Genomic DNA, 288,358 nt, shown 5'->3' on the forward strand with positions numbered 1-288,358 from the left:
ACGTCAAAAATAAAAAAGGTATCGTTACGAATAGCCTGTTTAAAAATAAAAATCGACGAAGTTCAGGATTTTTCTTAAAGTCGGTTTACGAAATGTCTGTCTGTAAATGTCTCAGCCTTTAGGGGTAAGCTAGAGTTATACCCTTTTGCTAGTGTATAGAAATGAACTTGTCGGTTCTAGAAACGAATAAAAGCACAAGGGCATAACTCAAGGTATTCCTATTTTCATTAGATATAGTGAATTGTTTCATTATCTACCAGATACAAATCATATTCAATTAATAAAATTACTGTATGGGATTGTGGATATTAAAAACAAAATTTTCATCTATCTATATTTATTTAATGTAAATGATTTAAGAAACTATCCAAATTTGGCATCAAACGTTTACTTCTACATAATATATTCCAAACTATTACTAATTTCTTAAATAGAATAAAATGAAGTTGTCGTCATATAGGATATGGTTTTTAGATGTTTATAATATAGTGTGTCACCATTACTAAATATTTCATAACTTTTAAAATTCCTTGAAATAGTTTAATGATTAACCGAAAATCGACATTCTTATGTGTAGGTATCCTTTTAACTAACACTATATCGTTAATATTTCCTTCTTGTATTTGTTAACAGAAAAAGCAGGTTTTATCTAGTTTTGTGATGTCGTTATATTGTGCCTTCCAGTAGAGAATTTGTTGTGCTCTGTGGAAAGTTCACTGAGCTTTTCTGGGAATCCTAGTATTAATGTCTGAAGTAGTAATTGTGAATGTGGATCTTCCTTTGTAGCTGTAATTAACTACTCTTTTGCGTCAAATGACATAGGTAGTATTACGCAAGTTTCAAATTTTCTTCTTGTTCATTTCAGATTAGATGCATCGCAGTCTCGACTGAGAAAATATGACTTTTGGTGCGTATGGTACAAGATTAAATATTATGCGTTGTAATCTCGGTGGTGCAGATTGTATATTTTTTTGGTTAACGGTCTTGCTTCATAGACTATTGGTCGTGCTTATTGAAGAATAGCAGCGCCAAGGTTTTTTGAACTTGCGTCTACGCTTAATGTGTACATCATATAGTTTCAATACTGGAGGGCTTTGGAGAACTTGTTTTATTTTGTTCAGAGCTTCTTCGTGATGAATTTCGCATATAAAGCCTGTATTTCTATGTAACAAATCTCTCAGAGGATTTGTTAGATCAGACATTATCGAAATAAATTTATTTAGATATGTGATCAATCCTAGTATTTTATTTATTGGTGACAACCTTTCTTCCCATCTAAGTATACATCCTCTGAACCTTTGTTTGATGAAGAAGTTGATGAAGAAGGTGCTACCAATAACATTGTTTCTAAAAAATGGATGCTTCAAATGCAGAAAGACCAGCATTACCCTTCAGAGCACATCCAGAAAAACATTCAATACACCCCTGAAAAAAGTTCCTTATTTTATCTAGAAAAATTAATTACAGAACAAACTAATTTGTACGCCGCCTAATTTTTTGCCAATAATCCGTAATTGAAACCACGTTCGAGACTTAGAAAATAGAAAAATACAAATGAAGCTGAGATGAAAATATTTTTGAGGGTCCTAATTTCACAAGCGAAAATTGGGCAACCAACTTTAGAGTTATATTTTTCTAGAAGAAGAATTATTGAAATAACCTTTTTTTATGAAATTATAAGCGAAAACAGATTTGAATTATTGTGTGTAAGTTTTTTTACTTTGGAGACAATCTAAGTTTTGATCCTGAAGCATCTCGTAGAAAAAAGTACAAAATTTATCCAATCATAAATAATAATTTGTCACCATCATATCATCTTTTATTGTGGAAAAGGGATTTATATTGAAACAATATATAGCAACGAAACGAGCTAGATTTGGCATGAAGTTATTTCTAAACGAAGGCCAATACGTCCAAAACATCTATTGTTTACGAGCTAACTATTAGATAATTTTTATAGTTGGAGGAAAAGAAAGACGTATTGATGCTCAGTTCTATTCATAATGACGAAAGGATAATGACAGAAAAGAGAAGAAGACAGGAAAAACCTAACGTTGTCCTGGATTACAACGAGAAAATAGGAGGTGTAGATTTGGGAGATGGTGTTATGGTGGCCTACACAGCTGTACGCAATAAGTTAAAAAAATTTTCTACGATTTCTTGATATGTGCGGCCTAAACGCACATATTTTATACAAAAAGGATAGTCTTTGGATTGATTACACTTTTTGATAGAGTGTAGAAAAAATAGTTAATAACAATATTGTGAACACCCATCCGTAATTGTTTTTGCATTTTTTTATTCATTAATGTATATCCAAATAATATACCAGTATAGATATATTGTCATTGTTTGTGAATTTAATAATATTTAAATTCAATTCACTTCTGCTGTTATTGTTTTTTTTTTGGTATTTATTTTTTTCCATTGCATTTTATAAAATATAGGTTTATTTCATATTTTTTAATTATAAATTTAAAAAATAGTAATATAGAATATGTTCTCCGGGTGTGACGTATTGACAGGTTATAGTGTATGTTGCGTAATTAGAAAGAAAACTCTGATTAACAAGTTAACAAAGTGAAAATCTTGGAGCGAATACCATCAAATGAAAATCTCGTACCTAACGTCCAATTAAATGTCAGTGCCTCCGTCATTGACCTAATCGAAGAAAGATAATTCGCCGGCCCAAGAGAACAAACAAAAAAAGTCAGTGTAATAGCTGGAAGAAGTATTTCAATCAGCAACATTAAAAAACAACCAGTTGCGATTTCTATTATTGTTCGGAAAAATATATCTTCATGTTTTAGGAGGAGGAAGAACAGGACTCGAGAGAAATTGAAAGTGAAAACCAAGACACATAAGACAATATGAGAACTGGATGTAAAGATGAATTTAAAATCGGAAACTTTTTATTTGAGTAAAAGATTTATCCTGGAAAGATCTTGGAAATGATTCAGGAAAATATGTAGTTATTAGTTATTATAAATAGTGTCTAGTGTAAGTGTATAAATGATTCAAGGAAGTAAGAGACGGTGTGTACCTAGGAATTCACCCCACCTTTAGAAATAGTTTAGATAAATAAGAAAAACATTACAATATTCTGTTAGGTTAAGAGTAGTTGTAACGAATTTACTACCTGTACCACAATCCAAATTCTAGAACCACTGGTCTTTGTTGGAGACATACACAAAGAAATTTTAAGAAATAATAAAGGTCTAGCCATCGTTTGATCTAGAGCTATTTTTAAGAAATTAGTCGACAACAATTTTTTTTATTTTTAAAAAATTTATTGGTGGACACACTCGATAATGGCTCACGATATGATTGTTAAAAAAATATAAAATGTATATACTACCCATTAATAAGGTTTTATCAATTCTTTTTTAAAATACTTTATATAGGTATTTAAATATTCTACTAAAGAAAGTTTCCTGCTATGAGACAGCTTCGATTTTATGTAAAGTAGCACCTTCAATTAACATTTCTGCACAGATAAAGTGGCAAATCTCTAAGATTTTTTGTTTAAACTATTTTAAAAGTAATTTTTCACAATTACAATGTAATCTACAGTCTAATAATATTTTCGAAATGTGAAACCATTCGGACATAACTTCAAAATAATTTCAATCATTTTTTATTGTTTCCACCAAAATAATTGGCTGAAATACTTTGTTTTTAGCACATAGGTCCCATATCTTTCCTCAAAATTCAAATATTCAATTTTTTATAACAATTATTGTATATAACGTACTCGACGCCCCAGATACATCCTGAAACTAACTAGTGGAGGCCTATTTTTAGCATTAAAATTGAATTAGAAAGAATGTATATGGGATTTTAAAAGGCAGAAATTCTTTTTGGAAATTTTCTTCTAGGCCTATTTGATATGAAACAAACCAAAAAATTAAATAATGTAAGTACAATTGTTATTTCTGATAATTGGCATCATTTTATAACGAGATTTATTGAAATAATTTCAAAAATCTAGATTCATATTAATAACAATTTTTGAGGCATTCTTAAGTCAAATACGTTACTATGAAGTCTCATAACCAATAAGGAAACTATCATAGAAACCTAAAAATACACCAAAGAATAAACAAATATGCAGTGGTACTTGTTAACTTTCATGTAAGATTGTTACAGTACATTTCTAAAGTTCTAATGAACAATCAACTCAACTCCGCTTCTATGGAAGACGCCCTATAATAAGCAGTTTTTTTTCTCTTGGGAAAGACGCCATCATCTTCTAAGATGTAGATGGCGCCATAGAGACAAACTGTCTAACAGAGCTGCTATAGAAGCCAAAATGTCCAAACTGGTGTTTATACTAGAATTCAAAAATATTCTACATAAGCTGGAGAATGATGGATACAAAGTCCAGTTAGTTTTGATGCCTGGGCACTCAGGCTTGCTTATCTAAAGCAAAAAAATGCCTGATTGTTTTTAATACCATATTTTTATTTTGAAAACTTTTGAACCAATGTTGATTCAAGATAATCATGCTGCTTTAATTTTTCCTTAATCGACCTCTCTAATTGAACATTTATTAGAATGAATCTCAACCTCTTGATCTAGAATCCGTATAAGTCGAAAACTCTGTAAGTTGAATTTTTTCTCATCTCCCTCAATGTTCGACTTTTATACAATAATCGCTTCAATTGTTGCCGATTGATATAAACAAACGCCTTTTTTTCAAATCAGGTACTCAAACTTATTTTTTAAACAAAAGTTAACATAATAGTAAACGTAAAATAATATTTCTAACAAAAGGAATTATATATTAGAACAGGAATATACACTATAATACATATACTTTTATCACAAAAGTTTCTAATAAATGGTTCAAACCACTACGTAAAGCGAGTAGCTACATAAAATCTTTGAATTGTAAGAAAATATCGGTTATTTACACTTTTAAACTTTCTCGAGAAAATAAAATGTTTACTACTGCATCAAAATGTGAAAAGTCATGTGAAATATGTCAAAAATATAGAGAAAAAGCTGATATGCCGTAAAACAAAAGAAGAAAGATATCAAAATTGTTTTCAGGCAAAATTCCACATGACTTTCATTCCATAAATTTGTAATACTTTCATGATCACCGAAAACTAAAGCAAATAACAAAATTTGGTAATTTTGCGTTGAATAAACAGAATCTGTAGCTTTGTCTTTAATACTCTCGAATTTTTTGAGTATATTTTGGAATGTTTAACATCTCAATTTCTTAAAGAGTAGCTTGTGCCTGTTGCGGTTCCTCCGAATCATGATTAACATTACCACTGATAGTAGTGACATGATTTCCGATACTCAGGGCAGCAACTTTGGCACGCTGGTATGCACTTAATGTGTTCTGGCCCAAAAACCTAAGAACAAATAATAAATCAAAAAATGAGTTTTCTAATATTCTTTAGCACAATTGCATAATCAAATTGATATGTCAAAGGACAAAGGAGGCACTGAACTTTATCACACTAATATAACCACCCTGTATATTTAAATAATGAAAAATTTTATTATATGTACCTAATATTATAAAGTAAATAATTGTTATTACATATTAATTATAGAGACTAACGGTCGATATTGCATTATACTATTGAAAATGAAAAGCTGCTGGTACGGGGATAGTACCAGAAGTATCTGGCCTAATCTATAGATAGCGGTAGTTGCTTGAAAATACCACTGTATTAGGAAGTACACAATCTAAACAATATATGTTTCGAGTTTGAAGACGCCAGTTGTTTAGTATTTGTTTTGCAGCCATCAATAGTGAACGTTTTCAGTGAATTTGTAAACATGGAAAAACTTGGTCATTGTTATGTGACACAATACTTTTATTTGAAAGGCATTAGCCCAACCAATTAAAATCTGAACTAGATTCAACTCTGGATGAAACTGCACCTTCTCTATTAACAGTAAAATATTAGATATCAGAGTTTAAACGAGGCCGTACGACCTGTAAAAATCAGCATCGCAGTGTTCAACAAAATGAGGTGACTACTCCAGAAATATTGAAGAAAATTTTCAAAGCAGTAGACATTTCAAAAAGTGCGGTATATCGCATATTGACTGAAAATTTGGATATAAGAAAGATGTGCGCAAGATGGGTACCGCGGTTGCTCAAGCGTCGTGAAAATGTTTCCATCGAGTTTTTGGCAATATTTCACAGAAATAAAGGCGAATTTTTATGCCGTTTCATAACCATTGATAAAACGTGGGTTCATAACTTCACATCCGAAATAAAAGAACCATCAAAATAATGGAATGAAAAGGGAGAACCCACAAATAAGGCAAAAGCCGTTCCATTTGCAGGCAGGTCATGGCTTCAGTTTTTTGGAATACGCTTGGGATGATTTTCATTGACTATCTTGAAAAAGTAAAAACTGTCAACGGCGAATATTATTGAAACGTTTCAGCGAAGAAAAGGCCGCATTTGCCTAAGAAGACAATGCACCAGCTACAAATCCGTTATTGTTACTACCTATTCGTCAGATTTAGCCCCCTCGTATTATTTTCTGTTCCCAGGCTTGAAAGAATTGCAGGTTGGTTAAAGATAAGATTTTCCAACAATAAAAAGGTGATGTCGGCAGTTAATGGCTATTTTGAGGAGCTTCTTATTTTGAAAAAGGTATCAAACTTATTGAACATCGCTGAAAAAAGTGTATGGTACTTCTGGGACCATCTTCTTACTGCACCCCCTATTTGAAAAACGTTTTGATGTATAAAAAAACTTTTATATAAATTTGTACAGAATTTGGTTAGCAGTAATACTATCAGAGGCAAAATATCTTTAAAAATGCTAATTTTTCAAACCATTGACCTTAAGATGCCCACACGATATCTCTTGAGACTTTTTAGCCAACTTTTAGAACGCGAAAATATAGGTCTATACGAGTTTTCAACTTACTAAGCCCCATTTCAAAGTGAAACTGCGAATATGACTATACTATGTATATTATCATTATCATAACTATATAAAGAAAAGAAAGTATTTTGAAATAATTACTATAATTAAAATTTTTTCAATCCTATACATTTTCCGTTTAATTTTGATGCTAGTATTAATGAACGCTTTCTATTGTTTCTAATTACAAGTTTACTTACAAATACCATGGATTCAAATCAATCGATAATTTCATGGTTTTACAAATGTTTCATCATCTTCTCTTCTGTAAACGGTAAAACATCGTTTACCAGCATCAATTTTTGCAGGATGTGTCAAGAAAATTAATATGATCGACTGCCGCCCGAACCAAAATTCATGATTACGCCCACAAACTCAAAATGCATTGTGTAGTATGGTATAGAAATAATGATTTTCAAATATCCCGCATTAGTTTTAATATTAATATACGTCATTAATTTAATTTATTACTACTTCCGGTACATGCATGCGCAATTGTGCCACGTTGTAATCCATTCCTTCTCTGTACGTCGAATACACTAGTTGACATTCCCGACTTAGTCTTTTCCAATGTCAAACAAAAGATGCGCCGACAGTGATTTTCATCATCTTAATAATCTGTTTAAAACCTTCAAAATAATGTTTTCTACGAAATCGGAGTGAGGTTTCCAGAATTCGAATTTGCTTCTCTTTCACTTTGTGCAATAACTTGAAAAGCAACCCTCGTAAAGTTGACTTTAAATTGATAAAAAAATCAGAATTACTTTACGAAAAAGTAAATACTTCGACATCGATTCTATACAAAGTCGCGGAGAAAATTTTTGATGAATATATTAGATCCACATTGACGTATTTTTTACATCGTATTTTTCAAATAACGCACTTACCTGATACATACATAAATTACCATCAGTGCAAGACTTGCACTCACCATTCTGATGTATGGATTAGCATATAACTGGATACTTATCCAAGCGCCGGCCACAGCAAGGCACATACATGTTACAATACAAACGGTACTACCCCAATGTTGAGCCGTAAAACCTTTATCCCATTTTACTTCACTGCTTTTACAGATGTCGTACTCGTATTTACAAACTTTGCATTTTAAAGGTTCGTTACTAGACGAAGAACTCTCCATTAACCATCTGGAAAATTATTTAATTATTTATCTCTTTCAATGTAACAAAGCAAATGTATAGTGATAGTAACATTTTTTGATATTACACCTACCGTTTAAAATTATTTACAGCCAACAAAATGTCCCAGTTAAAATCTCAAACAACAAGCAGAATTTTTATTAAATATTAAATACTTAAGCTATTGGAATTACTCCTATGGAATTCGCCGGGCACTCGACAGACGAGGCCTTGAACTCCGTCTTATAAGATGGATAGGGGGAATGCTCTCTCAACGCCGAGTGCCCCCCCGAATTAAACAATGAAGGACGGAATTTCTATCCCTGTGGTGTCGTTGACCTAAAGAAAGCAGGCTTGTATCCAGACTTATGCTGATTATTTAGCTATTCTTTACTAGGGAAAAGTCACCGCCACTTCGTTAAACCATATGAAAAGTGGTGCCAGTCGAAGGGCTGAATATTAGTAAAAAATCGGAGAAATTTGAAGAAAGCTCCAAATTGGCACTCTCTTAAGTATAGTACTGGGATAAGTGACATTTAAGTACTCTAGAGTAGTGAAACTGCTCGGTGAAGAGCACGTGGACACAAAAATACAAAATGCTACCTGCACCTTCTGGGCTACATAAAAGGGCTTTCAATTGTATTAGGGTTTTTCGCCAAAGTTGTCACATATCTTAGTAATATCACAAGGTTTATATGTACGGCCCCGTATAGTGCCTTTGAAGTCCTACTAGATCTTTGGACTTAACGATACAATTTGAAACCATGAAGTCAGCATGCAGGCTAAATATCCTCAATAAATTGCAGGATAGATCAACTGACCATTCGAACCAAATGGCACCTGCGACCGTTAATAATAAGGACTTGAGGTACGTATTAATGATAAAAACAAAACAGTAGATTGGTGACTCTAAGCTCGAACTACTAAATAATAAAGCGACCTCGCTTGACAGCACTAGGCTCCTACAGAGGACGTTCCAAGATAGGCGAATTTTTCTCGTTTGGGAAACATGTTGCAGTTTTTCAAGTCGAGGTATTTACTGTAATGGAATGTATACGCGCGATACTCAATCGACGCCACAAATACAGTAATCTGAATCTGCTCAGATAGCAGAGTTGTCATTTATTCCGTAATGGCTAAAATGGTGTGCTATAGGATTGTCCTGGATTATAAAAACGTCTCACAATAACTGATTAGCGATGGCTGCAAGGTCCAATTCATTTGGGTAACCAGAACCCATTCTGAGTAAAGCCAAAATAATTGCTATTAAGTTTCAGCAGTCTGCTCGCAAGGCGAAGATGAATGAAAACAGCTGTTCTTAACAAACAACTGTTCTTTTTAAACAGGCCCCGAAATTCCAGTGGTAACTGACCTTTTAAGCATGGCATGGCCATCTACACTATGGGACGATCTGTTGAGAGGTTCAAACTCTTGGGCAAGCTAACAATTTGCCTAGTAATGTACACATGTTCAAGCTAATATCCCTGATTAATTTTACAAAGGATCTAAACATTAACTTTTATTCATTTTCCTTTTTAAAAGGCACTTTACTGTAAAGAAAAATGTGTGTTCCAACAATTTCCAAATACTCAATTTTGCTAAACTGAAACTGTGTTAGATCGTAGTCTTCAAACAAGCATTGCTGGACTATAAACAAATGAAATTTTAAGTCGAGTATTTTTCATCTTTTACAAGAATGATTTCACTCATCCGATGACACAGCATTATTTTGATATTTACCTTCTGAGACATTCGTGATGGACGCTAGAAACATCTCCGGTGCAATCGCAAGGTTGTATAAGCGGTTCCTGTTTATCTGCGTCATAACATATCCAACATTCTCTTCTATCCAAAAACGCTTCATCGTCTACTTCGGATTTTACGTTCTGTTCTAAAACGTTGTCATTTTTCGTCTGATCGAGTTTACTTGCCAGCAGTTTCCGCGGATTTAGTATCCATAATTCCGATGGTTGCATGCAATTCCACAAAACTGCCGGAAACCATATGGCGACGCCAATTTCGACTACGCGAAATACGACGTTATGTAAATTTCTTGAATTTATCGGTACCTGAATAGGGAACAATCAACTGATTAGTAGAATTTTGAACGATCAACAAGACGATTGGTTAACACACACAACACAAAATTTTAGATCATTAACTTATAAGTAAATAGTGATACTTACTTTAGTTTTCCAAAATTCCGATAGGGTTTCCGAGAATAGGAATCCGGATATGACAATCAACATTAACGCTTGGCTCAGTAACCCAATTCGTGATTGATGTAATTGGGATAAATTAATCTGCGTTTTCACAAACGCTTCATCCTTCAAAGGTTCGGTTTCTAAAGAATTGCTGGCAAGCTGTAAAGGTTTTGCAACGAAACCTCCGCGAACCTAGAAATTATATACAGTTTGAATTATCCATTACACTAAACTGAAATTTAAGACGTTGGCGAGACCGTCGAATGGTATTCGACGGTGGCGCTCTTTTTCATGGCGGCCATCGACAACCCTTCGACACCTGTTAGTGCTGTTTTAATTCATTCTGTATCGGTCTAGCCAACTGGAAACAACTCTTAACTTTCCCCTCTCCTTTTCAAATAGTTCTACTCTTACGAGCTCGCTCACAACTTGGACCGTGAAGCCGGTGCTGTTCGGTTATGTTAGAAGGGTTTAAAATTTGGAGGAAGAATCGTGTGGAAAAAAGACATCAAAAGGGATCGATAAGTGAAAATAATAGATACATATTTTAAATATCCCTACGTCACAGGTGCAGGAATGTATATCCCTTCATAATCGCGGATATCGAACACCCTTTGCAGGATTTTTATTAAAGGGCAGATTTAAAGCATTGTCCACACATCCGTACAAACTCGCGAGAAACTAAAGTACCCTAACTTGGAAACATGGATGTTCAAGTAACAGCTGCTCATTTTCGCTCATTATACGAAGTTTTTTAATGTGTAAATTTTAAGTTCTAATTTAAACAGACTCAGAACGTCAGGATTTATGATTTTACCGAGTTTTAATTACTAGAGAAATGAATTTGAAATACAAGCAAATCAGAACGCGTGAAGTAAGATAACATAATCAAGATCACAGCACATAACACATAACACAAGCAAGGCTGCCAATAATTCAGAATGGAAACTGTAATTTTCGACAGATAGCCACTACAGAATAACCGTGGAGGCGTGATTCCTCAAGAGAATGAAAAACTTGCAACCTATCAAATAAACCAGATATTTCTTTTTCATATAGGCCGGGGTCGATAGATTTTGAAACAAAAAAAAATAATGTAGGATGAAGCCAATTGGAAAAGGAGGAACTGGAAGAGGGAAGAGGGCGAGTTTTTAAGAGTATAAAACGGTTTATCCCGATTTCCGGCAAAACTATATGTCCTATGGGAAAAAGTGAAATAACAAAAATATTAGTGATAAAACGACCGACAACTTTTGTATCACAATTTTTCCACTTAACCTCAAAATTTATATGAAAAATTGAAAAAACCAAGTCTTTGGATTTTTATTTGTATCTCTAACAATTTTCACGAAATTTGGTGGATATACTTACCTTTTTATGTCGCAAATATACTGTAATTTATTTAATTTGAAATATTCATTTTTTCACTATATTTTGACATAATATTGAAAAAGCACTCTAATGTTCGATCAAAAATTCTTCCGTCATAATATCAGATTTTTTTTTGGAAAGTTGGCGAGTTTTTGTTCCCTACTTTCTGATGGTGTAAAACATATTATAATCACCTTGGTAAATTTTCTCAGAAAAGGCAAGAAATAAACGAAAAAAACTCGTATCCGAAAATTTTTTTCAATCATTTGTACAATATTTAGTTATTATTATTATTAAAATTTTACACATTTTATTAAGTTTATTGATTAAAATCCATCCAATCGAAAGTTATGTTAACTTAGGTTGTTACGAATGTTGTTGAATTTTGAAAGGTTACGCCATTATGAATGTCGTTGAGTTTTTATAGAATAATCTGATAACCTATGAAAAAAGTGACAGCAAATTATACCCTGACAAATGCTCGTTGGCCAAACATGTTATCTATGGATTATAAATATGCCAAAGTTTTACGAACAGAAAATAACTACAAAAAACGCCTGTTTTCAGAAATTGCACATAATGATAACTGTATTAATAAAAAACTGATTCAAATAAACTTAGTGTAATTTATACATAGATTTTGAAAAAACAAATCTTCACGTCATTAACCAATTCAATATAAAATGATTGTGCATGTTAGAAAAGATACTGATATTCTTAGCATTATTAATTGAAGGTTTTCTTCGAATGGTCTTAATTTTAAGTTTGTAAATATCATTCGGAGTTATTGCAAATATTTTTGTAACATTTTTGACTTTTGCACTCCCTTCATACATTTCAAAGTAATATACCATTTTTTTCCCAAAAGTTTGCAAAAATGCCGTAGACATACTCACAATCATCATTCGAAAACCCACCAACTTCTCATGCAATTTCACCCCTTTCCCAATATATATGCAGCAATCTGAATTGGATTAGTATGCCAATAAGCGACCGTCGGATTTCTTTTTTCTTCAGTTTCATTTGATACTATTGGTATATTTGCACTTATTGTTCAAAGTTGTGCAGTTTTCCTTCCAAATTGAAGATTCATTTTCAATACGAGTTAGAAATCAGTGAAATGTAATACAATATTTAAACGATACCAAATATTATTATAATTGAGTTAGATAGCGATACAGCAAGAATCAAGTAAATCTTACTGTGAGCCTCTATGGCGAGGTTTCATAGCAAAAGAGGAAACTCCCCAAAGGTGTCCCTTTTTTTCAACCTCTCTAGATTCTTTGTAAATATCCTTTCCTAAAACTTCATATATTTCTTCTAATGTAACCTCATAGGTTTTTTTAAACTGTTTCTAGCTTAAATTCTTCTATAAACTCACAGCAATAAACCTTAAGCTGTTTGCCAACAACCACGGCCTGAAATGTGATACGTTTGAATATTCGATCATGTACTGGGGCGTGTTAGAACAACAACTTGACCAAGTAGTTCGCCCACTCTACTCGGCCCGTGTGAACCAGGCATTAATGATGGTGCAGAGTCTCCGTTCATAGTGTCTAAGTCATATTTCCTTTGCTTGGGCGTATTGTCTCTCAAAAACAAACGATAGCCTGAAACTCAATTTTTTCCATTTTCTAAGAAAGCCTCAAACAACTCATTTATAAAATTGTCAAAGAGAATCTGAGGGTCTAAAATGGTTAAAATTTTAGTAAGAATCTCACAAAGTACGCGCAAATATATTTCGAGAATTATATTGTGGGGTTCTAATTTGGTTCATTTTGTCTGCATTATTATTTATAATGAAATAGGTGAGACGAAAAGCTTATGTCAAAAAACAGTTGAAAAGAACAAGGTGCTTACGTCTTCAGAGCAAACTGCCACTCGCGCGCTTCCGCTTATTATATAACTTATTTCATTATATATATTTATTATTATTATATTAAAGTCTACTTTGGAGTTTCATTGCCACGTCCCCAATAAGAAAACGATATATATATATATATATATATATATATATATATATATATATATATATATATATATATATATATGTATATATATATATATATATATATATATATATATATATAAATGTCTTACTTTAAAATAAACTTCGACCCCATAAATAAGGAAGAAAATAACTACAATGAACATTAGCACAGCGTAGCAACCATTAAATAGATGATGATAAAATCCAGGATCATCTGTAGGTGGTTCGGCAAGTTGAGTTGTCACAAATTCGGCAAATAAAAGACTGTAACTGAAAGAAAGAAAAATAAATCGAGTTAAATCGAGAATAAATTTTTCCACGTTTATATTAATAAATTCAACAAATAAATCAATAAACCGACTCAATTAAACAGCTGTTATGAAGGTATTTATTAAATTTTAAATTTTTTAATTTCAAAAATTGAAACAAAGAAAAATTTTGATGATATTTATTAAAAGTTATAAAGCCGGTCATTGAATAGCGAAAATCATATCTTTACAAAAAGAAATCAGACACCCCACTGTGAAGTGCATAGTAAACAACTTGTTCAGGTCCGCATTAAAATATTTAATTTTCAGAATCAGTGAATTATTTAAAAGTATAGATAAACAACGACATTACACAAAAAATTAATCCCTTGGAATTCCCAAATAAAATTGGTTACTAAATACTGCAAAAATAATAAATGTGAATTACTTATCTGTAAAGCTAGAAAGGACGAGTAGTCATAATTACTGGTTTTATAGATCAAAATTTAGTGCTCATTTAATACCAGATTTTGAAAAATCAACATTTCATAATTTATTGAATGAAATAGAATTTCAATACAAAAAACGAGGAAGGAGCAGTTTATTATTAGAAAAAGCAGAAATAATTGTGTGGGGGCAACCTTAGAACCTTAGAAAAATTAAGAAATTTCGTGAAGAAAATCGAAGAATTTACTACCTGGATGAAACATGGATAAACGCTGGATATACTAAGGATAAGGTTTGGGTGGACTCTTCCAAACAATCCACAAGACAAGCATTCTTGGTTAGCAATAAGATGCTATTTTCAAATGAATGTGTTCCATATTTTAGTCCTTCACTTTATATTCCGTTGTATTCACGTTCACATTGTATATTTTTGCAACAATTGTGCATAATTATTTATAATTTATATTATTAATCTGCTATATGAAACTGCAAATAATTTCTGAAGTACGAAGTGCGGTCCTGTTACATGGTCACTTTGGCGTTTTCAACCCTTATCACGAGCACTAGGCGTGAATATGTTTTGGTTCACCACTTTCCTCCGATAAATATACTTTAGATTCTGAACGGTTAGAATTAATAAACGTGTATATTTGGTGCCCACTTAGTTGTGGCCAAGGATTTTTGTAGATTTTTTTTTTATTTTTTCAACAAACGCTCATGAGATATCGCGAATGAAAAAATATATAAAGAATTAAATGAATGGTTTTTAATTAGAATCATTTTTCATAAAAATCGATTTTGCACTCAGGATAACATTGTTAAAACTCAAAAAACTGTATCCATTGCAGCGGCACTAATTGAGCACTAGAGTGGCGATTTTCAATTCGACTAGTATCGATTTTTGGGTTTACATCCAGAGTGTTTGCGTCGTCATATTAGCAGCAGTTGATTTGACAAAAATGAAAATAAATTTTTTGTTACGAAAATCTTTCGCTATACTGGTAGCACTAAATAGTGACGTCTTTCAATTCCACTAATACCCATTTTAGAGTCTCGTTCCAGCACTTAAGACTGCTGATGTTATTTTAGCAGTAGTTGAGTTCAAAAAATTATTTTTCGAAAATCCTTGGCTACAACGGCAACATTAATTGAGCACTAAATAGTGACGTCTGTCGATTCTATCGGTTCATATTCTAGACCCATAATACTGCTTGCGTCGCTATATTAGCACGGAATGATATAAAAAATAAAGAAAATTAGAAAAGTTATTTTTCCAAAATATTTCCTGACTTTTCCGGCAGCATTAATAGAGCACTCATTAGAGAATTTTTTTCGATTTCACCCATACCGATTTTAAAGTTTTACTCTAGTTAAAAACGGAAAAAATATTTTTCGAAAAATCTGTTTGCTTATACAGGCAGCACTAATTGAGCACTAAATTATTTTTTCTATAATCTTCAGGTAGGGTACTTTTAATAGGGTTTCCGGTTCACGGTCAGTAATTAGTTGTGAGCTGTCAAATTATTTTTAAAAAAAAGTTTTCCAATAGGACGATTACTTTTGCCCCACCTTGTATACTACTTCTACAGGTAAATCAAAACTTTTATATTAGCATTCGGCTTCTTAACCTATGCATATTTCGTTAAATAATTTTGCTTAGTTCCCCAATTTGTTTTTTATTTTGGTTTTTAAAAAGTGGTTGTCATCGTTAAAAACTATCATTTCTGTTGTTTTTTTTTAATTTGACTTAAAATATGAATGAATCGCTAATACATTGATTCATTTATGTAAATATTATTGAAATTCAACTCACCTGATTATATTGAAAGTAACAAAGGCAAGAAATGACTTTGAAAGAAACTGCGGGCGATCCCAACGTATTCCAGGAAGATGGAATACCTGTAACATTTCCCAATAAACGAAAGTTTAGAGTTATTGAAGCGCGATTTGAATTATTTATAAGAATATGAACGTCAAGAGTATTAAATTTACTTAACCAACGTATTCTACCGTGAGTTAAATAACTCAATTTACAAAAAAAACTATTTATTAAGCAAAAAACTGAATAAATGAAGTGGTTTGAATAATCTGACTAGCGATCTCGACGAACATCAAACTATGAAGAACCCAGTTTCAGTGTACAAGCTGCCTTAAATACTAAATCTTATCGCATTCAATGATAACTATATTTATAAAATTAGTAGATAAGGATATTTATGGTCGTTTAGAATCACAAAATAAAAATAAGTAATTGGGGATGATACGTTAATGGGGTTCGAGTAGTTAATGGGATTCGAGTGCGTATTCATTAATAAGGGTCACTTTGATTCACTTAACTAAAAGGTTGATTCCCATTAGGAATGGTCAGTGTACAAACTGCCTCAAGTACTAAAGGATATTTACAGTCGGTACAATTTCCGAACTCGCCGCTACCAAATCGTTCAACAGTGTGGAAGATGTAGCAGAAATTCTTAAAAACGGGTTCTGTTGCAACTCTGCCTGTGATATCGCTGGGTGGACTGATTAGCTCAGTGGTTTCATAGCCTGTCCCAAGCCCGGGTAAAAGAGGAGGGTTCCAAGTGAGGCTAGCGACCTGCTTGGGTAAAAAAAAAAACAAAGTGCTCAGAGATCCAACGGTTTAGCCTCGGATGTGACTGGATCAAATAATGACAAACTGGTGAGAAAAAGGATTAAGCGCAAAAGGAAAACCACTTTACTTAGAATTGGATGCTGGAATGCAACATCATTTAATAATAAAGACCAAGAAATTTGACTCGAAATAAAAAGACACAAATTAGATATATGCGCCCTTTCGGAGGCTAAAAAGAAGGGCAAAGGCAACAGCAAATATGGAAACTACATTCTAATATACAGCGGCAAGAATAAAAATGAAAGAGCAACATCAAGAGTTGGCTTACTGCCACACCAAAGCTACGAAAACCAAATCAGCAATATAATATACGTCAACGACAGAATACTTCAGGCGACGATCAACCTACAAAAATCAAGACGCATATAATAAGTATCTACGCACCCGACAGCAGCAAAACACAGGCGGATAAAGACATATTCTATCAGACATTGCAAACAGTCTTAGACAGTATACCCAATCATGACGAAATAATAATCTTAGGGAATTTCAATGCAAGAATTAGCGATGAACTTATTCCCGGAATCAAAAATCGATTTAACGAAGAAACAATCAATGAGAGTGGTGAAAAAATGATGCAGCTATGCATAGACAATGAACTAAGAATTAATAACACCTTCTACCCACATAACCACAACATAAATATACATTCGAAAATACACGAGGACATAAATCAACTATAGATTACGTAATTACAAATAAAAATATCTATCCGACAAGAATACAGGACACTAGATCTCTAACTTCTGCAAATGCAGGAACAAACGACCAGCTTGTAATGGCAAAAATGCGAACAACCATTCAACGTTCTTGTAACAAACCTATCGAAGAAGTAAGCAAATTGAATATAGAATCCCTATCAGACGAGTCGACAAAAAACATTTATCAACAAAGGCTCAGGGAGAAAATTGCTGCTAATAATATCCAAGAGACAGATGACATCGAAGCAGCATGGACAAAACTAAGAACTAATATACTACAAGCAGCAGAAGAAGGACTATAAAAGAGGGGGAAGAGCAAATACAAAACCTTGGTTTAGACAAGAAGTTAAGATCCTAGCCGAAGAGAAAAGAAAATCGTACCTGCAATACAGATCCAATACAACAACGTATAATGACTATAAAGCTGTAAGAAATAGAGGCAATGAAAATATTTGAAAAATTAAAAGAGATCACTGGGAGAAGTTTTCGAATGATATGGAACATGACAGAAAAAAATGTGGAATCTTCTGAAGGATAGGAGAAAACCAATAAACGAATACATACAAAATACAAAAATCACGGCAGACGAATGGGAAAGACATTTTGAAAAACTTTATAGTTCAACACAAGCTAACGTATCAGCACAGGAATTACCCAACGAAGATGAAAACATCAATGAAATACAAAATAGGATTTTCTCCCTGCATAAAATACAACAAATGATAGCCAAGATAAAGAACAGAAAAGCCCCAGGCATCGTCGAAATAACAAACGAAATGATCAAATATGGAGGCGACACACTGTATGATGAACTACAATCCCTCTTCAATAAAATACTTGAGGTCAAAAATGTACCAACATTACATTTTGTGGTCGGATGAGGCAATTTACAAGAAAAAAAATTCTTTTAAATGAGTGATGTAGAGTAGTTATTTTTGGAGGCTGTAAATAATGTAAAGCCTTAAAACTGGGAAAAGGTAGTTAATCATACAATTAAAGAAAATGATAAAATGTTGGAACAAGCCACTCATTGTGAATATTGGTTGCAACAAGTTTATCTTCTGATTTGGATTTGTAAGAAGTAGCTCACTTATACTGGTGAGTTTCTATATTGAAATTATTCTTCTTGAACGAAAGGGTGTGTGCTGACACGTATTCATGCGGGAGGTTAGGTTAGGAGGTCTCGTGGGTCCGTACTTTTTTGAGGGTCACGTGACGGGTCAAAGTTATCTGGAAATGCTCGAAGATTTACGTGGACAAATAGACAACGATCCAAAACTCGCGAATATCCGTCATTTCATGCAGGATGAAGCTTCGCCACACTACGTTTTATATGTGTGGGAGTACCTCATTTTGGAAAATGGATGGGCAGACGAGGAATCGTTTAGGCGCCCACAAGGTCAGGTGACAGAAAACCTGTGTTTTTTTCCTGTGGGGTCCTCCTCCGAACTGCAATTCACGAAGAATTTGAAACTATTCGTGGAGAGCTTGACATGCTTTGCCGGACCTGCCGTTAAGAAACGTTGCCGTAGATGCACTGATGAAGATGAACTACAATTTGAATACAGACAGTGAGAATGAAACGGATTGTTTGGAATCCAACGATGAAAACTGTGAAAGAGACAGCTAATGTTGTTAGCTTAAGTAGAGTTTTTTATCTCTTTTGTAAACATAATTCAGAATGAAATCTAAATTTTAATATGTGCTATTTCATTTGTTTGTTAGTATATTTTATATAACCAATTTTTACTGCTAACAATTAATTTCGTCCTTTTTTTGACGCCATATTGGATCCGCCATTATGTTTTTCGAAAAAACCTACTACCTATTTTCAATAAGACTATCCGATTTTTCTAACTATTGCCAGCTTTTTGGCATAGCTCTGTCTGCAACGTTCATTGATATTCGTGAAATATGGATTCGATTGCTAGGCCAGGTGGTGATTACGCTCTGTGATTGAGACATTTATCATATCTGCGAACAAGCTTTTAAATACTCTCTTCGAAGAAAGTTGCAGCCAATGTAGCCTAACCGTTCAGTAATAATAGAGTGCAAAACAAATCTCGAAACTTCTGGAAATTCCGTGGACAAAGCTGTAATGGTGAATCTTCGGTTTTATTTAACCATTCTGACAACTCGTTGAACCAGGTCATCTGAAACGACAGATTTGTGTCCTCGGCTCCCTTCCTCATGCACATTATTACGGCCATCTTTTAACTTTCGACACCATTCACGCACAACACCATGAATTTTTCCCCATACACACGACTCATTCTCTGATGAATTTCTGGAGCACTATGACCTTTAGCCTGAATAAAACGAATCAAACTTCGCAATTAACACTTGGCGGGAGCATCAATAATGGCGGACATGTTTAGGTGGCTATAGTACAACGCCGACTAACTCCTGAATGTCAACAATGGCGGAGTGTGTTGTGCGAGAGTTTCGCAGTCGCCTACAGCACATGCCCGCTTTCTTCTGCCCGCGTAGCGTCTGCACGGAGCGATCGAAAGTTGAAAAAAAAACGGCCCTCGTAAATAACAATATTAAGATTCAATAATTCTGGACACATTTTTGTAAGAAAATTTCTTTCCATAAGAAGGAAAGATGTGATGAACTCAATATTCAGTACACGTGGGCAAAGACACACTTCGTCCATTCCTAACTACACAACTAACTTTATGAGGGTTCTCTGACAAGTTTTTTCATAATATCTTAATTGTTTGCATGATTACCTTCTCCATCGTATGCTTTAATCTTATTAATATTTGCCGTCTTTCTCTTCGAAATATGCGTCTATGTATACAATAACGTCCTTCTCTAATAAAAATCTCTCCTTGAATCTTCAGTTAGGAAACAGGAGAAAGTTACTGGAAGCTAGATCTGGTGAATAAGGTAGATGCTTAACCAAATGATGCGTAATGACTATCAAAAAAATAGTCGCCATCACTTTTCCAGTCGATGAAACCGTTTTTGTGGATTCAAATTTCATATCGAGTCTCAAATGGCTACAATTTTAGTGAGACGCAATGACATCATCAGGTTGAGGTCGGAAACTCTTCAAACAACACTCGTAAGTGGTCGAAAATGTTCCAAAAATATAGTGTATGAGAGAGGGGGCAATAAATTCGATAAAAAAATGCTTACCTCGTCACAAATATGAAAACCAAAGGCGTAAATCCAAATTTTTTACCGTTTTCTAACGACACTCTATTACATACTAGAAATTATACCTTTACATAACATAACCACGACCCATTGTTTGATTCATATAAATAACTAATACACATAAAATATTTAATTTGCAATTAAATGTGCTATTTAAGCCTATTGAAATGGTAAAATTGGCGATATTGTCTATTAAAAATTTGTTATTCACGGTCGATTGTTTACAAATGATAATTAGCGATACCTTTTATGGATCAAATGCAAACTTACCTCTGCCCAAAAGCACACAATTAGTGAAGCACTCGACATCAATAGAGGATAGTATGACGATAACAAACTGTTCGACCAACCATATTCAAACAATTCCTATAACAACACATTAAATTTCATTCTAAGAAAAAGGAAAATATTTATTTAAACTATTTAAATAGGCAAACAAAATTTTTTTAAGGAAATCGGCTGTTTAATTCAATACGTGGAATGGCCTAAATCAAATGTGGTGTCAAAATAATGTATCTAAACAGGATGATTTATTAGTCCTTTGTCCTTTGAGATTTGAGTGATTATTGCCATCATTGCATATTTGAAATCACCTTGACTTCTCCATTACTATAATATTAGGATGTTATGTGTTCTACGCGGTATTTAAAAAGTTATAATCAATGTTCAATACTCTGTACAATGTAAGAGAAATACAAGAATAAAAATTTCTGGTGGCCAAAGCATTCGAATAGTAGTAAATATTCTGGAAATTTTATCTATTCCGTTAACAAGCGCGGATCCAGGTGGAGGTCATGGGAGTCATGACCCCCCTTAAACCCTGATTAATTAACTTGGTCTTTTGCTTCAAAGTCGATGAGAAATTGAGGTTTAAAATAAAAATTGCGTGAAATTTATCAATATGCTATCAATAACAACGTAATTAACATATATTTTGTGGGTAAAAGGCTTAAAATGCCATGTCTTTGGGGGAGGACTCGTCCTTAGACTAATGATACCCCCCCTTTGTCAAGACCCTGGATAGGCCCTTGTCCGTTAATATTCACCAAATCTGATGCAGTGTGAATTAAAATATGAATACATTATTTTCTCGGTTTTTTCAAATGAATCACTCTAATTTATTGTGGGTATGGAAAACTACTACCAACATGTTTTTTTTATTAAACATTTCCAGTACCTAAAATGATTTGTTCTAGAGTTATTTTTATTTTTCTGCACAGAACAATGATTGTGTACCTATATCTAATCATTTAACAACTAATAGGGTACTTGCATGATTCGAAAAAAAAATAGTTTTGGATAGTTTATATACAACTTTAATTCTTTTATAAATATTTATAGAGAGAAAAATTATTGAAAATTCCAAAATTTTGTAGGTAGTTTAAGCATTTCAGTAAAGTCGCCATATTGTGTGACGTCATAGATATAAAATAAACAATGAACATATGATATAAAGTAAATACGACAGTTATTCTCTCGGTTATTCTAAAATAACCGTTATTATTAAACTTTGATTAATCTGAAAAATGGTATGTAAATCGTGTTTTGTGCCAGGATGTAAAAATCCTACGAGTAAAACACAAGTTTTTTTTATGATGCCAAGAATATACAACTAAAATGGTTTGAAAGGTCGGTCGTTTTGACAATCCAGCGAGATGTAAATATTTTTGTTGCCAGGATCATTTTAATGTAATTAAAGTAATATTCAAATTTAACTTAATTTAATATTTCATAGTAATCAAGTTAATTATTATTTTAATTTTTAGCATGATAATATAATAATGTAAGAACTTGCCCTATAAAAGGTTTATTCACTTTATTCTTATGTATAGAAAAATGTTTTATTTATACGGAACTAATAAATAAAAACTGTATTATAACTGCACACGCTACGTTGCTGACAACGATAACCTCGTGATCATCAAGCAGACAAGTTCTCAATGCTTTCAATAAACCTATGACGTCACAACTTAAAACCAATGAGAATCGTTCTCTTATGTAGTTAAAAATTTGAAATGTTTGCTATTTTCAATAGAATATTTACATATTATATTTTTGATTAAATATTTTATTTTTGACATTATTTCAGATCAAGAACTTATAAAATCATCAAAAAATAAATGTGTTTTAAAAAAAGGAAGTACCTTATTGTAAGTTGGCTATAATGCATCGGTCAAAAACTGACAATGACAGGACAGTAGATACATGATTGTAGTGTTCTAATTTAGTTCGTTTTGTCTAGGGTATTATTTAAAACCAGTAGGTTCGATGAAAAGTATATAAGGTTTAAAACAAAAAAAGTAACGATGGAAATATACACGTAACGAAATAAAATAATGGTTCATCCACACGTCCAAGTCGGAGATTTCAGCTATACGTCATCTTTACATCTTTTAAGTCTTTAAACAAAATAATACGTCTTGAAACCGTACGTCTTTCAGATTCACAGAATATCTTGAACAGTCAACGCTCACGTCAATTGAGCTACTAACTCTCGCGCGCTTTTCGACTAATCATTATATTATATGAACCCTCTTAAAAATGGGGTCGTCGTGATGTTGTCAGCTGGCACAAAAAACTTCTTGTATACTTAGTTGAAGTTGAAAGAATAGAGATGGGAAAAAACGAAAAACGATAACTAAGTGAAAAAGAAACGAAACTAGTTATTTGAAAAATTTGAAAAGATATAATCCCCTACATTGTTGTTTTTTGATTTGGCGGTTTGGTACACTTTTTGGTGTTTTGTAAAATTTGTACGAGGTCATTAATGAATTTCACTAGTGATGAAATGATTGATATGATTTGGATATTGGGAGAATGCAATAAAAACTCCTTACTTTCGGCAAGAATTACCATAAACGTTTTCCTGAAAGTCTGCAACCTACAAAATCCAGCTTCGCCATCTATTTTTACTGTGTGTTCGAAAAGCCCACCAACAAAATGCTAGTCTGTTTTCAAAATCAATTTTAGTTAATTCGTGTAGCTCAGTTTGTTGCTGAAAATACTCCTGGCATTTGTGTGTGGATTTTCAGTAACTGCCAGCAAAACATTAATACCAATTTCTACTGTCACAGAAGTTTTTAATCTTTCAAACTTTTCAAAATTAACTGAACTTAACATACCAATATCATATCAATCATTTCATCAATACGTGCCGAGTTGTAGTGATTAGATTACCCTTGATTTAGGGTACTACTTGCAATGCTAGCTCAACGAGCGATTGGGTTTGGAACCCCAGTATCAGTCCTTCAGGAGAGCACAATTAAAAACAGAGATCCTCGAGAAGAACTAATTTAATGATAAGGTTAGGGCACTATGTCAAATATTTGACAAGGAAGAAGAAAATGAAATTAGATTATAATTCAATAATGTTAGGAACAAATTCGCGAAATGGGTCCGTAGGCCGGCCCTGTCCAGCTAAAATGGAATTTTATAACTTGGTAAAGGCTGTGTTTTAATACCTCCTATAAATTACAGTTTATGATAACGTTCTTCAGAATGTCTCTTGATGGCGAACAGCTTCCTTGGCATGTAAAATGATTTAAAAATCTACATACCTCCTAAACGATAAATTTCATTGAGTTAAACAAAGGAAACCCTTTTATTAAAAAATCGAAATAAAAATTCATTTTTGCAATTATTAGATTGTTCAGGTTGTTCCTGTAAAAGTTACGGATTGTTAGCCATTGGACATAAGCCGCCTCTGACCTTCGGATGATAGTGTTTCTTATTTCCGACATCGTGACGATGAAATGAAACCTCACTTCTCTAAAGCAGATGATTTATTCTATTGTAATAACATTCCTGCGGTGATGAATTTATTAAATTTTGAATATAAGTCACTGGCAATTGTTCATTGACTCCTCAAAAACTAGCTTGAAAGCAGTGTTGCAATACAACAGAAGCAAATGCCTTCAGTGCCGGTTGCCCTTGGTTCTTATATGAAAAAGACTTACAAGAACATGAAGTTCCTTCTTGAAAAAATTAAATACAGTGAACATGTTTTGAAAATTTGTGAAGATTTCAAAGTCATTGCTCTTTTGCTCGGTTACATAAAATATTGCTGTTTCATTTGCAAATAGGACAGCAGAGATAGAAAAATTCACTAAACAAAGAAAGTATGGCCCAAGCGTGGATCATTTACTCCAGACAGAAACTTGGCCCGATGAAAAATTTTGTAAAAGCTATGCCTAAATGTGGCAGTAGATTCTTATACCTGAAAGAGAAATTTCCCAAACTCAGCGAGGCAAAAATTAAAGAGGGAATATTTATTGGTCCACAAAAACGGAAACTAATGGAGGATAAAAAATTTGAAGGAAAGCTGAATGATCCATAAAGCGGAAAATTACAAAGAATTAAAATATAAAATACATATCCTGCACTCTCATCTGGGTTTCTTCCACGATAATTTGGGCGCTGTGTGTGATGCACAATGCGAAAGACTTCATCATGACATTTCCTTAATAGAAAAGCTCTAGCAAGGAAGAAAAAGTCTAGGAATGCTAGCAGATTAGATACTTAAAAAGGACCTAGTAGAAGCCAAACATTCACGAAAATCATAGCTATTTATTGAACATTAAGATTTCTAAGTATTAACGATTTTTGTACTTTTTATAAAAATATTCCAAAGACAATTTTTTTCTATTTACATATTATTGATTGGTGGCCATAATACATTCGTGTGACAAAAATAAGTTTAAATTTTGTTGACCAATGTAATTTTACTCCCATAAAATACAAAGTGATTCATTAAAAAAAAAAACGAGAAAATATTGGGTGTTTCATTAAAATAACGTAACTTTTATATGAAACAGCATTCTGGCACACCCTGGAAAATTAAATAATTTTAAGTTGTGAATACCAATAATGGCTACATACAATCACACAAATTTTCAAATTGATATCTCAAAGGAGGCACTGAACTTTATAACATTAATCAATCCTCTGACAGTGTTAATAAAAGTTAAATCAAATATATACAAGGTGTCTCAAAAGAAAAATCACATTCACAATTTTAGAAAAAGTAAGGAGTTTATTGAATAAATGTTGGTTAGATATGATTTTTCTCAGTAATCAGAATCTTGGTGGTCTCCTCTTATGCTACCCATATTAAAAGATGTGGTGTCATTTCCCAAATTTGTGATAGAATGATATAAACTAGTAGTCCTGGCATTATCAATAACATTGTGGGCTTGAGATTACGTGCACGTTTTGGAATTTACTAATGACCTTACTTTACTGGATGGCAATCTCAAATTTCTGTTTTCTGGTGGTATTTTAGTGTGGGACTGGTCTAGAGGTACCATATAGCTGAATTTGAAGCGAATTAATAGCTCGGCAGATATTCTCAGTGATGTTTGCCATTTCATGGCGGATATTTTCTTTTAATTATGCCAGGGAAGTCTGTTTGTTAGCGTAAACTTCAAATTTAACATAACCCCACAAGGAAAAGCCCATAGGTGTTAAATTGGGACTTTGTTGAAGTAACAAATTTATGTCACCTCTCCCGGATTAAAGCCATTAAAGTTTTGCATTTAAGACATGAACAAGACATCTATCATCTACACATAATGGTCTGAATTCATTGTAACTGTGCATCTCCTTGCATCTTCAATCTAATCATCGCAACATATATATTCACTTTAGGCGATTGTAGGGGTTTCTAATGTTTGTTTTTTTGATTGGTTCTACTCTAGTAGCTGTAATTCTGCTGGACTCAACCATTGAGCTGTTGGTAAACGTTCAATCATCTTGTTTACGAATTCAAGCCTAAGGCTCAATTCTTACACCAACTGAATTTTATAAGGGTGCAGCTCCAACTGGTAAACCGACTCTTGGGAGCCGGGTTACCAATTCGCATACCCCCCGCCTCCCTCAGAATAACTAGGTTTGTGCCATAACCAATACAAATGTGAACTTTCTTTCGAGACACTTTGTATTTAATCTGAATTTTTTTTGTCAGTTCGTAATCAAAATCACTCAAAATTGTTTTATCGACGAGTATACTACAGAAAATTAAATACCCTTAATTTTTAAAACGCTGGTTTCAAATCTGCTTTTTTTTGTATCACGCACTAGGATTTATTTCATTTCTTAGCAAGCTGTATGATATATTTAAAAAAATATAGAAAATATCCATATGTAAATTATTAGAATTAGTTATTTATTTTTTATGTGTCTTAAAATTACGTTTAGATGTTGAAGGAAACTTATTTTGGTTGTTTTATATCATATTCAGTTAAAGGAAGATCTATCGTTAATGCCCAAAAAAATCTGCCATCATTTATGCATCAAAGCGCCCTCGGTTCTTTTTATCATCTCTATATCCTGATGAAATCTTTCACCTTGCTCTTCACATATGTCACCAAGATTTTCCAAGAAATAATCCAAATTAGAATGAAAAAAGTGCATTACTTTGCTCATATTACAACCAAGAATCCTGTATTTTTTCAACATATTTTCAACGATCTCAACTATAATTTCCTAGAAATTTATGTACCTCCTCTTTAAAAGCACTCCATGACTTTTCCTTTTTATCTTCCATTACATTTGCAAATTCTGTAGCTTTTATCAAACTCTTAATCTGTGGCACCATTGTATTGTCTCCTTTAATTTTTCCTCTGATAAAGCCAAAAATATTTAACACAATTTCCTTCTCTGTTTACCGCTTTAACAAATTGTTTCATAAATTCAAGTTTGATGTGAAGTGATAGAAGTGAAACTTTTTCAGAGTTAATTGGACTTAGTATAATAAAAACGAAACAAGAACAAAGGAGCACTAGCACAGCAGAAAAACAGAGCAAACCGCTTAGATATCACAGACACAACAATGAACTGGTAATGAATTTTCTAATACAAACGATCTGCATTAGACAATGGTACTATGATTATTATGCGGAACCCGTAAAACATACCTAAAATTAGAATGTTCGCAAACATAAAATACTAATACTTACAGGAAATATAAAATAGGCTCCCCTTATCAAGCTTGCCAAAAATATGACAAAATAGATTAATTTCTGGGTCGTCACTCTGCATGCTTTTAAAACACTTGGTGCTTTCAATCTCATATATTCAGACAGGATGCATGTTATTAGTTGAATAGCACACACCAGACTTATGAAAAAAAATACACTCCCTATACCTATAACAAAAGAGTATTTTAATAAAATATAATTACACAATTTAAATTTGTAAGGCGCCAATCAGTCTGTGATTTTATTCGTTATATATAGTTTCTATATGAATTTTTTCAAGAATTCTTCAATTCCTTACTTCAATTGAAGTCTAGGCTAAGACAACCGCTCCCACTAGATAAATATATAAAGTGAACTATCTCTGAACGAAAGAAGTGAATAAAAATTAAAATCGAAGTATCAACATATTCTTAAACCTATAAACTCCTAGGAAATTTAACGCACCACTCTTATTTTTCTCTATACTCTTTATTTATTGATAACTTACTGTACGGCAAGTAAGCCATGGACCTTGTTTGACAGTGACAGTTGTTATTTAACCCTTTGCACTCCAGTGTAGTAACTCGAAGAGTAATTAAATAATTCAGCACTTTATTGATTATAAGTACATGGAGACATTTGTTTCTTAGCTATATTATAAAGAAACATATTCTAACTCATATTGTGAATATATTAATTTTAGGGCTTTAATTTCAAGTGTGAAACAATTAACCATATGCATTCATGGTTTACTCTCTGTTAGAACACACAGGACAATCTATTTTCTTCCCTTTTTGCAGCATGTATAGTTTTTCTCCTAGTCTTGTTACAAGTGTTGAAGGGGAAGGTCTTGATGGATCTTCACGAAATTCACCTCTGCCCCATGAAATATTTTCTTAGGTATACAGTATACGGTATAAAACGGATATTGATTCGCATGATCAACTATTCATTGGAGCCATGTAGTTAATAACAATTTTTGGCTTTTCCATATTTTGATGTTTACCTCCTCTTACAAATCTTGTTTTTGTAATGAATCCAGCAATTGATTTATTTTCACCCAATTTGGGTTTATTTATTGGATCAAGTATATCATTGCGATTGATTTTTATTGTATCTGTTAGATGGCATTCCATTTATAGTAATTCTTTCACCAGTGCAATGCTAGTTTAATATCTATCTGTATACATATGGTAACATTGTGCATCTAGTACATTTGACAATAATTTGTTATACATATGCAATGGAATTCTGGTACTAACAGGCAACTGAGATTTTATAAGATGATCTGAGGTAATCATTATCATCATTATGCTGTTCAACCTTTTGGATTATAGTTAGCCCTTTGTATGCTTACAAATCCCTTTATGGGAATTGGACCATCAATGATTGGAAACGGGTTCTGTTCTATGAATATTTGAATGTTGACTATATTAATTTTAATTCCAATTATGAATTCTTCACAAATGCTGTTATACTAGTAAGTTATAACATTTGTTTATTATTTTCTATCCTACATTAACTGATCATGTACTTACCAGTGTGGTATGGTAAATTAGGTCCATCACACAGATCTCCAGTAAATCTTATGTCGCACATACAAGTACCATTGTAACATTCTCCTCTACCTGAACAATCTCTTGAACAGCTGGAGCTTAGTCCTGACATTATTAAAAGATGTCGAAACATTATTGAAAACAGATCTACAAATTAAATAATTATAAAAAAAGAATACATATTGACATTTGTTTACCTTATGATAATCTAAAATTGCTTGTATTTTAGAAGGAAATTTCTCGGAAAATATCTTATTTAACTGTAATTAGAACGATCATAATAAACAAAGAAAAATATGTCTCCCATTATCATATTGATCATAATCAGTCAGCAGTGCATCTGTCAATGTCAATGTATGAACAATCAGTTCTGCCAGCATAAATATTTTCCAGCTTAAAATTTAAGGAGGAATTTGCAATTTGTTATAAAAGAGAAATCATTAGTTATTAGTAACAAATCAATCAGTAACAATATACTTTTTCCATGGCAATATCCTTTAGCTCCAGATATAAGTAAAACATACAAATATTTAATTTGAATTAACAAAGCTATTTACTTGATATCACAGGTCACGTATATGTAGATAGTTCCTCACAATGTTATTTGTTTTCATAATTGCGCCAACCAGGGGTCTAATTCTTAACTACCAAGTCCACATCCATAATGAAATTGACAAATTGAAATTTTATTAGAAGGGCGAAATTTTAATGGCATTTGAAGTTGTTGTTATGCCAGTAACTTAAAACATAGAACAGGTAGGGAAGGATTATTATGTCAAGAACAGTTAACCGGGATGGTTATCCAAAATGGCTGCCGCCGAATAGACTTTATCAGTGGCGTCGAAAGCTAAAATTTAGACAGGATAAAATTATTTCTATAAAATGAAATTAATATTTTCAATAATTCAATTGGAAATTTTTACGAGCGAATAATTTATCAAAACATTATGGAAATATGGAAATAAAAACAAACATTCAAATTGTTGTTTACACTAATATTATTGATCCTTAAATTGAATGAGTTTTGTATAAACTTTCAAATTTTCTCAATATTTGTAATACTTTTACAAATGAAATATACTCGTGTATTTAAATATATTTGGCATATACTCTTTTATTTATTATGCGAGATATAGCGCACTCTTCTTCATTACTACTCTATGTTCTAAGGCCAGTACTCAGACAAAGTGATCAATTTCCTAATTTATCTTTTTTTCTTTAAGTTGATCACAAAGTTTCTCAGTTCCACATATATTTTCATAAAACCAAGATATTTTCTGAAATAAATTAAAAAAAAAATAAAATTTGGATATCTTCGAGGTGTATCGTTTTAACGATTGAAAACATTGTAAAAAATCTCATTATTTGCTCAAGTGATATTTGAACAAATCAATTTTTAGTAGTGGGATCTTCTGCAATTAATTAATAATACAAATTTGTTAATTGTAATATTATGTATACAGGTTAATACTTTCACTTTTGTTTCTATGATGATATAGTAATAGATACAATTACTTTAATAGAGTTGCCTTCGTTTATTTTTGTATCTATATTCAATCAAAAGAGGGCCCAAATAAACTTAACCACAACACGTGCAAGCACTGCTCGCCAAGTCAAAATTATTCATTTTTACGCTTAATTACTCTACTTTGTGGCCGCCACGCCAGCGTTGCAATCAAGAGATCGTGTCAAATTTCTGCTTACTATTTTTAAACATGAATAGCGCGATTGACAGATTATTGAGGTTAGAAGTTTTTATACTTTTTACCATTTCAGTATGAAAATAGCTTGTTAATATTATGCTTTAGTGTGAGGGATAAATCGTTGATAACTAATTATTGAACATCTATAATCTATCATTATTATAGAAAAGTTATTACAGATCTATTTAGAAAATGAAAAATTAATTGAAATCTGCATGAAACGTATATTTGATAGCTTAATAGATTTGACAGAACGTCACTGCACTTTTGCATCTAGCTTCATGCTATTGGCGAAAAGTATAATCATTTGAATCAAACTAAATATGAGTGCCATTTAAAATTATTTCATTGCGAATATAAACTAAAACGTTATTATATAGAAGGATACACAATTACATTAAAGGATACTTTACAATGAATAAAATTCAGTTAAATTCACTTTGCCGAGTATGTCTTTGTAAAAATTCCGAAATGTTTCCTCTAAATTACACTTTTAAGGAAGCAACAGAATCTGTAAGCAATGAAAATGAAGATGATAATATAGTAATTCAACATGCCTTGTCAGCTTTATTTAACTATAAGGTATTAATATATTTTTAATAAAAATATTTGTTTACCTTAAATGAAAATATTTTATTTTTTTTAGGAGACTAATAGTGAAAAATTCCCACAACAAATATGTTCCATGTGCTTAGGTATTCTGAAAATAGCTTATGATTTCAAAATACTCTTTGAAGAATCTCATCAAATTATTTTACAATATAAAGGACAGCATATTGCACCAAAAGATTGTGCCAATACAACTAGTTCTGTAGAACTTATTGTAGGTACAAACAAATATGATTTAAAAGATTTAGTTATTGTGGAACCAGAAGATTGTCGTGAAGGATATGATTTTGGAGGGTTCTTAAGAAATTTAGGGACACAAGTTACAGCAACATTTTCCGAAAGTTATAAAAAATCCGGCTCTACAGTAAAGGAAATAGTTAGAGAAAATTATGTTGAAAGTTATAAAAAATCCGGCTCTTCAGTAGAGAAAATAGTCGGAGAAAATTGTGTTGAAAGTGATAAAAAATCCGGCTCTTCAGTTGACAAAATAGTTGGAGAAAATTGTGTTGAAAGTTATGAAAAATCCAGCTCTTCAGTAGAGAAAATAGTTGGAGAAAATTGTGTTGAAAGTTATAAAAAATCCGGCTCTTCAATAGAGAAAATAGTTGAAGAAAATTCTGTTGAAAGTGAAGAAGAGCAAGATGATGATGAGTACATTGTTATTGAAAGTGATAAAATTAATGATACAATAATTCATGTTATTGATGATGACAATGAAAAAAATATGGATACTTCACAGAAAAGTGATAATTGTGATGAGTTGATTATATCTGCTATGAACTTAAGATATGAATGTAGTGTATGTCAAAAACTGTATCGTTCAAAAGCTAGGTTCGAGAAACATATCGTTACTTGTGACCAGACTTCAATACCAAATTTACAATGCCAACGATGTTCAAAATTTTTCAGTTGTTCAAAAAGTTTAAAAAACCATTTAAAATTGCATGATAACAAACAGAACATTTCATGTGACTTTTGTGAACAAAAATTCAATACCAGTAGCTCCCTCAAGTACCACCAAGTAACCAAGCATAGTGAAACGAGTTACGTATGTCAAGTTTGCGGGAAAAAGTTCGCTATTGCTACTACCCTTAACGCGCACATGCAAGTCCACAATAAAAATAAAACACAATGTATTTGTCCTGTATGTGGAAAGACTTTCCACTACAAAGGTGGACTCTTTTATCACATGAAGCAACACACCAACGAAAGAAAGTATCATTGTGATTATTGTGAAAAAACCTTTTATACGCTAACCGCTAAAAAACGACATACTTTAACTCATACAGGAGCGCGCCCTTTTCAATGCCAGTTTTGTCAAAAGAGGTTTTTTTCTACGGGGGAAATGAAGAAACATGAATATATTCACGCAGGGGTTTTGCCTTATAAGTGTAAATACTGTAGTAAAGGTTTTAGATCCAATTTTAATATGAAAGTGCATTGGTTTAATCATACAGGAAGTTCGGTTTGTGAATATTGTTACAGAGGATTTATTTCTAAAGAAGTTTTGTTATTCCATTATAGAGTTAAACATAAAAATTTAATTCAAAAGAAAAAAGATACATGAGTGATTAATACAAGTTGTGGTTAGTTTTACATTAGTTTCTATTATTTTTTATGCAAAAAGCAAGCACAAGAGAAATCCTATTACACTTGAGTAGTTCGAGTTGTGCATGCCATCAGTGGCGAATCATTTGGGCTAATGCAAATTTAATACAAATACTGGAACTGTCATTTAATTTTTATTTTGATGTTTGTCGGTTTTGAAAAGTGTATTGTAAAAACGTCTCAAGAAGAAGAATTTCAACGTACACCTCCGAAATTAGTCGAAATAGCTAATTCCCTTAATCAAACACTATTTCCGACGAAGTCATGAAAAATGTATGATTTGGCTTATGAAAAATTTATAAGATGGTGTAAAGAAAATATTGTACGAATATACACAGAAAATATTATGCTTGCATATTATATGTATTTGTCAAGAAAATTTAAAAGTTCGACACTATGGGCACAATATTCAATGATTTAAACTCAATTAAACATCAAACATAATGTAAAAATGGAAAATTATACCAAATTAGCTGCATTTTGAAAGCGACAAGAAAAAAATTATACCTCAAAAAAATCAAAAGAATTAACAAAAGACCAATTTGATAAATTTCTTCGGGATGCACTGAGTAATGTTTATTTAGCAACAAAGGTGCAACAAGTATTTTTTATAACTCCAAAAAAATTCATGAAGTTTACAGTTCAGTCTTGTCGCGCATCGTTCGTTTTGAAATCGAAGTCCTAAAATGTTTTCAAATTTTCAGTAATTATTGAAAAGACTCTTGAATATCAAATGAAACTTTTCATCCAATGGTTATCAGATACAAAAAGTTTTATATATCTAGGAAAATTTCACACAAGATAATGCGAATAACCAAAATGCAAAAAAATAATACATACATACATATATATATATATATATATATATATATATATATATATATATATATATATATATATAATAATACATACATACATATATATATATATATATATATATATATATATATATATATATATATATATATATATGTATGTATGTATTATTTTTTTGCATTTTGGTTATTCGCATTATCCTGTGTGAAATTTTCCTAGATATATAAAACTTTTTGTATCTGAAAACCATTGGTTAGTTATATATATATATATATATATATATATATATATATATATATATAATACAAATATATTCAAGAAAATAGGGGAACGATGACTACCGTCAATACTTGCAATACATAATTCATTCGATTACGGATGGTATAAAAAAAAATATTTAATACTGTGATAAACAAAACATAGAAATAATAGTTATTTATATGTCAAGTCATACATTTTCTCCCGAGGCTGGAGATGAGTGACAAGAAAAGTTTTTAGTGTCGTGTTATATACATATATATATTTATGCATGAAACGCCTCAAGTATCTCGGCAACGACTTGTACGATTTTTATAAATTTTTGTGTACAAGGGTGTTGTGATACGGTCGGTATTATGGTAGTATATACATTGTTGTCAGATCTTTCATTTTTCCGAAAAAATAATGAACCTTGTTATTTCAAATAGATTACTCTATATATTTTGTGCTTTTAGAAATCCTTAGGAAATATTTGTTATTTTTCATCTAAATGCCATAATTTCGGAGTTATAGCTATATTTGCTTTATCTCCGCCGAAGTTAGAATAATACATTTAGGTAGCTATGACTGCTACAATAACAAATTTGACGTTGCAATAAATTATTATTGTTAAAGTTTATTGAAAGTCCCAATGGATCATTTATCTGAAAAAAAAAGATTTAATAATTTAATGATATTAGGATATAGTGATAGGCGTTAAAGTCAACAAGAAACGTGTAATATTTCTAATAATGTATATCCTAACCGAAGTCCCATAACAAGATCTACTGTTAGTAAATGAGTAAAAAAGTTTAACGAAACTGGTTCAGTAAAAGATTTATCTAAATCTAAACTGAAAACAAATCTTTAGATGTTTGTGTCCTGTTAGAAGACGATCCACACTTGAGTACTAGATAAATATCCAGGAAACTTGATATTTCGCAAACATCCGTAAGTTGTCATCCATGAGTTGTCAGATGACGATTTTGATAGACGCGAAGAGTTTGGAGACCTAATGATGGAAAAATGTTACATTCAAAACGAACCAAAATTTTTAAGTAATGTTATGTTTCACGATGAGGTCACTTTTTATATTAACGAAAACGTAAATTGGCATAATTGTAGGTACTGGTCACGTAACAATCCTCGTTGGATGCGTTAATCCCACACCCAAAATCCCGAAAAACTGAATGTATGGGCTGGAATAATAGGCGACCATATAATTAGTCCCTTTTTCATTTAGGGTAACGCGTATTTAGATTTATTGGAAAATAGTATTATACCTGAGTTGGCTCGGATATTTCCAAATCCAAGAACATAAATATTTTCAATTATATTAAATAAAACTTCATTATTAGAAGTTTTCAGACAATCACAATATCCCAAGTGACAATATTTGGCTTCTTGATGGCGCCCCACCTCACTATGCGTGTATAGTGAGAGAATACCTAAATAATTTGTTTCCTAGAAGATGGATTGGAAGGCATGGTTATATCGAATGGCCCCCCTGATCACCCGACATGAATCCTTTAGACTATTTCCTGTGGGGTCACTTAGAAAACATCTTAGAAAACAAAACCTGTCAATATTCAGGAGTTAAAAGATAGGATTATAACAGAAATAAGAAGAATTGAGGAGTCACGAATTAAAAGTTTAAAAAATCCCATGGCTTGTTGTACTAAAGTAAATGGACAACATTTTGAGTATCTGCTGTAATCGCCTTTACTGTATATTTTCTATAAGTAATTTTTCTACTTCAAAAATGTGGATCTACTTCTAACATGACATAAACATTTGAAGATTAGGATAAATATTTTACTACATTAATTTCGTTAAACTTTTTACTAACTTACTGACACTAGACGTGAATTATTAAAGAATATTCAGATTAAAGGAATTTATTTAATTGTAGCCATCTAAATGTACAATATTTATTGTAATTTTGGTGGAGATATTGTAAATGTAGCTATAACTCCGAAATTATGGCATTTTATTATAGAGAATATTATATGAAAAATAATGAGTATTTTTTTAAAATTTCTAAAATAACAAAACATATAGGATGATCTATTTGAAATAACAAAGTTTATTACTTTTTCGGAAAAAGGAAAGATCTGACAACAGTGACACCATAATACCGGCTCTAAAGTAGAAATCAAATAAGAAAAACACAGGCACGTCGTACCTGACAAAGAGCGTGAAAATATCCTCATCCCTTTTGTTCACTGTATTTGTACTACATTGCCGGGCTTACAAATTTTCCGTGTTTTCCAAGTTTTCTTATTGTGTAGAACATGTTTTGCTAAATGAAGTGGCAACGTGCGCGGTTTTTGCATGGTTTAAATTAGAAGTTGAACAGAAGCGGTGTCGTTTACATTGATACTTTATTATTGGCAGTCTTTTTCCGACGTTGCCCGATTTCATTCATGAAATCAGAAAGGGGTAAATATATATATATATATATATATATATATATATATATATATATATATATATATATATTTATAAATATATTTATTTATATAGGTTGTTTACTCGACCTATTTTTTCTGTTTCAAATATAAGTGCTATTTGTAGTTGTTTACAGTTTGTTTGTATTTTGTGTCGTGCTAATATAAAGGTACGTCTCCATTGAACAAACAATGAGGAAACAAGTTTTTCTAGCAGTTGATTAAAGTGCAGTTTTAACAAACATTTCTTACTTCAACAAACAATTGTTTGACAAACATTTTCACCAAACAATTGTCATTCGTCATGAAACATTATTCAGTTGGGTTTTGTTGAAGAATGGGTGATTTGAACCGCCGCTGTCGTCTGGCCTGCATTGCAGCAGCTTATATTTTAATGGAAGAACCTCGTTCTCGTCGATGGTGGCAGAGACAATTGTTTTTACGACGTTATGAATATAGTGGTGATGATTTCCGAAATGATGAATAGTAATTTACACACCCAATTCAAAATTTGATATGAACCATAAAGGTCAGTCAATTTTGAAACCACATAGCGAACTAAACGGTGTCAACAGTGAATCTCTGAACTCGTCAATATATATCGCCCTTTTCCTCATTTTCAATTTCATTGCCAAGCTCTCCTGCTCCTCACATTCCTCCATTTCACATTAAAATAATAAATTATCGATATTGTTTTGTAAAACACAAAGTCTCTTTGGATTTTTTATTTTCCTTAATCTGATGGCTACGTTTTTGCCATAAACAGATTGTTCATCTCTCTCTTTGTTCATTCCCTCATAACACTCTTTCATTATCATGTAAGCTTCTTCTGAAGCTTGCCTCTTGCTAGTCTTTTTATTAGAATTCGTCGACGGCATGCCACTTGTGGAGCTTTTTTCTGACAAACCCACACCGGTGTTAATGGATGGCGATCCCACTTGACTGTCACTATTTTCCAATTGGACTGATACAACGCTTAAAAACGTTTCCCGGGGTGTTGATTTGTCAGCCAAAAAATTAAAATAAGTTAATCCCCACCAATGCTTATTTTTTCTGTGGCCCCCATCCCGTACTTACAATTTGTTGCTAGTAACTCTTTCTCTCGTCTATATTGCACTAGAAGAGTTTCAATCTTTCTTTTAATCTTGGCGACATTATTTAAACCTAAATCTTTTGCAATGTCATATAATGCATCTCTTATTTCGATTTTGTTTTTATAATCATCATTATTAGGGTCCCACAATAAAGGTTTACCTTCGTAAACGTTAATTAACCTTATCAAATTCAACTGGCTCCGAAACTCTTTACTCATTTTGCGGAAAACCCACACACACGCTTTTCCACTGAATATTATCAATAAAAAAATACAAATAATAATGTTTATATCCAAAAATTTCGCCGAAAAACCACTTCAAAATACACTAAAACAGGTGGTAAGGAAAGTCACTGACAAACAATGTTCGATCTAGGACGGAAACATTCTAGACAAACAAAAATGGAGACCCCTTTTCCTTCCATACAGCAAATGTTTGTTGGAATAGCGTCCACACCAAAAACACCGGCGAACATTGTTTTTTAAACAAAAAAGTTTGTTGAAATTTTCGACAAATGTTTGTCAAACGATGTTTGTCCATTTTTTGTCTAGTGCGGACGCGGCTTAAGTAACAATTTGTTTTAGTATAATTTAATAATATATTTTAATTAAATTATGTCTATGAAAAAAGTCGGAAACCAAGGCAGGGAAGAGAAATTGTACATAACGTTAGTAACTATGAAAAAAGAAGCAGAGGAAGCAATTACCATTCCTTCAAAAAATTTCAGGTAAACACTTAGATTTTTTACATAAGGCCTTTTTGCATAGAGTAATTAAATGTGTGGTTGAAACCATAAAATATATTACCTATTTTCCTTTTTACTTGATTTCTAAAAAAAACAGGGCACTTTGCCACTTCAACTTGGCCAACTTAAGTGTCCTTTAAAACTGATTTTAGTATATTTTGCGCTTTTTTAATAACAAAGCTAACCTGGTTTTTTGAGTTTTATGTTAGCAACTTTTACACTTTACTTTTTCTAAAAAATATGAAATAATATTGCAGAGAAAGGACACTAGCTGCTACAGGTGGGACCCAAAAATTAGTAAGGAAGCTCAAAAAGTTGAATGGAGGAGGCTAAGAAAAGAAAACTTGATCTTATTTCTCCTGATAAAATTGGATTCAACTAATAAGCATACTTAATTATTTTCGTACCAAGTTTAACGTCATAGAAAAAGTTTGGTCGTTAGTAAAAAACTGGGTAGTGGCGCACAACACAACATTTAGGTTTTATTCTATTATAGCTAGGTCCCCTCTATTTATATTTTTTGAGATATGTGTTTAAAACTTGAAGGGCTTTATAAGACCATTTTATTAAAGCAATATGCTAAAAAGTGGAAAAATGATTTTCTCATCTTACCCATTGCTCCTATGGACGGTTATAGTGATTAAACATTGGTAAGATTGCGAGTTGTAATTTGTTAATTGATCATCCGCTTTTGTCATAATCTTGAACCAATTTCAAGCGATCTACCAATTTTAGTTGACATAGACTCAAGTATACGGTTAACAATCAACTGTTTGAATTTTTATTTGAATTTGATACTTCTCTGGTCTAGCTATTCAGAGTAAAAGATATGGATTTACGATAAATAGAGATCGACATTAACTGAGTGGTGACGCCATAATTACGCTGTGTGTTTTTCTTATTTGATTTGTACTATAACACAAGCCGTTTCCGAGATAATTGAGGCGTTCCATACATAAAACTCACTCTGTATTTTTTTCGAAATCGCCCTGATTCAAAAATATTTGGAATTGAAGCGAGCAGAATAGGTTACGAATTTAGCGATTAGTTACACAGCTAAATAGTACGATTATTTTTTGAAAATCAGCATGCATATTCTATTTCTTTTCATTTTTTTATGTTAATCGTAATAGAACAGTTTGAATTATTCGTAATATTAAAAGGTTGTAAGCTGGATGACGAATAATCGACACCTGTCGAACATGAAGCGGATAACATCCAGTTACTTCGGTGCTTAGGCACTAAAAAGCGATTTCTTTTTCACTCTTTCACTTTATTTCGAAAAACATATATTTCTTGTAACAGGTATAATCACTAATTATGTGCAAATATCAAAGATGTGACGTTGCACATATTTATATGTGAATTATATAATAATTAAACATATCCATACACTTTCTTTGTAATTCTTGTGTTGATATCTAAACCGTTTTCTATTTACGTTCATTTAATTGTTCAATATAAGTTTGGGCCTTTCAGACACCGACAGAAGTTACTCAAGCGGATGCGAAAGAGACCGTTATTCATAGTTTTGACGTAATCAAAAATACAGAATGTTTTGTTATTGCTTTCCTTATTTACTCCTTTGCAGTAATTTGGGAAAATTTGAACAAATTTTGTGGCTTCGGTTACAGAACGATCTATGCGCTTCAGCACTCCAACATAAAGTTTATGAATTGTTTTTGGCGTTATAAAAATACTTACATCTCAATTTTGTGTTAATAGTTTCTTTCTTGAGTGAAACACGTCATTGATAAAGGAGTAGTCCTTTGTAAAAATTATATTTACTGACTCAAACTACAAATTAACTATCTTGACAATGTTTGTTCGGTACAACAGTATTACGTTTATAGCTTCGACTAAGCTTATTGCAGAAAATTGCTATTTCACTCGTATATTATATTAATTTTCATGACAGCAAAATATATACAATAACATCATCTTTTCTTATATGGTCTTACGGGGTGGAGATGACATAGTTCCTCCCCTTGAAGATCCGGCTTCTGAGGGCCACCTTTCAACTTCTTCAATACTATTTTTGGTATCATTTTTGAATTTAATTGTCCTAGAACTAATATACACAACAAGTATTATTAAAAGCACATAAACTTAAACTATTGTTCTTGTCACGAAAATGTTATCAACGGTAGCTGTCTCCAAATTTGGTTGGCTCTTATTATTCTGGATCTGAGAGTTCGTCAAAGTACAAACTGATGTAAACTGATGTTGAAGTCTCAAATCGGTTCAGATTGGTTGATATTAAATACTATTTGAGGAAATAGAATCGGCTGACTTCCCATTTCTATCGTTATCTGTAATTTGTCTGTGTTAATTTCGCAGGATGTAGGTATATTAAGTAAATGCGTGCCGATTCAGTTGATAACTTCTTCTTTCCGATAGTATTTTAGGCGAAGATTAGTTTTCCTTGGCAAATAGGCAATACATTGGTTAGTTGATTCTATACTCATAAATATTAGTTGGTTGGCGAATATTGGCACTTGATGACAGTTACAAGTAGCTTTTAAATCCAATAATTGAATTTCGCATGGGTTTTTATCATTGGTTTTTTCCAGATTGGTTACACCACAAATATATTTTTGCGTATTTTTTTTGCATATGCAAAGTACAATTTATTTTTTTAAACAAATTTATTTTGAGGAATTATAGTTTTTGTTTGGTTTTCTTGCAAAATGGGTATTGGATAAAGATGAAACAAATTAAAATTTTGTATGTACCTAACAGGCACATGTAATATGTATGTGATTTTGTCGTTTAAAATGTAGCTACATACTTTAATGAGTTTTTCAAAAATAGGAATGGAATTTAAATTTAATTTGACAGGCTTTTGATTTCCTTCAAATTTTTCATATAATATTTCTAGGAGTCTTAATATATGTTTCGTTTTTATAATACTTGGGTGGATAATTCCTGGATTTGCAAAAGAATTTTTTACATTTTGTAACACAAATTTCGTACATATTTAGTAACATACTTATTAAGTACGTCTTTGATAGAAATATTACTATTATTATACGGATTTCGAGTAAATGAACTTATGATATTGATTTTGTTTGTTTGTTTATTTGTCGAATAGTTGAATTAAAATCGTCAATTAAAGAAATAGCTTGAGTATTTTGGGTTTTAATTTTATTGGAGTTCTTTAATAAGTGTCTCGTAACGTTCGCTATTGTTAGCATCTAAATTTATGCTAATAGCTTTAAAAATTGAACCAAGCCCATTGACTAATCCACGTTTTGTTCTCAGATGATAAGATGATAACTCGCTTAATTAATTGTGTATCTGATTTTCTACAAAATTATTCGGGAGTTTATTGGTTTTAATTAAATCGATTGTTTTTAAAGTTTTAGCCATAAATTTTGAAATTCGATGTTTAAAGATTATAATAGTACAAAATCGAATGATAATATTGAATTAGTTTTGCGCTGCGGAGTTTAATTGGTAGGTTATCTTGGACATTCCGTAGAGTACAATATTTTCTTGGAATCCGAGAATTCCCGGTAATAAAATAAATACTTTGATCATGCCTCTTGTACTACAATGAACAGCTAATCCTCGAAGAAACTAGGCGATGTGGGTCCTAATTCTCGGATTTGGATGAACTGGAACAGGACTTCAATAGACTGTTGATAGATTCCAAAAATCTTGAATTAGGAAAACAGGTCCATATTTAGAAAGTATCTTCAACTAGACAGAATGTTGCATAGCACCATTTAAATACATAATTTCAAGTTTAAATAAGAACCTCTAGATATTACCTAGACCGAATTCGGTTTCCTCACAATTTTGGTTTATTATTATATAGAGAGAGGATTTATTTCTATAGACGTTTTGCAATTCCATTAGAGAATTAAACATAAAACTGTAATTAAAAAGAAAAAAGATACATGAGTTATTAATAAAAGATATGTTTAGTTTTACATTAGTTTCAATTATCAGTGACGTAATTCGTAGGAGGAATGGCTTCGGCTGATATAGGGAAGGGGCGGTGGTAAGTACAACGATTCTTACAATAAGAAAAAAATTGCCGAGCAAAATCAAACGGGCGAGGAAAAGATGTGGCGAGATGAAATCGAATGATAGTGGTCTTTGTAAATTCAAATTAATATATTTTTCTTATGGCTGCTGAAATTACGACTTCATAACAATATACAGAGTCTACCAATGTTATGACAACGTTCTGTAAAGGATTCATTTTTTGATATACCAAAAGTGTTATTAAGAAAATAATAGATATCTTTGAGGTCCATATTTTGAAAGTATCTTGAACTAGACAGACTTCGTTAATAACCAAACCAAATATATGATTTCTCTTCCATGATTTTACTTGATAAGCAAATGACTACATATTCCACGTTCAGACTGTTAATTGTTTATTGTAATAATTTAGGTTTAAAGTTTGCTCCACTTGGAATTGTTTGCAATTTTGTAATTATTCAAATATTCAACAGAGTGAAAGTGATGCCTGGTTGTAAATACAGGTAATTGGCTGTCGATTACATTGGAATCAGTCTCTATGGCTACTACAAAAGTATAGGGTCGAAGGGTTTGAAATAGGCCGCTGATCGCTTGAGTTCAACTGCCCTATTGGATTTTTACAGCGAGAAAACATAAATAAAAAATTTTTTGCTAAACATTTTACTAGTACTATTACATTTAACTAAAATTTTTGAGTCTCATTTGTTAAAAATGACTCTCCAATTATGCCTCTGAGTATAGGAGTTTAATGCTTTTATTTATAACTAAAATATCAAAAATAGTTAATCTTATCTCTAGGTTATGCTCATTTTTCTATTTTTAGGATCAGTAGTAGTGATATTAGTTATCAGTCATTTGGATGAAATTCCACTCCACTTAACCCTTATGTCTTTCTGTACTTACGGATCTATGTCGTGGAGTTGACTTTGTTTGTGGTAGTAAGTCTTGGTCAATTGTTAATATTGTAAAACATGCATTATTTAAAAATTGTAACTGATTTCGATATTATTGTCTCAACTTTTTTTGATTTCATATTTATTCAATTATTAAAATGCTAAAAGTAAAAATCGAGAGTGAAAGCGCCACTTTCAGTTTATTACTGTGAATTCTTTCCTCATTTTTTCGTTTCCCGAAGTTTTTTCATACAACTTCAAGAACATGCTTGACAAAGTTTTTCCTCACCTTCAATATTCTTATCCTTGTTAAAAATGGGTGTAATTACCTATATTTCCCAATATTAGGGATCAATTCTTCCTTTATATTTAATTCAATATTTCTGCCAAAGTTTGTAGGTAGATATTAGACCAATGTGTGCATTGTTCCCGCAAATAAATGAATCCATTGGGGGAGTTGCTTTTTATTCAACAGAATGTTATTTGAATTTATTGCAAGATTATTAAGAATCAACAAAATTTAGTATTTTTCAAAGTACAGAACAATCGCAAGGACGAACGCATTCTCCGGTATATTCATTGAGGACAAATCCATCTTGACAAACGCATCCAGGAGTACAAATTAAACACTTACAAGCTAACAATGGGTTTGGGTTTCTACATGTTGGAATGTCATCGTTATTACAACATGACAGGCATCCTGGTACTTGGGATTCACCTATAAAAATAGATAATCAATAATGTAGGACCTACAACTAAGTATTTTGTGTAACAATTTTTCACTTGAACTGAAATGATATTGATTTTGCGGTCTTAGAGTACATAAATAATATAAATTTATTTAATTTCTTAGACCTTTTGAAATATTAATGCTTCTAAATGTTCTTGATTTTAAGTCTCTTCTGTTTTAAAATTAGTTTCTTTTTTGATAATTTTTAAAAGAAAGATAAAATTTGACGTTTCGACTTTTCTTTAAGTCTTTATCAAAATATGATATTGACACTGACAATTTGCTTATTTATATTGATCTATAGATCAATTATTTGTATTATTTGTCACAATTAGTACAAGGCAGTTGATATATATTACTTCTTTTGTTTTTTGGTGTTTTAGATTTTAATTTAGTGAAATATTTGGATAATGTATTATGTCCTCTATGACTTATACTAATATCATATTTATTGAAATAATTCGACAATTGTTGAGAAACTCCTTGTACATATGGTAAGGAAAAATGTTTTATGTTTTGATGTTTCGTTTCTGTTATGTATTTTAATTGATTATAGTATCTGTTTATCCTTTTCTTAAATATGTTATTTATCATTTTTTCCGGATAATTATTCTCTTTCAATGCAGTTTTTGCTTTTTGAATAGCTAAGCATCTTAATTCAGGATCTAATAGTTGAATAGATCTATAGCCAGACTCTTTATCACTCATCTTTTTTGTGACACGAATTGAAGTTTAAAAAAGAATTTCCGGTATCTGTAGCATTAGACCACAAAATACATTTCCATACAAAAAGTAAAAATATACCATGACTGAATTCATCTTTTGATGGACCATTTTGTATCATAAATGTGTTTTAAAACTAAAAGATAAATCAACTGCTCGAATTCTCGCTTTACCATTTATCCAACTCAAAGGAAGGGTATAAGATTAACACTATATTGTTACAGTGTTAGGCTCAACGCACTTACTACATATTTATATAGTGGTAGAGTAATGGAATTTGATAAAAGTTGTCTGAGAAGATTCCGAACTCAACCTGAAGATGTTAGCACTTATCCATATAAGCTGGGAAATATTTTTTCGTATGCGTTGAGAGATTCTCATTTAAATTTCAGTCATTTTGAACTCCCAGTTTCTGCTTCGACAATTTTATAAGTGAGCCACCTCAGTGTTGCCATATTTCGAAACTTAAGTAGCAACCCTCGTGTGTGGAAGCCTCGTTTCCGATATTGTTTCTCCCCCATTTTGGCTTCATTGAGATAAGGAAACTCTCGGAAACTTAAATCCTGGACCATTTTTGTATATAACTCACAAAATTTTGGATAAACTAAAGCCTCTAGTGCATATATGGTAACTTTTTCCAGCTTTTTTATTCCCTAAAAATTTAAAAACTACTCCTTTGAAAGTGTTCTAATTTTTTTTAGTTAGAGAGTTTTTTTATTTGTGGACCAACAAAAATTTCAGCTTTAGCATTTGCTTCCGCCAACTTTGCAAAAAAGTTTTTTAAAAATGTAAAAGTCTCAGATCTTTCACAAAATTTAGTTCTTAGTGGACATGCTCGTTGAATATAGTGTTGAGCATCCGCTCTACTATCTCACATAACAAAAATAATACGGATATTTTGTATATCCACCCTGTAGCCCCATTAAGAATCCTACTATCTTCAAATCTCCAAAGCCACTCTTTATATTTCAAAGCTTCTAGTGAAAATTTCTACTGTTTCATAGTTTTTTTTAAGAAGTACAGAATGATGGAATTTTATTTCCGTTATGTAATAAAGCTGCTTTTAAGCTTTTCGTAGAGATGCCAATAAATAAACGCCACTCACTGGAAGCACAGAGCATACTAATTGCTTCAAACAAATCTCTTATGTAATTAGAATAACAGAGTCCATCTTCTTTGGCAAAAAACGCGGAAAACATTTCATGTCGACTTCGTTGGTCTGTTATTTTGATATAAATAATCAAATTTCATTGCTTCAAATGGGAACCCAAAAGATCTGATTTATTTTTAGGTAAATTCAATACTCAAGTTAAGTCATTAAAGTCTTCTGATGTGAGAAAATGAAGTTATGGTGGTTCCTGTGACAATACAAACTCTTCATCTTCAATATATTTATTTGAACTTTGAGAAGAGATTGATTGAGACAATTTTGTAAAAGGCTTAGGAACTAGAAGAAGAAGAATACGTTAATTTTTTTTATTTTGGATTAAAAACTTAGATATAACAGTCACCGTGGTCTTGGTGCTGCGACTTTTATATTCCATTTCTCACCTCTATACCATCTAAATAAAATTAAGCAAATAATGAAAATGCATTTATATAAAAGAAACTAGCTTCTGCTTGCGGCTTCGCTCGCATCGAATCCATTAATTAAGTATCAGAAAACTTTATAATACACATATATCAATATGATGACTTTATTCTATTGCTTGGTAAGTATTATCGATTTCTAAACATTACTACATAAAATGAAGTTTCAAAACATTTGTTCTGGTGTTTCTATTGCTCTTCTATCTACCCGCTGCTGAGCATGTCTTTCTAAACGACGTTGGGTCTGAAGAGGTGTTTCAGCAGCTCTCAAATCACTTTGTCGCCTTGCTTGCTTTTGTCTTCTTAGCTCTGCATGAACCTAAGATTCTTGATTTCGCGCAACTTTTGTTCCACGGGCCGAATTCTTTGATAATGTAAATTTACGCATTTTTTAGACATACGCTTTCAGTGACAGTCACTGAAAGTACCATTGTACCTAATAGTCAATAGTCAATTCAATTGGGTGTATAGATTAAATAGATATTGACTTGACCGCCGGTAATATCGTACGACGTAATTGACGATAATTTAGTATTTTAGTATGTTAGTAGATGGCGCCGAATAGCAAAATATTGATATTTGTTGACAATTTTTCTTTATTTTTGTAAAAAATATTTTTTTTTAATTAAAAGTATACTATGTTACTTCTAGTACCTCCCAGAATATGTGTACAAAGTTTCATGATGATTAGTCAAGTAGTTTTTGCGTGAAAGCGTAACAAACATCTACGCTTTCACATTTTTAATATTATAAGTATGGATGTTACTTTTCCTAACTTAATCTAACCTACCGTCTAAACATCTTTTGCAATTTACTGCAAGTAACGTGTGGAGCTCACGGTTTACCTAAATTACGAACAAAGAATTTAACATAAGCTTCGTAGGCTTCAAAGATTTAAATCTTGTATTAGCATCATATTTTCACTTTTGAGATGACATTTTTGTCTCTTTGTATCTTCTAATAACTCAAGAAAGAGGATTTATCTAGAAGAACTTCTAGCAGTAAGAACTGGAAGTATGATACACTTGACCTAATCAGTAATTATATCATGCGTCATAGTATGGTATACTTATGCCTGTGAGAATGTAAGGCAGAATAGCCAAAAGCTCCGAATCAATAAGAATCCATTTATGCGGAATTTCTATCTATTTGAAGGTGTACATAATTTCGAACTATCGGAAAAGAGATATAGTAGATATATTTTATAACAAACATTCATAAGAGCGATCAATTCACAAACAATTATGCGGAAGTGGTCGTGGATTGTCTATAAACACTAAATCAGCTAAGCAAAGAAAATAATGTTCTCCTGATATCGATGCCAGTACAGATAGGTTTGCAATTGAAAGAGAGAACAAATAATTTGGTGAAAAGGGGGGCAAGATCCCTGTCAACGGACCAGAACTGTTCTATTTCTCACGAGGTAACCACAAAAAAGTAAAACTGGGAACTATAACCGCTAAAGGTCTAATAAATACATAAACTTAAGTAGGAACTACCTATGTACATTCATAAAGTTCCTGAAGGGTCAATAAAAGTGAAAAACACCGGCAATTGCAGGAGAGTGTGACATACGGGCACACCGTATGTATCGAAATAAAATATGGGCATTCAGTCATTAATCAGTGCTGTGGGAATTTACGACGAGCTGTAGCATACATGTAGAGGCTAGCTCCAAGTAATACACAAGAGATCTTTCATGTTCCAGTGTATATACAAACCCCCCTTTATATATAGATCTATATGAAGATTGTTGTTAGATACAACTTATTGGAGTTTAGAATGGAATTTTAGTAGATCATACAAACTCATTAATGAATTTTGTTGTTGAAAATTGAGATCTAGTTTTCGAAATTATAAAAGATAATACAAATTAACATTTAAAACCACTTTTATTATGAGGTGCAGCTTATCAACTCAATTATTTTATAGTTACTTACTGTTACAAACAGAGCACTGATCTTTCTTGATACATTTACCAGTTACATCTTCTCTTATTAATCCGCTGCCACATTCGCACCGTTCCACGCAAATTTTTGGACAAACAACTTGATATTGTTGCGGATACGGATTTTGACAAGTCGCTTCGGGTACACAATACGAAGCACACGTATTCAAAACTTCATCTTGAGGACATTGCGAATCTAGAGAAAAATTCAATTCCTGTTTACTATTATGGCGTAGTATTCATGAAGCTAAGAAAATTCCATTAAAAGTCCTAATAGTATGATACGTTATCTGAAAAAATCGAATAATAGACTTACTTGGAACAGTACGACTTGGACAATTTTCGATTGGGACACACAATCCTGAGAATTCGTCTCTTATAAATCCATTATTAATATCACAATCGCATCTTTGTACACATATTAGAATACACATTTCTGAAGATGTCGGATTGGGGTTTTGACATGTAGGCTCAGGTACGCAACTCGATGCACATGAATTATGATATTCGTTTTCACCACACACTGAAAAAATTAATTAAAAGTTTGTATTAAAGAATAATAATACAATACATAGGATTTTGTTGAATTTTTCTATGTACTTAATATGATATCTGATCCGAATATTCATTGAAAATAACTATTAGGGTATATTAGAAAACTTGTCATTTCGTTATAACATTTTAAAAATCATTTTATTATCATATAGAAGTACTATCAGTCTTGTTCGTCATATGATTAATAATAGGACAGTGAACAAATTCTGAGAAACTGGTGTATATTTTGTCTTAACGCTATTTTTTTCAAAATAAAATAAATTTTGTGACTGATTTTATTCATCAATGTAATCTCCTTCAAGAGCAAAACAATCATTCCAGCCCAGTTTTAGCAATTGCTTCTTTATTTCTTACCAGTGATTTTTAAAGATAGCGAATAGCCAGTGGTCACTGGGGGCTAGATCTGGACTATATAGTGGATAAGGAAACGATATTGATTCAATGCAACCATTGGCATCGCTACCAACCACTTGTAAATCGGTGCGCTGTCTTGATGAAACAGTGGTTTTTTATTCGACAAATGATCCTTGATTGTTGCATTCAATCGATCCAATAATTCTAGGTAGCATTCGCCATTGATTGTCTCTCCTTTTTGGAGATAGTCGATGAACAATATGCTATGTGCATCCCAAAATTATGAAACCATAACCTTCCTAGCTTACTGTGCCTTTGGACGTGGTTCTCCGACTGCAGTCCACTCAGATGATAATCATTTTGTTTCCGGAGTGATGTGATGGATCCATGTTTCATCCACTGTTACATATCGATGCGAAAAATCCGATTTATTACGTGTAAACTTGGCCAAACAATGATCTGAATAATTAACACATTGTTGTTTTTGATCAACTATGAGTAAAAGCGGCACATTCTTTAAAAAAACTTTCTCAAAGTCAAATATTCATGCATAATCGTAAACACACTGCCGTCTGATATCTTTTTCTTCTGTTTTGTTTTGATGTTTTCTGGACTAACCACCTTGATTGAACGACCAAAACGTTCACCATCACGAGGTTCTTATCGATGGAGCAGAGTCTGGATAACACTTCTGAAGCCATTACTGAGCTTGTACAGTATTTTTTTCGTCAAGAAGCAATGATAAATTAACATACGAAATTGTTTTTAAAATAAATGAAGTAGCTTCACTTAAATGGCTGTCTCTGTCTAATCGAAATGTCATGAGATTTTACAGATAGTCTTTTGAAAGTTGATACTTAATAAAAGTCATATGAATTTGTCAATGGCGGCACCATCTGTGTGTCAGTTACACGACTTATTGAGTGATGTGTTATTATAGTTCAATAATACATATTTCGAATTTTCTAAATAAACTCGATAAAACTGGACTTGAATGTAAAATAAATATGTATGGAGACAACCATTTTCCCGGCGGACACATACGTCGTTCTTACATACGCGCTAATTGCGCACAACTCGACTACCACAAGACAAAGATATTTCTTTTATCAGTCAGCAAAGTAACCCTCCAAGTATTCGATGCACATAATATTGGGTCGAAGTAACTATGAGAAAGCACGCAGTCTCTGAACTTCATGAAGACATATAACAAAATTACTGCAATGTGTGTGTGTGTGTTATTGGCCATTTCGGAGAGGGAGGTAACAAACAAGCTCACAACCAGAAATTTGCAAAATATTTATACAAGATAGGAAAATAGCTGAAGAAATGGGAAATAAAATCCAACGAATTAGAATTTTAACAAGAGAAGAGAATAGTGCCCCCAGTCACAGAGAATAATTGCTAACTAACAGAAGTAGAGAGCGCGTATCACCTGGGCATACATCTAAACAAAAGCCTAAGTGGGGGATATATATATATATATATATATATATATATATATATATATATATATATATATATATATATCTATTTATATATATATATCTATTTATATATATATATATAAAAGAAAGTCGTGTTAGTTACTCAAGTAACTCAAGAACGGCTGAACCGATTTAGCTGAAAATTGGCAGGGAGGTAGTTTAGAGCCAGGAGAAGGACATAGGACTTTTTATCCCGTTCGACAGCATTCCCGTGTGACTTGACATGAAATTTATCCCGTTCGACAGCATTCCCGTGTGACTTGACATGAAACGTCAGTCACTATAAAATATGGTATAACAAAAAAGAATCAGACTTGGAATAACAAAACGCAAATGACAGCTATGTAATTGACGTATAATGACAGATATGTAATGACGTATGGATGACAATTTGATATTTGTAAGAAATCAATAATAAAACTATTTCTATTAAATAAATAATTAACAATTATAATGTAATGATAGTGCCATTGCCCATTCGTAAAAAGTGAAGTGAACTATAAAACTCGATATGGTTGAAAATTTGAGTTTTTAGGTGAAATAAAGTTTAATTAATAATGCCGCGACCAAGACGATCGAATCTTTCACACAAAGCCGTAATGCAAGAAGAATACGAAATACTGCAAATGAAAGGACTGAAGAAGAACAAGAAATTGCACGTGAACAGCGCCGCGATAGTATGGCTCGACTTCGTGCTTCTCAATCACGAGAGCAAAGTGAAGCAGCCCGTGAAACAGCTCGGTTGGCAATGCAGAATCGTCGAGCGAACAACAGAGGTCAACAAATAGATAATTTGCGACGCTGAACAAGATATTTATCAAGTGATTTGCAAATATGTCACGAAAGGCAGTGATATGGCGGTTTTTGGATTACAATCCTCGAATATCAACGATGAAATTTCATGCTATCAAGTTAGTCGTTATGTGAACTGCAATGAAGCGATTTGGCGTATCTTTGCATTTCCCATTCACGAACATCATCCTACTGTTACGCATTTGGCGGTGCATCTGGAGAATAGTCAACGAGTATATTTCACGGCTTCGAATGCTACGCAACGTGCTGAAACACCTCCAGCAACTACATTGACCAGTTTTTTTACAATCTGCCAAAGCGATCAGTTTGCATGAACTTTGCTTTACTCGGAGATGCCACGTTATTATACTTGGAATGCTTCATCGAAGAATTTTCAAAGACGGAAGCAAGGCGATGCGGTTCCTGGGTATCCAGATGTGCGTTCTACTGATGCTCTTGGTCGTATGTATACAGTTCATCCAAAGAATAATAAATGTTTCTATATGCGGTTGTTGCTGGTAAATGTGCGTGTTAATGGTGTAATATTCCTATCATATCGTGCTGCATGTGAAGAATTGAAGTTATTAGAAAACGATAGTCATTGGGATACGACAATCGCTGAAGCCATTATCTCTGCATCTCCAAGTCAGATACGCACATTATTCGCTATCATAATTTCGACATGTTTTCCATCAAACCCATGTAACCTGTGGCACAAATACAAGGATAATATATCAGAAGATATTTTACATCAAATTCGTGTCAGTTCCAGAAATCACGATATTGAGATGAATGAGGAAATACATAATCGTGCTTTACTCTTGATTGAAGATATGTGTTACCTCATGTGCGGTAATTTATTAATCAGGTTAGGAACGCCAGCACCATATCGTGAAATGAATGACGCATTTAATCGAGAATTGGAACGGGAACGTGAATATGAACACCAGAAATTAGATTTAGTAGTTCAAACGAATGTACCCCTGTTGAATTACCAACAAAAGGAAGTTTATGATACTTTAATGAAGGCAATCGATGATGAAAATGGTGGTTTATATTTCCTACATGCCCCTGGTGGAACTGGCAAGACATTCCTCATGTCATTAGTTTTAGCAACTGTTCGGGCGAGATCTAACATAGCGGCTGCAGTTGCTTCTTCTGGAATAGCAGCCACATTGTTAGAAGGATGCCGTACGGCTCATTCAGCATTCAAATTACCGTTAAATCTTCAAACTATTGAAGAACCAACGTGTAATACTGCAAAACACTCAGCAATGGGCAAAGTTTTAGCGGTATCGAAAATCATCATCTGGGACGAATGCACAATGGCGTATAAACGTGCATTAGAAGCACTTAACCGAACATTAAAAGATTTACGCAATGACTCGAGATGTTTTGGAGGAGCAATGATTTTACTGTCTGGCGATTTCCGCCAAATACTGCCAGTAATTCCAAGATCTACGGCTGCCGACGAAATAAACGCTTGCCTCAAATCGTCAAATCTATGGCGCTATGTGAAGAAACTGCAACTGACAACAAACATGAGAGTTACATTGCTTAATGATACATCTGCTGAAGATTTCTCGGAGCAATTGCTGACTATCTGTAATGGTCAAGTACCTGTCGATGAATCGAGCGGATTAATATCATTTCCAAATAATTTCTGTAATTTTGTCTCATCAAAAGACGAACTTATCAACAATGTATTTCCAGAAATTACAAAAGAAACTACAAAAATAATGAATGGTTGAGTGAGCGAGCAATTTTAGCGGCTAAGAATAAAGATGCAGATGACCTAAACTACATAATTCAAAATAAGATCATTGGAACAATGCATTCATTCAAATCTATTGACTGCGTCACAAATGAAGATACCAACTATCCAATTGAATTTTTAAACTCTTTGGACGTGCCTGGCTTACCACCGCACAATTTACGCCTAAAGGTTGGCTCCGTAGTAATCATGCTTCGAAACATAAACCAACCAAAACTGTGCAACGGTACGCGTTTGGTGGTTAGAAAATTGATGAACAATGTAATTTACGCTACGATAATGATAGGAAAATTCAAAGGTGAGGAAGTTCTCATTCCGAGGATACCGATGATCCCAACCGATATGCCGTTTGAATTTAAAAGACTTCAATTTCCGATAAGTCTTGCATTTGCCATGACCATCAACAAATCACAAGGCCAATCCTTAAAAGTTTTTGGTTTAAATCTAGAACATTCATGTTTTTCCCATGATCAATTATACGTGGCATGTTCACGGGTCGGAAGACCATCTGCGTTGTTTGTTTTGCGCTGATAATAAAACAAAAAATGTCGTGTATGACAAGGTACATAAATGAAGAGCAACCTATGTACTAAAATACAGAAATAATTATGAATGATTAATGTAGGTATTTAATTTTTTTTGTATTTTTTCCAATTAAAAAAAAACTGCTTATTTATTGCCATTAAGGCGGAACAAAGTTCGCCGGGTCAGCTAGTATTCAACTAAACAAAACAACTATGACTTAGACTCCCAAGAGATTTATTTGGTAACTGGTAGAATGGCACAATATATAACACTATTAAGAAGCCAATTAGGACGTGTGGCATATAGTTATGGGGATTTGTTTACCAATATAATATAGAAGGCGAAGAAAGTCAGACTAACTTTTTCAACAGGACCACAACCTTTTTCAGGTTTTTCCGAATGATCATCAACCATGATTATGAAAAGGTGGGTAAAAAAGAGACAATCAGAAACATGGAATAAGACCCTAGGTCTGAAACAATCCAAAAGATTATTCTTTCTTATTCTAACAGCTGCAACCAAAAAGTCCTTTCATTATGTAAAGACAAGCTATGAAGAATTTCCCGTTTGGTCCCTGGACATCGTCTGGTGGTTTACCACTTGAAGAATATCACAAAAACTCCCATAACTCAAGCAAACAAAGGAAACAATCGAGCAATTCCTCTTTAAATGTCAGAATATATATCGACAAGAGCTACGGTACTTATTTTAACTATAGTTAAACCCAGAAAAGGAGAGCCTTAGCCTCTAGACAGACTTTGGAAAATTGATACTACCTGACTGGTAAGCGGTCCGGGCTCAAAATAGGTTAGTCAAAGTGTTATCCTTCACGATTTTTATGGTATTAAAATCTAATGTTCTGTCTGAATTTGGTGAAACCATTCTTTCAGCCTGATTGTAAAATATTGTCACATCACATTTTCAATATATCCTTTAAATTAAAAATTTTCCCGTGCAATAATTTTGCCATGGATTTGAATAAATAGTAATCAGACGGTGCAAAGTCTGACCTGAATTCTGGATGTGATAGGACTTCAATACTACTAAGTTCATCGATGTTAATCCGCGTAAACTTCACAATATGTGGCTTAGTATTGTAGCGAACTCGCTTTCGGTTAACTAAAGCTGGAAATTTTTCCTGCATTTCAAAAACGGAATTTTCAATACTGAAAAGTACCTGGATATTTTAGAATAATCATTGTTGCCAACAAGAGAAGTAACTTTAACCGCAAGATGGAGCAGCATGCCATAAGTCAAAAAAGGCCTTAAATGGTTCTCAGACAACAATATTCCACTTTTAGAGTGGGTTTCAAGTAGTCCAGATTTTTCACCAATAGAAACACTTTGGCATGAAATGAAAAAGCAGTTGCGTGCAAATCCAGCTAGAACTGTCATGGAATTAAAAGAATGAATACAAGAAATTTGATACGATTTCACTCCCAAATACTACCAGAATTGAATAAACACCATGCCTCAAAGAATTACGGCTGTTATTAAAAATAAAGGTAACTTTTAAAAGTATGTTGTAACTCCTTTAAAAGTATCTAAAATGTTTATAGAAAATATAAAATGCTCAAAACAAAACAATTTGCAGGTTTTTAATAGCTGAAAAAGCAAAAATTAGTAATTTTTTTCAATTGGTCCAACTGGAATGGGACGGGGTTCGTGCATTAGCATGAGCTGTCCACTGCATACCTCGGCTTGGCATTTATAACTCGACCATCTGGAATGATTTTGAAGTATTTGTAATTATTTTTCGTCAGACTACTCATTTTTCGTGTCAGGGCTCTTTAGATGAATCCATTTTTGTTCATAAGTAGAAATTCATCCAATAAAATGATTATTTTTGAGTAAGGCAAGGAACTGCTTACACATCTTTACTCAAAATTTCGTTTGAATCTCAAGGTCCAAGGGAATTCGATAACTGGTGGATTTTAGAAACTTTTTTTTTGTATCCTCAATATCATATGCAGGTGGTCGAGTTTAGTACGAACGATCCTCAAACTCGGCAAACAAAGTAAAGTAATTATAGATACTTTTCATAAAATTAAAGACAAGTTACGACATGTTCAGATTGAGCTGTAGGTATTTTTATCAAAGAATGACTGCATTACTTATGATATATCATATGTAAATTTATAAATCCAATTTAGGTATCTATGAATTCTTCATTCTTTTAGTATTGAAAGTTTAGTTCCAGCATTTGAAGACATAATGTCTTTATATAATTTAAACATTTCAAATATTCATGTTTACATAAAAAGTAATATTTATTTATATACTAGGATTTTCAATGTCTAGTAATATTTTGATGAATGAGGGAAGCGAATAAAAATGTTCAAACGAAAGTGTATGCAGGGTGTTTCTAAAGGTGTCGATACAAAAAATCCGTTCATTTTTAAATTGCGTTCCTGCTAGAAGTTTAGTTTCAAGTAAAAAAGATTTAAAAGAGAACGAGAACGATCGATATAAAATAATTGCCAAGTTTTATGAACAAAATCAAGATCTGAAGAAATCTTTTACGGTTAACCACTTTGTAAGAATGAGAATAGCCAAAGAAATAATTTACAATATCTGTTGGCGTGGCAAGACAGGTACTTCCATTGAAAGAAAGTCAGGATCACGCACAAAGACAAAAAAAATGTTAAAGAAGAATGAAAATAGTAGCGTATATTGACGACGTTGATGTTCTGATTTCTTATAGAGACTGACAAAAATTAAGCGTCATCATGAAAAGGGCATAAGAAGATGAGAAAGAAAGAACTAATTCTGTTCACAAGAAAATGCAAGATAACCAAGTTCACGACATGCTTAGGAATCATAATAGAGGAAGAAGGAATATGAAAAAAGTAACCAACGCTTTATACACCTGGAAGACGATTAGGAAAAATGGGTATTACAACCAAAGGTATTATACTGGTTGTATCAAGAGGATAGCAGCACTGGGAATCACCGGAGTTATGAGAAGTACTGCACAAGCAGCCCTAGAAGCAGTCCTAAGCATGTAGCCTATAGTATTTTTAATTAAAAGTGTAGCCTCAAGCGGAAGCAACTACTCATGAGGAATTGAAAAAGAGAGTTTTGAGCAAACTCCGGTAAACGCAAAATTCAGTATTTCATAATTCAATGCAATATTCAAAAAAAATAATTCAGTTAAATGAGATGTATAGAGTAAAGTGCAATTATTACAGATTTTTGTCCCCTCAAGTTTACGCTAATAAATTGATATTTACGAAATTAAGTGAATCTTTCTATAAAAAAGTGTCTCCCAGAAAGGTGGTAAGTGATATTAAGTTTTCAATTTTTCCTTCTAGATTTAATTTTCTGAAATAAAAATCTCTTAAAACTCCTTCGTTGTTGCTATTAGAAAAACGCCCAAAATAATAAATGTCTTCTATATATACATAATGAGAAGTTAATTTATAATTATTATTCTTATTTTGCATTTTCAAACTTAATTGCTCCTATTATCACCTAGTTATTTCAATTGCATATTACACTTTATTTCATGTTCAAACGTTATCTTTCGAAAATGTAACAAAGGAAATCGACCTGTTGCAGTCTAATTGCATCTCATCAGGACAGTGTAAGGCATTCATTTGGATTAACCATTCCAAAAGAAAATCTTGATGCTCAATATTGGAATTAATTTTTCCCAAAAGTTGTATACTAATTTAAATAGTACATTAAATGTAGACTTGATATGACTTACCAGGTAATTCTGGTGATATTATTGCTGAGGTTCCCATAATTCCTGTTGGTGTTTTTGCTGACCAATAAGCATTTCTGTCCCCTGTTGAACAAACGAAATAATTAATAGTTAAAGTGCAAAGATTCGAATGCGTTTTAAAATAATATTGAATTAATTTTGGCTTAACTACAGAAATTTCACTCAATATACTCGTATACGAGGGTTGTTACTTAAGTTTTGAGATATGGCAACACTGATGTGAACGTGTAAAATCTGACATTAATCTCATGAAGTTTGAAATTTTCAATGGTGACCGCACTCAGAACGTGTTGCCATACGAGTGCATTTTGAATTGTTTACTAATACTTCAAATATTCATCGTGTCCAAAAAAATGGCAAAGATTTTTCCGCCTTTGAAATCGCAGTACTACTACGTTTATGAGCTCGTGACAGGCGACAAATCACGGATCTATGCATATGAACCTGAAACTAAACAACAATCGATTTATGGGTCTTTAAAGACAAACCCAACAAAAATTATTCGCGCACGAACCCTTCGAAGGAAATTACTGTTCTATTAGAGCAACGTACAACGGTCAATTCTGAATAGTACACCAACATTTGTTCGCCAAAATATCAGTGAAACCAATCGCAGAAGACGAATCATTCTCCATAAGAACAATGCGAGCTTTCACACATCAGTTCAAGCAAAAACAGTAAAAACATCAATTTAATGATTCATCCGCCGTAAACTCTCCGTTTGGCACCCAATGATTTCTTTTTATTACTACACAGAAGCTGAAGAAGCGGTTGATGCGTTCAGATCACATGTTTTAGAGGTACCTTATTCGGAATGGAAGAGATGTTTTGACAATTTGTTCAAAAATATATATTTTTCTATCTAAAAACTTGAGTAGAAATCCTCGTATAATCGAAAATGAGCTTGTACATGATATAGATAGTAATTTTTATTTTTATTTAAGCATTAGTTTATACACTCAGATTTGATCAGTGATAAATATTACTTGGAAGTTTTTAAAATCTAAGTGATTCCCTTATATGTAAATAACTGACAAGTCATTCGTCTGAGTAGAACGTTATTGTCTAATAGGCACATTTGAATCGAAATCTTTTCATTTTTTACAAGAGTTCTTCTTCTGTCATTTTGAAAGGATCACATATTTCCCTGACGATTTTTCTTTCGCATACTAGAGAAACTAGTGTAAATAAAAGTGAAATTTGGCAATATCAAATATCTAACAATTTACCAAATTGAAACTGAAATTTACTTACTATCACTAAAGCCGCATTCGTCCCTATTGATACATGTTCCAGTCGAATTGTCTCTTATTAATCCCCTCTCACATTCACATCGTTCTAAACAAACTTGAATACAAGTTTCTTTTTGCTGCGGATAAGGATTTTGACAAGTTGCTTCAGGTTCACAATATGAGGCGCACGTGTTCAAAACTTCATTTTGAGGGCAATCCGAATCTAGAAAAAAAATTAATTCATGCGTACACATACACGGTTACATCTTTGAATAATTATTGATCCGCATTGGTTGATGATACCAAAGTTATACAAACATCTTGGAAATCAATATTCAATGTATACTCTCCCAGTTGATTGGAAAAATCGTTGCGGAAGGCTAGGATTAGTTAAATATTTTGCTGGAACCTTCATATCTCTCCAGTTCTAGCTGCTAACTAGTCAGCAAAGACAATAAATAATCGCCAAAGTCAGAGTATCAGTTGCAGAAACTAAAGTAACTAACCAAATGTATATATGTTACACTCAAAGACCAAAAACGGACAGTGGCCGTTTAAAATAGCCACGAAACGTTCTGTGCGCCTTGCGTTTGCCAGAACTCGTTGTAATGTTGTAATGTTGTAATGTTCTGATGTAACCAGACCCCGAATGAAATTATTTTAAATTTAGAAGACAGACAATCATTTGGTAACAGAGTAGTGCAACACTCATTATTTGAATAAATGTTCAATGACAAGGTTTTTATATATGTTTTATGTATATAGTTAATATAACTAACCTAACCTAACCCAACCTAACCCAACCTAACCTAACCTAACCTAACCTAACCCAACCTAACCTAACTTAACCTTACCTAACCTAACCTAATCTAACTGCGTCAAACATAAAGTTCAATACAATTCAATATAGCACAACAATTCCTCATGCAAAAACAAATAGATGGATATGCAGCGAAGATTGATTTTGTTAGCAAATGATTATTAATAAGCAGCATTATATTATAATCCGGTCAATTTAGACATTCGAAGTTACATAAATTCCCATCAAGCTGAAAATCAATAAAATTGTTTAAAATACAATTGAACATATAATTTGAATGTTCCCCATAATTTCCGTGTATGTAAACAATTTTAGTTATGGTCAAAGGTCAAAAAAATGGGTTTTTCGCAATTTTCAGCGAAGTGGTGAGTTTTCTCATAAAAATACCTCAGACGAATAGATCTAGATGTAGATCTTAAAATTATCTACAAAAAACGTTTCTGAAATATGATGATTCAAAAAGTTGTCATATTTAATGGTTTTGCCAATATATTTTCAGCAGTAAACTTTTCTTACAACATTGAAATGAACCCATGTTGTAAGTATTTGTAAGAAATTTCTGTTGGAACTGTCAGAAGTTCATCAAAGAAATTATCAATTGACGAAGATGTTGCTAAAGTTCGACCATGTTGGTATGCAGCTTTGGTACTTCTCGTGCAATCATTGTGGCCATTAAATACTACAGTAAATCTGAAACATTATAACTTTTACAACTTTTTAAATCGTTACATCTCAGAAACGGTGGCTCGTAGAAAAAATTCATATATTTCTTGTAAACAATTTTATGATCTGCAATTTGTGTCCAAGGTATTTTTATGATAAAACTTACCGTTAAGCTGATAATCGCGAAAAACTCATTTTTTTTATCTTTGACCTTGAATAAAATTTTTTTCCATATACGGAAACGATGGGAAACATTAAAATTTCATTTTCAATTGTATATTAAACAATTTTACTGATTTTCACCTCGGTGGGAATATATGTAGCTTCACTCTTATTTTTTGGTCTAATTTGACCGGACTATTACGTGAGTTGACGTCTTCTAAATCTAAAATAATTTAACTCGGGTTCTGGATATATCAAAACAGCCACAACGAGTTCTGGCAAACGTAAGGCGCACAGAACGCATTGTGGCTGTTCTGAGTGTAGCATATACACACCTAGAGAGAGCCTAACTACAGCAGCTAATAAACATTATGCAGAGTTATACAATAGATAAGCCTATACAGTAGAAGTTTAGAAAACATTTCACTCAATTATCATATGGCTGAAGTTATACCTTAATAAAACCAAAAGATAAATATCCAGCATGATCCAACTGATTGATGAAACCTTTACGTGAACCAACCATTGAAAGCGTACATTTCGTGTACCCTTGAACTAATTCACATAATTGCAGACCATTTTGCTTAAGTACATCAGTCAAAGTAATAAAAAATGCTTGTAAATCAGCTAATCTATAAATGGTTCTTTGATATCACTAGTTACCACATTCATATTTCGAACAGTAGTACGTTACGATGAGCTCTCTTTCTTCTTTTATGGATACAAAAGATCTGCAACTTTTACTTGGCACTTTAAACAAATTGCCCCTTAGATAAATTCTCGCTATTTTTAAATTAATTATAAAATAAGCCCGTAATAACGATGTCTAGAGTGAATTGTGAAAAGAATATTTGTTACCGATTCACTACATTGTGATTTTTTGAATTCTATCCTTCCTCAACGGTCTCACTCAATTGAATTTCTGCTGAAGTAATGCCGCTTTATATTGTTTTGTTTTAAAATAGAAATTGTTACATTATACAATAAACCATTGGATAAGATAAAAAAATATTTACATGTATATCTCTCCCCAAGAAGACACTAGATCACCTATATCTAGATGGTTCATGACAATGATTATTTGTTTTAACCAAAGTGACATGAATTAAGAGACTAAACCTGAATTACTTATATGACATCCAATACTTGTAAATTTGAATTTCATTAACGGGACTTAATTTAAATTTTTCATGGAAATTTATACTGCTACCTCAGAACAAACGATAAATTTTCAAATTTATGCTGCTGTTCATATAATTTTTCAAAGCCGTATATTTTTAAGATACCCCGAAGTGGTTATTTCCTGCTAGAATCGTTTTTCGAGGAAATAAGTTCATTGGTGAGAAAATTTAATACAAATAGGTAGGTCAAATTAATAGATTTCAGTTTACCTTCAGTCTCTGAAGACGATAGCTTGCTTATCGAATCGCGCGTTAGAGAATGTAATTGTGAGTGGCGATGTAGTGGTAGTGATTACTATGAAATATTGTTAGGTTAGCTAATTATGTAATTACTTAAGATATCAGGACCTTTAGTAGGTACTGAATAAATTGACAGATTTGGTATTACATGGATCTCACAACTTCTTAGAGTATAAGAATTGATCGCGAAATATGGTCATGTTTTTGATGGCTTTATAATTACTTACCAGATGTTGATAATGGTTTTGTTGGCGTTGTTAGTGATCCTGTTGCTTTTATTGGGTGATGGGGATGATGTTGTTTGCCTTCTATGATGACAAGACTAGTCAAGAGAAAAATCGCAGCAATGGAACGCATTTTATTGCAAAATTTAATATATTTTTTTTTAAATATAAAAATTCGACTTTTTATATTTTTATTTTATCCAAATTGATTGTCGAGGACATAAAATATAAGTTTTTATTGATATTTGACGTGCTTAATTGCATATTTTCTTCTAGATTTGTTCAAATTTATCGGGTAATTTGCAGGTTTGCTAATACATGTTTATGCTCAAAATAAAAATTAGGCAAGTCTCTCAGTTTAAGAATGATCTACGATTGTTTAAGTGATCTTTGCAACTAAGTTTTTTAGAAACTTCACGTCAAAAATGAAATGACTAACAAAAAATAAAATAAAACCGGCAGGTTTTCAGCTTTTTCAAATCACAAGAAAAATAATCTCCTAGAAGTTTCGCAAAAAGCGCATAGTATGTGCTACCACATCCTCATTTTTCTGAAACAGCTCTCCGTTATAGGTTCCCATACACTACGGGTAAACACAACAATCTTAACCGGACAGTTAAAATTGCGCGTCCAAAATTGCTAGTGTATGTGGTATTCATTCAATACATCACAATTTTCTATATCGGTAGTAAAAGATACCCATAGATCAAAGAGATCCAGAAATAAAGGTGATGACATACTGGAAAAAATATTAAAACCACTTGATACTGGAGAAGATAAATTCGATATTATTGGCAAGAATATAGCTCACAAATTAAGGAGATTTACCTGCAAGTGTTGCTTTCCTAACAGAAAAACTGATAAATGATGTTATATTTGAGGCTCAATTAGAAAATATTTCTCGACAATCAAGAATAACCATACATAATAGAAATGTACTTCAACCTGCATTGCAACCGGTTCATAGTCAAAACCAGCAGTATATTCAAACTGACAATTCTGGACCGATTGCTTCCACTGCACAATACTTTTCAACTTTTAACAACTATGACTATGAACAATCATGAAATGGTAGTTTAACTATTAAATTATACTTACTTACTTTAATAAATACATTAACATATATGTTCTAAACTTACCTTTAAATATTCCTCCTTTAAAACAGCGTTTAAAACACAACATGTTTCTGAAACTATGCGTCCTAAGGCTTGAGCTGATATTGATGTTTTGATAAAAATTTTAGATCTTCATAATTTCGCCATGAAGTAAGATATCGTAATGTTGCCGTAAGACGTTCATGACAGGATATGAACTGCCGAGGGTGCCAATCTTGCTTTTGCATCAAAGGTGTGACGTTTTAACAATTCTAAATAAGTATCTTCATCCATTCTTAAATAATTACACCAGTCACTTTTTTCCAGTTTGAACTCTTTTAATTGATTAACATGAGAAAATTCGTTTCTTTTTAATAACCAATCTCTTGCCCATTTTGAACGTTTTCTACGTGATTTCTTTTTTAAAGCAAAAACCAACGGCACTGCAATTATGTCCTTGCGGTTAATCGTGAAACGCACAACTGCAAACGTTCTTTTCCGAAATAATAATAGAATAATATTACATTATTCATTTGTTCAAAACATTTTGTTAACCTTTTTTCTGCAGGAAACCATATATCAAATATTATTACAAATTTCTTTTCCTTTTGAACATTTCCATAAATTTAAAATGCCTTTCTACAACAGTAGACCCAAATATAACGGATTATTCCATACTATTTAACCGCATTTCTATATTATTGAGAAATACAGACCAACAATTAACTTAAAATATAATATTTTATAACAGTAAGAAATTACGGGGTGTCCCAATAAGAATGGCTCTCGGCCATATCATAAAAACCTGGAAACTATTTACAGAGTTGTAGGTCCACCGCCAGAGGGCGTAAAAATTATAAAAGAAATAATTTACAAATTTTGCCTAATTAAGATGTATTTAAACTATGATTATCGTATTCTTCAAGAAATTCAGTGTATATTTGATTTTACAAGTTTTAGTCTATCTCTTCAACTGTAAGTCCAGTTCTACTTAACCTATCTATGCAAACTTAGTCTTTTTGAAGACATCTCCTTTCTACCAATGTGAGGGTTATGGAGTGTAGAGAAGGAGGAACATCTCTTATGGACGGTACGTTTAAAATATGGTCTGAATTCTGTAGGGATAATACGTGACGCTGATTGTACTATGGGATTGAGATCTGAAGTTAAACACTTACTGTATAAGAAATTATCAAAGTTGTGACTGACGTTTGATTATATTCATGTGAAAAGCTGTGCAATATTCAATATCTTATTAGATTTTTATTTTTTATTAAGAACTTGATATATTTCTGTACCTGCTTGCATAAGCTAATTACCAATGATATTTTAACAAAACTATAATTATTATATTTGTTGCGGATAGAGTTCAATATTTTATTTCTATGAACCAAAATATTTTATTTTCAATTATTTTATTATTCTTATTGATATTTTTATATGACTATAACTATTATATTAGTTGCTAATGAAGTTCAATATTTTATTTTTATGAATCGAAATATTTTTTTTTTCAATTCAATTCAATATTTTATTTTAATCAACCAAAATGTTTTTTTTATACTATTTCATTATTGTTACATGATTCTACTTTTTTTTCATATTAGAATATATGTATTATCTAAACCAAATAAATAGCTAAATAATAAAGTTAATTTAACGAGATTCTGTTTTGTTAATCGTTTCATTATTTTAATACTACTAATTTCATTATCACGGTGCATTATTTAAAGCATTACTATACAGTTATTTTCAAATCAGCGCGTAAAATTCAAGCGAATACCCTCTATAATCAGCGCCACCTATTTACCCATCAAAAATCAGCTCACATTTTTTAACCCAGAGACGTTCCTCCTTCTCTACACTCCATAGTGAAGGTTATAATTTCGAAAGAACCTAATGAGTAACGTATGCGTTAGAGGGCGCTATTTATTTATATATTTAAATTTAGCTATCCTTGAAAAATTTTGTCATATACCATATGTAGTAACCAGTTGCAATAATCCAATCTTCTGTCGTAATCACGATCAAACAATTGTTGATGCAGTACTATATGATATGGATGAAATCTAAAAGTAATATAATGTCCTATTAAATATCTTTCCGGAATGAATAAATTATTATGTTAACATATAACCATGCCCACAAATAATACGTTGAACGGTGGTTCTGCTTATTTCCAAGCCCTACTTATTGCTTTGATACTTGAATGCGGTTTAAATTGCACATATGCCAAAACATTTATTGTGTTTCCTCTGAACGATCTCTGTCGCGTCTTCTAAATACAGGAAGTTTTACATTTCCTGTCGTTCTTAAACGGTGTATGAGTCGACGAAAAATTCTACTACCGGGATGACGTCTTTGAGGATATTGTATGGCCTTTAATAGCCTTAATAATGATTTATATTAATATTTACACAAAATATTTTCTAAATATTCTTTAAATTTCATTTTTATTACAAGACATTTGAATTAAGCAGTGTCATAACTGAAAATACTACTGTACGAGGTACCTTAATTAATAAAAATCAACCTCGAAATGATTTTAATCACAAAACCGATGACATGTATTCGAAAAAACTTTGTTTATTTTATTGTCCCTCTTCGTTGAATTACACAACTGTTTAGTTTAGTTATTGTCGTATTTCTACATTTTTGTACAGGCAATGCCATGTGGAGATGGCTTTGAATTTTTATTTTGACCTTTTGTTTATTGTATTGTTCGGAAAAGACGTGTCTTGGTAGCTGATTCCACAGGTTCGAACTTCTCCAGAGAACGAAATCCCGATGAATTGACATTCTGGGTGTCTGCAGGAGAGCTCGATGTTCGTGAGCCATGCTCAAAGCAGTCCAAGCCTCTGGTTAACTCTGGATCGCCTATAAGTCAAATAGTTCTCTTCTGTATTCACTCGAGCATCCTCAGGGTATGCTTGAAAGCCGAATTCCAAATGTTCGAGCAATATTTTATAGATAGATGCATCTGAACCTTGTAGAGGATTAGAAGCTATTGCGGGGTATATAGCTTCTTGGTCATGAAGAGGATCCCAAGCTTTTGTGAATCTGCCTTGGATAAATTGGCTAATATACTATGCTAGGACATATTGCTTCCAATCTCAACACCGAACAACCGAATTTAAATTTTGATTTTCCCAATAATTTTTTAATATTTTTTATTATAAAAAAATATTAAAAAGCGTTAAATTCTACAAAAAAAGTTACTCTTCTTCTGTAACTCAATCGGTTATCGAGTTATTTGCTTCTAAAAAGTTCAATAAATTTTAATTTTTTCATAAAAAAATTTTATTATTCTTTAAATATGTAATGATAACAAATTTGTAAACAAAAATAAAAAACTTGAAAGCAAATACTCAAAATGCCCACCATTTACTTCAATACACTTTATGATCCGCTTTTGTAAAGATCTCTTAATATCAAATTCACATTCGTGAATTAAGCCGTGGTTTAATTTTTCGTTTTCTTTAAGTAGGCTTGTGTCAGTTTTTGGACAGTTTGTGTAGAAACAAAATTAACAATTGTAATAGTTATTTTTCAAATAATGCCTTGGCATAACGATTTTTCCAATAATGAGATGCGCGATATGATTTGTGTGTTTGCTCAGTCAAATTATAGTGGTTCAGCTGCGGCTCGAAGATATTCACAATTATACCTAAATCGAAGGCAACCCAATTACAAACTGTACCCACCGAAATCTTCACAACCGCTTAGGTGAAACCGGGGTCTTAACACTCCAAAACTGAGCATGGTGCTACAAAAAAAATCACTGCTGATGAAGAAGATGAAATTTTAATTTGTGTTACGGAGAATCCAGATATCAGTACTCGCCGATTAAGTCTACAAACAGGTATAAGCCAATCATCTATTTTTAGAATATTGAAGAGGGATATCATTACACTCCTGTTCAGAATTTATTACCTCAAGATTTACCTAAGCATCTACAATTTGCCCATTTTTTGCAAGATAAACAAAATGTTAACTCAGATTTTCTTGATACAATTCTTTTTACTGATGAGGCAACATTTACCAGACGAGGAATATTTAATTATAAAAATAATCATTTGTGGGATTCTGAAAATCCACATGCTATGAGGGAAACACATTTTCAGCACTAATTTAAGGTTAACATTTGGTGTGGTGTAATATGTGTGTATTTAATACGTCCTTTTGAACTGCCAACCAATTTAAATGTCATTTACAAGAACATTTACACGAATTACTAGAGGATATACCTCTCGCTTTAAGATAAAATATGTGGTTTTTGCACGACGGAGCACCACCACATTATTCTTTATAAGTTCGTCAATACTTAAACGAACAGTTTCCGCATCGATCGATTGGTCGTGAAAGTGAGTTTGCTTGGCCACCAAGAGGCCCTGATTTAAATCCTTTGGATTTTTCAATTTGGTCACAAATGAAGGCATTACTTTACAAAGAAAAAATTACCTCTCTTCCACAACTGCGACGGAAAATACATAGAAAAAGCCGCGGATATAATTAAAAATAATAGACAAGGATTATTCGATATTAAGAGATCTTTACGAAAGCGGATCATAAAGTGTATTGAAGTAAATGGTGGGCATTTTGAGCATTTGCTTTCAAGTTTTTTATTTTTGTTCACAAATTTATTATTGTTACATATTTAAGGAATAATAAAATTTTTTCATGAAAAAATTAAAATTTATTGAACTTTTTAGAAGCAAATAACTCGATAACCGATTGAATTCACGAATCAAAGAATAGTAACTTTTTTTTGTAGAATTTAACGCTTTCTAATATTTTTTTATTATTTCAGTTGTAAGTTTAGGCTAAAAAAAGTTCACTTTGATTTAATTAACACAAACAAGTGTAACTAGCGCCCTCTATTAGCAATGTTAAATTAGAGTGAAAATTATGATTCCTCATGCCAAAAAACGTAAAATTGCCAATTTTCAAAGAGAAATTGTGAAAACATAAAAAATTATTGCGAAAATCAGAATTTAAATTTAAACTTTGAACGTATCTCGGAAACTAGCAATATTTGCATAAGGCATGTTGAGCAGAATCATTATATTTTGAGGTCTACAATCTACAGTTCAGAGATTGGACATTTTTAATGAATCACTTCGTATACAAAATGGTGCGATTGTGTATATATGTGCCTTTGTGTGAGTGAATGGATCTACTATTTTTTCTTTGCGACTTTCCACAGAACCACAGGATTCTACAGACTCCCTTTTAGAAAACACTGTTGCTAGATAATCAATATACAGGCCTTTGGAACTTGTGTAAAAAAAGATGGTTAAAATCCAGTTCAATGAATGGTAGTGAAGTACGCTTGAACATTAATATAAATAACTAAAGCGATTGTAAACAAACCTTATTATTTGGAATATTATACATATGTGAAAGTTATTTGTGAACCAGACTACCTGAGGCGGGCCTAAAATATTTTGAGACAATGAATAAATTGAGACTGTTTAGAAAATTTTAGAGCAATAAGACAGCAATGTGGAAATTTTGTGAATCCTAGCTGCTTTTAGAAAGCTGTTAGTTAAGAATTACTTGCATTCTAACAACATGAATTGCGAAGACGACTTTGACCAACTATTAATTAAGCTTGATGCTACAAATATTGCAGCCATTCAGAAGAAGATGCAGCTTAGACACTGTCATTAAAGTATTTGATTCTGAAAGGAGATGTTATGGAAGCTTAAGAACACTAGATGGGAGTTTGTCAAATTTATTTATAATGTAGAGAAATATTTTTCTGAAAACATTCCTGTTATCTCAATAACAACCGGAATTTGACCTAAGCTATATGAAATATTTACGAAAATACTTTTTGTTCATCCATGCCGTCTCTTTCCCTTAGAATTTGTATTTAAACTGTCCATTTGGCTTTGTATACTTTATGTCAATAAATATCTCACCAGAGATCTAAAAAAACAGAAAAAGGAGAAGACAAAAAGAGAACTGTTGACATTATCACATTTGTAATTTTCCTATTAATTTCCATTTTTTTTTATGTATTGAGGTCGAGCGGCAGTTACGGCCAAATCATGACGTTTAGTATATTCTTTCTTTTCAATCTTTCAAATACTTTTCGAAAATGCTGGAAAATAAATTTTCTACCAATTAGGCGCTGGCCAGAACTCACTATATTTTCCTTCCATATGTTTGTATAGCCTTCCAAATCTCCTCAATTTTCACCAGTGGTCCTATCTCCAAAGAATCTCTAAACCATCATCGAGCCTCTGCCGTATTTCACAATCGGGATTACATATGGATCTAACATCCGTTCTTCTTTAGACCGGCGCACAAATTCTCTTCTGTTCTATCCAAAAACCTCAAACTTAATCTTTAAATTTCTCTTCAACTCTTGATGCGTCCAATTTTAATGTTCTTTTGCCCAAAATAGCCAACCTCTCCTAACCTCTTTTTCACTGTATAAGCAGTCAAAAGCAGATCCCTAGACTCATTGATCTGAGCTGCTACCTCTGGCCCCGTGAGTTGCCGATCACTTTTATTGTTGAACTTTTTAGAGGCCACCCTGAATTTCTATTGCTAAAGCTCCTGGTTGCATATGTTTTTACGATATAGTCCACGGTACGGTTACGTTTGCCTAGACTATGAAAATTTCCGTTTCAGTTTCAGTCGATAGTTCCTTGGTATTAAGCCATTTTAAAGCTTACAAGTCTGAATTTGTGAGAACATAAATAATTCGTATACGAACTTTACAATAAGATATTTTGGCCTAAAACGTATGAATCACAGCACGTAATTCCGTCTCACAAGGCTAAACTACAATCATAAATACCTAAGAAATAATTCATTTGTAACACAGGCGAGACCTCAATTTTTAAAACGGAAATACCCGTCCAATAATATAGAGAATATTTATTAAGCCCTAACACGTACCTGTTTACAATAACTTAATTATCTCTGTTTACATTAGCAGGTAGATAATTTTATAAAGGGGTGGTTAATATCGATAAATTTTACGGCCGAAAAAATACCTGAACTGTATTATTCACAATAATAAACATAAAATAACATCAAAAATTGGTATTCTGTTTAGTCTCATGGTAAGTTGTTCTCTGTTTATAGTGCAAAAAGTGATTATGAAGACGAAAATGTCGAGCCAAACGCGCCGCAGCTGCAAAATTTCTGATAAATTTTGCTATATTTGTGGAAAATTTCTAGTAAAATCGCAAGCCAGGCCATTTTCCAACAAAGTGAAAAAAGCCCATTTCAAATATTTTGGTAATTTAATTAGAGACCAAGACAAGTAGTGCCCCCCCCACGCGTGCCACGCCATTTTATTATTATTATACAGTAATTCTAAAAAAGGAAAGCACAAGATCAAATATCCAAATTTGCCATCTGCTATACGACCTGTTCCCCATAACAAAGATTTACCAGTACCGATAGCGCCTTTAGATCTACAGAATATTGTTTTAGAAGATACTGGAGACAACGTATCATCAGGAAGATCTGAATGACAATGCACCGACCCTATTTTTATTCCAAGTATTAGTTCCGGTGAGCCACGTTTGATTGTTCAAAGTGAGTTGAATAATTTAAGACGTGATTTGGGGTTATCAAAGCAACAGTCTGAACTTCTTGCTTCCCGTCTTAAGGACTGGAACTTGTTAGCCAAAAAGACAAAAATTACAACCTTTAGAAAAAGAAATGCTACATTTTCTGCATTCTACTGTATGGAAAATTCTTTGCGTGCGTGTACGGATATTGATGGTCTAATGAAGGAACTTGATATTGAGCATAATCCTAGTGGGTGGTGCCTATTTATTGACTCGTGTTAATACAGTTTGAAAGAAGTTCTATTACACAATAGAAAATTAAAACCGTCTATACCAGCTGCTCATTTTGTGAAGATGAAAGAAACTTATGAAAATATTCGCTTGCATCTAGACAAAATTATCTACAAGTATAAGTGGCAGATATGTGGGGACCTGAAGGTCATTGGAATTTTAATGGGACTTCAGGGGGGGTTTATGAAACATTGCTGTTTTCTTTGTCTATGGGGCAGTCGGGCAGTAGATCAGTACTATTTAAAAAAAAAATGGCAAGCAAGAAGTGAGTTTCAACCGGGATCTCAAAATTTTAAGTTTATACCCCTTGTAGATCCCAAAAATGTCCTTTTGCCCCTCCTTCACATTAAATTTAGATTGATGAAAAGGCTATGTGAAGGCTATGGATAAAGAGAGTGATGAATTCAAATACTTTAGAGAAGTCTCCAGTTGAATGATGTCAAAATGAAGGAAGGTATTTTTACTAGAAGGCATTTGTTAGTGTGGTGATTTTTGGGCAGCAATATGGATCCAAACTACCAACAGTTAATTGATGATAGACGCCTACAAATCCATTGGTACTCGAACGTCATTGAAAATTCATTTCCTCCATTCCTATCTCATATTTTTTCCCGAAAATTTAGGAGCTGTCAGTGATAAGTAAGGTGTAAGGATCCACCAAGATATTAGAACAATGTAAATTCGGTATCAAGGACGATGGGATTCGGCCATGGTGTTGATTTTTAAAAAGAGAAAGTGCAATCTATAAAAGGAAAAAATAGAGCTGTTTGATATTTAAATTGATTTTTTTTAAGTTTTTGTTTTTAATAGATGCGAGGCATATTAGATGTAAAATATAAATATGTGCAATTTACAAAACGTGAAATTATTTTTTTAATAAATATCAAATATTTTACCAATGAATATGGTTCTATGAATGTAACATAAAAACCTACGCCTAACAATTATTTTTTTCATATTTTCGTATTTGTATAGGTCCATTCTATCACAATACACTATTCATTCTTGTAGTCTAAGATCTGAGGAATATACCCTCATCTGTTAATTAGAAATAATAATGTTTTATAGGCTTATTTTAATGTAATAATTTTATAAAAAAAATGTCTGCCACCGTAGGTCTGATACAAATAACAATAATTAATTGAGATTCAGTGAAATTATAATTTTTTCTTTCTCATGTAAATCACATGAACCAAGCAAAAGTCGCCAATGTTGAATATTGTAAGCCATGTGGTAGTATGCACCCATCACTATGACTGCTACACTTACCTGCAGCCAGGTGAGAACAGGTAAATAAATTTAATTTATTTCCCTCATATTTTAATTAAAAAATTCAAGTGCTACATTAAATTGCATAGAATTCTAAACATTATAATGTTTGGCTATTGTGTAATAAACTGATGCTGCCTGAGATAAATAATAAAAATAAAAGTTTATGGTGACCCCGGGAGCTTGTTGCGAAGAGAGAGACAGAATATTATTAATTCTCTCAATAAACAAGGAAAGCGTAAAAATTATGCGCGCGCATTACAGGTGTCAATAAACGTAGTAGAATAAAATAGAAGATCGGAATTGTGATATAAAAAAGATAAAGATAGAAAGGTTGGTACAAATTTTTTTAAAATTTTCGGTTCAAAGATTAAAAAAATAAACTTTTGAAAAAAGTCAAAGCAATAATTTACCCTAACCATGAATTTCTCTTTATACTAAAATTAAAGCAATACATTAAAAAAATTTGTAAATGTTTATATAAACAATAGGTTTAAAATATTAGTTGTATTTATTACTATAATATTCTTGTAAAAAAAATGCAATTAAATTATGATCAGAATAATCTTAAAATATAAATCAATTGTTTATTATCCTTCCGATTCATCGGAACTTGCAAGGTAATTATTCAGATCTCGATTATCACGCGGCGAAATTTTTTCATCATCATTTGAGTTTTCGTTTCCAACATTATCATGACTTTCAGTTTCTTGTAAAATATCATCAATTTGGATCGGTGTTGCATCGCCAACCAACCATCGAAATTTCAAATGACCTTCCATAAACCAACCACAGTCCTCCGGATTTAGTTTAATACAATTCGTATCAGTCGCATTTAACCACATTGAGTTGATGAATATTATACGCAAAACCTTTTGTTTCAGTGATTTCCAGCATGGTGGTATTAGCGTAGAATCAAAAGTTTTAATTTTATCATTAGCATAAGCTTTCTAAAAAATTATGTATCGAGCTTCATTAACAATAATAACATTTTTTACTCCATACATTAAACATGTAAATTCGTGCACAGCTTCCATCTTATTACCATTGAAAATATTCACATCATCTGTTAGTGACGCGAATAATTCTTGATACGTTTTATTTTTAGAGAAAATTTTGAAAGGCCGAACTTTTCCTTTATTGTAAAAAGCTATAGTGTAATCACAGAGATACAAGCATGAAAAGCAGGCAATGAACGACATAATTGAGGATCTAATTTTGACGCTAACTCGGAATAGTTGATACAATTAAATTCTTTTTACTTTTTTCATTAGATGAGCCAACTAACCAAATGTTTTTGTTTGGCACTTTATGTATATTCCCCAGTATAATGACCAATACATCAGTATCTGTTGTATTAAAATTTTAGAGTTTTACGGTGCTTGGTAGATATGAAACATTATTTGGGAGTCAGCTTCTTCATGATAACAACGTAAGTCGACTTCTTCTGATTTAATCACATGATATTTCCTAATAAATCGTTTGAATCGTTATGAAATTTTATTTTTTTTATAAAGGTTGCAGATGATTTCAAGGCAACTGCCACTTACAGATATATTCTATTTTTATTTAATTTTCTAAATGTGCTCACAAATTTTAATTAACATGTAAGGGAAATAAATTAAAAATTTATTTACCTGTTCTCACCTGGCTGCAGGTAAGTGTAGCAGTCATAGATATGGGTGCCTACTACCACATGGCTTACAATATTAAACATTGATGACTTTTGCTTGGTTCATGTGATTTACATGAGAAAGAAAAAATTATAATTTCACTGAATCTCAATTAATTATTGTTATTTGTATCAGACCGGTGGCAGAAATATTTTTTTTATAAATGAAATTAAAATAAGCCTATAAAACATTATTATTTCTAATTAACAGATAAGGGTATATTTTACTATTATCGGATCTTAGACTATTGTGTTTTGTCGACCAGTGTAATAAAATCAGCCGGTACTTGCAAGTTTTAACTTGTGCAATCACCGACAAAATATAAACGGATAATTCGCTTGACTATATGAAAGAGAAATATTATATATATATATATATATATATATATATATATATATATATATATATATATTATAAATATTTATATTAAAATATAAAAATATTTTAATGAATTGATTATGGGGTTGTAAAATTTTTCGAAAATTACTGTAAATATATTTTTTTAGACTGGAATTGCAAGAGTTGAAATAATAATAATATTTTGATGACATTATATTATAAACTTCATGTTCTTATCAATTTTTTATTTATAAAAAAGTAGAAGTGTTTTATGTTAATTGAACAATCTCTTTACTTGATACCTGCAACTTTGTTTGCAGCTACTATCTATTTGATTCTAATTGTATTTGTTCAAAATGTTTGTTAGTTGCATACTTGAATGTAGATAAGAGTCGTATCATCTCTTATGATATCAATATGTTGAGCTATCAATTTGATAAAATAAAATTTTTCATTCACTTCCACAAATGTAACACTTATCAATAATAGATAAATAATTCTTAATATTGATCTTTGCCCATTTCATTAATCATAATCTTTTGAATATATAAGAGAACATTCCTGATTGACCAATTATTGCACTTGCCCATCCGTAACGACCGAAGATAGTATTATGAAATTTAGGCAGTAGGTGCCTCCCACTAACTAATGATTATTAGACTTTCCGCCTCTAAGAGGATTAAATAGATATTGATAATTTATATAAAATTCCGTAGATTTTGTTATTTGAATCTTTCAAATCTGTGTTTAGCCCAAACATTAAATAATAATAGTATTTTGAAAATTTAAACATAAAAGACGTGAACAGTGGATGGAAATATGAAAGCCCGTCAATATTACATGATGGGTTATATTTCTTAAATCTTGGAATTATTACCAATATGCATAACATCTTTAGCAGTAACAAGGGGTCATACCTTGAATGAACGTTTCTACTAACCGTCGTATCCATTAGAGTTTTTATTATCATCTCCTATTTTATAACCTAATTAATTCAAATAATTTCGATTTTCGAAAGAAGAGATATCAAAGTTCTCAAAAATTATTCATAGTTTTTATTTAAGATTCTTTATATTTCACCCTTCGTCGAAACGAACGAATTTATCACCTCTTCTTTTTATTTCAAATTCCAAGCCCTATAGGAGTACTCACACATTTCAACTTTATCCAAGAAACCACTCGTTCTAGTCGTTGCATTAATCTTGTACGCGAAATAAATAATAGTCGACAGACAAATTCCCAAAATGGCACAATTAATATTCGTAAAAACAAATGTCATCACAATCATACATAAGTTACAATCAAAACAGTCAAATATCACATATTTCAATTTAAATGGATGTTGTACTTAATTATTAAAACATTGAATCCTATTAAGTTCATTGTAATCACTATAATCTCACAAAATAATTGCACTGAATAGATTTTGAATTGAATGATGTTTGACAAGTAATCAACATTCTGAACCTTTTTGTGATTTCTCTTTACCAAAAAAGTTATTGATAGTCTACCAATAATACAATTTAATAATATTACCAGCATTAACTTTTTCATGTATTCTATATTTGTGAATAAATAAATTTGAAATTGTGCCAAATAAATTTATACTTCAACATACTACTGTGTAAAAAAAAATTATTTGCAGTTATAAACTCGACCTTTAATGTGGTTTCTTTTCAACTATGTTCCGTAAATTCCCTCATTTTTATACTGTGTCAAGGAAATTGGTCAATGAAACATACAATATGTGTCATTCATTCGAATTTTTGTACTAGAAGTGAACTCGTCTGAAATAACTAACAAAAATTAATCCATCAATCCAGAGTAGTATTAGGTGCCTCTCGTTGCCTTAATGTATTAGGACGAAGACGTTGATTGCGTTGTTCTGAATTTTCATTTGCACGTGAGTTTGCTATTTGTTTTCTTACATTGATATTAGTTGTCAAGTGTTCTTCTACTGTTCTGTTCAGTCGGTGGTTATGGACGATTTGCGCATTAAGAGAACGTTGACCAATATTTCTTGCTCCTCCGCGAAGACGTGGCATTTTTTTGTAGAAATAAAATACTATGAAAAATACTCAACAACCAATGTAGGTAACTTCTAAAAGTGAAAGTTTACAGGGCTAAATAAATATTGTAATTATAATTTCATTTCTCAGTTTTGTATATTCACTATTTCCAGTACAGTATAATTCATAATAAGAAATAATTTTGAAATGTATCTCTGAAATCTATAAATTACAAAAAAAATTTGTAGGTTAGGATAGTTATGTAGGTTTGAAAAATTTTATGAACAATTATGTAAAATATGTACATCGAAACAGTAGCAAATTTCAAAATAAATAGTTTTAAGTAATATCCGTAATAAGAAAGTAATGGATATACCAAAAAGTAACAAATGTTTTCAGCTACTGTCCTTTATGAATCTACATTCAGATGTGTATCGTATAGAGTAGCATAGCAGTATGAATGTTATACAGTATACACGATACACATGAAGTCTATATTTTCCATAGTTTAGACTATACTCACGCTAACTTAGAATCTGATCTCAGCGCCATTTACCAGGCGCAACTGAAACTCAAATATACTTTGGAATATTTAACCCCAACAACAATTTAAAAATAATTGATAAAACATTATCTAGTTGATCGAATTGTGAATCTAAACCATTCTCGAACCCCCTTGAATACACACAAAAAATTTCATCAAAATCGGTCCAGCCGTTTAAAGGAATTGAATTCAAACACATGTACAAAAGATTGATCCTTTGAAATAGTTCTGTCCAGACTTGCCTGAACAGGAATTTAACGAATTTAACAAGAATCTAATGGAGAAACAAGTTGGAGATAGGTTTCAGAGTAGGTCGTTTAATATTTAAGATGCAAAGGTGAGAAAGAAACTTCACTCCAACTATTGTTCTTATTTCCGGCGTGTTGTGAGGATATGTTGAAAAAACATATCGAAATCAAGGAAATAGATATATGTAAATTCTGCTTAGGTTGCGAAGAGGTATCCATAATCTGTACTCACCATGAATTATTACCCATAGTGGCTGGGCAGAATAGCTGAACTCCTAAGTGCCTGACTCAATTAAATTCCAATTTCAGTCCTAACTACTTCAACGATGATTTGAAATTGTGAACTTGATAACTTCTGAATACAAAATTTCATTTACGATGTAATATTTAAGCTAGATACTATCAATGATCCGTATGCACAACATTTTCTATGTCATGAGAAGAAGACAATTTTCAGATTGTGTCTTTATCATTTCCTGAGATGTGAATTGTTGACAGTCTCACGTGTAATTGTGGCTTCGAACTTTCATAAAATGCTATCAGTTTCTCGTCTGAATAGTGAGATTTTGTATAAAATGCTCACGTACCATTTGTTTTAAGTCCATGCTTTTCTAACTTTTTGTGATTTGTTAGTCGAGTTTTACTTTTAAGTTACATGGTGACAAACTGAGCACGCTATTAACACTACCAGTACACCCAGTACACCAATTCTCACAATTACACTGTCTAATGTACATTTCAATAACCAATTTATCGTCTTCAGGTAAACTGTTTTTCTTTACCTTCAATGTTAGTGTGTGAGTATTTTAGAGGTAGTGTAAAAAGATATGAATATCTTCAACGTTTCCAGATATTTCAACCTAAGCTCCATGATTATATTGAGATATTATATTTTTTCTGAAAAAATCTTCAGTTCTTCTATCCTCTTGTAAATTATAATGTTTTCGTAATAATATTTCGGAATTTTGGTTGTTTTCAGTATCTAGTTAGGTACTATTTTACTTAAAATTATTATTATTATTATTATTATTACTCGCAATTTTTTTATTGTCAATTGCTCTGCTTTTCTTTGGTAATTGTTATCTGATAGATTGTTTCGTAATTTCCTGTTGTTACTGGACCATCTGCTGTAGCTTCTGTCATAAATAAATTTCCTGCGTTTCTTTTTGTTTTAAATCATTTCTAGACCTACCTTTTCGCGATCTGTATGTCATGATTTAAGTAATTTATGAGTTTAATTTCGCGCTACCGATTAGTTACTTCAATTCTAAATTCTGTTAATTCCTACATGATTGGTAGTGGTACTAATACGAGGAGTGCTCATGAAGTTCTAAAATATGACAACACTGATGTTAATATGTGCTGCAAATTTGACATTAGCAGCATGAAGTTGGACGACATTTTTAATGGTGAACGTACTCTTGAGTCGTTTACAAATACTAGAAACATTCATCTTGTTCAAAAATGAAATTAAATCGTGAACAATTTCATGCGATGAATTTCTATGATTATGACGTCGAATAAATCAATAGCAGTGAGCAGATTAACTCGTTTCGACTTTTGGCGATAAAGTACCATCTCGAGTCACCGTGTTTCGCTGGTTTTCCGAATTCACTCGTGGTCGCACTTCACTACAGGATGAATTTCGTGAATCGGCTGTTGTACCAAAAAACATACTCGCATACATTCAAAATTTCATGAACATTTGGCTGTCAAAAAGATTTGTTTGCGTTGCATACTGCATATTTTGACAATCGCTCAAAAATCGCTCATGTCAATTGGTGCAAAGAAATGCTGAAAAAGTTCAATCGCTGTCTATAAGATTGTGACAGGCAAAACATCATGGATCTATGGATCTATGGATATATATATATATATATATATATATATATATATATATATATATCCAAAACTAAACAATAATCGACTGTATGAGTCTTTCAAGACGAGCCGAACTTAACAAGAGTTGTTCTCGCACGAAACACTTCGAAGTAAATGGTCGCTTATTTGTTAGGAGTAAGTGGACATGTCGCCAATGTTCCATCAGAGAAACGTAGAACCCTCAATTCTGAATATCACTCCAGCAGTCGTTTGCCAGGAGTATTCGAAGGAATCAGGGGAACCAAACGCAGAAAACGAATTATTCTCCACCGCAACAATGCATACATCAGTTCAAACAAAAACGTTTTTGAACAGTAAAAACATCGAATTCATGGGCTATTCGCCGTACAGTCCTTGTTCGGCATCCAATGATTTATTCTTATTTCCGCAGATAAAAATAAATTGCCAGGTCAACGTTTTTCTACACCTGAAGAATCGACAATTATTGGTTCAAACCCATGCAAAAGTGTATTGATATTAATGGAGATTTTTTCGGAAAATAATAATAAAGCGATATTCATTTATAAATATTTGTTTTTATTTGTCTAATTCAAAACTTAAGTAGCAACCCTAATATAATAATCCAGAAGCTCTCATTTTTGAATGCGATTGCATTGACTTGATAATTTGAAAATAGGAACAAATCTCTAGATCAGGACTCGGTAATTCTTGAACATCTAGAATTTTAAACAAAGCCTACTATAGAGCCACCATAGAAACTGTATTATTTTTAAGCAAAAAAATAATGTATGCAATAAAAAAACGATTCTCATCTAAATGGGAACATAGCACAAACTTAATTGTTAAAGGAAGTATATATGCAAATTAATTGATCCGATAAAGAATGTTGTTCGATTTATCATGAGGATCACCTTCTGAAACTCCTTTTTTTCCACAAATTTTCTCTTCCATAACTCGTAGCTTCTAAGTTCAATATGCTGAAGTTCAAAATCGAAAAGCAACCTATCATTTACTTAAGAAATATAATACCAATCATTAGTTTGGATTTAGTAATAATCACGCAACAATCGAAGAATTTTATCGAATAACTAAGATTTAAGAACTAGAAGATATTATAGTACATCGTTCTTAGACATCACGCAGGCATTTGACAAGGTTTGACATGATGACCTAATATTTTAAATCAGTAAATCCTTACCTATCAGTTATCGCCAAATCATTCAATCCTACCTCAAATATTACTTCTTCTAGTTGCATACCTTGATAAACAAACGACACCATTCTAAATAAATTCCAGAGTTCCTCAAGGTAGTGTTCTGTGGGTGCTACTGTATTTCGTCTACCGAATAGCAATGACGTATTATCGGCTGTATTTGCAGGTGGTATCGCTATATTATTATCATACGAAGATTCTATTCAGAGCCGGACTTAGAGTCATCGTGGCCCCCGGGCCAAAATACTTAAGGGGCCTATGTAAGGCGGGCGTTTTACGTGAATTCTTACATCAAGTTGATTTTTCATTATAGTCAATTTATTCCTTATTTCTAACTAAAAATAGTACAAAATTACGTTCATAAATTAAAAACATTTTTTTCTTATTTTGCTACCTACAAATTCTTCAATAACACTAGTGCAGTCAATCGATTTCATTGATGCGAGTAGAGCGCAGCAAAACAAAACACGATCACTTGTTCCGAGAATGCAGTGTTTCCTATGTTTCGCAATGTACGATGTGATTTCAAAAAAGCCTAAAAAACAAGCGCTCGCGTACACTCATAAATATGTAATAAAATATCTACAGCTCATCCGGGGGAAGCGTAGTTTATAACTCGTCGTTGTGATTTTAAAAAATAAATCAGCGATACCATGCATTAGACGCAACTTCGAGCTTTCATTTTTTTAAATATGATTTTTCGGAACTTTTAAAATGATTGCGTATAAAAAAATTTATGTTGATTCTGAACATTGGCTATGGATGTATTTTTTCGCTTCCATTCATATGTTTAAAAATCGGGTTGGCCCATGCCTAAGTCCGGTTCTGATTCTATTGTATCGTCAAATATGCTGCAGCTTCGTCTCAATAATAATGAAAACTGCTTAAAGAAATAGCGAATGAATTGAAGTCTACTGAGGTAGCTTTCGCCAGCCAAAAAGGCGAATATCCATAAGTCACTATAAACAATCAAATTCTACCACAACCGAACGATATCAAATATCTACACATGCATCTAGATAAGCGCCTGACCTGAGGAATACATGTCTTTTCCAAGTGCAAACAATTTGGCTGGAAACTAATAGATTTATATTGGCTGATAGGTAGGAATCAATAGCCCATTCCAATATTGAAATTCTAGAGCGATTTTAATCGAAAGTGATAAGAATGGTTTGTGTCAAGTTTTGTTAAAGCCCGTGATTTTCAAGTGAAAACTCATCAATAAGCTATACAAATAGATTAAGATCCAAATAGATTGAAATATAGTCGCCTGGTACAACCAGCAGCCCAGCCAAGACTTAAACGACATGGTCCATACGATCTAATTAACAGCTGTCCAGCGTGCCAACTGAATATTATCACACATTTTGCCTATTATAATAATTATTAAAGATTGCAAATAAATGGAAAAATAAAAAAAATCTTCAATTTCTGTTCAAGCGTAATACTAATTCTATTATAATTCCATTTTTTATTATCTTTCTCAGAAAAGATTTCACCTTGATTTTTTGGCAACAACACAGACCCAGTTTCCCCATACTTAGCACAAATCTAGAAACTACTTTACCACTGCTAAGTCAACGTAATGTACTTTTACAATAGTATCTATCACGAATTTCCAGCTTAGGCTCGAGATCTTCGCGTACAAACTTTGATTTTTTGATGAATAATACAATGGAAATTCAAAAGTAGTTGGAAAATGCATGCAGTAGGAAGAGATACAAATCTAGCTTAAGTCTAGTCCCCGCTTCTCAAAATGTTTGACAAATTCTAATAATATATCATTTTTGCTTATCTAACGACTCCTGCTCTAGATCAATGATTCGAGAATATCCCAAAAGAAAAATGAAATATATGGAAGAAAACAATTTCTTTACATTTCACATATTTGTAATCAAAAACTTATAACTGAGTCGAGTGAAATATTGGAAATATTATCGTGATCAAAATAATCGACTCAAGTCGTACGCTCATGGTCAAATGCATCTAGCAAAGAATTTGTAGCTTCCATTGTTTTCTCGATTTTAGCATTTCAAAGCCATTAGTCTCAGCGTCCATATTGTTTTTGAGATATGTTTTGATAAAGCAAAAATTAACCTATCAATATAGAGTGTTCCCGTCCTTAGCCCTAATAACAGCTTCCAATCGCTTTTTAATGGATCTAATCATTTTCTTTTTTCAGTCTTGTTCGATGCTACCCCATACTTCAGCGAATGCCGTCATCAGGTCCGATTTCGTGGGTGGTGCAAGGTTTCTAGTCCTAAAGCCGCATAAATGCTTGATAGGATTTAAGTTGAGGGTATGCGCTGGTCAATCCATAGCGTCATATTCGACATCCTGCCATACGGAAACCTGCACTATGTGGACGGACATTATCCTGCATTAGGATGAAGATCTTGCCAATGCAACTGACGTAGGGAAAGACGTGATCCCATAAATTTCTTCTATTTATCGGGTCGTCGTTATTCTCCACTGCAAACCAACTAGGTTTTTGCTTATATTTAAATGCCCATCTAAACCATCCAGAAATATTCTCTCAAAGCCAAGTTTTCGTTTATATAACACTGGAGACTTGTCCTCTTTTATCGTTACTATGCAGGCACATTCTGCTTTCGTCTGAAAAGAGAACAGAGCCTCATTGTTCGTCAGTCCAATTAACGTGTTATCTGGCAAATTGTGGACGGGCTGGAGTCAATTTGGGGCCATTAGATAGTTTTGGTTCAAGGTTAGCTGCCTTAAGTCCTTTTATGACTACCCTGCCACTCACAGCAAGTCCTTGCATTTCTTTGAGCTCTTGCTGGACTTGTACACCAGTGAGGGCCATATTTCTCAGCGATATGCTGACAATCAATCGATCATCTTTCTCTTGGTAATAACGATAAAGTCCGGAAACGGCCAACTGACTAATGTTCAGCGAACTAGCTACTTTTTGCTGACTCTGGTCCTGTCGCAAAAGGATGACCGCTTGAGTAGCTTTATCACTTGTTGTGTCCATTTAAGGTCGAATGCTTGTTTGTTGTGAGTGGAGATGTGTATCGGTTGACATTTGATGGTTAACTGATAGTCAAGCAGATAACCTTTTATAGGGATCAGTTACTCCTACTTAGCAGAAAAAGGTGGTTAGCGATCATAACATACTGTTGGACTGTGAGAGCAAGAAACATTAAAATATTTTTTATGTCAAAAAAATAGTATCACAAGAAGCGACTTGGCCACTTGCTTTTTATTAACATCAACTAATAAATAAGTGGAATTCTATAGAATCTTTTAAGAGTATGTATGTTTTGCATTCGAACATTTTATTAATCTTGAGTGTCTGAATTGAATATAAATAGATTAAAGTATGAGTGTTTTTTATGAATTGTATAATGTTAATATAAATAACAATTTTGCATAGTTGTCAGAAATGTAAGATAATGACTAATTTAAGAGACCTCAACAAACAAGTGATTACTGGGAAGGATTAGGGGAAACTGCAGTATCAACCTAACCTAACACCACGTGGTTTAAAATATACTTCTGCCGAACTGAATATAAAAGAATTGTTAACAAAATGGGTACCTCGAAAGTTATCAATGTAGACAACGTAAAATTTGATTGCAAGATTGTTATAAAGGAGCAGCTATGGAAGGAGTGGAAACATCGATGTTCTACGAAAAAATGGATCATACAGCCTTTAGCAGCAAAGGACATGCTAATTATTGTAAATGTAATTATGGAAGGCAATATAGCAGATTTGGAATGAGTTAAAGAAACTTGCCACGTAAAGGATTTTCTTCGGATTATGCAATCGTCTTTACGGGTAACCTCAATGTTATTGGAGTTTATATTGGAAAATTGAAATTATACCTTCCTACATTTCTAATTGTGAGTGAGTCTGCAGTAGAACAAAGGATTTTCGGCACGAGGGAAAATAGATGGAATTAAAAGAAATTACAAATTCAAATCGTGTAGAAACTCCAACATTCCACTTAAAGGTGACAATGATCAACTACTTGAAGGAGTAAATGATTTGAGAGAAAAAAACAGTCATTCTGGTAATAGAGATACCTTAGAAGTTTTTCAGACATTAGCCGTTGAATAGGATAATTAATGAGAAAAATATTAATGGTAACGAAAGCTCGAACCATTAATACTTATTGTAACTGAAGAATGGCTAACAAGAATGTTAATAAAAAAGGAACATCCATGAGAATCAAACATTTCATGGAGTAAAAATTGAACTTAGAAAATTCAATGAACTCATAATGCATCAGAGAGGGATCCAAAGGAAGTACGTCACAAAAAACAACTGTAATTATTTATGAGTGGACTCATACGGTAGAAAAGCAAATACGAGAGAACGATCCTGTTTCAAATGAGGTACAAGATTGAGGAGAATATTTAGCTATAAGACTAACTTCAAATTTTCTTTGAAGGTTGAGATATAATGATCTCAGTGGAACTTCTTGATCTTAGAAAAAGATTAAATAAGCGAATACTATATAACAATGATGGCTTGATATTAAAAGACAGTTAGTCATTCTGAAGACTGGGGGTGTACGATCTGATGCTATGGATTTTTTACTTTTGAAAGCTCTTATGAGAAGAGTTAAGCTTTTGAACTGAACAATTTACCACTTAGTAACGCTTGATATCAGGTTTTAAGATGTCAAATTAGTGAGAATAGAAAGTACCTAGTAACGAATAGAGATTCACCTGCTTTAGATGTTATCCTGATAAAAAAACCGCTATTAGATCGCCGCGCTCTCTCTGACACAGCTTCACTTAAGTTTTTTTAGTATGTAGGATGCTCCAAATATTATTATTAGAATAAAAGTCATTTATAGAGTAAAAGGTGCTTCACAGCAAATATGTCTTCACAACCCTGCGAAATGCAGGGAAAAATGTTACAGATTTGATTTCAATTGGCAAATGATTGTGCATTGTACAGTATAGAGCCATTAACTAATTCTGACATGTGAGTGAGTAGATTAAGATTGTGCTCCTAAGTGGATAGCTGTGTAATGACCTTTCTAAAATAGGAGAAGCTTGCTTACGACTAGCAAACGGATTCAAATATAAATAAGGAAGAAAGAGTCGATATTTCGAATTTTCAAAAAAAACCCGACAGTGAGCTCTAACGTTTTATCTAAGTAAATATCTAACAGCTCTCTTCCGTGGTTTGAAGATTCGCTCAAATTGGGTCACATAAAATGTACTCCAGAAGGCAAGGGATGCAACTCAATAAGACTATAATGAACTGTCATAGAGGTGGGTAAGTGATCTTCGCGCAAAATATGCAAAACTTATGTTGTATATATGTAACTCCTATTCCAAAGAATTCACCAAGTATCGTCCGCAGAAGGTAATATTTTACCGCTGATGTCTAGATAAGTCATGTCATTGATGAACAGAACAAACAAAATAGGGTCTAGTACTGAGCCTTGAGGTACTCCATATTCTATTGGTTTGCAAGGAGACATCTTGTATCAGTGTCAGTTGGAAAGGTATTAGCTTATGATTTACACAATCGAGAGCCTTAGAAAAATCACAGAAAGTTGTTGCAGTGGCGTGATGGTTGCTTGAGCTGTAGTAAATATTTTTCAGGAGGAAGTGGGTATTTTATATTCAAAAAGAAATGATTAAAAGCCTGTGTAAATTCACTTTAGGGAAATATGAAAGCAGGTCGCGAGAAGGAGATATTCTTATTTCTTAAATGATTCACAATAGACCATGTATATTTCGCAACATTATTAAATTGGTTAGGTCTATAAGCCTCTCATTATAATAATTATCCTTGGCGTTTTTTATTGTTGGGTGTTGTGTATATGAAGTGAATTTATAACAATCACGCGCATAGAGGTAACCACAACTAGAGCTTCTTTTTTGGGTTGTTTTTGCGTTGCAGGAAAACAATTAAAATTATATTTTTAGTGGAATTCGAATATGGAGTACCTGCAAAAATTTTATACGTTAGTTATACTAGAGTCCGTCAATAGTATCCTCAATAGATTTTGTGGTTAGTTTTATTAACCTATTCAATACGGCAGCCATTTTCAGAGATTATCATTGAGTACGGGGCTATTTGAGATAAACCTTTGGCTCTGACCGAAAGCTTTTTTGATACAAATTATTTGATCTAACATTAATTTGAATTAAAAAAAAAATGATTAAAAAATCCCAAGGTCCTATTTACGATAATTAAGCGGGTGCGTCTCGGCACGCTCTTCATCAGTGGTAAACGGATCAGTTCACCTGTGTAGCGGGTAGCCTAACTTCGTTACTTACCTTACTAACAATAAAAAAAATCAAAAACGACATTCTCAAAAAATGTAATTGTGTATATTAATTACGTTAAAGATTACTAAAAATCATATTCATATTTCACCTCTTTTTTTATCAATCAATAAAATTGTTGTAGGTAATACAATAAATAAACAACCTTTTGCATTTTTTATAAAACGTTTATTATATGAAGAAGTTTTCAAAAACTCACTTATTTATTAAAAGTCGATTAAAAATGAACAAAATTACACAGTGAGAAATATAGAAACGATATTGTTTTTAAGTTAGAATGGGATAAAGTGAAATCAGGAAAAAAACAGAATGTTTTATAGAGAAATATATCCCAAAACTTGAAAATTAACTAAAAAAAAAACAAAACAAAGAATTTAAATATGGTCTCAAAAATAAATGTTTAGTCCAATTTACAAAAATCTTTATACATATACAATTTGCAAAGTTAATTATCAAGAGTTTTATAAAATAGACTGAACGAAATGTTGAAATTAAATATTTTTAATTAGAAAAAATGTCAACCTATGTTAACGATTTAGTTATTTAATTGTCATATTGGTTTTTTAACATGATTTTACTTATATACACGTGGAATTTGAAAATTAATAGCTGCAACAAAAGTAAAATCTACGAAAAATGTGTTTCACTTACCTGTAATTCAATTTAAAAAAAGGCACGGTGTATTGTACACTGTTTCTTCGAGAATCATGGGAGTTCAAAGCTGAGTCCTTTGGTTGTAACGGATAGTTTGGTGTTGAGTTGTAAAGTGTAGGGAAACGAGCGCGCCGGCATGCTCTCCATCATTGGTGAAGGGAGAGGAGAGCGTGCCGGCACGCGCACCGTCAGTTGGTAAGTAATCGAAGAGCGCGCCGGCACACTCTCCATATTGAATGGGTTAAGTTAACTGACACGATAATGTGAAGATCTGGTGAAAGGAATGTACCACTTGTGCAATTTTCTCAATGAGAAAAGAAGGTTTCATTATTGAAAATATATTTTTAGAAAAAACTATTTAGTAGGTCTGAACGAATTTATAGAAAATTATATTTTTGAGAATACTTGTTATCACCATCATTGAAACTGTGAAATTATATTTTCTACGTGTATGAAATATATAGAATTCAATTATGGAAAATACATCTAAAATACTTCAATACAATTTTATGGGAAAATTTAATATGTACAATTTTTGTTTAAGATGTTTTTCTTATTTCGTAGTTCCTTAAATATTTTTAGGCTGTTTATAATTTGTAGAGTAGTTTTTGACTATTTTTTTCCTCCAATTATCATTCATCATTTTCATCTATAATTACTTCAAATGTGTGCTACAATCATCTTACTCATCCAACAATCCAATGCGGTCTAGCAACTAAATAACTTTATTTCACTTGCTTTCAATAAGATAATTTCACAATTCTACAATCACATATAAATAAATGGTCTACAGACTCCGGATTGGCTTCTTTGCATCGCAAACCAAATACTTAAAGCGACAAGACCAAAAACCACAACTCGAACTAAATGGTATTCCTCTCGCTTATGTATTAAAAATAACATATCTGGCAACTATCTTCAGTTCGCATTTAAATTGAAACAAACACATTAAGTATCTTGCCGTCAGATGTCAGAATAGACTAAACCATTAAAAGCTTTTTTAAACAGGAAGTGAGGATCTAGACAAGAGACTTTACGCTCAAACTACGGGTATCTTATAAGATCCCAGATCGATGAAGCTTCTGCTAAAGAGTAAATACTAAAATGTTTAGATGCCATATTCATTCAAGTATTGCGCATAATTACTGGAGCTTACAGAACATCTCATATCGAAAGCTTACAAGTAGAACTAAGAGAGTCGTCACTAGCTGAAAGAATATGATCCCTAACATCGTCACATGTCATTACTGTGATGAGCAACAATGAACATCCAAACTAAAATAGCACAGATATAAATAGATATAAAAACACGTTCGAATTTAGAAAAAGAAAGGTACAGAATACAATGATATACATATAATGAATAGTACAGTTAATACTGACATTGCCATCATAAAGATTGACATTTTTGATGGTGAACGTACTCAGAACGTGTCGCTATTCGAGTGCTATTTGAGTTGTTTACAGATACCTGAAACATTCATCTTGGTTAAAAAATGGAATTAAATCACTAACATTTTCGTGCGACGATTTTCTATGGATTAAACCAACAGCAGTATGCCAATCAAAGCATTGGCTTTTACGGATGGAGCCCCATTCGAGCCAGTGTTTCACTAGTTTTCTGAATTCAATCGTGTTGGTCTCTAGCTCCAGGATGATTTTCATGAAGGTCGTCCAAAATCGGCGGTTGTACCAGAAAACTCACAAACATTCCATGAAAATTTGGCTCACAAAAAGATTTATTCTATTAGAGCACCGTAGAACGGTCAATTCTGAACGGTACAGCAACATTTGTTTGCCAGAAGTTTCTGAAAAACTCAGTGAAACCACTCGAAGAAGACGAATTATTTTCCACCACGATAATGCGAGCTCTCACGCATCAGATCATACAATAGTTTTTTCAAACATTGATAACTGAATTGTTGGATCATCTGCTATACAGTCGTTCTTTGGCACCCAATGATTTCTTCTTATTCCCGCATAAAAATAGATTGCGAGGTAAACCATTTTTCTAAACCTGAAGAAGTCGTTGATGCGTATGCATTCAAATCACAAAACCCTACTAGAGAAGAATTGAGTATAATGTGTATAATGTTTATAAGTATTTGTTAAATACGTCTTTAATTAAGAAGTTGTGATTTTATTATCAAATCGATCGCAAATAACGAACTTATTGATGAGATAAAAATTTTTTTAGCGTCATCTCTCAATATCTATTTTTTTAAATTTCATAATGTAAGCAGTCCGGGCCTGAATCGTCTTATTTGATTTCACTATTAATAGATAATCGTTCAATCAATTTACTTCATATAAATTTCAATCCTAGACAGTCAATCTCCGGCTATAATGAAAAATGTGTGTATTTTAGTTTTGTTAAGTGCCTACGTTCCCCTTTCGTCATCAGATTATTGGGCGGAAAGGGAAAAATTGATCAATTATGAAAAACAGTTTTCATTAGGTTCAAAACTAAATTTAACTGAAAAGGAAAAGCGAGTCAGTGATATTTTAATGACTTACAAATTTGAGGAATATGATTTAGGTTTTTTAAATCCCAATGATTTTCTGGCCGGACAACATTTTTTTAAAGTTAAGGACAAAATTGAGAAATCAAAGGTGTTTGACATCATTCAACGAGTTCCAAAAGGATCGTCTTTACATTCACACGATGAAGCTTTAGTGTCACAAGAATATTTGTACAAGTAAGTTTCGAAATTATCCTAATTTATGCTTCAAGGATTTACTGGGCCTTGAATTTTTTTTATTTATAAATTTTTTAAATACAATCGACTCTCGTTAATTCAAAACTCAACTCAAGGGGTCCCAAACATAATAGAAATTAACGAGAATTTCAAATATTACATGTTACGAAATTTCGAGAAAAAAAACTAGAAACCAATTACTGAACAATAATGTATCAATTATTCTATTATGTTTATCAGAAAGTGTGAAATTTTAGTTTGTTTGACTGAACATTGCCAAGACTGATCAATAACATTTTCTCTATCTATATAGTGCCTGATTTGTTTTTCGTTGATGCTGTTTTGTAAACAGAATTGTCGTAATGTGTCGAATACGGCTCATGTCTATTTTATTGAGACCTCTGCCAGAGACTCTGATCTACGAGAGTTGTCTGAAAATTTTCAATCTGAAGATACCTTGTTATCAATATAAATTGGAAATTATATTTATGCACAGATTGAGTGGTTCTCTGAAACTAAAATCAGTCAAAGTAGTGGATTATTATGAACAAACCTCTCACGAAAAAGGCAAAGACAATTTCATTGACCAGAAAGGTAATGACGACTGGTTTTGGGATAGTCACGGACTATCCTCAAAGAGGCAAAAGAGTATTACACATCATTGCTTGTTAAGGTAAAGCATTGGATCCCAAACTCAAAATTTTAGTGGATTCGGTGAACCGCAACTCCTCATTAGTGGTAAGCTCAAGTAGCTCCTCTTATAACAACACATTCTCCACTTCCCTTTCAACGAATCTTGGAGGTATTTCCTTCGACAAAATATCTTCAAATCTGATTCTAATATTATCATGCAGGACTATAGAATATTGAACGTATGTCTGAAGTTACTTCTGGTATAATTATTTTAGAATGGCTTAAAAACCGATATTGCCTGATCATGGTAGGAGCTCAATCTGTTGCTACCGAATGGAATCGATTTTTCCTTAACATTCCAGTGTCACGCGTGGTATAGGTGTACACCAGGAATTTCATTTTGCTTACTGATGGCGGTTGGCACTACCGATGACTTTCGGCGGTCATCTATCTTCCTGCACTACTTCACCTACCTCACAGTACAGACACAGTGAAACGTTTACCGAATTTTTGCTGAATGTTTTCTGGAAGCCTATAGTATTGGTGTATATCTGTTAACCATGCGATTTTTGAATATGTTATGGTGACATATGGTTAGTACAACTGTAATGGTTTTATGATATTCATATCACAAATAAAATCTGACATGATTGAACACGATTGTGAGGAGTTACGCCGCTGGTTAGAAGAAACTGAAGAGGGTTGTCGCGTTGATTTTGTGTTCTATGTCTGGAAGACGCTGACGAGATAGAAAAGGACTAAGTGGAAGATCACAATTTTGATCAATCGGACGAAATCATCGAAAAAAAATTCACCAAATATACCTGATAATATGGAATTTGAACCAGATCCTCAAGTGTAGCTATCTTAGGGACCTTCTCAAGGTCCTTTTGTATATCCTTTATTCTGTTTGGGTAGACATAAAGTAACAAGATGGTACTTAGAACCGCAAGCAGGTCGGACTTTAAGCATGCCTGAACATAACTTAATTCCTTTGTTATACCGGCCAGGTGAAGCGAAACAAGCTGTTACACCTATATTAGCATTTGAGTGCATGATTGTTGATAAAATCATTTTGAAAATTGTTGCGAATTGATATATTGGAAAAATAAGGCCTCATTGTGGAATGGAGAGGGGTGCTAAAAAGCAGATTGTCGGAAAATAAGGACACTAATTAGAATTTTGTACCTTGCTGGGGCTAAAAATCTGGGAGAAGAAATGTATCAGAAATATGAAATAATTTTTTGAGTACTGGAGAGGAAAGTATATACCTGACAATGAGTGAAAAAAGGTATAGATTCTTGATACGTTCCCTTAGGTTTAACAATATTAACACTAGAGACGAAAGACTTTTAATAAGCTAGCTGCTTCTCGAGAAATATTTAACAGGTTTGTAGACAACTGTAAGAATACGTACAAACCCTCAAACTACCTTACTATAGATGAGCAGCTTTTTTCATTTAGAGGGAACTGTAGCTTTTTATGTCTACCATACCCTCAAAGTACTGGATGAAAATATTCGCCCTTGTATCTGCATATAACGATTTCTATGCTACAAGAAAACTCCAACTTTATCTTGGAGAAAACAAGAAATTATTGACTGGTTAACCACCAAAAGTATGGAATTTGAAGATAATTTGATAAAGAAAGAGCTATTACCTATAGCAAATTTACACAAACATTGTTTTATGAAATACGCCGTGGAAGATACAGCAGAAAAATAAACATAGTGAGCACACCGCCGTTTCGTTGCGAACTAAATCCTATAGAACTAATATGGACGCAAATGAAAGGATTTGTAGCAACACACAACACGACATTAAAATGTAAGGCGTTGAGCTACTATTTGATCAAGCCATTAAGGAGGTGACAACCAGAGAACTGATGCAGCATGTCATTAAAGAAGAGGAGAAAATGTGGGATCTTGACTACTTGTTCGATCGGACCGTCGACCCGTTAATTATAACGTCAAAAGGAGATGCCACTTCCTCAGATGACGAAGAATATTATGATTTTTTAAAATTTAATTTCAGTATATGTAATGTATTTTTTGTATAATGTTCAATAAAAAATAAGTGTACCGAATACTATGTACAAAATGCCTAATTTTTATTCAGTTGAAATAAAATTCTTTCCTTCTCACGATTATCCTACCGGCATGCCTTTGGCACAAAATTTTTAGTGTTTGTGAATGGATGACAATAGGCTAAACCCATATATTGACCCCAACCCGGTTGGTACTACTTGTACTTGATAAAAAAAATGAAATCAATTTCAAAGTATGAAAGTGGCTTAAATATTCGTTGGGTCACTCTGTGGTCCCTTTGCATACCTACCTGAGGTTTTATTACTCTATAACTTTCTGAAATAAACTATAGTTATTATCACCGATTACAATGAGACAAAGTTCGCTGCCGATATATTGAAGATAGCCTCTGATATTATTTTTCCACTTACTGAATGTTGTAGGGGTGAATGCCCTTACCATCTACAAAACTAACCAAAATCATCTTGACTTGACTGAATAGATTTTTTGAAACAATTGGCGTTCGAACGAATAAAACCTCAAATTGAACATCGCATCAGTTTAGAATCTATACCAAGAGAAATAAAAATCCGAGGAAGATTATTATTGAAACTTGATATTCTCAAAAGACACCCTTTCTCCAACCAGGAGCAACACATGTGAGGTGTTATGTATGCGGCAGTGCTAGAAGCAAGTGTAAAAGAAAAAGGTGCAGTAAATTCCAGAAATAGATGTGTGTTGATCACCTACAAAACGTACAAGTATGTGAGCACTATATATACATATTCTCGCGCTATAGATAAAGTTTTGCTCTTTACCGGACTATTATAACCACGGAAAATATCGGCCATGAAAAATATTAGCTCCTAATATTATTAACAATAGAATATTATACTTTCAGATTTGTTAAAATATTTTTGAAATTTCTTTTTCGAAATTTTAAAAACGTCTGCCTTGACGTCAAAACCGTGATAATTGTAAGTCATTATGATTTTCTATTTACGAAAATATTATATTATATCTTAATGACAGCTTTGTTAAAATACTCTTAAAATTCAGGTAATTTTGTTACCTGTACTACGTGCGCAGTACTGCAGTTACCGCGACTGGGCTTAGTTAGTCCCCATCTCATATGGGAGTCTTTGTTCAAAATTGAGGGTTTATTAATATGTGCTTTTGGCCGTTCACTGGCTGTTACGCTGGGGCTACGCTAGCGGTTAACGTCAATGCCCATAGGCGCGATAATTTCTAACGCGCTAAAGCGGGTGGCTACACTTAAATGGTCAACGTGAATGCCCATTATTGGTGATGAAAACGGCGTTAATTTTACTTGAATTCAAGCAAGATGTACGTTGAGAGAGCTCTGTATTTCATGAGTGTAATTTTTTATTATTTGTATTTATTCATTCATCATTACCAAATGAAGAAAAAAGTTTAAATGAGTTCTATACTAATCCATTAATGTTTCCTTCTACTTTTTCATTTCTTCGATAGTTGTTTTAAAAGGTAATAATTCCATTATTAGTCGCCAAACCCTATATTGCGTCCCACGATTTTTGAAACTTTTGAGTTTCGGTTCCCACAAACATGGTTCTGTTTGCAGAATCTCGGCAAACGCAATTACTTTCTCGTTACTCTACTCCAAAGCCATAGTACGTATTCTGAAGATGTGCGATCCCGTCGCGCTCAAGACGCACACAGACAATACGTAGTGTGGCCGCTTCATGACATTGATTCTCGCGTGAATCTCTTTATGTACCACCGCCCGCTTGAGCTATCGCCTAACGTCAAAAGGCAATGTTAATGCCGTTGTTGAATTATCGCGTCAAGTCGTGGCTACACCTACGGTTAACGTCCATTATCGCGATATTTAATGACATTTCTCGTTAGTGTAGTCTCAAAGTTAGACTATGTTTCTTGGTGGATCACTTATGCACGTTACTGAAATATAATTTTTTTATAAAATTTCGGTTCATCCGAATTATTTTTTTTTAGCGAAAATTCCTCACTGAGTAGGTCTTCCCTTTCTTTTATTTTTCATTTCCCTATTTACCTAACTTTCGCATCGAAACACAGAGTTTTAAAAATATGATAGAAAGCCTTTTACCGTTTAGTTTGATTATTGTTAAAAGCGTGCTTTTTAGTTTTATTTAACTATAATTTATTATAGTATATAAATTATTATTTTGACAAATTTAAGCTTTTAATATATAAACCTTTTTCATATATTACTCAATATGAAGATGAGACTAATGGCTTTAAGATGCTGAAATCACAAAAAGAATGGAAGCTGCAGATTTTTTGCTCGTGACTTTTGACCGCGGGCGTGCTATTTAAGTAGACTTTTTTGCTCACGAGTTTCTTTGTATAAATAGACCACATTTAATATTTAAACAAGAGGTGTCAAAAGAGCGCGGTACTTATTTTGTCTTACCGGAGGACATTGCCATACCGAGCTTTACTGACTTCTATGACTATATCACTTTTTGCTTCACGGCTAAGTTTATTAATAATTATCATTATTTTTAGTTTGACTTATAGAGACAACCTCTATATATGCATTGAAAAGGATCAAATCAATCTACATTTCTTTCGAGGAAACAATATCAGCGACTCTTGCAATTGGACTTTGGTTAGCGATTTAAGAAGATCTGATAAGAACTTTGATAGTTACTTGAAATCGAAAATATCAATGATATGCAATGATCCTGATAAGACATATTCTAATTCAAATACTGTTTGGAAAGCATTTCAAACCATCTTTAGAACAATTGGAGGTACAGTATAGTTGGTTCCAAGGTATTTTCTCATGACAAGAATAAACATCTGGTACTTACATGTAATAATCTTTAAGTAGGTAGTTAGCAATCTGAAATACCAATCCCAGTATCTTATCATGTCGTTATAAGCAATTTTCTCGAGAAAAATGAACTTGTATTAAAGCCGTTAATCAAATTCAATTATATGACATAAGGATAAAATAAATTTATTTGTTAAGTATAGTATTTCTCCAAATCTAAGAAAGTGCCTCAACTTAACGTATCTATTTAAAATTTGATAAGAACCAAAAGTCGTAAATTGATGACTATTTATTGGGAGGACATTGTACAGGGCCGGGCTATTCTATTTTGACAACTGGCATTTTCGTTAGAATTTAGAGAGAAATTTGAATTTTATGAAATTTATTTCATTTTAATACATGGTATATTTCGTTTACATTCTTGGGCTGGGAATTTTGATATGAGTTTTTAGGGGTTCTGAATCATTTATATCTGTGTACAGGGTCCTGCACGACGAGCTAAATTGATATTTATATGGGAAAGTACTGGGACTACTTTTCTGAAAATTTGCTTGCATGGGTTTTCCGAAATTCTCGTTTCATCTAAAATAATTTCAGTTTTCTGAAACTTCCGGTTATACCGGAAGTGAACCCAAACTTTTTTATTTTAAACGGAGTGCTATGGTTTTTATTAAATTTTTAAAATTTACACAAAATATCAAAATAAGTTTATATAAGGCATACTATACCTAAAGCCCACCACTTTTTAATTATTTCACATTATCGAAACTTTTGGACACATGCAGCTCTCCACTAAAAAAAACATATTTCTGATTTTAACTGAGTCAGGTATAATATTTTTGGGATATGGACAATTTATATTTAAAAACCATGAAAATTTCAGTTTTTTCAAGTTTCTACAAAAACCGTTAATTTGAGATATAGGTATAAATTTACTGACGAAGTCCCCTTAATTTAAAGAGTAGAATCCAATGGTAAAGAGAAAAATGGAGGTTGCCATTTGAAAAAATTAAGTTTTCGAAGTTTTTAGATAGCGAAATTCGGCACCATTTTCTGAGCACCTTATTTAAATTTTTGTCAAGGTTTTTACAGATTTTGAAAGCTGTAAGTGTTATTTGTTTAAATCCCTCATATAAAGTTATATCGAAAATCCGTGTAGATTCCAAAAATTTAATAAAAACCATAGCATTCCGTTTAAAATAACCGAAGTATGGGTCCACTTCCGGTATAATCGAAAGTTTCAGAAAACTGAAATTATTTTAACTGAAACGAGCATTTCGAAAAAGCCATGCAAACAAATTTTCAGAAGACTAGTCGCAGTACTTTCCCCTATACATATCGATTCAGCTCGTCGTGAAGGACCCTGTACATACATCTATATGAGTTCTTATTTTTTTTCACGTATTGAATACAGTTTCTCTAGTTTTCAGCGGCTACATTTTTCGATCATATTAAAAATAAAATACTATAATGTGAGCCCAATAACTTCGTAGCCTACTTCCTTTGCAATTTCGTCACAAACATTTTCCTTTGAAAAATGATAACTTATAACTATTACAGTTTCTAACAATTGTTGATCATTATCACTTTCGTGGAAATAGATGTTACGTTCGTACAAAAAGTCTCGTATTCATTCATTCCCTTTTTTTGTTACTGGAACAAGGTATCTTTTCTTTTGCCGACTATGTGATGATGCATCGTTTATCACAATGCAGCTATTCAGTGGTATATTCGGAATTATTTGTTTTGAAACCAATCATCAAAAACTTCCGCGGTTTTATTGCAATGATAATCCAGATTAGAATCTGAAATATTAAAGCCTTCTAAAAAAAGACATTCTGGTATCCATCTTTTTTCTAGCCCCGCATGTAGAAAAGTTATTATTTCACATTTATTATCATTATTATCTACGAAGATTTTCGTGTGTTTCTCGATCTAGCGTATTTATTTTTTAGAGTTTTTGCAAACGCTTTGACTCCATTATGCCTTGTCTTTTGTATTATTTTGAATGAAAACCCCAAACCACGTAGAGTACGCCACACATTTTTTGTTCTGCATTATGACGAATTAATTCTTATTTAAAAAAAAATCATTGCATGCATTAATTGGAATTTAGTCACTTTATTAGATTGTGAAAAATTCTATATATTTATAATTTAAAGCTTTTTGGAATAATTGTCGATTTGCAGGCAAAAAGTCAAGAAGAAAAATAGAGAGAGAGAGATTCGTTGGAGAATTTTTTGGTAGGATATATGAAGTTTGTTATAGGAGGAAGGTATGTTGGAGTTGGCCCTGATATAGGAGTTGCTTCTCTGGAGGTATGGAGTTGTGAAGTTTGCTTGTGGTTTTTCTCGGTTTGGCGATTTTTTTGTAAGTTTTTTGTGAGTTTTGTTTTGTGTGGAGTGGGGTTATCGACGAAATGATGAGAAAGGGTTTTATCTTATGAATAAGGGAGAGTTGTCAAGGAAATTGAGGTAGATTTCAGGGCGGTCTTCGTACGCAAGAAGAAATATTTTGTAAAGGACTTTATATAATTATTTAATATAAACAATGTATAGAGAAAGTCCTAAGCATACGATTATTAATAGTAGTCGTCATATTTACTTAAAAATCGGATATTTTTACTCGCAGAGTGAAATCAGTTGTAGATTTAAATATAATTATTTACTCAACATATTATTTGTATAAATTTTTGTGAGACCGGAAAGTAATGTGGTTTTTTCACATACCAATATTTGACTGCCAATTGTTAGATCTTTTTGTCCTTCTAAGCCGTCTTAAACAGGTGTTAAAGTTATTGTTTATTTCTAAATAATTGAATATTGAACATTTTCTGCAATTTATGATGAAATTATTAGGCAACGATAATAACTTTAAAGTTCTTCGAAAACATTTGCGATATTAATTTCAAGTGCATTAGATGTCAGTAAATGCCAAAGATGGTCCTTAAAATTCAGATTCGGTCACTGTGAGTCGAAACATAAACACACCCTGTTATTAATCCATATAAATTATCTCTTCATTATATCTTAAATAACATCATTCAAATTATTCTTATTTTAGGTTTATTAACATATAAACCAATTTTCGAAGAATACTTCTACGAGGCACTCTTAGAACTATACGAAGACAACGTTAAGTATTTAGAATTCAGAGGATTTTTACCAGAGGTATATGATATTGATGGAAATATTTATTCCAAGCTGGAGGTTCTTGGTATGTACGTGCATACATTTAAAAAGTTCCAAACGGATCATCCTGATTTTTTCGGAGCTAGATTTATTTATGCACCTAATAGACATGTTGATAATGCTACTATGGATGAATATGTTAATACATTCAGAAAACTTAGGAAGAAATATCCTGATTTTGTTGCAGGTTTTGACTTGGTTGGTCAAGAAGATGCAGGTAATGCTGTTAATAATTTGAAAAAGATTTGAAATCCAGATAGAAAGAATACTTTTTACTCTATAAATAGAAATGTCCAATTTTTACTTTTTCAGCTGATACAAATATTGTGGGATTTCAAGTTGATTGAAATTTAAATCTGGTATTTTATTGTAGTATTAATTCTTCATGATTCAGTTGAACATACCACGTATTTTAATACAAAATTTATTATCGTCTTCTAATATAACAACTATGCGAATAATAAATCCAGATTTCTATAAACTTGTTGTGAACATTGGCTGGGATGATTTTCAGTACCTTCAGTAATTACTACTTCTAATTTCAATAGGCACACAGCGTGCTATCCAAAGCAGATTTTCAGGTTTCGAAAAGAGGAAAAGGTAACAAGCAGTCAAATTTGGTGAATAAGGCAACTCTCATTTCGTGTTTGACTAAAAAATAGCCACAATTGTTTTATGTAGACGCGTCAAAAGTAGTAGTCCGTTTGATCCTCTGGAGCATTTTAGACCAACTTTGATTTGATTTTTTCGGATTTGCGCTAGATTGTTGGTCAGTTTCTACATCATATCCATGAGCGATAAGGATGTACCAGTGTCTGTTGCGCTACGCATCATTATTCGTTTTTTGGTCACAGATACTTTAACATTCGCCAGATGTGTGCCAAGACTTCTGAAATTCACACGCTGGGAAGTTTTATCGCGTCTACTGTAGCAGTATGAAGAAGGAGAGAATTCGTTACACTTCTATATCCTGGAGAGTAAACGCGGGTCTATGGAGAGGAGGAAGAAAGACGAAGGTGCGCGGGTTAAAGCGAAGTTTTCACTGTCAGCAGAGAAGGTGTTTTGTACCGTAATTTGGCACATAAGAGGAGTAATTGCTGTTGATTTTCTCACGAACTGTAAAAGCAAAGTATTATAGTAACTTTATAAAAACACGTTGAAACCAGTTTAAAGATCAAAACGATACAATATTTTAATCCGTAGTGCGATATTGCTAAAAGACAACATCAGACTGCACACAGCTCGGCTTATGATGGAAACGTTGAACGTATTGGGTTGGCAAACAATGGAACACCCTCCTTACAGTCCTGATTTGTTGCCAAGCGACTATTATTTCTTGGTCGATTGAGAGAGACACTTGGCAGGCTGCGATTCAAAACCAATGCAAACGTAGAATCCTTCGTGAACGAATGGTTACTTGACAAGCCGAGGGATTTTTACGAAAAAGGTGTCCGAAAGCTTCTGGGGAGGTGGCAAAAATGTGTAGAGTCTTACGGAGACTATGAAGAAAAAATGTAAAAAATTTCAGTTCTCTATCTCAGCAAAATATTCGGGACACAACGTTTTGCGACCTCTACTTGACATTATTTTCACAAAATATTTAATTGTTTTGGTACGAGTCTAGCATTGACCCAAAACATTAATCAAAATATATATCTTTTGGCTATGACGATTTTTGAGCACCACTTCGTCAATTTTTTTAATGTTATTGTCGTTAACAGAGGTTAGGTTAGGTTAGACTCTCCAAAATACTTATAGCAGCCTCAATAATTTTCGTGCCGTATTTCTATTGGAAACAAAAAATTTCAAGCAAACTGGTTGTGCACTTTTTTTTCATAGTCAATATCGCCGGATGAAACTTTTTGCATTGTAAACAAATAGCTGTAAATATATACTTTATGTTTTGTGGAGCACACGAACATCAAAAAAGGTTGTGCCGATTTAGGAAAAAAAAGTTACCCATTTTATTAACCATGCACATTACGAATTTGAGTCGTGATTAAATATTAGAAAGAGCATTATTTAGATCTAATTGAATCAGTAGAAAAGTGATTACTTTTCTTTTGATTAACTATGATTCAGTTAATTTTTGATTTGGGTTAATAGATTTGTTCATATTCTCATTTAAACGAATTCAAGTGCGATTTATACTCAATTTTTTCTAAAAATACGCTTATGCTAATCTCCGTCCTTTCATGTAACCTATATAATTAATTATTATCAACTCTATCGATTCATGTTAATAAGAATAAGTATTTCTTTTTCCTTGTTTTTTTTTTAAAACAAGGATGACCATATTAGTAGACTATTGTCTATTAACTGCCAGCATTCTCGCCATCGCTTAGGTGGCCATGTGGTCTTCTTCCTTTTGGGTTCTTCATTTGGGCGTTCTTAACTTGTATATTTGTTTCTGCTGGGATTGTTATCAAAGGTCTTACAGTCGTTTTATATATCTCGATTTCACTTTCGGTATTCAGGTAATTATTCTTCGAAACGATAACTTTAAGCATCACGAAATTCGTACCGGTTTCATTGTTTGTTCTTTTATTTCGTTAAAAAGATTTCTATGACTCATTTTTGATACTCCCATATATTTAAAATGAATTACTTGTTCGATAACTTTTAGATCGATTTCCAACTTCCAACATCTTATCGGTTCTTTGGACGTCACTAGGCATTTGGTCTTCTCGGTGTAGATGAGCATGTTTATTTGTTTTGTTTCAGTGTTGAATCCCAACGTTTACATTTATATCTTCTGCTTGATTAGTAATATCGGAGTAATATTTAATTCTTATAAGATTTAAGAGTATCAAAATTTAGTAGAACAGTTGCTTGATTATAATGTCTAAATGTATAAAGCTGTTATGATGTCTATTGACATCGATTGATGTCGATTCACGTCAATTTATGTCAATTGAGGTCATTTAGTCAATAGAATCATATTTTAGTGATGTCCGTGCGTGAGTTTTACAAAAACGGTAATTCGGCGATTGTAGCGCGTTAAACATTGTGCAATATTGACAATGTTCTTCACTTAAATGAGGAGACCTAACCAACGCTGAATGAACCAAAATCCGGACGTCCATGGTCTTCTAGAACGGTCGAAAAAGTTGGAAGCGTACTGTTGCTTTAAACTTGCATAGATCATCAATATTTTGCATTTCACAAATATATTAGGGACTGCACAGTTACAGTGAATTCAGACACTATGTGCAGATGACGGACGACTTCTTAGTGCCTGAACTGCAAACCACTAATGGTTATATTCGGTTCCAATAGAACGAAGCGACTTCACACACGTCCAATAGATCTCTGTTAAATTTGTTTCTGGTAAATTGATCTCCAGGAGATGTGACATAAGTTGGCCTCCACGCAATCCCGATTTCCTGTGGATTTTATGACAAATCTAAAGTTTACACTAACAAATTCCCTGGCACAATTAAAAGGAAATATCCATCACTAAATGGCAGCCCTCACGGAGAATACCTGTCGAGCCGTCATAGGCAATTTCAGAGCTCGAATAAATAAATTCTGTGATACATTTGGACGATATCCTTTTTAAGAAATAAATTCCCAAGTAGTTTTCTTCAACTTGTTTTTTTAAATGTGAACCCTCTTTTGAGACAACTCGTATAACAAAATCTATGTTCGCTCAATATTTTTTTGATTCTCAATTCATTTTTGCACATCCTGTTAAATTTTCATGTGTTGTAGGAAATCCGTTGATATCTTTCTTGTCACAACTGGAAGAATTGCAGAAAATGGGAGTGAATTTTTTCTTTCACGCTGGCGAAACAAACTGGGAAGGCGAATCTACAGATTTTAACATACTAGACGCAATTCTGCTCAATACTACAAGAATTGGACACAGTTACGCCATTTTAAAGCATCCTATTGCAGCCCAACTAGTCAAAGAAAAAGATATAGCACTTGAAATTTGTCCTATTTCAAATCAAGTGTTGAAATTAGTGACGGATTTGAGAAACCATCCTGGAGTTATTTTAATAGCAAACGGTTTCCCTGTTGTTATTTCCGCTGATGATCCATCGTTTTGGGGATCAAGAGGACTTAGCTATGATTGGTATATGGCGTTTATGGCTTTAGCTGGAAAAAATAGCGATTTAAGGTTTTTAAAACAGTTGGCTATCAATTCCATAAAATATAGTAGTCTAGATGAAAATAAAAAGAAATTAGCAATGAATGAGTGGGAAAGTGATTGGAATGTATTCATTGAGGCAGAATTACAAAGACAATATCCATATGATTTGCCAAATGTAATAAATGTTATTGAAATAAATGATTAATGAACAATGAAGAAAAACGTCGTTCTTTTTTAGTTTGATACGATCGATTTTGATGTTTATATTTAGATGAAAATAATTTAATTATGAAACTACAGTGTGTAATTTGAATTTTTTATTCATCAATGTAATCCCCTTTTCCTTTTTTTATTTCGGTGCACAATTTTTACATTGTTACAATTTTATCGAATAATCGTCGTATATTTGATTCTATTCCTTTTTAGGATATTCTGAAAATAAGGAGTGGCGATAGGACAATGCTTTCTCATTTCTCTGTCCAATTTTAATATTTTTTCATGGCTTTCTTTATTCAGAATCCTCATTTTTACCAGGTCTTCGGTGTGTTTCACAGTCGGTAATACAAATGGGTGTAGCACTCGTTCACTTTCTTATACTCAAAAACCTCAAATTTCGACTCATCACTCCATAAAACACTTTTCCATTCTATCTGCGTCCAATTTTTATGTTCTTTTGATCATCTTGATGTCTTCACTGCCACCTTTCCAGAAAAGGCGAGCTTCTTTCAATATCCTTTTTTTGTAGAAGTATTTATAGGCAGATAAAGGCCATCTCTCCTTTCTCTTAATCTTCTTTTTATGTAGAAGCAGATATTCAAAGTCATATCCTTTGATTCATTGATCTAAGATGCCACCTCTGGGCCTCTGAGTCGTTGATCACGTTTACTGATCGATACATATGGTTATCTTCAGCGGTTGTGGTTTTCCGAGGCTGCTCTGAACTTTTTCTATTGCTAAAGCTCCTGGTGAATCCATACTTTTTTACTTCGTAGCCCACATGGTAAGTCGAGGTACTTTTAATCCGGCAGCAATAGTACGGTTACTTTTACCTAGACTATGAAGACTTGCGATCAATACATTAATTTCAACCGATGGTTTCTTGATTTCACCCGTTTAAAAAAAAATAAATAAAAAAACAACAATCAGAAATTCTGAAGAAATATTTCACAATTAATGAATAATAGACAAGTCAGGTATATGCATGTCGTATTCGTTGACAAAATATTAACATGCGCTCGTATAATGTAAAAAAATAATGTACACTATTATTTTTGATTTATAAGACACCGATTCGACTTTCGCTTGACAATATGAAAAAGAAATTTTTTAAAATGTATTATTTTGAATCCTCTATGTAATAAAAGAGCCAGTGGTTTGGAAGGCAAGCATAATATAGTTGGCCGGCATTGAACGACTTCACTGTAATTGCTTTGTAATGCATACAGACACATTTACATACCTTTACGAGTGTGTCATTTTTACTTTGTTAACATATGCAGCTGAAACGAGAGTGAATATAAGCAGGATAAAACAACTTGTCCAAATAACAGAAATAAAAACCCTTAGATAAATAGACGGAGAGAGGAGAGAGAAAACGTAGTTCCGACATAAGATAAGAGATGTAATCAGGCGGGTACGGAAGACACATGTCGACATAATGGCGAAATAAGCAATCAAGAAGAAGCCAACTACCAGAAGATCAACAGACAGATCTCCAAAGAGATGAACCGAATCATGTGCATCGACATCTGACGATCGAGACTGAAGGCACTGCAGAATACAAGGCAAGCCATAAAATAAGTAGAATAATAATGTTTCACTGGTCTCTCCAACCAGCCTTTTTGTGGGATCACATCATTATTGTCTATTTGACCTGCCTTGGCCATCTTTTCAATTTTCATATCTTCCCTATCCCCTGCAGAAGGGTTAAAGTGCAAAAAAACATGATGTGTAATTTACGGGTGAATGGCCATTGTACCACCATAACCTCTTGTCCCGTTCAGGATTTAGGTAGTGGGTCCTGTTCGAAAAATGAGCTACAGACTACTTCGGCAAGCGGTAATTGCAGCGTAACGCCGAGTAGGGCTACTGTGATAATCGGTTGCTGTTTCTACGGCGACGCAAGTCAATGTGCCTACAAATACGAAAGCCGGATTGCCTAGGAAACGCATGAAATGGACCAGTGAGATGAATTCATTGATTATGTGCTCCTATTATAGAGCAACCAACATAGAGACCGATATGAACACCTACCGATACGCCATTCACCGTGATTTTGTTAAGAGGTACCCAGCATTAAACGGAACAACGAATAGCTGACCAGAGAAGGAGTACTGTAAAAAACAATTTGCTTCCTGTACCTATCCTGCAGCAAATAATAGGAGTGGTCCTTGTAGATCTTCAAAGAATAGATGATCATCTCACCAGTGCGGTAGACACGGTGAAACCCACACTGGCGAACATGAAGATAAAATTACCAAAAATCAAACTATACCCGATTTTAACAATAATCAACCAAATATTGTCGATAAAGTGTCACCCGAAATGCACAAGGTACTAACGGATTTTAAGAGCACAAACCTATACGTCGTCCAAAATTACCTAAGCTGAGGACTAATAAAATCATTGCAGGAGTCGACTTATTAATAGGAAGCCTCTACACCGAATACAATACGCTCGAGCGACTTCATTAACTTATTTATTGTGGAGCTGTTGCAGTATTCCGTCTACATAATCAGCAAATATACGTGACAAATATCCCTACCAATAACACCAACAGAAAGCCCTGGTGGCAACGCCGCCTGGAACGTTCCATCGATACCATTAGGAGTGAGATAGGACGCCTAACGAAGTACAAGAATTATGCACAACCCTCTAACCATTTAAGAAACCACATCAGAAAAATATTCACGAAAATAGGTACTCACACATAGTATCCAGAACATCAACAACATTTGCGTGAGTATATTGATCAGAAGCTGAAAGCGAAATCCAAACGTTTATAAAGATACATTGAGTGTACAAAGAAGAAGATTCAGAATAATACTATTCATAGCAACCAAAAAGTATTTTACACGAAACTTGTAGCTACAACCAATAAAAACACCAATCAAACTATACCATCGAAACAGACAATGGAAAAGTATTGGTCCTAATTGTGGAAAACTCCCAAAATCCACAAGAGAAATGCCGCTGGATAGCAGCAGAAGAGATGCGTTTAAAAATTGTTCCGATGCAGTTTGATGATTTCACACTGAAAGAATTCACTCAGTAATGACCTATTACGTGCCTACCCACTTTATATAAGATACTTACAGCTTATATCACTAACAAAATTTCTAGGCATGTCGAGGAAAATAACATCTAAGCATCTTATAAGAAAGCGTTTGATAGTGTACCAGATTCCTGGCTTGTAGAGATCTTGCAGATTTAGTTCACCCAACTATTGTAAGCTTCCTTTCAACAACGATGAAATGGAGCACGAGCCTACATCTTCAAATCGGTCCAAACTCTCTCAGTACTGACGAAATCCCCATTCGGGAATATACCAGGGCAACTCCCTGAGTTAGTTGTGGTTCTCCTTTGCAATGAATCCTCTATCTACCATGCTCAATGATAAAAAGTACGGATTCAACATTAAAGCGAACAGAGACACCAACTGCTCCATTTCCCATCTTCTTTATATGGACGATATCAAGCTATACCCAGCAAATAAGCGTCAAATCAATCACCTTCTCGATATAACACATCGATTCTCTACCGATATACATATGGACTGTCTAAGTGCAAGACTCTACATATCGAGAAAGGCATTATCAATACCTAGGATTTCAGCAGGCTGGACCACAAGCAGGCAAAAGCTAGAATCCAAGTCACTTATGAAATCCGAATTAAATGCAAGCAACTTAGTTCAGGTAATCAACACTTATGCCACACCTGTTTTAACGCACTCCTTTGGAATCCTGAAGGGGATACAAACAGAGCCAGAGGGTATTCAGAGGTTGACACGAACAATAATGACGAAGAACAACAACCACAACCCGAAGTCATCCACTATTAGAACAACATTACCCCGAAAAGAGGGTGGAAGAGGCTTGATTGGCCTTCTTAACCTGCACTCTCGACAGGTAATGGAACTACGTGATTTCATTCATCCTAATTCGGAAATCTTAACTCTACACCGGATTATATTTAAGGCGAATAAGGATTCTGACTTGGACACCGAGAAGCTGGAGCAGTGGTCACGAAAAGCACTACACGGTAGATATCATCAAGACCTCAACCAACCCTATGTTGACAAAGGAGCTTTAAACAGATGGCTTACTAGCGGCAATCTCTTTCCAGAGACCGAAGGCTTCAGGGTCGAGTTATGAACACGAATAACTATAAGTAAAATATTTTTAAAGATCCGAATACTCAATCTGCCAAATGCAGATAGTGCCAACAAACATCAGAGACATATAACATCTGCTTTTAGTGTTAGCTAATACCGACTATTTACAACGGCATAACCAAGTGTGCAACATCATCCACCAGAAACTGGCCAACAATTCGGTATTTTCAATACGTATACACCCTATTACAAGTACCAACGGCAGATACAAGTACCAAACACAGAATGTTGCTATACCGGACACTCTATAACGTTCTCAACAAACACCAGGAGAAATTGTCCAAATACGCGGTTCTAGCAATTGAGTTTAAACAGATGTGGTACAGCGAAAATGTGGAAATAGTCCCAGTTATTATGTCAGCAGCCGACGTCGTGCCTAAGACCTTGCACGATAGCATCGCCAAACTGAAATTACCTAAAAACACCTTCGCCGATATCCAGAAGGCTGTAATATTGAATACTTGCCACACAATGTTCAAGTTCATCGGCTCTAAGCTGAGTAGCGCATGAGTTTTTAGAATAATATAAGTTGATAGAACAGGAAATAACATTTAATCAACATTATTTTCAGCAGCTAAGTGAATTAATAAGGTTTTTCAATCTGACGCACGATACAGAATAGTTGATAGAATTTGATATATTAATGAATTTAATACCAACATAATGTAGAAAGGGGAAAGATAGAAAGGGGCTCCGATCAGTGAAAGACTGTATCTCAATTATAATCACGAAAAATTCACTCGACCATATTCATGTTTCTTTTTTTAATTGTTTATGTATACAAAGAGAAAGCCAGTAGTAGAATTGGAAATTCCCAAATATAAAGGTCAGTTTATCCAAAATAAAGTATCACGATTGTTATATCAGTTATATCAGTGGAGTAAAAGAATGAAATGAAACTGAGAACAGCCCACCACAAGTGAAATTACGATAATTCCGTTGAATTTAGTTCATTGGCAAGTCAATTCTCTTGTAGCCGTGCTGTGATCAGTGTCAAGGTGAATATCGGACAGCAGTGTAAAAATTATATATATATATATATATGCAGTAGAGTGAAACTTAAATGGTGAGTGATTGTACCAAACAATGATAAAGTTTATAGAATAAAAAACACCATGTTCTACTTTGAACTATTATACAAGTATCACAATGTGTTCTACAGGGTATTCTAACAGTTGTCAGATATTAAGGATAGGTTATATAACTACATGGTATTATAAAATCGGCGAATCATATGCAATCAAGAAGCACTTTAACTAGATGCATATTTTTATGATATAGGAACATTTTTGTTGGTCATTCCGTGATTCCGATTTGTCTCGTGATCCTAAAATGAACGTTATGATATATTAAAGTATAATATCAACATCATAATACATTTTACAGAATCATAATTATCATTCGTAATTTAATTTTAATTCCAATAAAGTTGATACAAAACCAGATTCTGAGATAGATTTCGGGTTTTTCGTTTGCGGAATGCTTCTAGTATAATTACTTTCTTAACACGCGTTCAAGTACGGTTCTAGAAGTTTCAAGTTGCTTGACTATTCAATTAGCGGGCGAAATAAATTACTGACTAAAAGAGTATTCTTGCATACATCCGTTTATATAATTTTATGGTATTTTAGCTTGATCAATTAGACAATTTAAGCAAACAGCTGATTTACGTCAATATAGCGACGGTGGGGTAAACAATAGATTTTATCGTGTTAGATTTTCTTGGTTTGTTTGGGTAGTGAGAATTGTTGTTTATTATTTTATAGTTTGAAGGTGTTGAATAGTTAGATCTATTTCAGTGGAACTGATACAGCTGAATCTGATTATTTTTTAGTTCATCTGCAAGTAAACTTTCAAGCAATATACAAATATCAGAACACTTGTATCTGATATTTGTGTTGTGTTTAAATTGAGAGTTATTTAAGTTTTTTAGACATTAGTTTTAACTGTTGCGCTCATGTTTAGATTTATGTTTATGAAACATGAGTGATAACAAATGATAACCCAGTGGCAAGTGAAAGGTATGAAGAAAAACTGTAGCTTCAGGTGGAGTTGGCCTACGACTGTGATATGTTTATATATCTAGTCCTATATTTTATTTTTATTTTGTTACCTGTGATGATTTTTTTAGCATGTATAAATGTATGTAAGTCAAAAATAAAAGTTCTATATAGCTATATGTATATCCTATTTTAATTTAATGCGCTTTTCAAATAATAATAAAACTGAAATAAATTATTAATTATATTTTTCGAATAAAATTATGACCTCATTTGAATGGATGTATTACAAATAGTTTTGAAGGTACCCTTTTTATTCCATGAAATAATAAAGATTTTTATTCACTCAATTTCCAATCGAAATAGCGATAAAAAACATAAAGAATTAGATGAATCTGGAGCATTTGGGAGGAAGAGATTGATTAGGGCAGTAGAATTTTATCTTTACCCCCTTAAGTACTAAGTGAACTTATGGGCCCCTTTAAAAACTAGTATTACAGTTTACTACACAGCAAAAAGCAGGTATCTTTTCATACATAATATCTAAGATATTTTACTACACAGAAGAAGAAGTTTATTATTAATCGTCTTCTTAATCAAGTTTAAAAAAATAAATTCCATGACTATATCATGTTTAAAGTTATATAGCATTAAAACTTATGTAGGGCTGGATTAGAATAGCATGAAATAGTGAAAATGTTATCACTAATGTTCTCATTTTGTAGAACCATAATCGGTTTACAAACTTAGATAAGGAACCCATCATAAAAAATTGTACAAAGCTGCACTTAGTATAACAAGCAAAGATAATTTCTGTAAAATAAAATACAAATAATTTATTGCTTCAAAGCTTTATTTGTAACTTAAACACTAGAGTAAAAGTTATTTAGCACATTTTTGATGAAAATTACTCCTAGAGCTAAAAAATCTTTTCCAGAAAAATTTGTTGAAAAATTTGTTGTTTTTGGTACCATAATATAGATACAATCCAGTGAATATTTTATAACAATAAAATCCAACTGGTGAATAACTCTTTAACTCCTGGAAAGTTCTACAATTAAGACTTACCAAGTGATTCCCCTGTGGTCTTTATTTGCAACAAATATACTACAATACAATTATTCTAAATCATTAGCATCACATTAATCTTCTTCAGCATCATTGTCCTTTTATTCAATTAAAAGCCATTTTAAAACTGGTACATGCTGCATATATTGGTTTTCAATTCATTTTACGTGATTTATGGCATTTCTCACAATTTTTGGGTGAATGGTTATTAGTTTTTGTTTGTCTTTTCAATTGGGACCATATTAAAATAAATCCTCAAAAAAAGTTATTTCTGAGAGTAGCGGGTCGGATCCGACCCCACCTTATCATGTACGGGTCTGAAACTTTTTGAACAAAACGGTGAATGAATGAATATTGTTCAAGTTCAACAGCTATTTCGCGTCAGTGTTGTTAGATTTGATTTTCAGTTTGTACCAAATATTCTCATAAGCCCCAAAGATTTTAATATGGTCAATCATCGAAAAAAAAAAATTCTTTTATATCAAATTTTGATAATATTCTTTGTACTATTCGCAAAACAACAACTATAACGTGATTAAAAAATTGTCTATCGGAAATTGTCTATAGTGGAATCACCCAAATAATATTAATCACTCTTATACGATCAGATTATATACTTATATAAAACGTTTTTTTTTTTGAGTTGGAGGCAATGTTTTTCTCTGAATTAAATAACGATCAAATAACACAGACAAGAAATTGTCTACTAACGAAGAATTTGTCTCAACGTATAAATCAAGAACTTTTGACAACGAAATAAGGAATTGGAGGTGATAACAGCAGTTCAGATGTTTTTTCTGTCTATTGCTGTTTAGAAAGAATGAAGCAAAATCTTTTTTATCCTCCTTATATTGTAAACAACAATGTTTTGAATGATATAAGTATATATACCTATGTATATCTAACAATTACCAAAATGGTATCGATTGCCCTTGACGACGAGTTTTAAGTCAATTTACCACCCTTTGAGGTGATGATTGATACCATATAAAACAGGAAATATGTTTAAATTTTTATGTCATTAACAACGTCAAACTTTCATCGATTTAGAAAAATGGGTGATATTAAGTGATATGAATATTAAGTGTACAGTTATTAGAATTATGAACATTATTCATAAAATTTAGAAAAAAGTTTTCTCGTTTTTTTCTAAATTTGTAGTAGTAGTGTTTGTTTGGCAACATTTCTTTGTTGTTGATGTTTCATACCTCCTTATGGTAATATGCGCAGTTATATGAAGTAGAAACGGTGGAGTTCTTCCATCACGTGACTATAATGAGTTTTCCAATAGGAACTTGACAATTTTGAATTTAGTTTGTGAACGCACCTTTTCATTTAACATCCAACTGTCACTGTCAGTTTATTCAGTAGACATAACCTCTTCATCATAGAGAAGTATACGAACGGACAACGTCGGCAAATCTCAAAAATTTGCTACAGAAATTTGGAGTCGGTGGTCGCTATATTAAGAGCATTAACTCCGATTTTCGGTAGTAATTCGCGACCTAGTAGACAGGCAGTAACAAGTTTGGGTTTGTCAATAAACAACATATGCGGTATTGGGCGGGTGAAAACACACATGTACTTAATGAAAAACCACTTCATCCACAAAAGATAACTGTTTGGTGCAGTTTGCATGCCGGTGGCGTCATAGGGCCATATTTTTTCGTCGACGATAGTGGTCGCCACGTTACTGTGAATGGTGATCGTTGTCGCGCCATGATTATCCATTATTTTTGGGCCGAATTGGAATATATGCACTTGAACAGCATGTAGTTTCAACAGTACGACGCCACAAGTCACACAGCACACGTTACAATCGATTTATCGAAGAACAAGTTTGATGAGCGTATTATCTCAAGAAATGGACCAGTCGATTGGCCGCCTCGTTCGTGCGATTTAACGCCTCTAGATTTTTTTCTTTGGGGCTACGTCAAGTCGTTAGTTTATGCTAATAAGCCGACGACGCGACGTTGGAAGAGCTCAAAGCCAACATTGAACACGAAATAGCAGCCGTTTCGGCCGAAATGTGTGGCCGCGTCATGGAACATTGGGTCCAACGAATCAACCGCTGCAAACGTGCTCGCGGTAGCCATATGAGCGAAGTCGAGTTCCATTCATAAATGTTTTGAATGTACTTCAACCCGATAATAAAGTTTTTGAAATATCTCAGATGGTTTTCATTTTATTTTGAAAAAAGTTGTCAGTCCTTATTGGAAAACCCTTTACTTCAGCACAATATTCAAATGAATCAATTCAAAATTTCTAACAACTCTGTAGAAATAATAGTTATGACTAATATTCCAAAGGTCGGTCGTTTACGAATTGGTACTTAAGAAACAAATTCAACTATTTTAATTGTTTCTATTTCATTTATATGATTAACATCAATATATTTAGCAAAATTCTTTTGATAAAAATATCGATATACTGGGTGTATAAGTTACAATATGTAGTTCACAAAAGTGATCCTTTATGAACTGATTTATACTAGAACGTTTTTGGTACATATATTACCATCATCGGGGCAATACAATGAAAATATCTATAACAGACCTTAGAAATAAAATTTAAGCACATATATCTAAATAGTACCGGGTAATAAACACTCGATTTTTTATAGTATGAGTATACGCTCTTTAAAAACTCATTTATACAATTTTTATGAAATCATTAGAAATAACTAGTTAATCATAAATTAACATTTAGAGATAGTACTCAACTTAGAAATTAGCACATGTAGAAGCTATAATTTATCACATTGAAGTTAAGAATAGGTTTTCTAAAAATTTTATTGCTCAGAACTTCTATAATCAAACTTTCAACAAATTACCCGTTTTCTCAGTAAAGCTAAGGACATATTTTTAACACGTATCGTGTTAACACGCATTAACACGTATTATATAAATATTTATTACATTATTTTAAATAGATCTATGCATCTATTGTAGGTTATATTCACCACCTGTGACGAGTTTGTTCTGAACGTGACCGAAAAGTGTTTCCTTAATTATATTCGTATATATATATATATATATATATATATATATATATATATATATATATATATATATATATATATATATATATATATATATATATATATAATTATCTTTATGTTAATTGGGGTACAATTTATAGAAGAGGTACGAAATTATGAGTTTTTGTACAATTTCCGAAATACCGACTACCAATACTTATGTTTTAGAAAGTACTCAAAGAAGTTCCTTTTCCAATACATAAATTAATTTTACAACTTTATAAAATGTTAATCTACTTTTCCAAAAATAATATTATGTCTAGTTTTATAATAATTTTATACTCGGTTGTATTTGAGGAAATATAATATTGTATTTTGTTGTTTTCTACCTTAAAGTTATTAAAAGTCGTTCCTCTGGAGATATTGCTCCTCTAAAATTTGTATTTCGCTTCTTTAGTAAATTGTAAACCACGTCGATTTCCTTCTTGGTCATCCTGATACACATTTTACACCTGTCATCGTCATTGCTAATTTCGGGCCACAGAACATGATATTCACCACATTCGTGCCTACGTTGGTTTATTGGATGAACGCAGTACTCCCTGGATTCATATTGTAGCACAACAATGCTGCATTAACCACAACCTCTTCTTCATCCAAACAATCTATCTCTTTTGGTAGGTGCTCCATTATATTATAATTCGATTGATTTTGGATATGTGTTGTGTGAACGTGAAGGTTGAGGATACTAATTTACCAGTTTAAAAACATTAAAATGACAGCTGGCTCACACGTTTTACAATACAGATATGTGTCCGGCCTATGTGATGTGTCGCATTCTGACGTGTTGTGTTGACATGTGTTAACACGGCACGTGTTAAAAATGTGTCCTTAGCTTAACTCTATATAGATAACACCACATGTAGTATTATCCTAATTTCCTTAAATTTTTTTCAAGTGCAGGCTGACTTTAATCTAAATGTTAAGAACATCGGACGGTATTGTATCATTGTTTCACATGTAGTTATATAAGTATCGTAATATTTCCGTCTCACAGCATTTTAGGTATTATAAAACTTAACAAGTTGATGATGTATTATATTCGTACTTACCAAAGTAAAATTGAATAAAAAGACAAACTAGTTTTTGAAAGAACTGATTTAAACAATAAATACACTTTTAATCCAAAAATTCGTCAAAAATACCACAGTAAACAAAGCTCACGTCAAACTCAACTTTTAATATGGTCAGTTATTCACGTAACGTCAATTATATCGTCTTTTTTCACGATTTCTACTGTCAATTTAGAAATTATTACTTGTCTTATGTATTATAGTTGATTTTGTGAAGAGGATAATCGATCTTATATTGTTATGTTTGATTTCTATTGATAGAAAAAGATAGTATGTTGAGAATATGTCTTCTGTAAGACCTTTACTGTTTTTATTATGTATCAGTAATTTAAATTTCTCCCAATTTTTGATATTTCAAATTAATTTCAAATTTATTTCCAGACTATGCGAAAGAATATGAATGGTATTACTCAAACATCTCCGAGATGAAATTAGCGTTTATAGGACTGGCATTCATAATATCACCGATTTTGATCGTATGCACCGACAATGGGAATCTTGAAGAACGTGTAAATAACAGAACGGATATTCTATTAGTATCAACATCTCCGAAAACTACTGAAATATTACTGTATAGAGTAATAGGCAAATTGAAAAAATTCTTCAATCAAAATAACGAAAACAACTTCACAGGTACGTATTATTAATTGATTATAGTTCAGTATAGATAGGTATAATAACAACGGTGGTACGTAAAACCCACGATAACATGATTACCATGGACATCCACATCCCTAGAGTTAACTCTGATAGATTTCTTTATATGGGTGTGTAAAATATTGTGTAAAGTAGTACTCCACCGATTACTCCCGATGATATGAAAATGCGAATTAGGAACGTGTTTGCTTACTTGACATTGTAAGAGTTGTTAGATTATTATTTAAAAGAAGAGATACACTCTGTTTTACAGAAAATGGCGATCAATTCAGTTGTAATATGTTTTATGTTATTCGTTGAACTCTTTTAGTATAAATTGAGTTACTATTATTTTGTAGAGACAACATCACGTGCTCTCGTATTCAAAAATATGTAATACAGGTACATAATTCTTCGAATAAATTCCTCAAAAAAACAATTATCCTTTGACCCCGGAAATTCCAAGCTACCTCGTTTAGGGATTTCCAAGTTATATTTCTTTTATAATCTTCTCATTATCCTAATGGCACGCAACTAACTTGATCACCTCTGATATACCTGGTACACGTTTTAGGTAAAACCAACACTCTTACAAGGACCCAGGTGACACGTCTTGAATCAAGGAGAAGCTTATCATTTCACAGAAATTAAATACAATTTGTGATATATGACATTAATTTTTTTGGTAAATGAGGAATTCAATTATACAAAATGTCAATCATACATATCGATAAAACAATAGCTTTGTTCTCTCACCTAAGGAGAACATACTGAACGCACTGTTTATACTACCAGTGCACCAACACTCACAATAACACTGTCTGACGCGCGTTTAGGTAACCAAGTTATCGTCTTCAGAAGGTACTTTCAGTCTCTGAAGACGATAACTTGGTTATGAATATGATGCACTTAGTTGTAGTCCTACTTGGAGTAGAAAAAAATCATTATTATACCTCGTTTACTTGCTACAAATGTACCTACCTGTAAGGGCGTTTGGTTTAAACAGGGTACCAGACGAGAACTGAACTCTTTTTCTACCATATTTCAAAGCAAAAACCATAAATAAAAATAAATTCTGTGCAAATAAAACTGTGGCTAATACCACATACTCATCTTCCTCTTTGATAACATGTTCAACACAGTTTTCCAAAGCTCTGGACGGTCTGCTGCTAAAACTTTCTTTACAAGTTCTATAACCTCTTTTGGAGTTTTGGAGACCGATTACATTTTCGTAATCCGTAATGTTAGGTAAAATCTGTTCATTAAACCACTTTTCAAATAATTCTGCTGTCACATCTACATGATAATCAGCTGCACAGTTTTTAATTTTTTTAGCAGATATTACTGAACCATTGGTCATGAAACCATTTTCTGGATAATCTGCTACTTTTTATGTATTACTTCTAATGTCGTTCTCCTGTTCTCCTTATATAAACTATAAATTATCCTACTTATGAAATCTTGAGTAGTTTTGTCAACTGATTTCAGTTTTTCTTTACATGTTTTTCTTATTATGATTGCATTATCAGATTGCTCAATATTTTCCTCTTATAAACATTCGAATACATTTAAAATAACTTGCTGTGTTTGTATGTCTAAATCTTTATTATTAAATTTATACCTGTCTTTATTCTCACTACACTGTGCAATTTCATTGTCTTCATTCACCTATAGTTGTCGCAGATTTCCTAGCAGGAATTTTTCGAAGAAATGTTTTTTTTTGATATTTCATGGGGTTAATGCAGTTCTATTCTTTTAACGTATTGATGACCTCTTAGTCTATTTTCTAAATACTGAGATGTTTGCCATATGTAGACAGCGTCACAAATAGTTCAAGGCACTTGATATATAATATTACTTCTTTTGTTTTTTGGTGTTTAGATTTTAATTTAGGGAAATATTTGGATAATGTATTATGTCCTTTATGACTTGCTGTGTTCGTATATCTAAATCTTTATTATTAAATTCGTACCTGTGTTTATTCTCACTACACTTTGCAATTTCATTGTCTTCATTCGCTCATGGTTATCGCAGATTTTTTAGCAGGAATATTTTGAAGAAATATTGTACGTGCGGCTACGGTCAATAGAAATGCATTTATGTTTAAGATTCGATGATTTCATTGGTAAACAGTGGAGATGATGAGTCCACGTGGACTGGCGGTTTGTTAGATATTTACGGAATTTTATATGGGGAGTAAACATCAATTTTCATTTCTCAATTTGGTATGAGTGCCGTGCATATTATTGAAATATTGATTGTTCCTCGCATAACTGTCTTCTGCAATTTATATGGAAAAACTAGCATTAGGTAGTATATTGTAGTATAAATATAAATTTATGGTTGACAAACTTGAATTATAATAAATTTATTTTAGAAATTAGTTGTCATGGTAAATTTTTATGTAAATAAAATATTTCTAATTTGAAAAATCCCATACATGCACATTGACTTTCACGTAGCTTAGATAATATCCAATTTCTTTCCACACTATTATAAATTTAATAGTATTGGATACACGTCTAAGATATTTTTTTTTAAAGAAATTATAAAGAAAGTGCCTACTTCCCTGATACTTTTTGAGAATGAGGTGCAAACATTTTTCAATGACCTTTGAAAACTTTTACCCATAATAACGATTACCAATTAATAAGACTAACTAACCTTTTATGACCAATTTCTGACCTTTCATATGGTATAGTTGATCAATCGAAATTCTGTACATGGGGTGCTAAGATCACGGCGCTAAAATTTATTTTCGCCCTCATCTTAGTATTCTAAGTATAATTCTATTGCTTGTAACGTCATTACAATCTCGAAATGTGAGAGTAACTTTCTAAACCGCGAAAAAGGTTTCAGTAAATACTATAATTAGAGCCAGAGATTCAAAAATACTTGAAATGGAATCAAATACACGGAAATGTAAATGTTTAGAAATGGTCCACATACATAGGAACGAGAAAACATCCAATGATAAAAAAGACCTAAATAATTTAAGTAAAAATTATAAGTCTATAACTATATTTTCTAATAAAATGCTGTAGTTGATCTAAGAAAGAAGGAATAAAGAAAATTTGGCGCCAATCGTGTTGAATTATCATACACGATAAAAATTAAAATGAAAATAAACTCAACGGAGTAATAATAATAATAAACTTACCATTCTTTAACAAAGTAGCGATACTAGAAAAGTTTAATAAATAACTCCCTCCGGGAGTTGTGAATGTGAAAACTTCATCATAAAATTTTGATTAATTGTCCAAAATGGTTATAATTTTTGAAATAATGATCTAGACCAAATATTGGAAAATTAATTTAATTATTTTAAATTGTCATTATTTTTGGTCTTTCAGTAATGATACATGTTGGAAAATAGCTTTAACATTTTGACTTATGTATGCATGTTATTTAATCGGTTATAGAATTTATTTACACTTTCAATTTCTAAAATTGAGTTGAAGTTTATATCCCATCTATTTCTAATAATTATTAAAATGAGCTAAAGAAAAAACGTTTATATATATTTTGACAGTTCAGTCCAATATGTTTTACTACGTGTACTGGAGGTCTTTGCTTTGGGTACTTGTACACTTCTGGATTTTTTATTTTAATTTATCGTTTGAAGTCCTTCCAACCAATATATTACCGTAACCGTTTAAATTGTTATATTCTGAAATTTTTTTCCGATAACTCACTCTGTACTTCCCGATTATTATCAATACAAAATAAATTTTTTATTTATTTTCGTAACGTTCGGTTTTTTTAAAATTTGATGTTGATTCCTTTATGTCTATGATTCATTTTATCTACAAATGTAATCTTTATTCAATATTATTTTCAATATTATTATAAGGTTCCTCAAATTAATTTTGCTAAAACAGTGTTCTAACTGTATAACGAATTCTTCTATTTTTAGTCTGCTACCGTAATATTTCATTACTATATAATAATTATATTTCCAAATGTAGAAAACAGTTGAAACTATCTGAAAACATTCATATAAATAATAATAGTTATAATCATATTGATAAAATACTTTCTGACGAAGTGTCAGCATCTCAATTTTCTTATGAGAGGTTAGGTTTTTGTACCTAGTTGTACAGCAGACATGGGGCACCTACGAATGATCTCGTCTAATTCCAAAATAGTTCGATATACGCAGACTGAGTTGTGAACTTTCTACACATGCAACAAAATTGATTGGAAGAATTTATGCAACTGCATGGCATTTTTATACCTTATTGTCTTGTATTTAGAACTCGGCTAAACTTGTATCAATAATTCACTTATTCTATAAAGTTTCGTACGAAATAAAAGTGTAAACATGAAGAAATTATGCAAGTATATATTTTGATAACGAGAGGGACAAACTTAAATATTATTAGTTCTGTAGTATAAGTCGATTGATGAATAAAAACTTAAGATTGCTATTCAATGCTTTGAACATATATTGTGTTTACCATTTGCAGGAGTGTTTTAATTTGATCAAAGTGACCTATAACATTATTTTCCGAAATGACGGAACAACAAAAATTGCGATCCATAGTTAAAGGTACATACTCGATTCATATCAACCTATCTCCTTGTATTTTTGCCTGATACAAGGATGTATTGATATCTAGTTAGTCTAGACCAGTTCCATGCATAAACAAAATATTGCGTACCATACCAATGAACAATAACTTTTAGAAGTGTGTTGTCAAAAAAGTAAACGAGAGTAAAGTAAACGCAATAAATTAAAAGAAAAAATATGTCCACCGAAAATTGGAGTATCGAGCCATCATCAAGTACCTGTATTTAAAAGGGCTAAGATGTAGACTTCTTAAACCGAATTGTTACTATGGATGAGACTTGGGTACATTTCTACGATCCAGAAACAAAGCAACAATCGATGGAATAGCGACGCTCTGGTTCTCCAAGATCTAAGAAGTTTTGTGTCCAAAAATGTGCTGGAAAAGTTCTTGGGACTGTCATGGAGTAATCATGATTGATTTTTTTGATAAGGGTAGAATAATAACTGGAGATTACTATTCGACATTACTGAACACTCTGCAGGACAACGCCCCTGCACACAAATCTCATGTTGCCATGCAAAAAATTCGCCTTTTTCCTCAATTGGAAAAAAGGTTTAAAAGGTATGAAGGTCTGGTTTGCAGTGCAAGAAGAAACATTTTTTTTAAAGGTCTAGAGACGTTGAAGGTTCGCTGTAATAAATGTATCCAATTATGAGGAGAATATATTGAGTAGAGTAATAAAATATTTTAATATTCCGATTTTTCAGAATTAGAAAAAATAAACGAATTGTTGCCTACATTTAGAGGAAAAATATTCACTAAGATATTATATTTAATACGTAGATACAATTAAATCAGTAAGAATTATTACAGAATAAATGGTGAAATTCATGGTTTTCACTTATTATTCTGTTTAGATACGCCACATATCAATACTTTCCTTTAAAAATTGTACAGGATTCTCAATGCTGAAAGGATAACGATGACCGAGTTTTAACGCTAAAATATCTAGAAAGCGATATGTAATTTCTTGTAGCTAGATAACGATCAAAAATCTTTGGGGACGATATATTAGAAAAAAAAAATTAGTAACTCTATAATTTGAGGCTGGAAGACACGTAATTGATACTCGGTATCTCCTGACCACAATAAGAACAGGTAGAGAAATTACATTGATAAATCATTGATTAATTGAGCTTGAACTAAATCGTTACACTCTAGTTGATTCACGGTTGTTACGGAAGTCTTTCCAAAAAAAATAATACTGAGGTTAACATTTATGAATATATTTATTTAAAATTTTCGAGTATATTTTTTTATTGAAACTTCTCAAGGTCGTAGATTAATATTTTTATTTCAATTTGATTCTCTTAACGTTCCGCTTCTGAGAACGTTATCAAAAGAATTATAACTTGAATTACTCACAACTATGATTCAAACTAAACAAAATATGATTTAAAAATGATGCTGAAATTATTTTTCTTTATGAGTGTCCGAAAAGTAATGTCCCATAATGTGATATAACAAAGTCCTTGCCGAATAGTACTGAACGTTTACTCTTTTTAAGTTGGCGACAAAGTAATTTCGGTTTTCTAATATAAAATATAACACTTTTCTTAACAAAGAATAGTTTATAATCATTCTTATATTTTCCATTTTGCTCAATGATTTTTTGTCATCCTCGTTTCAGCTTCATGATTCCACGCTCCTAAAATTTCTGATCCTTATCAGCAAAAAACTGAACCTTGTGCGATTGAAAGTCATCGTTATTTGTAAAAGTTTGACCATTCAAAGAATTCTGCAAACATCTATATGAATGGTAATCAGATGGTTCCAGATCAGGGCTATATGGGAGATGTAACATCACTTCCCAGTTAAACTCCGACGATTTGCCAAAGATGTGTGAGGCCTTGCATTATCATGGTCGAACACTTAACCTTTCCGATTTGACAATTCTGGCCGTTTTTCTTTGAGTGATTTATCTGGTTTCATTAATTATTCACATTAAACATCAGAATTGATCGTTTGGTTCCTTAAAAGCAGCTCAAAAACTCAACTCCTTTGTAATCTCACCAAACAGCATGAGCTTCTTTTGTTGTTTTTCAGCTTTCGATGTGGTTTGTACTGGTTCATCGTGTTTGCTCCATGATCGTTTTCGAACTATGTTACTGTACAAAACCAATTTCTTATCACAGTCAGTTTCATTTCGTTTAAGGTGCATATCGCAAATGTTGATCCTTTGTGTTAAATGAATTTCTTTCAATTCGTGATGTTCCCAAATATCAAGTTTCTTAACTAGCCTAAGACATTTTCCTAAGACATTTTAAGTGGTTTTCAATTGTTGTGTGCAATACATGTAGCTTTTTCGCAACGTCTCTAACAGTTGTACGACGATCAATTATGACTTTAATTAGGTCATCATCAACTTCAGTAGGGGACAAAAACGTTGTTCATCATTGAGGAAAAAATTTCCAGAACGAAATTTGTTAAGCAATCACTATCATAAATTTCACATAAGGGGCCATCCATAAAGTACGTCACACGAATTTTAGGACTTTTGAACCCCTCCCCCCGTCCTTGTCACAGGTTTTCATATTTTTATAACCCCCCTCCTGATGTGACGTTACACATTTTTTAAATTTATGTATGTAATTAAAAATAATCGAGAGAAAACAGCTATTATCATTTTTTACTTATTTTTATTAAATAATAATCTAATAAAATCAACATAAAGTCCAACATTTCATAAAATATTTTAAATTTTCAATTCACATCCAAACTTTGCGTTTTAGTATTTTAAATTTTAACATGTGACGTCACAAAACTATTGACCCCCCATGGCGCTTGTTACACGATGTCACACTTTATGTACTTTATGGATGGCCCCTAACCCTTTGTGAGCCGGTTTTTACGTTAGTATTTTGCGTTATTCCTTCGAACCGTAATATGGAGGAAAAAATTTTTAAGTATCGAAAGCAAAACACGGATCTATAAAACTTGTATCAGACCAGTAATGACATACGCCATAGAAACGAGGGCGGAGACTGCAACTACTAAACGGATTCTTAGAACAACCGAGATGAAGACATTACGCTCAATCACAGGGAAAACACTAAGAGACAGAATAAGGAGCAAAGAAATCAGAAGAATGTGTGACGCTCCGGATATAGTGAGATGGGCCAGAACTAGAAGAAGAGCATGGAGAGATCATGTCAATAGAATGAACAACGATCGACTGGCGAAAATCGCAAAGGAAGAGAGACCCAATACAAGTAGACCGCCTGGAAGACCACCAAAGCGCTGGTATGAGAGCTGGTCCTCGCAGTCACAACTTAGGCTGCCTCTTTGAAAACACAAGACACAGTCTTAAAATAAGAAGAAGAAGAAGAAGATTTTGCGTTATTAGAAATGAACTTGAAATTGATCACGAAAAAGGCCAAGACTGTTATGTCGTCTTCAATGACGTCACACCTCGCGAAACAGCCGTGTTTGTTTATGACAGTAAATTGTGTTTCTTCAATAAATAATGAATTTCTCGTATTATAAATATTGTATAGTGATCCAATGTGAAATTTAATGATAAAAACGCCAGACAAATTATTAATATACGTTCCAAACAATAAATAAATACGAAGGAAGTGGTTAAAAATGGCAAGGAGGCAAGATGCTCTCACCGTATGAACTGATTCCACAAATTATTTCTGTGAAGATTATTTTGATGTAAGTATCAAACAAAACTTGATGTATACATTTATAAATATAGTAGTAAAAGGAATGAATTTTGCATAATCTACCATAATATATCACACATAACATATAAAATGTTATGTCTTAATTAAGTTAAAGTTATTGAAACTTTGTATTCGCTAACCTCAAAATCAGTTAATTATTTTCATTCTGCAGTGGGTAAATCCGACTCTCTGACTGATAACTGCTGATTAAATATAACTTGTTTGTTTTTCACATAATACTTGCAAATAAGTTAATAAGTTTTAACACTGCGAACTTCCGACGAAGAAAACTAGGTGTTCATTACAAAAAATTTATCAAGCACAACGGCTCCAATTTTGGGCAAATTACTGCAGTTTGCTTTGTTAAATCTTGATTCCAAGGCAAATTATATCTGTCTTTCAAGGTTAAACTAAAAACGAACTTTATTAATTTAACAATAATTGCTGAAAACTCGAAATAACCTGGTCACTTTATACAAAAAAAACGCTTTTCTGATTGGTGTTTAATGTCACGTGATTTAAATATTATGGATCTTTCATTATTTTTGTGGAAATGTTGTTTTTTCATTTACTAGTTATCATGGTTAATCATTAGAAACTCGAAACCATCCGATTTATTCTTAGTGGAAACAAGCCTATTATTTACATCCCGAGGACTCGACCTTAAAATTCGGTACCGGATGGAGAAATACTATGTATAAAGCACCTTATTATATGGAAAGGAGACTTGGACTTTTAAGGTGATCTCAATAAGGCGCTTAGAGAATTTCGAAATGAATATCTTTCGGAGGATGCTGAGAATTCCCTGGACCGCTCGTATCAATAATGAAGAAGTAATGCAAAGAATAGGCACCGACAGGGAACAAATAGAATTGATAAAAACTCGAAAAACCTCGTATCTGAGACACATATATATATAAACGACAAATACAGACTTTTGCAACTTCTGATCGAAGGGAAAATCGAAGAGAAAACGTGGTCCTGGCAGACGACAGGCTTCATGGCTGAAGAATATTCGCGAGTGGACCGGTTTAGACTCTCAGACGCTGATAAGAAGGACCAGAGACAGAAACTTTGCTGGGTTTATCGCCAACCTTAGTTAGAAGAGGGTACCCAAAGAAGAAGAAACGAAACAAGAATTGTAGTATAATCAATTTTTCGTGAAATTTTGGATTCATTCGGCTCTAGAAATAACCTTCCTAATGAGGATAGACATAAATATGGAGTTTTTCGATTAATATGTCAGCACATTCAATATAAGTTGGGAAATATATTTACGTATGCGTTGAGAGATTCTCCCGAGAATTTCAGTTTAAAGATTTTTGTGAAAATACAAAAAATAAGTATCACCAATATGAAATTTTTAATTTTGCCCATGGAGAATTTAAAACTTTTTCAATGTTTCCAATTACACTATTAATTTTTCTCTCGTAGATAAGATCATGTGATTTGTAATTCTTATAGAAAAAATGAATAATAAAGGTGAAAAAAAATTTGAATCACGTCACATTTTTGTGAGAGATAAATTTATTGCTTTGAAAATATTAAGTATTTATGAAGCTCCAGTTCTATTATCAGCACTACAAAAACATGTTTTCTTGGACCGTTTCACATGTCTCTCATATTCGTAGTCTGGAGTCTCTGGAATTACAGACTGACAGTAGTCAGTTAGCATTGCTCGTTCCCGTTTTCCTTGGTACCGCTTTTCATTTGTGAGAAGACATCTTGATGGAAGCGTCTCTTAAAGAGCCCATATTTTCCGGAAAAAACTTTAGGTGGAATGGAAAAGAGTGTTTTTTAAGGATATATTAAATCCCAATTTATAATATGCATTCGGCATTTTTTTATGAATTAGATTATTAAGGAGATCTGTAGTTACCTAACCAAAAAGTTTTCAGTAACTTTGACAAATGACATCCAAGCTTCTCTTTCTTTTTCATTTAAGTTGGTAATGAATGCCGGATCTTTAATTAATTTTTCGACGTCAGGTCCAACAAAAACACCTTCATTTACTATAGCGCCACTCAAAGAAAGAAATGTTTGTTTTAAAAATTTGAAAACAGCTCCTTCTTTGTCATTAGTATTTAAAAATTTTTGTTTTGCCCTAATTTGAAATGCAAAAGTGGTAACTTTATCTTCGTCTACGTCAACAAAAGGTTCATTTTCACATTTATTTTTTACCCAGGAACGTAAACAGTTCTTGCTGACCATACTGCTTTTACATAGTAATCATTTTTTCATCAATTTTTCCACTTACTAGTTTTTAGACCTAAAACCAAAGCAACAAATTTCAAATCTGCACATATTAACCATTGGTGTTTGCTATATTCTATTTTCTCAAACACTAGTTTTATAATGTCGTATGCTTTTTTAAATGAGCTTAGTAAGCTAAAGGCAGTGATGGAAATCCATTTCAGTTATCGAGTAGTAGTGCCTTTAGACTTGTTTTTGAGAAATCAATGAAGGGTCTTCATTTCTCTGACCTATGTTTATAACCCAGATTTAACATAAAACCTCAATTGGATTACAGTACACTATGTCGTTCCCTTTATAAAACAAATCAACGTATGAGTTATAACCTTTACGGTACATGGCAACTTTAACTCCCCTCTTAAACCGATTCCACTGTTTCATACTTGAATATTAACACTTCTGCTTTTTCTTTGTGCAAATCAAAATCTCTGATGAGATCATGACATTTCAATTTCTTAGTTTGCCTAACTGCTTGAAGTTTCTTCGGCATCATAAACAATAGGATGCACAAGAACTTCTTCCGAATGAGGTATTGTTTTTGTTACAGAAGACACCTCCGCGTATTTTACCGTACGCTTGGATTTCCCCGATAAGTACCATATTACTGGTTTACCAAAAGGTATTGCTAAATATTGTCTTTTTAACCAACCGGCTGAATTAGTATGAGATTCAGAAGATGTGTGGCATCTAATATTTATACTAGTTGCGATATGCAGGTTGAAATAGGCACGATAACATAAAATAGCCTTTTTTAGATTTTAGTTGTGTGTTCACAGCAAATATAGCAAAGTAAGTCTAGAGACTTAGCACATTTGCACACAACTAACTTCCAAAGGTAATAATTGATGGTAACTCGGAGTTACTTACAGAATTTATCGGAAAAGTGGAAAAATATTGAAACTATTTTACACGTGAATGATAGAAACTGATATTTTTCTGTTAATTTTGAGAGCGCCACTAATAAAGTGTACAACATATCAACAACAACATCGGGTAACATTAAAGTGATACTAATGTCATTTATTTTTTTCAGGAAGATGTATTCAATTAGCCAAGAAAATACGGTCATTAATTCCATTTGCAATTTTCGGTGCTGGTGTTATAATAACCTTATTAGGTTTTCTAACGATGTTTTCCATAAAATCTCTTGGATTACTAATACTTTTACTATTGATAAATGCAAGTAGTGCCGTAGCTAAAATAACTGCTGCTTTCGTTCACAAAGGAGACAAACAACCATCGACTGTACATTACCACGTAAATAAGTATAATGATGATCACCATGGATATCACGTAGGGCACGACAGTTACGATCACGATTGGGACAGAAAAACGAGAATTAACGAAGAAATTATGGAATTAGATCGACTAGAATCTTATAATTTATATAATAAGTTATTAAATAATTTGGCTTCCAAAAATTATCGTATTATATAATAGTCGTTTATTGTAAATAATATTTTTTTTATAAACAGAAAGTATGGAAACAATATTGTAGTTGTTTTGTGTTGTTGTGTTTTCCTCCAATTCCCATTACAGTTTCAGAGTAAATTACTCTCAGCGGACAATGGTACGCTTGGCCTTGTATGTCTAAGCAATTTTTGATTTATTGCCTTTTGATTTTTAATTAGCTGCACATGGGAGGACTCTAATCGACCGCAAAAATAGAATCGGCTACTATACTAAACAACCCTACTAATTTTTAGTGCCACGCCAATGCTTATCGCAGACTTGCAGGAATATTTCGAAGAAATTTTGTACGTACAGCTTCGGCCAATAGAAATCAATTTATGTTCATGATTCGATGTTTTCATTGATAAACAGTGGAGATGGTAAGTCCGCGTGGACTGACGGTCTTTTACGTATGGGGACTAAACATTATTTTTCATTTCTTAATTTGGTATGATTCCCTTTCATGGTGAATTTTTATGTAAATAAAATATTTCCAATTTGAAAAATCTATGTTGGTATAAAATTATTATTAAATAAGCCAGTTTAACTATCATCCCCCAAATCCCATGCATGCACGTTGATCTTCACGTAGTTTAAGACAATATCCAATTTCTTTCTCCACTATTATAAATTTTTAATAGTAAGATTTCTTTAAAAAGAAATTATAAAAAATGTGCCTACAGCGCTGATAATTTTTGAGAATGAGGTGCTAATATTTCTCAATGACCTTTGAAAACTTTTACCCATAATAAGAAATTTTCTAACGATGACCAATTAATACGACTAAAGGATCTTTTGTGACCAATTTCTAACATTTCATATGCTATAGTTGATCAATCGAAATTCCGTACATGGGGTGTTTAGATCACGGTGCTAAAATTTATTTTTGCCCTCATCTTAGTCTTCTAGGTATAATTATATTGCTTGTAACGTCAAGACAATCTCGAGTTAGAGTATAATTTTATGTTTTTTGAGGGTTTCTATACCGTGATTCAAACAATAATATTATTGATTTTTATTGGAAAGATTAAAACAAGAAGATTACTTAGTTGTTTTCATTTTCAACATAATGCAACATTATGTTGACAAACTGATACATGAACGTAAACAAGTACAAACCTGTATCATAATCGCGTCGGGATGGTTCTTTGGCTTTATAGGCTGTGATTGTTCGTTTCACAGTGTTATACTACTCAATTATTAGTTTATTTTGTATAGATGTGGCTATTCTTTGTATATTTCTGTTCTATTTCTTTTCTCTTTAATTTTTTCCCGTATTGTGGTCAGTAATGTCGGATAGTAATCTCTAGTTATTGTTCTACCCTTATCCAAAAAATCATAGTAACAATTCGGTTTAAAAAGTCTACATCGTGAAATATTCAGTACTTCGTATATCCGTTTTAGCCCAATTCTACGGTCTGATAAAATCATACAATGAACTACATCGATATTTTCGGGGACACAGAAACTGGCCTTCCCGATCGGTCATCATCTTAAATGGAAAATTTACCTCTTTTGAAGCTTTTTCGTAAGTTCGGTGGACATCTTTTTTCTTTTAATTGATATTGTTCGTTGCTATGCTAACGCAATATTTTGTTTATGCACGGAACTGGTCTAGGCTAACTAGAAATCAATACATTGTCGTATATCATTTTCAGTTAAATAAAGCAAAGAAACGTGAAAGTTTTTATTTATTTTTTATTATTGACAGATCTGTTTCAGTGACGAAAACATATTTTAAATTTTGCAAAATGTGAGACATGTCATGGAGACAAGTATCATCCTGACTGTGTCGTTCCAACGGTCAAACATCCCACCAAATTGATGATTTGTTTATTCATCAGCGGTAAGGGCACTGGACGTCTGTACGTCCTAAATGGAACTGATTCCGCAGCTAATGATTTCTAGATAGGGAACCATTCACTTTCATGCAAGATGGAGCTCCCTATTATACTGCTCGGTCTGTTATAGCTTTTATGGTAGAAGAAAATATCCATATGTTGAATTGGCCGATATTAATCCAATGAAAAATTTGTGGCAGTTATGGGAAAAGAAGCGGCTAAAGAGGTGATCACCAACAAAACCCAGCTCCTGAAAAATCATTCATCTGTGGAATCACTATCCTCAAATGCAGGAGACAGAACAATCTTGCAGATTACCGCGCAAAACTACATTATTTTCAGTTTTCTTTGAAACTCAACAAGCATATGATTTTCTAAATGTATGCTGTTCTATTTTTTATTAAATTATACGATAATTGATTGGATAATATAAAAATAAAATATTGCCAGGGACTGTAAGACAAATTGTACTATTGGATGAGAGAGAAAGATAATCAATTTGCCGCTTTATATCTTCTTCTATTCGCTAATAAATTCCAAACTTGTAATTCTCTTCTTCTGCCATTCCTACCACTTGAAACTTCGCCGTCGTTTCGATTAAATCAAAATACAGTAGAGAGAAATAGAGACTGGTATACCGATGATTTTTCTCTCTCTCCTAGCAGTTTGGGGCCACTTGAAGAAACTCCCATACCTCGCTCTCTCTATCTTTAATATTTTCTCTATTACTGAATTACTCGTTACTCTACTAAAAATTACAGTCTTGTCTTAACTAGTCTTTAAACATAAACCATATTTAGTTTTTTGCTTTTTTTTATAATATTCGTATGTGTTTCCAGTGAAGTAAATTTTATAACTTTATTCTGAAGTACCTCTTTTTTTCGCATTTTTTTTTCAAACTGCACATAAACACAAATGGGGTGAATTGGATAATGATACACGGCTGCGTACGATTTCTGTTAATGGCATATCAAAAGATGCGTAATAATATAAATGGCTTTACGTATTTTTATTACAAAACATTATACCATTTATGAATTCTGCATATTACTTTATTATAATCTTATATATGAAATATGGGGATATTGCACTGGTTGAAGGTGCACGTAGCCTCTATCAACGCTTTATATACCTATCTTTAAGTTTACATTGTTTAAATGTTTGAAATGACGTCAGATGGGATTAAAGGATTTGTATTATCTACAGATACCGATGTAATAAACAAGTTTTTCAAGATAAAATTATCTTTTCATAGATTGTTACTCTGAAGAAATTTAAGATAAGTCACTTGAATAGAATTGGCTTGATATATAAAAAAAAACAAAACTAGATCATCGTAAAATATAATAGTCCAAGATCCCACCGCTTGATCTTGCAGGTATCTGTTTTTTTATGAAATTAATTTCAAAGGAATCTTAAGGATGTATGGAATGGATTAAGGATAGGTTGCCTTGTAAAAATTAGCCGCAATTACCTATAATTAATTTTAATGTCATTAATATACTAATATGACTTGCAGCTATATGTTTTTTCAGTCAATCTTACATTATTTGTAAGAAAATGATGTCAAAAATATAAAATAAATAAAAATAAATGAATAAAATTGGTTGTCAGTTCTCAGTCGGCCGCAGCATTAGGGTTGCCAGGTGTAAACAGGTATATTATTAATAATTAACTGCATTCACCGTTTTCTTTTTAAATTTGAACATGAAAATTCATGGTTGCCAGTTGCGCAATGGTCTCAAACAGAGGTTGCCATGATTTTTGAGAACGCTCCAGGTAAGTGGAAGCGCAAGAGAGAAGATGCACGCATTGTTACGTGGGGTTACAATAGTATAAAGTTGTGAAAATTAAGTTTTATTATACTGCACATAAACTGTATAAGTGTCGCAGCTGCCATACTTTGTCCTTATTCATCGCACGTAACAATGCGTGCATCTTCTCTCTTGCGCTTCCACTTACCTGGAGCGGTGGGATCTTATACTATAAAGAATAAGTCCTACGGATTCAGAATATGATTATTACCATACTCCATTCAATTTACTCTGCTTGTCTGTTTAGATGAGATTTTCACTTATTTTCAATCAATCTAATAATTTCAAATTATGCATACTCTTTTGATGATAATATATATAATGAAAAAATTGATGAAATATTCCATAATTACTTATCTAAATCAACTTATCTTTCTTAACAAAGATGAAAGAACTTTTGATTCCAGCTTTAAAATTTAACTAATAGATAGCGCTGCAAAGAACAAAGAAGATTTATAATTTCACCAAAAGATGGCGTTACCATGTGTTGATTGCCTGAACTAAGTTGCCTATGTTTACTCGGACTTCAGTGATTGATCCTGAATTCTAGCTTTCGCCCGCAGTGGAGAACCGATTTGTTATATTGATAAGGTAATTGAATTGTAGATAGTTTGATTTCATCCATGTAAAGAACCGGTACAGTTGGTATTTCTGTTAGCTTCGATATTAAAACCATACTTCGTATTTAGCATGATGGATAGGGATTCATGGCAAGGTAGAACCACAACGAACTCAAGGAGTCACCTTGGTATATTGAATGGGTATTTCGTCAGTACTGATAGTATTTGGACCGATTTGCAGATGTAGGTTTGTTCGCTATCCTATCATCGTGGTTGATGTTGGGTGCTGCTGCAAGACCTCCACAAGCCAAGAATGAGGTATGCTATCAAACGCTTCCTTGTAATCTATTTTATGATAAAATTGAGATAATAAGTTCTAAAGAATGGTGGTTAACTCTGCTATATCTTTTACGTTGAATTTGCGTCAATTTCATTTTGTCTTCTCAGCTTTTGTAACTATTTTCACAAAAGAGTTCGAAATATCATTAACTGAGTTTTGCTAGAAAAAACTTGTTAATTAAGTATAATTTGTTTTCCAAATTGCATTCCACTTACCTACGCTAGAAGAGCATTATAGCTTCAGAAAAGAGATATGTTCTTTTCAGGCCAGGATGTATAGAAAAATCTGTCAATCAAGCATCAAATTCACATTATATACTTTTACTATATCCTTGTAGTAATAGTTATTTATGCTACAAGTGCGAAAAGTAAGTGTTTATTGCACGCGACGTGTATGTTTCTTACGAAGCCGTTAGGCCTAGTTTGACAACACGTCGAGTGCAATAAACACTTTTAGCACGAGCTGCGTACCGTATTTTTTTCAACTTTCATGAAAAATATTTTATTTAGGTGTATTTAGGTGTAAAATAAGAAGCGTAATTTGAGAGCAAAATATTCAATAATTAATTAACATTGAGAAAGTTAGGATCTAGTAATTAGGAATATTTAAACATTATTCGTACCATTAATATTAGAAGCTAATGTATAATTTTCAATATTACTATATCTTAGTAAATTATCGGGATGTAATTTCGTGTATTTACGGTATATATCGATCAAATTTAATCCTTCTTCAACCTCAGATCTAATAAGAAAACACTTTTACAATTGATATTGAACCTACTTCTTCTAAATCTTTAATACTCAATTTTTGGAGTTTATCTTTACGACATGCCCCTGCAATGCCAAATATTGCAGTGGCCTACAACAAAGTAATTTTGAAAATGTCTCACAAAAGCTAAACAATAAATACTGACTTACTTTGTTCATCAAATACTGGAGCTTCTTTTAGATTTTTAAATGTGTGCCTTATTAAATACTTTTTGACTGAAATCCTGCAAAATTTTGCTTCATAAATGCCATTAGTTTTTTGTAATTTTTAATATTAACATCTTCTTTTGTAGAAAGGTAAGCTCTCACCATTTAGTACTCAGATTAAAGTGATGAGGGTTTAATATCTTTCGATCTTTTTGAAAAATATGCAAGAAGCACATTTTTTGTGAGATTATAACTAATTTCATATAGTTTTCTTGATTTACTGGGTAAAAAGTTTATTTGCTATTTCACTAACTTCTGGTGGGGTGCCAGCAGATTCTTCTTCATCACTATCATCTATTTTTCCAATAATATCACACATTTTGAAACTTTGATTAATTGTCAAAATTAATTTTTGGCGTATGTTTGAGGCATTTACGTTTGTGTTTATAAATTGTAATCATATGGCACTTTAGAAAAAATGCATTTCTAGTAATTTCGTCATCCAGTACATTATAAATATGATAATAAAATAAAATCCGCAATTACGGATTACGTATTATAATCTCAAAGAAAAAGGACTAAATATTTCGCTCATTTGAATGTTTATGTTTGTCTTGATCACAAACCTTTGTACTACAATGACAGGTGAGTGCAATATAGTTATTTTCCTAACAAGTGCGGAAAGTGATACTTTCCCGCACGCGACTGCAGTTGTCCCGAACGACGCGGAGCGGAGTTCGGGCAAGCGGTCAAGTGCGGGAAAGACACTTTACGCATGAGTTAGGAACATTATTTTTTCTACGACCTTATATACAAAAAAATATACCAACTCATTTTTCTGAAATTATTTTATTCCAACAAACATAATAATATACAAAACTTTAACTAAAAACTACTAATCATTATGAATATTAATATTGAAAACACAATTTGTTGTATTCTGTAGACTAGTAAGAATTGCCGGTCCAGTGGAGTTATTTGGTTTCAACTGGAAGGTAGATGACGTCGATGAGGATGGCATCGGTTGCAGTCCGCATAAAGATGACGATGACGGTGACGGCAACGGTTTTTTGTCATTTGGCAGGTAACAGCTCGGAATTAGTTTCATTTGCAGCCTTCAAAATGGCTTCGGGAAGTTCTTCGTCGGATGAATCCATTAATATTATTGTATCGGATTCAGTTCAATGTGGTTTAATTTAGAAGAAAACTGTACTTATTCGGTCACTTCCAAGACGTTCTGAACAACTTTGACGTTTTAGTAACAATTACATGGTTAAATAAAAAAATATCTGTGTAATTTTATATTTTCAAAAAATTAAAAATGCTACAAAAAGCTAGAAAAGGTTTAAATTTTATTTGATGGACTATTTCGTGAATATTTATTTACCTCTAGTAACAATAGTTATAATCTCAGAAGTAAAAAACTATCTAATAAGGTCAAAATTTGCATAATTTTACTTTCCCGCACTAGTGGGAACTAAAATGCGTGCGGGTTAAAACGCACGGTCGTAGAAAAAATATTTATTGCACTAGGGCAATAAAGATCCAATTTTTCTAGTAAATATAGATCAATAAAATTGTGTTTATTGCATGAACGTAGGAAAAAATTGTTTATGTTATAGATTTTTATGAAATCGCTTGCAATAATGATGAAAACGTATTCAATAAGAAATCCTCTCTAGGTATATAATCAATAAACTTGGATTAAAACTGTCAAGGTGTTTACTTTTAATCTTAATCGATATATTAAACACTTAGATACTACTGCAAATGATTAGTAGACGTAAGCAAATCATTTGACGCATTCTTGATATTCAAATAACTCAAATCGATTATTTAATAAACAGTCATTTTTCCTTAATTCATTAACAACTCCATCTTCATACAGGTTGACTTATGGACCTGGTGATAATATTCGGATTATAATATATATATTTCATTTCTGACATGTTTGTAGATAGATTTATGTATACCAGTAAATTGTAACTACACCGGTAGTTTGTGATAAAAGCATTTTCACTTTAGCAATAGTGTTTCGTTTTAAACGAGGGTTGATTATTAATTAAGAATAAAACCAAAATGCTAACTAAAATTTTGTTATATACGATATTTATTGCGATGTGTTCGTCCCAGAATACTTCAGGTGTTCCTGCTGAAGATCTGGAATTTCTAAGAGAATGTTTCAAGGATATTCCTGAAAATGGTAAGTACTTTACTTAATTGAACTCACATCGGAATTTTAATAATACAATGATATTAATAATTACATTGGCCGACACAGGCAAGACCTTTATTTTTAGAATGGAAATACCCGTCCAATAATACAGAGAATATTTATTAAGCCCTAACACGTACCAGTTTTCAATAACTTAATTATCTCTGTTTTCATTAGCAGGTAGGTAATTTTATAAAGGGGCGGTTAATATCGATAAATTTTACGGCCTAAAAAATACCTGAATTGTATTATTCAGAATAATAAACATAACAATAACATTAAAAATTACTATTCTCTTGAGTTTCATAGTAAGTGGTTCTCCAAAGTGATTATGAAGTCGAAAATGTCGAACCAAACGCACCGCGATTGCAAAACTTCTCCTGACAAATTTTGCTATATTTGTGGAGAATTTATGGTGAAATTGCAAACCAGGCTATTGTTCGAAAATGTGAAAAAAGCCCATTTCAAATATTTTGGTACTTTAATTGGAGACCAAGACAAGTAGTGGTCCCCCCACGCGTGCTGTGTTAGTTGTAGCGTGTCATTGGTGAAGTGGATGAATGGGAAGAAAATAAGTATGCATTTGCAATTCCAATGGTATGGCGAAAACCTACTAACCATTTTATTATTATTATACAGTTATTCTAAAAAAGGAAAGCACAAAACCAAGTATCCAAATTTGCCATCTGCTATACGACCTGTTCCCCATAACGAAGATTTACCAGTACCGATAGCGCCTTTAGATCCGCAAAATATTGTTTTAGAAGATACTGGAGACAACGTATCATCATGAAGTGCCGAAAAACAATGCATCGATCCTATTTTTACTCCAAGTACCAGTTCCGGCGAGCCACATTTGATTATTCAAAGTGAGATGAATGATTTAGCATGTGATTTGGGGTTATCAAAGCAACAGTCTGAACTTCTTGCTTCTCGTCTTGAGGAATGGAACTGTTGGTCAAAGAAACAGAAATTACGACTTTTAGAAAAACAAATGGTAAATTTTCTGCATTCTACAGTATGGAAAATTCGTTGTGTGCGATATTGAGGGTCTAATGAAGGAACTTGATATTAAGCATAATCCCAGTGAGTGGCGCCTTTTTATTGACTCGCCTAAATACAGTTTAAAAGCAGTGTTAATACACAATCCAAAGTCAAAACTATCTATACCATTTGCTCATTCTGTGAAGATAAAAGAAACTTGAGAAAATATTAGCTTACTTGTAGACAAAATTAACTACAACAAGCATAAGTGGCAGATATGTGGGGACCTGAAGGTGATTGGAACTTTAATAGGACATCAGGGAGTGTTTGCGAAACATTGCTATGGTCTTTGTCTATGGGACAGTCGGATAGTAGATTAACACTATGTAAAAAAAACTGGTTTCAACCGGTATCTCAAAATTTTAAGTTTATATCCCTTGTAAATCCCAAAAATGCCCTTCTGCTCCCCCTTCACATCAAACTTGGATTGATGCAAACCTTTGTAAAGGCTATGGATGAATAAGAAAATTGCTGGAAGATAACAATTTTGCAAAACAACTCACCAGACAGGAACTTAGAGCATGAAAGGCATTTGTTAGAGTGGTGAGGGGATTTTTGGGCAACAATATTGATGCAAACTACCAACAGTTAGTTGATTCACTTCTAGACACCTACAAATCCATTGTTACTCGAATATCATTGAAAATTTATTTTCTCCATTCCCATTTGACATTTTTTCCTGAAAATTTGGGAGCTGTCCTCCACCGTCCGGTTTTCTCTTAATTGATACTTCCTATCATTATAAAAGTCCATAAATGCTTTCTATACAAATTTTTTTCTGTAAACGGTATTTTTTGGTATGTTTGATACCAAAATTCCATTAATATTCTCTGCTTGAGGTATTTCCGTATTGTTTAACTTAACTGGCGAACACGTACCCTTACGTAGCGTGAATGTTACATTTATTGATTTGGTCTCAACTTTAATCCTCCTTTTTTGTAGCCACTCAAGATGAGTCTGGACATTTTCTGCTGCTGTTTGTAGTTCTTGATCAGTAGAGAGGATGATTGTGTCGTTAGCAAAAGTTCCTGCTGTTGTATAATGTGTCTCTGGTATATCTGATGTATACAGTATGTAAAACAGCGGGCCTAGTACGCTACCTTGTGGCACCCCTGCTGCTATAGGACTTTTCCTCAACTTTTATTTGGAAGGTTCTGTTGGTTGAGTAAGATTTTAGAAGTGGGTAGTAGTTTGGGGGAAGCGATCTTTTAATTTTGTATAGCAGCCCTTGATGCCACACTCTGTCAAAATCCTGTCCTATATCAAGGAAAACAGCAATATTCTGGGACTTTATTTATTTTCTGCGTAAGTCGGTGGCCAAATTGATGGCAAGGTATCCAATTCTGTGGAGGTCAGTCTTCAGTTATTCTATATAGTAGTAATTTTTCAAGAAGTTTGGACATTGTAGGTAGAAGGCTTATTAGACGGTAAGATAACACGTTGGTTGTGACTTTTGCCTAGTTTATCAATCAATATGATTTGAGCAGCTTTATATGATTTTGGCCAGTATTCGAGTCTCAGATTTTACATTGTGAATGTATGTTGTTAATTAAAATTTGTAATAAAAAAAATTAATATTTTCGTCAGTATTACAACCAAATCACAACATTTTGTAATATTAAATATTTGAAATGTCAAAATCGAATTGAATCGATATGTATTCGTGGCAACATAATGAAGTGAAAACATTCCCTGGGATTTGTTTTCAGTATAAACTTCTACTGATTGGTTGCCTTCAATCAAATGACTTCTAATTGATTGATTTCACTGGATATCTACTGGAGCAAAAAATTTCTCTGGCACAAAAACAATGAAAGAACTATGTTTGAGTCAGGAATAGGGGAAGAGTGAACTAAAAAAAGAAATGTAAAGCTGGCAAAAAATTTGCTTCACTCCAAATAGACTGACTAAACTTTATCAACGAGTCAGTAGATAATTGCAGATTGTGGATTGTATCCGTTCTTTTTCTCACCTAATTTTTCTCAATCTAAAATCATTATGCAATTTTTTTAGGCAGTTCCTTTTGTTATCCTCAGATCTTTAAGGTATTGATAATACAGCAATCGTCAACTAGATCATAAAATTCGTGTCATGCGCGGTTTAAATGTAATCGAGACAAACGCTCTGGCACATTCACTTATTATCCCCTCACTAGTCACATATTTTTGCCCCCTCTTCAGAAGTGCTTGGATCCCGGTATCGAAAAATTTTTTGGGCTACACCGACAGCTAAGTGTGAAGAAACTCCTTTACCTCGTCGTTATCCGAGGGCTTCTTTCAGTGGCTCAAAGATGTAGTAGCCCGTTGGTCTCAGAATACAGTACACATAATCTTACCTGCTTTGACTGGCGCCCCTCCTACTTTTTTCTCCACTCTTTAAAAGATAACTTGTTTTCGAAAGTGTAATAGTGTATTCAAAACCGTCTCTTTCTGTTTCGTATTGCATCAGCAAGCGGAAACAAATATGAATTTATATAAAATAACATTATTACTTAAAATCCTTGCTTCGGAAAAAAATACATACCGTAGTTTATATGAATTTTTTAATAAATTGAATGGAAAACAGTAAAATATGTAAAATGTGATACGATTCATAATAAATGCTGAGAGTAACCACATCTACCTTGTTTTTAACAAAGTTTTAGAATAGTATGCTGTTGTCACTTTATCTATTTCATTCAAATGTTGTTTATAGCTACCAACATATATATATATATATATATATATATATATATATATATATATATAATACTTCTATATAGACAGTGGAAGCTGTTCCGTTTAAGGAAGACAGAATTGAAACGATTTCTCTATCCTCCGAAGTTCCAGCACTCCATTCAACCAGCACTGGTCGTTTCCAGATAGAGATTTTCCTCAACGAGTTTGGTGGTTTTGTGAATGGTTAACACACCAAATGCGACAAAATTCTCAATTTTTAAATAATTTATTGTTTACGAACGAGGCACATTTTTACCTATCATACATATTGGGCTACATTTTTTGCACTATTCAATGGAATTTCTTGCACCAGTTTTCTCGAAAATGATCTTCCCAAACTATTTGAATACATCGCAATCAGACAAAACATGTGGCTTATACACGATAGAGCTCCAGTAAACTTCAGTCGGACTGCAACATTTAAATGCAACATATCCCAACAGTTGAAATGGTCGAGGAGAGCCCTAGCATTGGCCTCCTCGATCTCCAGATTTAAATGCTTATGATATATGTTCATTGAGTTACCTTGACTCATTAGTCTACATGACACAAATAGTTGATATTCAAATAGCGTTTGACACCATTAGAAATACAACTCAAATCTTTGAACGTCTACGCCAATCCAAGACATGTAGGCTACGTTCATGTATTTTACAAGAGGTGGTTATTTCCACCATTTATTATGAATCGTATTATATTTTACATATTTACTGTTTTCTACTCAATTTATTGAGAAAATTATGAATTATTGTGTTTTTTTATCTGCTGCTTTTGGAAAAAAATTTCAGAATAAGAAATATTTTTAAATAAAACAAAGATTTTAAGTTATAATTCTATTCCATAGAACTTGAACATATTGAAAAATGTTTTGATATGAAATAAAATAAGTGTTGCTAATTTTACCCTCTTATAATGTAACAGAAATATTGAAAAAATAGGTTCGACCTTTGCGAGTGCACGAAAACTACAGAATTTCAAGTTTCTACCAATACTGAAATTTTAGAGAAAAAAAAAAAATATCTCGCATGAATTTAGAAGTATGGATTCATATTATAAGGGGGAAAAAGCTTGGGCGAAATTATATTCGACCTGCTGCTTAGATGTACGTCTTCACATCATCCTAGTTAATATGTGCTATAATACTTGTCTCTAAAAAATTAATCCTTTTCAATTTAAGCCGCTACGCTTCTGTGTTGCTGGTGATCTTTTTTTTTCTGATGGGCTGCCCTAGGCACACGATCCTTTATGAAGGAATTATATATTACTGAATTGCTTAACAGGATACAAACTGTGTCCCTTTTATTAATCTGCCACACTTGAGTAAATCTCTAAGACCCAGCGCCTAAGGCAATATTAAACTAAACTTCAATTAAACGAAACTAGATGATGAAGGATGGATTTCTAATTCTCTAGATACGGAAAAAAATAATTGTTGAAATTAGTGGAGAAATCGACTAAATAGAGCAATGTATGTAAATACAATTAATTCAAAAACGACCTAGCGACCTCTATTTTTGGAAATGATATTACCGGAAACGAGAAATTTGCAAATTATTTCTGTTATTGATTTGTTTTACAAAATGCTTGTATGAAATCATTTTCCTTTAGGATTCAGTTGGAAAAGTATTTCAGTGATGTACATTCTTTACTTTTGCAGTGAAAAAAATGTTCCTGTTATTTAAATATTAGTAAGGAAACAAAATTTTGTTGACTTAATTTCAATTTATTTTAAGACTTAAGCGAAGCAATGAACGAGGGTCATATATTAGCATTAAAAAGCTGTGGCAAAACAATTACGTTTGAGCTGATTGGTAAATGATCAAATATCATAGTATCTACGTTATTTCCTTACAAAAATATTACCTACTAATTCGTTTCTATTGAATAGTCATTGGGTTATATTCAAGTTTTTGTTCCGATTGTCTCTTCTTAATCAATTTTATGTTTTCCGTTAATGGAAAGAATAAAAAAGTAAGTCAATAAAATAATGATTACAATTTGTATTATATCAGGAAAGGATAAGAACAGCCGTTTCTTTGCTTATTAAACGGGGTCACTAGCTAGCTATTTAATGGACAATTATCGAATATGCTTTAGTATAGAAGTCGGAAGTAGTTATACCAGGAATCGGCCATTCTACTGTGGAATTTTGAGAAAATTTTTTTGATTTTAATTTTAATTTAGGTACAAGAGGTGTATGAAAAGTTTCTGACTTTAAACTGAAAATGACATTAAGTTCGGAAAGATCTTTGATAGAAATTTCAGCCATTTTGGGCGCTACGCTTTTGTTTGACAATCGTATTAGTAAGTCGTTGTGAATATTTTTCATAAAATGGACAGAATTGAGTATCGAGCTGCCGTTGAATATTTTTTCCAAAATCTATGCGCCTAAGCACATTGAAGGGAGCTAGACACTGTGTTTGGAGATTGAGCACCATCCTTTACGACTGTAAAATTTTGGGTAATTGATCCAGCTTGACTAAGGACGAGCGTTGGGATGGGAAAAACTGCTATAGTCAATAAAATCATCGGGAAGTTTCTCCAAATGGTACTGGATGATCGTTGGATAGAGGCTAGAAAGATAGGTTATCGGCATATCAGAATAGAGCATTAGCCATATACTCAATGAAGAATTCTCCATCCATAAGCTATCCACGAGTTGGTTGCCACGATTGTTCACTCTGGACCAAAAGGCCTCAATGATACGGTGAAAACATAAGTCAGCATTACACTACTGAAATAAAAAAAGGTCAAGATAGTGTATTGCTCTCAATATGACAAAGATTGTTTCATCGGCCTGAGAAGCGACGGCGATTGTTCTCCAAGATAGATAAAAAGCGCATGCGTAATCCAGCTTAACGGTGCAAATTGTGTATAACTTGAAAATAGTTATTATTATTATTGTTTCTATAAGTAAAGAATTATTATGAATAAAAGTAGTTAATATGTGATGTTATATGTGGAAGTAGTATATAAGTCACCATCCCTAGACAGCAGCGCCGCGCCATGGCTATTTCAAGAACTTAAAACCTAGACAACATGAGAACCACACCGCTTTATAGAAATTGTTCTCGATTTCAAGACCGGTGTGTAAGATCATAACTAAATACTGACATCTTCAGATGGAGGCCAGACAACGTTCTCAGTGTCGAGATATCTACAATTTTATTTTTAGCAAATAATACTTAAATCTTTTTAATTTTTTGTTTACATGGAAGGTATCAAATCTAAATATGAATAAAAAGCGCGCTTAGCCCTTAGAAATATTAGTAAAAAACATTCCAATCCTGATGTATTTTATATCTGGATATTTATGATGTTATTCACCATTGGTAAAGGTTACTTTCGTAACTTAAACATCTCAATATAAAGTAATTTGTTTTTATGGATTAAGGATTAGCTGTTACTACTAAAAACAAAATAATAAATCATAATATATCGTTAGGAAAAAATATATTTACTCCATAGCGACAAATATTGACAATTATCTAGTATGTTCAAATAATGTTTTTACCGAAGATTAAAATATGATTTAAGTAAAAAATGATTATTTAATCATCACGGATTAATTTCTTTAGTTTTTCTATCGATGTGGGACAGATAAACAATGTCCTTGGTGTGTTTCTATATGAAGGATTCATAAACAGAAATTGTTGAGGATATTTGAAAGAATCCAAGAACTACTACTGTCACCTACACTACTCAGAATAATCAACGCATTTAACAAATTTTGTGGAGTGAAAAATATTCATTAACTAATCACGGATCGATTGTAACTAGCCATTGAGGATGTTGTCATCGACAAAAAGGTCGATTTACATCACGCTCTTCAGAGGAGTTGTTATTCAATATTAGTCGAGGCATTAGCCAGGAAAGTTTCCTCCTTTGAAGAACGTCTGGTTGTTCGTTCATTGGTATGAAGTGATACGATTTTCAAGTTATACACAATTTGGCACCGTTAAGCGGTATTATCCATCTTGGAGAACAATCGCCATCACTTCTCAGGCCGATGAAACCATCTTTGTCATCTTGAGAGCAATACACTGTCTGGACAGTAGTGTAATGCTGACTTATGAATTGACGCAAAAAATCTGACTTATTATATTTTCACCGTATCATTGAGGTCTTTTGGTCCAGAGTGAACAATCGCGGCAACCAACTCGTGGATAGCTTATGGATGGAGAATTCTTCATTGAGTATATGGCTAATGCTCTATTCTGATATGCCGATAACTTATCTTTCTAGCCTCTATCGAACGATCTTCAGTACCATTTTGAAAAACTTCCCGATGATTTTATTGACTGTAGCAGTTTTTGCCATCCCAACGCTTGTCGTTAGTCAAGCTGGATCAATTACCCAAAATTTTACAGTCGTAAAGGATGGTGCTCCATCTCCAGAAATAGTGTCTAGCTCGTTGATGTTTCGACTTATTTCAGTCTTTTTCAAAATATTATGTTTCTGTTTCAAAATTAGTTTAATCGAAACGTCAATTTCTATCTTTCTTTTAAAAAATTATTTGAAAAACTAATTTTAAAACAGAAGTGACCTAAAATCAAGAATAAACGTATATAAAAGGTCTAAGAAATAACAAATTGAAGAAATTTATATATATATATATATATATATATATATATATATATATATATATATATATATATATATATATACAAACATTATAGGAATTCAGAAAATTTGGCGGTACTAAGTTCCCCGGGTCAGCTACTCACATACATATATAGATACATTCACTTTAAATAGCTTGAAAAATAATCATTTTAAATTCACGAAAAAAAGTGCGTTATATACATAGAAGAAATTTTTAAAAATCGAAAAACTGTCTCAAAATAAGATATCCTTCAGTGGGATTGTATTCAAGAAGAGACAACCAATGTTTGTCTAGAAGTCGAATAATTTCAATATTCTTGATATAAAAAGTATTAACTAAAACAATATAACTTTCAGTGAATAGTCACGTTTTATCTGAATGATTCGAATTAAATCTAAATAATTTCAGATCAAAATTCAACAGTTAAAATATTTCCAATAATTAGTGAAACATGTGCCGCCTTATCTTTTTAATCGCTCAAGTTATCCTATTAGGACTTATCCACTCACAATATTCAAAAAACTCTCGCTCGCTGTTTCTTATCCATAAAAATTAGCTACTTCAACTTGTATTCATTATATCATTATATTAAGTATAACCTATTACGAAATATAAATTGACAATTATCTTAATCCTCTGCACACAATCAACACGTAATTCGTTTCGATAATTGTAACTATGAACACCAACATATTAAAAAATTTGCATTAAAAAAAATGCCTTCCAATCTAATTTCGTTCCCGTAGCTCTTAATAAAACTTTTCATGTATTCCCTCATAAGTCCATACGTAGGTAGTACAAAAATATCCATCCATTGTCAATCTGAAATATAGAGAGTGTTTCAAAATTCGTGCGACAAAATCCAGGAAGTGATTGCTGGTATGATATAAAAATATGTCTTTCCTATAACAAAATTTCCTCAGCACACCCTTTTCCGAGATATAATCCTAGAAATTTGATGGCTAAAATTGAGTTCTTATTTTTTTCTAAAATTTCATGTTACTAGAAACTTGAAATTCTGTAATTTTTGTGCACTCTGCACAACTTTTTTTCAAGATGAAGCTTAAAATCCTTGTTTTATTTAAAATTATTTTCTATTCTTAATTTTTTTCCCCAATAACTGCAGATGTAAAATATAATACGATTCATAATAAATGCTGGATCTAACCAACCCTAGCCAAAATACATAAACATCTTACGTGCCATAGATAGCCGTACGTTCAAAGATTTAAGGTGTATTTCTAATGGTGTCACACGCTATTTGAATTCGATTCTTCAAATCGTTGATATGAACTATGGGAGTTGTGTAGAATAATGATTTAAGGTAACCCCATAAACAGAAATCACAAGGATTTAACTCTGCAGATTGAGAAGGCTAATGTGATGGTATATTTCCAATCCAATCCAAAGGTTGAAATATTTTGCATCTAAATGTTGCCTAGCAATTCGACTAAAGTGTACTGGAGCACGATCGTGCGTAAATCACATGTTTTGTCTGATTGTGATGTATTCAAGTTGTTCGGGAAGAAACTTTTTCCCATGTAAGAAATTCTATTTATATTTGCACGACTCTGTTGCCATTTACGGGATTTATATACTTACATTGATAGTTGTCTTATATGTCTGATTCTACGTAGATGAAATCATTATTTTCTTTTTTCAGATAGAAAACAAGTGCTGTTTCATCATTTATTTTTGGGATATATACTAAAGAATCCGGAATTGGAGCCAAAAGTATGTAAATGTATAAATTCACACTTACAATTCATTAACAAATTGGTAATCTCACTCATTTACAAGGTGTACACTAGAATAAGAAAATGTGTATGTAGAAATTGGTGCTCTACAATTCGTAACGATTTTGAATCCGTTGAGATAAAGATGCGCCAAGTCGGAACGGGGATATTTAGGGTAAACGAAAAGGTAGTCCAAGTACATAATAGAACTCATGACGGATTCGTTAAGAGTTTTACCCGGAATTTAGTATCCACTCCACTTAGTAATGTTGGAAAATCCAGAAATTAAAACCTAAATTTCTAAATCCTTTGGGTTCAGTTAGGTTGGGTTACCTAACCATAATTCAAAATTTTATAAATAATACAGATCTTTTAAAAACTGAACAAAGAAAATATTTTTTTATTGGACAATTATTTAACTAATAACGTGATTACATTTGAATCTGAAATGAATTTAGATTGTTTAAATAACTCAGCAACATTTTACATTGATGACACTTTTTTATGTGAATTTACATATATTTTACTTTTATTTTCTATTTCATAATTAAAATCCCCAGCTACATAATCTTCCGTCACGAGTTGTCTAATCTTCATGAAAACCACGATCACGAGTTGGCCCATTGTAACAGAAGTTAAAGTTTTATGGCGGGTGTTAGAATCATGAGCTGGCGCATGCCCGGGGAAATTACGTAAATTGTTGATTAGAAATAAACGAAATGTGCAGTGATAGCCTTAATACTTCGATTGGATTTAAAACACTAGTAGGAAAGTAGTGTGACCATTCTTCTTGGCCGAAGACAGTCTACAGTCTACAGTATATTCTTTAGCAATGTCTTCAATCTCTATGAGTTTCTTCTTTGTATAATACTCTTCGAAATATGATACGAGGTGTTATCTAACACAATTACATTATTTCCATGAGGTACTAATACCAGTTTTTCTTTGAACCAAATATCCTGGTGGTAATCTGAAGGCTATCCTTAACATGCTTCGAACTTAATAATGATGTATCATCCACAACCTTGCTTCCCACCGCAATGTAATATACATATGCGGAATAGAATGATTTCGTTACACATTTACAATTATCATTCGTCGAGGATTCAAGAACAGTATCGTGGCTCTCAAACCATGTATCATCCAAGTATAGGTTTGTCTTTTTTCATTACAAGTGCTTCTTGATTATTGTTAAAAAATGTCATAACATCATTCTTATCAACGGACGCTATAGATATTTTGGAATTAGATGCCAGTCGTATTGATAAATTGTTTCCCACAATAAAATTATTTAGAAAATTATCTCTTTAGATGTTATTTTTAAATAATTTAACAGTTTCTTCTTATCTCCCAATGGATTTTCCTATTAGCATCCTTTCATTGTATCTAGTTAATGGAAATCCACAATTAGTAACAATTCCATGAGTACCTATATGTAATGTAATAATTGATTTCAAATTTCTTCCGAGAAGCTTCCGCTGTAGAGTTTTCCGGGGGACCTTAAAGGTTTCCGCGGCCATTTTAAGGACATACCGGCCCTAATGACTTCTACTGGAGGTTTTCGTCGGTATAATTGTTATAATTTTTTTACCCTGTCGTTTGTCTGCACCATTTTGAGTCAATGTTTACTTGCAAGAAACGACACACAACTGGAGAATAAAAAAAAAGGAAAAAATAACAAGAACAAAAAAGCTACAGGGCTGCCCAAGTAGCACTGGTTTACGGTACGTCACATGCTCGTCTGATGTTTCCGCTTCTTTCCTAGTCTAATAGTGTTTTATCCGAGATATGCTTGAGAATTTAACTAAGTTACGATTCAATAGAATATATAAGAATTTGAAAAATGTTACAATACGTGATATTATCTTAAGTATCATTGAACTGTAACACAAAACTTTTAGCATCGCTAAAGTAAGTGAATAGTCTGAAAAGGAGACTGAAAATGATTATGGGAAAAAATGTTTTGTGTCTTTGTTAGATCGAAAACTTTGCAAATAACCCTTGTATCTATATTTCATTAATAGAGCCTAACTCCATATTTTTTAAAACGAAATCACACTCATTAAAAGCATCCTAATACTCGTTTTCTTTTTCAGGGATACAATCTGGATAAAAATGCAACATTGAAAGTATACGATATTTTCTTGAACAAATTCCGAAGTAATCAAGCATTTTCAACAATTTGTTTCGCTAGTGGAACTTGTATAGATCCGTCTGATTCAGGAATATATCCGTAGATGTGTGAACCAAATAGAGAGCCATACAAATTTATTATAAGAATGTTATATTTCTGGATAACTTCCAATTAAAATCTTTTTTATAGTCTTATTGAGAAATTTTTTTTTCATTCACTTCTAGATTCTATATTACTTTGCAATTTTTGTAAAGCTCCGCGATCAAAATATATCATATGTTGCTTCATATATATATATATATATATATATATATATATATATATATATATATATATATATATATAATAATATATATATATAATAAAAATTTAAGTATATTTTATGTTGAAAATATATATAGAAAGTTTATAAATTCATGTATCAAAATTCAGAGGGTGGTTGCTTGTATGAAATTGAAATGGGTCTTTCCTATAACAAAATTTCCTCAATCCACCCCTAGTTAGAAAATTGAAATTCTGTAATTTCTGTGCAATCACAAAGGACTAACCAGGGAAATTTTTTAATATTCCTGTTATATTATACGGGGGTGAAATTAGTAGCCCATACTTTGTTCCTTATCAAACTTTTTTCAAGATGAAGTTTTATGAAATAAAATTATACCTTAAAATCCCTGTTTCATTTGAAAATATTTTTAATGTTAAATTTTTTTCTAAACCAATAGTTGCAAATGAAAAAAATAAACACTAAAATCTATCTATATTTTGATAAACACTTAAGAAAAAGTTTAAACGTCAAATGTTATCTTTCTTCCGAACATTATTGAAAAAACTAATTTTAAAACAGATGAGACCTAAAATCAAGAACATTTAGATGCATTTATACATAACTTCAATTAACAACCGAGATCGAGGAAAATAATAGAATCAATTTTCTTAATGTCACATTATATAAAATTAACAATAACATAAAAACATAATGGTATACGAAACCAACTTGGTCCTCAAGATATTTAAACTTCAATTCGTGTCATCCTATGACACAAAAAAGATCAGTGCTAATAAGTTTGGCTGATAGATCTATCAACTATCAGATCCTGAATTTAGATGTTTAACTATTCAAAAAGCAAAAACTGCATTCAAAGAAAATAATTATTCGGGAAAAATGATAAACAACATATTCAAGAAAAGGATAAACAGATACTACAATCAATTGAGATACAAAACATAAAACATTTTCCCTTAGTTGTCATAAAGGACATAATACGTTATCCAAATATTTCACTAAATTAAAATCTAAAACACGAAAAAACAAAAGAAGTAATATTATATATGAAGTTCCTTCTACTAATTGTGTTGCTGTCTACATATGGCAGATTTATCTCAGTATTTAGAAAATAGACTAAGAGGTAATCAATACGATAAAAAAATAGCACTAACGAACCATGAAATATCAAAAAAAAAACATAAATCCAATTGCCAGTGCCAATATATATCATATTTTGATAAAGATTAAAAATTAGTCGAAAAGTCAATTTTTATTTTCCTTTTTAAAAATTATTGAAAAAACTAATTTTGAAACAGAAGAGACCTAAAATCAAGAAGATTTAGAAACATAAACATATCAAAAGGTCTAAGTAATATGTATAAAGAAATATATATATATATATATATATATATATATATATATATATATATATATATATATATATATGCATCTAAATGTCTAAATGTTTTTGATTTCTGGTCTTCTGTTTTGATAATTTTTAAAAGATAAATTTTGACGTTTCCACTTTTCTTTAAGTCTTTATCAAAATATGACACTCACAATTTGCTTATTTATATTGATTTATATATCACCTTCATCATGATTATCAAAATAAGGAAAAAATCAACTTAGAACTTTGTTCCAATAAGAAAAATTAATTTTTCCTTGGTTTCCACATCTCAAATATTAAAGTAAATTGAATTTATTAGAATGTACAAAATAGCGCTATAAATTTTACTTAAATTATTTAGATCTTTTTTTATCATTTATAGCTTTTTCGTTCTTATGAATGTGAACCATTTCTAAAAATTTTCTTTTTCGTGTATTAGATTCCGTTTCAAGAATTTTTGAATCTTTATAATTGAATATATGTTTTTTTGATATTTCATGCATTAAGGAACCATGAACCATATCAAAAAGTCTAAGAAATTGAAGAAATCATATATATATATATATATATATATATATATATATATATATATACATATCGCACGTTAAGATCTATAGTGTTACAACTTAAAAAAGTCCATTTTTGGGTCATCAACATTTTTAAATAGAGAATATCATAAAATCTATTGAACAAAAGGCTGCTTCAACTAATAAAAGACTAAAATTCATTTTCTTTTCTGAAAACTGCAGCGGTCAACAAAGGAACAAGTACGTTTTTGTGATGTCCATATTGTGTTTAAAAAGATTCAAAAACATTGGTCATACGCAAAATGAAGGCGATTGCGTACATTCAGTAATAGAAAAAGCAGTAAAACGGGCAAGAAAGTCTGGACCAATTTATGTACCTAGTCTATTCATACAAATAATTCGAACAGCAAAAGTTTCAGATCCTTTCTACACCGTAAATGAGCTGAGCTTCCATGATACTCTTGATTTTTTTATTTTAAAAACCTGACCAGCTTTTTGGGGAACAACCTTAATGTGGATAATTTCAAAAGAAACTTTTCATTTTTTGAAATAAAATCGTTCATGATAACTAAAGAAAATGCTTTCCAGTTCTATTACCGAAAAAGAAAATCATGTACGAATGACACAGTGGAAGACGAAAAACGTATGAAGATTCTTGAAAAATGGAATTCTAAAGAAGCTTACGGATCACTTACTGGTATTTCCACAAAACAAAAAAATTACTTATTGATTTTAGTGGACAGTGGAGTTGTCCCTGAAGCATATCGAACATTTTACAAAAAACTACCCATCCAAAAGCTCAATAAGAAGAAAAGGCCAACTGTATCAATCGAAGAAGACAGATTTCGTAACTATGTATATTTTACATTTTGTTTTAAAGCAAAGTACCTGCTGCGACAATCCTCAAATTAATGTTTGAGTTAATGAAAAACTGAATCCATGTTATGTTCCTAATGTAAACTACGAGGATGTATTGATATTTAGCTCTAGACCAGTTCCATGCATAAACAAAATTTGCATTATTATATTGTGGAAAATCGAAAAATTGGAGTATCGAGCCATCATCAAGTACCTGTATTTAAAAGGGTTAAGAGGTAAGCAGATTTACGAAGATATGCTTAATACCCTTGGTGATCAATGTCCTTCGTATGGACTGCATGCTTCAAAAGAGGTAAATTTTCAATTGAAGATGATGACCGATCGGGAAGGCCAGTTCCTGTGTGAGTCCTCGAAAATATCGATGCAGTTTATGACATGATTTGATCAGACCGTCGAATTGGGCTGAAACGGATAACTGAAGCACTGAATATTTCATACGCGTGTGAGGGTAGATGCATCGCGTTCGATCTGTACTCGATTTGAAAACGATGTAGACTTCTTAAACCGAATTGTTACTATGGATGAGACTTGGGTACATTTCTACGATCCTTAAACAAAAAAACAATCGATGTAATGGCGACACTCCGATTCTCCAAGACCTAAGAAGTTTCGTGTCCAAACATTCGACATTAGTGACCACTCTACGGAAAAAAAAATAGAGAGAAAAGACGCGAAAGCTATCCAAAGGTGTTTTGTTTTTCCAGGACAACGCCCCTGCAGACAAATCTCATGTTGCCATGCAAAAAATTCGTGATTTAGGGTTTAAATTACTAGAACACCCCCCTTATTTACCAGATTTGGCTCCGTCCGACTATCATCTCTTTTCTCAAGTTCAAAATGTTATCCAATTAAGAGGAGAATATATTGAGTAATAAAATATTTTGACATTGAAATTTTGTTTGGTTCTATAGTAGGTTAAGAATATTTCAATATATCCTCGTATTGTTCCTTCACGTAACGAAAATAAGTTTCTTTTCAGAATAAAATATTGATTTTGAAATATTGAATGAAATGTTGAATATTACTTTCAAAAAGTTCATATTTTTTATATTTCCTAAATTTTATACAATAAAAGTTTAAAAATTCGATATTGTTGTTATTTATTTTTACTATTTTTTGACTATTTTTATAGGAGTAGGTGTAATGAATATTGTTACTAAATGCATTATTCAAACAAGTTTATAATGCTGAAAAAGCAATAAAAAATATACAATTGACATTATAATTTGATCCATACTTCCAGCCAAGACTGTGACAACGGAAATTTTTTTTTATTTTTTAAAAACCAAATATATATATATATATATATATATATATATATATATATATATATAATATTATATATATGATAAAAAAGACCTAAATAATTCAAGTAAAATTCATAGCTCTATTTTGTAAATTCTAATATGAAACTACAAATAATTTGATTGATTAAGTACTGCCACATATTTGAGATGTAAGGACTAAGGAAAAATTAATTTTTCTTATTAGAACATTTTCTATCTTGATAAATACTTAAAGAAAAGTCGAAACGTCAACATATATATATATATATATATATATATATATATATATATATATATATATATATATATTGCGATATTCAATACTACAAATCCCAAAATTAATTTTTCCAACTGGTCCTGGAATTTCCAAGTTTATCTAATATCAGTCGAATGATTGATAGTGGTGTACTGCATTATGAAATGATTTAAAAAATCAAATAATCTATGTAAACAATATAGGCATTTAAAATTTAAAGTCAATTTCACAAATTGATTAATTAATCAAGAAGAGTTGACACTAATAGCATCATAATACCCTCCCTGACGGGATCTATATATTATAAAATCTATATATTGTAAAAGTATGTTCGTCCTGATTCACCCTGTATTTATATTTGAGTAACATTTCCAAGTTTAGAATATTGTTACATTTTCAATTTATTATGGAATTGAGATATAAGTTTTCAGTTGTAGGTTTTTTCATGTAACTAAAAATTTAACAAACATAAAATCTACTGGCAATTTCATTTAATCAAATTAAATTTGCCGCGAATTCGTGTCTATGCTAAATCCATGCGCTCTTAGTAATCGAAAAGATATTGAAAGGCAACCAATTATACAGTAATGTTGCAGAAGTAGCAAAGATCCGGCATTGTATCTGTCTGGTATTGTGACGTTTATTAGAAAAACACAATAAAATCCTCCAAATTCATAAATAAAAGTGTGTTATGTGATTAAAATTATACTGTGTAAAATTGTTCCATTATTTATTGTGCTCCACCCATTCTAATCCGGTAAGTATACATTGAAATAAAACATTTTGTCAATGGAGATTGTTAGTTGTCAAAATGGAATTTCTGGGAAAAATCCTAGAGTATAATATAAATAAGGTGATGATGACATTGTATGTTAATAGTTTTTACTTCATAAAGTAATAGTGAATCAGAGCAAATCGTAGTGCAGGTACATTTCGTTTTTAATTTTATATCATAAGAATATGACCGCACATATTGATTTTTGTTAACAATGCACCTACCCATTTCGATGTGGCCCTACATCTTGTTTGATCTTTAAACACATTCTAGTATTTGATGTTCATACAATTAGGTATTCATTTTTAATTATAATGAATATAATGAGGCACCAAATAATTGAATTACATTCTAGTAAGGCATGCATATTATTCTTTGGGAAAATCCCATTATTTTCATCAGAGTATCTTACGCAAATTTTCTATACAATTCTGTTTTCTCATGTGATGTAATTCAACTAAAAACACATTGAAACCTTTATAGGTAATCATCAGTTTATACTTTCTTGAATTTCCTCGAAAATAATAAAAAAAATTGTTAATTTTAGTGTTTAGTATATTTTCATTTGTAATTTTTTTCTCATTTAATAGCATGTAACTTACAATCTGTTTTAATAAGGTAATAAGTACTTGGTATATTATTTAAAGATCGCTGTGGAGAAGTATACTTCAACAAGGATACTCTATTTTGCTAAAAGTTTTAAAGACAACATGGACTGTGAGGTATAATTGACAGAGTTTAATTTATAATTAAATATATTTCCAACTTCGTTTGGTTTGAATATTTCAAGATATTTTCTTCAGTTAGTTTCTTTAAGGCTACATTAGGGTAGGCACTATAACTTAACTTTTTTTCCTGATTTCATCTCTAAATGAAGGTACTTGAAGATCTCTTTCGATGATGGAATTGGACAAGCATCACAAGAGGCTTACAATATTTCTAATGGCTTTATTCTGAAACCTTAGGAGGATTTCAGTATTACTTGCGGTACCCGAGAGTTGAATGCTGTAGGTCCATATGGGTTTTAAAGTTATCTTATAAAGGGCAATTTATTTTTAATGTTTACTCATGAGCTTCTGCCAATTTCTCTTAATTTAATTATCGGTTATTTCCTCTTTGTGGAGATATGATTTTGCTATGTTAATATCCAATGGTAGATATGTGCCTTTCCTAGAGTAAATATTACCCAAGGTGAATTATTCATGTAAGGCTTGAATTTTCATTTGCTATTCTAGATTGGAATTTTATTTAAGATCTCTTCTAAATTCTTCCATGCGGTTTGATCATTTGAATGTCCTGCAAGAATTGCTGTGGCATCAGCAAATGTACATTATGGTAAGCATTGATTTTGACACTGTAATTTAAACTTTTGTTCTTGGCTTTATCTCTGAACGAAGGCACTATTTGACACATATCATGGGGCATTCACAATATTTCTAATGGCATTATTCTGAAACCTTTGGAGGATTTCAATGTTACTTTCAATACCCCAGAGGTCTATAGACTTCTTCGCAGGTACTCTAGGGTAGGCACTTATTTTGGCACTGTAACTTAATCTTTTGTTTTTGGTTTGAAATAAATGCACTCGAAGGACTCTTTTGATGATGAAATTTCTATGTACTTTATTCTGAATCCTGAATCTGAATTAATAAATAGAGACGGAGTAAAAATTGTATATGATACTAAAATAGTAGAAGAATTCACTACACATTTCTCGAGCATTGGACTCAAACTTACATCAAATATTAAAAAACCTGAAAATTCTTATATCCAAGAAGAAGAAGGACAACAAATTATGAATCATTGAAAGATGACAGACTTGAGAGAAATCAAGGAAGTTATTAAGGAATTGAAAAATAAAGCTGTACCAGTAATCGACCACATATCAAAGGAAGACATGAATCACTTGATTAATAAAATATAAATATAAATAAAATAATAAAATAACCAATGAAATACTGATAAGTAGCAAATTTCCAGAAGAATTGAAAGTAGCAAAAATAATCCCTATACACAAAAAGGGTCCTGAAGATAATGTCTTGAATTACAGACCAATTTGCTTACTAAGTACATTTTCAAAAATAGTAGAAAAGGTAAACAAAGTAAGACTGGTGAACAGTTTTGAATTCGATAGAAAGCAGTATGGATTTCAGAAAAGATGTAACACACCACTGTAGACTTACTTGAATACATTAGCAATGAAATTGATAAAAATACGTATGTGGCTGCAGTGTATATAGATTTGCAGAAAGCTTTTGATACCGCACTATCGAGAAGCATTCACTCATAATTGGTCCGTTTATATAAATATTTGGTCAGATTAATTTAATATTTAAAAAAATTAAAAAAAAGTTCTCATTACGCAAATATATTTACCATGAACCAGACGAAGTGTGGGAAATATTTTTTTAGAAAAAAATACTTAGGCATGTCTTACTGTTTTATAATAATTTTTTTATAAACATGAATTTTTTAAATTAGAATGATTTTATTTACATAAAAAGATATCACGAAAATTATTTTTTGAAATATATCTATTATAATTCAAGTTTTTTAACTTTATATAATAATTATGAAGCTCCCATTGATTCTTGCTTTGCAATAAAATGACCTGGGCATCCCCCAAATCCCATGTATGTACTTTGACCTTCCCGTCGATTAAAAAAAATTACTATTTTTTCTTCACTATTATATATTTGATAGTAATACATATGTATGTTTTTTCCCTCAAAAAAACCCGCTACGTTATTCGCACTATCGAATCAAACAATTCCATTGTCAAAGATACTCTTTAGGCCCGCTGGACATTATTTAAAAGCCCAAGAGGAAACTTCCCCCATCGCCATTAAGGGAAACCCTACTCCAAATCCCATATGGTCGATCGTCGGTGTTACATTTTTTTTAAGGTTTTCCTGTTAGTTAGTGAACCGGTCCACCTTCCAAATGGCAGGATGATAGGGAGTAATGCATCGCCCGCTGTACCCGCTCACCTAACTACCCCTAACTAAACAAAAAAAATACAATTAACATAAAAAAACAAGCAAAAAAAGTAAAGAAAAATATATATCTCCATATCTGGGAAGAACCGTTTGGTTTCTCTCAGGCGTTCCTTTATTTTTTCTTGACTCCGTTTAATTATCCGCTTTTTTTAGCCTAAATCGGTACAAGTCACACTATCATTCATCACAAGTCCAGCGCTGCAGAAGAGTAATTCCTGTGTAAGGGCTATTAAGGGGGTTATTACAATGACAACTTATGACCTTAGAAAACATGATATAATATTTTATAACGCTGACCAATTGATAAAAGCAACTTTTATGACGAATTTCTGACCTTTTAGATGGTATAATTGGTCAATTGAAATGCCGCACATGGGGCGTGGTACCCTTTGCATATCAACCCTTCGTACCAAACCTTATCAAAGGCTTGGCCGATATCTAGAAACGTTGTTGAGACAAATGATGAATTTATATCCCCCGATTGGTATTTCTTGTAACACACTTCTTGTTCTAAGTACCTTGGCGATTACTTTAGGTTTGTCTGTTGTAGGATCACTTGTTTGATTATAGTTTAAACCAAATTCTGTTATGACTAAATTTTCTTATTGATTACAACTTCGTAAAATTTGGTTATTACTAGTTTACTAGTATCATTACCACTGGTCAAATGTACTTTTGAATACATCTGTTCTACAATTGTAGACATAATAATTCGATTGAAGTAAAAAATTCATGCCGAATTATGTTTAATACCCTTAGAGGTTGATTTTAATATCGCCTAATGATGTTGGTCATTATTAGTAATATAAGTTAGGTGAAGTAAATTCAACTAACGTTTTTAAACTATCTATATACTTTCAAATTCTATATTGTTAAAAAATGAAATAAAAAATAAAAATAGACTGTAATTGTGAGTGTTTGTGTAGTAGTAGTGTGAAAAATGTGTTCAGTATGATTATCACAAATGGCTTCAAACACTCCAACTTAATCATGAATGTCATTTGTCCACAGTCGTGTCTACTTTCTTGGTTGTCATCTGTCAAATTCCGTATGTGCTGTGATGTCTATGATCGCACTTATCATCTGTCAACTGTCGTGTCCGCCATCTTGAATGTTATCTATCGACTGTGGAGTGTACTGTGGTGTCTATGATAGCACCTATCAATTGTCAATTATCGTTTCTACCATCTTGGATGTCACTTGTTAACTGTTGTGTTTGCTGTAATGTCATATGTCAACTGTCGTGTATGCTGTGATGTCTATGACCGTACCCGTATTGTGTTAATTTTCATGTTCGCCATATTATATGTCATTTGTCTATTGTTGTGTATGCTGTGATGTCTATTATTGCACCCATTATGTGTCGTCTGTCGCTACCGCCATATTGGATATCATCTGTCAACTGCTAGGTGTGTTGTGATGACTATGATCGCTTTTATTATCTCTAAACTGTCGTGACTGCCAGTTTGGATATCATCTGTCAACTGTTATATGTACTGTGGTGCTATAAAGAGTAGATGTAAGGAAGAGTATTTCTTATGAGAAATAAATAAATGAGAAGTTGAAAAAGTGTCCATCTGTAAACAGCAAATTATTGTTCGAAGACTCACCAAATTAGCGCTAGTGTAGGAATTGGAAATGATATGAATTTAGCAGCATCATCTGTGAATTGTGTGCTGTGATATCTATGACCGTATCTATAATGTGTCATGTTCGCCAACTCGGATTCAATTGTCAACCTCTCACCACTTGCGACGTACTTCCGTTCCAGAACGTACATAACTGATTTATTCTTACCTAACATTTTATTGATGATATTGTTATCAGTTGTCATGTATTAAATTATCTATTATAGTTTTCAGTAAAAATGCCAGCACCAACCGCCGCCGAAAATGGAGCCCCTAGAACAGAACTACAAGAACTTCAGCTTAAAGCTGGTCAGGTCACAGATGAGGTAAATAATAATGTTAATAAGAAATTTACTTGAATTATAATTATGTTACCAATTGATCTTTAGAAATATTTCGAAATTCCTATCTTCTCTAATTTAAGCATCAAATTTCCAGGAACTCTATTATATGCTAACAAATTAAAGATACACTACCTAGCAAAATAAATAAATAAATCCAATTTTTAAACTTATGGTTGAATTACGAATTCACGAATAGAATATTAATGTATTTTTTTTTAAATATCTCTCACTATTGCGATTAATGAAAGGGCTAATCCTCATCTGGGATCGTTTAGAGATAGTGTCCGGACATGCTCCGAATCTAATTTCTAATTCCATTTAGGTCAAGAGCATTCTATATTCCAATGAGTGTAGGATTTAGCTCATGTAAATTATGAGGCGCATTTAATGAAGTTTCTATGCGAACATGAATTATATCTCAAAGAGGATATTGGATAGAGGTCAGGGCTGTGGCTGGTTTCCTATTTCTTCAAAGAACGAGGGTTGCTATTTAAGTTTTGAGAAAAATAAGTAAGAATAACTGTTTATAATTGGATATGACTTTATTGTTTTTTTTAAATACTCTCTATTAAGAATTTAGATCAATGCAATGCCTTTGAACTAATTTTCCATTGCGATTGAGTTACCTCCAAAAACATGTGATTTGAACGCATCAAACGCTTCTTCGGGTGTAGAAAAACGTTGATCCCGCAACTTATTTTTGATATGCGGAAATAAAAAGAAAATTATTGTGTGTTGAATAACATAAGGTGGACCAATCATCAATTCGATGTTTTGACTGTTCAAAAACGTGTTTATTTAAACTGATGTGTGAGAACTCGCATTGTCGTGGTGGTGAATGATTCGTCTCCTGGCGATTGGTTTCCCTGATTTTCTGGAACACTTCTGACAAACAAATGCAGGAACCTTCACTAAATTCATCCTCTAGCGAAGTTCGACCTCAGTTGAATTCCGAAAACCAGCGAAACACGGTGACTCGAGATGGTACTCCATCACCAAAAGTCGAAGCGAGTGGATCGACACACTTCTGTTCGTTAAATCCACGTGTCGAAAGTCATAGAAAATCATCACAGGAAAATGTTCGCGATTTAATTCCATTTTTCGACCGAGATAAATGTTTCAAGTATCTGTAAGCAACACAAGCATAGCACTCGGCACACATCAGTGTTGACATAGCTCAAAACTTTAATAGCAACGCTCGTAATAATGAACGATTTTTATGATACGTGGCTGGGCATTGTTATACATGAACAGAAAATTTTCACGTATTAAGGGAGTGAAAGTTTCTAATATGTCAACAATGGTTCTATGAGCATTTAGATGGCGTCTTTCGATAATCACTATGTCGATGTGACCTTATGCAGGGTCTTAGGGGAAACGATGTAGGCATTTAAGGAGGTGATAAAGAAACTCATTTAAAATGTTTTTAACGATACATGTCTTAGTGCAATGTTGGTTGGATTTTGAGATATGGTCAATTTTGTGTTTTTTTTTTTATTTTATGAGGGTTTTACTGCCGTTTGTATGAAATAAAACTGAAACAATAAGTTTTAAGGAGTTTATTGCCCATTAATGCGCATAAGGAGTCTCTAGTCAATTAAATAAAAGCTACAATACATTAAAAATTATACTAATTATCAAGTTATGGCCTCGAAAATATCAGAAAAGTATTTTTTTTTCGAAAACAAATAAGTTGTCGTAACTTTAAAACAAAAAAATACTAATGCAATTTTTATCCAAAATACTTCAAAAACATCTTTGTACTTTTATCTTTACAAAAAGACAAACATCATTGGCCGAAGTTAGCACAAACATAAAGTTTACACGTTGCAAATGAAATCAATCAAACCTCACGCAATGGGAGAGATATCGTTTCTATTGCTTAAAATCGACAGAGTTAAAACATAATTTTTGAAATCAATGTCTTAGGTGCTCAAAATGTTTATTTTTTGAATCAGATGATCCCTTCTAAGAATTTTCTCGTCATAATCAAATTCTTTAAGCCCAACCCAAACATAAAATCGATCGACGTCAAATTTGGAGACTTTGCCGGTCACAGAATAGACCCATTTCGTCCAATCCATCGGTGCGGATAATTTGCGTTTAAATAGTCCCGTACTGAGCGATGAAAGTGTGTTGGACATCCGTCATTTTGAAATGTCATATGTCTTCGAGTATTTAAAGGTAGGTCTTCCAGCACAGGCAGATCTTGCAAAAATTGCAGGTACGTTTGACTATTTAAATTATTAGGTAGGTAGTGTGGCCTAATAAATGTCTCGCCTATGACGCCAGCCCAGACATTAAGACTGAACTTTCTTTGAAAGGTTGTTTGTTTCTTTTTGTAGGGATTTTGTCCCTTCTGTTCCCAGTAGTGAAGATTACGGAAGTTTGTTTAACCTTCTCCATCAAATTTGGACTGTCTGTCCATAGGATCTTTTTTAAAAAGTCACGATCCTCAATTTCTTGATTTAATCAAAAACTGCAAAACAACATACGTCGCGCGGGAACTCCTTCTTCAAGGCCTTGTACGAGTGTGTAATGGAATGTCTTCCATTAGAATGAACTCTCGGATCTCTACTTAACACAAAAATAGAGGAACACAATAATAACGTCACCCGCAGGGAGTTAGAGAGCAAAAGGCAACTGCAGAAGACAAATAAGCGGGGGGCGCTGTAGCGAACGGATTTTTCTACATGCTTCGACACAAACGCTTTGAAAACCGGTTCTATCAGAAATCCCTTAGCTCTACATTTTTGATTCATTTCATTCGCAAAGTGTAAATTTCATGTTTGTGCTAACTTCGGCCAATGATTTTTGTCTTTTTGTAAAGATAAAAGTACAAAGATGTTTTTAAAGTATTTTGGATAAAAATTGCATTGATATTTTTTTTGTTTTAAAGTTACGACAACTTATTTGTTTTCGAAAAAAAATACCTTTCAGATCACCTTTAACTATGCCATTTAGCTATATTTCTCTATAGCTCCAATCCGTTCTCGAGAACTCAGACTTGTAAGCTTCAACATGGGCAAACCCATCGGTTGAAACTCGTGCATAAATCGCAAGTCTTCATGAATCAAACTAAAGTAACCGTATCATTGCCACCAAATTAAAAATACCTCGACGTACCGTGGACTACAACGTTGTACAAAATATGTATCCACCAGGAGCTTTAGCGATGGAAAATGTTAAGAGCGGTCTCGGAAAACCACAATTGCTGAATATTTCGTATGGTATTAATTGATCGACGGCTCAAGGGACCAGAGACAGCTCAGATAAATGAATGAGATAAGCGAGTTTTTTTGGAAAGAAGTGAAGAAACCTCTTTTAAGACTTCAAAATGAAATTAAGAGGCTGCAGACCGCTAAAGAACATAAAAATTGGACCCACGAAGAATGGGCGAGAGTTTTACAAAGCAATGAGTGTTTGTGCACAGGTCAAAGGCATAACGGATATTATCTCGTGTAATCTCGTTTTTAAAACACGGCAGAAGCCTGGTGATGATTTAGGAATGTTTTGGAGGAAAGGCGACTGGAGACCTGATGAAAATTTTTGAAGAAAGGAAAGCTATACGAAAATATCAAAATAAAATATAGGCAGAAAATCTCTCCACTTGTTTCAAGGTGCTTGAGCAAATCTTTTTGACATGTTCATGCAATTTTAATGTATATGAGTGGAACTAATGCCCCAAGTATGCCTTAATCTCACGGTATGTTACATGAAAATCTTGCAAAATTCATACTGCAGCGAAGTGTGACCACTATTGAATTCGGAAAACCAGCGCAACACGTTGGCTGGAGATCGTGCTACATAAACAAAAGTCGAAGCGAATTGATCGGCACACTGCTGTTGGTTCAATCCATGTCGAAAATCATAGGAAATCATCGCATGAAAATTCCGCGATTTAATGTCAAACTTGGCAATATCAGATTTGACATATTCACATCAATGTTCCCATATATCAGAAACTTGAGTAACAACCCTCTTATATAGTAGTCTTTACCTTTAATAAGAATAGTATCATGTAAACTTGAAATTGTCTGTACCATTTATATTCCGATAAATAAGTTTTTCTGATTTTTCAGTCACTGGAAAGTACAAGACGTATGCTGGCACTCTGCGAAGAGGTAATTATCGGTTTTTATTCATTTAGTTTTAGTGCTAATTCTTTTTATATGTAATTTTAATTCTTCGGCCCATTTTATAGGTGAAACTTTCTTGAGGATTCGAATAAAGAAAGGTTATGCATATATTGTCATTCTCATACATACTAGGACATTAAAACACTGTCTAAATTGACGTGGTTGCTCTGTGTATTGAAATCAACATTTTTCTGCAACATTGTCATAAAAACAACAACATTTTTGGAATATGACGTTATTGCAGGAAATGAGCAATATGTGTTTGTTTAATTTTCTAGTTCAATTTAGGTTAATATTTATGTTTCAATTTTTATCAGCTTTTCTTTATTTACTGAAGGATATTCGTACAAAAAACTTCGTGCAGCTGTTATATTTAAGTGGGAAATCAGGAAGATATTGAAACTAAAACCTTTAGTTACTTGTAATTAACCCTTACTTTTGCTCTAAATGTCTAACGTTTGTGCAAGTTTTATCATAGTATAAAGGACCTCGATCAACCTTTCGAGTTTCAGCTCTCGAACTTTTAAAAATATAAAATATTCAGCACTTGGAAATCTCTCAATAATTAGAAAGCTTTTATTATTTTTTTATTCTTCATTGTACCCAGAGAAAAAATTGGAGTTTCACTCAATAGCTTGTAAATTTTGCTTTCTAGAGTGGTTTCTCTCGCTTTTCCTGAAAAATAGTGAGTGTTTTCTCTAATGGTATACATTTTGTTTTAAAAATGCCCAATGCATATCATATAATAGCTTCGATCTACCTGTATAGGAGAAAGATGCATTTCAATCTTTCAGAGGATCTTTATTGACCCAAAATGGGCGGAAATTAATTACCACTGCGAATGGGATGTTTGTGTTTATCAAGCTATGCATTTGGTACTTTCGTTCGTTACTGCTCTCTAGTTTCATTGATGCTAGAATCCTTAGGTGACCTGTCAAATTTCTTGACTTGAATTTATCTCTCTGGATTAGCCTTTTGATGCCGCTAAATGTAATTTTCAATTCTTTTAATATTCTTTGCTTCGATGTTTGTGAGTCAAATCTCAATCTCTCGACTCAATTTTGATCCTTGTTAAATTTAAAACACTTAAAATGGATCCTAATAATCTATTTTGATTAATAAAGCGTGAAAATGCTTATTTTTCGCACAAAGACATTTGAGCATTTTACATTTGACACTTAAATATGTTTAGGCATAATTTTATTTAGATCCTTTTCTTCCACCAAATTTTTATAATTTTCTTCTGACTGTGGAAAAATATTTCAGAATAAATGAAGTATATAATGGAGGCTGTTAGTTTTTGCGGCCACTTTAAAGATTATCGTCATTTAATTTGAATTCACTTTCTAGTAAATCTTTGCTTCGCGATAATATAACAAACATTAAAGTATTAACCCGATGAAGCAAATAAGTTGTAATTGCATACTTATTACCTGATAATTTAGTTTGGATAGGAGATTTCTTGAACAGTCATTTCTTTTGTACTACTACAAGAATTATTTGTTGAATAATTCAAATTTTATAACAATGTTAAGGATGAACTATTTATTTATTTGATGGTGTTTTGGTGTTATTTAATTATAATTACGTTGAAAATGAATTTTCTCTTCAGGAAATCATTATTATTCATGGTATTTCAGAAATTTTACATTGTTTCGTACATATAATATTTTTTAATTTACGTATTTTATAAAAAAATACTAGTATGAAACTTGCACAAATACTGTTTAGAAAGAATGTTTCTCTGTGCTGCATGAACCGCACTTTCTCGTTTTCCTGTCCCAGATAAATAACCTTTTTTCAACTAATTAAGCAGAGAGCAGGACTACCGCGTGTCCATGAGGGTGATGTAATATTTTTCTAGCTTCTGATTCAAATGTGTGCGATATGGAATGTTACCAGTATTTTATACAGATATCTGCGAGTTTTTTTTACGTACCTCGTGAGAAAATTGATGCAACATTGTTGAAAGTATATTAGAATATATAAAAATAAACAATTTTGGGAATTCAAATGAGAATAGGTTTAATGTATTGTGAGTGGTGCCTTTATGGATGATATTAGGTTCATATTAGTTGCTACAAAATTTAGTGTACACAGTAATTTGGAAATGGCCATAATAAATTTTATTAGCGCGGTATAAATAACGTACTTTTGATTTGGTATAGTTTAAATTATGGGTATAAATAAAATAAAATGAAATAAATAATTTATAGAATAAAGTGTAATGAAATAATTTTCTTTTTTTAATATTAATTTTGTAATAAATTTGAAACTCCTTAATATTTCCGAAACAGTTGAAGATAAGTATAAGACATAGTACGAGGATATATTGAAAAATTCTTAGCCTACTATAGAACCAAACAAAATTTCAATGTCAAAATATTTTATTACTCAACATAATATTCTCCTCCTAATTGGATACATTAATTACAGCGAACCTGCAACGTCTCTAAATCTTTCAAAAGAAATGTTTCTTCTTGCTCTGCAAACCAGACCTCCACAGCTTTTATTACCCCCTCGTAGAAAGACAATTTACGACCTTTTAAACTTTAAACTGGTGAATAAGGGGGGTGTTCTAGTAATTCAAACCCTAAACCACGAATTTTTTGCATGGCAACATGACATTTTTGTACAGGGGCATTGTTCCGCGAAAACAAAACACCTTTGGATAGTTTTCCGCGTCTTTTCTCTTTAATTGTTTCCTGTAGAGTGGTCAGTAATATCGAATAGTAATCTCCAGTTATTGTTCTACCTTTATTCAAAAAATCAATCATGATTACTCCATGGCGATCCCAAAAAAATTGAAGCAAGAACTTTTCCAGCAGATTTTTGGACACGAAACTTCTTAGGTCTTGGAGAACTAGAGTGTCGCCATTCCATCGATTGTTGCTTTGTTCCTGGATCGTAGTCTCATCCATAGTAACAATTCGGTTTAAGAAGTTTACATCGTTTTCAAATCGAGCACATTTTGCAGCAAATTTTCTCATGTCCAATTTGACGTGAACTATATGATGAACGCGTTCGTATGAAATATTCAGTACTTCAGATATCCGTTTTAGCCCAATTCGACGATCTGATAAAATCATACCATGAACTGAATCGATATTTTCGGGGACTGACACAGAAACTGGCCTTCCCGATCGGTCCTCATCTTCAATGGAGAATTTTTAAGGTTGCATACAAAGGACATTGATCACCAAGGGGATTAAGCATATCTTCCTTCGTAAATCGACTTATCTCTTAACCCTCTAATATAGGTACTTGATGAAGTCTCGATACACCAATTTTTCGATTTTCACAATTTTCGGTGGTCATCTTTAATCTTTTAATTTATTGCGTAACGGTTTACTTTTTTGACACGTCAAACTTTACACTGACACCTCTAATAAGTTATTGTTCGTTGCTATGGTAACGCAATATTTTGTTTATGCATGGAACTGGTCTAGGCTAATTAGATATCAATACATCCTCGTACATAAATTATATCTTGAAATCAAAAAATGAATAATATACAGGGAGATGCATTAAAAATGAAAAAGTGGCCACTGTCACTTGAAACACCTCCTATTTCCAAGCTTTTTCGCCAACACGCCATCATTTATTCATGAACGAATTTATTCTATTTTTCTGTTCCACGCCGAATATATTTTTACCTAAACTTATTATTTTGGCTGTTATTACCCAAAACCCTATATGAATAGGAGTCAAATTGACAATTTTGTTCCTCGTGAAGATCGGCTTTGCATTTATATTTAAACGATATTTGGTATATCACTTTTTTCTGTAAACTTTAGACGTTATTTTTTGTTTAGAACTTTTTACTCTAAAATCAGTATTTGTCGGAGTTATTTAGTAAAATTGTTATATATTTGAAAGAGCTGGAGGCGAAAATAAGATTTGTCGGTAATAGTATATTGTGCAACAAGTGGGAAAAGTTTTTTCACGAGTGTGGAAGTCTCTGGCACGAGCCTGAAGGGAGAGTGTTGCAAACACGCGAGTGGGAAAAGTACTTTCCCTACATGTTGCACACTATACTTTTTCTACATCTGCACAAATTGAAAGAATAAAGGTAATGGAACTTATTTTTATGATTAATAAAACCAAAATAATACTAAAGTATCCACTTAACTGTTGAATGATATTTAAAATTGTAGTTGACAATTTTGTATAGTTGAACCCGGAACGTAGTTTATTTTTATTAAATTTTCTTTTATGTTAATTTTAGATGTGTTGAGTTGAGTTCATTTACGTTGTATTTTCTGTCTCCATTTCTGTAAAGGGTTCGAGTGGGTTTTCAATGGAGTTGACGATTTTATTACCAACGTTAATTTTATTTTTAATAGATTCAACGTATCCTTCTGCCACGGTACTGGATTGCCATCCTCCGTGGCGATTTAAGGTTAATATGTCCCCTCCTACATTTACTAAAATTATTGCCGAAGAACGTCTGAAGCAGTGAGCTGTGTATAGATAGAGGCTTTCTAATTTTCAAAAAATTACAATTGTCTTAGCCATACTACCGAATTTGTTAATGCCAAATACCTGTCTAGTGTTGGTAATTTGAAAAGAAACGTTTTCCTGGCAAATCCATCGTCGAATTCTCCCGTTACTCTTGGCTTTTTTGTTTTCGTGTTATCTAATTTCACAAATAAAGCTGCATTTAAATCCTCGAAATTATCGATTCTTAACTTCCACAATTCCTCTCTACGACATGCTCCTGCCACGCTAATGAAATTTTTCTTATTTAATTCTTTTTTTCTACTCACTAATTATTAGAAAAATCATTTTAATTCAAGGAAAAAATAATAAAATTAAATTCTAAAATAGTTCCTTTTAAATAAATTTACCTTTATTAGTAGATATTCCTTGTCTGGAGCTTCGTTTAAAAATATCTGCCATTGGTCTGCTGTCAATATATTTGTGATTTTTTGGGGACGTAATTCTCGGACTTTCTTTTCAAAAATGAACGTAATTTCTGATACGTGGATATATCAATGTTATTTTTTATACTGATAGTACTTCGCAACATTGAATATTGTGACCAAAGTGTAGACGCCCTTAAAGTTTTCGACTCTTCAAAGTATATCAAAAGTAAAGACAATTTTGTCAACTATTTAAAGTTGATAATAGCCAACTAAGTTTTCGTCGTTTTTTATTGATTCTCTATATAAATGTATGTGGCGTGGGCAGAGTATCGTGAGAAATAATATTTCTCACATTGTGAGCAACATGTGGTTTCGAAATTAAGTTAGCTATGAGAAATACGTCACTTTTCATAGCAGTTGAAGATTATATTCTCTAATGAAAGACAATCTTTAGTAAAAATTCCAGCAAATTTCACATTTTTGAAACTTAATTCAAGTTATGTTCCAAGGAACTCTTTTTAATATTAATTATATTGTTCAGCAAGCTGTTCTTGTTTCTTATCCGTAATTTATATTGTTCCATTGTCGTCTTACTGAGGTTGGTTGTTAGAAAGAAGCTAATCTTTGGATATCATATTCATTATTATTCAAGTAAATATCATTTCCAAGAACCTAAACGTTAGAATACCTCTGTAATACTTAGTACTGGGCTCTAGCAACAAAACTTATACGGGACACATGAGGTTAAATAGTAAATTATGCCGAACATACAAATTAGTCCATTCTATAAGTTCAAATCAGTATTAATTTGAGTTTTGTTTAAGCATTTAGTTTCTACTTCTAAGATAGTTATGTGTCACAACGGCAACGGTGTTTTGTATGAGACTTAACAAAAAAGATACGGCGATACGAAGTAAGATACTAACATAGGGACCGGGTATAGACTGCTCACACAAATAATGTTTCATTTTAGAGTTAAGTTGCTAGAATTAAATAATTCAATTCACTAACTTGCTTTTTTAAAAACAATTCATTTAGCAAACTGAGGATTTAATAATTTAAAGTTTAATGGTTACACCAATCTGATTGGCATACTAGACGAATATCAAATTGAATGAACGAAGTATTAGTTTTACAGGCTTCTTTACCTATTAGTTCTTATCTTATACCATAATAATTATAAAATTAGATAAATATATTTGTGGTTCATTATAATCACATTAATAATAATTGAATATGATAACTTGATGGGGTTAATGTTGACAATCTATAAAACTGACAGAAATTCTAAACAGACAAATTAATAGCAACGATAACTTAATGAGGTTAGAGTTCATAATAATGAATAAGTAATTGATGATGATTCGCCGCTGTGAAAAGAGTTGCTTTGGATTACTTAACACTAGTTAGAATTTTCGGGATTAACATACGTCTGTTAGTAGTATTTTTATTAAATAAAATCAAATTAAAAATATTCGATTTAGTTATTTCGTAGTAGTTGGTGATATAATCCAAACTGAGCTATCGAAATGAACAACTTTCGAATAATAAAATTATGAGGATCAATACATTCGATCCTCTTTAACGCTGAAAAAAGCCCTACCACGTCATTGTTAAGGTGCTTGCACCGCCTCGAAGTCGTCATTAAAAAAAATTAACTAGATCATCACAAAGTAAAATTTTATTGAAAGAAGGTAACAATTAGTGGGAAATAACGACCTTAGTAATTTCAGAAAATACACTCATGAGCAAAAAAATCGACAAAAAACTGAAAACGAAATTGTCTTTTGTCTAGAATGTCTAGAATATTGAATTTTTTTTCCTTGTTTACTATAATGCTAATAAGGGGTAACTGACCCTTATAAAAGGTTATCTAACTGTCCCACCACTATGAGTTACCCATCAAACGTCAACCGGTACACGTCTCCGTTAACAACAAACAAAAATTCTACTTGAAAATGGACACTATAAGTGATAATACTACTCAAGTGGTCACCCTAGTGCGACAAGGTTATGTTCAGGAGAAGTGCCCAATGCGCTGAGCATGAGTCAGTCTGCTGTTTCCAGAGTTTACCGTCGTTAGCTCTGAGAAATGCGAGGAGAGGCTGTGAGTTGCTGGACAGTCAGAAAAAGACTTAAGGCAGCTAACCTTGAGCCAAAAAGGCCAGCTACTGGTTTCAAATGAACCCTAGCCCACCGAGAAACCCGTATACGTTTTGCCAATGAACACGTTAATTGGACTGACGAACACTAGGACACCATTCTCTTTTCGGACGAAAGCAGAGTATGCCTGCATGGTAGCGATAGAAGAGGACGAGTCTACAAAGATCTGGAAAAAGATTCGCACATTGTTACATAAAAAAACGTGGCTTTTGGAGGAGGTTCCCTGGATAGTTTTGTGCGGACGTTTCTGTACCAGTTTCAATAAAACGAGTTGGTTTTTATTGAAACTGGCAGTGGAGCGGGGCAATTAACGGTGAACCGATACATAGAAGAAATTTAAGGGGATCTTGTCGTCTCTTCGCCAGTTTCATCAGACAAACTGTACAATGCCCGTCCGCTTACTGCAGGTTCCGACGCCAGTATTTACAGAATGTTGTAGCTAGAACTCAAATCCTATCGAGTATATATGGGATGATCTTAAGAGAAAAGTTCGGGCTAGAAATCCTGCACCTGTCACGAAATCAGATCCCAAAATGACGGTCACTAAATAATGGAATAGCATTACACAAGATCGAGTAAAGAAACTAGTTCGATCCATGAAAAAGCGTTCCATTTTAACGAATTTAAACTTGAATTTTCTTTACTGTTAATTATAACTCTTTTTCATTATTTAAAATTCCTTTTCGTTCAATAATTTGTCGTTACTAATAAAATAACTCAATAACAACATAGACTCACTGAAACTGATGCCTTTGAGATGCTAAAATCAGAAAAAGCTACAGATTTTTCGCTTGAGACTTTTGTCCGCGACCGTGCGACTTGAGTAGATATTTGCCCACGAGTATATATCTGACATCTTTGCTTTTTTATGTCCTCATTAATTTTAGATAAAATATAGAAGGTAATGATACCTGGTTAACACCTTCCGGTAAATACTATTTATTCACATCATTTTCGAATGCATCTATTACAGGTATCGAGTAATATGATTTATAATATGAACATAAAACTTCTATTTATCACTTCTATAGTTATCTGTTGGAAGTCATTGAAGACACCTATAGTGGAGTACAACAAACCGAATATTTACAAATATAATAACCTTAATACAGAGACGATTCGAAGTTTATGTATAACAATAATAGATTGCCATAATTTATTTTTTTATATTTTTGTATAGAATACTTAGATAGCTTTCATTTTGATGCTAAAAATGGAAGCGGTCAGAATGACATCATAATAATATTATACTCAAGTCGATAGTTTTCTGATTGACGATAATTCCAAATTACTGTTACATTATCGATATTTTCAGGATTTGCCCCAACTGGAATAACAAAACACGTGCATGAAAATCTCAATCAAATTAAAGCGTTTGCAAATTTTCAATTTTCTTAAATAAATGAAACATAAAATGCTGTAGCCTTTCGAGATTTCGTGAAAAGTCGCAGATACCTGTAAAAACTAAACATCCAATACATAATAGTGCTCTAGTGAAGTGTGATTCAGTGGTAAGCGCTTTTGTGAATGGAGATCCGCTATATCGTGGCAATTTATTTTACCTACTGAATAGTAAAACGAACCGATAACGTGTGCTTTAATTATTTATAGGATGGGTTTTTTCTTTCGAATCAAAGGATGTAAGCGTATATCATGTGATTACATACTAATTTTTTCAGTTAAAATCTTTCAAAAACAGTTGAAAGACTAGTTTGAAATTATGGGAAAGACTTGGAATCACAAATTATGTATTTTTCGAAATTGCGCATTCTAGTGTTTTAAAACGACATTTTATATATGGTAGAAACAAGGCCTTTTACGTGTCTACAGTAAAAATAAAAATATAGAATTCACAGTAGTAAATTAAAAAATTTTAAACAGCTTTGATGTATCTTCGAACAAATCAATGATTATGAATCATATTCTTTTGAATAAAAATTGATTTTTACTTAATGAACTTTTAATCTTGTTAGTCTCATAGAAGTCACAAAATTATTGTACCTCTTTCCACACTCGTACCATGTTGCCTGATTTTATACGGAGGTTATCTGAGAGAAACAAAACATTTTTATTTCACAACATACTCTCCTTTTAAGTCTATACACTTAGTTCAACGATGCTCTAATATTTTTAATACTTCTAAATAACAGTTGCTCACATTGACTTTTCCCTGTTTTACTTACACGAAAGTGATTATCATCAGAAGAGGATGTTAACGCGTATGAAAACTCTTATTTTAAGAAGAAACCCAAAGTGTATTGACCTAAAAGGATTATAGAAAAATTGTTTCGTTTCTCTTTAAGGTCGAAATCTTTTCAGACTACCCTCGTAAACTATAGTACTTCAACAAATCAAGTAAAAATGCTGCGCGGAAATTATTGCAACAGGTGGCGGAAAAAATTTTTCTAAACTATAAAGTTGATTTTTCAGGCAATAGAAAGTAAATGCTTCACGTCAATCAATACAAGAAAGATTGAATTTTCTATGACATTCAATGTAACATAGAGGCAGTACAAACTAGCACTATATGATATTCTTACCGTTTAACGATCCAATTTTTCAAGTCGTGACGTTCGATTCTTTAGAATAAAGGAAAAATGTTTCTTGTTAAATTGGAAACTTTTTAATTATTTCTTACGTGATAGGCAATTGGTCGAAACTAACAATTTGTACAATAATATGTTTGTATTGAGTGAATCTTTGATAAGACTTGGAATTAGTACCATCACCTGATTGCGATTAAACTTAGTGTGTGAGGTGTGCAGGAAATAAGCTAAAGAAATTCGGCACTGCCTAGTGGAGATAAGAGAAAAAAATATTTCCAGTGATCTGGACTGGTTTTGTAATCAGTAAAAAGGGGATTATGGGCCACAAGCTTCAAGGTACTCTTTAAAAAAGAGGTTTTTAGACCAAGACTACAGAGACAAGGTCGATAATTAATAGAAATCACATTCACCGAACTCAACGTAATTTAACTCAACTTAACCTAAACCTTATCTAACTTAACTGAATCTAACCCAACCTAATCTAATCTGATCCAACCTAACCTTAAAAGATGAATCTGACACGTTGACGGATTGGCTCCCATTGTCATAGCTTTTTCTGATTAACAATGGTTTATCATTATCAATGGTTTTGTTGGTTTATTTTTCGGGAAGTGTTCCCTCTTTTGTTCCCCCACATGGATGAGGGAGCTCGGCTCGGATTCTAATGTATCTTTCAGTGTTAAAGAGGCTCCCAGGATAAAAACATTAATGCAAGAACTTATTTAAACGAGTTTTGGGAGCTTATCTTTAAAGCTCTATATTTCAGTTACGACAGAGTTTCCGCAAGCTGAATCTTTTTTTTAAGTAGGTGATCTCTGGAGGTACAAACGAGGTTATCCCCAAAAGAATCGGTTGTTGGTACTAATCTTATGAGCCGTTTATTAGGAATAACATACTAATAAAAGCTGAAAAGTTGAGAAATTAAATCCATGTGGTGAAGATCAATCAATCTTCTTGTTTCATTGATTGTGAGATTGTATACTTAGCGATATTGGTATTCAGTAATTTTTTTAATCTGCTACAATGCATCTAATTATAGTAAACTGAGAAAATGATATGTGATCACTTTTATTTTAACAATATTATCGGAACAAATAATAAAAAAAACCCATCCTTATGTAAAAATATCTATGTTGTGGTAGCGGTAGCCCTGCAGTGTGGCTGTGTTTGTGCTGTGTCTTTATTATGATTTAGAAATGTATTACTCACACACATGCACTTTCGCACACACACACTAGCCTACTGAAAAATTTATACAATAAACAAACAGCCACTACCATGACATACAATATATATTTCTATAAATGTACCAATAAATTAAAATAGCTGAACAATTGGATGAAAATTTATTGCCCAAGAATTTTCAAAATCATAATTGAAACGCTTGTAATTGATCTACAAAATGTATGTGGAATATTTGACGAACTGGAAAACTGCTACAAAATAACCAATGTTCGAATAACTTTTTTAACACGTTATCCATATGGGTTTTTTTTATGAAAAAACCTGCAATGAAATCGATAAATTTCTAAACGAAATGTACAGATTTTATCCTAATGAAAAGGATATTTCACACCCGAACGAATACTAAAATTGAGTCAGAATTTCCTGGATCGTTTTCGCGATATTTGAAACATTGACCTAGAAAATTTTCAATCGATTACAATGGGTGAATGCAATTTTAGGATTACGCGAGCATTACGTGCAACTATATCGTGTACTGTCGCATGAAAATTGTCGGTTTACAAATCTTCACGGTGTGGCCGCTATTATTATTACGTTTTTCTGACAATTGGTCTGAAAATTGAGTAATGAGACTTTGCATGGAACAACGAGACTTCTACTGTATAATGGATTAACCCTTATATATCTATACATATTTTTCCGGCTGTATACGATCGAAAATTCTCTCTCAGCAGTGTGTTATAGTCCGTTTGAGTTATAAGTTTGAGCAATCCCGGAATGAGTTGAATTTACGGAGTTTATTACACCTGGATCAAACGGACCCGGTGCTACCTTGCCAGCTGAAGGTCATTACACTCACTCCTAAGGCGAGTTCTGTGAGGACAAGAAGAATTAGGTGGAACGGAATGACTATTCAAAATATGCAGCTCGCTCCCGGACTATTAGTGGTACGAATCTGAGAAGTATCCACGGTGCGTGAAATTTTGTTGCGTGGTGATGAAATGGTGTAGATGTCGGAATATTGTTGAAAAAGTCACAAAAAAGTCGGAATAATCATTACAAGACTTTTAGGATTAGAAACCTGTTCCACAAACTATTGGAGACTTCGTATCCTTTTATTACGAACATGAGACTTGCAAAGAAAAAACACCTGGAAATCAATGATGCAGCTAAGGAACGGTCAATATAATTTTATTGAATTTTGAATCAATTGAAGTTTCTTTTTCGACTGAACAACTTTTGACTTTGAATCTTCAGTTTTATTATTTACACAATTCTCCAGTTTTTTGATTTTATTGAATTTTTGATTGTAAGCACTATTCAATATAAATATATACTCCAAATATTAGTTGCAACTTGCTTTGATCAGAACAACCTATCACGAAAATTTCAGAATTTTTTATCTTCGTAATAGTCTTTCAATTAGCTCTCAATTTTTTCTCAAAATTCTAATAAAACAGTTTAATTCATGTATTTTTTTTTTTCGAATGAGATCAATCCCAGGTTTCTATGTTAATCCGTTTCATAGATGTTGATTTTTTTCCGTTATTTGGCCATTCGGCCCCACTGTGCGCTGTAGTACCATAAGCGGTATGGCTGACGAATTGGGCATCAGCGTAAGCGGTATTAAGCAAATAATTCATCATCGGCTCGGTAAAATTTCAGCAAGATTAGTGCCAAGAATTCTGGATTTCGAGCGGAAATTCACACGAGAAGTATACACGCGTCTCATGTAGCGATATGGAGAGGAAAGAGAAAGTTTATTGCATCTAATATTCACCACAGACGAGAGTTAGGTGATTTTCTCACTGAATAACCAACTGTAAACGTGCAGTGTTATAATAATATTCTAAAAATCACGACGAAACCTGTCTACAGATCAATTCGACGCGATATTCCAATCCGTAGCGCCAGACCGCATACATCTCGGCTTACGACGGAAAAGTAAAATGAATCGGGTTGGGAAACACTGGAACACTCCCTTTATAGTCCCGATTTATCGTCATATGACTATTATTTATTTGGTTCATTGAAAGAGGCACTTAGCGGACCGCAATTCGAAGACAATGCAGAGGTAGAATCTTTCGTGTGAAAATGATTACGTGACCAGCCGAGAGATTTTCACGAAAAAGGCATTCGAAAGCTTCTGGGAAGGTGGCAAAAATGTGTAGAGTGTGACGGAGACTATCTAGGAAAACTCTAAAAAATTTCAGCTTTGTAACTTTCTTAAAGCAAAATTTCGATTCATATTTGAAGCACACTCGTAATTTTTCGTTGGTATATAATGTTCAAATGTGAATTTGTGGATGACGAAATGCAGTATAGAAACTTTCGTCAATTAATGGTTGGAATAATGGCAGACGAAGTAAATATCAACCGCTTAACTCTCAGGTAGATTTAATCTCAAGGTTTCAAGATAAAAAAGCTCTAGATACGAAGGTTTCCAAAAAACCATTTAGAAGAGCAAAAATAATATACAGTTTCCAAATGTTAACCGTGGCTGATCAAAGATGAGAAAAATCATCTCACATACCAAATTGAAAGTTAAAACGATGCTCATCGGCTTCTTTGCCTGCTCCTGGTTGGGTGGTCTATAAGGAGTTCGTTCCACCAGGAAACACAGAGAGTATGCCAAATATCGCGAACATTTGGATGCTATATCATGACAATGCCCCTTGCCACTGCGCGCAATTTCTAGCCTCCAGAAATATTCCAATGTTATCGCAGTTACCGTATTCACCAGATGTATTGCCATGTGACTTCGTTTCAATCCCAAAAATAATTAAAGCTGTGAAAGGAACGCATTTTGAAAATATTGAGGACATCCAGTGTGGAATGGTTCCAGTCAAAGGATTCTAGAATTGCTACTGTAAAGTTTTCCTTATTTACTTATGCCATTTCTATCGATGGGTTGAGTTTATAAACACTCTAAAAAGACAAACACATAAATAAAAACACTTTCCTAGAAATTAGTGAAAAAACAATGTAAACAAATCGTCGCTGTGATAAAAACAAAAATCGAAGGCACCTCAAATTCAACAAATTTTAAAATTCGATTTTAACCAGACAGGACCGGTTTCACTGCTTAATTCGTAAACTACAATCCCTGGGAAAATCGCTAGGGCATCATTTTTACAGCAATAGTATCATTACTCAATTTCCAGACCTCGTATTATCATTTATGTGAAACAATGGACTTTTAAGGATATGAGGTAATAAATTCTTATCGCCATATTAAAGTGAACTTCTATTGTATTTTGTATATATGTATGCATACTAATGTGATGATGGAAAGGTCAAAGAAGAATTATTTTTCAATATATTCTTACTTAATTTCCACACACTTTTAAGAACGTTTGACTAAAGCTTCTATGCCAACATGAAAGTATGATCAAATTTAGAAAAAGTTTTCTACAGAAGCCTTTTCTGATGTACTTTCTGAAGTAGGTACACAAGGTGATGAAGAATGTCATGTGTCCAGGAATAGATAAACTAGAAAATAATTAAGTGTATTGCTTAGATACACGATCTGATAATGAGTTTTATATCAAATACACTAATCCAAAACTAATTTGAAAACTTTTATTGCACTATTTAAGTCCTTTCCTACAAATGGAAACCTAGAAATTGCTTCAATAAAATAGGCTGTTCTACTCATGATTGGATGATGTGATAATACAGAAGTATATGATAGTGTCAACACAAATCAAGATAAACCGTTCTTTCCCCTTAAAAACTCCCTTTTTTCAACTTCCCGACCTCAGATCGCTTGTAAATTCTTTTGTTATATTTTGTTCCTTTTCCAATAGGTTTCATCTTAATACTATTTTCTTCCATTTTGTACCACTTTTGAAGACTTTAGCTCTAGTCTTTAACTGGTTTTTAGTAATATAATGGGGCTTAGTGTTGCAGTTCTTCAAATATTTGACATAATGTTGTGTACAATTACAAGATGTGGGACACTTTCGATTCCATACTTTAGATGACTCGTAAGTCACACTTAAAAAAATAAAATATCAAACGTCAATTTAATATTTACCTGCTTAACCATATCAATATAATTAGATAAGAATAATGGGTTTATAAGTAACTAAATTATTGGGGCTTGTTTATTAGATTCAAATATATGGAAATATCCAATTGTTCTGCATAAAATCATGAAAATTATCATTCATTTCCTTTTTTTAACTTAATACCAGTACGGTTTACTATTACAAGAAATTTATTAAATAGATTGTGACTGATTTACGAAATACGTAATTTTAACCAACTAGACTACATGAAATTTTTAATGGTTACAGTTACTGAAGGAGCTACTCAAAGATAGTTAGAAAGTAGAACAATCCCAATCTGGTAGTACGAGGTGAAAATGTGAAGAGAAAAATAAGATTGTTTTAACGCCAACAACTATCATGTTCTGCTATATGAAACTTTATCTTGAGTATCATTCAATTGAATCATTGTACAAATTTGGAAATATGCAACATTTTGAAAAACGTTGATGTTTCTATTGAAACTTTAATAATTAAAACCATGTCTATCACGATGAAGCAGAAATTCTGAGAAACATACTGAAATGAGTAAAAATCATCTAATTTTTTGGAGTTTGTAAGTTCCAGTCTACATATGACTTACAGATAATTACCACTAGAGCTACATCCCACAATTGTGACTTATATTGTCGAGCGAATAAAATTATATACCCTGTACTGAAAAGTTGTTGAAAATGATTCTGTATAAATTAAGAGAAAAGTAAGACATGCAGTTGCATAAACATCTTTATAAATGGCGATTGATTAATATGATAAAGTTCAGTACTTCCTTTGTCGTTTGGTATATATCAATTTAAAAATTTGAGGGATTATAGCCATTATATTATGAAATTATTTATCAAAGCTACAATTTTTTTAAAGGGAACACCCTATATTTTATTATATATTTGTAATTATGTTGACTTCCCTATTACAATAATTTATGGCTTTGATGTGTTCTTCTTCTAGTATTTGAAAAGTTATAATCAATTTTCCATAAAAATCGTATTCGTAATCGAAAGTAAGTAATAATATAAGAGAAAAGATTGAAGATCTGTTGCGGCCCAAGCATTCGAATAATAGTAAAATTTTTGAAAACTATTTATTTTATTAATATTCATTGGATTTGATACAAGATGAATCAAAATAATAATAATACATTTGCTCGGTTCCTTTAACTGAACTGAACTGAACTGAATATTTTATGTGAGTATTGAAAATTACAACAAAAAAATAAATCAGAGCAAATAAAAAGAGATGAAACATAGAAAAATGGAAAGATAGCCCACTCCGAAGTAACGGGCATGAACGTGAACTGGCAAAATATAAAGAAAAGTATTTTGGACCCAGCAAATAACACACTAAAAATTGAAAATAGCAAAATAAAGAAAAATCTATTATTTTTTGAAGGCAGCGAAATAGCTATAGTGAAAATAAAATGGCAAGAGTAACATGGTTAGCGAAAAAAAAATGGAAAGATTATTAAAAATATAAAATACTGAGGAAGAGAAGTACAAAGTTAAAAAAGCAAGAGAGAATTGTGGATCAACAAAATAATGGAAGAACAACAGAAGCAACTCTAAAATTTACCAATACATTAAACATCAAATTAGGAAAAAAGGTACAGCAAAGGCAGACAGCAGGTATTGGGAATAACACTCTAAAAATATACTAGGAGAAAATGATTTTAACACAGATGGGGATGCCAGACGGATGGAGCCATATGGCCCATATTCAAAAAAAGAAATCCAAAAATGTGCGCTAATTACAGACCTAAATACGGTCTAAAAGATTTTTACTTCCATCGTTTATACGAGATTTAAAAAGTATAAGGAGTCTCATCTTGGAAAATGTCAATATGGATTTAAGCTCGGGAAATCAACTATTCATATTTTAAATCAAATTTCAAAAAAATGTTGCGATCAAGATATGAATATCCACATTCTATTTATAGACTGCAAAAATACCCTCCAAAGACATCTATGCATTATGCATGCTTGAAAGCGATAATTGAAAGAGTTCTCACATTACGAAGGATTTATATAGAAACCTTCCGAAATTTATTCCGTATTCTCTCCATCATGTAATATCTCGTTTTTGGGGGTATTTTATTGAAATATGGTGACCTTGGTGGCCATTGTACTTAACCATTTCTTATGATCTATTTTCTAGAAAATAGTTTATTCAATTCACCATTTGGTAATTGATTAACGTGAGCATGCAAAAACCACATCTTTTGACGTATACGAAGTGGGATTTCTTCCAATAAAAGAGATAATTGGTTTACTAGAAAATCTAAATACATCTTAGCATCTTAATTTAAATTTGAAAATAGTGAAATTTTTTCCCATTAACACAATCATTTTCATTAAATATGACTTCATCTCCAAATAGAACTTAGTCGAACAAAATCAAAATATCACAAGAACTAATAATTATAGGCATAGGAAAAGCTTAATAAAAAAGATGTATGTTGGTAATACTTTTCCATAGTCTCATAGAATACAGGGTGATTCATTTGAAAAAACCGAGAAAATCATGTATCACTACCTATTTCGATTCACCCTGTATTAGATTCTATGAATATTAAGAGAATAAATAATTTTACAGACTTTTTACTACTATTCGTATGCTTTCTCCGCAACAGATCTTCATTCTTAATTTTCTCTTAGATTATACAGGATATTAAACTTGTTAAGATTTTTATGGAAAATTGGTTATTACTTTTTGAATACCCCGTAGAACACATATAATTGTTGTTGCTATAATCAAAAGACACAGGCACCTGTGGCCACCTCGACAAAACCGTCTGTGAATTTGTGAAGTGGTTATTATCGATGTGCCTTGATGATAATGATACACTTATGTAAAACGTTATTTAAACTGTCTAACGTGCGCTTCGAGTTATATAAGAGACCATAATGTAGCGGTGGTGATCGATATGAATATTATCAACAGCTCCAGAAATTCTACTAATTTATTTTTAAATCTATAGTTTTCTATGGAATGCAATTAATTATTTAAATGATTCTAAGAACTAAATTGAAAGATATTGGAATGAAAATTTTATAGAGCTTGCAATGAATAATTGCAAATGATGAGGATAATAATACATAAGAATGCAAATAACGTGGTTATATATGGCGTTTTAATATGGTGATTTCATATTGAGTTTTAAAAACAATGAAGTTATTTCATTTATACAACTAGTTGCTCTAACCATGGAAGAAAAGAAGCACTGCGTAAAAGATTGGAATATTAAATAGATTTGCAATAATAAATAGATGCAAATCTACGCAATTCTATTAGGAGATTAATGTAGCTCAAAGTTTTCTACAGAATTTATTGATCTGAGGTTATGACAACATTTCGTATTATGGGAAGGAGTAAGTGTGTATAAGGTGACGTGACACAGCTCGAGTTTTTCCGACATGTGAAATGAAGTGGATTAGCGGATATTCACAACGAGATTTGCATGACATAACAGGCGCGTGGCGCAATGAACAAGACACAATTTCTCGTGCTGTGAGGTTTTCGCAACAAGTCTTAATTTTGTAGACGAGGGGTTGATAGAGTAATGACAAATTTTTACTCGTGAAGCAGACATTTTTAAATGCACTTGGTGGCGAGTCAATTTAAAAACTGCGCCTCAATATGCGCATGTGTTGTTACATGTATGAATTTTTTAACAATCTGGAAATTTGATATAATAAGAATCACTTTGTCTCCCATTGAAATTTCATCAGTTTCAAGTTGGTTAACATTATTTAAACAATAGCATTATTTATCTGCTTGATGCTCCAATTTTTTTGTGATTGTTTCTAAAGATCTATTTACACTTGGTGTTAATTTTTAAACATCTAAATATATACCTACCGTTTTATCACCAAATATAACAGTTAGGGAGTTCAATATATCCGGAAACTAACAAATATGTATTTATAAAGTCTGCACTTGCGAAATTTTATATCGCACTCTTTCGATTTTTATTGCGGAGTCTCTTTACCACAATTATTCTTTTCTCATTCATATTTTTTGCCTCTTTGTTTTTCACTCTCGTCTTTTCTCCTTATCTCTCGAATCTTGTCGGTATGGCTCTCTATAATTGATCATCTTTCAAATCCTAGATATTTTTTTTTATTATGTTCCATATAACCGCTAATTTATACGGTGTGTAACAACCAAATGGAATAAATCTGTTAATGAATGAAGAAGGATGTTCTGGGGAGAAATTCTTGGACACGTCGATTTGCATTTCTAAATGCGCATTTTTTCAAGAGAACAATTATGCTGGGTATGCCATTTGACCAACACTAACTTTCTTATTTTAAATGCAAAATCCTGTATACTATTTATTTTTTGGATTCTTCATCAATGAGAATTCTATTTAGACTAATAAGGACAATTTTGACGATTGATATTTACACTGCTCTCATCAGAAGACAAAAGAACTTCCATTCCGTTTGGCTGTTCCACATCGTATAGTTTCTTGTCTACTTTACTTTCATTATTTCCTCTTGGCTTCCTTATTGCCTGATGTTTTTGTTAGCTAGTGCTTTTAGACTTTATTTACATTCCCATGTTAGCTAGGACGTGCTCACAATACCCCTCAGTACCTTCAAGGCCGCTTGACGGTCGTAGAGAATGTAAATGTACTTTTTAGGAATATTTATATCCAAACACTCTTGAGATCTGATACTTTGAATATACTTTATGATGAAATTATATTCTTCTAGCGATAGTCTCAATCTTGTCAACGTACTTATGATTCAGAATAGATAAATGAATGCACTATGTTCTGTATAGACAATAATTTCCTATCATACAGATAGTATCTAAATGGTTTACGACCAACTAATACTTTTAACTGTTCTTTTTCAATGGTAGAATGATTCTTCGCAATTCTTCCAATAGGAAGGTCATCCTCATTTGTCTAAACATTCTCTATTGCCTACCGTATCAGTTTTCAGTACAAATTTATATCACCTTAGAAATATCTGGTGCTTATCCATTTATCTTTCTTTTTTTTAATTTTTTTACTTCTTAGAATTTCTTTTATGTTTTTCGAGATAATTTTTTTTTGATTGGAAGTCTCTTAAATTGCCTTAGTTTGAGGTATCTTTTCATAAAAAATCTTTTTAAAATAACAGGTAATAATTTAATGTTTCGACCTAATGCGGTCTTCATCAAGATAGTTTGATAAAGAGATGGATCGAAACGTTAAATTTTTACCTGTTATTGTTTCCTCAAATCAGCGCAATTTATCACGAAAGAAATATTCTTACCTTACTTTGCTTTGAGTTAAATTATTGATATATGTCCTACTTACCATTACAGACTAGATGCATTTCTCATAAAATTAGTCATCCACAGATCCCCATTGAGGTGAGCGTCATTTCCAAGCATTGACCCATTGTCACCATTTTTATGCATTAAATTTTTTCATATAATTCCGCAAATGTAACTTCTTCGATTATTTTAGCTTTGGTTTCCTTGCTTCCATAATTCAAGTTATCATTATTACTTCCTCAATGTTTTATCTCCTTTTAAGCTCCTTCGTGTTGTTATCTTCTCTACAGAGTTATTGATTAGTATAAGTTCAGTGCCTTTGTCTTTTGAGATATAAATTTGAAAATTTCAGGCATTATAGCCATCATTAGTAGTCATATTTCAAAATTATTCACAATTTTACAGGTTGTTTCAGAATGCTATGCCCTATCGAATCTACATTTCTTTAAATAAAACACCCTTTATCTTATTTGCATATTTGTAATTATATTCACTTCCCCATTACAATAAAAAAGGACTGTGATGTGTTCTACGAGCTATTTAAAAAGTTATACCCTGTACAATGTAAGAGAAATTCAAAAATGTTACGGCCCAAGCATTCGAATAGTCGTAAAAATCCTTAAAAATTATTTATTTCGTTGGTATTCATTGAATCTGATACAGAGTGAATCTAAAGACTTTTTCTCGTTTTTTTAATGAATAACCCTGTATTTTATGTGAGTATTGAAAAGTAATACCAACTTAATTCTTTTTTATCAAATATTATGTACCTACGAGGATGGTACCAGAAGTACCTGGCCTAACCTTGAGATGGCGGTAGTTGCTTTCAAAAAAAACTACTGAATTAGAAAGTAAACCAGGCATACAGCATATGTTTCAAGTTTGTTTAGATTTGTTTGGCAACCAGCAATATTGAACGTTTTTAGTGAATTTGTGAGCATGGAAAAAATAGGTCATCGTTCTGTAATACAATACTTTCATTTGAAAGGCATTAGCCCGACCCATATAAAAGCTAAACTAGATTCTACTCTGGGTGAAACTGCTCCTTCGTTATAAACAGCAAAATATTTGGGAACAGAGTTTGAACGAGGACTTACGACCTGCGAAGACCAGCATTGCAGTAGTGGACCAAACATTGAGGTGGCGACACCACAAATGTTTAAGAAAATCCATAAAACCGTACTGGATGATCGTTGATTTAAAGTACGCTATTTAGCAGTTATAGTAGGCATTTCAAAAGTGCGGTAAATTGCATATCAACTTGAAATTTGAACATGAGAAAGCTGTGCGCAAGATGGGTGCCGGTCCCGAAAGTGTGTCTATCTATCGAGTGTTTGGCAATGTTTCACAGAAATAAAGGCGAATTTTTGTACCGTTTCATAACCATAGATGAAACGTGGGTCCATCATTAATTGACTGAATAGGGAGAACCTGTTCCAAAAAAGGCAAAGACCTTTCCATCTGAAGGTTCTTTGGGATGCGCGTGGGATTTTCATTGACTATCTTTAAAAAGGAAAAACTATCAACGGCGAGTCTTATGCAAACCTCAAAAAATATACCAAACCGTTAAATTACAAAACAATAATGTACGTATTGTCATGTCAGGTTATTGTCAAATTGTTTTGCACAGAAAAATGAAAATAATTATTAATATGCTCTACAGGCCATGTATTGCAAGAATGGCAATATTACATAGTTTTATATACTGTATATCAAAGTCCTCTATTTTGCATTTTCCACACAATACTTGTCCATTCCTTCCTGTTCACAGCTTTTTCTCTTCAATTCTGAACATTATTTTTTAGGTCCTTAATTACACAACCATACCATCTCTTCTTTGGTCGCCTCTTTCTTTTTTTCTTTATTGGCCTCCTTTGCAGTACTAATTTTGGCATCCGTTCTCTATGTAGTCTCTCAACATGTCCCAAACATCTCACCCTCTGTCTCTTAATAAACGAGCTTATTGTAGCTTCTCCATAACGTTTCTCCAATTCTTTATTAGTACTTCTCCTCCAGCCCTATTCTGTGTGTACTCCTCCGTAGATTCCTCTCCCATTTTTCCAACATGGCTTCATCTGCCTTTTTTAATATCCATGTTCCACATGCATGTTGCAGTGGGTCTTATTACCGTTTTATATATTCATATTTTTGTTTTTCTTGATACGTATTTTGACTTCATCAGTGATCTAATACTTCCGAATTTTTGTGTTTCTTTAGTTATTCTGGCTTCCAGTTCTAATTCTTCTACTCCCTTGTCTTCTATTACTACTCCTACATACACAAAGTTGGAAACTCTTTCGAAATTGTACTCTTTGTGTCTGGTTGTATTAAAGGACAAGTAATATTCTGTTTCTCTCTGTGTATCTCCCATGATATATTTTGTCTTCTCTTGATTTATTTCTAGTCCAAAATTTTTGGCTTCCTCTTCCAATTTGTTTACTGCTTTCTTTAAGTGCTATCAACGCTACGTCATCTGCTTAAGATAGACATTGGCATTCGTTATTGAAGATTTTCCTATCGCTTTTTAATTTAGAATTCTGGATAATTACTCTTGTTGGAGTCCTCTATTAACATGAAATTCTTCAAACCTTTTCCATTTCACTTCATTTTTTGTTTTAGTGGTGTCTTGTATTCATAGCAGGTGGTTAGTAATTCTTTGAGGGAGAAAATCTGGTCCGTTGTTAACCTATTAGCTCTAAAGCCTTCTTGATATTCCCCTAGTATTTTTTCAGCATCTAGTCTGTTCTTTATCATTTTCGTTAGCACTTTATAACAGGTATCTAACAATGCAATTTCCCTATAGTTTTCGCAAAGCAGATTATCAACTTTTTTTGAATCGGACATATGATTATTATTAATTGTTGAATAATTGTTTTGCACAATAATATCTAGAATTAGTTTTAGGTATAGGCTATGCTTGACCAAAAAAATCATGTTGATAGTATTCACATAAAATTCTTTTGAAAAAAAACCGAAAAAATGTAATAGTCTTTTGATTCACAATGTATCAGATTCAAAGAATATTAACGAAATGAATAATTTCTCAGGATTTTCACTACTATTTAAATGCCTTGGTCGCATTATATCTTTATTATTGATTTTCTCTTAGATTATACAGGATATTGAACTTTTAACAATTTTTATGGAAAATTGGTTATAATTTTTTAAATATTCCATAGTATATATCACAATCTTATATAATTGTAATGGGGAAGTAAAGTTGATTCCAAATATGCAATAAAATATGGGGTGTTCCATTGAAAAAACTGTAACTTTGATATGGCACGTCAATATAAATACTCTCTAAGATTGTAAATCATTTTAAGATGTGAAGATTAATGATGGCTCGTACTTTCAAATTGATATCTCAGATGATAAAGAAGGAACTAAACTTTATGATGTGTCGCTGTGTTTTTTGAAATTTATACTCAATTACCTTTTCTTTCCACATTTTAGGATGAATATTTCTCAAAATATCATTATAATTAACTAATTTAGTAATTTTTTCTCCAGAACCCAATTCTTTTGACTAGTTTTCTTATTATCAAATATAATTCTTAACAATTACATTTAATACGAGTATTAAAAGCAGATATAATACTTTTTCCTATGGATTAATTCAATATACTGTTTAATATTTGGTAAACCGACAGGTGTTGATTTTCAACAATATCAATTTCACTTGTTTATTATCATCAAAATTATAAGGAAATGTTTCCAATTAATCAGATTCAATATCAATGAGAAAAAACTGGAAAATTAGTGTACCGTTATATTACAAGCAACTAAAAATTGAAGCTTCGATTTTGGATGTGTATATTAATCAAAACTCTCCTTTTTTTCGATGCAGAGTATTTATCATTTTCACAGCATTATTTATTTCTAAATCCAAGTGGAAAACAAGATAAGAACTTCTCTTTTTGTGAAGAAAATTGATTAGTATGTTAAAATCTGAATTCAATAATTTTTATCACAATATTAACTCTATAAATAGGATAAAAAAATAAAAAATGACATAATTGAAATGTCCATTATGTCGAATCATCACAAACCGAATTATTTTATTTCGTTAGCTTCAATTTTTAAATGATATTCTATATATTCAACTTAATACTCATCCCTCTGGACATAGTTACTGCTCTACTATTGCGGGCGTGAATCACTCACCAAAAAACTAACATGACATTTTAACACTTGTTTTGTGCTGCTATAGAGTAAGGAGGCTGGAATCCGCACCTTGGTCGCTTTAGATGACCAGGGAGGTGAGTCTCTATAACTCGTTGTCATTTTAACTACTTAAATACTTTTCTTTTCATCATTATACTTGTCATCATGTGTCTTTTTTCGCCATTTTAACTCTACGCGATTTTGTAGGACTACCACAAGATATCAAAAATATAATATCACAATTATATTTTAGGGATTATTATTATTTGTCCTGTATATATAAATAGTTTTTTTAAATGAAAGTTAGTCGGAAGAACTTACAAACAAATTCCAATGCGTTCTTTAAACTTGCATAACATAATGGAAAAAAGTTGTCCTAAATATGAGAACCTTACTTTTTACTGTTAAGTTCTCTGGTGTCTAAAATTTGTTTTATATACAATGTTATTGTTAAACTGCAAACATCTAGCATAAGGCAGAAGTAAAAGACACACTGTTCTGGTCTATATCAGACAAATTACTAATTTTCTTTTTTTAAAAACTAACTACTACTTTAAATGCAGTTTGAGCTGGTCCTTAATATGTTTCGTCGATTTCAATTTATAAATAGAGTCTATTGGTTAAAATCTACAGTTTAAGTAGTTGAATTTCCCATAGTTTCAAATGCGTTAGTTTAATATTTGAACAAGATACAAAATCTCATTTATTCAAGTCTACGTGTATCATGTAAGATCAAATTTGACCCGGACTAAAAAAAAAAAGTATTTTGACGCTTTCAAAATAGGTTTTTTTTAGAGCCAATACAAGTATGCCAACGCTCCCTCCAATTTTCGATACACTTGTTACCAGCCTCGACTGAAATGGCGCACACTACCTTAAGTAAATTACATTTCATGGTTTCTCTGAAGCGTGTGAGTTTAAAAAGAAAAAAAAAGTCACAGAGGGGCAATTCTGTCGAATACGATGGCTTTCGTTACGTGTTTTTGACGACGCATTATCGTGTTGAAAAATCCATAAATTGTTTGCCTACAAATTGGATTACGACGATTGCTTCATGTAGGAGCCTCAAAATAACAAAGTAGTACTCTATATTGATCGTTTCACCTTATGGAACGATTTCATGGTAATAGGAGGAAATTATGAACATCACTTTGTTGTTAGCCCGACTTATCCATACTTCTAATTGTTGGGAATATTATAAACCCACGTCTCGTCACCAGTGATGAGTACAAACCTCAGTTACATTGTTAGGCAACACATTTAAGATTTTAACTCCACTTTACTTTTGCAAAATATTTTGGTCTTTTGATACGAGTCTAGTATTGACATGCGTACAAATCAATTAACCTAATACACAATATACTTAAATTTTTTACAAAAAAATTAACTCAAAAACTATACATTTTTCGAAAAAGGTTTTAGACAAAAGTATACTAAAATTTTACGTAGATTTCAAAAATATATTAATATACAGGGTGCTCCATTTAAAATAACAAAGTTACAGTCGACTTTCGGTAGAATCGGAAGTCAGCCATTTTTGAAAATATTTTAGTTGAAAAGATCGTAGAAATTTTCATGATTTTACTATAAGTATTTTGCCATATACAGATAGTTTTAACTCGTTATGGGACACCCCGTATAGTCGTCTCAGTTTGAATCATTCAAAAAACTTTGTGGGCCCAGTTTACTGGTAACTGGCAACAAAACTTCAGAAAAGAATGTACCGTTTTAGGGAAGAAATGTTACCAATGCAATTTAATTGTTTAAATACACCAGCCAGGATCAAATTTGATAAGACCTTTAAACGTAATAATTCTTGAGGTTAAGAAAAGATCAGATTACGAACTACAAATCCAAATCTATCAGAAACGTATTTATTAGAGATGGAATAATTGTAGATACAAATCTTCAAGGTAGTTCTACAAATATCTACATTTTGCATCTCATTCATTGCTGTATACCAATATTATCTAATTGTTAATAATGATACTTTTAATGTCAACATTATATTACTTTATTGACATTAGCAAATATACACTAGCACAAAAACACGTTTTTTCTGTTTGCTTGGCTTTGTATCTTTCTGTATGCTTCAGATTGACTTTTATCTGTGTTACAATAATATAGACATAGCTTTCTAAATAAGACTTTAATGATATTTGCAAATTACTCTGCATTTCAAGCTCACGTCATTTCTTACATCAAAGATATTTACTAAGCAATTTATTTAGAAGTATCTATCGATATACAGTGTGATAAAATAATATAATTCAATACAAATTTCATTCGAAATCACAAAATTATTGTATTGTGAAGAAACCGTAAATTTATTTTTCTATTCTGCAAGAAGTGTGGATTTTATGAGCCTGTATTTTCGAAAAAGTTCCTTATACTACAAAATTTGTTCAAAATTAAATTGTTTCAGACATACAAAAAAAGATTGTTCAAGTTGTTTAGTTAAGTATTTTTGTTTTGTGGTGTTTTTAATTCAAAGATTATCATGAATACTTCTTACGATATAAAAAAAAGTGAATAAAAGAAATATTTTCTTGCACAGTGAAATATATCTTATGAAATATAAAATGGGCATGGTACGAAAATTTGGTTAATATGTTAATCCCAAGTCATTTTATACGGCAATTTGTCCGAAATGCTGGAAAAATTTTTATCAGTTTCATCCTTGATCATCAAACAATTTATTTTACAGTGAAGATATATTGGAACGATGTTGGGTTGGGTGGAGGTATTATAATGACTACACCATGCAAAAAAATCCTACAAAATATGCGTTAAGATCTATTCTCGCTTACCAGAAAAGAGATGGGCAAATAATTGGAAACCAAACATACGAAAACCACTAGGCGGATCACCAAAGATGTGGAGTATGAGTCTCTAAGTATCTAAAGAAGAGATCAATAGGCTAAATATTCGTAATTGAACAGGACGGAGTCTATCCTAAAAATTAATGGATTATACAGTAGAAAAACTTTTGTCTGGTAGTGTATTTTCTTTCATAATTTCACATCGCAGAAACAATGAGATATTTTGTGATATCCTTCTAAAAAAAATTTTATGATAATAATTCTGTTTATTGAAGAAATTGCATTTTACGTTGATTTGCAGAAAATATTCGGCCATTTTCAAGCTATTCATAAAATAGAAATTAATAGGGACAATTTAAAAAGTTTGCCTGTTCCTTCCGGACAAAAAAATTTGTTTGCGTAATTTTATTCTCAAAAAGAAAGAAATTTTCTACCAATTACGCTTTAGAACAATTTTTTTTTACTAATTATTTTTTCAACAGTTTTTCTGCTTCGCGTTTTCAGTTCTAATAATTTTGAAGTATCAACGTGCATAAAACAAGTATATGCACGATATGAGGTGTATTTGTCTATTGAGTTTTTTGGATTTGCAGGTCCTGGACTATAGGTTTTTCTACCACGAACAATGTTTAATTGGCTTGGGATTTCATATAATTAACTACAAACTTTTCGTACTTTACTGTTGTAAAAAAGTATCAGTACATTTCCATGCAATTCGCAAATTTATTTTTCACTTTAATATGCCAGGAACCATAATGTAATATACTTTTTTTTTGTACATTACACTAGTCTGCAAAACTTTTCATCAAATCCCGGCACAATTCTTGGTGATTTATAAAAAATCATCTTCAATCCAAATATAACTTTCGCTTTTTTTCCGTCACCCATCATTTGCAGGGGAGCCTCACACTTATATTTTCACGACTTTTTGATAAGCATAATAAATTGATTTAATTTGCAATAAAAATTATTTTAGCTGGAATAAATTATAAATAATAAAAATATGTACTATTATTTGGTGCTTGCTTCCCTTTTATACCCTCAAGTACAGCTGTCTCGTCTCAAAAAGCGTTACTCCGCTAACATGCTTCTATTCCACTGAAAATCTCTTCTCCATCCTAGCGATGTATTGACGGAACCGTTTTTCGTGTTCATTGAAGACAGCTCCTGAAATTTTTAAGGAACAAGTCCAGGTGCGAGTGTAGGGAGTGTACTTTAAGAGATATGTTACATCCCTTTGCTTTGTTCGCTAACAGCAATTTCTCTATGCCAGCAACATGATCATCAGTTTTGTGATTACCTAAAAAGATATTACACACGTTTTAGAATGCGAGGAAAGAAGGTTTTTCTTTTATTTAGATGTTTAATAAACGTGGAATCTTGGAAAATTTGTCTAATTTGTGGACATACAAAAACTTCTTTATTGATTTTAGCTTCGCTTAGACGAGGAAACAATGTTGCCATACTCTTTGAATTTTATTACTTGCTTTCGTATTTTTAACCACTGGAAATTGAAATATGTAAAAAATAAGTGAAAATTAAGTAGGAAATGTCCCCTTTACAAACGGAGAGTGATGGGGAAAAATCGTCAAGAATGATTTTCATGCAGACCAGGGTTTTTAATGATTTTGAAAAAAACGTTCTCTTATTGAAAGCTATGTTTATGATTTATTCAGTAGATTAGTAACCTGGCAATTAAATTAGTTGTATATATTAGATTACCCGTAGTTTTTTAGAACTTGTCAAGTTTTATCAGTGCTAACAGGTATTCACGAAATGATTCTATCTTTGTATGTTTGTTTCTGCACAGCTATACAAATGGTAAACTACTTGTATCTGTTCGTTATTGGTGTGACAAGGGGTTTTTTCATTTGACATTATCTGCATTAAATGAAAAAACCTCTCAATCACGATGAGCTCAAATATTCACTACAATTTTGAAACAGTTTGAGCTAGAGCTTCAATATAAATAAATGTTAATATTAGAAGTATTTTCTCAAACTCATTCTAATTTTCTCCAACATAAAAGAGAAAATAAAGTAATTTGTAGATGATACAATACTATTGTCCATTGTTCCTTCATACTAATTTGTCGAGAAAAAAATTGTGAACAGATACCAAATAATTAGTTTGCCAGTATTTTTGCCACTTTTTTTGTATACATTGAAATGTAGCATAATTATATCTCTTTGACGACTGTGGCTACGGCACTGTGCTGTTGTAGAGTACCGATGCAGGCACGAAGACATTGGATATGATCAATCATCAAGGCGGTAAGCTCAACAAATGAGTTAAAAACAAAACTAATAAGGTTGTTGGTGTTTGCTGATGGAAGCTATTTAACTATTTATTATTCGGTGTAGTCTTTTGTTTTATTGCATATTTACGTTGAGAAAAAATAAATTCGTAACGTGGTATTGAAAAAAAATCAATGACTGTTATTCTTCTTATAGTTACTTTACACACAGTTGTTAACATAACACAAATTACTACTTTCGCTCCGTTTTTTAAAAATATTTCTAACGAAATTCACTACTGCCAAAAAAAAAGGTTAGAATAATTTTCAAAAATTCGTTTGTATTCGTAATCAAACTTGAAAGTACAAAATATTTGTTGCTATCTACTATTTATCAATTTTTGTTATGAAAAAACTACGTAATTACGTAACAAATTGTATAGAATAGATTTTCAAATCTACTTGTTGGTATACTTTTCTCCAAAAACATGGGCATTGATTCTTTTTTGATTGATGTATATGTTTGTCCAATGTATTTTTCCGAATATTCATTTTCTTAACGTATTATTCGTATTATTTAATACATATTGTCCTTAGGGTAGATTACAACGAAGAAATAAGAACTAAATCAATAAATGACTAACAAATAGGTAGAATAATTTAATTACGCAATGAGATTGGATTAGGAAAATTCATCACTTTGTCAAAGTTAGCTGGTATAGTCTTGATGTTAGTATTCCTAAACGACACCTTCATCCTCTATCCGATAGCTAAGCGACCTTGAAGTCCCTGAAGGCTATGAAGAGTACGTCCAAGCTAACGTGGGAGTGTAAACTAGTTCGAAAAGCTTTAGCTAACAGAAACAAAATGGTCGAACTTTATTGTAATTATCAAGTTATCAGAAAATGAAGAATCAGACAGCCTTGCCGAAAAACGGTGATGAGTCCATATTTTGGACCAGATCCTTACTATGGCCTCATGAGATGCCGTATCAACAACGAACTGAATGGATATCTAAAAGATCATGTACAGTCTTATTGAAGAAACAGCCTAACGCGAAACATCTCGAGAAGTCTAGAAACGACATTGCTTGTACAATGTATAATTTAGTTTACAAAGATATTGCACAGTAATCACATTAAAGAATAGGAAACTTATTTGGAGATTATTGGTGTGTCAACTCCGTGTGGTAAATTCGAACCCTACTTATTTCCATTTGATCTCTTCTTATTTATGGTATTCCAGGATATAGTCTTATAAGATCTCGAATCGTTTTCTTCCAATTTCATTATCAATGATTTATAATTGCCATATTTTTTATTTTTATCTCAGAAAGCGTAGCGAATACGACAAATTTACGATAACTCTTCAAGAGCGCTCAATAAATCCGTGACAATCCAAGAATAATGTTTACATTTATTTATAGTTATCGTAGTTGTTTTCATTTCTGGATATATATTGAACAAAAATCGAGTTTTTGAACAAAAAAAAAAGCAAAATTGAAACTATGCCAAAGGTTCTTGGCATAAAAATGGATCCAGATTTATTGCCAATATTCAAATTTGAACATCATTGTCAATGATATCAGTAATTAAAAATCTTTGTTTTGTATTCCTCACTCACATTTTTGTAATAATTATTAGTAATGAATTTCGTTAAATATTTGATGCCTAAAAATAAAAGATGTTATAATATTCGGTTTATTTTTTTATTTCCATAGAAAATTCTTCGTTATTCAGGTAAAATGAGTGTTTTTAACAGATAGTATCTCAGTGATAGAAAGAAATAAGCGCAATTCAACACATCTCTTTCTATATACACAAAATATGCCAACTAGATGACTTAATGTCTTAATGCGTTTCTTTAGAGTTTAGATTAAAGAGGAGTTTGTAATCTTTTTCTGAACAAACAAAAATAGCTTCGGTGGCAGCATTGTTTATAGTTATTACTAATAGTCTAATCAACAAGTTCAAAACGTGAAAAAATAGAGATAGAAGTCGTAAAAATATGAGCGATAGCTCATTAAAATTCGTTATTACTTCTATAAAAATGTTTATGAACTATTTTGGTGCACGCAAGAAATTTTTATTAACAATAAGATAAAAAAATGGTGTTTAGTTTTTCGATAGGAGTCAAAAAATATTAATTTTCGAGAAATTTTGAAAAAGCTTGTTAAAGGAGATAAAAAAGTTCTTTGAACTCTATTTCTGTTATTGCTAATTTCAAGTCAACCTTGAAAATAGGAGTGTTGCCGCTAAAGAGAGTTCTACAGACAAAATCATTTTTTTTAATATAATATGTCATTTGGAAAATTTCTAGTATCTTCTTATTACTTGAAATAATTGAGCTCTGTTGGTAAAAACATTTTTTCACAATTTTCAAAAAGTCATTCAATTGTTAATTTACAAATTTTTCTTTACCGCCCTTACCATAAACAATTTATATATATATATATATATATATATATATATATATATATATATTTATATTAATGCTTCTAAATGTTCTCTATTTTAGGTCTCTTCTGTCTCAAAATTTCAAAATTAGTTTTTTCCTAGTTTTTAAAAGGAACATAGCTATTTTTTAATATATCAAAAGGTCTAGGAAATAAATAAATATATATATATATATATATATATATATAAATATAAATATGTATATATATATATATATATATATATATGTCGTAACGGCCACGCGCAACCCTATTTAACCGAGAGTTAGAAGTTTTTTATCGGAAATTTCCCCTTCTCTTTAACGAGCTTTTTCAAAATTTGTAAGAAATTGATATTTTTCGAGTTAGTAACGAAAAACGAGATAACATTTTTTCATGTCATTTTGTTAATAACAATTGCATTTTTTTGTCTGCAGCTAAATCCATCAAAAACATTTTTCTAGAGGTGTATATATCCGAATCTAATGAGCCATCGCTCATATTCTTAGGAACTTTATTCCTATTTTTCTCATAATAGAACTTATTGACTAGACTATAAAACCTACTTTGAGGTAAATCTTTCCTAAGTTTGGATTTGGAATCACTCCTATTTTCGTATATTCTGACACAAATTGGACTTTAAATCTTTTTCAAAAAACTATTAGACAAAAAAAATTTCAAAATAAAGGCGCAACTCATTTTCCATGAATTTCCAAGAATTTTCACTCACCGAATATTACATGTTTAGGTATAAGAATATTGTAGAACTAATTCACATTTACTTTTTTGTACGATAAAATTTGACAATATCGATATTGATATAAAAAATATCAGTTGGAACGTATCAAATTTGGGTAAATCAATAATTCGCCGGTACGTGTTTTTTCATTATTCTTTTCAATGAACACCTTAGGTTTTTAAAATTGAAAGAATTATATTTTTTAAGGCTTGAAACCTGGTGACAACTGTTTATTTTGCAACCAAATTTATCCATTTATGTTTTTAAATATTCTTATTTATAATAAAAACCATTTAAACCGTTGAACTTTATTCCGACTGATAGGCAATGAATGAGCAGGTTTTTATCGAGTTCAATTTTCTATTAGATTAATAAATATGAATATTAAGTATTTTAATGATTCTTTGTTGGTCGAGTATTTTGGTGCATAGGTTGCACATAGGTCTTGTGATTTGTTAAAGGTCATGGCGAATGCAAGACGGATTAGAAATAAACGTTTAAACTCATGTGGAAAATCAGCTGGGATCATTATGATCCTCGGAATGAGAACTTCCTCCTCTTCGAATTTTCCTTTTAGTATCGTCCCGTGAATCAATTTACTTACCACCAAAACGCGTTCCGTGGCACAGATTTGGTTGTTATTTGTTTCGAAGCATGATTATAACGAATCCAACCTTTACTCTTGAATTGTGCGTTGGTAAGTTAGATACATCAATATAAATAAGTATCTTGCATGTCGGATTAAATCCTCATTTTTCTATAATGTTTGCCCCAAATTAGGTAATAACTATTGTATTTTTCAGCGTTTGCTAGAAAGTTTCTTATTCGGGTGTTTTATAACGTAGCGATTAATGCAATAGCTCATGTTGCAGAGTGGAGAATGGCCCCTTCACTTTCAGAATAAGGCGTTTCTCTGGAAAACTTCAATCCGCTATAATATTCCCAAATAACGATTATTGGTCCAATGCAAACGCAGTAATCAGTGCTGCAATCGCATCGAAACGCTGCCGATTCAAATCAGTACTTCATAAATTTCTTATTGTGCCTCGAAAATTATCTATTTGTTGATATCTGAGATTTTCTCAATGATTTCCCACTGCCAACCGAACCGTTTCGTGAGCAGCCTCATTTTGCTCTTGTGATTGAGAAGTTACGATGTTGAGCCATACTAACAATTTAACAAATAACGACTAGACTAATGTTTTGAAAGTAAAATTTTTCTTTTTTTTGTTTGTTGCGTTTTGTTATACCACTTTTTATGTCATGTCTCACAGAAAAGGGATAAGAAGTATCCTGTGTCCTTCTCCTGGTTTTAAGCTACCTCACCCCCAACCAAATCGGTTCGGTCGTTATTGAGTTGTGAATACCACCATCTTATATAATACATAAGTATTGGAACGCTTGGAAATATATTAGAGTTAGTACATTTTGGTGTATAGAAGAGACCTCTGACATTGCGTTTATAAAAATATCTCAATTAAAATAATGCGTCCTCATGTTTTTGCGTGTTTAATTATTTTGTGAAAATTTGTAATTTGAAAGTTTATCGCTGACTTTATCATACGTAAATCGAGGTCCTTCACATTTTTCCAAATAGAGGACGCAATTCAGTTGAAATAAAAATTGTAAATACACAGTTGTGAAGTATTAAAGTGACTCAAATTCTCACATCTTTCGTGAAACACTTACTTGGTTATTCAAGAGAGGATTCTGGAACACTATATTGCTGGACCTATTTTTTAGATATGAATTTAACTGAATATCTTTCAAAATGGTTGTGGAAACCTATAACTAATGGCTTTATGACATCATCTTGTACGAATACCTCATCTTTCGTCACTACGAGGGTTGTCCGAAAAGTTGTAAGTCGGGAAATATATATATATACGCATGCGTTCAGAAATTCTCTCTAAAATTTCAGTTTACCTAATTATATTATTGTCAAATACTGACTATTAAATTATGTATGCGTAAGCTATCCGTGCACTTACCAAAGTGCCATGGCTGAAATTGACGAATTGAGTTTCGAATTGGTTGACCACACACAGTATTGTCAGATCTGACTCCAAGTGACTTTTTTCTGTTTCTCAACTTTAAAGATTTACGTCCAGGAGAGATATTTTCATCAGAAAAAGACGTCTTCGGATACGTAGACGCCTATTTTGAGGAGAAAGACGGCAACTAGGGTTACCTTTCAAGATTTCACAAAAAGTGAAGTAGGTACAAAATAATTTTGAAATAAAATGTTTTATTGTTTTCCGAAATATTTTTACATACGCTAAAACCAATTCTAGAAACATTATTTCCACTCTGAAGCCGATGGTTTTGAAAATCTTCAACACCTTCTTGAGGTGAGGAAAATCGCTTTCCGCGCATATTTTGTTTGACAGGGACAAAAAGTCATTAGACGATATATCGGGTTAATACGGGCAATTAAACCGACGTTTTTCTCCTTCAAAAGTTCAATTGTTTGACCTGATTCATAGGAGCTGTATTGTGATGAAGAATGATGCGAGTTTTTTTATACGTGCAAGATCGATTGTATTGCAGTTTGCGATATCCTAAGAGACGCCTCCATCTGTCTGTAAGTGACTTGCCGATCTTCTTTAATCATGTTGCGCACAGTATCGATATTTCTCAGAATGATTCTTGTAAACATTCACTATCAACAACATATTCTATCAATTTTAATATTGCCACTGGCTTCGCAATAACAAACGTCAATGTAAAATACAGTGTTGCCACATCTCAGTAACACCACCTCCAAAACACACCTTTTCAAAATGAAAAAAATGTCTTATTCCTTTGAGAGGTTGTAAACTAACTTTTCAGACAACCCTCGTAATAGTATACAACCCTTCATATTCAGCTTCCAAATTTAGCATTCTCCAGATATGCGTATTTGGGAGAATGCTAAAGCTTTCTGAATTCAGTGACGTAGATATTTTTAATAAAAATTCTAGCTAATAATATTAAAATATTATCTTCTTTAATCATGCACAACATCGATATTTCTCAGAACATTCACTTTTCCAACATACTCTGTCAATATCTAAATTGCCATTAGTTTCGCAATAAAAAATGTCAATTTCAAATACAGTGTTGCCGCAACTCACTAACGCCACCGAATGTAAAAACGTGAAATGTAACTCTCGTCATCGGACGGTTAAACAATATTGAAGCATAGCTGCACCAAGTGTATAGACTATTTAGAAAAATAAAAACAAAACAAACAATTTGTCTTTTTGAAATATTCGCCCTCGGGGTCTATACATTTCTCTCAAACCAATTCTGGAAACATTTTTTCCACTCTGAAGCTGACATCATAGAAACATGGTTTTGAAAGTCCTCAACAGCTTCTTGAGGTGATGAAAGTTCTTCTAAGGTGTAGCACAATTTATTTTTTTCTTTGTAGCTCTTCATAATGCTAACAGAATTTCCTTTTCGGTTTATATTTCAAAATAATGAAAATATAAGAAAAAAAATTGAAACAACGATACACTTAAGGAAATATGCTTTACCAAATACTTTGGTTATTTTAAAATTTAGGTCGTTCCAACTATATGATAATATTTTATGTTTTACAATAGATTCAATTAAATTTTATAAAGTTCTACAATATTCTTTCATATAATGTTTAATGGAGTAGTTTTTGTTGCCTGTTAAAACATTTTTTCGCGACAATATAATTTCGATTTTTATTTTCACTCTATTTCTCCAACAATATATACCAAGAAAACTTTGAAGACTACAACAAATTTTAAGACAGCTCTACCAATTAACTTTTGTGGGGTACACAGGTACACTAACTTTGTCACTCAGTATCGGACCAGAAGACGGTTATTTTCCACCTTTTAGTAAAATTTGGCGATGGACAAATTAATGATTGGTGCTGGCTAACATTTTTTCGTTTGTAGAGTCACGAAGTTGGCATGAAGACCCTGGTCATGCTGGATGAACAGGGCGGTAAGCATTACATTCATTTATTGTAAACCTCCTGGGACGAAATTATCGAAATGTGTGGCTAAATATCATGCTTTAGATGTTTCGAGCTTGTTTATTAAAAATAAATGTCAGTAATTATACTATTCCTACGAATTAAGAAGGCGTTTTTAATAAGTGTTATTAATAAGTTTAAAAAATTGATTATTGAGGTAATTAAATTTGTTTTCACACTTTTTTCATTATAGCTCATGATTTAAACTTTTAATGACTTTTGAACGAGTTGTATAATAATTGTGTGTAATAATTTCGATGGGAAGCGTGTCGAAATAAAGGCTTTTATTTTTCGAAAAAAAAAAATGTACAATGGATGCGGTTCTCAGGAACAGTGCTTTATTATTTTATACGTTATTTTCGACGTTTATGAATTCAACTTTCATTGAGATACAAAAATTACAAAAACATTTGAAATAATAATGAAATTCAATTTGAGGTTTATCGTCGTGTTTTTTCGGTTATATTTTTTAATATTTATATTTAGAAACGTTTTTATCTTGAAAATAAATAAAATAGCAATGGAATTCCGCAGAATAGAACAAAATACTGAAAACCTCAAAAATATTGTCCTTAGTCCTTAGGCCCAGCTACAAATTTTTTATTTAGGATCAAACCGTTGAAACTTTTTTGATGGAGGCGGACAAATGTCGAAGCTGTCACGAAGTTGTCAATTTCATGCAAAAAAATTCATAACCACATTGTTAATTTTATTTTAATCAATGGTTTTTATTATATAATTAGCGTCAAAAATAATGGGCACTTGATGCGCCGGACACGCCAAATATTTCAATTTTGTGGAAACCAAAAATTTATTACTACAAGGCTGATTGTAACGGAGTTTACCATAAAAAATTTTTCCAATCACGTGGTAACCTTGTCAGACAATTTTTATGACGCATATGCGCAGACGGATGCACCAAAATGATCAATTTCTTGCAAATCTTTTATTTACAACATTTCTCCCGACAAAAATAGAGTTTTTAATATAGTTCTTGATTTTAGGTCTCTTCTGTTTCAAAATTAGTTTTTCTAATATATAAATATTTTTAAAAGATATAAGAAAAATATTGGGGCATATGTACAAAAAAAATTCAATTCTTATCGACATTCTTAAACTAAGTAAGTTAATGGTTGTTATTTTAAATATATTGTTATATAGTCCATTTATTAGGTAAATATTGTTTTAAGAATGTAATTTTTTTGTTAATAAAATTATGCTGATTCTTCTGCTAAAGAAATTTATAAAAATAAAATCATTATGTCTATCAATGATTTGATTTTCTAAATACAAAAGATTATTTTCAATTTATAGATAAAATAACTATTTTTTGTTTCTTGTTCATGACCTATGAATATTTTTTCTATGTATTTGATGTTAATCTGTAGAAGCTTGGGAAAAATATTCTTTTTTCGACATTGTAAGAAGAACCATCCTCTGTTAGATTTTTTTGAGTTTGATTTTGACCATCATTTTTAATTTTCAATTGCTAAGCATGAGTTCTCAAAATAGTTTGTATATAAATTGGAAGGGAAACACAAATCCCATATAAATTCATAAATAAATTGTAACTGTCTGAAGTGATCTAACCTTTGATTGGACGGATTTCAATTTCAAAAAACAAAAGAATAGCAACAAAAATAAACAAACTCTAATATTTATGTCCATTATTAATATGAACCATCCGAATCATTCTATTCATAATGCTGACTTCGATAAAGATTTTGTTTAATGTTTTAATGAATTGGGTGCCATTGCATATTGTAGTGTCATATACCGAAGCAAAATAACCAGAGATCCAACATTCAATTGTAAATGGTGAGGGTGGTGTGCCTGATAAATCCAATGCATTCGACAGCTCAATTGGATAATTTACAACTTCGTTGGCATCTCAAAATGTATCGATAGATTTTTATGACACCCCTGACAATAAGTGTTGTATTTTGAAGATCAAACTATTGATGTGCACATTTTTGCCATTTATATTCATCCACCCGTACTCTTCAATTTCGAGGACCGTTTGTCGCCTCAGATGAGCATTGTACCTCGTTGTTGATATAAATCGTTCCATTTTCCTCCATTTTTTTTTTTACTTCCGTATTTAAAAATATAACCATTCGAATTGAACTTTATCAACGTCTTTTTTGATCTTTAAACTATACAATCGGCACACATAATCCTCCATAAATTTGAATATTTCCTATCTACACCCAAATACTTTTGTTCCATGTCTAAAAATTGGACTTAAGCATCTTGATCTGATTTTTTTAAATGTCGAATGGTTTTTTCCCTTTTTTGTAAAAAGCTGAATTGATATCATCACCGATAAATAAGTGTATGCAATGTATATCTACATAAGTAAACGTTTGTATAATTATAAGTATCGTACATAGTAGAAAGGAAAAAAAGTGTTTTTTTCTTAAATTGTATCGACAACCCCCATTATTTTTACTGAACACACTGTTTTCACCACCACTGCACCGACGTATGACACTCACAATCACTCTCTGAAGACGATAACGTGGTTATCGAAACGCGCTTCAGACAGTGTAATTGTTAGTGTTGGTGTAAACAGTATGAATATCACCAACGGTTCAAGGAATTCCAATTTACCCATTAATTTTGCCGGACAACTGATGCATATTTGCATTACAGATAAGTAAAAGTACAAAATCAAAATGACATCTATGTTGTTGATAAAAGATTTGCAGGAAATTGATAATTTGGGTGCATATGACTTCGCATAATTCCCGCATAAAATGTCGGACAAGATTACCAGATTATTACAAGAATGTTTTATGGTAAATTCTGTTAGTATCAGCTGTGTGATATATTTGGCGTGTCCAACACGTTAAGTGATGCATTTCTTTTTTTTTTTTTCGCTAACTATATGATAAAAACTATTTATTCAAATGAAATTACAATTGTGATAAAATTGACATCTCCGTAACAAACCCAAATAATAGATACAAAACATTTTTGTCAAAAATTTTTCGCTGGGCCCAAGGAGTATAATTTGATTTTTCAAAATTTCGTAAAGCATTCCTTTTTCTTCTCATTGTTACACCTTACTTTGCAATTTTGTAGAATGTAGTCTGATCATTTTTCTTGATAGCATCTTTTCTGATTATTCCTTGACTACAAAATCGGTCGAAAACAATTAAAATACAAGGAGTATAATTCACCAAAATAAAAAGCAGGTATTCTACTTATTTTATAGGATTATTGTAGTTTATGTTTTTACGTTGAATTATTAATTTTTCTATTTTGCACCTATAATATAATCAATGCGGTACGCAAACAGGTGTCGTACTGAGCTGCAGCACGATACACAAAATTGACTACCTATCAGTGTTAAGTGTCAAACAAAAAAATTAATATTGAAAATATTGGATAAAGGTTCGTAACTTTTTTGGAAGCAAACTATTTATGGCCTCTTCAGTCAATTTACGTTATTCTGAAGGTGTGCAATTACATTCTCCATTTTCTTGTATTTAAAAAAACTTTGACATTCCAACAATAAAGTTTCAAAACTTTCAATTGTTCATATAGTTTGTTTAACAGTGTTACCCCCCAATTAGAGTTAAGTTACCACAATTCTATTAATACGAAATTCGAACAACTTCTCAATTTAAAATAGAAAATAGGGGCTAAATAGAAAAAATGACAGTTGTAACCCGATAAGGAATTTGGACCAACAGTATCAAAAAACTGATTTTCGTTTTCCAATTTTCTCAGTTTTGGAATTATAATAGTCCAGAAATAATCAATATTTCAAGCTTAGATTCATGAATCATGGCTGACGTTCAGTTTTGATTGCATATGAGTTTCGGTAAAACAACTAACGAAACACTGTCAATTGACAAACAAATTGTCATACTGCGCTCAGTTTTTACATTTTGATTAGTTCTGAGGTACTCATACGTTCAACTAAAGCCACATACCACATACTCTCTAAATGACGCAATACCACCAACATGAGATGGGATGGGATACATATATTATAAATATTTCCGATCAGATCATACAGTCGGCCGAGTGTCTGAGAGTGTTGGTGAAAGTTACTCATAGAGCTAAAAATACATGTTGCATATATTGATTTTCAATTCGTTTTACGTGATTTATGGCATTTCTCCAATTCTCAGTTCTCGTATGTTTTTTTAGTTGGGATCATATTAATTCGATCGGATCTAAAATAAGTAGTACGCAGTTAATCTTAAAACTATTTGAAATATAAATCTTGTTGAAGTAAATACTTCTGTAAGTCTTCTTTGGTAGAATATCTAATTAGAATTTTATGAATTTGTCTTGAATGATACGAGACGTTATCTAACACAATTACATAGTTTGGTACTGGTACCAGTTTTTCTTTGAACCAAGACTCGACTAGTTCGAATTCAATATCTTGGTGGTAATCTATAGAACTATCCTTAACGTACTTCGAACTTAATATGAATAGCAACATTCACATGTCGCAAATTGGAATTAATCTATCAGGTTTGATATTTTTTTAAAATTTCGTAAAACATTCCTTTTTCTTCTCATTGTTACACCTTGCTTTTCAATTTTGTAGAGTGTAATCTGATAATTTTTAGTCAAAAACATTGATTTCTTGATAGCATCTCTTCTGGATATTCCTTGACTACAAAATCGGTTGAAAACAGTTAAAATCACTTTTGCAAGCAAAACATTCATCGAATGATATGCGCACTACGACCACACGATGCGTCCAATCATGCTAGCGTCCAACGTTGGAAGCATTGGACGCATCGTGTGATACCGGCTTAATTCATAATGGAATATGTAGTGAAATTCATTTTATGTTTAAATTATTGTTTGAAGGAATTAAGAATCTTATCGGCGATTTAAATGTTAACTTAATCTTTTTATAAACACGCTCGAAATAATAATCATGAGTTTTCCACAAATTTTGATAATTGGCCCCCGGATTGTAAGTATAATAAAAAGAGTGTATTCAAATTGTACATACTATATATGCTTTTGTGAAATTATAAATGCGTTAGACCTAAATGTTTAAGAATTCTCGTCAATGAATTTTTTGACATTCTTTTTAATAATTATTCAAATCTTATACCATATATGAACTTAGATTGAAAAGAAAAACTCTTATACAAAAAAAATGAATGAAAATGAATATTATTTTACAATAATAAGGCAGAAAGCTTAATATTTCTGCGTTAGGCTCTAAGATGATCACGGCGAGTAGGGCAGAGCTCTCAAACTTCTCCCCCTGTGGGGTATTTATATCAATATCCCATCTCCGCCTGAAGATTAGTTAGTTGAGACATATTTTACAAATGGTTCTTTAAATAAATAAAGTAGATCTATTTTACATACGCCACTGTCAAACTGTATCTTGATACCATCAATCATGAAAACCAGCGTAAATAACACATAGTAACAAATGACTAATGTCACTCGAAGTAATGGAAGCATTTTTTGCTCCTATTGTTACTGAGAGCAAATGTGCAGCTTCAACTTTCTGCCACGAAATAGTACAAAATATACAGTGTTTCTATATTCGAACTACATCGCTCTACCACAGAAGATCTCAATCAATTTTGATTCATTTTGATATACGAATACGTTAGGGGGCCTAGTTGCTGAGGTGTAGGGTGTTCAAAATTGTAAATCGAAATCAAAAATTTGTCATAAATAAAGAACACCTTTAATTTTTTTTTTAAATTTGATGACCAATATACTATGAAGTAATATTTTAATATTATTATAATATTATATAATAATTTTAATATAATTAATTATTCATTTAATTTCGAATAATGATTGAGTGAATGAAGCGTGAGTAGTTCAAAACAAATAAACTTATTCATAATTTGAATTTCAAACAAAAATGTATTAAAATAATAACAAAATTGGCAATGGAAAATAAAAATAATAATAGCACCAATTAAATTTAAACAACACTGTATTACAACAATAACTGTTGGCCGCTGTTGAATTTCTCTGAGCAAAATTGAATCCTATTTTACAAACTATTTTTTATTTTAGTATTTTAACATTATGCTTAGATTTTATGTTTAAGGAAACTTAACATTTAGTTGAAAGATATTTTAGAAAAGGAAAAGTAAGTCCTACCTCTGTTTTATGACCCCGGACACATGGGTCACACAAAGGACTCTTTTACTTTTCGGAGTAATGCATATATTTTAGTAAAACATCTGTAATTTTACGATTCTTAAGGAGAGGCTTAGACCTCAATTTAAATATTTTATTATTAGTTTTTAGTTAGTACAAACCGACTCTTTCAAGCGTGAGGACGCTCCTCGAAAACGTAGTCTTTTAAATAAAGACTTAATATATGAATGTTAAACATTGTGTATTTCATTTATAAATATAAAACCTAATAATCACGATTACCTATCCATAACTTTCAACAGGTTATGGGCCCAGATAACGTGAATATTTAACTCGTGAAAATAGTGAACTTAAATAATAATTTGTGATCGAAATCAAACTTGTAAAAGTACTTGCTAGACATTCCACAATTAAGTGATAATTGTAGTGTGTGTATAAAAATATTTTAAATAGAAGATATATTAAGTGGATTATTTTATTGTGAGTGAATTGAGATAATTCGACATAATGACAAATTCGAACTTAAACTCGCAAAGAGGAATAACTCCTTTTAATGGACAGAATTATAGTATTTGGAAGAAGAGAGTGCGCCTACTGTTGAAAGAGCACCATATACTCAGCATTATTGACGAAGAAATTCCTGTGTTTCCAAATGATAAATGGAATAAAAAGAATGACGTTGCCCATAGTATTGTCGGTTCGCTTTTGGCGGACTCGCTGCTTCATTTTACGGATGTGACATATGCTAAGAATATTTTTGAAAAATTAGATTCTGTATATGATCGAAAAAGTCTTCCAACACAAATGGTGATGAATCAAAGACTTTCAGAATTAAAATTAGCGCCTGATATGCCACTAAGAGAACACTTTTCAATTTTTGATACGTACGTAAATGATCTGCTAGCGTCTGGATCAATAATAGATGAAGCAGGTAAAGTACTCAGTTTATTAAAAACACTTCCATCATCGTATGAAGCAGTATCTATTGCAATCGAAACATTACGTGAAGATCAATTAGATTTAGACTTTGTAAAATCGCGTTTATTGAATCACGAAATTAAAGTGAAAGGACAAAATCGTGATACTAGTACAAAAATATTAGTTGCCGAAAATAGTGATAAATCGAGTGAAAAGAAATTTCCCTTCCGGAGATCAAATTATAATGGAAAATCAAAATTTAAGAATGGTCACAAGCCGTCCAAGAACTTTAAAAACTCTTTTAAAAGTAAAAATAAAACAAAATGCTATCAGTGTGGCCGCATAGGACATATACGAAGATATTGCATTTACTTTAAGAAAAACCAAGAGTACAACGAACGAAAAACAACTAAGGCTGCTCAAATTGCTCAATCAGTGGAACCGAATTCGCAAGCTATCACTTTTATGGCTGGTGGAAATAAATTAATTGAAACAAATCAAAATAAAATTGTTTTCTTGCTAGATTCCGGAGCATCCGATCATATTATAAACAGAGAAGACATCGCCAGAACATTTGAGCCACTTGAAACACCAATTAAAATTTTGGTTGCCAAGAGCGAGCAGTACATTTCAGCAACCAAACGAGGTTCAATTAATGTGACAACCAACAAAGACGTAAAGGTGACAATTGGAGAAGTTCTTTACAGTCCAGAAGTCCCATACAATCTACTGTCGGTTTCCAAGCTCCAAAAGTCAGGCATGGTCATCTTGTTCGATCAGCATGGAGTAAAGATAAGTAAAAATGGTACACTTATCATGCAAGGTAAGCCACTAAATAGTTTGACGCAAATAAACTTTACTATTGAAAATTACGAAATAAATTCTGTCGTCAAAATACTCGACAATAAGAAAATAAATTATGACATTTGGCATAAGAGATTAGGTCATATAAGTAAGGATAAATTTGTAAAATTAAAGATACATAATATGATAGACGATTTCGAAGAAATAAAAGAAATTAATCCGATTGATAAGATATGTGAAGCTTGTATTAATGGCAAGCAAACTCGATTACCTTTCAATAAAGTTAAAAATCGAGATCATGTAAGAAGACCATTGTTTATTGTACATTCTGATGTATGTGGTCCAATCACTCCGACGGCACTAAATGATAAAAATTATTTTGTCTTATTTCTTGATCATTATACTCATTATTGTATAGTATATTTGCTTAAACATAAATCAGAGGTGTTTTCAGTATTTAAAGATTTTGTCGCGAAAAGTGAATCACATTTCAATCTCAAATTAAATTACTTATACATAGATAACGGTAGAGAATATTTATCAAATGATATGAAAGATTACTGTAAAAATAAAGGCATAACTTATCATTTAACGGTCCCGCGAACTCCTCAATTAAATGGCGCTGCTGAACGTATGGTTAGAACAATTACAGAAAAAGCTCGGTCAATGATAGCTGGATCTTGTTTAGATAAAGTTTTCTGGGGTGATGCAGTTTTAACAGCAACTTACTTGATAAATATTATTCCGAGTAGAGCATTAAAAATAATGAAGACACCTTATGAGTTGTGGCATAGCAAAAAGCCTTTGTTTAAATATTTAAAAGTATTTGGTTCTACTGTATATGTACATGATAAACTCAATAAAACTAAATTCGATAATAAATTTTGGAAAGGTGTACTGGTTGGTTATGAACCAAATGGTTACAGAGTATGGGATGTAGAATCTCATAAACATGCTGTTGTAAGGGATGTTATTGTGGACGAGACAAATTATTTGGTGTCTCGGCCAGGTATAAAATCTGACAGAACAAATAAGGGTTCCGCAGATAAAACTGATTCATTTGAAGTTTCAGTGATGGAAAATAAATCTGGTAATGATGAACCAGATAGTTTCAATAAATCTGATATTGAGAAATCAGATAGTGTATATAAATCTGATGATGATAAATCAGATATTGTATCTGATATTGAGAAATCAGATAGTGTATGTAAAACTGGTAATGATAAACCAGGTAATGAATCTGATAATGAGAAATCAGATGTACTCTGTGATCCCAGAAATAAATTTCCAAGATTAGAAATAGAAAATAGTGATTTTGACGCCAGTCGTCGGAGGAGTGAAAGGATCAGAGGTCTTCCAAAAATATCATATGATGAATCTGGTAGTCCAGAAGAATGTATGTTATCAGCTCAAATAATAATAAGTGCTGTACCGAAATCATTTGATGAAATTAAAAATAGGCCGGATAGAGTTCAATGGGAACAAGCTATTGAAAGTGAACTTAATTCACTTGATACAAATAATACTTGGACATTAGTACCAAGACCTACTGATAAAAATATTGTAGACTGTAAATGGGTATTTACAATTAAGAATAATGAATTTGGTAGTCCTTGTAAATATAAAGCTCGTTTAGTAGCAAGAGGTTTTAGTCAGGAATATATGGTAGACTATGACGAAACTTTTGCGCCAGTTGCTAGAATATCTAGTTTTAGATTCATTGTCGCTTTTGCCAACCAGAATAATCTGTTACTACACCATATGGATGTAAAAACAGCATTTTTGAATGGCAAATTAAAAGAAGAAATTTTTATGAGAGTACCTGAGGGCGTTCAATGTAAAAAGGGTCAGGTCTGTAAATTAAACAAAGCACTTTATGGTTTGAAGCAGGCAGCCCGGTGTTGGTTTGAGGTATTTGACAAAACTTTAAAATCAATGAATTTTCAAAATTCTCCAGTAGATCGGTGCTTTTATATCTTAGATTTGGGGGATATTTCCAGGAATATTTATGTCGTACTATATGTTGATGATCTTGTTATTGCCACTCTGAATAAAGATACGATGAATAGTTTAAAAGAATATTTAATGCATAAATTTCAAATGGTAGATCTTAAAGAAATAAGATTATTTCTAGGTATAAGAGTTTCCAGAACAGAGTCAGTCATAACATTAGATCAAAGTGCGTATGTAAAATTAGTTCTAGAAAAATTTAAGATGCAAGATTGTGATCCAGAAAATAGTCCTCTTGAAAACAAAATAGATTATGAAGCTTTAAATTTAGATAAAAATTGTAATAAGCCATGTCGAAGTATTATTGGTTGTTTGATGTATTTAATGATTTGTACTCGCCCAGATCTGAGTTTTTCAGTCAATATTGTTAGTAGATATATGAACAAAAATAATATTAAATTATGGCAATATTTAAAAAGAATCTTAAGATATTTAAAGGGCACAATCGATTTAGAATTAGTATATACTAGAAGTCATTATAAAAATATAATAAGTGGATATGCTGATGCTGATTGGGCGGGTGATATTAATGATAGAAAAAGTACGACGGGTTATCTTTTTAAATTATACGAAAATTGTACTATCTGTTGGGCTACGAAGCGGCAGACTTCCGTGGCAGGCTCTACTCCGGAAGCTGAATATATGGCTTTGTATGAGGCTGCACGAGAAGCTCTGTGGTTGCGATCTCTAGCAGAGAGTATAAAAATAATTATATCAGGTCCTATAATAATATATGAAGATAACAATGGATGCATAAGTATTGCAAATAATCCATCAAGTCACAAAAGATCGAAACATATCGATATAAAATATCACTATTCTCGAGATAAAGTAGAAAAGGGACTAATCAAATTAATTTATATGCCTACAGATCAGCAGATAGCCGATGTATTGACTAAATCACTGACAGGGGCAAAATTTATGGAATTCAGAACAAAAATGGACTTGAAATAGTTTTTAAGAATTTATTTTTTTTTAACACTATTGTAAATTGGTCTGGTAAGGTTTTCCCATAAGATGTTGGGTTTTCCCTTAAACCCTTAAGCAACAAATGTTGGACCAGGTAGAGTCATATAAGTTGATGGACTATGTTGAGAGAAGGGTCATTACGGTTTTTATTCAAGTAAAGATAATATTGTAAGAAATGTATGGGGTACTTAATACGTAGGATTTTAGTTGTAAAATATTATTATGTAGACTGTATTTTTACAAGTTTGTTTTTATGTAAGGGATTCATTTTTGAGGGGGCGTGTTGAATTTCTCTGAGCAAAATTGAATCCTATTTTACAAACTATTTTTTATTTTAGTATTTTAACATTATGCTTAGATTTTATGTTTAAGGAAACTTAACATTTAGTTGAAAGATATTTTAGAAAAGGAAAAGAGGCTTAGACCTCATTGTAAATATTTTATTATTAGTTTTTAGTAAGTACAAACCGACTCTTTCAAGCGTGAGGACGCTTCTCGAAAACGTAGTCTTTTAAATAAAGACTTAATATATGAATGTTAAACATTGTGTATTTCATTTATAAATATAAAACCTAATAATCACGATTACCTATCCATAACTTTCAACAGCCGCTTACTCCAATAAACTTAATTTAATTAATTAATTAAATATAATAATAAACATAATTAAATTAAATGAAGCAATTTATACGCGGTTTCTGGAAGATATGTTCGATGAATTGTTCGAGAATGTACCGTTAAATATTAGACAACACATGTGATTTCAAAACGATACGGAGTACCTCTTCATTTTGCTGCAGCGACAAAAAATTACTTGAACGGACGTTTTGGAGAAAAATGGATTGGTTGAGGTGGACAAATTGTTGGCCTCCAAGATCACCTGACTTAAATCCTATCGATTTTTTTATATCGGGCTATATGAAGTCCTTAGTGTACGAAACAATCATCGAATCTGAACAAGATCTATAATATATATAAACTCGCGCAACCAATTGAAAAAAAAATGACATTGCGTAGCAAAAGTAAAAAATTTATTCGAAAAAAAAAACGAAATACACAAAATTAGTTTGAAGCAAGGCAAAAGCTGACTCCTTGGTATCATAACAGATGTTCGAAATGACCTCCTTCTTGTTCTGTGCACTTCAGACATCGCTTCTTAACAGCTTTACAGATGCGCGCAAGTGTAGGTTTATCTGCATTCAGCGTATCGACTTCGTTGGTGATTATGTTTTTCATGGTCTCCACATCTGGTAAAGCATTTTTGAACACCCCATCCTTTAAAATTCCCCACACTGCAAAATCTAAAGGAGTCAGGTCAGGAGATCTTGGTGGCCATTCCACTTGACCTCGTCTACCAATCCAATCCGGAAAATTTTGATTTAGGAATTCGCGAACAATTACAGCGTAATGGGTCGGCGCGTCATCTTGTTGAAGAGTTAACACACGACCAAAAAAATCCGGGTTATTATTCAGTTCTTCGCGCAGTTCCATCAACAAATCAAGGTATGCAGCACCTGTTACTGTTGGGTCGAAAAAGTAAGGGCCAATGATTCCGAAGGAGCAAACACCAAGCCATACCGTTACACCTGGAACATTTAATTCTTCTTGGATGGTGATATGCGGATTGTCTGTAGATCAGTATACGCAATTGTGTCTGTTGATTCGGCCATTTAATTTAAATTGTGCTTCATCTGACCACAAAATGGTTTTAAAGAAGTCTTTGAACGCTTCACATCGAATTACGTACCACTCAGCAAACTGAAGTCTGCGGTCCGGATCGTCTTCTGTTAATGCTTGTAAAAGACGTGGTCTGTAAACATGCATATCTACTTCCTTCATTATTCGCTGCAAGCTGGAACGAGAAATTTCCAATTCATGGCAAGCTTTACGGACTGATCGCGCCGGGGTTTCAACAAAACTCTCAGCGACGATGTGTAGGTTTTCTGCAGTTCGCACGCTGCGTGGCCGCCCCGAACGCTTCGTATCATTCACAGTACCATTTTTTTCAAACCTTTTTATCAAGCGATACACAGTTTCACGCCTCGGAACTTGACTGTTAGGAGATTTTTCGGCAAAATCGGAGAAAATGTTTTGATAATCGGCATGATAACGGTAGTACGAGGTCACTAAAAACACGCGTTCCGCAATTGTGAACCGATAACTCGATCCCGTTGCCATGGTTACACATTCGTTACACATTTAAATACCCTCACCGCTCCTTTACACACGAACAACTGTAAGGTATTCGGTAGAAACGCGTAACCTTGTACTAGTAGGGTGAAACCAACTCATGCGCATTTTGTGTTAGCGTTGCGCGACTTTTGGGCCACTCGTTATAATAGCTAGAATTCAAGATGTGGTAGAAATAATTCAATCCCATCCACATATTCTCAGACACGTTTTTCAATGACAAAACGGTCGGTGTAATAAGTGTATTGAAGTAAGCGGCCAACAGTTATTGTTGTAATACAATGTTGTTCAAATTTAATTTGTGCTATTATTATTTTTATTTTCCATTGCCAATTTTGTTATCATTGCAATACATTTTTGTTTGAAATTGAGATTATAAATAATTTTCATTTGTTTTGAACTACTTACGCTTAATCATTATATTCGAAATTAAATGAATAATTAATTAATTTGTAAATTACTTACATGCTTTTAGACTTTTATTTAGAGGCAAATTTCTACAACACCGTTCATTTCAGCTCCATGAAAGGTTTTTAGTTTTTTAACTAAAAATAATCGGGCAATTTAAAACAAAATTTAAAAAATAATTTGCTCCAGAGGCATAAAAAATAGGGGGACAAAAGTGACAACTAACTCTGACAGTGCGCCAATAGTTAAATTTTTCCAAAGTTTGTTTATGTCATTACTTCATTTAGGAGCATATTGGTCACCAAATTTGAAAAAAAAGTTAAACGCGTTCTTGATTAATGGCAAATTTTTCATTTTGTTTTAAAATTTTGAGCTCTCTATATCTCAGTTACTAGTTAATTAGTAAAAAAATCTATTTACAAATCATATCTTCTGGAACTAACTCTGTCGGTGGCTATTTATCTCTTTTTTTTCAATCATTCAAATTAGAAAAAATCTTCATTTTTCATAGTGTTTTTTACAGAAGTTCTAATATACCAATCTTAGCACAAACTTTGGTATAAGGGTTGATCTAAAATATATAAAATGATATTTATCAGGTCCTTATTTTGGAAATCTATTAACTGTACTGTAATAATTATTAGTTGTAAAGCCAAACATATGATTTTACGGTAATTTTATAGTTTCGCGGTCCCCTCGTTTTTAGCTCTAGAAAATCGAAAAATCATTCTATTTCGAAGAATTTTTTTTTCAAAATCATCGTTTTTACGGCGGAATTAAGAAAAAAAATATGGGAAATATCTTACCTGGAAATTTCAGATAGTTTTACGATTTTAAATGTGATCATAAACGCACTTCTTCGCATATAATCATTCATAACTTTTTTCAAAGTATTAAACGAAGTTCATATATTTTTTTGTTAATCTATACAAAAAACGAACATAATGGAAAAAAAATTGGGAAATAATTGTTTATTCATTTTTTATCTCTAACAGATGGTGAAAATTTTCAATTTTTCAAAGTTAACTTTTAATATTGTACACTTGATTACAATAAATGATGTTAAAAATGTTTTTGTTCATATAACTTTAATGATTACTTAATAAAAAAGATACAGACGATTATATGTGAGAAAAGGTCAATTTTAAGAAAAATTGTTATTATTTTTATTTGTAAAAACACAATAAATCAACATTTTTGTATAATTTTTTTTCACTTTGTTCGTTTTTTTTTTGTGTAGATTATGAAGAAAAATATAAAAACTTCATTTGATTATTTGGAAAAACTTCATCAACAATTATACGTGAATGAGTGCATTTTCATGAACATTTAAAGCCCTGGAACCAATATAAGTTCATTTTTTTTATTCTCATAATTTTTTTCCTAATTCCGCCGTAAAAACGAAGATTTAAACAAATTCATAGAAATCGGATGATTTTTCGATTTTCTAGAGAGAAAGTATAAAATTACCAATTTTACCCTTGTGTATAATATCGGTTCCGATTGTTCATATTTTTTAGATATTTTAATAAGAGTCATTTGAGAAATATGGATACGTTTATACAGAGAAACTCATGAGGGACTTTACATACTTCCATACTACCATGTAGTACATCAGGGAAGATACAATGTGGCTACTAGAAAGTGTCATTTCCTCTTCTTTATTAATTTACAGGGCGATTTGTAAAATTGGCTATAGTATTACACAGCTCGTTTGATTTTTAAAATTTTTTCATGATGCAGTACACTACTATCAAGTATTCGACTGGTATTAACTAAATTTAGAAATTCCAGCTTTGGATAAATCAATATAGGGATTCGTATTGAATATGCACCATGTACAAAATTTTTCTGAATGTAATAAGTGATTTCCATACTAAATAAATAACCAATGAAAACGGCTTATCCAACAGTTAAACAGTCGTAATAGCGATCAAGTCACAAATATTCAAGAAAAAGTTGATCATGGAATGTCTATAAACAATATATGAACTAAAAAAAGCATACGCCAGCACATGAAGGAATAAGAAAGTATGAAGATTGTTTCCACCTAACCAGAAGCTTTTCTAAGGCGTAATCAATTAGAAATCAGAAACGAAGAATGTAGAAAACAACCTAGCACTTGAATAAGATTTTGTACCTGGTTTTGGATATTCGAAAATTATGATCGCGAAAAGTCTAACATCGACTTAAGTGGAAACAACGCTTCTTCACAAGTTTCTGACTGAACAGATTAAATGATCATCTTGAGAGATTAAAAATAAAAAAACCACCATCAGATTTTGTGGAGAAGGGTGAAACAACGATATTTTTTGTATACATAGAGACTGCAAGAATTCAAAGAACAGTAACATAGTTATCTATCGTAATTCTAACCAAAGGTTGACAATGTCCAAGTACAAATCACGTATATTTCAGTCTACGAGGATGTATTGATATCTAATTAGCCTAGACCAGTTCCATGCATAAACAAAATATTGCGTTACCATAGCAAAGAACAATAACTTATTAGAAGTGTCAGTGTAAAGTTTGACGTCAAAAAAGTAAACCAGAGTTCGCAAAAAAAGTTGTCCACCGAGATTGTGAAAATCGAAAAATTAGAGTATCGAACCATCATCAAGTACCTGTATTTAAAAGGGTTAAGGAGGTAAGTAGATTTACGAAGATATGCTTGATACCCTTGGTGGTCAATGTTCTTCATATGGCACCTTGAAAAATTGGACTGCAAGCTTCAAAAGAGTTAAATTTTCCGTTAAAGATGATGACCGATCGGGAAGACCAGGTTTTGTGTCAGTCCCCGAAAATATCGATGCAGTTCATGGTATGATTTTATCATACCGTCGAATTGGGCTAAAACGAATATACGAAGCACTGAATATTTCATACGAACACGTTCATCATCATCACATTAATTTGGACATGAGAAAAATTTCTTCAAAATGGATCCCCAAATGTTTGAATGTTGACCAAAAACGTGCAAGGTAGAAGCATCGCGTTGGATATGTGCTCGATTCGAAAATGATGTAGACTTCTTAAATCGAATTGTTACTATGGATGAGACTTGGATACATTTCTACGATCCAGAAACAAAGCAACAATCGATGGAATAGCGACACTCTGGTTCTCCAAGACCTAAGAATGGCTCTCCATGAAGTTTCGTGTCCAAAAATCTGCTGGAAAAGTTCTTGCTTCAGTTTTTTGGAATTGCCATGGAGTAATCATGATTGATTTTTTGGATAAGGGTAGAATAATAACTGGAGATTACTATTCCACTGTATACTATTACTGACCACTCTACGGGATTGAAAGTGAAAAGACGCGGAAAGCTATCCAAAGGTGTTTTGTTTTTGCAGGACAACATCCCTGCACACAAATCTCATGTTACCATGCAAAAAATTCGTGATTTTGGGTTTGAATTACTAGAACACCCCCCTTAGTCACCAGATTTGGCTCCGTCCGACTATCATCTCTTTCCTCAACCGAAAAAAAAAGTTTAAAAGGTCTTAAATTTTCTTCCAACGAGGAGGTAATAAAAGCTGTGGAGGAGCTGTAATAAATGTATCCAATTGAGAGGAGAATATGTTGAGTAACCTTTGTTGCCTTTGAAATTTTGTTTGGTTCTATAATAGGCTAAGAATTTTTCAATATATCCTCGTATAGCTTTATTATTCAAAATTGAGGAAATTTTCTTAATTCAATAATTAGAGAGAATAACGCAGAAAACCAAAGAACAACTGGAACTGTAGTTATGGGAGGAGCAATAATGAATAATATTTCTGAGTGACCGTCTTTAGGGACGCGAATTCTAATTAAATTGTTGAATAAGTAATCAGCGAATGCTGCAACATTTCAAATTCACTCATTGTATTTCAAGCCACAAGACCCTCTGCGGCTGGAACTTTGAATTTGAGTTTCGTGTTGATTGTAGAATATGTTTTTTATATGAATGAAGCGATGTTACTATGGAAAAAATGTTCATATTTAAAACAGTTACATTTCACATGACAAAAATTCCCATTTCAAAGTCAAATGAATAAACTTTTATATACGTTTTAAAATATTCTTTATGAACTGCTGTTAATTATTAGAGCCAATTCATGGTTTCAACAAGACGGAGTATCGATTATTTTAATAGTGAAGCATTATTTGAGCATATGAGATCACAGAGCTGAACCCTAGTGACATATTTTTTCCAGGCTAGATGGAATTCATAGTTTACGAAACTTTTAAATCGAAGAAATCACACATTTTATTATTATATTTCAATTATTATAATTTGTCAATGACTAATTTTTGGACCCTTGAGTTTTTTTAAGAACTTTAAGCTTTAAATCCCTAATATGTTTCATATCCGGTAATTTTTATTTCTGGAGGAACTCTCACCCAATATAAATAAATAAGCAGTGCAGGTGTTTGGATTTTCCATAATATATTCGAGAAGAGAACAAAACAAACCGATCCATCACATGTGTTATATTCCTTTTAAGGCATCATACCGAACCGTTTTTTTTTCAAAAGTATCATTTACAGAGACTAAAAATGGGTTCTATATGATAATTTGAAACGCAAAAGGTAGCGACTCTACGAATGAATCATCACGAAGTACTGCAAAGACCAGTGCACATCCCACAAAGACCCTTCAGTGTGTTTGGGGAACTTACGACGAATTGTTCATTTTAAAGTGGTGAAACTTAGACAGACTATCAGTAAACATCTTTATTATGCTCAATTATATCGAGTGAACCATCGTTAACAATTTGTTCGATTGGATTTTATTCAAAAAAATTTCTTTCTGGTCTCCTTTTATATTTGAAAATCAACTTTTGTTCAACCTCTATCTCACTAACTAAGTACTTGAAGAATATATGTTCGTACCTCAATTTTCATTATACCTGTTTAGCATTATTGGAGGAATTTTTGAACACCATGCTCAACGGATCAAACAATAAATATAGTCTTGAATATTTTTTGAAAATATTAGCAGTGTTTTGGTATGATACATTCAGGAATTGTCTTTTCAGCTCCTTGTATTAAATTTTTACCAAGTATTATTAGTTCCCTCTTCATTATGTGGTCTTGGACATATTTTCTTAAACTGACATATTTTTTCATTCGTCAATCATTCAAACCACAAGTCTGTCGTTTATTATTTCATTCATCTAAATAGATTTTTTCTATTTTTTTATTTCCAGGACCTTTCCATATATTGATTTTAGATCTCTTTTGATAGAAAATCAGTTTAATTCAATATATTATAAGTAAAAATGTTCTTCATTAAAATGTCAAGTGTTATTTTGATAAAATATGAAATAGGTCGAAACAAATTTTAACCTGTTAGTTTGAACTGATTTTCTATCAAAAGAGATCTAATATCAAGAAAAATCATCACGAAAAATTAGTAAATCTGTTTATTATTATCATATTCCATCCGTATTTTTTTCGGCTACGTTTGACAATTTGCCTTCAAAACCAAAATCCACTCCTGTTTGTTGAAATTTTTGAATGTTGACAAATTCTTGGCGAGAATCAATATAAAAATAATTGAACTAAACAAAAAGCTACGCAGGGTTGTCACAAACAAGTTACGTCAAAATATCTTTAAATGACTGCCCTGTATATTTCAATTGTAAGAAGAGTCATGTAAAATGGAAGTAAGAAAACCAAGAAGAAGTTGAAAACTTCAAAAACAGTTGGAGTATTTAGTTCTGTGTGTGTGAAAGTGCAAATGGAGTACATCAAAAAAATTCTTTCTTATAAAACAACTTCTTTACTAAATTTTTCTCCAATTAAACTGGAACAAATTATTTTAAAACGAGTCCCAAAATATAACCTATCCAATGCTTTTCTAAGAAACTAAAATTCAAATTAGTTAGCTACATTATCTTTACATTTCTAGTGCCAATGGCGGATAGAGTAGACTATATTTCATATTCAAATAAATTATCCCAATAAAAAGATTTAGTCCGCTTCTGTTAAGATGGAACTATTACTATCGTTGCCTTTCATTACGGTCGAAAAATGAAAAACGACTGATTCGATAACCATATCTTTTAGAAAAAATCATTCCCGCACTCAATTTTCCTCTTTTATAACTCTTCCATGTTAACTTTAGCAGTAAGTAGCAAACGCTCCATGTCTATAATTTTCATTGTTACATTGCGGCGCGTCACATATTTTTTATTTTTATTTACGTCCAAACAAGTTCTATTGGGTTAAACTGTAATACCGCATCTACAAGTAATTCCACCGAGAACGTATTTAGAGTAATACGATATACGAGGTCGGTCTAAAAAATTCGGTTAATTGGAAGAAACAAAAACAGACGTTACAAATGTATTACTTTTATTTGCTTTCAAAGTAATCGCCATTGTACAAAATGTTCATAAAGTATATGAAAACTGTCAGGAAATGCCTCTTTCGGAATCGATCGCAGAACAGATGTTATACGTTCGCATAACGTGCCCCTTTTAGCACCTCTTTCATGCGGGGAAGCAGGTTCCAGTTCGGTGGATTATCGAGAATAGTTATTCCTCCACGTTTAATCAAGGATTGTTGCACGCGGATTGCAGAGTGAGGACGCGTGCTATCGTGCAAAAGGACCTCACCCAACTCACGCCGGATGGGTCTCAGCAAGCGTTTTAAAAACTCCATGTAGGAGCGGCGTTCACGGTTTCACTCAGAAACAGATCCTAATGGATGATTCACCGACCCTTTCTATGGCGTAGGGAAGACGGTGATCGCCATTCTATCGATTGCATTTTGGAACGGGGATCAAAATGGTAGCACTAAATCTCATCCCTTGTGACGATGTTTCGCTGGAAAGACGGATCCCGATAACATATAGTAATGAGAGCTCCAGCGACTCTCACACAAACATTCGCGAACGATGGTGCGAATGGTGTGCTTGCTGATTTCTCCGGCCCTATCGTAGAGTCAGTTACTGATCTATTGCCAGCATATTTCGTACCTGCTCAATCTCTCTGATGTTCCGCTTATTGACGACAGACACGTCTGTAGTTCCTCCTCAATCGTTTCTTCCTTACCGTAGCCGAAAAGTTTGAACCGCATTGATGGTGACGGCTTCTATCCCTTACATTTTTCGTTTTGTGTAATAGAACTGGATATTCACTCGTTACTTATTTGTACAGTGACACCAACTCTCATACTAAATACGTTAGATTATCCTACTCGTTGTTTCCATGAGAGCCACGTAATTTCCTGTTGAAAGGCGCTGATTGACATATCTCTGGAATATATCGATAGAACTAAACGTTTTCACAGAGTCTAAATGTTTTTGGCAGCTATACTGATATTTATTCTACAAGTGACAGGAAGGACTTGAACTACATTTGTAAGCGATTATCGTTCATATTCTTGCTATCGTTGACAGTATTTTAGGGTACATAAATGCTATTTTCTTCAAGAAATCCACATTTTCAACATGAGTTACTAACCTCTGTCCTTTGCCTGTTGGTGCTTGAAAACCTGTTTTGTTTAATATTTTCCAATTTTGTTCTGTGACATTTTTCGGAGGTAGTTTCGACGTCTTTCTATTCTTTCTATTATTGCCTATAAAAATTATGCTATGAATACGAAGTTTTACTGAAAAATTTCCGACCTTTATCTGAAGATGTGAAAACTTAGCAATATAAGTTGCGCATGCGTTTTTCACCAACATTTTGACTATTGTGCGAAGTGAAGTGAGCCGTTGTGAACATTTTTCTTAAAAATAATAAACTGTCATTCAATATTTGCTTTCGAAAGACAATATATCTGTGCAATTGAAAGATAAGTTATATATACACTGTTTATGAGGATTCTGCTCCATCATTTATGACTGTAAAATTTTGGGCAGCTGAACTCAAACGTAACCGTGTTAGCTTCTCTGAAAAAGTTCGCCAAATGGTACTCGACGACCGTCTTGTTAAGGTTAGAGTGGTAGTAGAGGCTATCGGTATATTAAGCATTTGACTAAAATATTATGCATGCGTAAGTTATCCGCTCGTTGGTTACCGCTTTTGTTCACTTTGGATTGCATAAAAACTATGGCTAAAGTTCACGAATTTCATTTACAAGTGGTTGACCGCTGCCATAATCGCCAGATTTGGCGACAAATATTTCGATGTGTTGAGGAAAAGTTAAAAGAGAGGTTATATGAATGTCGGAAACTTTTCAAACAGCCTTCGTATAAGTGTTTACTTTCTTCTTTTTCTTGAATTGTTCCATTAAAAAATGAAGCTGACTAACTCTTTTTTCAGTTTTTAATACCTAACGTATTTTTAGTGAATAAACTAAATTGGTTGACGTCAGTCTATTTGTTAATCAACTTTCGACTTAAAATATACAGGGTACATTCAAAGATTTTGAAAATTAAATCAAAAATTATAATTGCGTTATAGCATTTTGTTTCGCAAAAAGAAATAACAAAAATATCGTACTTTTGCTACTAATTGAATTGTATGTGATATCCTGTAAAATGCAAAATAAATAGATCCAGCTTTTTGCTACTAAATAAATTCTATAAAAACCCACAATAACAATTTCTATAAAAAAAGTCAGCTACAAAATGGAAGCGTACAAAAAAACCCAGGATTTTACAGTATTGTTTCAAATTCATATATTAGAGATGAAACAGATATTCTTGTACATACTTTGTTCCAAATAAATTTTTTTCTGGTCTTGTAACTCAATTTTATCCATATATTCTTAGTTAGTCTTTCGCCTTTGGTTACATGATCGCAATATACAATTAAAACTCTATTTTGAATATGAAAAAAAAATCGGGCTGTATTTCCCTCTTGTATCAAAATTATTTACCTTTGATGTTCTAAAGAGTTCGTATTCATATAGTCAAGGATATAAAGAGGCAAGATCATAAGAAGAATATTTTTAATCTATTTCTTTTCACAAACAGAATTATAATAATATCTGTATATAGAGACGACCAGAGATAAACGATGGGCTCATATTGATATACAACCAAGTTCTGTATGCTTATGAAGCATTCGTATAGAAGTAGTAGTATATTACAGAATATAGAACAATCTAGAGCACAAAGTAAAGTCCCTCAAAAAGTATTCTACTTTCACAAAGGAGGTTCCAGAAGAAGTCCAGTTTTTAAAGACTAGACATTCGTTGAACTTACTACTAAGTGCGGAAACTTTTTTATCATCTTCCCATTTAGATTCTGACGACCAAAATATCCTTGGAAGGATTCTTACTTGTACTGTTAATGCGTCTTGAATTTTCAAAATATTTTCGGATAATGATTGAATTATTCAATACATTTACAAGATCTCATTTTTACGAATTATTCTGCTAAAATCCTGGCGAAAATAACAGATGATACAATCACATCACTAACTTGAACAATTTTTAAGATATAAGCATTCAACTAGTAATCTTAGTGATATTGAACAAGTTGTAAGTTACAGCTACTTTAAGTGACATTAAATAAACTAATAATTTGTATAAGCTACGGTTAATATTAGTTGAAGTTATACTACTAAATAAGCAAGTTATAGCTAACGATAATCACATTACAAGTTACGTTGTTAATAATTTAGTAAAAATATCTAGTTATAGGAAATCACTAAGTTATCATGAAGTCGTAAATTAAATTAAACTTACTATAACGATTGAATGAATATCAGCTAATATTATTCGTACTAAAGAAGCTATTAACTATGATAAAGTTATAAGTTGAAAACTAAACAATCTTAATTCATAGTTAATAAATTATGAATAATAGTTAATATTAGTAAGTTTTTAGTAACATTTACACTAAATGAATCAATGATTACTATAATATAATAAAGCTGTAAATTACCGCTAACATTATGTAAAATAAAGAAGCTATAATACTTTACAAAAATTTCTCAAAAGTATCATTTTAGCGTATTTTTAATAAAAAATAGTAAATATGCAATAAGATATTTGACCTTTCTTAAGGTGTTGTTGATGTACACTAAATTCTATAAAATAACGGAGGGGTATTATTTTTTATAATATGAGAACAATTAAGATGAATTATTTGAATTTGACATTTGTTAGATTTTGTTGTATTCCATAGTTTATTTACGTAGCCACAATGAAACTTAGAGTTATAGAGCTGTTACTAATTTTTGGGAAGGTATTTGAGACAAGTTGAGTTGAAAACTTGTTATGAAGCTCTTTTATTAAATTCCAACACGGAACTGCAAACTTGGCTGGTGAGTAAATCAACCCCTACATTTTTGAAAATATTTATTTTCCAAAATTTTATTATAGTAAAATATTATAATGAAAAAATAAGCCAAAGGATTTAATCGGTGTTTTAACATTACCAGTAACGTGTAAAAGTATTTTGAAAAGAAATATAAAAATGTATTTGGGGCAACTTGAAATTTTAATGGGGTATTATTTATAAATAAAAAATAAGAATCTCAAGAAGACAGATCATTTTAATGGGATTTTATTCCTTTCAAATTGGAGTGTATAGCGTCGTACGGCAGGGATCAATTCCGTGTAGGGATATAATAGGGAAGCTATATGATAAGTTTTCAGCTTGCCTCAAATACCTACCCTCATTGAATAATAGATAAAATGCCTGAAATGTTGACTTATTTGTATTAGTATGAAGTCAATCTTGGGAACGCTTATTTCTACTTTTCGAAGTAGACCTAACGACTAAACTAGGAAAACTCTATGGTTTTGGAAGGACCAATTGATGATAAAAATACTTTTTAGAGATATATAATCCAACCAAATTATTAATTTGCCGAAAATTTTCCATTCAGATTTATGTACCTCATAAACATGTATTTCGAATGCATCAACCGTCTTTTTAGGTGTTGACCTCGCAATTTATTTTTGATCTGCGGGAATAAGAAGATATCATTGGGTACCAAACAAGGACTGTATGGCGGATGACCCATCAATTCGATGTTTTGACTGTTCAATAACGTTTTTGTTTTGTCTTCAACGATTGATTTACGATTTTTGAACGTCTTTGGAAGCACCGCCATTGAATTTTTTCACCATTTCTATGCATTAATCGACACGAGCTTTTTTTAAGCGATTGTCAAATTATGCAATATCCAACGCGAACAAATATTGAATGTATGCGAATGGAAGTAATGCCCAAGTATATCTTAATAGCGCGGTATGTCGCATGACGATCTTGCAATATCAGTTTACGCACAGCATCGATGTTTTTTGGTACAACAGCCAATTTTGAACAACCTTTCCGAAATTAATCCTATAGCGAAATGCGACCACGATTAAATTAGGAATGGTGCTTTATTAGCAAAAGCCGAAATGTTTTGACGAATGAAATGATTTGACATATTCACATCCGTGTTGCCATATCTTAAGTAGCAACCCTCTTAGTTACTGTATTTCTAATTAAAAAACGCGTTATTGTCCTCGTTTGATACAAGTGAAACTTTAAGATTAAAAAATAAGGCATCAGATCGGATGATGTGATGAATAGAGTGGGTGGTGAACCAATTCTTGAATGTTAGCCATGGTGATCAGGTGATGAGGTGCGTCCGTTTTTGTAATTTTTGCCTCTACTTTAACAAACAATGATAAATAATACTTTCTAGTTATTATCTTCCTATTTTGAAGGTAGACGATAAACATATCTCCTAAAAAAACGATCACTATCAGTTTTCCGACCGATGAAACCATATTTGCGTTTTTCATAGCAGGTTCTTCCTTTGCAATTCACTGTCTTGACTATTTTTTCGTCTTAGAGATGTAGTGATAGATACAGGTTTTCTCTATTGCAAGTACCTTTTTCTGATATTCCGATAGGCCCTTCTGTCTCTTTAACCTTAATCTGAGACGATCGTCAAATGGCATTTGGCGAACTGTTACCAAAAAAAATCTTCATTACGACTCACTTATATGATTGCCAAATAGCTTTTCAGATACCTCCCGTATATATGTATATATCAAATATTCTTATAGTTTTTGAATCTGTAAATAACCCAAAAACCACTGGTATGACAACAGGTTCTGAATACGTTCAACTTCAACAATGTCAAACTCCCGTGTTGCTAACTCTCAACATTTAAGTACTCGTAGTAACCGTCGAATGATATGTTACTTTATAACAAGCTGGTGCTAGAATGTAAAACGTCTTATACTAGCTGGTTAGTGATAACTGGTAAGGTTCAGCTGGTTTAGTTGCACTGCGACAAGACTAATTCGCTCGACAGTTTGGGATCAGCAAATCAACCAATGTACTCAGAACCTATTCTTGGTGTAGCCATAAGAGCTGCTGTCACATTTCACAGTAGTCTTTTGATAAGATGTAGGGAAATACCTGATGTAACACAAGATGAAGGCAAGAGTCTTTTTCCCTCAGGGAAAAAATAAGCAAAATAAACCCTGGTCCACTAAAGGTTAACGTATATTTGCAAAGAACATGCGATCTTTATCGCACCTAAGGAAATTCTCGAATACGGTATTCTTTAAAAATTACGTGAAACTATACAGAAAAATTTATCATAAAACAATAAAAGCTATCAAAGATATTTATTAAAATAGGATACTCGCCGGTTCTTGTAATATTTCTAAAGAAACAGTTCATTGTGAATCTTCTAACAAATAAGCCTTCTTCATAGAGCATAATATGTATTTCACCTGATAACCTCAATAATAACTTTGTAAATGTAGCCAAAAATTTATCAAATTCTATAACTCTTTCTCATGATCTATTTTCATATCTACCTGATGCTAATTCTAACTTGCACAGTTCCTTATTTATGCCCGTAGTTTTAGTAGAGCTTCGCAGTGCAATTCATGACATCAGAAATGATTACTCATATGGAATATGTTTTCAAGTCTGCCCGATTGCACTTAAAATGACCTTACCACTTTAAAGTTTTATTTCAAAATGACATTTTTCCCAATTGCCTTGAGACGGCTATAATATACATCTGCACAAAGGAAGAGATAAAAAAAAGCGTCGATTTATCGCCCAATTGCACTCCTTCCCACGTTATCTAAGATCATAGAATGATTAGTCAAAAAGAGGTTTTTATCATTTCTGTTTAGATATAAAATATTTTCTATCCATCAATTTGGGATTTTAAGTAACTATTGCATAAATGATGTTATTTTCTCCATCTTTAATAATGTCTACTCTAGCCCAAACAGCCATCACTCCACTGCAACAACTTTTGGTGATTTTTCTAAGGCTTTCGATTGTGTTAATCATAACATTTTAATTAACAAATTACAATTCAGGGGAACACCTCTCGCATGGTTTAAGTCATACCTTACCGACAGTCAGCTTGTAAGGGTTGACACAACGATGTCATCTTGCAAGCCAATAGAATGTGGAGTGCCCCAAGGCTCAGTACTAGGCCCTATTTTGTTTCTTCCGTTTATAAACCACATCGCCTATCTATACATCAGTGGTAAAATGTCTATTTGCAGACGACACTAGTTTCTCTTGGAGCAGCCCTGATCTCACGGCACTTCATAGGACTATACCTTCTCTGTCTTAATGTTTCTAAAACAAAACTTTTATCCTATAAAAATACCATCATTGACGTCGTTGAATCTGTAAAATTTTTAGGGCTTGTGGATAATTCCTTGAAATAAGAGTTATTGTATATTGCAGCCTTATCTAAAAAGTTATCAATTTGAGCGAATGTTCAAACTACAAATGAGAGCTGTTAGATATTTACTCGGACTTAACACCAGGGCTCACTGCAAGGACTTTTTGCCTAATTCGTAAGCACACTTCTCCAATTTGAGAAAGATCGTTGCACTTAGGAACGCGAAGCACGACCTTTATCTACCTTCTCCACGTTCAGAATTAGTTAAAAGCTCATACAATACAAAAAATGCACAATCAATTGCCAATTGAAATTAAATCGATATCATCTTTTCCCGCATTCCGCAATAATTTGATGGTATATTAGTGGAAAGTGTCTTTTACTCTGTAAACGACTTCGATTCTAATAATAATAATATTTACCTATTACTATTACCTATAATTTAGTTATTCATTATGATTTTATTCTGTATATTAAATCTTATCTTAATAAAACATTTCTCTCTCTCTCTCTCTCTCTCTTTCCATTCTTACCAATCAACTGCTCTACATAAACAGGCGAAAAAGTCGACTGGTAATTGACTTTTCAACCGGAGATGGTCGTCTTGGATGATCCGAATTGCCGCTGTTACATCGAGAAAGTAAAATTTACACACTACGTCATTGGCTTATGGTAGTTTTTAGTGGGACACCATGGACCTATCACAAGGACATAACGGTCCCTGACTATATAATAAATTGACTATACTATTGATGAAATAGCACAAGAAATATTAATTCAAAAAAATTTTGCCAAAAATTGTTAGGCATCACATACTCTTCCAAAATTCTTTACAATTCAACAACTGTTTGAATCTTTAAAAGAAGATACATGCATGGATAAAAATGAATGTATCAAATATATTGTATATTTCCAGAATTATTTCTTCAATAATTATGATGATATTATATTCCTTTTGATTTATTTATCAACGATACATTTCTGTTTCTATTGTTATGAAAATGTACCCCTCTGTTATTGACCATATAATACGCTACAATGAAAAAATATACAGCTTAAGACGTCAATATATATGTTTTAGAAGCCCAAAGTCTGCTCTACAAAATTAAAGGATTATGCTTCTTTGAATAATAATTTTCATTCTTTTTTCTCAACAACATATTGATCACTATCACGAAATTTAACTAGTAAAATTCATGTTCAGTATTCATACATCCATACACGATATTTAAAAATTTCAATAACGTAAAAACAATTGAAAGAAATTCTTATTGAAGATTGGTTGCTGCTATTCATATTTAAAGACAACTATTTCCGTTCGAGATAATCTAAATTATGATCTAGTGCAATAACAATACAGCTGTATCGTACATTTCATTGTCAACATTTCCATATTATATTGAATTAATAAACATAGGGAAAAATCCAAAGAAAATTGTGCTTTTAATAGTATTATGGCTTTGTTTAAAATTTTGATTACCTCCCGTGTGTCTATGGTAATGCTTTGTTACGCGCTTTCAACGAACAAAGTTTTCTCTGTGAAATAACGTTGTTTACCAAATAAAATTTCTCCCTTTAACGAAATTTTTATCTAAAAAATTGTCGACCTAACAAAGAAACAAGACATTTCTTTTCCAAAATCACGTTCAATCATAATAATTTTCAATGCCTTCTTCTAAGTCTATACACTTAATCCAGCGATGCTCCAATATTTTTAATCCTACAAATATCATTTGCGGCTTTTTTCCTCAGAAGACCATTTAGATATGCGGTACTATCCTCGCCTGATAGAAATCCCTCTCCTACAAGGTAACATGTATAGTTAGGAAACATAAAAAAGTCTCTTTCGACCAATGTTTGATATCCGACTACTTCTTATGATACGATTAATACGATTGACACGAATGTGTCAATAAAAGAATTAATTAGAATTAATAAAGTTTTCCACAAAATTCTATCATCGATCTTCACAATAGGCTCAACTCACTATGATTCCAACGTTGCTATCACAAAAAAACTACCTTGTTATTCGTCTGAAGTTAACCCGTTCATAAACTGCTTGCTGCTAAATTCCTAAACTCACTGCTTCTTGGACCCAAGATGATTAGTTTCTTTGAGATGTAACATCATGTTGAGAAGTAAAAAAGTCTTCTAGGGCAATATCAGGACGAAAGGTTGAAAGTGGTATTATTAAAATGTAAAAACTATTGCACAATCAATAAGATGGTTCGATCCTCTGTCAGGGGCAAACTAAAGACGCTAGGCAAGGAATGCAGTATCACTTATTTGCTACGTCTCATTTTTATGTATAATACTGAACATGAATAATAATAATTAATGTGTCAATATGTCGGTTAGTGATAGTGTGTTTTATAAAAAATTTTTAGGAATCAGTATCGTCATGATATACATTTTTGATCACATATTTACGTAACGAACAACATTAATCGGTATTCACGTATAAAATATTGACATTACTTGTACTGTTATATTTTTAAATGAGTATAAAACCGAGTGTATAGTGAGAAATGATGCGTTTTTGCAGCTCTCAATATATAATTCAAATCATTGTATAATGTTAACAAAAAGTAATACTGACAATAAACCTGAATTTTATGAATGCATTCAAAAACTCATAGTGCAAAAATCCACTTTTATTATTTATCACAAATATTAACGATAACAGATTACTCATCACCAAATATAACGTAAAGTCAAACATTTATCTTTTTTCAAATGTGATTGTTTTGCTTTTAGATTCAAAAATATAGAAATAATTACCAATATATTCGTACAAAAGGCTCCGACATCAATTATCATAAGGCTAGATCCATAAATTAAAAAAGAAGAATATGATAAAAGTTAATTTTCATAATCGACAGATTTACTTTGATTGAGCATTCAAAAACCAACGCTACGGTGTCATTTGTACTAATCGTATCAGGATATTTACAAGCTCAGAAAGGTCATAAATATTTTTCTTTTCTCATTGTTATTTAACTAATTCCACAATTCTTCTCCACATGTTAAGATTCTATACATTTGCACTCCAATTCGGTTCTCTCTACCTCTAACGCTCTCTAACCTCTCTGATATCTGCATCTATATTTTTCATTAGTCTCCCTTTCCTTCTCGTACTTCCTTCCCTTCTTCAATTACCTTTTCTGCAAATCTATTTCCCTGTCCTCTTTTTAGTATACCCCACCTACATTTTACTCTTTGGTATTATCATTAACAAGATTCTTAAACGAATCTTGTTAATGATGGGTGTTTATTCAACACCTTCCTTTATTCGTTAGTTCTCTTCTATAAAGTCCTCCACTTGTTTTTATTCCCCCAAAAAATTTCCTTTGTTAAAACTCTTCGTCTATTGTATATTTTTTTTCTTTTTGACCATCAAGTACAATACTTGATCCTTCAAACAGACGATTCCAAAAAGGCACGCTTCTCCCAACCTCCTTTTCACCGTAGAAATTTTCAAAGGTAGATCCCTAGATTCATTGTTCTTAGCTGCTATATCTGGGCACGTGAGTCGTTGATCACGTTCACTGATCAATACAATACGTTTATCTTTAGCAGTTGTGGTTTTCAATGCCTTATGCCTTCCTGAATGTTTTATATCTCCAAAGCTGGTGAATGCATATTTTTCCACCTTCTAGTCCACGGTACGTCGAGATATTTTTCAATTGATATTCTTTGATTTTACCAATTTTAAAACGTGATTTTAGAATTTGGGGGATTTATACACGAACTTCACAAAAAGATGTCTTGGTCTAAAAAGTATAAATCACAGAATATTCTTGCGTCTCATACGGCTAAATGAGCTAAACTACAATCATAAACATCAAAGATACAATTTATAGTAAAAAAATGATAAACAAATCAGATAGTAGCAAGTTTTAAGTTGTCACTCTGACCAACAAAATAAAAAAAAAATGCGCTCGTATAAAGCAAACAACTAATACTATGATTTTTGTATGTATGAGTTTGTAAGACACCGTTTCGATATACTCTTGACAATATGAAAGAGAAATTTGTTGTTAGTTATTATTTCGAAATTTAATGAATAGATTATGGACTGGAAAAAAATTTTGACCGGGAGTGTACATATACACACTGCTCATTTGTTCCTATTTTGTTTCAACTACAGAATATTGACAAAATGTAGTAATCAAATTAGGTATTATTACTAATCCATTCATAGAGTACGACGTAAAAAAGTATCTTTAGTCACATTACATTGTTAGAAATTTATTTGGTAATTGTGTTTAGGAAGTTTTAAGGCTAAAAAAGTTATTAAACAAAATAATTCAATTCAATTTGAGAAAATCACAAAAGATTCTAAAAAATTCACTAAGGAGTTGTAGCAAATTTGATTAGGTATTTTACTATATAATTTTGTTTTATCATGAGGATAATTTGTATTGTTTATAATGAGGATAATCATAATTTACTATGCATTACTATATCACTCAATTAACTTGAATAAGTTGGAATTTTTTTAAATTACCATACAACAAACAAACTATCTCTGACAAGTTATTATGTGTCAACTATATTGTTGTCATTTATTTCAGTTTGAATTTGGAATCAATTACTATTTTCTTACTAAATTTATTTAAATTAAGTTAAGGCTCAAGTATAAATTCAAACGGTGTAGCTTGCGTTATCTATTCAATATATCGATAGTCAGAATCATTATTAAATATACCTGTATATAATATTGATGCCAATGAGTTACAGAATGTCAGCCTTCTTATATCCTTTTTCCATCTTAAACTTTAATGTACATAAAAATATAATATGAACATTATATATGGTTTACAAGAATCTGAATAAAATTGTTCATGGGACATAATAAACCGAAAAAACAAATAAACTATGAAAAATTGGAGGCAGTTGCAACTTCTTATTAAAACAGATTTTTGGATACTCGGATCAGTGGAAGATGCATAGGCAAAAAAGTAGTGTATATTATAGGATAACATTTACTTCAGCATATTATGAGAGTGGTCAATATGAGCAATTAGAGGGTAATGGATAATTTTTATTTGAATAAGATGATAACTTGTTTAACATACCTTTGCCATTTCTCTCCGATCCAGATTTTGAGTTACCTTTTGTACAATAGAATTAAACTATATATTTATGAAAAAGAAGAGCATATTAAAACTGAACATTACTGTAAAACTTGAAAATATCAACAGATAAATATTATCTACACATTTCAGAAATACCATCTTCAAACATAAAGGAAAATACTTGGAAAATTGAATATTTTTTTTGTGTACCATGGACAAAACATTTTCAAAGTATTTTCATTTCATTCCCATTAAATATGAATTGTCGAAACATATACTTACAAAATCTAATCGTCGTTTTCAGGCTCTTGAGAGGGCATTGTTGGAAATCTTTGTAAATTTTAATTCGTTTAATTGCACTCCAAGTAATATATAAACACAAGTACGATGCGCAGCACGATGGGTGTCCGGCGCATTTCTCCAGACAAGTTAGATAATTTTTAGATAATGCTTACTTTGATAGGTGGGTAGGACGTGGAGGCCTATTTTTTTGGCCAGCCAGGTCACCAGACTTAACCGTCTTAGATTTCTAGTATTTCGAGAGCAGAAATTGTTCAATCTACTCTTCAAAGAATAAACGCGTGTATCGAAAATGATGGGCCGTCACTAGCGAGGTGCCTTAAGTTATATTTCCATTTTAACTTCCATAACGCAGTTTTCCGGTAACAGCATAAGTAATATTGACATAGTAATTGGAACTATGATTAGTAAAAGAAAGAAAATTTTGAGTCAAAAAATGTTAAAATCCATTCAATCAAACCGGAGTGATTTATGTTAAGGAAAATGGTTAAAATTTACACATTTCTTAGCATATCTGGTAATAGGAAAAATATATCGACATGCGGTTTTCGCTATTCTGTTGCTAATTTAGTCTACTTTAATATTCCTTAATTAAAACTGTATGTTACCATTTTTTGAGGAAAGCTAGATTTGAAAAAATAAATAAATAGCGCCCTCTAGCGTATACGTTACTAATTAGTTTTTTTCGAAATTATAACCCTTACATTGGTAGGAGAATTCTCCTCAAAAATACTTTGCCTAATTAGGTTAAGTAAAACTGGACTTACAGGCGTTTTTTCATAATAAAGTTCCCGCTTCCCACCATCTTTTATATGAAGAGATAGACTAAAACTTGTGAAATCAAATATACGCTAAATTTTTTGAAGAATACGATAATCATAGCTTAAATGCATCTTAATTAGACAAAATTTGTAAATTATTCATTTTATAATTTTTGTTATTTGATTACGCCCTCTGGCGGTGGACCTACAACGCTGTAAATAATTTCCAGGTTTTCTTGGGGTCACTTTTGTTATAATTTTTTTCCTTTCCCTAAGCTGTACTATAAACGGTTCCCGAGATATGGCCGAGAACCATTCTTATTGGGACACTCGGTATTTTTACAAACTGATAAGAAATTTTAGCCTTCATGGTAATTAAAGAAAAAAATTTAATAGTGTAGAGTTGAATATATGGTATAATTTATATCAATCAGTTTAAGTACTTTAGTATTATAAATACGATTTTAATAATCACATTGTCGATATTTTATACATGGAAATCGAACCCTTCATATTATTCCAATTCAAAAGGTTTTATAAAGTGAAAATAATTTATAATATATTTTATATAATATAAAGATTTTCTAAAAACACCTACAATAACTACCCTTGAAGGATATTAACACGATTTCAAGTAAGTCTTAAAACACTAACTCCAAACTTAAACGTTTATTTCACACCACTATTTTTTCCGCTAATGCTGAATTATCAAATTTCATGTCATATCTTTGCATGTGTTAGATTGTAAGCTTTCAATGCAATGCCGCCAAATATACTTAGAATAGAAAATAGAAGCCCAATTAAAATAGCCAAAAGTTTAATATCAACAGAAGCCAGGTGGAATATAATTGATCAATGGTTTGGTAATATAATCAATAACACGTTCTACTTTCACCCAATTGAGTTATTGTGATTACCATAATGTAATAAAATTATCTACGACTGTTTTTCTTCATTTTCAAATTGCGAAATATCGTGTGTCTTTTATTACATCATCAACGCTTATTGCTAAGTAGCTAAGTAGTAAGAAGACAAGTATGAATTTTTTTATTATAAATATAAATAAAAATTGAAAACGGATTTTGTAATTTGGTATACAGGTCTAGATGTTGATTTAAAACAACTTTTCTCAATAATTTTTCCGTATATATCACTTTACAGAAAAATAGGTTTCTTAGGGTCATGCATGTCTTTTTAAGACTAAGAAATGACTCTTGTGTTGCGCTGGGCTAAACCTCAATAAATAAAAACTGGAAATGAGAATGGTTCGTCGTTGCACCTCTTCGGCACACATTGTATGTAACTATTTTAATATACAACAGTTTTAGATAGATGTACAAAATTTTGGGACGCAGTGCTTTGAAGTGAAGTTAGATAACTAGATTTATAGTGGTAATTAACGTTGCTTTATAATATGCTAACTTTGGTACGCCAAAAGGGCATCTAATGAATATTTACAATATAATAAAATATTTAAATGATCTTAGATTTAGGTTAACTATTTACTACCCAAGCCGAAGAAATTGATCTTGTATACTGACGTAATTTTAAAAAAGGTTTTTGGTTTGCGATATGTTCATATACTCTCTATGTGTTACTTTAAGGTTTTAATAACAATTTTTTACTTTTCGAGCAAGTTTCAGCAAGTAGCAGGTCAGGGCTACAACGTGGATGTGAAGCCACATTCTTTTTCAGTAGCCTTGGAAAGCGAAGCAATGTGGATTGGAGCATTGTCATGAAGCAAGCACTCATATCGGCTGATTTTGTCGCGCTCCTTTTTTCGATAATTTTTTGACGCAAATCCTTCAGTAAGTCGAAGTAATATGCCGCGTTCATGGTTATATTTGATACCTTAAAATCAATCAAAAGGATACCCGCGCAGTTCCAAAATATTATAACCATCACTTTTTTGGCGCTTTTTGTGACCTTTGCGGTTTTTGGTACGAACTTTCCTTTCCGATATCACTCCATAGAATCTCTTGGATTTCGGAACATAGTAAAAGACTATAGTTTAATCACCGCTTGCAATTGATTGGATTACACTTGGAGAAGTCACCTCCTGCATGTTGGTTATCTCTAATGATTTTCGTGCTCAGCGAAACAACTTAGACCAATTTCAATTGTTGAAAATGATGGACACAAGTCACCGTAAACAGCCTCCTTTCTGTTTTTGAATTGTATTGGTGTTTATCCTTCTTCAGGGGAACAACGCGAAAGTAAATTTGAGACATTTTCTAAAACAAACTGAGTGGTTGTTAGAGCTCTTCTATTTTTAAATAGATCGAAGCAGCAAATTGTGTAAAGCTTGATACTTATCACTGACGCAGACAAATATATTTATGCTATATGAGGTCAAGAATTCGCGAACTGCACTACGTATTGTTTTTTTTTAACATCGAAAATATCGTACTGTACCTATAATAAAAATATAACTCAATCACTGCAGTCTTAGTTTCCCACATCATAGTTGAAAAGATTTTCTCTCGTTTGGAAATTCAACATTCAATACTTTAATGCGAAACTTGTTTACCTATAAATATACAAATATGTATCGTAAACCAAAAAAAAATACAGAAATTAAGTATATACTATATGTACGTAAAACCATATAACATACATGATATTTACTCTAAAATCAAGAAAATTTGTAATTATTGCTTTTAAACTTTTGGCTTCAACTTCCCATATCTTTTAAATGTAAGCATGAGCATGATATTTAATTTATGATCACATTAATTAGAAATATGGTAAAATGTGTTTGGAGATTATTTATTTCTGGATATTGAACTATATTTCTGTGTAGAACAATTGGACCGAATTGAGGATGGAATGGATCAAATTAATACCGATATGCGAGAAGCCGAAAAGAACTTGACCGGAATGGAAAAATGTTGTGGACTATGCGTATTACCGTGTCAGAAGTAAGTGAATTTATATTAAATTGATTACATACATTGGATTTTTACGAGATTTGGCTAGTAATTAACGAAACCGACGCTGTAATAGTTATATACGTATCAAGGTAGGAAAATAATGCGCTTCTCCCCAGAAATAGTTTAATGTCTCAGGGAGGAAACGCAGAAATCAATGAAGCAGATTTTTTTTAAATTTACCCACTAAGTGGTACATTGTTTACGATAATGGATTCTTTAAAACATTCTGCGCATTCTTCATTTCAACAGGTTTACTGTATCTCTCCTAATAAAAGGTAGGGGAGAGTGGGAACCTTGTTATGAAAAAATATCTGTAAGTCCGGTTTCGCTTTGCCGTTGTATATAAACTTGATGTTGTTTGAAAGAGCTTTTGTCTAGCAATATAAAATTTATAAATTCTAAGCAATTTGTTGAAAGTTATGGATAGGTAATCGTGATTATTAGGTTTTATATTTATAAATGAAATACACAGTGTTTAACATTCATATATTAAGTCTTTATTTAAAAGACTACGTTTTCGAGGAGCGTCCTCACGCTTGAAAGAGTCGGTTTGTACTAACTAAAAACTAATAATAAAATATTTACAATGAGGTCTAAGCCTCTCCTTAAGAATCGTAAAAATTACAGATGTTTTACTAAAATATATGCATTACAAAATTAACATTAAAATTGCGAAAACCGCATGTCGATATATTCTTTCTGTCCCGGGATATCTTAAGAAATGTGTAAATGGTGGGAATTTTGTTTTCAAAGGGCTAGTAGAATTCCTCACGGATGTTAAATATTCGCTTACATAAATCATTAACCTTAGAAGATAACTCTCCCATTTTCAATTCTCTTTCTTCAATAAAATAAAATGGCTTGGGCACCTAGAAGACCAGAAGATACGAAAATACGTGTTCAGCATTCATGGAATAGAATTAAATAAAAAACAAGAATTGAAAATAGAAGGATTTATGGAGAATAGAAAACAATAGATAGTGCGGAATATACTTTTCTACATTCCGTATTTGCTCCAAATTATCGTCTGTAAAAATAGGTTGTAATAAAACAATATCAGAATGGTTTTTCAAACAAAAAATTGTTTATTTTCTTGAAATTAGGTAAGTCCTTTAAGCATTCAAAATTTGGTTGGGCAGATCCCAAAGCCTGACATAGATCGCAATTTCCAAAATCAAAAAATTTTACGCAAAAGCATTTAACGTGCTAAAAAGATACAAATTCTGAACCTCGTAAATAGTGGAACCAAGAATTTGTATCTGAGAAAGAGCAGAAATACTTGTAACAAGAACAAAAGACAGAGCTGGGGTTTCCATGAGAAAATTACCACGTGAAAACCATAATTCAAATAATTTCCCGGAAATTAGTATGAAATTGGTGAAAAAATACCGCAAAAAACAAAAGTGTCCTAAATATACACCAAACCAAGAAGCTGTTGTCAACTAAGGCGGATACATTTTGAGAATGAAAAAATCGTTGTTATGGACGATTAAAAATACTTCATATTATTCATATTCATTCAAATTTAAAAATAAAAGGGAACGATGGTTTTTACAGTGTAAATACAGAAAAGTGTCTTAACAATGTAAAATATAGAAAAAAGGAAAACTCGTTGATAAAGGTCTGGTCGGTGCGGGTTTTCGACAAGAGGGATATCCAGACGAGCTGTAGATTCTGAAATTGAAATTAACAACTGTCTCAGTTAATTAGTTAATTTTTTACATAAACATCACGCTGGAGACGATATTATGTTTTTGCTGGACTTAACATCCTGCCATTGTACAAAGGCACCTCAAATGGGCTACATCAAAAAAGCCTTCAGCCCGTCCAATTAATTTATTTTTTTAACTTTCAAGTATGAGTTATAAACAGGGAAGGATTAATGGAGTTTTTTAAATAACGTCAATATGTATTTTGGGACAAAAACATATCACGGGATTACTATTAGTCTACAATAAAGAATCTCATCTAAAACATCTCCATAATATGTTAATAACTTTCAGCTAGAAATATAAAAACTTTGTTAACTACTATCATTAATTTAGGTACTCAGCAAGTTGGTTCTGATAAGATGTTTCCACCCAATACATTCCCTCTTCATTGATTCCATCATAAATAAGCTAACTTATCTAAGAACTACAATATTTTCATAATTATATGAAATTGAAAATTTGTTACTGATATGTATTTATAAATTTCTATTTACATAGGGGATCTTCATTCAAAGAGGACGAAGGTACGTGGAAAGGTAATGATGACGGAAAAGTCGTTAATAACCAACCGCAACGGATGATGGACGACCGCAACGGAATGGGACCACAAGGTGGATACATCGGCAGGATTACAAACGATGCAAGAGAGGACGAAATGGAAGAGAATGTAGGCCAAGTGAATACCATGATAGGTAATTTACGTAACATGGCGATCGATATGGGTTCAGAATTGGAAAATCAGAACAGACAAATCGATCGTATCAATCTCAAGGTAATTTTGTTGTCTCGTTTATTGAATTTGAACAATAAATTAACTAGGGGTAATGTTGGTAAGTTTAAATGTGCTTTTTACAAAGTTTCTTTACTTTTTTCATTTCGAATTTTTTTAAAATCACTTGAATTTAGCTGATCAAATGCTGCACTCATTTCTCATTTACAATTATGTTGTAATTTCTACAATTCATAAAAAATACAATATACAACACAATAATAAAGAATGATGCTTCAGTAGCTCTTCCAAGGTCAGTATCGTCACAATTAGGACATCTTTGGAATATTGATACCTTTTGAATCGCTAGACGAAGATTTTTCCAAGAAAATTGCGAAAATTCAAATAGAAAAGTTTCTGCATACACTGATGAACCTTTATCACGTAATCTGGAAATGTGACGTATCATTGCAATGACCTTCCATAGTACCAAGGAGGAGCGCCAAAAAACGAGTTTCTCCAATCTCGATTCCTGTGAAGAAATAGAATATAAGCAAAAACGCCTTTTATGGGTTCCAAATATTTCTCTAGTATAGGAAAATGGTCTTAAAGGAAATAGTTTTGTAAAAAGGGAGGAAACTAAATGAAGCTCCCTAGATATCTCCATAGCGACCCTGAAATCTCTATATCGAAAAATTATTTGGATGCAAGCTACACCTCCTTGCAGGGCACTACTGCCTCAAAAAGCCTTTAATCAGATCAGATCTAGCAGAAATCGACGAAAGTATTAAGTACAAATGGAAGAAAATTGTTTCAATTTAATCTAAAATGCTTCACCAGTGCAAGTATAGTATATAGACAAGAGGACAAAGCCGGTACAGATACTTAGAAGTCTTCAAATGCAACGCAAGCTAGCACAAGAGTGGTGCCTGCAGGGAAAAGATGCTTGTGGATATTGGTCTTAAAATTATGTAGGTTGTAGTGCTAAAAAAAGACGTGCGTTGGTAGCTGCTTTCACTTGCACTTCTCCAAAAAAAGGAGTCATCGTTCATTAGTCGCTTATGCTTGTCTAAAACCTAGATCTTGCAAATACTACTCATGATGGAATTATCCCGAATCTAACCCTAGAGTTGACGACTATATAACTTTTTGGTATTAAAGAGGACTCTAACGTTATGTGAAGCTGCTGAAAATATTTGTGATAGTGGTTGCAATATACCTTAAGCTGGTAGTGCAATTTATCCCCTAATAGATCCGGATAGATTGTACCAGCGACCAGTGATTGTCCGCGATTTTCTGACTCCAGCCTTTTGGAGTACTGGAAGAGAATAGAAAGTATTAAAGATTACTGGAAAAATCCTTGGGTTTCCATTGAAATTTTCCTAGAAAAATGACATTTTCTTTTTAGAAAAAATGGCCACTGCCGCGGTTTTCTTATTCCTCTCATGTTCATAGAACCATAGTTTATCATCGATTTTGTTGTCAAAATTTTTTAACAAGAGAATTGCGTGGGTTCTATAGTTTATTTCAGAAAAGTATAGAGTAATAAAACCTCATTAGGTATGCAAAGGGACCACAGGGCGACCCAACGAATATTTAAGACACTTCCATAGTTTGGCATTGATTTCATTGTAAAATTCTTTTTCTTTTTATCAAGTGCAGGTAGGACCATCCGGGTTGGGGTTAATTTATGGGTTTAGTCTATTGTTATCCATTCACAAACACTGAAAATAATGTGCCAAATGCGTGCCGGAGGGATTCTCGTAAAAAGAAAAGCCGAATCTGAAATAGGGTTGGAATTAGGCAGACGCACTAGTAGAAGGTTAAACGGTACTCGTTAAACGCAAAACGTAACTGTATAATCTACTACTTAAGTAATCCCTACACAATATTTTGATATTGACACTTCAGCCCGGAAAACATACTATTTCAAGACCTACGCCTATGGCCGACACCGAAATTGAGCCGACCTAGACGGAATTTCCCATTTTATTACTCTACACCTTTCTGAAATAGACTATAGGATTTAAAAGATGCGAGGAAAATTATCGATTTTACGTTATTTTTTTATTCCTGCACAATAAACCAATAAAACATATTTCGTTCAAAATGGCCAGAAAAAATGTTGGCAGGACGTCTTTTAGGATCAACCGCTTCTTGAGGTGTAGAATAACGTTGACCTCGCTATTTATTTCTGATTTGCGAAAATAAGACTATTTGCTTCGAAGTGCTTCGTGAGAGAACAACTTTTGATAGATTTGGCTTGTTCTTGAAAGACCCATACAGTTGATTGTTGTTTAGTTTCGGGTTCATATGCTTAGATCCATAATTTGTCGGCTGTCATTCTGCATTTCTTTGCACCAAACGGCACGAGCTTTTTTGAGCAATTGTCAAATTATGCGGTATCCAAAGCGTAGAAACCTTTTTGAAAGCCAAATTCGTAGCGAATTGGTCGGCACGCTGCTGTTGGTTTAATCCACATCGAAAGTCACGAAAATTTTCGCGATTAAATTCCATTTTTTGACCAAGGTGAATGTTTCAAACATCTGTAAACAACTCAAACAGTACTCGTATAACAACACATTATGAGTAGGTTCACCATTACAAATGTCAAACTTGATGATGGCATTGTCATAAATGACATATTCTCATCGCTCGTAAACTGTCGCTCTATAAACATGCCAAGAATCAACAAATTTGGAATTTCTGGAACCGTTTGTGATATTCATACTGAATATACTGTTTACACCACCACTACTCCAACACTCACGATTACACTTCCATATTTTAAATGAGCTATGTGCTCTTTATAACGGATATCTTAGTCTGCCCAATATACTTAGTCTGCCGTCACAATCACTACAGCTAATTCCATATATACCACTCTATTCCAAATTTTTTATTCTATCCTTAGGATTGCCCAACAATTGTTTTAATGTATTGTTGGATTTATAAACCAATTTAAAATCCACTCTGCTAAATATTCCTTCCAATTCTTTTGTATAAATAGGATAAATAGTATCGAAACGCGCGTCAAACAGTGTAATTGTGAGTGGTGGTGTAAACAGTGTATTCATTATGTCAAGAATAAGAAATTCTGATGCTCCCAGAAAAATTTCAATGAAAATTCAAGGAAATCGCGGAAGAATTCCGCAAAGCTGCATCACGTAATCAGTGAATTGTCAAAAACGAAACTTACAATTATTGTCAATAGCATCTTATGATATAGTTATTTATCGAAATTATCTGCACTATAATAAAAAAATGTAACTGAATATATTCGTAAAAATCGAAGAGACTGGTAAAGTGCTATTAACATAATCAATATAACTTAAATGAATAAAATAGGCCAATAGTAACAATTAGAATATTCGAGGAAGATAACAATGTCAAGTGCCATTAATCTACGTTATTTGTTAAAAGAATTCGTATCCATAATGTCTTGATAATTACAATTCATCAAATTAACACCAGTTGTTGCTTAAAAGTATTAACACTAGTTGTAGCCATTAGGCAAAACCCAATGAATTGTTAGAAAAAATGTTACGAGATTTTCATGTTCTCCAAAGGTTTCCCAGCATCACTCTAAAAACAAATCTGCTTCTACGAACCCAATATAGAATTAATAATGCTATTCAATCCGTCAAATACCTCCATTTGATATACGAATTGATTATATTATATTATATCAAACGGATGTTAAACTTATATCGTTATAACTGGTCTGTTTTATCATTGGTTGATAGGCGTAGTATTAGTAATTTTATTGGTATTTGAGATTTGAATGTAATAGAATTGAGATTTTATAGAATATATTCGGTTCAAAGAAACTTTGATAACGACAACAAAAAATAAACTTGGAGAATGGTATATTTGCTTCAGTCAAATATATCTGGATTTGAAAAATCTGAACAAAAAATCTACCCACTACAATTTTTTTTCAAACAATGTTGTAATCATGTCATTATTCTCGAAATAAATTATTCAAATGTTCATATTAGGAGATTAGTATTATCTAAGATTCCAATTTTAAGACACAAAAAATTTAGTGAAATTTATGATTTTTACTTGTAGTTATCAGCCCTTATGTTTTTGGTTTTTATTCCAACTTGTGTTTAATTGCATCATTCTCGTCTTTGATATGTTCAAATTCTAATTCCAGCTGTGTCTATCTATGGCTTATATATTTTGCCATGTCTTTCTGTTTTCTTTTATCTTTCTTAATATTCCATCTTATTTCTTATATTGATCTTTCTCAAGTTCTAATTTTGGAGATTATTTTTAATTTTATTTTTTATATTACTTAAAATTATAATTCTTTTGGAAAGAGGACGAAATTTGAAGTCATACAACTCAGAAACGAATAGAATTTTTTTATGTCACAGCATTATTTCACGTCATCTATTCACTCCTGAATTTATTTTTTTGAATCAAGTCTTGGAACACCCTGTATTTGACTTCGAGCTCACAATATAATCACCACAACAAAATATTTTTAATAGTTATATAGAACCATGTCTATCTATTTAATTTTTTTTCTACATCATTAATATCGTAGATTTTTTTAATCCATATAAATAATTCCTCCATTATTCCAATTATTCCAAAAGGTGTCCAAAAGTTCGTTTTTTTGTTGTCAAATGTCAAGTAATTATATTTTTTCATTTACTTGATGGTATCAGAATTATTGAGTAGTCTAACAAGTTAAAATAATGTTTACTTTATTTGTGAAATTAAAAATCCTGAAATCATTGAGTACTGGGTTAGTTGCATATAGAATGTTTTCTTAAATTTGATTTTAATACCAATTAATTTGGCATTAAAGAAAATTTATTGATTCGTGATATTTCAAGTTGGGAAACATGTTTTCGTTAAATAAAATGGATGGGAAGATCTGTTATATTTCTAATTAATTAATCTAATACACAACACTTTTTACACCACCACTATACCAACACTTACAATAACACTGTCTGACGCGCGATTCGATAACCTTTTTTTAAGTTATCTTCAGAGATTTTTTGCACACAAAAAACAAATCACAGCATAATTCGCACCTGGCGTGAGTTTCAAATGGAAGATCCATCTTTCATTCCTACTAAGATAAGAATGAATGTTGTAGACGAGAACTGGGGTGGGAACTAGGAAAAAAATAGTCAAGCTACATTGTTGGTTAATTTGTTTGGTATTGCTCTGTCTGCTAAGGCATGAATTGTGTGTGCCGTTCTGCACGTGCTTATTTTGCGCTATTAATTCTTTAATCTCTACTGGAATGTTGTACATTTTGTTTCCTGTTGCAATCGCTGGTGTGGCATGTAGTGCTGCTTGCTTAAGTGCATTATCAAATTATGTATTGCGTTGTTGATTTGGTTTGAAAACTTAATATTTGTTTAAAGTGCAAAATTTTTGACAAGCGAACATTTTCTTAAGGCATGAGAACAGGAACACCAACTGTGAACGTGGAAGCAAGTTGAGCTTGATTACTGCAATTTTGCCATCGTTTTCTTTTTTTTGCATTGTTGTGATGAAACGGCACTTTTGCTTCTTCAAATGGGTCCGTTTTTCTTGTTTTCCGATGTGATTTGCTGCAGCCACGTTTCATCCATGACGCTCCTACAATATAATTTTATGCACAGCAAGATGTTTTCTGAGACAATCGCCGATTTTGGACGAACTTAACAAAATTCATCTTGTAGCGAGGTGCGACCACGATAGAAATTGGAAAACCAGCGAAACACGGTGGCTTTAGATGGTAATTCATCACCAAAAGTCGAAGCGATTTGATTCGCAAAGTCATAGAAATTATGTCACGAAAATATTGACGATTTCATTTCATTTCCTGACCAAGTTGAATATTTCAAGTATCTGTAAACAACTCAAATAGACCTCGTTCTAAACATGTTCTGAGTAAGTTGTCTGGTAACGATTAGAGATCTATTCACCTTTGATTTTATCCTTTTATTTTATTTTACACTAAGATTTCTCTTCAACCATTGGCAGTTCTTTCCTTTTATATAACTCGAAAACCGAAGAAAAAATTCTTATACTGCTGAACAAGGATAAGAAATCGACTAACTTAAGTATGGTTTTAAAAATACTCCTACTTGTTCGAATGTAAAGTTCTCTGTCAATATAAGAAATCGATGGTGGACTAGTTGTTGTTTTGGTTGTCTACCTCACAGGCAAATAACCAAATTTTATAGTTTTGAATAGAAATCCAACAGTAGCCGCATATTAAATTTTTAGTTTAGTTTACTTGGGAGAGTATAAAGAACGAGTAATTGAATCCTTTTCAAAAGATTTGTGAATACATTTGAGTAAAGTTAAAAGCAATCTTCTATATGCAACTAAAAATGTGAAAATGCTTGTTTTTTTTTTGAAATCTTGCTTGTTTTTTTTATTAATCTCAATGTTTGTTTTTACATTGCTACTACGTTCACTCCACGACACTTGTACACTGCGAACATTTATGGTGAAATAAATCAGGCTGACTCCAACGCAACGAGGATAGAGGTGGCCAACCAGCGGGCACACGACCTTCTCAAGTAGACACATTACACAAAAAAAAAACACTGAAAAGTTTATACCTTTCATTTTTTGCCTGTCCAACCCGTTCCTACTGGTTAATATCCGATTCAAATGTAATAATTATCGCTTTTTGCTGCTTACTAGCATACAAACATCAGTTAACAAATTTTATCAACAAACTAATTTTATATATTATAGTATAGCTTCGTGGTGACGTAACAAACAATTTTATTTTTAAATAATGTACTACAAATATTATAAGAGAATACACAGTTGGCTTAAGTAATACAAAAATTGGTTTTTGTTGTAATCATTCTTAACCCTTTATTGCATGATATTGAATATGTGAAAAAAAATTTTCTTAAACTGAATTGTTTTTTAAAAACTACAAAATGATCTACAGATTTTGTTTGTTTTTTAAAAATTACATCCAATAAATCCAAGTTTTTATTTTCATACATGGTGTGATATCATAATTTTATTATATCTGTAGACAATGGTGCAAAAAAGAATGTTATACAAAATTCTTTTTTTTTCTTTTTTCGTTATACATAACACTTAGTATAGGTTCTCATTGAACAAATCTGTCAAATTATCTGCCACTCTCATAAGTTTTTCTCATTTGTTTCCTCTGGGTTGGAGTCAGAAGCCTTGAACAAATTGATGGACTTCCATGGCTTCTCGTAGAAGGTAAAAAAGTCACTCCTCGTTTAAGAGGAAGGGGTATTCCAGTTTTACGCAAATGTGATAAATAAGAGTCTTCGTTGTTTCTTTACCATAAAATCCACACATTTACGGCGCATAGGTCTATCATATGGAAAAAATCGTCTTATACCACTTTTATGATCTCAAATGAATTAGTGAAATAAGTAGATCTAGCCTCCAATATCACGACGAGGTTTAACCAGAAAATACGTATAAAAGTTTCTTTACAATTCTTCAGGAATTCTAACGTAATCTCCTTCTCTGAGACAAGACGCACTTTTCCCAACGCCGTTTCCACATTGCTGAGTCTTCATTTGTGATGCTGTTCAGATGCCGTGTTGTTCCTGTTTCAATAGCTTCCACATCTTCTAAGAGTCGCCATCTAAGCATCATTTTGCATTTCGGAAACAAGAAGTCACAAGGAGCTAAATAGGGTAAATAAGGCGGATGGTCTATCACGGTGATTGACCACAACTAGCGACATGTGAGCGGACCCTTTGTAGTGATGACGGATCCGCCTACCTTCTTGTGCCAAATCCGGTCGAACCCGAGCCACACGAGCTTTGAGACGTCCCAACACGTAAAAATTTCCGTTCACTCTCAGGTCGGCATGGATAAATTCCTTGTGAACTATACCTCTAGAAACGAAAACAGGAAAGAAAACATCATCTTCACATTGGAACTTGATTTTTGCGGATTATTTGTTCTCAGTCTCTTGCTAGCTTCCATTCCTTGCTTGGGGATTTGAACTTGACTTCGAATTCGTAGAACCAGTGATAACTGGGTTGAGAAAGTCCCTTCTTTCCTCTGATTCAAACCAATACTTATAGCTTTCAATCCTCTTTACTTTCTGTTCTTGAGTCAAAAGCTTCGGTACAATTTTCGCAAACAATTTCTCCATTTCTCCATTTAAAATTTTTGTGTTAGAATTTCGTGATTTGATTGTTTGGGAGAGTGACGCTTCATCAGCCATAATTATAATTGCAGTATAGCAAGCCCGAATTAATTTAACATTTTCATTGGTAGGCGATGACGACGGGCGTCTTTGGTCTCCGTTCACTAATTCTCGGCCTTCTAGTAACCTTTTTAACCACTTGAAATTACACGTCTTTGATTAATCTTGACTTCATCAATTTTAAAACGACATTCTGGTTCAACAATTGTTTCAAAATGTCAAATGATAATATACAAAATAGTTTTGTTATTGCTAATGATTCGATAAACTAACCCCATTGAGCAATCTAAGTAATTGGTGAAATTCATTTAAAAATTGCCGCCGCGGGCTGAACAAATGCTTTTGCCGTAACTTTCTGCATAATTTGTGAAATTCTAGATCTAGTTTTACGTCTTTTTTTTTTAGAATAAATAAACATGTCAAATCATATACGAGTTAAAGGGTTAAGAATAATGAGACAACAGATCATTATTCACTGCTCCTGTGTTAAAATTAACAAAGCAGAAATCATTTTCAACATAAATTTTTCGCAGCATGAAAATAATTAATTATTTTTCCTATATATTCACGTCATCACGTTTTGCTCAGTATCTACTTTTATTCACCTATATTTATATTTAACATATATTTAAGTGAGATAAGCTAGAAATTTAGGGACCAGGTTTATATGAGAATGTTTTGAGATTTTGAGTTTGTAAATTATTTGTTAATATATTTTATTTCACATTTTATTTTTTTTATTTATTTATGGAACAACACGCATCATATAAATTAGTTTTTTTTATTGTTTGAATACAATAAACTAACATCACATATTTGTAAAATCTATATAGGATGTCTTACAAAAATAGACGTCAAGATTAAGTGAATTAGTAGAATCACTTAGTACATCAACATATCAAAAAATTGTTCTATTTGTTCCTAAGTTCAAAAAGTGTGAGAAGAGCCACCGAGCAATTTGCAATAGAAATTTTTTATTATAACATTTTTCAAAGCAATAAAAACAAGAAATTCTATAAGCTCATTGGTTTACTTCGGAGCAGGTGATCTATTAGCGTGGGGAGGTCTTTTTCAATGATAAGACTCTTTTAATCGTTTCGCAGATCAGCTTGCCAGTTCCTATTAAATTTTATATTGTCTTGTAGCTCTTATATTTAGTGCAAGCAATCAAAACAAGGAGTTGCGCATTGGTTTACTTCGGTGCAGGTGATCTTCCACGATCCGACTCCTTCAGTTTTTTTTTCAAATCAGCTGACAAATTACTTTTGAAGCTTCTATTGTATTTTTGTTCAAATAATAAATTGCTTAATAGTGTCGGTGTTTGGTATTTTGTTCTGTAATTACTTTCTGTACGAATGGTTCTGTTAGGTTGAAGGAGCGTTTGATGTGATACAAATAATCGGGCAGCAGTTATCATGCGTAGTATATCCATTTCATACGTCATTAAACTTTCCACAGTAAATATGACTTGCTATGATATCCCCAGATTTGGAAACCATATTTGTAAACCGGCTTTGTTACAGATTTGTATATCAGATTTTTTTTTCTTAGATCTATTTGTTTTCGCTTTTAAAGTATGTGTTCTTTCCAGTTGAGTTTTAAGTCGAGGTATATTCCTATATATTTGATACTAGGAGAAGTTCAATTGTGTTGAGTGGAACTAGAGGATATTAACATTTTCTCAAAGTCCTTTGAGCAGATTTCGTTTTAATTATCCTATAGTCGTGTCTGTAAGATGATGTTACTAGTTTCTCATGGACTGTAAGAATGACGGTATCGTCTGCAATAATACCAGTGATGGTTTCATTATAAGTTGATAGATTTGCTATATGTAGCACGTATAGTAGAGGTACAAGAATGCTGCCTTGAAGTATACGAAATTTCATTGGAAACTTCTTTGAAACACTTCCAATCAATCCTGTTTAAATTTCTCTTTAGCTCAAAAATGATCTCACCAATGCCTTTTGCTAAATCTTGTTTAATGCAACCATCCAAAAAAATAGTTATGTAGTACTGTTCATTTTCCATTGCAGTAGTTATGCTGAATATTATTCAGCATAACCTGCTGCACACTAGAGTGCTCTTTTAGGAAACGAAATTGGTGGTCTTTGCTAATTGTTTATAGCAATAGTCTTTTGGATACGATTGTAAATGGGCTTATTGGTTTTATTTAGATTTTCTCCATCTTTGGACTCAATATTATTTCACGAGTTCTTAAGAGTTTTAGTCAATAGTTTTAATGTAAAACGGCAGTGAAGATGGGGTAAATGAGCATAATTTCTGTCTCTGGTAGTTTCCCTATCATTGTAGGAATTATTTTTTCTACAGCTCTATATCCACTTAAAATTGAAAGCTACTTCTGGTGCCCTCTGTAGCTTAAAATTTGTGGAATTGCGAGATTTAATCTTCAAAAGATTTGTCAAAAATAAGCAAAGCTACACGGATTTAAATAGATGATGATATTCGTTCACTTCAAAGCCTTTTTGAGGTATTGTACTGAAAGCGTACACTACACTGCTGGTAAAGTTGACCGAAGAAGATAGTGAGGCGACAACTTCACTTCGTCTTGCCTCACTTAACTCCTGATCATTGTAAGGCTTTGCGCCCGACTCAAAGGACTTGAAATGAGATGAAGTTCGAATATGTTTACATTCTTACATACAATTCAGATTACAGTGCATTGCAATCATCCGGCATTTTCTTTTTCTCCATTTTTATTTCATTATATTTGTATGGTTAGTAAGTGAGAGTGCAGTGCACCAGCAGCTGCTACTTGAATGTCCATGTTGCCAAGTATGCGGACTCCAAGAGAGTTCCTCGCGAGATTGCACGAGTGTGTAGACGTGCGCTTAGATGTCCAGTTAACTTTGGGACAAGTAGTGTAGTAAACATATTACAAAATGTTTACTACATTCATTACTTTGTTTGGCGCTCGTTTTGCTTAGAGATAAACGTCTTATAGTCGGACTATGAAGACGATAACTCGATTAAGAAAAATCATGTTAAACAGTGTCACTGTTGTTGGTATAGTGGAAGTAAGCAGTGTGTTTATCAAGAATATCGCCAATGGTTCCAGAAAAAATAATATGTTTGTATTAGTCGCTCTTCTTTTTCCATTCCTCGCCGTTGTTGTGGATATCCTAAAAGCAGACCAGTCTGCTCTGTATCTGTTTTTGATCTATAGCAATTTCAGATAATTTCAGTAAATGAAATTTAAACTAATATTCAACAAAATACAATATGAAGTGAATCTAAACTTGAAAAACCATATATACGGTTTACTTAATGATAAAATGTACAAATATTCGTGAAGCAAACATTTGAATGCCCTACAAAATCTTCAAGATTTGATGGTGAATACTTCAGGACGTCTTGAAACTCTCCTGTCATATGTAAAGTACAGATACTAGATGTCATTTTGTGCCAACTTGATTTAATTAACATTTCTAAAAGTTTTTCCTAATAGTTAACCAGTTTTTAAGTATATCTCAAAGAAACAGACAACTACAAACTTATTGAATTGTATTAGCCTGCACTGATAAAATTTTAAACCTTAACTCACATTTTTCATTAGAATCCTATATCTATATTTTCCGCTACAGCACGGAAAAATTTTCACTCACACAAAATAAAATTGTTATCTAAATTCGTCGGCATACCCCAGTCCCACGAGTTGCGCAGGAAAATAAATAACCAATAGACAGCTGCAATTCTGATTCTGGAAATGTTACTTTGCCAACGCTTCCTCAATTTTCTTCTATATATCTGCAACCACTTTAGCAGGAACAACAACAGGAAAACATTTTCTTGCTGTACTCTATTCTTCGAATCCCTCATGTTTTCTTCTACACTTATACACTATTATCTTGTACCTCCTTCAATTCCAAGGCAGGATTGCCATATTATGTCGTAATCATTGAAACAACTCGAGGACCTTTTCACGTCATGTACATTTTAATAATTATCAATTTTTTCTCTAGTTGCTTATAATTGTACAGATGTCAGCATAAGTCAAGCAAAAAATTTGCATTAAGAGAAAAAAATCAATTTATTAAAAGAAATTACAAAAGGGTTACGCTAAGTGGTCAAATTGATACCTTTCTTGATCAATTGCATTTTCGGCAACGTGTCTCAACGAAAAGCCAGAACCAGCGAAGCATGTCAAACTATTCACGAAGAGTTTAAAATTATTCTTCATTTGCGGGTGTCAGTTCACATGACCTACTCAATGAATCCTCGTCTGCCCATCCATTCTCCAAAATGATTCGCATACGCAGATACGTTACAGAAAAATTCTTTCTTGAAGCGTGATCTTGTATCGGTTATTAATTCTGAAAATGCGTCTATTGAACAAACACGTGTTATCATGACACTCGCACACTAGCTGAAACACGAACATGCTTCGTTTTATTCTTTTTCGTTTGCGTTGTCTGACTTATGCCGATTTCAGTATGTCGATTTTACTTCGGGCAAAGATGCTTACGTTTTATAAAATAAAATAAAAAAAAATTAATTACGAAAATAATAAACGTATGCGATAACTTAATCTTCGTCTTTAAAGGCTAATGTAACAGTGCTTCCTGTTACATTTAATAGTTTTCAATGTAGAATGGATAATATGTGAATTTAATTCATACTTGAGGAGTCGATTTGGCTATCCTATACCTAACGATATAATTTCTGTATGACTCTACGTGCCATTATTTTGTTTCCAAAATACGTGGACTCTTCCTGAATGAGGTAATTTATCTGGGGGTTTTATTGTCCCACTTACTAAGCATTACTCTGTTGAGGTACATAAACCTTTAGGTTAAATGTACGATGGTAGATACTCTGCTGTCTCCATGGCTTGGTTGCAGAATCTGCAGTTTGCCCCTTCTGCAGTGCCTATCGTCTTAAGATGCAGAAGTGCAACCACCAGTTCAATGTCATTTCTGGACATAATGAGAAGCTCCTTTTTACTTCTTGGTTGATATGTTTATGGATCGTTCAGGTTGTCTAAGGCCTGAATTGTTTCTCCAGTAAGGTTTCACCTGATTCTCCAGCAAACTTTCAGAGCCTTCTAGGCTGCTTGGCTATCGGAAAGAATGCGAATTCAAGTGCACCTGACTATAAAAGTTTATTGCTGTCAAATTTACCTGAAAAATAGCTTACATTATATTCGAACCCTCTGTATACTAGATGTATTCATGCTTGCAAATGATCTTTATTGATCCATAATTGGCGGTCATTGATCACCGCTTTGAATGGGATGTTGTTCATCATGCTATAAATTTGGTCCATTGGTTTGTCACTGCTTTCCAGCTTTATCAGCTCTACTATTTTTAGGTAATGTGGCAGATACGATGACTTTTTTTGTCTGGTTGAGTCTGTAGATTTAGATAGTGAATAATTCGTCATTGCAGCACTAACGTTTGTAACTACTGGTTTTCTTGAGATATGCTAACATCAGGATTTATCAATGTTATCAATCTACAAACAGTGATAATTCCTTTATAATTAAGACAAATTAAGTTACACGAAATTGCATCTAGTATCTTTAATCTATGTTTAGTGGTAGAGTTTCAAAACACACTATCTATACAGTTTCAACTACTCGTAAAACTTTTCAAAAATATTGAAGCAAGTTGATGGTATTGAAAAAATCTAAATAAATGATTCCGTCATAAAGTCGTTTTTCACAACCTCTCAAATAGGAATATGAGAGACAGTTTTTAATAAAAGGGGAAATAATAAGTCTATTTGTTAAAATTGAAATATTCGACACTTACATTGAAAACACTTGATATTTTTCTAGTAGGAACGTGTTGATATGTAGTAATGTTCATAATTTTTAAAAACGGCACCTGGTTATATGTTAATGTTGGTTAGGGTGAGAGCAACGAAACACGCATTGCAGTGGCCAACCAGCGTGCCAACAAACTTCTTAAGTCCTAAAGAGAGAGAGTGGTGGGGATGATTCAAGTCGCCTTTTATACTTCTTTCTCAATTCTAGATGTTAATCGGCTTGATCAAATAATAGTTTGCACATATATTAATTTCACAATTGTATTTTTATGTGAGTTGAAGCAAAAGGAATGTGGTAAAAAAACATTGTGTACTCTACTGATTCGAAAACTTGTTAACGTTCTATATTCGGTATAATAAGTAGGAGCTCCATTTTCTAAGTTGGTAGTGTCAATATCGAGGTTTACATTTGTTTACTGTGACTCAGAACTTTCGAAAATTCTGGTAACTTATATATGTAATTACAAAAATGTTGTATAGAGTTTCAAGAAGATGTTTCGAACTTCATTCGGAAATTTTGATAGAAAATCTAGAAACACATTAAAAATGGTGGAAAATTAAAAAATATAAACGTATCAAAAATAACGAGGCTTTCTCTAAAAAGATTTTAAAACAAGCACATATTGTTTGTTATTTCAATCATTTCAAATCATTGGAATAAATAAAATAATGTCCCACAATGTATATCTTTTACGCTACTCTAGATAATTTTCAAAAATTAAACTTATTTGTCAATATGGAGTGGTGGGGATGTTTGGTACACTTTTTTTCAGTTGAATGCCCGAAAATTTTTTTACAATTGTTTCTTGAATTATTTTTTTTAATGGTCTTGAACAAATAAATAATAAGTGGAATCACGACCAAGCAACTAAAGATGCTTCTGAGGAGTAATTACTAGCAAGCAATTCAGGATTTAAATTCGGAAAATAACTTCAAATAGTTTTGAAATTGATTTAATCAATCAAAAAGTTATTACAAAATGATTAATCTACAGTCTGACTTGAAATCGACAATTTTTACTTATATATTTCATCAATTCTTTTCTCTAAACGTCAACAATTTATATTTTATGGTTGATGGTACCGAAAAAAAAACATTTCGAAATGAATGAAAGATTGCATTTCTTATATATGTAGATTATTAAGTTTTTACATGATACACACACACTCTATATTTGAATTATTCTTAGAAATAAATGATCTAGCTGCACCAGACCAAGCTCATCTCTTCCTGTATTAGCTAGGTGTGATTCATTACCATAATTTTGAAGAACATTCCCTCTGAAATTGTGAAATGTCTATGTTAGAACATAACCGACAATGCAATACTTTGCTTTATATCATACACCAAATTTATTTTATATATTTTTTTTGGACCCTATTCCAATCCTATATGTGGGTACGAATTGTTCGATCAGATCGATTGCTCCCATATGAATTAGAGTCATTTTTAGACTACCTATTCGTGAATTTTTGGAGCCCTAGATCACAATTTATCAAAACTGTACCGACATTACTGTCATTTCATCCATTTTTCCATTGGAACACATTTGATATTTACCCCATTCTTCTCAAGAAAATGAATCTTTATCCTTTAGTTTTCTATAATTTACTTTATTTCCACATAATGGAATATTCTCACAGGACTTTTTTGTTAAGTTTATATAAGTTATATTCTCAGTGTACCAAGAATATAATTTTTTTTCACATAATTTTTGTTGTAAAATGGTATTAGGCCTGTAGATAATAGAGATATAGAAAAATACAAAAACATTTTTCAGTTTTTTCTAACAAAAGCAGCAAGTTTTGTTGTATAAAAAAATAACTTTCAATTTTCCACAATAAAGTCAAGTAGATGACTGGTTAAAAAAGAGAGTTACCCACAACAACTCACTTCCACTGTGAGTCACATACGATTGTCAACTAAAACAACTATTCATTTTTTACTTGACATTAAAAGATTGTCTGAAAGTTGTGATTTTTTTTTTAGAAAATTTTGAATTGTCATGCAACTTTAGTTGTAATTGGTCACTAATAGGTTAAAATTAGTTTAAACAAAAAAGTGTTTGACATTTTGAAAAATTTCTTTAATTTTTTCAATCTGAAATTTTTATCTCTTTCAAAAACTATAAGAAAAAACTAATTTTAAAACAGAAGAGACCTAAATCATCATCATACTATCACATTTAAAAACAGTTTTTTGAATTTTTGGCTTAAACTTTTCGCTGAAACGCTCATTTCCAATATAGCACTGACGTCAGTACATAGTAAGCTTGTGAACAATTGACGACATTGTTCAGTGGTTATTTTTTTTTCTGTTATAAAATAGATACAATACTATTGGCAATCTTTATTATAAATTAAAAATAAATAGTTTTAATTCAATAACATAAAATGTTAATATACATAAACGGCAAAGGAAGGATTTCATTGACAACGAATGAGGAACTATCTCTTTTCTTGTGACAAAAATATTTTTATTATAATCAATCCCTACGGAAATTGGGTTGCAGCCAATTTTTATGAAATTTGGCACAATGATAGTTTATAGCATGCTCATTAAAAGTCTTTATCGACACGAAACCTCAAAACCCCCAAACTCTAAAATTATCACTCCCCGAAGTGTCTGAAGATACCCTGGGAGGAAGGGTATTGGCTTTGGTAAATTGCTCTGATTCTTGGCACAATGATAGCTTGACCCAAGATAATTAAATGTCTCTATGGGCACAAAACCTTAAAACCCCAAAACCCTGTCAAAACTGCCCCTCCCTGAATAGTCCGAAGATACTCTGGGAGGAAGAGAATTGGTTTTGGTGAATTGTTTTGAACCTTGGCACAATAATAGTTCAAAGCAAGCTGATAAAAAGTCTAAATAGGCACGAAACCTCAAAACTACCCCTGAAAACTCCAAAGGTAGCATATTTAGAAAAAATACTGATAGTAGTGGTCCTCTTGTTGTGAATGCTGATACTAGATTATGTTACAACTGTAACATCTTTATAGTGAATGAAGTAAGAGCTTTTCAGGATGATCCTCTGGCATTTCGTCTAAATATATTACGGCAAGCATCATCTAATAACTGTTTTATATGTGGCCATAATGAAAACATATTAAGATTAAGTAACAATTTTGCCTTAAGTGGCCGGGACTATTTCATCTCTCCTCAATTGACTGAGGAATGTTTATGAAGTTTTTTATGCAATATACCTACATTATGGACGACCCATAGAGACCTTAATTAGCGTACCTTGAACTATCATTGTGCGAAATTTACCAACAAGGGATTTCGTGAAAAGTAGAAATTAAACGTTTCGATTAGAGTTTGGTAAAAAAAATGTTAACTAAATAATTAACAAGAATCTACCTGTTTACAATTGGAAACTCTGATGTTGTGGCTTATAGGTTATCATATTTTTATTCTTCACATTATTTTTTCCAAAGTGACATGAAATTTAATGAAAAAATATATAATTGCCATTTATATAAAAAATTAATTACAGGTAACTGTGGCTAATTTATGATAGGCAACCGATTTCTATTACTTTGCATACTGTCAAAACATTTAATCAAACTTAATTCTATGAAAAAAAAACAGATACTTATAGATTCAAGCAGTGGGATCTCAACAGACAGATAACCTACAATAAAATAAAAAAAAAAAACATCAATTTAAATATAAGTAAAATTGATGAATCCATACAGGGCATTTCCTAAGTAATCTAAAATATTGTACTGGACGATTCGTCACTCTTTTAAGACGGAAACCTAACCATGTGTGATAAGTCTTGTAGTTAATGAGATACAGGGTACCGAATTGTTTTATTATTTTATTAGAAACAACAACATGTGTTAAACATAAAGGAAAAATAATACATTTCAGAGTATATGTATAAATGTATGATTCGAAGATACCAGGATTGTTACGAATAACATTACAGAATTGTATTTGTGTTTAATATCGGGATTGTGTAAATGAGCGATTTTAGATATCCTCACACACAAAAATCCATAGGATTGCATCCAGGTGACCTAGGGGGCTGAGGTATAGAGATCCTCGTCTGATTGAATGGCCTGGAAAAACGTCATTAAAAACTCACGCACAGTCACTGCAAAATGTGGAGGATATAATATGGATAATGGATATCATAAATTATCTTTGAGAATATTCCAAATAGTTCTGTTACCAATATTCACTTTATCAGCAATTTTTCTGGTACTCGTTTCTGGATGTTTGTTGTCAATAATTTAAAAACCTGGTTTTCCAAGTGTGGAGTTCTCGCATTTCTGGGTCGTCCAGTAATACGCTCTGATTTAACAAAAGTTTCATTCTCTTGTAAACGATTATTTATCTTAGTAAACGTATCAGAACATGGCATTTTGATTCGCTAATCCATATAAAAAGTGCGTATTAGCCATTTCAGTATTAAACGCTGGCATCGTTGTTAACTTTACACAAAAAATAAAAATTTCTTATTCATTATTCGCGATAGTTTTTGTGTTTGACTCAGCATTTGACAACATTATTTCAAAGGCCACTTAGAATAAGCATGTTCTTTCGTATTACTTCTAGTAGCAGCACCAGGAAAAATGAATTTCACTTACAGTCAGAGCTCATTTATTACAAATTAAGGTGAAGATTTTCGCTAAATCAACCTCTCCATATTGTTATTTAAGGAATAATTGTCAATTCGTACTTTAACCACGTCTAATTACGCCACTGAGTAGAGCTTACTAAATATCAATGTTAATAGTAAGTGTATACCTCATTTGATCCCAAAGATGTGTTTCAGTTCATTCTTGTCTTTATTTCTTCCATGAAAATTTGAAACACAAATATATGTGCTTTAATTTTTAAAATTTTTTAGAATATACATTCGAAACATCTAAATCTAAGAATTGGAATGATATAAAACATAATCTTGTTGAAAAGAGATTCTCCAGTAAGAAAAATAGTATATGGAAATGAATAATAAACACTGAAGTGAACTTTTTTGGGGAGGTCAAAACTTATTTGAAGCTCAAAGTTCTCTCGTTTCAACATTTTTCACTTAGAATAAGAATTTTCATATATTTTGTTGAAGTATTACTCATTTTTAATGGTATCAAAAAAAAAACCCAAATTTTTCGAAAAAACAAACAGAGGTACCTCCTATTTCTTAAATACAGTTGAGTCTCTACTCCACATATATGAGACTATGGTCGGTTTACTGAACGTTTGAACAAAAATATTATAAAATAATGAAATAGTCTATTAAAAAATGAAATTTTTAAAAAAGTATATACATAACATTTTTAACTACGTTTGTTCCCAAGATATTTTATATAGATACATACATGTATATAATGAATCACTTTTAATGACTCATAGTCTTCTTCCTTAATCCTTTTATAAGTTTTCATGGCTTTAGCATCTTCCGTTATTCTGGTTTATTCTCTCTTATTGTTGATCTTGTATATAACGTCTTTAATACTTCATATTCATGTCTTCTCTCACTTGATTGTCCCCATGGTCTATCCTCTACCCTCCGTCATCTCCAATTTCTAACTTCTCTATTACAGATTCTCTCAACATGTCATGTCATTTTAACCTCTGGAATTTCTAGTTTAACTATGTCTTTTCCTTCTTATATCACTTTTAATTCTTTTTTAACAGGACCTAATATTTTCTCTTCAATTATCATAAGGTTTTCTCATTCTTTCTTCGTGAAACACTCTCTATGTGTCAATGGATTTTCAAACTCTGGGATTTTATGAGTTTAACCATGTCTCGCCTTTCCATTATCTATTTTCATTCCCTATTCATTGGTCCTAATATTTTCCTTCGAATATTTGATGTTTTCTTCTTCTCTACATGTCCATGGCATTTCAACCTCCGAGATTTTATGAGTTCAACGATGTCGTGTCCTCTCAATATCTCTTTTGATTCCCTATATAATAGCATTCTACATTCATTCTCATCTACCCTTTTTTTTCTTGGAATATTTCAGGGTTTTCCTTCTTCATGAGACACTCTCTACGTGTGGCATGGCATTTTGAACTCTGGGGAGTTGATGAGTTCAATTATGTCTTGTCTTTTAATCATTCAATTCCCTATCCATTAACGTTCCCCATTCATTCTAATCTATTATCTTTTGCACTAATATTTGTCCCTCAAATATTATGAGGTTGTCTTTTGTTTTTTCATGAGATACACTCTATATGACCATAGAAATTCAACGTCTTGGAGTTTTACTATGTTTTGTTCTCTCATTATCTCTTCCAATTGCTTGTTCTTCTTCTACATTCTTCCTCATCTGTTTTCTTCGAAACTAATATTTTTCCTTCAAAGTTTTTCTTCTTCTCTCTTCGTGAGATACATAGTTTCTATGACGTAGGTTTCTATAAAAAATTTGACGTTACGTTGCGGTCTTCATCAAAATATTGACATTTACAAAAAATATTTTTTCTTAATAATCCCCAAAGTTTCTTACGCTTCGGCATTTCTACATTTATACAGGAATTAAATGCAAAAATCTTGAGCTCCCTACATGCTCCCTGAGAGAAGATACCGCTGCTACAGACAAACGGATGGCAAAACGATAGTAATAGCGCATTCTTTTTTGTAAAAAATGCGCTAGAAAGTAAAAATTATGTTCATTTATAATTGATAATTCCTATTCAATCCACCTCATACATTACGTATGAAGAAATAATCAATATGTACTAGGTTTTTATTCAAACTTTCAATCATGCTTGTAAAATCTCTTTAAAACTGAATTATTCGAAGTTATTCTATCGCTTTCTTTAACGTATGAGCTGAAAGCACTTCCAGCATCACGAAGTCGTATAGAAATAGGCTTCATCCTTTTCAAGCATTGAAGAAATTTCTGCATTAACTTCCTCGTCCTCATTGGCTAATTATTTTTTGATCAACTCATTTAAATTAAAACTTATGAATGGTTTCTTTTTGATCGTGGAATTTTTCATATACAGGAACTATTATTTTATCATATTTTTTATTTGTTTCCAATTGTCTAATAACCTGGGATCTGGTCACAACCTCTTATGGTTGAAATATTTTTCCAAACATAATCAAGACTATGTATAAATCTTAATACTCCTGAGATGCTCTAGGAAAAAACAATTGTGGAAGTGATGGATTATAGAGACTTAACTGTACTGGTATCACAGAATTATTATGTGCTAAATAGCTATTGGTCTATAGAGAATAGTAAATAAGCAGAGAATTAGTAATCAATGATCTATGTAGTGAACCTAAATATTTATATATTCATTTGAGCGTACTTCATATAAGTTTTCGAAGTCGGTAATATTGGTTATTGTTAAATATATAAACTCAATTTCATGCTCATTTGCACAAAAATCTAGTTCTTAGTACTCATTTTACCACATTTCGTTTTCAACAATGATCGAGACCTTATACTTGTTAAGATGTATTCCATTTAGCATATAATATCAATGTTTTTTTATGGAAAACTAAAACGATCGTATGGAGAATTTTTTATATTCAAATAATATTAATTTGTCGTGACATACGCTTCACCTTCATTTAATATACAAATCTAACCTGAAATTCAATCAGATAATTGCTAATTATATTTATGTTGATGTAATCTGAATTTAGATTACTTTTTTTAATAAATACCTACAACTATGATGATAGTCAATTTAGTTCAGTATGGGATTTCAAGTTTTGTCCTTGATAACACCAAGAATCTTCCAAAGATTGTTATTATAACACATTTATATACGAGTACAACAGAAAGATAATTGAATCGGAATGGAAATCGCATTCATATTATTATATTGTCAGAATTTAAATAAATCTTGCAAAATAAAATAAAACAATTCTCCATATACAATAAATATGTCACTTCTACATACCTTTTAATCACAATCACTTTCACAATAATGTATAAATGAATTATTTCATTATTCAGTTTTTTAATATGATGAAGATTTTAACTATATTTTCTTCATAACTCGTTCGAAAGTGTGTACTTTCGACCCTAATAGCAGGGACAGATTACACTACAAGGGCCAAAAGCTGAAATCTCGGTTCTGCCCAAAAATTCAGCTTTTAGTTTTTGTAGCGTAATACACGCGTGTCCTTTTCACAGGAAGTAAATGTTAAACTTTCATCACTGCACGAAAGTACGTACTTTAGACCGGCTATGAAGAAAAATAGTATAATACATTACACGGGCCAAAAGTTCAAATCTCGATCTTGCGTATCATGATGTCCGATAATTCAACTTTTGACCCTTGTACTGTAATAAACTATTATACCTATTAGCATATTGAATACCTAATACCAATATTGTTTTCGAATTTGTTGCCTCAAATTCACAATTTACAATCATATTGTAAACATTTTCAGGTATATTTCGAAATAATTACACAGGCCAACAAAAATATATGTTTCTGCTGTTTTTTAACTATTCCTGGTTCATTTTTTGGTGCAAAATTCAAAATAGTCCTCAGATTTTATCTACCAAATCTATTTTTTAAGATTTGCTACAAAAAGCTTTCACTTTAGATTATTCCTAATATGGGTCCAGAGATTAGTCCCATAAGTTGTAAACTTAACTTTTCACATAATTAAGCTCAATCCTAATTTCCTTCAGCCATTTCACAAGGGAATTACTTAAATACTAAGAGATAGGGATTAAAAAACTTCAGTTCCGATAATAATATCCAGCCCAACAGTGAGGTGTTTTAGATTGATACCGAAGCTCCTTACAAACCAATCCATACTATGGTGTTCGGAAGGATATAAAAACTTTTAGAGAAGAATAAGAATATCCCTACTACCACTTACAATGAATTTTGAATAATTATTAATGAACTCCATTATTAATCACTGATCACTTAAAATTTATTTCATTCTTATGTATGTATCTTCCAACCTTTTAATTGACCCTTGGGCTGAGTGGTGGTCTAAATAAATAAATAATTAAAAACCAAACTGGTGATTAGTCACGAGTAACTAGTTGAAAAACAAAATCACGAAAAACAATTTTCTGTTATCCAAAAAGCAATTTTTTATGGGGGAATCTGTTATGGGAAAATTTTTTGATTTTGTGAATTTCTTTATGCTATAGATACTAAGCTTTCGAACGACTTTGCATCCATTTTCAAGGCTGTAATAAATACCAAATGAAACTGGTTAAGCTGGAATAAATAACAAATGAAACTGGTTCATAGAATAATCATTTTCCAAATTGTTATAACTTGTATATTAAAATTATGAGACGAAACCAATATCGCGAAATCTCACAGGAAAACACATAATTTGAATTATATTGTGAGTTACATTATCTTTATAACAAAACTGCAGTGTTATTTTGGAATGAAAAACTTCTTTTCCTTTTTGAGGAATTTCATAAAAACTAATCTTCCTTGTTCCTACCCATTTGTTACCAACTTATTTTGACTTGTATACGGGGGGTATTCACAATTATACTCCCACTCCTTTGTATTAAATTCTAAATAACCCTGTATATGAGTTAAGAAACCAACTCAGAAAAGTTGGTAACAAATATATGGGAACAAATAAGTTTAGTTTTTATGAAATTTCTCAAAAAGAGAAAAACATTTATTACAGCGTTGAAAATTGATGCAAAGTCGTTCGAAAGCTTGGTATAGTATAAAGAAAGTAAAAACATGAAAAAATTCACCCGCGACTGCTTTTCTCATGATTGAAAAATTGTTTTTTGTATAAAAGGAAATTATTTTCCGTGATTTTATTTAATAATTAGAAAGCCATCTACAACCAGGAATGATTTTCAAGGAGATTTTGTATCACTTTTACCCATGAACACCCATCAAACGTTATATTCATATGAATTGAGATGAAGTAAATTGTGGATATTTGATAAGTTGTCTTGTTTGAGGACCATGAAATATACTGGCTATCATTTTTCTTTAACCCTAGTCACCTGACAACTATCCGGAATAATTTTCATTTCGATTTGAAGCTTCATCACCTTCACTTCAGTATGCAAAGACGAAAATGATAAATTTTCTCACGTAACAAATCTTTGTTGGTTAAATTTCTTTGGTCAAACCCAATTTCTTTATCCACTTTGTTGCCGTTTTTCAATCGACAAACCACAACTTACTCATTGAAGGTTTTTAATTTCTTTCACAAAAATGTTGTTTCCTATTCTTTCTTCATGGTATACATCTTAAAATATGTTTTAAACTGTGAGGCTCACAGAATACCATAATTCAAAAGGCAGCAAATATTTCCATGACAAATTTTTCTCATTTAAAAACTGCGTAGTTTGTTGTATCTTCTTCGAAGTCGCTGCAATCAAATGATGTATCAAAATCCAAACTGTTCACTGTCGCCAATGTGATTTACATGTTTCGCGTGCCTAAATGATATTATAAGCTCTTTTCACAAAGTCGAAAGTGATTTTTTCTTCCAAAATATATTTGCTATTTACATAACGAAAAACATCGAGAGGATTCACTGAGCTACGTTTGCTTGGTGATGCCCTTGATTTAGTGTATTTTGATACTAGGAAGGAAAAAATCTAACAGGGATAAATTTGGCCAACCAACCGTCATATCTTCCAATCCATCTTACAAATATACATCCAAACGTAACAGTTCTCGAAATGAGAATTCTGTTGCTATTTCATGGTCGGTTTTTCATTTAGTTGAATTTCCTTAATCATGGAGGAGGACTATATTTTTCTTGCATCCACCTGATATTTTAAGCCAACCAATAGTGAATGAGTTATACCGATATTGTGAAAACGGTTTTCTTCACTCTCCAATATCTTATTAAGAAGTTTTTGTTTAATATTTCAATTGACATTTTAACAATACAAGCAAATCTTCTCTCTGAATCAGCAGATGTTAGACCTTGCGTTGAATGTATTATGAAAAGACGATATTCGTTTTGCTTTAACACTCTCTGGATGGTAATATAATATTACTAATTTTTGCTGATTTGAAATCCGTGGATTGACTTCAATATCATCATTATCTTCTGCTACAAAAGGTTTAACGTGAAAATTTGAATATTTTCCGCTTGGAAAAACAACCATTCCTTAATTTTTCGTTCTAAAGCAAAATAATTTTTTTATAGAGCACGTGTACTGTTTCTTCCAATGGCTTCGATCTGCTAGAATATTTCTTATTAGGATTTATTTATGGTTGCGAAGATCGTTTTGTTTTTCAAATGAAATAAATAAAACTCTATTTGTCGTTTCTATGTATCTACCATAAAAATAGGTATCGTCAAAATACTATGAGAGTCGCTTTTACAGGATGTTTCAATAAATTTTTTAAAAATGATAACAGATTTAAAATATGACTTTGTAACAAAGTAGCTACTAGCTTAAAATATGTAATACTATACACAGTTTATAACTGCCACATGTCATTTTCGATAGTTCAAATAGTTTTCGAGATACATATTAGCCGAAACACCCCCTACTTTTTCTTACCTTTATCTCAAAAACTTGAGCTGAGAGAAAAAATCTGGTGGACTTTTTGGCGTCAGCACGTTAAAATAATCAAATTTGGGTGTTATATTTCTGTCACCAATTTCTTTTGTTTACTTTGTTGGCCTGTGTTATTGATATATTTCGACTATTTTTGTATTTTCAAAAACACAATCTCGCAATTCTAAATATTGACTTCCAGTTTTTTTAAGAACTTTTTTTAGATAAACAAAATATATGCCATTCTTCTCTTCACAAATTTATGTAGACTAATTCATTACTAATAGTAGCATCTTAAAGCTTTGATTATCTCCATGGAGTTAGTTGAAGGTTATATGAATAGAAAAGTATATTAATTTCAATAAGATATGGGATTAATAATTCTTTCTAACCACAAAATGATTATTTCCGTTCAAATGCTAATTGACATCATGAAAAATATTTTTTAGCTATTGTAAAAAGAAATCTTAGAAAATATCAATATTTCCATATCAATTTATTGAGAGTCTTTTGTCTAAGAAGTAAGAAAATTATATTATGAGTTATGTTAATTGCTCTAAGAAATTTTTGGCAGGTCTAAAGCTCACAATCCCAACGTTAAATTTGCCATATAGTGAAATTTTGCCTCAAATATATCTAAATTTACTTACGGGAATGAAGGAAGTAGGTAAAGAAGTTTGGTAGATTCAGAGAATGTCTGCACGTATAGAATTACTCAATTAGCCAGACTATCCATTTTAAAAGGATAGCTTATAACACTGTCTGTATTATATTTTTGATAAAGACTGTAATAAGTGAAAACGTCAAATTTTTTTTGTTATTTTAAACTGATTTTTTTTTAAGGGACATCAAATTTTTCAAAGTAAACGTACTCTAATGCGTCAAATTGATACCAGAGGATAAACAACAGAGGGGTAAAAGTAATTACTCTATTAGAAAACCCTATAACTTTCCCAAAAGTTGCCAAATCGACATTTGTGGCATGAACAAACGCAGAATAGGTTTTATTGGTATACCATGAATTCCGTTGCAGATTTTCTGGCCTTCCTTATCGTTCTTCCTCGTAGCAACCGTACTGTTGAGAACATCACTCTTGTTGTCCAATATATCGAAGAGAAGCCAGGAATATTGACCACACGACGTTCCACACCATTGGGAATTAGCAGGAAGATTTGTATACATTTCCTTACAAAGTGCAAACAGTGCATCAACTGTTTACCGTGTGTAACGTACGCTCAATCTTTTGCGAATCTGAACGGAGAGTTAAACGATTTTTCATCGAACAGTATCGTGACCGATGATGCTCATTTCCATCTTAGCGGTTGCGTGAATAAACGAAATAATCATTTCTGATACATCGAAAATCAATGTATAACCTAAAAAAACCATTACAGCCACTGAGAGTTACTGCGTAGTGTGCTGTTTACCGACCCAGAGAAATCATAAAGCCGATTTTTTTATTCGTAGATTGTATGAATTGAGGGCGCTTCTCTGGATCGCTTAGTCTCTTCGGGACTTTTTTAATGGGATTTATATCAATAAGCCTCAGTCTCATGAAGTCCTTAAAGGGAATTTTTGTCAGAAAGCGAGAGCTTGCCATCTGAAGTTCTGGCAAGAGTGATTGAAAAAGCCAAATCAACATCAACTCAAATTGATGAAATAAGTTCTAAAGAATTAAATAAACATGTTTCTCGGTCGTTTATTATTAAAAATAATACTGCAAAAGAATATTGGGTGTTTAGTTTTCCCCATTGTGTAAAAAGTGTGTGAAATTTATCTCGGAATATCAATACACAATTTTGTTAATTATTACGATAATTGATTTTAAAAGTTGAGTAAAGCTTGTAGGCCTTTCTAACAATGATACTTTTTTTCGAAAAAATCAGTCCAAGATGAATTTTTTACAGTAATATGAGTAGGTAATATCAAATTTTGCTAGTTCTGAAAAATTCAATCATTACAGAAGAAATTTTTCCTTATCAACACGAATTAATACACACAATAAATATTGTCCATAATTTAATTTCACCCCTTCAGTACTAGGTAAAAGTGATAATGCAATAACATAATCTTGCAATTAAATAATGGTAATAATTTCTAAAGATTTAGTTTCATTTTCAATGGAAATTATATTAGATTTCATTATATAATTCTAGATTCCATTTTAAATACGTATACAGTATTTGAACGGAAATATCAGCTAATTTAATTGGAAATATCAAAATATAAAACTGAAATCAATGTGTATTGTATTGTAACAAAGTAAGCAAATGTATTCTTAAATTTAAAATTACTGTATCTATGAAAAAAGCCCGAAAAATGTATAGTTAAATTTTCATAAGCAGAAATTGAAGGTTGTGAAAATATTTGTTATTATTTTAATTCTTTTGGTGGCATCCGCTATGGAAAGGAATGTATCCTTCCAATTTTATATTTTCAATTCAGTTCCATGATCAACACTAAAATGTAGATGAACCAAAATTAACTCCACTGATATTAACTAATAAAATGTATCTGCGTCTTGCTTCTTGAGAATAATTAATCTTTGTTTTCTGATAAAGTTACATTGTTGTTAATTTTTTTCATAATGCGAAATGTGTTGTATATCAGCTGCCAAAATAAAGAAAGAGACTGTGATTATAGGTTCGTTAGGAAATAAAATTATATGATAACGGGTTTCATTTCACCCTAATGAAAAAAGGTTGATGGTATACCATGTATTTACCATATCTAGTGATTATTTTGTTTTGAAAAATCAACTCCATTGATTAACTTCCTATAGTTTGTTACTTTGAACAGTAATTTTTAAATATTATGAATTTTCACAATATATTCTATTGTAAATGTCGTAGTTTCTTTAACCAAAATTTGTAGTGATATTCTCAAGCGATTATTTAGTAGGTCTATCTTTCGATTTTAAGCGATTATTTAGTTGAGATACTGTTATGAGGGGTATGATTGGGTGAGGATTAGCCCTGATCGCGGTTCTAAAAGGGTATCAGATCTCTATTAATCTCTTTCAACTGCGATCAGGGCTACTCCTTATATATGAGACTTAGAGTCTCCACAAGGGTTGACAATTTTTGAAACAAAAAAAAAATAGAAGTGAGATATGACCCATTGAAAAAAGAAGATAATATAATGAAAATAAAAGGAAAAATAAGTTACGGACTATCTAAGATCGTGGTGGGGAAGAGGGTGAGTTGTAGGTAATGAAAAGATCTACAACTTTTTGAGAAATTCAAAAACCAAGGTTTTGATTAGGTGAAAATTCACCTTTTTAGGCCCCAAATACATTACAATTTATTTGATTGGAAATATTCAATTTCTAATATTGTTTTGTCTCAATATCGAAAAAGTACCGCAATTATTAATTCTCCCGTCAAAATATCAGTTTATTTGGAAAAGTCCATGATTTTTGTTCATTGAAATCTACTCTATTTTCTGATGGTGTGAAAAATATTACGCTCTAATTACACGAAAAACGTGAGATGTTACTTGATCAAACATAAGGGTTGTAAAATTCTTATAAATATCTAAAAATTGTACGTATTAATTAGAAAAAGTTTTTGGGTACGAGTTTTTTCGCTTTTTGCCTTTTCTAAAGAAATTTACCATGGCAATAGTGATATTTTTTATACCATCAAAAAGTAAAGATTTCATCGAACAACTCACCGACATTAAAAAAAATAAAATATTTTGACTGTAATTCTCGATTGAAATAACTTACAGTGCTTTTTCGATATAAAGTCAAAATGAGGTGAACAAATAAATATTTCAAATCAAATAAGTTGGGTAATAAAATGGTAAGTTTTAACTAAATTTCGTAAAAAAAATGTTTTTTGTGAGAGATAAAAATAAAAAACCAAATACTCGATTATTTCAATTTTTCGCATAAATTTTGAGGTTATGTGAAAAAAGTATGATTACAAAAGTTGTAGATCTATTTAACTTTTTTCCATAGTACTTATAGTTTTGCTGGCAATCGAGATAAACCGGTTTTTACCATTAAAAACTCACCCTCTTCTACTTCCAGTCCTCAGATCGCCCGTAAATTATTTGTTCTTCCATATTTATTATATTCTCCTCCTTTTCCAAAGGGGTTCATCCTACCATTATTTTATTCACTTTTTATCACTTGTAAGGGTTTCTACACTGGTCTATCAACTAAATCATCACTCAAACTAGTGAACTTACGTGGTTTATTGAATCAAATTATATATTTTTAGGGCTGTTTTCATTGAGTTTTTCGGTAACATTCTTGTAGTCCTCTATGTGTATGTATATTTGTATGTATTTAAAAAGTTTTTGTCGGACAAAAACCTAGTATTTAACTTATTAGAACTAAGTATAAAAACTTTAATAACAGTTATGTTTCAGTTAAAAAAATAAAAGTATATTTCTGTAAGCAATAAAACTATTTGTCCAACAAAATTTTTTCAACGTTATTAATGTTACTAGTCCACGTTTTTTGGTAGAAAAAAGTCGATTGTTGTTTAAAAATGTTAACGTTTACAAAAAAAAAGAATTGTTAAAAAGTGTTAAGATGCATATGAATTCCGACTATGTAAATAGGTTGACCTGTAAGTAAATGTATATAGTATAGTAGTGTACTAGTAACATCTCAATCATCTTGAAAATTTGTCTAGTTGATTGGGTGTCGTTATACAAACGCCATTTGGACAGTGTTCAAAACACACTTAAAAAAATTTTATTGGTGAAGTTTTCGGTACAAAGATTACAAGACATATTATCAATCACAGAAAAGTCGAAAAAAAAACCGATTTGACGAATTAATTTTCAGCAAGGCAGGAAAATATTCTAAAACGTGTGTAATCAAGTTTGTACCATACCAGTCGGCTTAGCTTTTAGTAGCTGAAAAACCACCAAATTTTTGCACTTTATATCATTCTATTTTAAAACACAGAGGACTAAATTCTACGTCAACTTTGGAAAATCAAATTCGGTTTAGTGGTTTAGTCAAAGTCGAATGTTAACAACGAGGAATATTTCGTATTTTCGTGAACCTTACATTATGCGACTCTCCAAGACCATATATGTTGAGAACAGATACTCCTATAAAAAAATCCCTGGAATAAAAGTTTTGTTGGACATTCTGAGTAATTTTATGTCCTTAAACGTGAAAAAATATCAACGTTTTGCACCAAATCAGCACTTCATATTGCTTATAACTTTTGAAGCGATTCCTTCATTAGAGAAGATCGAACAGCGTGGTTGTATATCAAGATCCTCTTCATCAAGATTATCTTTAACGAGACTATCCTTACTAATTTGTACTTCCACGGCAATATGAGTTATATTCTTATCCTAGAAGGATGTTGAATTCGAGCATGACTGGCAGTTGCAGTTGAGGTATATGTCTTAACATGTCAGCACTTCTCTTTATACTCCTTTGTACCTTTGCAGGTAACAGTGTTGAGGATTTCAACTGGAGCTGGATCCTTAGTGTTTATGATGGAGAGGAAGCCAAGGTCCGTTCTCCTCCATCTCAAGCTCAAGGGATTCTTTGGTACATTATACCAGCCCAGGATTTGAAGATACCGCTCAGAGTATGCTGGGCCGCGTCTACAATTGTTGGGGGTAGAGGAGCCAGTTCAAAAGTTTGCTTCGTTAGTGATCTGTCTCGTACCGTTAACTTGCTGAAATGAAAACCTCCGGATCGGCAAAGTTTAGTCCTTTGTAGTTTTGAATATAATGACATTTTCCATGACCATTCTCCAAATACAATCAAAAATATTAAAATAGTTCAATAATTCGGGTTTTTATTATCAAAAGTTAAGCTCATAAACTGCAATGCATTTACTACCAAATAGAGGTAAAATTCATAATATATGAAAGGTTTAAAAATTTATTGAATACAGGATACGAAAGAGTCAGTTAGGACCACAGATTTGTCACAGTCGTTCATTCACATATTCACTTTAAAGTCAACATTCCAAATTTTATACAAAATAAAAGGGTTTGGCATAAAGTGGGTAAACCCAAATTTCATAATTTGTATGCCATTAACCTTGATATGAAACAAGCATAAAACATATCTTAGCAATTAAATTGAAATTTGCTCATAAGATTCCCTTATAAGTAATTTTTTACGGCAGTATCTGTCCTCCCCCTCATGTAACACATCTATACCATTTTTTCAAATCCTTCTCGTTTGAATTTTTTGCGTAATGGCAGTTTTTCTTTAGAATTTCTAACCCTTCTTACTTATTTTATGTTTTCTTTCTTGCTTCTCCTTCATTGTTGATATTTGTGATTTCCCCCTGAACCTTTTTATAGATTTTCGTTTACCGCAATAAAAGGGCAATGATGAAAGCTCTCCAATGCTCATTTTGTCTTTTGGTAGAGCACTTACGAGTATCAGTTCTGACTTTCCTTTAGTAGAGGATGAGGTATAATTTGAATGCTTCAAGAAAAGTCGTCAAATTTATTTGAGGAGTCCATATCATCAGATATACTGGGCAAAATGGATTAGCAGGCTGTCTGTATTAAATGACTGGATTCCAGATGAGTTTAAACTTGATAAAGATTTCTCCATTGTTTCAATTTTAATACAGGCATATTTAAATATTTCTATAAATTCACAAAAAGTTATTTCCTTTTTATTGTCAGCATTTTTAGGAAATTTACAAACAATTGGAAATGATACAACCACAAATAACATTCTTTACCGCTGCAGTCATTATTGGTAACTGCTTAAAATTACCCTAAATGATATATTTTTTGTCAATCCAGGAGACATTCGTTATCGAAAAAATATCAAAAGGAGCGGAATAAAACTCCCAAAAGCACTCAATGTACATTCGACAGTTCGGTTCTATCCAAGCTGCCAGTTTGATCAACATTGTAAATTCTGTTTGGCATAAATTTAAACAAAGATACCACATTAGCCAACACAGTTTCAATAAATTCTTCATCGGCTTCTAAGGCCAATTTGGAGGGTTTTCTTAAGAAATATATGCAGCCTGCTACTTGACGAGTTTTATTAAAATCGTGTCGTACGCCATTTACTTCTGCTTATTGGGAATCAAGTTGTTGTAATTCTACCGTAGTCTATCCCCGAAACAAATGATTCATTTGAGCTTCAATCTCTACTAAAATGATAAAGCGTCTTCTTACTCTTTAACCAGTTCTGTTGTTTTTTTTTCTGCGCGCTCTCAGTGTTGCCTCATGAATGTTGAATGACTTGGGAATATCTCGGATGCTTTTTTTCAGAATCTATTGCTTCAGAAACTTTCTGTCAAGGTTTCTCGGTTCAATGAACGATTTGTTTCACCCACGTATCTGTTAGGCATCTGAAATAACAATAAATGCAGTTAAATTACGTATTCTTCTCATTCGATTTGCGCTAAGTTAGTTTTTCATCTTTTATCTAAATGGAACTACTCGGGTATTATAAATGAAATTCTAAGTGCTCTTCAATTTTCAGCTCTTCATAATTCAATTCGTCTACATCTTCAGTCATAGCACACAATATATCTGCAGGAGTGGGTTGTTAAACTGTCATTTACAAACTTGTGAGCACTTTTTGATCTCTTTACTTATATGAGATCATTTTGCTTACCTATACTCTACCCTCTATAGAGAAGTGATTTACATCCAGTTCATCTACTAACTTTTTTATTGTTTCCGCAATTGGAGTTTTCAGTATTTCGAGCTCTTTCAGTTTCTTCAAAATTCCATTCAAAATATTTTGTTCAGCATTTTTCCATTTTATATAAAAGCTCTACATTTTTTGACTTCAAAACTTCGAACAATGAATTCAAATCCTAATTCATTTCAATGCAACTAAAGAGAATGAAAGTAGTATCAATATTTTCATCTGCGAAAATCAAAACGAAAAATTCCTATTAATTTGAGTCATAAGTCAAAATATGAATATTTTGTTCTGATGAATTAAAATCAATTCTACAATAGATCTATGCAAAAATTCTGTATTTAGAGTCGGTATTAGCTTGTTTAAGTACAAAATTTAATCATGCAGGTTTGCTGGTATCTACGTAGAAGTTTCCAATAGAGGTTTTTTTCAATTAATTTAATATTGTCCTGTTAGACTAAACTAACTATTCAAGTGACTGTACGACTTAAAACTTCACCGACATAACAGTGTTTTGTAAAAGACGCACCAGTAAAATTGAACGGAGAATAATTTGGAATCCATGATAAAAAACAACAAATTGAAAAAATTTATACATAGTAATGGGAATATATTTACTGTGATTAGTCATATCCAAATTAACGCTAAATAATTTTGACATAATTTTTAATTTTCTATATTTTCTTCAAATGTCTGACAAGTACCATACGGTAAAAGTCTTCCGATGGAAAAAATGCAATTTTTTTGATAAATATAACTCCTACACAAATGAATGTTTGTTCTTTCACTGATAGTAGAATTTTTGACACACTTGTATCTAATGACTTCTTTCTTCTAAAATCCCTTATGGGTGGTATCAGAAAAACTATTTCCAAATAGTAGATACTGAAAGAGTAATATACATTTTTTTTAAATTGCATCGATGATCACTAATATGTTGATAAATGAAATTTCTGGCGAATATTAGAGCATCCTGTGTCGGGTACGTTTCACCTGTTTCAACAGAGCTAATGGTAACTTCGTATTCACGTTGGCTCTAATGCCATTGATTCGATTGCATCTGTAAATAATTTTTGATACATATGAAATTTCACTAATTATTGCAGTTCCCATTTGTTATTTTTTATGACAATGAAATATCATTAAGTCAAATATTTCTTCTTAATTTCTTTTTCAACTCTATCCTATTCACAATCATATTAGTTCTGAAAAACTTTATAGATCAAGAGCTTGATGTGTCTGGTATTGAAATTTTAAATTTAATGCTGTTTATTTATAGTAAGTAACCTAAAGGGTGATATACTATGCAAAGAGTCAATTTGAAGGGAATATAAAAGAAGAGCAACACGATTAAGATACAATACCAGAGCATAAGAATGTAGAATTTAATTATAGACCAATATCCGTAAAAAACACTTGTATAATTTAGCCAAATTCTGATTACATAAAAAATGATCACGTTTTTTTTGAAATAAAATTGCATTTGTTTTCCATATAATAAATTGGATATTATTTGTCGGACATTTGTGTGAATAATACCATGGTATGTTGTGTTATGTACAGTGTCTATTTAGATCCTTGGCTATAACTTAGTGAAGATAAGAGGTCAGGTGATATTAAAATATTTAAGAAAATGGAGGCTGTTTGCATCTCAAAAATATATACTAAAAGTATAAATATTGAAAAAATCCACATTTTTAGTAGTAATTATATAGTAGTGCTTGTAAATTAGGTTTAGTGTCAGCAAATGACCATAATAATATTAAAAATATTTATGTTCTAATAACTTGTGCATTACTAGAATTATAAAAGTAGTTGTTTGAAAAAATAATAATAAAATATATTACCGATGAAAATTGTACTTCATTTATTTACTTCTTCCTCCAACAAAATATAGTATGGATATTGCTACTGGGAAAATACTTAAAATTAAGCAAGAAAATTATAAATAGTAGATATACGTTCTGGACAGGATTTACGTCATAAGGAATGGGAGGTATCCGTCTTGGATGTCATTGTCAACGAAAATAATGTCATTCATCATACCACCTGTCAAGTGTCGTCTGTTCTGTCACCTGTCGTGTGTATGCTGTGTGATCGTACTTATGTGTGCTGTGATGTCCCACACAATCTGTCAACTGACATGTATTCTGTGTTATCAGTCCTCTACTATTCAACATAACGTACGACTTCCATCAGCACATCCTCACTCTATAAAAATCAACGGATATGCAGATGATTTATCATTGGTGTCTGTCGAAAATACTAACTTTCCTAAATAACACCTCAATCTCCATCTCTGATCCGAGGGGCTGACTTGTCCCGTCAAAAGTGAGCTGCTGTTGTCTTTGAGAATAAATATAAGATAACTACATCCTCTTCCATAATGATCAACGGTCATCCCATTCCCTAGAGGTATCGAGTAGCTTAGTTGGAACCAGCATGTTGAACTTATTTTCTGTGAAGTTTCAAGATTCATCAATTTAATTGGGTGTGGTAAATGGTGGGGTGGCTACCAGATCTCTTTCCTAAACATATACAAAACCACCTCCTGTTTTGATAACTTTTGATACTAAAAAACTTAGATCGGCTACAATACCAGACCATAAAGTCGAGGGCTACCTAAAATCAACTTGTATTAATGTTATGTTATCTGATTCCGGGCAGGGTCCTCTGTAAACACGTCCGGAAATATGGTCCAAAGGCAGTTATGCCGTTTTCAGTTTCAAAATCCGCCAAATCTAAATCGGCCAATAGGAGCGCCTAGTTTCGTCACGTCACGTCACTACTCATGATTCCCTGCGAGTTGTTTACCCTTTATGCCTTATTTTCCACAGGGTGTTTGAATTTATTAAGAAAGATTTGAAAAGGAAGGACACTATTCTTAAGCCAGAAGAGTATGAAGGAATTCTGGGAAAACATGGCACTGTTCATCATGTTGGAGTCACTGTCCCGTTTGAAGACTAGAAATCTAAATCTGAAAATGGGCAAAAAACCGAATTTTTGGCACTTTAAGTTCGATCCATCAAAAAGGATTATGCTGAAAAAGAACAAGAAGAAGAAAAAATAACATTCTGGTTCATAGTGAACTCTTTCATAGATCTGAAGCTTGTCAAGCAAAATCTGTTACAAAACCAAAGTTCAATATGTCTCACATACACCCAAAAGCTATCAATAAGAGTGTTAGCCTTGAAGCTGCAAAAATAAAGGATGTTGCGAAACTGCTAATAAAGCATTTCGGACAAGGTTGGAGAAACCACGAGACGCTAAAATTTTATCGGGATCTGGAAAACCAAGAAGCCGAAGATCTCAACAATAAAGAAGATGAAAACATTATTGCTGAAGAGAAAATTGATACAGATATTGTATCTAGTAAAAATTATCCAATCTTAGTATCAAAATCCAAATGTTGATTTTAAATTTTTCTAAGTATTTATGAAACTATTTTGGAGATCTCGATCAAACATTATCTCTGTTATAAAGTAAAAATTATTGATTTTTTCTTGAAGAGATTAATAATTCCTTTTGATTCATCTGTTTCTGACAGTTTTTTCCACTTTTCCGAAAATTTTCTGAGATGGACTTGAGAGATGGATTTTGATTCTAGGCGCCTCATATATTCCCCTAATTTACTCTCCTTGTGTGATCAACTCCCTTTCTATTTCTCTATCTTTTCAGCAGATTGTCATACTATCATGATTGCTTTACAAGATATCTCCAGTGCTATAATCTCTGATTCTCAGTACGCACTTAATGCCATATCTAAATAAATTTATCCTTCAATCTCTTCATTCTTATAATTAGGGAGCCGCTTTATGAGCTGTATTAGCAAGGAAAAGACATCTGCTGGATCCCAAAATATTAAAGGAAATCACAGAACCTAGGAAGAACCATCAGACGTTCCATCTTTCCTGCCGGACCCCATTTAGATGTGGTACAGCCCATTAAAATCAATATAAATGAAAAGTGAAACTCAACATTTAGAAAACTTACCTTGTGAAGAGGAAATTCGCCATTTATCATCTCTCCGAGAAAACCCTTGATTTTCCGCGGTGGCTAATTTATCCAGATAAGTGATTTGTATCGTATCAAGAATCCGTTCCAACCACTGTGCTACATTAGCCTTTTTGCATAAGATTAACAAAGTGTCCTCGGAATTATGCTCATGCGGCGAAAAGGAAGACGTATCCCACTGCTCCTTAAATTATTCCTATATTTACTCTCTCCATAGTTCCCTAAAGACTACGAATGGAGTTAACGGTTCATTCTCAGTGCAAGACATAGAACCATATATAGAGAGGAAGTCAGATAAAGTCACTAAAAACTGGCCAAATAGCCCTGGCAGCTGAGGTCTTAAGAAGAAGAAGAATCTTTGATAATGTCTGCCATTGGTCTTGCATAGTGTATTGTATATGTGTATTACTTGATAAATTTTCAACTACATACAATTCCGACGTATACTTCTATATTAAAAATACTGATGATGATGATAATTTAATAACAAATTCTTATGTGCTCTTATATGTACATGCAACAATGATACAATAATCAGAGAATATTAAGCATAATTGCTTGATAAGATAAAGGGAGAAGATGTAAAAAAGTGACCCCACTTGAAGAAGATGAAAGTGCACTTTTATTTAATTTATTTACCACCCACTGTCTTCACAAGATCTGGCTCCAGCGACTTTTTTCTTTATCTTACCTCAAAGTTTCAGTTGCCGAAGAGAGATTTGATTTTTATCAGAAAGTAAACTGAGTATATGGACTATGTTGAAAAATAAAAATGATTTTGGCAAAGAAATGTCTCCGCTCGTTCGTTAAACTGAATTTTATTCAGACAACCCTCGTACAACTACATTTAATAAGAAATACCTTGAAATTTAAAGTAGGTACACGTAATTTGATATTCAATGAAATAGTATAAATGTGCAAATATTAACCAAGCTGGTAAAATCAAGTAGAGGGTTCATTAAAATTTTAATTAGTAGATCGCGATTGGTACGATGAAATTCGAATATGCTCTGGGAAAAAAGGCGCTCCTGAAAAATGCTCCTAAAAATTTGTTTTTCTTTATCTACAAAAGTTGCACCAATGGTTTTTCTTGTGACATTCATGCAGTCAACCGAAACGAGGGTTAAAAAATCCATAATTTGATACTAAGAAAGTATAGAAGTTTTTTTTTCAAATTTAAAACCGAGGGGCGGTAATTCACGCTGTCATGCTTTTGAATATAAAGACATATTATGGCTGGCTCCTCTTTGGGAATCTATAAATGACATGGACATGGTCGATTTGGCAATAATTGTTGAGGTTGTCTACGTGATTTTTTGCTTCAAGATAATGATTTAGAGTAGATTCACAATTGAGCGTTATACTATGGGGATGTAGCTTCATCGGAAACTTGGGGAAATCACTTTATGCCAAGTAAAAACAGCATTAAGCTCTCAATTTCTGCATCTACAATTGCCAAATTGCTGGAAGACGAAAATATACACCAAATTGAAAATATATAAATAGTTTCACATCAGTTAATTACCAGGCCCAATTACATTTTCTTTGCTCCATTGCATCTCTTTTTTCCTCCCATTTAATTTATCTCTCCCTCTATTTCTATTTCTATTTATTTGTCTATCCATCTTTTTTCTTCTTCCATCATACTTTTACTATCTTTATAATTTGAAAACAGACTAGACTTATATGAACACAAATAGATCAACATTGGAGTGTCCTTCTCTTCCACGAACATCTATTGCCACAGTCCATCATACAAAACAGGTGTCCCAGTGTCCCAGCTGCACCAATAGTTTTTTAGTGTGGATTGACATGAATACACCCCCTGCATATTTCCATCTCTATTCTTCAAGTGATAGTTCGCATGCGATCCACTGCTAGGCTTGTAAATATACCCGATAGGAGTATTGCTTTGCAGCTTCAGCGGTAAGTATTAAACTTGTTAGTTTAATTGAGTTCTGCTTGGGATCCAATAGCTCGAAACAGTAAAAAAAATAAAATTGAAAAGTTAATTTATATTAAGTTGAAAAATAAATACCCGGAAGAACCCTTCAAGAACCTATCATTCAAAAAGATCCGAATAAATAATAATTCATGAGAAACTAGTGGGAAATTTTCTAAAAGTCGGAAAAAATCTGAATAAGAAGAATCTCCTATTCTGCTATATTCCGAAGCAATCAAAATAGGGCTGAAGTTGAAGTATATGAGATCTATGGATTCTCCCTTTCAAATGGACTTTCGTTCATTAAAAAATATCAATTAACATTCGAAACTTCGAACGATTTATCCGACTAGCGACCAGTAAATGCAGCAGTTGGGTTAGGAGTTAGAAATGCAGAAGATGTGGGAAAGATGGGGACTATTCTTGTAGATAGTAAACTAATTTCTTAACTACCTGCAAATTCTCTGAATGTCATATTTTTTGAAATATTCCCGAAAAACGAATTCTCGAAAGTTTGTGGCCATTTTTTAGATCCCTACTCGCCTTCTTTCTCCAAAAATATTTTCCAATTTTAAAATATTTGTCAGAATATACCAATTAAAACTTGAATGGAATTTTCTCGAGTTTGGATCCTTCATTTACTGCATTAAAAAATTGTTCGAGGAAAGAAATTGGCAATAGGTACCAGTCTCGCGTGATACTATAAATTTTATTTTATTAATAATATACAACACTTTTACAATCTACTCTATAAGCAGAGTACTAAGTAAATTGTCTATAAGTCACTAAAGTGAGTCAGGATCCATCCCTTGACGGTACTCTGAGAGTATTTATTGTGGGAGGTCTTCTGGACATATTCTCTTCAATCTTCTCTTTGCTAGTAGTTGGTCGAATAGATGATTTATTAATTCGTTGTAGTGGTCATTGGATCGAATTTTGTATCTTGTGGAAAAGTTCTTTATCACATCTTTGATTAGTGGGATCTTCAGATCGTCATGAACTGTTTGGTTAGCAACGAAGTGTTTTGAATTGGAATGTTTGAAGTATTTTCATATTTGAAGGTTTACTGTAGCCCCATAGTTCTATTCCATACGACCAGATTGGTATGATATAGTTTTCTAGATGAGCAATTTATTTTCGAGTCTTAGCTTAGACCTTTGTTGAGAAGCCAGTGCATATTTTTTAGTTTTAATTCCAAATGTTTCCTCTTGTTTTTGAAATTTGTTTTCCATGTAAGTTTTCCGCTAATTGCAATTCTAAGTACTTGACAACTGACTTTATCGGAATGAGAACATTATTGATGAGCATTTGCGGACAAACAGATTGTCTTGTAAATGTTATTTGATCTGATTTACTGGCATTGACGTTAATTTTCTACTGATGTAGCCAGTTTTCTAGTAAATGTAGATGATTTTGTACTTTTTCTGCAGCTACAGTTGGGTCTACATCTATTGCCATTATTGCCATGTTGTCTACAAAGGTTGCTATGAAGGTATTGTCTGTGCTTGGAAGTGGGCCTAGAACGCTACCACGAAGTACTCCAGATCTTATGATAATTTGAGTAGGTATCTTCAACTTTAACTTGAAAGTAGCCGTCGGTGATATAAGATTTCAAAATAAAGTATAGTTGTTCCGTTAAATGTAGTTTCAGTTTATAGAGGAGACCACCATGCAGGACTCTGTCGAATGCCTGGTGTATATCGAGAAAATACTCCAACGCACACCTTTTTTTCTTCGAGGGTTGCTTTAATTATTTTAACTATCCTCTGGCATTGTTGAATTGTGGTATGAGTTCGTTTATGGGAATAACTGTTTGGATTCTACGTAGAATCTTTTTACTACTTTTGACATTATTGGGAGTAGGCTTATAGGGCGATATGAACTAGCTTCTGTTGCAGGCCTGTCAGGTTTTTGAATCATAATAACCTGGGCATTCTTCCATTGTATTAGATAGTATCGGAGGCTCAATATACTAATTCAGTTTACTGTTAACAGCACCACTGCTTTTCTTGGTAGCTTTTGTAGTAGTTCCCCTGTTATTAGATCATACCCAGGAACTTTCTTGAAATTTATAAGTTTTATTTGTTATCAAACTTCTCACAGGGTAAATGTCATCAAAAGTAGAGTAGTTATTATTATCTGTAACTGAGAATACATTTGAAAGGTGTTCTGCAAAAACTGTGGCTTTTTCTGAGTTTGTATGAGCTCATGTCATATCTAATTTTACTAAAAGTGGGTTGCTTCCTGTCGGTCGTTTAAGTTTTCCAAATGTAGTGGCCTTCACGAGAAAGGTTCGGAACATGAGGAAGGATTCATTCTTTGCTTCATATTGTGCTCTATTTAGTCTGTGACTTATTGGGAATGGGGAATGTTATCGTTTTCTTGTACACTTTTTTAGCGTTGTGGTGTTACCTCGCACCCTGCTTTTTGAATAACTTTTGTTAGATAGTCTACAGCCTGCTCAATATCTTGATTCTTTTTTATTCTGATATCTAGTCTAATGTATGTATTTATTAGATTTTTAAAAGCATCCCAGTTTGTCTCTTTAGTTGTTAGCTGAGGTGGTGTTGTTTTCCATATTATATATATACTTATATAGTTGTTATTATTGGGCTGCGGTCTGACGTTAAATCGAAGATTAACTCTTGATACTATAAATAACAAGAATTGTTGCATAAAGACACCGAAAATGAAGTTTCATGGAAAACATTGACAAAATAATTTCATAACTGTATGAGACGTGACTTAATTACATAAAAACATCTCGGTGCCTTGTTAATTTATAAAAATGTTTCCATATACGTACTGACAATGAAAGAATTTCATAAAATTCACATTAGTGCTCAACTAACACAGAATTAATTAACATCAGTCAGCAGTTTACAGCTTTTGAGAAATACCTTGAAACTTGGAAATATTTGAAAAATCCCGTCGATCTGTAGTTATCTTTAAAGAAGAATATCAATTGTATCTTCTGAGTTGCCGGCAGTAGGTAGAGGAATTAGCTGGACACATTAGCTTATAGATGACACGAGTTTTATTGTAAATAATATTTTTTTCAGTCGAAGACCATTAGGTGGTTTAAATTGTTGTTAGTTTTCTGAAATCCCTAATATTCAACAGCTATAAATATTGCATCTAATTAAGCTTATTATTAGCGAAATGTATGTTCTCAATGTAAAAATCTGTGCGAATCTATTTGTATTGAAGTATGGCAAAATATTCTAAAAATAATACAAACATTTGGAAAATACACATTTTATTATGTATATATTTTTTAAAAGAATACAATTTATTCACAATTATTTAAAAAGCTCTAAATACCTAAATAGTAGTTGCTTACTGTACCACTGTAAAATCTGAACTAGATTCTACTCTGTGTGAGACTGCTCCTTTGTTATCAACAGTAAAATATTGGTGAATAGCGTTTAAACGAGGGTATGACCGGCGAAGACCAGCATCGCAGTGTTCGACCAAATGAGGTGACGAAATGTTGATAAAAATCCACAAAGCGGTACTGGATAGTCGTCGACTGAAAGTGGGCTAGCTAGCAAGCATAGTAGTCATTTCTAAAAGTGTGGTACAATCCATATTAACTGAAAATTTTTACATGAGAAAGCTGTGCGTTTGCTCACAATGGAACAAAAATAGCGTCGTGAAGATGTTTCTATCGAGTGCTTGGCAACAGAAATAAAGGCAAATTATTGTGCCGTTCCATAACTATGGATGAAACGTGAGTCCGTCACTTTACACCCAAAACAAAAAACAATCAAAACAATGAACTGAAAATGGGGAACAGGCTCTAAAGAAGGCTAAAACCGTTCCATCTGCAGGCAAGGTCATAGCGTCGGTTTCTTAGAATGCACGAGGGATAATTTTCATTGACTATCTTGAAAAATAAAAAACTATCAACGGTGAGAATTATGCGAACTTATTACAACATTTGAGCAAGGAAATCAAGCATAAACGACCGCATTTGGCATTTAGCACCTCTCGGATAATTTTTTATTCCCAGACTAGAAAAAATGTCGGCAGTTAATTTCTATTTTGAGGGGTTTGACGATTCTTATTATGAAAAACGTATCGAACTTATCGAACATTCCTGGGAAAAGTGTATTGAGCTAAAAGGTGATTACATTGAAAAAAAAATTTGTCCAAAATTTTTGTTTTCTTCGTTGGGCCAGGTACCTCTGGGACTATCCTCGTATGGGGAATTTGTATATTATTATAATAAAACTAAAACCATCTTCTATTATAATTTACGACTTAACGACGATTTAAATCTGAAAATTCCATACTCACATCAATTTCAAAGTGTTTATGTAAAATTTCGAAATTTTCCCGTGGGTTTTGTTGTTTTTATTTACTGTAGTTGGGGGCTAAATTGATTATTAAACTTTTTGTTTGGTATGAAACCTCAAATGTAAGATATTTTTTTTAAATTCAGATGGCTTTATGTGATTAATTTATAGAGGTTATAAGAACTGCAATTCTAAAATTAACCCCAGTTTCTTTAGAAAATATCTGTGGGACCTGTGGGACGTTCGGATATACCTTTGTCCTGATCCATAACTTTGTCCATTGCAAAAAGGCTACTCTGTTGGGTCATTTTCAGTCAATTTAACCCACATTTTTTCGGATTTGTAATTAATTTATCGAGGCAGCAGTACTCCCGATGCAGAGCTACACATCATAATGTATGTAGCAGTTGTAAAATTCAGACTCTCTCGGGATATTTTATTTCCTGTCTAATCAACATTTTGTTATTTTTTAGATCACCTTAAACGCTTCTACCATCATAGTTGAAATATTGGTTATTTTGAGCCGTCTGTTATGAATTGTTAAAATATTCCGTTATTAATTATCTGGAAATAGAAGCCCGAGAGCGTTTAATATTTGCGACCACCTTTTTCAAAACTGGATCGATATATCGTTGAAGCAAATAATAGAGTCAGTCATTCCTGGTAAATTATTTTGAAACATAGCAAAGTTGTGACCTTGGTTATCCAAATAATTATTGACCAACTGTCTCTAATCCATTGTATCTAACGGAAAACCCTGGTCTCCACGCACACTTGCTACCCTTTCTCCGTTGTAAGTAAAAGAGGTGTGGCCTTCATTTTTTCTAATATGGTGACAGTATTATTTATTATTTAGTGTACCATGATTAATGTCTTAGTTTCGAGAAGCCTTCTGTAGACTCCATTCGTCTTCGGTGATCTTCACCAGTGTCTGGTCAACGGTATCCTCACTGTAGCCTTTGTACCTTCTAGAACCCATTATATTTGTAGAAGTACTTAATCTTTGATATTAGCTTATCAATATCAATAGCTATTTTACCGAAAAACTAGATGAAAAATGGCACACGTCACCATATACGTATCGTATACGTATGAAAGCTTCACTGGACAAGACTGAGGCACGAGGTTGCAGCCAATAGTATGATTCTGGCGCTAAATTTAACAATGTCACCAAAGGATCTAATTATCAGAAAAACCAATTTAGCTTGAAACTTTTGAAATACTTTTTTCGAGTTTTTAACAATTTTCATTAATTCCGTTGGAGACACTTTCTGCTTTTCTAAATTGTTCATAATTGCATCCATGAGCTAGTCAAATCACGTGAACTACAACTTTAACCTTGTGAGGAGCGGCATCTAATACTAATAACTTTTGTAGTAGAAACTAAGTTGGAGCAAAAAAGTCATAAAACATTCATTAACAGATCTTGAAAGACTAAAATGGGCAGTTTTCTGTAGCCGTCGGCATGATATCAGATTCACTAGGTTGATCTCCCTCCTAGGTCCTAATAGCAAATTTACGATGCAAGAGTTGCTACTTAAGTTGTAAGATGTGACAATGCTGATGTGTTATGTCAGATCTGACATTGCAATCATAGAGCTGGATATTTTTAATGGTGAACATACTCAGAACGTGCTGGAATGAAATAGCGAACATTTTCGTGCGTTGATTTTATATCACTTTGGACGTGGATTAAACCAATAGCACTGTAGCTGTCATCTCGCTTCGACGAAGTACCATATCGTGGTCGCACTTCACTATAGGATGAATTTCGTTAAGGTAGTCCAAACTCGGCTGTTGTTCCGGAAAACATCGATGATGTATGTAGATTGATATTGCAAGATCGTCATGTGATACAGCGAAATATTGTGGTATACATTGGCATTAGTTCAACTCACATATATTCAATATTGCATGAAGATTTGGCTGTCGAAAATATTTGTTCGCGTTGGATATCGCATAATTTGACAATCGCTCAAAAAGCTCGCGTTGATTGGCGCAAAGAAATTAATTCACCGTACTTTAAAGGACATCTATAACACACATCATTTTGAATAAAAACATTTTTGAAAAGTCAAAACATCGAATTGATCATCCGCCATACAGCCTTGTTGGGTATCTAATGATTTCTTCTTATTCTCACATATCAGAAATAAACTGCGAAGTCAACGTCTACACTTGAAAAAGCGGTTGATGCGTTCAATTCAGATGCTTTGGAGGTACCTAATCGGAAAGGAAAAAATGCTTCGATAATAGGATCAAAAGCATACAAAAGTGTACTGATCTCAATGGAAATCATTTTTAAAAACAATAAAGTCAAATCCAATTAGAAATATTTGTTTTTCTTTGTCTCAAAACTTAAATATCAACCCTCGTATAACGGTAGGGCGCGGAGCGCAATTGCATCGAGCATGCAGGCACATTTAGAAAATATAACGTGTTTCTAGCACACACTACCTGTGTCAAATCGTCCGACGAGCAAACAAGAAAATTTGATCTGCCGAAGAGAAACCTAGAGATGAGCATACATACGAACTTTTGAATATTATCATTAAGATAAAACGAAAAACCATCAGTAACATCTAAGATTGTCCAAAATGAGCAAATATTCATTATTATATAAAATATTGAACAAACATTGATAGAAAAATTTTTTTTTTTATAATGAGTGCATTTTTGGTTAGTTTAGTTTAGGTTAGGTTAGGTTGTGAGGCCCAGAAGAATCGGTCGGAAGTTTATTCCTATCGTAGGTACTATTATCGAGAACAGTTTTATATTTTTGCAAAACATTTTGTATTTGTAGTTTGTACAAATCTTCGCCACTTAGTCATTCATAATCTTGCAATTGCAGTTTAGTCCTGACATGTTGTATCATCAAAAATTTCCGTTGGATTGGTGTCTAGAATGGAAACATACATTTTTTTCAAACTGTTCGAATATTGAATATTTGGGAACCAACAAAATATTTACCAAAACGAAAAGGAAAAGAGAATCGTAAAAAAATTCACTATAGGCTCTACAGAACATTTTTCCACTAATGTAATAAAGCTCGAGATAGCTTCTGAGCGAGGAATTATGCAAATATGCTTATAAATGGACGTTTTTAAGAAATTTGAAAAATTGCATGCAATTTGAATCCGTTCTTCACTTATAATCTTAATTCATAATACTAATAATAAACGGAAATACTGAAGGATACTAGCACAATTTTAATTGTATAGCTAATAAGATTCGAGATGTGGCAGCACCGTGGACCTTTAAAGACCTTGGCGTAATGTAAGAAAAGACAATGCAGTCCTGTGGGAGCCATTAACAGGATCGAGCTGTCCATAAATCCTTGTACACAACGTTCGAACACTGTTCTGCATCTGACGCGACCAATTAAAGTCAGTAAACACATGGATTACAATTGCCGTCATTAAGCAGGCGACCATTAGTTGTGAGATCAGATCGAACCGGCGGTGGTCTGCCCATAAACAAAACTGTATACCGTCATTTGTCGATGTTACACAAGGGAACGTTTCTCATTTCGGCTCAAGCGAAATTAAAACGCCCTGTACACTGGACAGCATTATTTGTACTGTAATATAACTGAGGTTATGAAGTTTGACGCACCATTTATGGTATATTAAAATAAAATAAAAATAAAACTGAATTTTATATCAAATTAGTACACAAGAGAAAAATGTTTTTCATTATATTTTGAAAGTTAATGAATTACTAGGAAGAGTTTTTCGCCTAATGCTGAATTTATTCATCAATTGGCTACAAATTATTCTTAAAAATGAAACGGTTAAACGGAAAATGTTTTTAATGTATATATTATAGAATATTTGTCTATAAAATGTGAATATCTTCTTAAAAACTGTTAAAAGGAGCTAGATAATCACATGCGATTACAAAAAAAAATATATTTTCATTCCATTGATAGTAAACGCCGTCCAATGGCGTGCATATAGGGTGTTTCAAAAAAAGGTGACCCTGTCTCTAGAATCGGTAGGACACTGGAACATAATTGGGGTTTACCGAGTAAAAAAATTACGTGAACCCATCCGTATTCAAGATACAGGGCGTTGAAGAAAAACAATTATACAAATTCTTACTAATTTACCGAAACTAGCGAAAGATTCTAGGGAAATTTTATACGAATATGTTTTGGAAGCTGATACACCTAATGAATTTTATGTCTGACTCTCATAGAGGGCGCTAGTTACACGTTTCGAACCAACACCGAATATTAATAAGACAAAAAGAACCAGTCTGGGCTCTTTTCCTTGTTGTGCCTATTCCACTTAAATATCGGATTGTACTCTTTTTCGATCACCCGTCAAAATGCGTTATAAACCGGTTGTCCTCTATCCTATCGTAGTATATGATAATTCCAGAAAGAATCTGGTCCCGTCACTGCATTTGATGAAAAATAGTGAGTGTTCAGTATTATGGTCAATTTATATGAATGAGAGAGTAATAAAATGATGACAGTTTTTTTCAAAACATCTAAAATGTTTCCACAAAGTATGAAAAACATTATATCATCCTAATTATATATGTAGAAGGGTTTAAGCTTTGATTTTTAAATAACCTTACGTTCATAAAGAATAAATTTAATATGAAAACTCACCAATATGGGTAGAGTTACTTCTCACAAATTCAAATCAGAATCGGAATTAGAAGGTTAACTGTTGTAATTAACATTCACGATAAGTTGCTCGGTCATTTTATCAGTAATATTGTCCAGTCACATTTTCTCTTCTTCTTTAATCGTATGACTAATTACCTTTTCACAGTTTTTAGTCGTCACATTATATGCAGCCTCCAAAACAACTGCTTGATATAAATCATTTAAAAAAATATTTTTTCTTGAAACTTTTCCTTTTATCTGTACCTTTACCAGTTCAATCGGTTTTAGAGGAGATTTATCCACCGTTATTCCACGATTTTTAGCAATTTCATTAACTTCATATTTTTTTAATTTCTCTCCATCTAGGTAACACAAAGAAAAGATTTTTTTCTCACACAACCGAGATGGAACTTAATATTCTTTGAATTTAACCAATTCGGTAAATCTTTTTCTAACCACTTGATTGTGGGTAATTTTTTTAAAAGTCTGGAGTAATAAATTTAACTTAAGTTTTTTTTATCGAAGAAAAATAGAAAACTCAAACATATTCGCTCATAGTGAACGTGATCATAGTTGAAAACGTCAAAGTCGAACATGTAACAGGACCGCATTTAAGAAATAATTCGCGGTTTCATACAGCAGATTAATAATATAAATTAATAATAATTATGCACAATTGGACCTCTAACACGCAAACGTACAGTGAGGACAGAAGAAAATATTGTGGCTGTATTTGTTACTGATGACCGTGTAATGTCGATTCGCCGCCGTTTGCAGCAATTGGGCCTCTGTTACTCCACTACGTGGAAAGTGCTATGAAAGGATTTGATTGTAAAACCTTATTAGATACGGCTGGTGCAAAAATTGAAGATATACGATCTCCCACAACGTCTAACATTTTGTGAATGGGCGCTGGCAATGTTGGAGGCAGATCCACTTTTTTATCGAAAAATTGTGTTCAGCGACGAAGGTCATCTATGGTTGAATGGATACGTCAACAAGCAAAATTGCCACATATAGAGTGAAGACCAGCCAGAAGCATTGCAAGAGCTACCAATTCGTCCAAAAAAAAGTCACTGTTTGGTGTGTATTTTGGGCCAGTGGCATCATCGGGCCGTACTTCTTCAAAAGCGACGATGGCCGGAACGTTACTATGAATAGCGACCACTACCGTGTGATGATTGACGATTTTTTTTGCCCAAAATGGAAAAATTGGACATGCCTGACATGTGGTTTCAACAAGACGGTGCCACATACCATACGGCACGCGAAACAAATTGAGAGCCGCCTTCTGAACAGTTCATCTCACGTTTAGGGCCTCTCAGTTGGCCGCCTATATGGTGTGATTTAACGCCTTTGAACTATTTCTTGTGGGATCATGTTAAGGCTAATGTCTACAAGGATAAACCAGCAACAATTGACGCACTGGAAGCCAATATTGGAGCATTTATTCGTGAAATACCGGCCGATATGTTGGAGAGAGTGTGCCAAAATTGAACCCTGTGCATGGGCTATCTAATGTGGAACCGCGGTCAACATTTGCATGAAATCATCTTTAAATTATACTGATCGTTCTATCGATTCCAATGACGATTTCATCAATTTTTTGTGGTTTTTTTCAAAATTGAATCCTAAACTTCTTAAGAAATCACTGATTAGATTTTATTACTCTCTCGTATATAAAAGTGGATTATAATGACATGTAGATTTGTGCTTCGTTTATAAGTACGACTAATTCCTGCGAATCGTTTCGAGCAAAATTTAATTCTTCTTTCTACGTAACACATTTCTCGAAAAAATATGTTGAAGTTTTGGAGTTAGTACCAATAACATAAATTAATCAAATTACAGTTATGAGCAACAAAACCGACACAACGACACTCCTGAAATCGCAAGTCACTGGCAAAAAAACTGAGCACGAAATTATATTTTTTTCTATTGAAAAGCAATTCATAATAGCTCCAAAATGATATAAAACATTGTAATGGATCTTGATCTCACAGTCCTACAATACCTATGTTATGGTCGGTAACTACTCTTTTTATGATTTTTTATAATAGTGGTGTATAGGGGTTACTGTCCTTATAAAAGTTTATATACCCGACCCACCACTATCAATTAGCCATGAACCGTCAACCGATATACATCTCCATTAACAATAAACCAGAATTTTACCTGAAAATAGACAGAACACGTGATAAGCTTCTCAAGCGGTCACACCATTGAGAGCAAAAAGTGGTTGTTGCGCTGGACATAAGTCAATCTGCTGTTTCCAGAATTTGATGTAGTTACCAAGAGACTGCTAACTTCTATTGAAGATGCAGTTCCGGAAAAAAAGGTGCACATCCGACAGAGATGACCGATTTATTGTCCAAAAAGAGCTTAGAGAAACGCGAGAAGTGGCTGTAGAGTTAGAACAAAGCTAACTTTGTGCCAATAAGGCCAGTTTCTTGCCCCAAATTAACCCCAGGCCATTGAGCAGCTACCATGTGCTACATTAATTAAACTGAATACAATGGAGTTCCATTCTTCTCTTCTCTGACGCCAATTTCACCGCCGAAAACTTTATCATAATGCAAGACAATACCCGTCCACATGATGTAGGTTCCGTACGGCACTTCGGACTAGACTTTCTGCATAAGTCACGCAATTGGACCTGAACGATATATGAAAAAGCGATTCCTTTGTTTAAAATTCCTTGTCATTCGATATTTTCTTCTCATCAAAAAATAACAACATAGATCACTCACTATAAAGCTAAGACTAATGGCTTTGAAATGCTGAAGTTAGAAAAATAATGGAAGCTACAGATTTTTTGATAGAGGCCATTTTTCTGTTCACGACCTTAGGTACTATTATATAATAATCTAGTCAAAGTAAAGTGGTTTTTTTTGGTTCCAAAAACCAATTTTTCTATAGCGATTAAATGAATCCTCTCATTCCGACCAATTTACATGTCGGATTAGTGGAGCAGCTAATCTTGGCGACGAGCTCTCAAGCGCCTATTCTCAACAGTTACATTATTAAAATGTAATGAATCATGAAGGTGAAAAAAAGTTCGGTACATATCAATCTATGAAGCTTCTTAGAAAGTTCTCAATTTAAGTAACTACACTTACAACTTCACTAATACTGGCGATAAAATTATCTACTACACACTATGGGGGATATCAGTTGATGCAAATCATATTCTGATCTCTCTTTTTAAGACAAACTATGATATAGTATAGAGATGTGAGTGTTTAGTAACCAAAAATTCATCAGCATAAAAAATAGCTTCTTTTTTGGTGTTGTTATAAAAACTTAATAGGGACGACCATCTACGTATTGTATTAACAAGAACGTTACTCAAGGCTGTGTACAATGCATGTATTTCGTCCCGAAGATGTGGCTCTTATGTATAGAATCAACAGAATCTCCGCTAATAACAAAGAAGAGATTGGTTCTTGAGGTAAAGCAAGTTATTTTATATTTCAACAAAACGAACCAGGCTATCATCATATATAATTAGCCGACGGCGATCCCATAAATTATGATGTTAACGTTTTGTAGGAAACGTAACTACAAGTTTTTGATTTATTTCATGGCATATTCATACACAGTAAAAATTGGTAGAGATGTGGAGTTGGAAATAATTTGAATGAGAAAGATCTAAAGAATGTTGATAGATGATAACACTTTCGATAATTTCAAATACCGCTTTTCTGAGATAACATACATACGTAGAAGTAAATGCAAACACATTTGATAGTTATTGGCAGATTTTCAAAATTGATTATCATTATAAACAACAAAAATAACAGCGAAACTAACATCTACTCTTTAAGAAAGTGCTTGTTCATAGAATAAGTTTTACAACGAAATTTTACAATGAAAAGTTTATTGGCATTGAATAACACATGTTGGGAGAGCTTAAAATTTCTTCATAATCGACATAATCTATGCATTTTTGCATTTTTGTATGGGAGGCACCATTATATTTGTGTCCGAGTTAGCTTGAGATTGAACTGAAAGCTCTATATTCAACAGCTATCAAGACAAGAACGAACGTTTTAGACAGCTAGCTGGAGTGGGCATTGGAAGAAAGGGAGACAAACTACACCCCTGTTTCACCAAATCCCGTCTAACAGCATTCCTAGTGTACGCAGCTCCTTGGGAACCTTATTTTATGGACAATCCTCGTACGTATCTTGCTTTTAATGGGGAATATTTTGCCATAATATTTGTAACGTAACTTTCTAACCTTC

At 32.3% G+C, this 288,358-nt stretch overlaps 7 protein-coding genes across 16 annotated transcripts; 5 read left to right on the top strand and 2 right to left on the bottom strand.

The window, feature by feature from the left end:
• Positions 1-306: 306 nt before the first annotated feature.
• LOC130445921 (uncharacterized) lies at positions 307-29,750 on the bottom strand. Its single transcript, XM_056781822.1, has 10 exons — positions 29,538-29,750; positions 29,323-29,487; positions 27,785-27,972; positions 21,099-21,194; positions 16,123-16,208; positions 13,725-13,884; positions 10,236-10,445; positions 9,790-10,118; positions 7,798-8,058; positions 307-5,369 (listed from the first exon to the last, which is right to left on the bottom strand). The coding sequence occupies exons 2-10, from the start codon at positions 29,471-29,473 to the stop codon at positions 5,231-5,233; spliced, it is 1,620 nt and encodes a 539-aa protein (XP_056637800.1). The 5' UTR covers positions 29,474-29,487; positions 29,538-29,750; the 3' UTR covers positions 307-5,230.
• A 229-nt stretch (positions 29,751-29,979) lies between these two features.
• Positions 29,980-33,248, top strand: LOC130445922 (zinc finger protein 26-like). Of its 2 annotated transcripts, none has more exons than XM_056781824.1 (2): positions 29,980-30,096; positions 31,690-33,248. In XM_056781824.1, the coding sequence occupies exon 2, from the start codon at positions 31,729-31,731 to the stop codon at positions 33,217-33,219; it is 1,491 nt and encodes a 496-aa protein (XP_056637802.1). In that variant the 5' UTR covers positions 29,980-30,096; positions 31,690-31,728; the 3' UTR covers positions 33,220-33,248. The 2 variants fall into 2 exon arrangements, with proteins under 2 accessions (XP_056637802.1, XP_056637801.1); XM_056781823.1 differs by lacking the exon at positions 29,980-30,096 and adding an exon at positions 31,043-31,625.
• Positions 33,249-40,357: 7,109 nt separating this feature from the next.
• On the bottom strand, positions 40,358-62,435 carry LOC130445924 (zonadhesin-like). Its single transcript, XM_056781825.1, has 6 exons — positions 62,225-62,435; positions 58,954-59,154; positions 57,682-57,762; positions 48,799-49,005; positions 48,475-48,678; positions 40,358-44,209 (listed from the first exon to the last, which is right to left on the bottom strand). The coding sequence occupies exons 1-6, from the start codon at positions 62,352-62,354 to the stop codon at positions 44,022-44,024; spliced, it is 1,011 nt and encodes a 336-aa protein (XP_056637803.1). The 5' UTR covers positions 62,355-62,435; the 3' UTR covers positions 40,358-44,021.
• Positions 62,436-89,489: 27,054 nt separating this feature from the next.
• LOC130445925 (adenosine deaminase 2-like) lies at positions 89,490-102,884 on the top strand. The gene is made up of 4 exons (XM_056781826.1): positions 89,490-89,913; positions 95,102-95,349; positions 98,436-98,780; positions 102,278-102,884. Exons 1-4 carry the CDS (start codon positions 89,561-89,563, stop codon positions 102,865-102,867), a joined length of 1,536 nt encoding a protein of 511 aa, XP_056637804.1. The 5' UTR covers positions 89,490-89,560; the 3' UTR covers positions 102,868-102,884.
• A 5,157-nt stretch (positions 102,885-108,041) lies between these two features.
• Positions 108,042-126,857, top strand: LOC130445926 (uncharacterized). The gene is made up of 3 exons (XM_056781827.1): positions 108,042-108,121; positions 114,618-114,869; positions 126,404-126,857. The coding sequence occupies exons 2-3, from the start codon at positions 114,662-114,664 to the stop codon at positions 126,805-126,807; spliced, it is 612 nt and encodes a 203-aa protein (XP_056637805.1). The 5' UTR covers positions 108,042-108,121; positions 114,618-114,661; the 3' UTR covers positions 126,808-126,857.
• Positions 126,858-134,070: 7,213 nt separating this feature from the next.
• On the top strand, positions 134,071-146,940 carry LOC130445927 (uncharacterized). The gene is made up of 3 exons (XM_056781828.1): positions 134,071-134,497; positions 144,540-144,610; positions 146,709-146,940. The coding sequence occupies exons 1-3, from the start codon at positions 134,374-134,376 to the stop codon at positions 146,847-146,849; spliced, it is 336 nt and encodes a 111-aa protein (XP_056637806.1). The 5' UTR covers positions 134,071-134,373; the 3' UTR covers positions 146,850-146,940.
• Positions 146,941-151,898: 4,958 nt separating this feature from the next.
• Positions 151,899-271,089, top strand: LOC130445928 (synaptosomal-associated protein 25). 9 transcript variants are annotated; one of them, XM_056781837.1, is made up of 7 exons: positions 151,899-152,106; positions 156,979-157,077; positions 161,178-161,219; positions 185,530-185,578; positions 233,629-233,746; positions 235,969-236,242; positions 242,666-271,089. In XM_056781837.1, the coding sequence occupies exons 2-7, from the start codon at positions 156,991-156,993 to the stop codon at positions 242,726-242,728; spliced, it is 633 nt and encodes a 210-aa protein (XP_056637815.1). In that variant the 5' UTR covers positions 151,899-152,106; positions 156,979-156,990; the 3' UTR covers positions 242,729-271,089. The 9 variants fall into 9 exon arrangements, with proteins under 9 accessions (XP_056637815.1, XP_056637814.1, XP_056637810.1 ...); XM_056781836.1 differs by lacking the exon at positions 185,530-185,578 and adding an exon at positions 190,530-190,578; XM_056781835.1 differs by lacking the exon at positions 185,530-185,578 and adding an exon at positions 197,632-197,680 and having other exon boundaries at positions 151,929-152,106.
• Positions 271,090-288,358: the final 17,269 nt, after the last annotated feature.

This window comes from Diorhabda sublineata, chromosome 6 (genome assembly GCF_026230105.1).
Source record: "Diorhabda sublineata isolate icDioSubl1.1 chromosome 6, icDioSubl1.1, whole genome shotgun sequence".
Taxonomy (NCBI): domain Eukaryota; kingdom Metazoa; phylum Arthropoda; class Insecta; order Coleoptera; family Chrysomelidae; genus Diorhabda; species Diorhabda sublineata.

Bases quoted from the DNA above. Each gene is read 5' to 3' on its own strand.
- LOC130445921 (XM_056781822.1), bottom strand. From the start codon at position 29,473: ATGTTTCGACATCTTTTAATAATGTCAGGACTAAGCTCCAGCTGTTCA. The intron at 27,973-29,322 runs GTAAGTACATGA...CTTTTGTTATAG, and splicing joins TAATTTACCATACCACACTG to GTATAGGGAGTGTATTTTTT. The intron at 21,195-27,784 runs GTAAGTATTAGT...GTGTTGTTATAG, and splicing joins GAGCCTATTTTATATTTCCT to GAATTGTTTGAATATGGTTG.
- LOC130445927 (XM_056781828.1), top strand. From the start codon at position 134,374: ATGCTAACTAAAATTTTGTTATATACGATATTTATTGCGATGTGTTCG. The intron at 134,498-144,539 runs GTAAGTACTTTA...TTCTTTTTTCAG, and splicing joins CAAGGATATTCCTGAAAATG to ATAGAAAACAAGTGCTGTTT. The intron at 144,611-146,708 runs GTATGTAAATGT...TTTCTTTTTCAG, and splicing joins ATCCGGAATTGGAGCCAAAA to GGATACAATCTGGATAAAAA.
- LOC130445924 (XM_056781825.1), bottom strand. From the start codon at position 62,354: ATGCGTTCCATTGCTGCGATTTTTCTCTTGACTAGTCTTGTCATCATA. The intron at 59,155-62,224 runs GTAAGTAATTAT...TTTTTTTTCTAG, and splicing joins AAAACCATTATCAACATCTG to ATTCGGATTGCCCTCAAAAT. The intron at 49,006-57,681 runs GTAAGTCATATC...TAATTTTTTCAG, and splicing joins AATATCACCAGAATTACCTG to TGTGTGGTGAAAACGAATAT.
- LOC130445928 (XM_056781832.1), top strand. From the start codon at position 156,991: ATGCCAGCACCAACCGCCGCCGAAAATGGAGCCCCTAGAACAGAACTA. The intron at 185,579-233,628 runs GTGAGTCTCTAT...ATTTCTGTGTAG, and splicing joins CGCTTTAGATGACCAGGGAG to AACAATTGGACCGAATTGAG. The intron at 233,747-235,968 runs GTAAGTGAATTT...CTATTTACATAG, and splicing joins TGCGTATTACCGTGTCAGAA to GGGATCTTCATTCAAAGAGG.
- LOC130445922 (XM_056781823.1), top strand. From the start codon at position 31,458: ATGAATAAAATTCAGTTAAATTCACTTTGCCGAGTATGTCTTTGTAAA. The intron at 31,626-31,689 runs GTATTAATATAT...TATTTTTTTTAG, and splicing joins CAGCTTTATTTAACTATAAG to GAGACTAATAGTGAAAAATT.
- LOC130445926 (XM_056781827.1), top strand. From the start codon at position 114,662: ATGAAATTAGCGTTTATAGGACTGGCATTCATAATATCACCGATTTTG. The intron at 114,870-126,403 runs GTACGTATTATT...TATTTTTTTCAG, and splicing joins TAACGAAAACAACTTCACAG to GAAGATGTATTCAATTAGCC.
- LOC130445925 (XM_056781826.1), top strand. From the start codon at position 89,561: ATGAAAAATGTGTGTATTTTAGTTTTGTTAAGTGCCTACGTTCCCCTT. The intron at 89,914-95,101 runs GTAAGTTTCGAA...CATTATTTTTAG, and splicing joins TCACAAGAATATTTGTACAA to TTTGACTTATAGAGACAACC. The intron at 95,350-98,435 runs GTACAGTATAGT...TTCTTATTTTAG, and splicing joins CATCTTTAGAACAATTGGAG to GTTTATTAACATATAAACCA.